Source organism: Periplaneta americana, chromosome 15 (genome assembly GCF_040183065.1).
Source record: "Periplaneta americana isolate PAMFEO1 chromosome 15, P.americana_PAMFEO1_priV1, whole genome shotgun sequence".
NCBI classification, from domain to species: Eukaryota; Metazoa; Arthropoda; class Insecta; order Blattodea; family Blattidae; genus Periplaneta; species Periplaneta americana.
Genome location: NC_091131.1, coordinates 151,826,582 through 152,114,939, shown reverse-complemented (window position 1 = coordinate 152,114,939; position 288,358 = coordinate 151,826,582). Strand labels below are relative to the sequence as shown.

Here is a 288,358-nt window from a genome sequence, read left to right as displayed (position 1 = left end):
CGAATAAAAGGCGTTGAAATCGCTGTAAGTTGAATACGAAAGAAGAGAAATCGTTGAAATCGCTATACGCTGAATAAGAAAAAAAGAGAAATTTTTGGGATCGCTATACGTTGAATAAGAAAAAAGAGAAATCATTGAAGTCGCCGTACGCTGAATACGTAAAAAGAGAAATCGTTGAAATCGCTGTACGTTGAATGAGGAAAAAAGAGATTGTTGAAATCGCTGTACCCTGAATACGAAAAAAAAACATTGCAGGCTCTATACGCTGAATACGAAACAAAATCGTTGAAATCGCTGTACGCTCAATACAAAAAAAGGAAAATCGTTGAAATCGCTGAAGGACGAATACGAAAATAAATCGTTAAAATCGCTGTACGCTGAATATTAAAAAAAATCGTTGAAATATCTGTGCGCTGAATACGAAAAAAATATCTTCGAAATCGCTGTAAAATGAATACGAAAAAAAGAGAAATCGTTTTAATCGCTGTATTTTGAATACGAAAAAAGAGAGAAATCGTTTTAATTCCTGTACTTTGAATTCGGAAAAAAGAGAAAACTTTGAAATCGCTGTACACCGAATAAGAAAAAAATCATTAAAGTCACTGTACACAGAATACGAAAAAGAATAAATAGCGTTGAAATCGCTTTACGCTGAATACAAAAAATAAAAAACCGTTAAATAGCTGTACGCGGAATAGGAAAAAAGGGAAATCGTTGAAATGTCTGTATGCCAAATACGAAAAATAAATCGTTGTAATTGCTGTACTCTCAATACGAAGAAAGACAAATCGTTGAAATCGCTGTACGCTGAATGCGAAAAAAAAATCGTTGAAAACGCTGCACGCTGAATACGAAGAAAAAGAAAAATCGTTGAAACCGCTGTAGGACGAATACGAAAGAAAATCGTTTAAATCGCTGTACACTGAATACGAAAGAAAATCTTTGAAATAGCTGTACGCTGAATACGAAAAAAATATCGTTTTAATGCTGTAAGCTGAATACTTAAAAAAGAGAAATCATTTTAATCGCTGTACTTTGAATACGAAAAAATGAGAAATCGTTGAAATGGCTATACGGTGAATATGAAAGAAAATCGTTGAAATAGTTGTACGTTCAATACGAGAAAAAAAACATTAAAACCTCTGTACGCTGAATACGAAAGAAACCTGTAAAACCGCTGTACGCTGAATACGAAAAAAAGAGAAATCGTTGAAAGCGCTGTACGTTGAATACGAAAAATGAAAAATCGTTGAAATCGCAATACGCTGAATACAAAAACAGAGAAATGGTTGAAATTGCTGTACGCTGAATACGAAAAAAAACCGTTCAAGTCCTGTACGTTGAATACGAAAAAAGAGAAATCGCTGAAATCGCTGTACACCGGATACGAAAAAAAGAGAAATCGTTGAAATGGCTATACGGTGAATACAAAAACAGAGAAATTGTTGAAATCGCTGTACGCTGAATACGAAAAAAGGAGAAATCTTGGGAATCGCTGTACGCTGAATAAAAAAAAAAGTGAAATCGATGAAATCGCTGTACGTTGAATATGAAAAATAGAAATCGTTGAAACCGGTGTACGTCGAATCCGAAAAATGAGAAACCGTAGAAATCGCTGTTACCGAATAAGAAAAAAGACAAATCGTTGAAATCAATGTACGTTGAATACGAAAAAAAATCGTTGAAATCGCTGAAAGCTGAATGCGAAAAAAAGAGAGATCGTTGAATTCGCAGTTCGCTGAATAGGAGAGAAAGAGAAACGTTTGAAATCGCTGAGCGCTGAACACGTACAAAGAGAAATCGTTAAAATCACTGTACTTAGAATATGAAAAAAAGTGAAATCGATGAAATCGCTTACGCTGAATAAGAAAAAGAGAGATTTGTTGAAATCGTTGTAGGCTTAATACGAAAAAAAAGAGAAATCTTTGAAATCGCTGTTCGCTGAACAAATAAAAAAGAGAATCGCTGTACACAGAATACGAAAATTAGAAACCGTTCAAATCGCTGAACACGAAGAATAGAAATCGCTGAAATCGCTGTACGTTGAATGCGAAAATAAAGAGAAAAGGTTGAAGTCGCTGTTCACTGAATACGAAAAAAAAGAGAAATCGTTGAAATCGCTCTACTCTCAATACGGAAAAACAGAAATAGTTGAAATCGCTGTGCACTGAACCCAAAATTAAAAAAAAATCGCTAAATCGCCGTACGTTGAATAGGAAAGAAAGAGAAATCGTTGAATTCGCTATACGCTGAATAAGAAAAAATGGAAGTCGTTAAAATCACTGTACGTTGAATACGAAAAAAAGAGAAATCGCTGAAATCGCTGAACGCTGAATAGGAAAAAAAGAGAAATCTGTGAAATCGCGGTACGCTGAATACGAAAAAAGAGAAATCTTTGAAATCGCTGTGCGCTGAACACGTAAAAAGAGAAATCATTAAAATCGCTGTGCGCAAAATACGAAAAAAAGAGAAATCGATTAAATCGGTGTACGTTGAATAGGAAAATGAGGGAAATCGTTAAAATCGTTGCAACCTGAATTCGAAAAAAGGGAAATCGTTGAAATCGCTGTACGTTGAATAGGAAAGAAAGAGTAATTGTTGAAATCTCTGTACGTTCTATAAGAAAAATAGACAAATCGTTGAAATCGCTTTCCCCTGAATTCGAAAAAAGGGAAAACATTGAAATCGCAGTACGATGAATACGGAAAAATATAAATCGCTGTACGCTGAATACGAAAAAAAGAGAAATCGTTGAAATCGCTGTACGCTGAAAACAAAAAAAATGAAAACTGTTCAAATCGCTGAACAAGGAAAACAGAAATCGCAGAAAACTCTGTACGTTGAATACGAAAAAAAAGAGAAAACGTTGAAATCGCTGTACACTAAATACGAAAAAAGGAGAAATCTTTGAAATCATTGTACGCTGAATACGGAAAAACGGAATTCGTTGAAATCGCTGTTCGCTGAACCCAAAATAAAGGAAATCGTTCTAATCGCTGTACGTCGAATAGGTAAAAAAAGAGAAGGCATTCAAATCGCTGTACGTTGAAGAAAAAAAAGAGAAGTCATTGAAATCGCTGGACGCTGAAGAAGGAAAAAGGAGAAGTCTTTAAAATCACAGTACGTTTAATACGAAAAAAACAGAAATCGTTGAAATCGCTTAACGCTGAATACTTAAAAAGAAGAGAAATTGTTGAAATCGCGGTACGCCGAATACGAAAAAAAGAGAAATCTTTGAAATCGCTGTGCGCTGAACACGTAGAAAGAGAAATAGTTAAATTCGCTCTACGTGTAATACGAAAAATGTGAAAAAGATTAAATCGGTGTACGTAGAATAAAAAAAGAGAGAAATCGTTGAAATCGTAGTAAGCTGAATAAGAAAAAAAGAGAAAGCATTGAAATCGCTCTACGTTGAATACGAAAAAAAAATAGAAATCGCTGTACCCTGAATACGAAAAAAAGAGAAATCGTTGAAATCGCTGTACGGTGAATACGAAAAAATAGAAACCGTTCAAATCGCTGTAGGCTGAATACCAAAGTAAATCGTTGATGTAGGTATACGCTGAATACCGAAACGTTATCTTTCAAGTCGCTGTACGCAGAATACGAAAAAATGGATATCTTTGAAAACGCTGTACGTTGAATACGTAAAAAGGGAAATCGTTGATATCGCTGTACGCTGAATACGAAAAAAAGAGAATTCGTTGAAATCGCTGTACGCTGAATTCTTAAAAAGGAGAATTCGTTCAAATCGCTGTGAGGTGAACATGAAAAAGGAGAAATCGTAGAAATCGCTGTCGTTGAATACGACGAAAAGAGAAATCGTTGAAATCGCTGTGCGGTGAACATGAAGAAAGAGAATTAGTTGAAATCGATGTACGTTGAATAAGAAAAAAAGAGAAATCGTTGAAATCGCTGTGTAGTCACCTTAAAAAGGGGAAATCGTTAAAAAACCTGTACGTTGAATCCGAAAAATAGAGAAATTGTTGAAACCGCTTTACGCCGTATACGATAAAATAGAGAAATCGTTTAAATCGCTGTACGCTAATACGAAAAAAAAAGAAATCGTTGAAATCGCTGTGCACTGGATACGAAAAAGAGACAAATAGTTCAAATCGCTGTACGCTGAATACGAAAAAAGGGAAATCGTTGAAATCGCTGTACGCTGAATACGAAAAAATTGAAATCTTTGACATCTCTGTAGGCTGAATATGAAAAAAAGAGAAATCGTTGAAATCGCTGTATGCTAAATATGAGGAAACGAGAAATCGTTGAAATAGCTGTACGTTGAATACGAAAGGAAATCGTTCAAATAGCTGTACACAGAATACGAAAAAAATCGTTGAAATCGCTGTACGCTGAATACGAAAAAAAAATCGTGGAAATCGCAGTACGCTGAATACGAAAAAAATTGAAATCGCTATACCCTGAATAGGAGATAAATCCATTGAAATAGCTGTGCAGTGAATACGAAAAAAAACGTTGAAATAGTTGTACGCAGAATACGGATAAGAATCGTTGAAGTCGCTGTACGCTGAATACGAAAAAAAGAGAATTCGTTGAAATTGCTGTACTCTGAATACGAAAAAAATATAAATAGTTGAAAACGCTGTACTTTGAATACGGAAAAAAAATAATCCTTGAAATCGCTGTACTCTGAATAGAAAAAAGTACTGTTGAAATAGCTGTACGTTGAATACGAAAGAAAGAGGAATCGTTGAAATCGCTGAAAGCTGAACACGAAAAAAAGAGAATTCATTGAAATCGCTGAACTCTGAATAGGAAAGAAAATAGTTGAAATAGCTGCACGTTGAATACGGAAAACAAGAGAAATCGTTGAAATAGCTGTACGCTGAATACCAGGAAAAAAACACCGTAGTAATCGCAGTACGCTGAATAAGAGAAGGAAGATACCATTGAAATCGCTGTACGCTGAATATGAAAGAAGAAGTATTAATTGTAATCGATGGACGCTGAATTGGAAAAAATGGTTAATAGCTGTACGTTGAATACGAAAAAAAGAGAAATCGTTGATGTAGCAGTACGTTGAATACAAGAAAAAGAAGAGAAATCGCTGAAATCGCTGTACACTGAATACGAAATAAATAGTTGAATTAGCGATAAGCATTATATGAAAATGCAATTCGAAAATTGAGCTGGACGTCCTTCTATGTTATTTACCTTGGGTATGCAGACGACAAACTGACTAATTTCGGAGGATACCAACGAAGTATGACGAATTATATTAATTGTGTCTCATAATAGTCTCAGTCCACATCAGTGAAGTAACTGTCAGCGACGCGCCGGCCGCGAAACCATGTGGCCCGGGTTCGATTCGCGGTCGGGGCAATTTGCCTGGTTCAGGTTTTTTCCAGGGTTTTCCCTCAACTCAATATGAGCAAATGCTGGGTAATTTTCGGTGCTGGACCCCGGACTCATTTCACCGGCATTATCACCTTCATCACATTCAGACACTAATAACCTAAGATGTTGATAAGGCGTCGTAAAATAACTTGCTAAAAATATTAGTCTGATCAGTGTAATATCTAACTAATCAGCGATGTATGCAATGGAAGGGGAAATGAACTTGCCACTCTACCACATTATCTCTTGGCTTAATTGCCTCATGAGTGATGAATTATGAGGTTCAGATCTGTTGTAGGACTGTTGGCTAAACAACAATTTGAAATCACGAATAATAAAGGTTTACAATGATGAACTGTGATTGATGATGGATATGACGACGAGGAGGATGACTATGACGAGTTAGGATTGATGATATATTATGACGGATAATAGAGGATTACAGACAAATTATATGATATGATGATCCACTACGGCGAATAATGGGGCATGTCTGATGAATGGTGATTGATGAGCAATATTGACGTGTTACGGGGATGACTATGAAGAATTGTGGCGGACAACTTACGATGAATTGTGGCAGACAAACTATGATAATGAATAATGGTAGATGACGTCCTATGGTGGCGAATAATGTCTGATGACGATGACCTACGATGAAGAGTAATAGAGGATGGCTACGATGAATAAAATAAAATAATTAGTAATTATAATGGGTGACGGATAATTACGAATTACGATTAAAAGGGAAGAAGTCTGAATAATTCTCGAGGACAGCGACTACTTCTCACGGACTGTGAAGAATATTAGGATTTACAGTAATGCGGGGTAGGCTACCTACAGAATTAATACCTTCTTCACCCAACATTCCCTGATAATTTTCATCGCGTTCCCAGGCCGTTCTCAAAAAATATTATCAACATCATCATCATCATCATCATCATCATCATCATCATCATCATCATCATCATTATTATTATTATTATTATCAATATCATTATTATTATTATCATTATTATTATTATTATTATTATTATTATTACCATCATTATTATTATTAAAATTAACACGCAATATTATTTAAACTGTACAGTATTATTACTCCTATTTCGGCCTCCTCCTCCCCTCTAGCCGACCTTACCTCTCCAATTGTTCTTCCCTTTTTTCATTTTTAAAATTTATAAATACAATAAAACTATATCCTAAAGTAAAGAAGAGTAATAATACTGTACATATTACAAAGTGTATTATATCTAACTAACTAGAGTTCAAATTAATTTAAATAAATGCATACAAAAGACTAAGTCAACAGAGTTACACAGTCCTTTAGGAGAGCAAATACTTTTTTTATACCATCAGTTGCATTTATAATAACCATAAAAATTTAATACAGAAAAGGAGCAATCCAAGGAACTCTAGAAAAATAAGTAATGGAGAGACTAGTGAAGTGCTTCGTGTGGAGTGTGACATTGCATAAGGAGGAAACATAGACATTACGACGAAGTGAAGAGAAGAGACTAGAGCCATTTGAAATGTAGATATGGAGAAGAATGGAGGATGTGAAACAGACGGACAAAATAAGAAATGAAGCTGTGTTGGAAAGAAAGGGTGAAGAAAGCATAATGCTGAAAATAATCAGGATGAAAGAAAGGAATTGCCTGGGTCAAGGGCTAAGTAGAAACTGCCTAATGAAGGATGCACTGGAAGGAAAGGTGAACGGACGAAAAAAATAGTTGAAATTGCTGAACGATGAAAGGGAAAAAATAGTAGGAATGGCTGTACGGTGAATACGAAAAAAACCGTTGAAAACGCTGTACGCTGAATACAAAAAAAACCTTGGAAGCGCTGTACGCAGAATGCAAAAAAATCGTTGCTATAGCTGTACGCTGAATACGAACAAAAGACAAATCGTTGAAATCGCTGTAATCTGAATACGAAAAAAAGAGAAATCGCTGTACGGTAAATACGCAGATAAAGAGAAATCGTTGAAATCGCCGTAAGTTGATTACAAAAAAAAATCGTTGAAATTCGTGTACCCTGAATACGACAAATTCGTTGAAATCGCTGTACGCTGAATGCGAAAAAAAATAAATCGTCGAAATCGCTGTAGTCCGAACACGAAAAAAAATTGTTGAAATCGCTGTACGCTGAATACGAAAAAAAGAGAAATCGTTGAAATCGGTGTACATTGAATATGAAGAAAGAGAAAAAATGTTGAAATCGCTACACGCTGAATAGGAAAAAAAGAGAAATCGTTGAAATCGCGCTACGATGAATACGAAAAAGAGAGAAACCGTAGAAGTCCTGTGCGCTGAAAGCGACAGAAGGGAAATCGTTGAAATCGCTGTACATTGAACAAGAAAAAAGAGAAATCGTTTAAAATCGATGTACATCGAATACGAAAAGAAAAAGACAAATCGTTGATCACTGTACGAGGAATACTCAAAAAAGAGAAATCGTTGAAATCGCTGAACGCTGAATACAAAAGAAGAGAAATCGTTGAAATCGCTGTTCACTGAATACAGGAAAAAGAGAAATCTTTGAAATCGCAGAGCGCTGAACACTAAAAAGATAAATCGTAAAAATCGCTGTACGTAGAATATGAATAAAAGAGAAATCGATGAAATCGCTGTACGTTGAATAGGAAAAAGAGAGAAATCGTTGAAATCGTTGTACGCTGAATACGAAAAAACGAGAAATCGTTGAAATCGCTGTACGCTGAATACGAAAAATAGAAATCGTTGAAAACGCTGTTAGCTGAATACGAAAAAAAGAAATCGTTGAAGTCGCAGTACGCTGAATATAAAAATGAAGACATCGTTGAATTCAATGTACGCTGAATACGAAAAAAGAGAAATCGTTGAAAGAGCACGCAGAATATGAAAGAAAATCGTTGAGATAGCTATACGCGGAATACGAAAATACATCTTCGAAATAACTCTTCGCTGAACACGTAAAAAAATCTTCGAAATCGATATACGCTGAATGCGAATAAAAGGCGTTGAAATCGCTGTAAGTTGAATACGAAAGAAGAGAAATAGTTGAAATCGCTATACGCTGAATAAGAAAAAAAGAGAAATTTTTGGGATCGCTATATGTTGAATAAAAAAAAGGGAAATCGTTGAAATCGCCGTACTCTGAATACATAAAAAGAGAAATCGTTGAAATCGCTGTAGGACGAATACGAAAATAAATCGTTGAAATCGCTGTACGCTGAATACGAAAGAAAATCGTTGAAATAGCTGTACGCTGAATACGTAAAAAGAGAATTCGTTGAAATCGCTGTACGCTGAATGAGGGAAAAAGAGATTGTTGAAATCGCTGTACCCTGAATACGAAAAAAATCATTGAAGTCTCTATACTCAGAATACGAAATAAAATCGTTGAAATCGCAGTACACTCAATACGAAAAAAGAAATATCGTTGAAATCGCTGTAGGACGTATACGAAAATAAAGAGTTGAAATCGCTGTACGCTGTATACGAAAGAAAATCGTTGAAATAGCTGTACGCTGAATACGAAAAAAAATCTTCGAAATCGCTGTAAGCTGAATACGAAAAAAAGAGAAATCGTTTTAATCGCTGTATTTTGAATACGAAAAAAAAAGAAATCGTTTTAAAACCTGTACTTTGAATTCGGGAAAAAGAGAAAACGTTGAAATCGCTGTACACCGAATAAGAAAAAAAATCATTAATATCACTGTACACAAAATACGAAAAAAATAAATAGCGTTGAAATCGCTTTACGCTGAATACAAAAAATATAAAAATCGTTGAAATAGCTATACGGTGAATACGAAAAGAGGGAAATCGTTGAAATAGCTGTAGGCCAAATATGAAAAAAAATCGTTGAAATTGCTGTACGATTAATACGAAGAAAGACAAATCGTTGAAATCGCTGTACGCTGAATGCGAAAAAATTTCGTTCAAATCGCTGCACGCTGAATACGAAGAAAAAGAAAAATTGTTGAAACCGCTGTAGGACGAATACGAAAAAAAATCGTTTAAATCGCTGTACACTGAATACGAAAGAAAATCTTTGAAATAGCTGTAAGCTGAATACGAAAAAAATATCGTTGTAATCGCTGTAAGCTGAATAAGAAAAAAAGAGAAATCGTTTTAATCGCTGTACTTTGAATACGAAAAAAAGAGAAATAGTTGAATTGGCTATACGGTGAAAACAAAAACAGAGAAATCGTTGAAATCGCTGTACGCTGAATACGAAAAAAAAAGAAATCGTTCAAGTCCTGTACGTTGAATACGAAAAAAGAGAAATCGTTGAAATCGCTGTACACCGGATACGAAAAAAAGAGAAATCGTTGAAATCACTGTACGTTGAATAGGAAAAAAGAGAAATTGTTGAAATCGCTGGACGCTGAATAAGAAAAAAAAGAGAAATCTTGGGAATCGCTGTACGCTGAATAAGAAAAAAAGAGAAATCGATGAAATCGCTGTACGTTGAATATGAAAAAATAGAAATCGTTGAAACCGGTGTACGTCGAATCCGAAAAATGAGAAACCGTAGAAATCGCTGTACACCGAATAAGGAAAAAGACAAATGGTTGAAATCAATGTACGTTGAAAACGAAAAAAAATCGTTGAAATCGCTGAACGCTGAATGTGAAAAAAAGAGAAATCGTTGAATTCGCAGTTCGCTGAATAGGAGAGAAAGAGAAACGTTTGAAATCGCTGAGCGCTGAACATGTACAAAGAGAAATCGTTAAAATCACTGTACTTAGAATATGAAAAAAAGTGAAATCGATGAAATCGCTTACGTTGAATAAGAAAAAGAGAGATTTGTTGAAATCGTTGTAGGCTGAATACGAAAAAAAGAGAAATCTTTGAAATCGCTGTTCGCTGAACAAATAAAACGAGAATCGCTGTACACAGAATACGAAAAATAGAAACCGTTCAAATCGCTGAACACGAAGAATAGAAATCACTGAAATCGCTGTACGTTGAATACGAAAATAAAGAGAAAAGGTTGAAGTCGCTGTTCACTGAATATGAAAAAAAGAGAAATCGTTGAAATCGCTCGACTCTGAATACGGAAAAACAGAAATAGTTGAAATCGCTGTGCACTGAACCCAAAATTAAAGAAAAATCGCTAAATCGCCGTACGTTGAATAGGAAAGAAAGAGAAATCGTTGAATTCGCTGTACGCTGAATAAGAAAAAAAGGAAGTCGTTAAAACAACTGTACGTTGAATACGAAAAAAAGAGAAATCGCTGAAATCGCTGAACGCTGAATAGGAAAAAAAGAGAAATCTGTGAAATCGCGGTACGCTGAATACGAAAAAAGAGAAATCTTTGAAATCGCTGTGCGCTGAACACGTAAAAAGAGAAATCGTTAAAATCGCTGTGCGTAAAATACGAAAAAAAGAGAAATCGATTAAATCGGTGTACGTTGAATAGGAAGAAAGAGAAAAAAATGTTGAAATCGCTATGCGCTAAATACGAAAAAAAGAGAAATCGTTGAAATCGCGCTACGATGGGTACGAAAAAGAGAGAAACCGTACAAGTCCTGTGCGCTGAAAGCGACAGAAGGGAAATCGTTGAAATCGCTGTACGTTGAATACGAAAAAAGAGAAATCGTTGAAATCGATGTACACCGAATGCGAAAAAAAAGGAAAATCGTTGATCACTGTACGTGGAATACGCAAAAAAGAGAAATCGTTGAAATCGCTGAACGCTGAATACAAAAAAGAGAAATCGTTGAAATCGCTGTTTACTGAATACAGAAAAAGAGAAATCTTTGAAATCGCTGAGCTCTGAACACTAAAAAGACAAATCGTAAAAATCGCTGTACGTAGTATATGAAAAAAAGAGAAATCGAAGAAATCGCTGTGCGTTGAATAGGAAAAAGAGAGAAATCGTTGAAATCGTTGGACGCTGAATACGAAAAAAGGAGAAATCGTTGAAATCGCTGTACGCTGAATACGAAAAATAGAAATCGTTGAAAACGCTGTAAGCAGAATACGAAAACGAGAAATCGTTGAAGTCGCAGTACGCTGAATATAAAAAAAAGAAATTGTTGAATTCGCTGTACGCTGAATACGAAAAAAGAGAAATCGTTGAAAGAGCACGCAGAATATGAAAGAAAATCGTTGAGATAGCTGTACGCGGAATAGGAAAATACATCTTCGAAATAACTTTTCGCTGAACACGTAAAAAAATCTTCGAAATCGATATACGCTGAATACGAATAAAAGGCGTTGAAATCGCTGTAAGTTGAATACGAAAGAAGAGAAATCGTTGAAATCGCTGTACGCTGAATAAGAAAAAAAGAGAAATTTTTGGGATCGCTATACGTTGAATAAGAAAAAAGAGAAATCATTGAAGTCGCCGTACGCTGAATACGTAAAAAGAGAAATCGTTGAAATCGCTGTACGTTGAATGAGGAAAAAAGAGATTGTTGAAATCGCTGTACCCTGAATACGAAAAAAAAAAACATTGAAGCCTCTATACGCTGAATACGAAACAAAATCGTTGAAATCGCTGTACGCTCAATACAAAAAAAGGAAAATCGTTGAAATCGCTGAAGGACGAATACGAAAATAAATCGTTAAAATCGCTGTACGCTGAATATTAAAAAAAATCGTTGAAATATCTGTGCGCTGAATACGAAAAAAATATCTTCGAAATCGCTGTAAAATGATTACGAAAAAAAGAGAAATCGTTTTAATCGCTGTATTTTGAATACGAAAAAAGAGAGAAATCGTTTTAATTCCTGTACTTTGAATTCGGAAAAAAGAGAAAACGTTGAAATCGCTGTACACCGAATAAGAAAAAAATCATTAAAGTCACTGTACACAGAATACGAAAAAAAATAAATAGCGTTGAAATCGCTTTACGCTGAATACAAAAAATAAAAAACCGTTAAATAGCTGTACGCGGAAGAGGAAAAAAGGGAAATCGTTGAAATGTCTGTAGGCCAAGTACGAAAAAAAAAAATCGTTGTAATTGCTGTACTCTCAATACGAAGAAAGACAAATCGTTGAAATCGCTGTACGCTGAATGCGAAAAAAATCGTTGAAAGCGCTGCACGCTGAATACGAAGAAAAAGAAAAATCTTTGAAACCGCTGTAGGACGAATACGAAAGAAAATCGTTTACATCGCTGTACACTGAATACGAAAGAAAATCTTTGAAAAAGCTGTACGCTGAATACGAAAAAAATATCGTTTTAATGCTGTAAGCTGAATACTTAAAAAAGAGAAATCATTTTAATCGCTGTACTTTGAATACGAAAAAATGAGAAATCGTTGAAATGGCTATACGGTGAATATGAAAGTAAATCGTTGAAATAGTTTTACGTTCAATACGAGAAAAAAACATTAAAACCTCTGTACGCTAAATACGAAAGAAACCTGTAAAACCGCTGTACGCTGAATACGAAAAAAAGAGAAATCGTTGAAAGCGCTGTACGTTGAATACGAAAAATGAATAATCGTTGAAATCGCAATACGCTGAATACAAAAACAGAGAAATATTTGAAATTGCTGTACGCTGAATACGAAAAAAAAAACCGTTCAAGTCCTGTACGTTGAATACGAAAAAAGAGAAATCGCTGAAATCGCTGTACACCGGATACGAAAAAAAGAGAAATCGTTGAAATGGCTATACGGTGAATACAAAAACAGAGAAATTGTTGAAATCGCTGTACGCTGAATACGAAAAAAAAAGGAGAAATCTTGGGAATCGCTGTACGCTGAATAAAAAAAAAAGTAAAATCGATGAAATCGCTGTACGTTGAATATGAAAAATAGAAATCGTTGAAACCGGTGTACGTCGAATCCGAAAAATGAGAAACCGTAGAAATCGCTGTTACCGAATAAGAAAAAAGTCAAATCGTTGAAATCAATGTACGTTGAATACGAAAAAAAATCGTTGAAATCGCTGAAAGCTGAATGCGAAAAAAAGAGAAATCGTTGAATTCGCAGTTCGCTGAATAGGAGAGAAAGAGAAACGTTTGAAATCGCTGAGCGCTGAACACGTACAAAGAGAAATCGTTAAAATCACTGTACTTAGAATATGAAAAAAAGTGAAATCGATGAAATCGCTTACGCTGAATAAGAAAAAGAGAGATTTGTTGAAATCGTTGTAGGCTTAATACGAAAAAAAAGAGAAATCTTTGAAATCGCTGTTCGCTGAACAAATAAAAAAGAGAATCGCTGTACACAGAATACGAAAAATAGAAACCGTTCAAATCGCTGAACACGAAGAATAGAAATCGCTGAAATCGCTGTACGTTGAATACGAAAATAAAGAGAAAAGGTTGAAGTCGCTGTTCACTGAATACGAAAAAAAAGAGAAATCGTTGAAATCGCTCTACTCTCAATACGGAAAAACAGAAATAGTTGAAATCGCTGTGCACTGAACCCAAATTTTAAAAAAAATCGCTAAATCGCCGTACGTTGAATAGGAAAGAAAGAGAAATCGCTGAAATCGCTGAACGCTGAATAGGAAAAAAAGAGAAATCTGTGAAATCGCGGTACGCTGAATACGAAAAAAGAGAAATCTTTGAAATCGCTGTGCGCTGAACACGTAAAAAGAGAAATCGTTAAAATCGCTGTGCGCAAAATACGAAAAAAAGAGAAATCGATTAAATCGGTGTACGTTGAATAGGAAAATGAGGGAAATCGTTAAAATCGTTGCAACCTGAATTCGAAAAAAAGGGAAATCGTTGAAATCGCTGTACGTTGAATAGGAAAGAAAGAGTAATTGTTGAAATCTCTGTACGTTCTATAAGAAAAATAGACAAATCGTTGAAATCGCTTTCCCCTGAATTCGAAAAAAGGGAAAACATTGAAATCGCAGTACGTTGAATACGGAAAAATATAAATCGCTGTACGCTGAATACGAAAAAAAGAGAAATCGTTGAAATCGCTGTACGCTGAAAACAAAAAAAATGAAAACTCTTCAAATCGCTGAACAAGAAAAACAGAAATCGCAGAAAACTCTGTACGTTGAATACGAAAAAAAAGAGAAAACGTTGAAATCGCTGTACACTAAATACGAAAAAAGGAGAAATCTATGAAATCATTGTACGCTGAATACGGAAAAACGGAATTCGTTGAAATCGCTGTTCGCTGAACCCAAAATAAAGGAAATCGTTCTAATCGCTGTACGTTGAATAGGTAAAAAAAGAGAAGGCATTCAAATCGCTGTACGTTGAAGAAAAAAAAGAGAAGTCGTTGAAATCGCTGGACGCTGAAGAAGGAAAAAGGAGAAGTCTTTAAAATCACAGTACGTTTAATACGAAAAAAACAGAAATCGTTGAAATCGCTTAACGCTGAATACTTAAAAAGAAGAGAAATTGTTGAAATCGCGGTACGCCGAATACGAAAAAAAGAGAAATCTTTGAAATCGCTGTGCGCTGAATACGTAGAAAGAGAAATAGTTAAATTCGCTCTACGTGTAATACGAAAAATGTGAAAAAGATTAAATCGGTGTACGTAGAATAAAAAAAGAGAGAAATCGTTGAAATCGTAGTAAGCTGAATAAGAAAAAAAGAGAAAGCATTGAAATCGCTCTACGTTGAATACGAAAAAAAAAATAGAAATCGCTGTACCCTGAATACGAAAAAAAGAGAAATCGTTGAAATCGCTGTACGGTGAATAGGAAAAAATAGAAACCGTTCAAATCGCTGTAGACTGAATACCAAAGTAAATCGTTGATGTAGGTATACGCTGAATACCGAAACGTTATCTTTCAAGTCGCTGTACGCAGAATACGAAAAAATGGATATCTTTGAAAACGCTGTACGTTGAATACGTAAAAAGGGAAATCGTTGATATCGCTGTACGCTGAATACGAAAAAAGAGAATTCGTTGAAATCGCTGTACGCTGAATTCTTAAAAAGGAGAATTCGTTCAAATCGCTGTGAGGTGAACATGAAAAAGGAGAAATCGTAGAAATCGCTGTCGTTGAATACGACGAAAAGAGAAATCGTTGAAATCGCTGTGCGGTGAACATGAAGAAAGAGAATTAGTTGAAATCGATGTACGTTGAATAAGAAAAAAAGAGAAATCGTTGAAATCGCTGTGTGGTCACCTTAAAAAGGGGAAATCGTTAAAAAACCTGTACGTTGAATCCGAAAAATAGAGAAATTGTTGAAACCGCTTTACGCCGTATACGATAAAATAGAGAAATCGTTTAAATCGCTGTACGCTAATACGAAAAAAAAAGAAATCGTTGAAATCGCTGTGCACTGGATACGAAAAAGAGACAAATAGTTCAAATCGCTGTACGCTGAATACGAAAAAAGGGAAATCGTTGAAATCGCTGTACGCTGAATACGAAAAAATTGAAATCTTTGACATCTCTGTAGGCTGAATATGAAAAAAAGAGAAATCGTTGAAATCGCTGTATGCTAAATATGAGGAAACGAGAAATCGTTGAAATAGCTGTACGTTGAATACGAAAGGAAATCGTTCAAATAGCTGTACACAGAATACGAAAAAAATCGTTGAAATCGCTGTACGCTGAATACGAAAAAAAAATCGTGGAAATCGCAGTACGCTGAATACGAAAAAAATTGAAATCGCTATACCCTGAATAGGAGATAAATCCATTGAAATAGCTGTGCAGTGAATACGAAAAAAAACGTTGAAATAGTTGTACGCAGAATACGGATAAGAATCGTTGAAGTCGCTGTACGCTGAATACGAAAAAAAGAGAATTCGTTGAAATTGCTGTACTCTGAATACGAAAAAATATAAATAGTTGAAAACGCTGTACTTTGAATACGGAAAAAAATAATCCTTGAAATCGCTGTACTCTGAATAGAAAAAAGTACTGCTGAAATAGCTGTACGTTGAATACGAAAGAAAGAGGAATCGTTGAAATCGCTGAAAGCTGAACACGAAAAAAAGAGAATTCATTGAAATCGCTGAACTCTGAATAGGAAAGAAAATAGTTGAAATAGCTGCACGTTGAATACGGAAAACAAGAGAAATCGTTGAAATAGCTGTACGCTGAATACCAGAAAAAAAACACCGTAGTAATCGCAGTACGCTGAATAAGAGAAGGAAGATACCATTGAAATCGCTGTACGCTGAATATGAAAGAAGAAGTATTAATTGTAATCGATGGACGCTGAATTGGAAAAAATGGTTAATAGCTGTACGTTGAATACGAAAAAAAGAGAAATCGTTGATGTAGCAGTACGTTGAATACAAGAAAAAGAAGAGAAATCGCTGAAATCGCTGTACACTGAATACGAAATAAATAGTTGAATTAGCGATAAGCATTATATGAAAATGCAATTCGAAAATTGAGCTGGACGTCCTTCTATGTTATTTACCTTGGGTATGCAGACGACAAACTGACTAATTTCGGAGGATACCAACGAAGTATGACGAATTATATTAATTGTGTCTCATAATAGTCTCAGTCCACATCAGTGAAGTAACTGTCAGCGACGCGCCGGCCGCGAAACCATGTGGCCCGGGTTCGATTCGCGGTCGGGGCAATTTACCTGGTTCAGGTTTTTTCCAGGGTTTTCCCTCAACTCAATATGAGCAAATGCTGGGTAATTTTCGGTGCTGGACCCCGGACTCATTTCACCGGCATTATCGCCTTCATCACATTCAGACACTAATAACCTAAGATGTTGATAAGGCGTCGTAAAATAACTTGCTAAAAATATTAGTCTGATCAGTGTAATATCTAACTAATCAGCGATGTATGCAATGGAAGGGGAAATGAACTTGCCACTCTACCACATTATCTCTTGGCTTAATTGCCTCATGAGTGATGAATTATGAGGTTCAGATCTGTTGTAGGACTGTTGGCTAAACAACAATTTGAAATCACGAATAATAAAGGTTTACAATGATGAACTGTGATTGATGATGGATATGACGACGAGGAGGATGACTATGACGAGTTAGGATTGATGATATATTATGACGGATAATAGAGGATTACAGACAAATTATATGATACGATGATCCACTACGGCGAATAATGGGGCATGTCTGATGAATGGTGATTGATGAGCAATATTGACGTGTTACGGGGATGACTATGAAGAATTGTGGCGGACAACTTACGATGAATTGTGGCAGACAAACTATGATAATGAATAATGGTAGATGACGTCCTATGGTGGCGAATAATGTCTGATGACGATGACCTACGATGAAGAGTAATAGAGGATGGCTACGATGAATAAAATAAAATAATTAGTAATTATAATGGGTGACGGATAATTACGAATTACGATTAAAAGGGAAGAAGTCTGAATAATTCTCGAGGACAGCGACTACTTCTCACGGACTGTGAAGAATATTAGGATTTACAGTAATGCGGGGTAGGCTACCTACAGAATTAATACCTTCTTCACCCAACATTCCCTGATAATTTTCATCGCGTTCCCAGGCCGCTCTCAAAAAATATTATCAACATCATCATCATCATCATCATCATCATCATCATCATCATCATCATTATTATTATTATTATTATTATTATTATTATTATTATTATTATTATTATTATTATTATTATCAATATCATTATTATTATCATTATTATTATTATTATTATTATTATTATTACCATCATTATTATTATTAAAATTAACACGCAATATTATTTAAACTGTACAGTATTATTACTCCTATTTCGGCCTCCTCCTCCCCTCTAGCCGACCTTACCTCTCCAATTGTTCTTCCCTTTTTTCATTTTTAAAATTTATAAATACAATAAAACTATATCCTAAAGTAAAGAAGAGTAATAATACTGTACATATTACAAAGTGTATTATATCTAACTAACTAGAGTTCAAATTAATTTAAATAAATGCATACAAAAGACTAAGTCAACAGAGTTACACAGTCCTTTAGGAGAGCAAATACTTTTTTTATACCATCAGTTGCATTTATAATAACCATAAAAATTTAATACAGAAAAGGAGCAATCCAAGGAAATCTAGAAAAATAAGTAATGGAGAGACTAGTGAAGTGCTTCGTGTGGAGTGTGACATTGTATAAGGAGGAAACATAGACATTACGACGAAGTGAAGAGAAGAGACTAGAGCCATTTGAAATGTAGATATGGAGAAGAATGGAGGATGTGAAACAGACGGACAAAATAAGAAATGAAGCTGTGTTGGAAAGAAAGGGTGAAGAAAGCATAATGCTGAAAATAATCAGGATGAAAGAAAGGAATTGCCTGGGTCAAGGGCTAAGTAGAAACTGCCTAATGAAGGATGCACTGGAAGGAAAGGTGAACGGACGAAAAAAATAGTTGAAATTGCTGAACGATGAAAGGGAAAAAATAGTAGGAATGGCTGTACGGTGAATACGAAAAAAACCGTTGAAAACGCTGTACGCTGAATACGAAAACAACCTTGAAATCACTGTACGCTGAATGCAAAAAATCGTTGAAATAGCTGTACGATGAATACAAAAAAAACCTTGGAAGCGCTGTACGCAGAATGCAAAAAAATCGTTGCTATAGCTGTACGCTGAATACGAACAAAAGACAAATCGTTGAAATCGCTGTAATCTGAATACGAAAAAAAGAGAAATCGCTGTACGGTAAATACGCAGATAAAGAGAAATAGTTGAAATCGCCGTAAGTTGATTACAAAAAAAAATCGTTGAAATTCGTGTACCCTGAATACGACAAATTCGTTGAAATCGCTGTACGCTGAATGCGAAAAAAAATAAATCGTCGAAATCGCTGTAGTCCGAACACGAAAAAAAATTGTAGAAATCGCTGTACGCTGAATACGAAAAAAAGAGAAATCGTTGAAATCGGTGTACGTTGAATATGAAGAAAGAGAAAAAATGTTGAAATAGCTACACGCTGAATAGGAAAAAAAGAGAAATCGTTGAAATCGCGCTACGATGAATACGAAAAAGAGAGAAACCGTAGAAGTCCTGTGCGCTGAAAGCGACAGAAGGGAAATCGTTGAAATCGCTGTACATTGAACAAGAAAAAAGAGAAATCGTTGAAATCGATGTACATCGAATACGAAAAGAAAAAGACAAATCGTTGATCACTGTACGAGGAATACTCAAAAAAGAGAAATCGTTGAAATCGCTGAACGCTGAATACAAAAGAAGAGAAATCGTTGAAATCGCTGTTCACTGAATACAGGAAAAAGAGAAATTTTTGAAATCGCAGAGCGCTGAACACTAAAAAGATAAATCGTAAAAATCGCTGTACGTAGAATATGAATAAAAGAGAAATCGATGAAATCGCTGTACGTTGAATAGGAAAAAGAGAGAAATCGTTGAAATCGTTGTACGCTGAATACGAAAAAATGAGAAATCGTTGAAATCGCTGTACGCTGAATACGAAAAATAGAAATCGTTGAAAACGCTGTTAGCTGAATACGAAAAAAAGAAATCGTTGAAGTCGCAGTACGCTGAATATAAAAATGAAGAAATCGTTGAATTCAATGTACGCTGAATACGAAAAAAGAGAAATCGTTGAAAGAGCACGCAGAATATGAAAGAAAATCGTTGAGATAGCTATACGCGGAATACGAAAATACATCTTCGAAATAACTCTTCGCTGAACACGTAAAAAAATCTTCGAAATAGATATACGCTGAATGCGAATAAAAGGCGTTGAAATCGCTGTAAGTTTAATACGAAAGAAGAGAAATAGTTGAAATCGCTATACGCTGAATAAGAAAAAAAGAGAAATTTTTGGGATCGCTATATGTTGAATAAAAAAAAGGGAAATCGTTGAAATCGCCGTACTCTGAATACATAAAAAGAGAAATCGTTGAAATCGCTGTAGGACGAATACGAAAATAAATCGTTGAAATCGCTGTACGTTGAATACGAAAGAAAATCGTTGAAATAGCTGTACGCTGAATACGTAAAAAGAGAATTCGTTGAAATCGCTGTACGCTGAATGAGGGAAAAAGAGATTGTTGAAATCGCTGTACCCTGAATACGAAAAAAATCATTGAAGTCTCTATACTCAGAATACGAAATAAAATCGTTGAAATCGCAGTACACTCAATACGAAAAAAGAAATATCGTTGAAATCGCTGTAGGACGTATACGAAAATAAAGAGTTGAAATCGCTGTACGCTGAATACGAAAGAAAATCGTTGAAATAGCTGTACGCTGAATACGAAAAAAAATCTTCGAAATCGCTGTAAGCTGAATACGAAAAAAAGAGAAATCGTTTTAATCGCTGTATTTTGAATACGAAAAAAAAAGAAATCGTTTTAAAACCTGTACTTTGAATTCGGGAAAAAGAGAAAACGTTGAAATCGCTGTACACCGAATAAGAAAAAAAATCATTAATATCACTGTACACAAAATACGAAAAAAATAAATAGCGTTGAAATCGCTTTACGCTGAATACAAAAAATATAAAAATCGTTGAAATAGCTATACGGTGAATACGAAAAGAGGGAAATCGTTGAAATTGCTGTAGGCCAAATACGAAAAAAAATCGTTGAAATTGCTGTACGATTAATACGAAGAAAGACAAATCGTTGAAATCGCTGTACGCTGAATGCGAAAAAATTTCGTTCAAATCGCTGCACGCTGAATACGAAGAAAAAGAAAAATTGTTGAAACCGCTGTAGGACGAATACGAAAAAAAATCGTTTAAATCGCTGTACACTGAATACGAAAGAAAATCTTTGAAATAGCTGTAAGCTGAATACGAAAAAAATATCGTTGTAATCGCTGTAAGCTGAATACGAAAAAAAGAGAAATCGTTTTAACCGCTGTACTTTGAATACGAAAAAAAGAGAAATAGTTGAATTGGCTATACGGTGAAAACAAAAACAGAGAAATCGTTGAAATCGCTGTACGCTGAATACGAAAAGAAAAGAAATCGTTCAAGTCCTGTACGTTGAATACGAAAAAAGAGAAATCGTTGAAATCGCTGTACACCGGATACGAAAAAAAGAGAAATCGTTGAAATCACTGTACGTTGAATAGGAAAAAAGAGAAATTGTTGAAATCGCTGGACGCTGAATAAGAAAAAAAAAGAGAAATCTTGGGAATCGCTGTACGCTGAATAAGAAAAAAAGAGAAATCGATGAAATCGCTGTACGTTGAATATGAAAAAATAGAAATCGTTGAAACCGGTGTACGTCGAATCCGAAAAATGAGAAACCGTAGAAATCGCTGTACACCGAATAAGGAAAAAGACAAATCGTTGAAATCAATGTACGTTGAAAACGAAAAAAAATCGTTGAAATCGCTGAACGCTGAATGTGAAAAAAAGAGAAATCGTTGAATTCGCAGTTCGCTGAATAGGAGAGAAAGAGAAACGTTTGAAATCGCTGAGCGCTGAACATGTACAAAGAGAAATCGTTAAAATCACTGTACTTAGAATATGAAAAAAAGTGAAATCGATGAAATCGCTTACGTTGAATAAGAAAAAGAGAGATTTGTTGAAATCGTTGTAGGCTGAATACGAAAAAAAGAGAAATCTTTGAAATCGCTGTTCGCTGAACAAATAAAACGAGAATCGCTGTACACAGAATACGAAAAATAGAAACCGTTCAAATCGCTGAACTCGAAGAATAGAAATCACTGAAATCGCTGTACGTTGAATACGAAAATAAAGAGAAAAGGTTGAAGTCGCTGTTCACTGAATATGAAAAAAAAGAGAAATCGTTGAAATCGCTCGACTCTGAATACGGAAAAACAGAAATAGTTGAAATCGCTGTGCACTGAACCCAAAATTAAAGAAAAATCGCTAAATCGCCGTACGTTGAATAGGAAAGAAAGAGAAATCGTTGAATTCGCTGTACGCTGAATAAGAAAAAAAGGAAGTCGTTAAAACAACTGTACGTTGAATACGAAAAAAAGAGAAATCGCTGAACTCGCTGAACGCTGAATAGGAAAAAAAGAGAAATCTGTGAAATCGCGGTACGCTGAATACGAAAAAAGAGAAATCTTTGAAATCGCTGTGCGCTGAACACGTAAAAAGAGAAATCGTTAAAATCGCTGTGCGTAAAATACGAAAAAAAGAGAAATCGATTAAATCGGTGTACGTTGAATAGGAAGAAAGAGAAAAAAATGTTGAAATCGCTATGCGCTAAATACGAAAAAAAGAGAAATCGTTGAAATCGCGCTACGATGAGTACGAAAAAGAGAGAAACCGTACAAGTCCTGTGCGCTGAAAGCGACAGAAGGGAAATCGTTGAAATCGCTGTACGTTGAATACGAAAAAAGAGAAATCGTTGAAATCGATGTACACCGAATGCGAAAAAAAAGAAAAATCGTTGATCACTGTACGTGGAATACGCAAAAAAGAGAAATCGTTGAAATCGCTGAACGCTGAATACAAAAAAGAGAAATCGTTGAAATCGCTGTTTACTGAATACAGAAAAAGAGAAATCTTTGAAATCGCTGAGCTCTGAACACTAAAAAGACAAATCGTAAAAATCGCTGTACGTAGCATATGAAAAAAAGAGAAATCGAAGAAATCTCTGTGCGTTGAATAGGAAAAAGAGAGAAATCGTTGAAATCGTTGGACGCTGGATACGAAAAAAGGAGAAATCGTTGAAATCGCTGTACGCTGAATACGAAAAATAGAAATCGTTGAAAACGCTGTAAGCAGAATACGAAAACGAGAAATCGTTGAAGTCGCAGTACGCTGAATATAAAAAAAAGAAATTGTTGAATTCGCTGTACGCTGAATACGAAAAAAGAGAAATCGTTGAAAGAGCACGCAGAATATGAAAGAAAATCGTTGAGATAGCTGTACGCGGAATAGGAAAATACATCTTCGAAATAACTTTTCGCTGAACACGTAAAAAAATCTTCGAAATCGATATACGCTGAATAAGAATAAAAGGCGTTGAAATCGCTGTAAGTTGAATACGAAAGAAGAGAAATCGTTGAAATCGCTATACGCTGAATAAGAAAAAAAGAGAAATTTTTGGGATCGCTATACGTTGAATAAGAAAAAAGAGAAATCATTGAAGTCGCCGTACGCTGAATACGTAAAAAGAGAAATCGTTGAAATCGCTGTACGTTGAATGAGGAAAAAAGAGATTGATGAAATCGCTGTACCCTGAATACGAAAAAAAAAACATTGAAGCCTCTATACGCTGAATACGAAACAAAATCGTTGAAATCGCTGTACGCTCAATACAAAAAAAGGAAAATCGTTGAAATCGCTGTAGGACGAATACGAAAATAAATCGTTAAAATCGCTGTACGCTGAATATTAAAAAAAATCGTTGAAATATCTGTGCGCTGAATACGAAAAAAATATCTTCGAAATCGCTGTAAAATGAATACGAAAAAAAGAGAAATCGTTTTAATCGCTGTATTTTGAATACGAAAAAAGAGAGAAATCGTTTTAATTCCTGTACTTTGAATTCGGAAAAAAGAGAAAACGTTGAAATCGCTGTACACCGAATGAGAAAAAAATCATTAAAGTCACTGTACACAGAATACGAAAAAAAATAAGTAGCGTTGAAATCGCTTTACGCTGAATACAAAAAATAAAAAACCGTTAAATAGCTGTACGCGGAAGAGGAAAAAAGGGAAATCGTTGAAATGTCTGTAGGCCAAATACGAAAAAAAAAATCGTTGTAATTGCTGTACTCTCAATACGAAGAAAGACAAATCGTTGAAATCGCTGTACGCTGAATGCGAAAAAAAAATCGTTGAAAGCGCTGCACGCTGAATACGAAGAAAAAGAAAAATCTTTGAAACCGCTGTAGGACGAATACGAAAGAAAATCGTTTACATCGCTGTACACTGAATACGAAAGAAAATCTTTGAAAAAGCTGTACGCTGAATACGAAAAAAATATCGTTTTAATGCTGTAAGCTGAATACTTAAAAAAGAGAAATCATTTTAATCGCTGTACTTTGAATACGAAAAAATGAGAAATCGTTGAAATGGCTATACGGTGAATATGAAAGAAAATCGTTGAAATAGTTTTACGTTCAATACGAGAAAAAAACATTAAAACCTCTGTACGCTAAATACGAAAGAAACCTGTAAAACCGCTGTACGCTGAATACGAAAAAAAGAGAAATCGTTGAAAGCGCTGTACGTTGAATACGAAAAATGAAAAATCGTTGAAATCGCAATACGCCGAATACAAAAACAGAGAAATAGTTGAAATTGCTGTACGCTGAATACGAAAAAAAAAAACCGTTCAAGTCCTGTACGTTGAATACGAAAAAAGAGAAATCGCTGAAATCGCTGTACACCGGATACGAAAAAAAGAGAAATCGTTGAAATGGCTATACGGTGAATACAAAAACAGAGAAATTGTTGAAATCGCTGTACGCTGAATACGAAAAAAAGGAGAAATCTTGGGAATCGCTGTACGCTGAATAAGAAAAAAAGAGAAATCGATGAAATCGCTTTACGTTGAATATGAAAAATAGAAATCGTTGAAACCGGTGTACGTCGAATCCGAAAAATGAGAAACCGTAGAAATCGCTGTTACCGAATAAGAAAAAAGACAAATCGTTGAAATCAATGTACGTTGAAAACGAAAAAAAATCGTTGAAATCGCTGAACGCTGAATGCGAAAAAAAGAGAAATCGTTGAATTCGCAGTTCGCTGAATAGGAGAGAAAGAGAAACGTTTGAAATCGCTGAGCGCTCAACACGTACAAAGAGAAATCGTTAAAATTACTGTACTTAGAATATGAAAAAAAGTGAAATCGATGAAATCGCTTACGTTGAATAAGAAAAAGAGAGATTTGTTGAAATCATTGTAGGCTTAATACGAAAAAAAAGAGAAATCTTTGAAATCGCTGTTCGCTGAACAAATAAAAAAGAGAATCGCTGTACACAGAATACGAAAAATAGAAACCGTTCAAATCGCTGAACACGAAGAATAGAAATCGCTGAAATCGCAGTACGTTGAATACGAAAATAAAGAGAAAAGGTTGAAGTCGCTGTTCACTGAATACGAAAAAAAAAGAGAAATCGTTGAAATCGCTCTACTCTCAATACGGAAAAACAGAAATAGTTGAAATCGCTGTGCACAGAACCCAAAATTAAAAAAAATCGCTAAATCGCCGTACGTTGAATAGGAAAGAAAGAGAAATCGTTGAATTCGCTATACGCTGAATAAGAAAAAATGGAAGTCGTTAAAATCACTGTACGTTGAATACGAAAAAAAGAGAAATCGCTGAAATCGCTGAACGCTGAATAGGAAAAAAAGAGAAATCTGTGAAATCGCGGTACGCTGAATACGAAAAAAGAGAAATCTTTGAAATCGCTGTGCGCTGAACACGTAAAAAGAGAAATCGTTAAAATCGCTGTGCGCAAAATACGAAAAAAAGAGAAATCGATTAAATCTGTGTACGTTGAATAGGAAGATGAGAGAAATCGTTAAAATCGTTGCAACCTGAATTCGAAAAAAAGAGAAATCGTTGAAATCGCTGTACGTTGAATAGGAAAGAAAGAGTAATGGTTGAATTCTCTGTACGTTCTACAAGAAAAATAGACAAATCGTTGAAATCGCTTTCCCCTGAATTCGAAACAAAGGGCAAACATTGAAATCGCAGTACGTTGAATACGGAAAAATAGAAATCGCTGTACGCTGAATACGAAAAAAAGAGAAATCGTTGAAATCGCTGTACGCTGAAAACAAAAAAAATGAAAACTGTTCAAATCGCTGAACAAGGAAAACAGAAATCGCAGAAAACTCTGTACGTTGAATACGAAAAAAAGAGAAAACGTTGAAATCGCTGTACACTAAATACGAAAAAAAGATAAATCTTTGAAATCACTGTACGCTGAATACGGAAAAACGGAATTCGTTGAAATCGCTGTTCGCTGAACCCAAAATAAAGGAAATCGTTCTAATCGCTGTACGTTGAATAGGTAAAAAGAAGAGAAGGCATTCAAATCGCTGTACGTTGAAGAAAAAAAAGAGAAGTCGTTGAAATCGCTGGACGCTGAAGAAGGAAAAAGGAGAAGTCTTTAAAATCACTGTACGTTTAATACGAAAAAAAGAGAAATCGTTGAAATCGCTGTGCGCTGAAGACGTAGAAAGAGAAATAGTTAAATTCGCTCTACGTGTAATACGAAAAAATGTGAAAAAGATTAAATCGGTGTACGTAGAATAAAAAAGAGAGAAATCGTTGAAATCGCAGTAAGCCGAATAAGAAAAAAAGAGAAAGCATTGAAATCGCTCTACGTTGAATACGAAAAAAAAATAGAAATCGCTGTACCCTGAATACGAAAAAAAGAGAAATCGTTGAAATCGCTGTACGGTGAATACGAAAAAATAGAAACCGTTCAAATTGCTGTAGGCTGAATACCAAAGTAAATCGTTGATTAAGGTATACGCTGAATACCGAAACGTTATCTTTCAAGTCGCTGTACGCAGAATACGAAAAAATGGATATCTTTGAAAACGCTGTACGTTGAATACGTAAAAAGGGAAATCGTTGATATCGCTGTACGCTGAATACGAAAAAAAGAGAATTCGTTGGAATCGCTGTACGCTGAATTCTTAAAAAGGAGAATTCGTTCAAATCGCTGTGAGGTGAACATGAAAAAAGAGAAATCGTAGAAATCGTTGTCGTTGAATACGACGAAAAGAGAAATCGTTGAAATCGCTGTGCGGAGAACATGAAGAAAGAGAATTAGTTGAAATCGATGTACGTTGAATAAGAAAAAAAGAGAAATCGTTGAAATCGCTGTGTGGTCACCTTAAAAAGGGGAAATCGTTAAAAAACCTGTACGTTGAATCCGAAAAATAGAGAAATTGTTGAAACCGCTTTACGCCGTATACGATAAAATAGAGAAATCGTTTAAATCGCTGTACGCTAATACGAAAAAAAAAGAAATCGTTGAAATCGCTGTGCACTGGATACGAAAAAGAGACAAATAGTTCAAATCGCTGTACGCTGAATACGAAAAAAGGGAAATCGTTGAAATCGCTGTACGCTGAATACGAAAAAATTGAAATCTTTGACATCTCTGTAGGCTGAATATGAAAAAAAGAGAAATCGTTGAAATCGCTGTATGCTAAATATGAGGAAACGAGAAATCGTTGAAATAGCTGTACGATGAATATGAAAGGAAATCGTTCAAATAGCTGTACACAGAATACGAAAAAAATCGTTGAAATAGCTGTACGCTGAATACGAAAAAAAAATCGTGGAAATCGCAGTACGCTGAAACGAAAAAAATTGAAATCGCTATACCCTGAATAGGAGATAAATCCATTGAAATAGCTGTGCAGTGAATACGAAAAAAAACGTTGAAATAGTTGTACGCAGAATACGGATAAGAATCGTTGAAGTCGCTGTACGCTGAATACGAAAAAAAGAGAATTCGTTGAAATTGCTGTACTCTGAATACGAAAAAAATATAAATAGTTGAAAACGCTGTACTTTGAATACGGAAAAAAAATAATCCTTGAAATCGCTGTACTCTGAATAGAAAAAAGTACTGTTGAAATAGCTGTACGTTGAATACGAAAGAAAGAGGAATCGTTGAAATCGCTGAAAGCTGAACACGAAAAAAAGAGAATTCATTGAAATCGCTGAACTCTGAATAGGAAAGAAAATAGTTGAAATAGCTGCACGTTGAATACGGAAAACAAGAGAAATCGTTGAAATAGCTGTACGCTGAATACCAGAAAAAAACACCGTAGTAATCGCAGTACGCTGAATAAGAGAAGGAAGATACCATTGAAATCGCTGTACGCTGAATATGAAAGAAGAAGTATTAATTGTAATCGATGGACGCTGAATTGGAAAAAATGGTTAATAGCTGTACGTTGAATACGAAAAAAAGAGAAATCGTTGAAGTAGCATTACGTTGAATACAAGAAAAAGAAGAGAAATCGCTGAAATCGCTGTACACTGAATACGAAATAAATAGTTGAATTAGCGATAAGCATTATAGGAAAAAAGAGAAGTCGTAGAAATAGCTGTACGCCAGGTTCGAAAAGAAAAGATACCGTTGAAATCGCTGTACGCTGAACACGAAAAAAAAAAGTACGACCACTAAACGCAGAATGCAATTCGAAAATTGAGCTGGACGTCTTTCTATGTTATTTACCTTGGGTATGCAGACGACAAACTGACTAATTTCGGAGGATACCAACGAAGTATAACGAATTATATTAATTGTGTCTCATAATAGTCTCAGTCCACATCAGTGAAGTAACTGTCAGCGACGCGCCGGCCGCGAAACCATGTGGCCCGGGTTCGATTCGCGGTCGGGGCAATTTACCTGGTTCATTTTTTTTCCAGGGTTTTCCCTCAACTCAATATGAGCAAATGCTGGGTAATTTTCGGTGCTGGACCCCGGACTCATTTCACCGGCATTATCACCTTCATCTCATTCAGACACTATAACCTAAGATGTTGATAAGGCGTCGTAAAATAACTTGCTAAAAATATTAGTCTGATCAGTGTAATATCTAACTAATCAGCGATGTATGCAATGGAAGGGGAAATGAACTTGCCACTCTACCACATTATCTCTTGGCTTAATTGCCTCATGAGTGATGAATTATGAGGTTCAGATCTGTTGTAGGACTGTTGGCTAAACAACAATTTGAAATCACGAATAATAAAGGTTTACAATGATGAAATGTGATTGATGATGGATATGACGACGAGGAGGATGACTATGACGAGTTAAGATTGATGATATATTATGACGGATAATAGAGGATTACAGACAAATTTTATGATACGATGATCCAGTACGGCGAATAATGGGGCATGTCTGATGAATGGTGATTGATGAGCAATATTGACGTGTTACGGGGATGACTATGAAGAATTGTGGCGGACAACTTACGATGAATTGTGGCAGACAAACTATGATAATGAATAATGGTAGATGACGTCCTATGGTGGCGAATAATGTCTGATGACGATGACCTACGATGAAGAGTAATAGAGGATGGCTACGATGAATAAAATAAAATAATTAGTAATTATAATGGGTGACGGATAATTACGAATTACGAGTAAAAGGGAAGAAGTCTGAATAATTCTCGAGGACAGAGACTACTTCTCACGGACTGTGAAGAATATTAGGATTTACAGTAATGCAGGGTAGGCTACCTACAGAATTAATACCATCTTCACCCAACATTCCCTGATAATTTTCATCCCGTTTCCAGGCCGTTCTCAAAAAATATTATCAACATCATCATTATTATTATTATTATTATTATTATTATTATTATTATCATCATTATCATTAGTATTATTATCATTATTATTATTATTATTATTATTATTATTATTATTACCATCATTATTATTATTAAAATTAACACGCAATATTATTTAAACTGTACAGTATTATCACTCCTATTTCGGCCTCCTCCTCCCCTCTAGCCGACCTTACCTCTCCAATTGTTCTTCCCTTTTTTTATTTTCAAAATTTATAAATACAATAAAAATATATCCTAAAGTAAAGAAGAGTAATAATACTGTACATATTACAAAGTGTATTATATCTAACTAACTAGAGTTCAAATTAATTTAAATAAATGCATACAAAAGACTAAGTCAACAGAGTTACACAGTCCTTTAGGAGAGCAAATACTTTTTTTACACCATCAGTTGCATTTATAATAACGATAAAAATTTAATACAGAAAAGGATCAATCTACGGTACTCTAGAAAAATAAGTAATGGAGAGGCTAGTGAAGTGCTTTGTGTGGAGTGTGACATTGTATAAGGAGGAAACATAGACATTACGACGAAGTGAAGAGAAGAGACTAGAGCCATTTGAAATGTAGATATGGAGAAGAATGGAGGATGTGAAACAGACAGACAAAATAAGAAATGAAGCTGTGTTGGAAAGAAAGGGTGAAGAAAGCATAATGCTGAAAATAATCAGGATGAAAGAAAGGAATTGCCTGGGTCAAGGGCTAAGTAGAAACTGCCTAATGAAGGATGCACTGGAAGGAAAGGTTAACGGACGAAAATAGTTGAAATTGCTGAACGATGAAAGGGAAAAAATAGTAGGAATGGCTGTACGGTGAATACGAAAAAAACCGTTGAAAACGCTGTACGCTGAATACGAAAACAACCTTGAAATCACTGTACGCTGAATGCAAAAAATCGTTGAAATAGCTGTACGATCAATACAAAAAAAACCTTGGAAGCGCTGTACGCAGAATGCAAAAAAATCGTTGATATAGCTGTACGCTGAATACGAACAAAAGACAAATCGTTGAAATCGCTGTAATCTGAATACGAAAAAAAGAGAAATCGCTGTACGGTAAATACGCAGATAAAGAGAAATCGTTGAAATCGCCGTAAGTTGATTACAAAAAAAAATCGTTGAAATTCGTGTACCCTGAATACGACAAATTCGTTGAAATCGCTGTACGCTGAATGCGAAAAAAAATAAATCGTCGAAATCGCTGTAGTCCGAACACGAAAAAAAATTGTTGAAATCGCTGTACGCTGAATACGAAAAAAAGAGAAATCGTTGAAATCGGTGTACGTTGAATATGAAGAAAGAGAAAAAATGTTGAAATCGCTACACGCTGAATAGGAAAAAAAGAGAAATCGTTGAAATCGCGCTACGATGAATACGAAAAAGAGAGAAACCGTAGAAGTCCTGTGCGCTGAAAGCGACAGAAGGGAAATCGTTGAAATCGCTGTACATTGAACAAGAAAAAAGAGAAATCGTTGAAATCGATGTACATCGAATACGAAAAGAAAAAGACAAATCGTTGATCACTGTACGAGGAATACTCAAAAAAGAGAAATCGTTGAAATCGCTGAACGCTGAATACAAAAGAAGAGAAATCGTTGAAATCGCTGTTCACTGAATACAGGAAAAAGAAATCTTTGAAATCGCAGAGCGCTGAACACTAAAAAGATAAATCGTAAAAATCGCTGTACGTAGAATATGAATAAAAGAGAAATCGATGAAATCGCTGTACGTTGAATAGGAAAACGAGAGAAATCGTTGAAATCGTTGTACGCTGAATACGAAAAAATGAGAAATCGTTGAAATCGCTGTACGCTGAATACGAAAAATAGAAATCGTTGAAAACGCTGTTAGCTGAATACGAAAAAAAGAAATCGTTGAAGTCGCAGTACGCTGAATATAAAAATGAAGAAATCGTTGAATTCAATGTACGCTGAATACGAAAAAAGAGAAATCGTTGAAAGAGCACGCAGAATATGAAAGAAAATCGTTGAGATAGCTATACGCGGAATACGAAAATACATCTTCGAAATAACTCTTCGCTGAACACGTAAAAAAATCTTCGAAATCGATATACGCTGAATGCGAATAAAAGGCGTTGAAATCGCTATAAGTTGAATACGAAAGAAGAGAAATACTTGAAATCGCTATACGCTGAATAAGAAAAAAAGAGAAATTTTTGGGATCGCTATATGTTGAATAAAAAAAAGGGAAATCGTTGAAATCGCCGTACTCTGAATACATAAAAAGAGAAATCGTTGAAATCGCTGTAGGACGAATACGAAAATAAATCGTTGAAATCGCTGTACGCTGAATACGAAAGAAAATCGTTGAAATAGCTGTACGCTGAATACGTAAAAAGAGAATTCGTTGAAATCGCTGTACGCTGAATGAGGGAAAAAGAGATTGTTGAAATCGCTGTACCCTGAATACGAAAAAAATCATTGAAGTCTCTATATGCTGAATACGAAATAAAATCGTTGAAATCGCTGTACACTCAATACGAAAAAAGAAATATCGTTGAAATCGCTGTAGGACGTATACGAAAATAAAGAGTTGAAATCGCTGTACGCTGAATACGAAAGAAAATCGTTGAAATAGCTGTACGCTGAATACGAAAAAAAATCTTCGAAATCGCTGTAAGCTGAATACGAAAAAAAGAGAAATCGTTTTAATCGCTGTATTTTGAATACGAAAAAAAAAAAATCGTTTTAAAACCTGTACATTGAATACGGGAAAAAGAGAAAACGTTGAAATCGCTGTACACCGAATAAGAAAAAGAATCATTAATATCACTGTACACAAAATACGAAAAAAATAAATAGCGTTGAAATCGCTTTACGCTGAATACAAAAAATATAAAAATCGTTGAAATAGCTATACGCTGAATACGAAAAGAGGGAAATCGTTGAAATCGCTGTAGGCCGAATACGAATAAAAATCGTTGAAATTGCTGTACGCTTAATACGAAGAAAGACAAATCGTTGAAATCGCTGTACGCTGAATACGAAAAAAAAAGAAATCGTTCAAGTCCTGTACGTTGAATACGAAAAAAGAGAAATCGTTGAAATCGCTGTACACCGGATACGAAAAAAAGAGAAATCGTTGAAATCACTGTACGTTGAATAGGAAAAAAGAGAAATTGTTGAAATCGCTGGACGCTCAATAAGAAAAAAAAGAGAAATCTTGGGAATCGCTGTACGCTGAATAAGAAAAAAAGAGAAATCGATGAAATCGCTGTACGTTGAATACGAAAATAAAGAGAAAAGGTTGAAGTCGCTGTTCACTGAATATGAAAAAAAGAGAAAGCATTGAAATCGCTCTACTCTGAATACGGAAAAACAGAAATAGTTGAAATCGCTGTGCACTGAACCCAAAATTAAAGAAAAATCGCTAAATCGCCGTACGTTGAATAGGAAAGAAAGAGAAATCGTTGAATTCGCTGTACGCTGAATAAAAAAAAAGGAAGTTGTTAAAACCACTGTACGTTGAATACGAAAAAAAGAGAAATCGCTGAAATCGCTGAACGTTGAATAGGAAAAAAAGAGAAATCTGTGAAATCGCGGTACGCTGAATACGAAAAAAGAGAAATCTTTGAAATCGCTGTGCGCTGAACACGTAAAAAGAGAAATCGTTAAAATCGCTGTGCGTAAAATACGAAAAAAAGAGAAATCGATTAAGTCGGTGTACGTTGAATAGGAAGAAAGAGAAAAAAATGTTGAAATCGCTATGCGCTAAATACGAAAAAAAGAGAAATCGTTGAAATCGCGTTACGATGAGTACGAAAAAGAGAGAAACCGTACAAGTCCTGTGCGCTGAAAGCGGCAGAAGGGAAATCGTTGAAATCGCTGTACGTTGAATACGAAAAAAGAGAAATCGTTGAAATCGATGTACACCGAATACGAAAAGAAAGACAAATCGTTGATCACTGTACGTGGAATACGCAAAAAAGAGAAATCGTTGAAATCGCTGAACGCTGAATACAAAAAAGAGAAATCGTTGAAATCGCTGTTTATTGAATACAGGAAAAAGAGAAATCTTTGAAATCGCTGAGCTCTGAACACTAAAAAGACAAATCGTAAAAATCGCTGTACGTAGTATATGAAAAAAAGAGAAATCGATGAAATCGCTGTGCGTAGAATAGGAAAAAGAGAGAAATCGTTGAAATCGTTGGACGCTGAATACGAAAAAAGGAGAAATCGTTGAAATCGCTGTACGCCAAATACGAAAAAAAGAAATCGTTGAAAACGCTGTTAGCTGAATACGAAAAAAAGGAAATCGTTGAAGTCGCAGTACGCTGAATATAAAAATGAAGAAATCGTTGAATTCAATGTACGCTGAATACGAAAAAAAAGAAATCGTTGAAAGAGCACGCAGAATATGAAAAAAAATCTTTGAGATAGCTGTACGCGGAATAGGAAAATACATCTTCGAAATAACTTTTCGCTGAACACGTAAAAACATCTTCGAAATCGATATACGCTGAATACGAATAAAAGGCGTTGAAATCGCTGTAAGTTGAATACGAAAGAAGAGAAAACGTTGAAATCGTTGTACGCTGAATAAGAAAAAAAGAGAAATTTTTGGGATCGCTATACGTTGAATAAGAAAAAAGAGAAATCATTGAAGTCGCCGTACGCTGAATACGTAAAAAGAGAAATCGTTGAAATCGCTGTACGTTGAATGAGGAAAAAAGAGATTGTTGAAATCGCTGTACCCTGAATACGAAAAAAAAACATTGAAGTTTCTACACGCTGAATACGAAACAAAATCTTTGAAATCGCTGTACGCTCAATACAAAAAAAGAAAAATCGTTGAAATCGCTGTAGGACGAATACGAAAATAAATCGTTAAATTCGCTGTACGCTGAATATGAAAAAAATCGTTGAAATATCTGTACGCTGAATACGAAAAAAATATCTTCGAAATCCCTGTAAAATGAATACGAAAAAAAGAGAAATCGTTTTAATCGCTGTATTTTGAATACGAAAAAAGAGAGAAATCGTTTTAATTCCTGTACTTTGAATTCGGAAAAAAGAGAAAACGTTGAAATCGCTGTACACCGAATAAGAAAAAAATCATTAAAGTCACTGTACACAGAATTCGAAAAAAATAAATAGCGTTGAAATCGCTTTACGCTGAATACAAAAAATAAAAATCGTTAAATATCTACGCGGAATAGGAAAAAAGGGAAATCGTTGAAATGTCTGTAGGCCAAATACGAAAAAAAAATCGTTGTAATTGCTGTACTCTCAATACGAAGAAAGACAAATCGTTGAAATCGCTGTACGCTGAATGCGAAAAAAAAATCGTTGAAAACGCTGCACGCTGAATACGAAGAAAAAGAAAAATCGTTGAAACCGCTGTAGGTCGAATACGAAAGAAAATCGTTTAAATCGCTGTACACTGAATACGAAAGAAAATCTTTGAAATAGCTGTACGCTGAATACGAAAAGAGGGAAATCGTTGAAATCGCTGTAGGCCTAATACGAATAAAAATCGTTGAAATTGCTGTACGTTTAATACGAAGAAAGACAAATCGTTGAAATCGCTGTACGCTGAATGCGAAAAAATTTCGTTCAAATCGCTGCACGCTGAATACGAAGAAAAAGAAAAATTGTTGAAACCGCTGTAGGACGAATACGAAAAAAAAAATCGTTTAAATCGCTGTACACTGAATACGAAAGAAAATCTTTGAAATAGCTGTAAGCTGAATACGAAAAAAATATCGTTGTAATCGCTGTAAGCTGAATACGAAAAAAAGAGAAATCGTTTTAATCGCTGTACTTTGAATACGAAAAAAAGAGAAATAGTTGAATTGGCTATACGGTGAAAACAAAAACAGAGAAATCGTTGAAATCGCTGTACGCTGAATACGAAAAAAAAAAGAAATCGTTCAAGTCCTGTACGTTGAATACGAAAAAAGAGAAATCGTTGAAATCGCTGTACACCGGATACGAAAAAAGAGAAATCGTTGAAATCACTGTACGTTGAATAGGAAAAAAGAGAAATTGTTGAAATCGCTGGACGCTGAATAAGAAAAAAAAGAGAAATCTTGGGAATCGCTGTACGCTGAATAAGAAAAAAAGAGAAATCGATGAAATCGCTGTACGTTGAATATGAAAAATAGAAATCGTTGAAACCGGTGTACGTCGAATCCGAAAAATGAGAAACCGTAGAAATCGCTGTACACCGAATAAGGAAAAAGACAAATCGTTGAAATCAATGTACGTTGAAAACGAAAAAAAATCGTTGAAATCGCTGAACGCTGAATGTGAGAAAAAGAGAAATCGTTGAATCCGCAGTTCGCTGAATAGGAGAGAAAGAGAAACGTTTGAAATCGCTGAGCGCTGAACATGTACAAAGAGAAATCGTTAAAATCACTGTACTTAGAGTATGAAAAAAAGTGAAATCGATTAAATCGCTTACGTTGAATAAGAAAAGGAGAGATTTGTTGAAATCGTTGTAGGCAGAATACGAAAAAAAGAGAAATCTTTGAAATCGCTGTTCGCTGAACAAATAAAACGAGAATCGCTGTACACAGAATACGAAAAATAGAAACCGTTCAAATCGCTGAACACGAAGAATAGAAATCACTGAAATCGCTGTACGTTGAATACGAAAATAAAGAGAAAAGGTTGAAGTCGCTGTTCACTGAATATGAAAAAAAGAGAAAGCATTGAAATCGCTCTACTCTGAATACGGAAAAACAGAAATAGTTGAAATCGCTGTGCACTGAACCCAAAATTAAAGAAAAATCGCTAAATCGCCGTACGTTGAATAGGAAAGAAAGAGAAATCGTTGAATTCGCTGTACGCTGAATAAGAAAAAAAGGAAGTTGTTAAAACCACTGTACGTTGAATACGAAAAAAAGAGAAATCGCTGAAATCGCTGAACGTTGAATAGGAAAAAAAGAGAAATCTGTGAAATCGCGGTACGCTGAATACGAAAAAAGAGAAATCTTTGAAATCGCTGTGCGCTGAACACGTAAAAAGAGAAATCGTTAAAATCGCTGTGCGTAAAATACGAAAAAAAGAGAAATCGATTAAATCGGTGTACGTTGAATAGGAAGAAAGAGAAAAAAATGTTGAAATAGCTATGCGCTAAATACGAAAAAAAGAGAAATCGTTGAAATCGCGCTACGATGAGTACGAAAAAGAGAGAAACCGTACAAGTCCAGTGCGCTGAAAGCGACAGAAGGGAAATCGTTGAAATCGCTGTACGTTGAATACGAAAAAAGAGAAATCGTTGAAATCGATGTACACCGAATACGAAAAGAAAGACAAATCGTTGATCACTGTACGTGGAATACGCAAAAAAGAGAAATCGTTGAAATCGCTGAACGCTGAATACAAAAAAGAGAAATCGTTGAAATCGCTGTTTACTGAATACAGGAAAAAGAGAAATCTTTGAAATCGCTGAGCTCTGAACACTAAAAAGACAAATCGTAAAAATCGCTGTACGTAGTATATGAAAAAAAAGAGAAATCGATGAAATCGCTGTGCGTAGAATAGGAAAAAGAGAGAAATCGTTGAAATCGTTGGACGTTGAATACGAAAAAAGGAGAAATCGTTGAAATCGCTGTACGCCAAATACGAAAAAAATGAAATCGTTGAAAACGCTGTTAGCTGAATACGAAAAAAAGGAAATCGTTGAAGTCGCAGTACGCTGAATATAAAAATGAAGAAATCGTTGAATTCAATGTACGCTGAATACGAAAAAAGAGAAATCGTTGAAAGAGCACGCAGAATATGAAAGAAAATCGTTGAGATAGCTGTACGCGGAATAGGAAAATACATCTTCGAAATAACTTTTCGCTGAACACGTAAAAAAATCTTCGAAATCGATATACGCTGAATACGAATAAAAGGCGTTGAAATCGCTGTAAGTTGAATACGAAAGAAGAGAAATCGTTGAAATCGTTGTACGCTGAATAAGAAAAAAAGAGAAATTTTTGGGATCGCTATACGTTGAATAAGAAAAAAGAGAAATCATTGAAGTCGCCGTACGCTGAATACGTAAAAAGAAATATCGTTGAAATCGCTGTACGTTGAATGAGGAAAAAAGAGATTGTTGAAATCGCTGTACCCTGAATACGAAAAAAAAACATTGAAGTTTCTACACGCTGAATACGAAACAAAATCGTTGAAATCGCTGTACGCTCAATACAAAAAAAGAAAAATCGTTGAAATCGCTGTAGGACGAATACGAAAATAAATCGTTAAAATCTCTGTACGCTGAATATGAAAAAAAAATCGTTGAAATATCTGTACGCTGAATACGAAAAAAATATCTTCGAAATCCCTGTAAAATGAATACGAAAAAAAGAGAAATCGTTTTAATCGCTGTATTTTGAATACGAAAAAAGAGAGAAATCGTTTTAATTCCTGTACTTTGAATTCGGAAAAAAGAGAAAACGTTGAAATCGCTTTACGCTGAATACAAAAAATAAAAAACGTTAAATATCTGTACGCGGATTAGGAAAAAAGAGAAATCGTTGAAATGTCTGTAGGCCAAATACGAAAAAAAAATCGTTGTAATTGCTGTACTCTCAATACGAAGAAAGACAATTCTTTGAAATCGCTGTACGCTGAATGCGAAAAAAAATCGTTGAAAACGCTGCACGCTGAATACGAAGAAAAAGAAAAATCGTTGAAACCGCTGTAGGACGAATACGAAAGAAAATCGTTTAAATCGCTGTACAGTGAATACGAAAGAAAATCTTTGAAATAGCTGTACGCTGAATACGAAAAGAGGGAAATCGTTGAAATCGCTGTAGGCCAAATACGAATAAAAGTCGTTGAAATTGCTGTTCGCTTAATACGAAGAAAGACAAATCGTTGAAATCGCTGTACGCTGAATGCGAAAAAATTTCGTTCAAATCGCTGCACGCTGAATACGAAGAAAAAGAAAAATTGTTGAAAACGCTGTAGGACGAATACGAAAAAAAAATCGTTTAAATCGCTGTACACTGAATACGAAAGAAAATCTTTTAATCAGCTGTAAGCTGAATACGAAAAAAATATCGTTGTAATCGCTGTAAGCTGAATACGAAAAAAAGAGAAATCGTTTTTATCGCTGTACTTTGAATACGAAAAAAAGAGAAATAGTTGAATTGGCTATACGGTGAAAACAAAAACAGAGAAATCGTTGAAATCGCTGTACGCTGAATACGAAAAAAAAGAAATCGTTCAAGTCCTGTACGTTGAATACGAAAAAAGAGAAATCGTTGAAATCGCTGTACACTTGATACGAAAAAAGAGAAACCGTTGAAATCACTGTACGTTGAATAGGAAAAAAGAGAAATTGTTGAAATCGCTGGACGCTGAATAAGAAAAAAAAGAGAAATCTTGGGAATCGCTGTACGCTGAATAAGAAAAAAAGAGAAATCGATGAAATCGCTGTACGTTGAATATGAAAAAATAGAAATCGTTGAAACCGGTGTACGTCGAATCCGAAAAATGAGAAACCGTAGAAATCGCTGTACACCGAATAAGGAAAAAGACAAATCGTTGAAATCAATGTACGTTGAAAACGAAAAAAAATCGTTGAAATCGCTGAACGCTGAATGTGAAAAAAAGAGAAATCGTTGAATTCGCAGTTCGCTGAATAGGAGAGAAAGAGAAACGTTTGAAATCGCTGAGCGCTGAACATGTACAAAGAGAAATCGTTAAAATCACTGTACTTAGAATATGAAAAAAAGTGAAATCGATGAAATCGCTTACGTTGAATAAGAAAAGGAGAGATTTGTTGAAATCGTTGTAGGCTGAATACGAAAAAAAGAGAAATCTTTGAAATCGCTGTTCGCTGAACAAATAAAACGAGAATCGCTGTACACAGATTACGAAAAATAGAAACCGTTCAAATCGCTGAACACGAAGAATAGAAATCACTGAAATCGCTGTACGTTGAATACGAAAATAAAGAGAAAAGGTTGAAGTCGCTGTTCACTGAATATGAAAAAAAGAGAAATCGTTGAAATCGCTCTACTCTGAATACGGAAAAACAGAAATAGTTGAAATCGCTGTGCACTGAACCCAAAATTAAAGAAAAATCGCTAAATCGCCGTACGTTGAATAGGAAAGAAAGAGAAATCGTTGAATTCGCTGTACGCTGAATAAGAAAAAAAGGAAGTTGTTAAAACCACTGTACGTTGAATACGAAAAAAAGAGAAATCGCTGAAATCGCTGGACGTTGAATAGGAAAAAAAGAGAAATCTGTGAAATCGCGTTACGCTGAATACGAAAAAAGAGAAATCTTTGAAATCGCTGTGCGCTGAACACGTAAAAAGAGAAATCGTTAAAATCGCTGTGCGTAAAATACGAAAAAAAGAGAAATCGATTAAATCGGTGTACGTTGAATAGGAAGAAAGAGGAAAAAATGTTGAAATCGCTATGCGCTAAATACGAAAAAAAGAGAAATCGTTGAAATCGCGCTACGATGAGTACGAAAAAGAGAGAAACCGTACAAGTCCTGTGCGCTGAAAGCGACAGAAGGGAAATCGTTGAAATCGCTGTACGTTGAATACGAAAAAAGAGAAATCGTTGAAATCGATGTACACCGAATACGAAAAGAAAGACAAATCGTTGATCACTGTACGTGGAATACGCAAAAAAGAGAAATCGTTGAAATCGCTGAACGCTGAATACAAAAAAGAGAAATCGTTGAAATCGCTGTTTACTGAATACAGGAAAAAGAGAAATCTTTGAAATCGCTGAGCTCTGAACACTAAAAAGACAAATCGTAAAAATCGCTGTACGTAGTATATGAAAAAAAGAGAAATCGATGAAATCGCTGTGCGTTGAATAGGAAAAAGGGAGAAATCGTTGAAATCGTTGGACGCTGAATACGAAAAAAGGAGAAATCGTTGAAATCGCTGTACGCAGAATACGAAAAAAAGAAATCGTTGAAAACGCTGTTAGCTGAATACGAAAAAAAGGAAATCGTTGAAGTCGCAGTACGCTGAATATAAAAATGAAGAAATCGTTGAACTCAATGTACGCTGAATACGAAAAAAGAGAAATCGTTGAAAGAGCACGCAGAATATGAAAGAAAATCGTTGAGATAGCTGTACGCGGAATAGGAAAATACATCTTCGAAATAACTTTTCGCTGAACACGTAAAAAAATCTTCGAAATCAATATACGCTGAATACGAATAAAAGGCGTTGAAATCGCTGTAAGTTGAATACGAAAGAAGAGAAATCGTTGAAATCGCTGTACGCTGAATAAGAAAAAAAGAGAAATTTTTGGAATCGCTATACGTTGAATAAGAAAAAAGAGAAATCATTGATGTCGCCGTACGCTGAATACGTAAAAAGAGAAATCGTTGAAATCGCTGTACGTTGAATGAGGAAAAAAGAGATTGTTGAAATCGCTGTACCCTGAATACGAAAAAAAAACATTGAAGTTTCTACACGCTGAATACGAAACAAAATCGTTGAAATCGCTGTACGCTCAATACAAAAAAAGAAAAATCGTTGAAATCGCTGTAGGACGAATACGAAAATAAATCGTTAAAATCGCTGTACGCTGAATATGAAAAAAAATCGTTGAAATATCTGTACGCTGAATACGAAAAAAATATCTTCGAAATCCCTGTAAAATGAATACGAAAAAAAGAGAAATCGTTTTAATCGCTGTATTTTGAATACGAAAAAAGAGAGAAATCGTTTTAATTCCTGTACTTTGAATTCGGAAAAAAGAGAAAGCGTCTGAATACGAAAGAAAATCTTTGAAATAGCTGTACGCTGAATACGAAAAGAGGGAAATCGTTGAAATCGCTGTAGGCCAAATACGAATAAAAATCGTTGAAATTGCTGTACGCTTAATACGAAGAAAGACAAATCGTTGAAATCGCTGTACGCTGAATGCGAAAAAATTTCGTTCAAATCGCTGCACGCTGAATACGAAGAAAAAGAAAAATTGTTGAAACCGCTGTAGGACGAATACGAAAAAAAAATCGTTTAAATCGCTGTACACTGAATACGAAAGAAAATCTTTGAAACAGCTGTAAGCTGAATACGAAAAAAATATCGTTGTAATCGCTGTAAGCTGAATACGAAAAAAAGAGAAATCGTTTTTATCGCTGTACTTTGAATACGAAAAAAAGAGAAATAGTTGAATTGGCTATACGGTGAAAACAAAAACAGAGAAATCGTTGAAATCGCTGTACGCTGAATACGAAAAAAAAAGAAATCGTTCAAGTCCTGTACGTTGAATACGAAAAAAGAGAAATCGTTGAAATCGCTGTACACCGGATACGAAAAAAGAGAAATCGTTGAAATCACTGTACGTTGAATAGGAAAAAAGAGAAATTGTTGAAATCGGTGGACGCTGAATAAGAAAAAAAAGAGAAATCATGGGAATCGCTGTACGCTGAATAAGAAAAAAAGAGAAATCGATGAAATCGCTGTACGTTGAATATGAAAAATAGAAATCGTTGAAACCGGTGTACGTCGAATCCGAAAAATGAGAAACCGTAGAAATCGCTGTACACCGAATAAGGAAAAAGACAAATCGTTGAAATCAATGGACGTTGAAAACGAAAAAAAATCGTTGAAATCGCTGAACGCTGAATGTGAAAAAAAGAGAAATCGTTGAATCCGCAGTTCGCTGAATAGGAGAGAAAGAGAAACGTTTGAAATCGCTGAGCGCTGAACATGTACAAAGAGAAATCGTTAAAATCACTGTACTTAGAATATGAAAAAAAGTGAAATCGATGAAATCGCTTACGTTGAATAAGAAAAGGAGAGATTTGTTGAAATCGTTGTAGGCAGAATACGAAAAAAAGAGAAATCTTTGAAATCGCTGTTCGCTGAACAAATAAAACGAGAATCGCTGTACACAGAATACGAAAAATAGAAACCGTTCAAATCGCTGAACACGAAGAATAGAAATCACTGAAATCGCTGTACGTTGAATACGAAAATAAAGAGAAAAGGTTGAAGTCGCTGTTCACTGAATATGAAAAAAAGAGAAATCATTGAAATCGCTCTACTCTGAATACGGAAAAACAGAAATAGTTGAAATCGCTGTGCACTGAACCCAAAATTAAAGAAAAATCGCTAAATCGCCGTACGTTGAATAGGAAAGAAAGAGAAATCGTTGAATTCGCTGTACGCTGAATAAGAAAAAAAGGAAGTTGTTAAAACCACTGTACGTTGAATACGAAAAAAAGAGAAATCGCTGAAATCGCTGAACGTTGAATAGGAAAAAAAGAGAAATCTGTGAAATCGCGGTACGCTGAATACGAAAAAAGAGAAATCTTTGAAATCGCTGTGCGCTGAACACGTAAAAAGAGAAATCGTTAAAATCGCTGTGCGTAAAATACGAAAAAAAGAGAAATCGATTAAATCGGTGTACGTTGAATAGGAAGAAAGAGAAAAAAATGTTGAAATAGCTATGCGCTAAATACGAAAAAAAGAGAAATCGTTGAAATCGCGCTACGATGAGTACGAAAAAGAGAGAAACCGTACAAGTCCTGTGCGCTGAAAGCGACAGAAGGGAAATCGTTGAAATCGCTGTACGTTGAATACGAAAAAAGAGAAATCGTTGAAATCGATGTACACCGAATACGAAAAGAAAGACAAATCGTTGATCACTGTCCGTGGAATACGCAAAAAAGAGAAATCGTTGAAATCGCTGAACGCTGAATACAAAAAAGAGAAATCGTTGAAATCGCTGTTTACTGAATACAGGAAAAAGAGAAATCTTTGAAATCGCTGAGCTCTGAACACTAAAAAGACAAATCGTAAAAATCGCTGTACGTAGTATATGAAAAAAAGAGAAATCGATGAAATCGCTGTGCGTAGAATAGGAAAAAGAGAGAAATCGTTGAAATGGTTGGACGCTGAATACGAAAAAAGGAGAAATCGTTGAAATCGCTGTACGCAGAATACGAAAAAAAGAAATCGTTGAAAACGCTGTTAGCTGAATACGAAAAAAAGAAATCGTTGAAGTCGCAGTACGCTGAATATAAAAATGAAGAAATCGTTGAACTCAATGTACGCTGAATACGAAAAAAGAGAAATCGTTGAAAGAGCACGCAGAATATGAAAGAAAATCGTTGAGATAGCTGTACGCGGAATAGGAAAATACATCTTCGAAATAACTTTTCGCTGAACACGTAAAAAAATCTTCGAAATCGATATACGCTGAATACGAATAAAAGGCGTTGAAATCGCTGTAAGTTGAATACGAAAGAAGAGAAATCGTTGAAATCGCTGTACGCAGAATAAGAAAAAAAGAGAAATTTTTGGGATCGCTATACGTTGAATAAGAAAAAAGAGAAATCATTGAAGTCGCCGTACGCTGAATACGTAAAAAGAGAAATCGTTGAAATCGCTGTACGTTGAATGAGGAAAAAAGAGATTGTTGAAATCGCTGTACCCTGAATACGAAAAAAAAACATTGAAGTTTCTACACGCTGAATACGAAACAAAATCGTTGAAATCGCTGTACGCTCAATACAAAAAAAGAAAAATCGTTGAAATCGCTGTAGGACGAATACGAAAATAAATCGTTAAAATCGCTGTACGCTGAATATGAAAAAAAAATCGTTGAAATATCTGTACGCTGAATACGAAAAAAATATCTTCGAAATCCCTGTAAAATGAATACGAAAAAAAGAGAAATCGTTTTAATCGCTGTATTTTGAATACAAAAAAAGAGAGAAATCGTTTTAATTCCCGTACTTTGAATTCGGAAAAAAGAGAAAACGTTGAAATCGCTTTACGCTGAATACAAAAAATAAAAATCGTTAAATATCTGTACGCGGAATAGGAAAAAAGAGAAATCGTTGAAATGTCTGTAGGCCAAATACGAAAAAAAAATCGTTGTAATTGCTGTACTCTCAATACGAAGAAAGACAATTCGTTCAAATCGCTGTACGCTGAATGCGAAAAAAAATCGTTGAAAACGCTGCACGCTGAATACGAAGAAAAAGAAAAATCGTTGAAACCGCTGTAGGACGAATACGAAAGAAAATCGTTTAAATCGCTGTACACTGAATACGAAAGAAAATCTTTGAAATAGCTGTACGCTGAATACGAAAAGAGGGAAATCGTTGAAATCGCTGTAGGCCAAATACGAATAAAAATCGTTGAAATTGCTGTTCGCTTAATACGAAGAAAGACAAATCGTTGAAATCGCTGTACGCTGAATGCGAAAAAATTTCGTTCAAATCGCTGCACGCTGAATACGAAGAAAAAGAAAAATTGTTGAAACCGCTGTAGGACGAATACGAAAAAAAAATCGTTTAAATCGCTGTACACTGAATACGAAAGAAAATCTTTGAAACAGCTGTAAGCTGAATACGAAAAAAATATCGTTGTAATCGCTGTAAGCTGAATACGAAAAAAAGAGAAATCGTTTTTATCGCTGTACTTTGAATACGAAAAAAAGAGAAATAGTTGAATTGGCTATACGGTGAAAACAAAAACAGAGAAATCGTTGAAATCGCTGTACGCTGAATACGAAAAAAAAAGAAATCGTTCAAGTCCTGTACGTTGAATACGAAAAAAGAGAAATCGTTGAAATCGCTGTACACCGGATACGAAAAAAGAGAAATCGTTGAAATCACTGTACGTTGAATAGGAAAAAAGAGAAATTGTTGAAATCGCTGGACGCTGAATAAGAAAAAAAAGAGAAATCTTGGGAATCGCTGTACGCTGAAAAAGAAAAAAAGAGAAATCGATGAAATCGCTGTACGTTGAATATGAAAAAATAGAAATCGTTGAAACCGGTGTACGTCGAATCCGAAAAATGAGAAACCGTAGAAATCGATGTACACCGAATAAGGAAAAAGACAAATCGTTGAAATCAATGTACGTTGAAAACGAAAAAAAATCGTTGAAATCGCTGAACGCTGAATGTGAAAAAAAGAGAAATCGTTGAATTCGCAGTTCGCTTAATAGGAGAGAAAGAGAAACGTTTGAAATCGCTGAGCGCTGAACATGTACAAAGAGAAATCGTTAAAATCACTGTACTTAGAATATGAAAAAAAGTGAAATCGATGAAATCGCTTACATTGAATAAGAAAAGGAGAGATTTGTTGAAATCGTTGTAGGCTGAATACGAAAAAAAGAGAAATCTTTGAAATCGCTGTTCGCTGAACAAATAAAACGAGAATCGCTGTACACAGATTACGAAAAATAGAAACCGTTCAAATCGCTGAACACGAAGAATAGAAATCACTGAAATCGCTGTACGTTGAATACGAAAATAAAGAGAAAAGGTTGAAGTCGCTGTTCACTGAATATGAAAAAAAGAGAAATCGTTGAAATCGCTCTACTCTGAATACGGAAAAACAGAAATAGTTGAAATCGCTGTGCACTGAACCCAAAATTAAAGAAAAATCGCTAAATCGCCGTACGTTGAATAGGAAAGAAAGAGAAATCGTTGAATTCGCTGTACGCTGAATAAGAAAAAAAGGAAGTTGTTAAAACCACTGTACGTTGAATACGAAAAAAAGAGAAATCGCTGAAATCGCTGGACGTTGAATAGGAAAAAAAGAGAAATCTGTGAAATCGCGGTACGCTGAATACGAAAAAAGAGAAATCTTTGAAATCGCTGTGCGCTGAACACGTAAAAAGAGAAATCGTTAAAATCGCTGTGCGTAAAATACGAAAAAAAGAGAAATCGATTAAATCGGTGTACGTTGAATAGGAAGAAAGAGGAAAAAATGTTGAAATCGCTATGCGCTAAATACGAAAAAAAGAGAAATCGTTGAAATCGCGCTACGATGAGTACGAAAAAGAGAGAAACCGTACAAGTCCTGTGCGCTGAAAGCGACAGAAGGTAAATCGTTGAAATCGCTGTACGTTGAATACGAAAAAAGAGAAATCGTTGAAATCGATGTACACCGAATACGAAAAAAAAGACAAATCGTTGATCACTGTCCGTGGAATACGCAAAAAAGAGAAATCGTTGAAATCGCTGAACGCTGAATACAAAAAAGAGAAATCGTTGAAATCGCTGTTTACTGAATACAGGAAAAAGAGAAATCTTTGAAATCGCTGAGCTCTGAACACTAAAAAGACAAATCGTAAAAATCGCTGTACGTAGTATATGAAAAAAAGAGAAATCGATGAAATCGCTGTGCGTTGAATAGGAAAAAGGGAGAAATCGTTGAAATCGTTGGACGCTGAATACGAAAAAAGGAGAAATCGTTGAAATCGCTGTACGCTGAATACGAAAAATAGAAATCGTTGAAAACGGTGTTAGCTGAATACGAAAAAAAAGAAATCGTTGAAGTCGCAGTACGCTGAATATAAAAATGAAGAAATCGTTGAATTCAATGTACGCTGAATACGAAAAAAGAGAAATCGTTGAAAGAGCACGCAGAATATGAAAGAAAATCGTTGAGATAACTGTACGCGGAATAGGAAAATACATCTTCGAAATAACTTTTCGCTGAACACGTAAAAAAATCTTCGAAATCGATATACGCTGAATACGAATAAAAGGCGTTGAAATCGCTGTAAGTTGAATACGAAAGAAGAGAAATCGTTGAAATCGCTGTACGCTGAATAAGAAAAAAAGAGAAATTTTTGGGATCGCTATACGTTGAATAAGAAAAAAGAGAAATCATTGAAGTCGCCGTACGCTGAATACGTAAAAAGAGAAATCGTTGAAATCGCTGTACGTTGAATGAGGCAAAAAGTGATTGTTGAAATCGCTGTACCCTGAATACGAAAAAAAAAACATTGAAGTTTCTACACGCTGAATACGAAACAAAATCGTTGAAATCGCTGTACGCTCAATACAAAAAAAGAAAAATCGTTGAAATCGCTGTAGGACGAATACGAAAATAAATCGTTAAAATCGCTGTACGCTGAATATGAAAAAAAATCGTTGAAATGTCTGTACGCTGAATACGAAAAAAATATCTTCGAAATCCCTGTAAAATGAATACGAAAAAAAGAGAAATCGTTTTAATCGCTGTATTTTGAATACGAAAAAAGAGAGAAATCGTTTTAATTCCTGTACTTTGAATTCGGAAAAAAGAGAAAACGTTGAAATCGCTGTACACCGAATAAGAAAAAAATCATTAAAGTCACTGTACACAGAATACGAAAAAAATAAATAGCGTTGAAATCGCTTTACGCTGAATACAAAAAATAAAAATCGTTAAATATCTGTACGCGGAATAGGAAAAAAGGGAAATCGTTGAAATGTCTGTAGGCCAAATACGAAAAAAAAAATCGTTGTAATTGCTGTACTCTCAATACGAAGAAAGACAAATCGTTGAAATCGCTGTACGCTCAATGCGAAAAAAAATCGTTGAAAACGCTGCACGCTGAATACGAAGAAAAAGAAAAATAGTTGAAACCGCTGTAGGAAGAATAGGAAAGAAAATCGTTTAAATCGCTGTACACTGAATACGAAAGAAAATCTTTGAAATAGCTGTACGCTGAATACGAAAAAAATATCGTTTTAATGCTGTAAGATGAATACTTAAAAAAGAGAAATCATTTTAATCGCTGTACTTTGAATACGAAAAAATGAGAAATCGTTGAAATGGCTATACGGTGAATATGAAAGAAAATCGTTAAAATAGTTGTACGTTCAATACGAGAAAAAAACATTAAAACCTCTGTACGCTGAATACGTAAGAAAGCTGAGAAACCGCTGTACGCTGGATACGAAAAAAGAGAAATCGTTGAAAGCGCTGTACGTAGAATACGAAAAATGAAAAATCGTTGAAATCGCAGTACGCTGAATACAAAAACAGAGAAATCGTTGAAATCGCTGTAGGCTGAACGAAAAAAAAGAAACCGTTCAAGTCCTGTACGTTGAATACGAAAAAAGAGAAATCGTTGAAATCGCTGTACACCGGATACGAAAAGAAGAGAAATCGTTGAAATCACTGTACGTTGAATAGGAAAAAAAGAGAAATTGTTGAAATCGCTGGACGCTGAATACGAAAAAAGAGAAGTCTTGGGAATCGCTGTATGCTGAATAAGAAAAAAAGAGAAATCAGTGAAAACGCTGTACGCTGAATATGAAAAAATAGAAAACGTTGAAACCGGTGTACGTCGAATCCGAAAAATGAGAAACCGTAGAAATCGCTGTACACGGAATAAGAAAAAAGACAAATCGTTGAAATCAATGTACGTTGAATACGAAAAAAAACGTTTAAATCGCTGAACGCTGAATACGAAAAAAAAGAGAAATCGTTGAATTCGCTGTTCGCTGAATAGGAGAGAAAGAGAAATGTTTGAAATCGCTGAGCGCTGAACACGTACAAAGAGAAATCTTTAAAATCACTGTACTTAGAATATGAAAAAAGTGAAATCGATGAAATCGCTTACGTTGAATAAGAAAAAAGAGAGAATTGTTGAAATCCTTGTACGATGAATACGAAAAAAAGAGAAAATTTTGAAATCGCTGTTCCCTGAACAAACAAAAAGAGAATCGCTGTACACAGAATACGAAAAATAGAAACCGTTCAAATCGCAGAACACGAAGAATAGAAATCGCTGAAATCGCTGTACGTTGAATACGAAAAAACGAGAAAAGGTTGAAGTCGCTGTTCACTGAATACGAAGAAAAAGAGAAATAGTTGAAATCGCTCTACTCTGGATACGGAAAAACAGAAATAGTTGAAATCGCTGTGCACTGAACCCAAAATTAAAGAAAAATCGCTAAATCGCCGTACGTTGAATTGGAAAGAAAGAGAAATCGTTGAATTCGCTGTACGCTGAATAAGAAAAAAGGAAGTCGTTAAAATCACTGTACGTTGAATACGAAAAAAAGAGAAATCGCTGAAATCGCTGAACGCTGAATAGGAAAAAAGGAGAAATCTGTGAAATCGCGGTACGCTGAATACGAAAAAAGAGAAATCTTTGAAAACGCTGTGCGCTGAACACGTAAAAAGAGAAATCGTTAAAATCGCTGTGCGTAAAATACGAAAAAAAGAGAAATCGATTAAATCGGTGTACGTTGAATAGGAAAATGAGACAAATCGTTAAAATCGTTGCAACCTGAATTCGAAAAAAAGAGAAATCGTTGAAATCGCTGTAAGTTGAATAGGAAAGAAAGAGTAATGGTTGAAATCTCTGTACGTTCTATAAGAAAAATAGACAAATCGTTGAAATCGCTTTCCCCTGAATTCGAAACAAAGGGAAAACATTGAAATCGCAGTACGATGAATACGGAAAAATAGAAATCGCTGTACGCTGAATACGAAAAAAAGAGAAATCGTTGAAATCGCTGTACGCTGAAAACAAAAAATGGAAACTGTTCAAATCGCTGAACAAGAAAAACAGAAATCGCTGAAAACTTTGTACGTTGAATACGAAAAAAAGAGAAAACTTTGAAATCGCTGTACAGTAAATACGAAAAAAGAGAAATCGTTGATATCGCTGTACGCTGAATACGGAAAAACAGAATTCGTTGAAATCGCTCTTCGCTGAACCCAAAATAAAGGAAATCGTTGTAATCGCTGTACGTTGAATAGGAAAAAAAAACAGAAGCCATTCAAATCGCTGTACGTTGAAAAAAAAGAGAAATCGTTGAAATCGCTGGACGCTGAATAAGAAAAAAGGAGAAGTCTTGAAAATCACTGTACGTTCGATTTGAAAAAAGAGAAATCGTTGAATTCGCTTAACGCTGAATAGGTAAAAAGAAGAGAAACTGTTGAAATCGCGGTACGCCGAATACGAAAAAAAGAGAAATCTTTGAAATCGCTGTGCGCTGAACACGTAGAAAGAGAAATAGTTAAAATCGCTGTACATGCAATACGAAAAAATGTGAAAAAGGTTAAATCGGTGTACGTTGAATAAAAAAAGAGAGAAATCGTTGAAATCGTAGTAAGCTGAATAAGAAAAAAAGAGAAAGCATTGAAATCGCTCTACGTTGAATAAGAAAAAAAAATTGAAATCGCTGTACCCAGAATACGAAAAAAAGAGAAATCGTTGAAATCGCTGTACGGTGAATACGAAAAAATAGAAACCGTTCAAATCGCTGTAGGCTGAATACCAAAGAAAATCGTTGATGAAGGTATACGCTGAATACCGAAATGTTATCTTTCAAGTCGCTGTACGCAGAATACGAAAAAATGGATATTTTTGAAAACGCTGTACGTTGAATACGTAAAAAGGGAAGTCGTTGAAATCGCTGTACGCTGAATACGAAAAAAAGAGAATTCGTTGAAATCGCTTTACGCTGAATTCTTAAAAAGAAGAATTCGTTCAAATCGCTGTGAGGTGAACATGAAAAAAGAGAAATCGTAGAAATCGCTGTCGTTGAATACGACGAAAAGAGAAATTGTTGAAATCGCTGTGCGGTGAACATGAAGAAATAGAATTAGTTGAAATCGATGTACGTTGAATAAGAAAAAAAGAGAAATCGTTGAAATCCCTGTGCGGTCATCTTAAAAAGAGAAATCGTTAAAATCCCTGTACGTTGAATCCGAAAAATAGAGAAATTGTTGAAACCGCTTTACGCAGAATACGATAAAATAGAGAAATCGTTGAAATCGCTGTGCGCTACTACGAAAAAAAAAAGAAATCCTTGAAATCGCTGTGCACTGGATACGAAAAAGAGACAAATAGTTCAAATCGCTGTACGCTGAATACGAAAAAAGAGAAATCGTTGAAATCGCTGTACGCTGAATACGAAAAAATTGAAATCTTTGACATCTCTGTAGGCTGAATATGAAAAAAAGAGAAATCGTTGAAATCGCTGTATTCTAAATAGGAGGAAACGAGAAATCGTTGAAATAGCTGTACGTTGAATACGAAAGGAAATCGTTCAAATAGCTGTACACAGAATACGAAAAAAATCGTTGAAATCGCTGTACGCTGAATACGAAAAAATATCGAGGAAATCGCAGTACGCAGAATACGAAAAAGAAGTTGAAATCGCTGTACCCTGAATAGGAGATAAATCCATTGAAATAGCTGTGCACTGAATACGAAAAAAAAACGTTGAAATAGTTGTACGCAGAATACGGATAAGAATCGTTGAAGTCGCTGTACGCTGAATACGAAAGAAAGAGAATTCGTTGAAATTGCTGTACTATGAATACGAAATAAATAGAAATAGTTGAAAACGCTGTACTTTGAATACGGAAAAAAAATAATCCTTGAAATCGCTGTACTCTGAATAGAAAAAAGTACGGTTGAAATAGCTGTATGTTGAATACGAAAGAAAGAGGAATCGTTGATATCGTTGGAAGCTGAACACGAAAAAAAGAGAATTCATTGAAATCGCTGAACGCTGAATAGGAAAGAAAACAGTTGAAATAGCTGTACGTTGAATACGGAAAACAAGAGAAATCTTTGAAATAGCTGTACGCTGAATACCAGAACAAAAAAACCCCGTAGTAATCGCAGTACGCTGAATAAGAGAAGGAAGATACCATTGAAATCGCTCTACGCTGAATATGAAAGAAGAAGTATTAATTGTAATCGATGGACGCCGAATTGGAAAAAATGGTTAATAGCTGTACGTTGAATACGAAAAAAAGAGAAATCGTTGAAGTAGCAGTACGTTGAATACAAGAAAAAAAAGAGAAATCGCTGAAATCGCTGTACACTGAATACGAAATAAGTAGCTGAATTAGCGATAAGCATTATATGAAAAAAGAGAAGTCGTTGAAATAGCTGTACGCCAGGTTCGAAAAAAAAGATACCGTTGAAATCGCTGTACGCTGAAAACGAAAAAAAAGTACGACCCCTAAACGCTGAATGCAATTCGTAAATTGAGCTGGACGTCCTTCTATGTTATCTACCTTGGGTATGCAGACGACAAACTGACTAATTTCGGAGGATACCAACAAAGTATGACGAATTATATTAATTGTGTCTCATAATAGTCTGAGTCCACATCTGTGAAGTAACTGTCAGCGACGCGCTGGCCGCGAAACCATGTGGCCCAGTTTCGATTCGCGGTCGGGGCAATTTACCTGGTTAAGGTTTTTTCCAGGGTTTTCCCTCAACTCAATATGAGCAAATGCTGGGTAATTTTCGGTGCTGGACCCCGGACTCATATCACCGGCATTATCACTTTCATCTCATTCAGACACTATATAACCTAAGATGTTGATAAAGCGTCGTAAAATAACCTGCTAAAAAATACTAGTCTGATCAGTGTAAAATCTAACTAATCAGCGATGTATGCAATGGAAGGGGAAATGAACTTGCCACTCTACCACATTATCTCTTGGCTTAATTGCCTCATGAGAGATGAATTATGAGGTTCAGATCTGTTTTAGGACTGTTGGCTAAACAACAATTTGAAATCAAGAATAATAAAGATTTACAATGATGAACTGTGATTGATGATGGGCTATGACGACGAGGAGGATGACTATGACGAGTTAAGATTGATGATATATTATGACGGATAATAGAGGATTACAGACAAATTATAAGATACGATGATCCAGTACGGCGAATAATTGAGCATGACTGATGAATAGTGATTGATGAGCAATATTGACGAGTTAACGGGGATGACTACGAGGAATTGTGGCGGACAACTTACGATGAATTGTGGCAGACAAACTAGGCCTATGATAATGAATAATGGTAGATGACGTCCTATGGTGGCGAATAATGTCTGATGATGATGACCTACGATGAAGAGTAATCGAGGAAGGCTACGTTGAATAAAATAAAATAATTAGTAATTATAATGGGTGACGGATAATTACGAATTACGAGTAATAGGGAAGAAGTCTGAATAATTCTCGAGGACAGCGACTACATCTCACGGACTGTGAAGAATATTAGGATTTACAGTAATGCAGGGTAGGCTACCTACAGAATTAACACCTTCTTCACCCAACATTCCCTGACAATTTTCATCGCGTTCCCAGGCCGTTCTCAAAAATTATCATTATTATTATTATTATTATTATTATTATTATTATTATTATTATTATTATTATTATCATTATTATTATTAAAAGTAACACGCAATATTATTTAAACTGTACAGTATTATTACTCCTATTTCGGCCTCCTCCTCCCCTCTAGCCGACCTTACCTCTCCAATTGATCTTCCCTTTTTTATTTTAAAAATTTATAAATACAATAAAAATATATCCTAAAGTAAAGAAGAGTAATAATACTGTACATATTACAAAGTGTATTATATCTAACTAACTAGAGTTCAAATTAATGTAAAATAAATGCATACAAAAGACTAAGTCAACAGAGTTACACAGTCCTTTAGGAGAGCAAATCCTTTTTCTTATACCATCAGTTGCATTTATAATAACCATAAAAAATTTAATACAGAAAAGGAGCACTCTACGGAACTCTAGAAAAATAACTAATGGAGAGACTAGTGAAGTGCTTTGTGTGGAGTGTGACATTGTATAAGGAGGAAACATAGACATTACGACGAAGTGAAGAGAAGAGACTAGAGGCATTTGAAATGTAGATATGGAGAAGAATGGAGGATGTGAAACAGACAGACAAAATAAGAAATGAAGCTGTGTTGGAAAGAAAGGGTGAAGAAAGCATAATGCTGAAAATGATCAGGATGAAAAAAAGGAATTGCCTGGGTCAAGGGCTAAGTAGAAACTGCCTAATGAAGGATGCACTAGAAAGAAAAGTGAACGGACGAAAAAAATAGTTGAAATTGCTGAACGATGAAAGGGAAAAAATAGTAGGAATGGCCGCACGGTGAATACGAAAAAAACCATTGAAATCGCTGTACGCTGAATACGAAAAAAAACGTGAAATCGCTGTACGCTGAATGCAAAAAAATCGTTGAAATAACTGTACGCTAAATAGGAAAAAACCTTGAAATCGCTGTACGCAGAAAGCAAAAAAATCGTTGATATAGCTGTACGCTGAATACGAAGAAAAGACAAAGCTTTGAAATCGCTGTAATCTGAATACGAAAAAAAGAGAAATCGTTGAAATCGCTGTACGCTAAATACGCAGATAAAGAGAAATCTTTGAAATCACCGTAAGCTGATTACGAAAAATATCGTTGAAATTCGTGTACCCTGAATACGAAAAGTAATCGCTGAAATCGCAGTACGCAGAATGCAAAAAAATTATAAATCGTCGAAATCGCTGTAGGCCGAATACGAAAAAAATTCGAGAGAAACCGTACAAGTCCTGTGCGCTGAAAGCGACAGAAGGGAAATCGTTGAAATCGCTGTACGTTGAATACGAAAAAAGAGAAATCGTTGAAATCGATGTACACCGAATATGAAAACAAAGACAAATAGTTGATCACTGTACGCGGAATACGCAAAAAAGAGAAATCGTTGAAATCGCTGAACGCTGAATACAAAAAAAGAGAAATCGTTGAAATCGCTGTTCACTGAATACAGGAAAAAGAGAAATCTTTGAAATCGCAGAGCGCTGAACACTAAAAAGATAAATCGTAAAAGTCGCTGTACGTAGTATATGAAAAAAAGAGAAATCCATGAAATCGCTGTACGTTGAATAGGAAAAAGAGAGAAATCGTTGAAATGGCTGTACGCTGAATACGAAAAATAGAAATCGTTGAAAACGCTGTAAGCTGAATACGAAAAAGAGAAATCGTTGAAGTCGCAGTACGCTGAATATAAAAAAGCAGAAATCGTTGAATTCGCTGTACGCTGTATACGAAAAAAGAGAAATAGTTGAAAGAGCACGCAGAATATGAAAGAAAATCGTTGAGATAGCTGTACGCGGAATACGAAAATACATCTTCGAAATAACTGTTCGCTGAACACGTAAAAAAATCTTCGAAATCGATATACGCTGAATACGAATAAAAGGCGTTGAAATCACTGTAAGCTGAATACGAAAGAAGAGAAATCGTTGAAATCGCCGTATGTTGAATACGCAAAAAAGAGAAATCGTTAAAATAGCAGTACGCTGAATACGAAAAAAAATTAGAAATCTTTGAAATCGCTGTAGGACAAACACGAAAAAAAATCGTTGTAATCGCTCTACGCGGAATGAGAAAAAATGGAAATCGTTGAAATCGCTTCACGGTTAATAAGAATAAAATATCGTTGAAATTTCTGTAAGCTGAATACGAAAAAATAATCGTTGAAATCGCTGAACGCTGAATACGAAAAAAAGAGAAATCGTTGAAATCGCCGTAGGCCGAATACGAAAAAAATCGTTGAAATCGCTGTAAGCTGAAAACGAAAAAATTATCGTTGAAATCGCTGTAAGCAGAATACGAAAAAAAGAGAAATCGTTTTAATAGCTGTACCTTGAATACGAAAAAAAGAAAAATTGTTGAAATCGCTCTACGCTGAATAAGAAAAAAAGAGAAATCTTTGAAATCGCAATACGCGGAATAATAGAAAAGAAAAGTAGTTGAAATCGCAATACGCTGAATACGAAAAAAGAGGAATCATTCAAATCGCTGTACACCAAATACGAAAAAAGAGATATCGTTGAAATCACAGTACGTTGAATACGGAAACAAGGGAAAATGTTGAAATCGCTGAAAGCTGAATACGAAAAAAAGAGAAATCGTTGAAATCGCTGTACGCTGAATACGAAAAAAAGAGAAATCTTTGAAATCGCTGTACTCTCAACACGTAAAAAGGGAAATCGTTAAAATCGATGTACATATAATATGAAGAAAGACAAACCGATGAAATCTACGTACGTTGAATAGGAAAAAGAGAGAAATCGTTGAAATCGCTGAACTTTGAATACGAAAAAAAGAGAAATCGTAGAAATCGCTGTACGTTGAATACGAAAAATAGGGAAATCGTTGAAATCGCTTTAGGCTGAATACGAAAAAAGAGAAATCGTTGAAATCGCTGTACGCTAATACAAAAAAGGAGAAACCGTAGAATTCGCTGAACACAGAATACGAAAAAAAGAGAAAACGTTGAAACCGCTGTACGCTGAATACGAAAAAAATGAAATCTATGAAATCTCTCTAGGCTGCATATGAAAAAAAGAGGAATCGTTGAAATCGCTGTACGCAAAATAAGAGATAAAGAGAATTCGGTGAAATAGCTGTACGCTGAATACGAAAAAAAAATGAAATCTGTGAAACCTCTGTAGGCTGAATATGAAAAAAGAGGAATCTTTGGAATCGCTGTAAACAAAAGAAGAAATAAAGAGAATTCGTTGAAATAGCTGTACGCTGAATACCAAAAAAGTCGTTGAAATCGCTGTACACTGAATACGAAAAAAAATCGTTGAAATCACAGTATGTTGAATTCGAAAAAATCAATGAAATCGCTGTACTCTGAATAGAAGGAAAATACATTGAAATAACTGCACGATGAATACGAAAAAACCGTGAAATAGTTGTACGCTGATTACGAAAAAAAGAGAAGTTGAAATCGCTGTACGCTGAATAAGAAAAAAAAGAGAATTATATGAAATCGCTGTACGCTGAATACGAAAAAAAGTGAAATCCTTGAAATCTCTGTACGCTGAATACGAGAAAAAGAGAAGTTGAAATCGCTGTACGCTGAATAAGGAAAAAAAGAGAATTAGATGAAATCGCTATACGCAGAATAAGAAAAAAAGAGAAATCGTTGAAATCTCTGTGCGGTGAGCATGAAGAGAGAGAAATCGTTGAAATTGCTGTACGTTGAATACGAAAAAAAGAGAAATCTTTGAAATCGCTGTTCGTGTAATATGAAAAATAGACAAATTTTTTAAATCGCTGAACGCTGAACACGAAAAAACCAGAAATCGTAGAAATCGCTGTGCGTTGAATATGAGAAAAAGAGAAAACCTTCTAATCTCTGTACGCTGAATACGAGAAAAAAGAGAAATAGTTGAATTTGCTGTAAGCAGAATAAGAAAAAAAAAGACAATTAGATTAAGTCGTTGTACGCTGAATACGAAAAAAAGAGAAATTATTGAAAGTTCTGTGCGGTGAACATGAAAAAAGAGAAATCGTTGAAGTCGCTGTACGTTGAATAAAAAAAGTGAAATCGTTGAAATCGCTGTACGCTGAAAAAGAAAAAAAGAGAAATCGTTGAAATCGCTTTACGCTGAATACGAAAAAAAGAGAAATCGTTGAAATCCAGGTACGCTAATACAGGTATAAGAGAAATCGTTGAAGTCGCCCTACACAAAATACGAAAAAAAAAATAGAAATCGTGGAAATCGCAGTAGCACGAATAAGAAAAAAAAATCGTTGAAATCGCTGTACGCTGAATACGAAAAAAATAGAAATCGTGGAAATTGCTCTAGGTCCAATACGAAAAAAAACGTTGAAATCGCTGTACGCTGAAGACGGAAGAAATTCGTTGAAATAGCTGTACGCTGAATACGAAAAAAATATTGTTGAATTCGCTGTAACATGAATACGCAAAAGAGAGTAATTGTATAAATCGCTGTGCTTTGAATACGAAGGAAAGAGAAATCGTTGAAATGGCTATACGCTGAATATGAAAGAAAATCGTTGAAATAGCTGTACGCTGAAAAAAAAATCGATGAAATCGCTGTACGCTGAATACGAAAAAAACGTTGAAATCGCTGTACGCTGAATACGAAAAAAACATTGAAATAGCTGTGCCCTGAATACGAAAAAAAGAGAAATTGTTGAAATCGCTGTCGGTTGAATGTGAAAAAAAGAAATCGTTAAAATCCCTATACGCTAATACGAATTAAAGAGAAATCGTAGAAATCGCTGTACCCAGAACACGAAAAAAATAGAAATAGTGGAAATCGCTGAAGGACGAATACGAAAAAAATCGTTGAAATCGCTGTACGTTGAAAATGAAAAAAATAGAAAACGTGGAAATCGCTGTAGTCGAATACGAAAAAAAATGTTGAAATCGCTGTACGCTGAAAACGGAAGAAATTCTTTGAAATACCTGTACGCTGAATATGAAAAAAATATCATTCAAATCGCTGTAAGCTGAATACGTAAAAAGAGTAAATGTTTTAAAAACTGTGCTTTGAATATGAAAAGAAGCGAAATCGTCGATATGGTTATACGCTGAATATGAAAGAAAATCGTTGAAATAGCGTACGCTGAAAAAATAATCGTTGACATCGCTGTACGCTGAATATGAAAAAAAAAACGTTGAAATCGCTGTACGCTGAATACGGAAAAAAGAGAAATCGTAGAATTCACTGTCCGTTGAATATGATAAAAGAGAAATAGTTGAAATCGCTTTACGCTGAATACGAAAAAAGAGAAATCGTTGAAATCCCTGTACGTTGAATACGAAAAAAAGTCGTTCAAATGTCTGTACAGTGAATGCGAAAAAAAATCGTTGAATTCGCTGTACGCTGCATACGAAAAAAAGAGAAAAAATTGAAATCGCTGTAGCACGAATACAAAAAGAAAATCTGTGAAATCGCTGTACGCTGAAAAACAAAGAAAATCGTTGAAATAGCTGTAAGCTGAATACGAAAAAAATATTGTTGAAATCGCTGTAAGCTGAATAGGAAAAAAAGAGAAATCGTTGACATCGTTGTACGCTGAATACGAAAAAAGAGAAATCGTTGAAATCGCTGTACGCAGAATACGAACTATAGAATTCGTTGAATAGCTGTAAACTGAATACGAAAACAGAGAAATCGTTGAAATCCCTGTACGATGAATACGGGAAACAGAAAAATCGTTGAAATCGCTATATGCTGAATAAGAAAGATATCCTTGAAATCTCTGTACGCTGAATACGAAAAAAAATCGTTGAAGTCGCTGTACGCTGAATACGAAAAAAATATCGTTGAATCGCTGTAAGCTGAATACAAAAACAAGAGAAATCATTTTAATCGCTGTATTTTGAATACGAAAAAAAGAGAAATCATTGACATCGCTTTACGCCGATTACGAAAAGAAGAGAAATAGTTGAAATCTCCGTACGTTAATACGAACAAAAGAGAAACCGTTTAAATCGCTATATACAGAATAAGAAAAAAAGAGATATCGTTGAAATCGCTGTACGATCAGTACGCAAAATAGAAATCGTTGAATAGCTGTACGCTGAATACGAAAAAAAGAGAAATCATTGAAAACGCTGTAGGCCGAATACGAAAAAAAAGTTGAAATCGCTGTAAGTTGAAAACGAAAGAAAACCGTTCAAATAGCTGTAAGTTACGCGTAATAAGAATAAAAATATTTCGCTGAAAATTCTGCACGCGGAATACGAAAAGGAAAACTCAGAAATGGTTGCACTCTGAATACGAAAGGAAATCGTAAAATAGCCGTACGCTGAATACGAAAAAAATATCGTTGAAATCGCTGTAAGCTGAATACGAAAAAAAGAGAAATCATTGAAATCGCTGTCCGTTGAATATGAAAAAAGAGAAATCATTGAATTCGCTATACGATGAACACAAAAATAGAGAAATCGTTGAAATCGCTGTCCGTAGAATATGAAAAAGATAAATCTTTGAAATCGCTATACGATGAACACAAAAAAAGAGAAATCGTTGAAATCGCTGAACGCTGAATACGAAAAAAAGAGAAGCATTTCAAGTGCTGGTCGGGGAACACGAAAAAAGAGAAATCGTTGAAATCGCTGTGCGGTGACCATGAAAAAAGAGAAATCGTTGAAATCTCTGTACGTTTAAAACGAAGAAAGAGAAATCGTTAAAATCGCTGTACGTTGAATACGAAAAATAGAGAAATCGATGAAATCGCTTTACGCTGAACTAGAAAAAAAGAGTAATCGTTGGAATCACCGTACACAGAATACGAAAAAAGAGAAATTGTTGATTTCATTGTACGCTGAATACGAAAAATAGAAATCGTTGAAATCTATGTACGCTGAATACGAAAAAAAGAGAAAACGTTTAATATCGCTGTACGCAGAATGCGAGAAAATGGAAACCGCTCAAATCGCTGAACACGAAAAAAGGAAAATCGGTGATATCGCTCTACGTTGAATACGAAAAAAGAGAGAGCGTTGAAATCGCTGTACACTGAATACCAAAAAAAGAGAAATCGTTGAAATCGCTGTGCTGTGTTGATTGAAAAAGAGAAATCGTTGAAATCGCTGAAGGGTGAATAGGAAAAAAAACAGAAATCGTTGCAATCACTGTACCTTGAATAAAAAGGGAAATTGTTGAAATCGCTGTATGCTAATACGAAAAAGAGAGAAATCGCTGAAATAGCTGTACGCTGAATACAAAAAAATCGTTCAAATCGCTCTACGCTGAGTAGGAAAAAAAATCGTTGAAATCGCAGTACGTTGAATTCGAGAAAAATCGCTGAAATCGCTGTAGGCTGAATAGGAGGAAAATTAATTGAAATAGCTGTACGATGAATACGAAGAAGACGGTGAATTAGTTGTACGCTGAAAACGAAAAAGAATTGTTGAAATAGCTGTACGTTGAATACTAAATAAAGAGGAATCGTTGAATCGCTGTACGTTGAATACGAAAAAAAGTATTCATTGAAATCGCTGCACGTTGAATGGGAAAAAAATGGTTGGAATAGCTGCACGTTGAATACGATAAACAAGAGAAATCGTTGAAATAGCTGTACGTTGAATACGAAAAAAAGAGAAATCGCTGAAAACGCTGTACACTGAATACGAGAAATAATAGCTGAAATAGCGATACGCTGAATACGAAAAAAAGAGAAAACGTTGAAATCGCTGTACGCTGAATACGAAAAATGAGAAACCCTTGAAGTCCTGTGCACTGAACACGAAAAAAGAGAAATCGTTGAAATCGCTGTACGGTGAATACGAAAAAGGAGAAATCGTTGAAATCGCTGTACATCGAATATGAAAAAAAGAGAATTAGATAAAATCACTGTACGTTGAATACGGAAAAAAAGAAACCCTTGAAATCGCTGTACGCTGAATACGAAAAGAAAAGAGAAATCGTTGAAATCGCTGTACGTTGAATACGAAAAGAGAAATCGTTCAAATCGCTGTACACCGGATACGAAAAGGGAGAAATTGTTGAAATCACTGTACATTGAATACAAAAAAAGAGAAATCGTTGTAATCGCTGAAAGCTGAATACGGAAAAAAGAGAAATCGTTTAAATCGCTGTACACAGAATACGAGAAAAAGAGAAATCGTTGTTATCGCTGTACGCTGAATGAGAAAAAAAAAAGAGAAATCTTAAAAATCGCTGTACGTTGAATGCGAAAAAATAGAAATCGTTGTAATCGCTGTATACTGAATGAGAATAAAAGAGAAATCGTTGAAATCGCTGTAAGCTGAATACGAAAAAAAGAGAAATATTTGAAATAGCTGTACGCAGAATACGAAAGAAAATCGTTGAAATAGCTGTACACTGTATACGAAAAAATATCTTTGAAATACCTCTACGCTGAACACGGCAAAAAATCCTTGAAAGCGCTGTACGCTGAATAAGAAAAAAAAATCGTTGAAATCGCTGTACGCTGAATACTATAGAAAAATCTTTGGAATAGCTGTATGCTGAATACGAGAAAAACTCGTTGAAATAGTAGTAGAATGCAAACGATAAATAAAATATTTGAAATATTTCTACGCTGAATACGAAAAAATAATAGCTGAAATCGCTGTAAGCTGAATAAAAAAAACAAGAAATCGTTCAAATCGCGGTACGCTGAATTCAAAAAAATTATGGTTGTTATAGCTGAAAGTGAATAGGAAACAAAGAGAAATCGTTGAAATCGCTGTACGCTGAATACGATAAAGAGAGAACTCGTTGAAATAGCTGTACTTTGAATGCGAAAAAAAGGGAAATCGCTTGAACTGCTGTACACAGAATACAAAAAATAATAGTTGAAATATGTGTACGCTGAATACGAAAAAAGAGAAATCGTTGAAATCGCTGAACACCGAATAAAAAAAATAGTTGAAATATCTGTACGCTGAATAAGAAAAAAAAATCGTTGAAATAGCTGTAAGTTGAATGTGAGAAAATTTTTCTTGAAATTGCTGTACGATGAATACGAAAAAAATTGGTGAGATAGTTGAAATACCTAAATGCTAAATATGAAAGGAAATAGTTGATATATCTGTACGCTGAATACAAAAAAATCGTTGAAATAGCTGTACGCAAAATACGAAAAAAAATAGCTGAAATCGCTGTACGTTGAGTACGAAAAATATCGTTGAAATCGCTGTACGCTGAATAGGAGATAAATTCGTTGATATAGTTGTATGATGAACACGAAAAAAACGCTGAAATAATAGTACGCTGAATACGAAAAAAGGGAAATCGTTGATATCGCTGTACGTTGAATACAAAAAAAGAGTAATCGTTGAAATCGCTGTACGCCCAATAAGACAAAACGAGAAATCTTTGAAATCGCTGTACGGTGAATACGGAAAAAAGTAATGGTTGAAGTCGCTGTAGGCCTACCCTGAATTCAAAAAAGTATTGTTGAAATAGCTGTAAGTTCAATACGAAAGTAAGAGGAATCGTTGAAATCGCTGTAGGCTGAATACGAAAAAAGAGAATTCATTGAAATCACTAAACGCTGAATAGGAAAATGATTGAAATAGCTGCATGTTGAATACGAGAAAAATGAAATCTTTGAAATCTCTGTAGGCTGAATATGAAAAAAGGGAAATTGTTGAAATAGCTGTACGCTAAATAAGAAAAAAAAGAGACATAGTTGAAAAAGCTGTACGCTGAATACCAAAAAAATCGTTGAAATCGCTGTACGCTGAGTACGAAAAAAATCGTTGAAATTGCAGTAGGTTGAATTCGAAAAAACCGTTGAAATCGCTGTACGCTGAACAGGAGGAAAAAATTAATTGAAATAGCTGTACGATGAATACGAAAAAAAACGGTGACATTGTTGTACGCTGAATACGAAAAAAAATTGTTGAAGTCGCTGAACTCTGAATACGAAAAAAAGAGAAATCCTTGAAATTGCTGTACGCTGAAAAAAAAAATAGAAATTGTTTAAAACGCTGTACGTTGAATACGGAAAAAAATCCTTGAAATCGCTGTGCTCTGAATACAAAAAATTGTGGATGAATTCCTGTACGTTGAATACGAAATAAAGGGGAATAGTTGAAATCGCTGTAAGCTGAATACGAAAAAAAGAGTATTAATTGAAATCGCTGGACGCTGAATGGGAAAAATGGTTGAAAAAACTGTACATTGAATACGATAAACAAGAGATATCGTTGAAATAGCTGTACGTTGAATATGAATAAAAGAGAAATCGCTGAAATCTCTGTAACTTGAATACGAGAAATAATAGTTGAAATAGCGGCACGCTGAATACTAAAGAAAAGAGAGAACGTTGGAATCGCTGTACGCTGAATACGAAAACAAGAGAAACCCTTGAAGTCCTGTGCGCTGAACACGAAAGAAGAGAAATATTTGAAATCGCTGTACGTTGAATACGAAAAAAGAAAAATCGTAGAAATGGCTCTAAACCGAATACGAAAAAAAGAGAAATAGTTAAAATCACTCTACGTTGAATACGAAAAAAGGAGAAATCCTTGAAATCGCTGTACGCTGAATACGAAAAGAAAAGAGAAATCGTTGAAATCGCTGTACGCTGAATAAAAAAAAGAGAATTAGATGAAATCACTGTACGCTGAATACGAAAAAAGGGAAATCGTTGAAATCGCTGTACGTTGAATATGAAAAAGAGAGAAATCGATGAAATAGCTGTACGTTGAAAATGAAAAATAGAGAAATCGTTCTAATAGCTGAACGCTCAATACGAAAAAACGAGAAATCGTTGCAATCGCTGTACGTTGAATAAGAAAAATAGAGAAATCGTTGAAATCGGTTTACTCTGTATACAAAAGAAAGAGAAATCGTTGAAATCCCTGTACGCTAATACGTATAAAATACAAATAGTTGAAATCGCTGTACACAGAATACGAAAAAAATAGAAAGAGTGGAAATCGCCGTAGGACGAATACGAAAAAAGAATCGTTGAAATCGCTGTACGCTGAATACAAAAAAAAAATATAAATCTTGGAAATCGCTGTAGGTAGAATACGAAATAAAATCGCTGAAATAGCTGTACGATGAAAACGGAAGAAATTCGTTGAAGTAGCTGTTCGCTGAATACGAAAAAAATGTCGTTAAAATCGCTGTAAGCTGAATACGAAAGAAAGAGTAATTGTTTTAATCGCTGTGCTTTCAATACGAAAAAAAGAGAAATCGCTGAAATGGCTATACGCTGAAAATCAAAGAAAATCGCTGAAATAGCTGTACGCTGAAAAAAATAATCTTTGAAATCGCCGTACGCTGAATAAAAAAAACGTTGAAATCGCTGTACGCTGAATACGAAAAAAAGAGAAATCGTTGAAATCGCTGTCCGTTAAATATGAAAAAAAGAGATATCTTTCAAATCGCTATACGCTGAATTCGAAAAAAAGAGAAATCGTTGAAATCGTTGTACGCTGAATACGAAAAAACCAGAAACCGTTCAAGTGCTGTTCGCTGAACACGAAAAAAGAGAAATCGTTGAAATTGCCGTACGTTGAATACGAAAAAAGAGAAATCGTTGACATCGATGTACACCGGATACGAAAAGGGAGAAATCGTTGAAATCACTGTACGGTGAATACGAAAAAAAGAGAAATAGTTGAGATCGCTGAAAGCTGATAACGGAAAAAAGAGAAATCGTTTAAATCGCTGTACAGAGAATACGAGAAAAAGAGAAATCGTTGAAATCACTGTACACTGAATAAGAAAAAGAAAAACCTTTGAAATCGCTGTACGTTGAATACGAAAAATTGAAATCGTTGTGATCGCTGTATACTACATATGAATAATAGGGAAATCGTTGAAATCGCTGTACGCTGAATACGAAAAAAGAGAAATCATTGAAATCGCTGTGCATTGAATACGAAAAAAAAGAAATCGTTGAAACCGCGGTACGCTGAAAACGATAAAGTGAGAACTCATTGAAATAGCTGTACGTTAAATGCGAAGAAATAGAAATCGTTTGAATTGCTGTACACTAAATTCAAAAAAATAGTTCAAATATGTGTACGCTGAATACAAAAATAGAGAAATCGTTGAAATATCTGTACGCCTAATATGAAAAAAATCGTTGAAATAGCTGTACGCTGAATACGAAAAAAATTTTCAACTCGCTGTTCGCTGGATACGAAAATAATAGTTGAAATCTCTGTACGCTGAGTGTGAGAAAAAATCATTGAAATTGCTGTACGATGAATGCGAAAAAAATAGTTGAGATAGTTGAAATATCTTTACGCTGAATATGAAAGAAAGTCGTTGATATAGCTGTACGGTGAATACAAAAATATCTTTGAAATCGCTGTACGCAGAATACGAAAAATATCGCTGAAATCGCTGTACGCTGAGACCGAAAAAATCGTTGAAATCGCTGTACGCTGAATAGGATATAAATTAGTTGATATAGCTGTATAATGAACACGAAAAAACGTTGAAATAATTCTACGCTGAATACGAAAAAAAATCTTTGAAGTCGCTCTACGCTGAATACGAAAAAAAGGAAATCGTTGAAATCGCTGTACGCCCAATACGAAAAAACGAGAAATTTTTGAAATCGCTCTACGTTGAATACGTAAAAAAGGTAATGGTTGAAATCGCTGTAGGCCTACCTTGAATTCGAAAAAATATTGTTGAAATAGCTGCAATTTCAATACGAAAGTAAGAGGAATCGTTGAAATCGCTCTAGGCTGAATACAATTAAAGAGAATTCATTGAAATCGCTCCACGCTGAATAGGAAAATGGTTGTAATAGCTGTATGTTGAATACGAAAAAAATGAAATCTTAGAAATCTCTGTAGGCTGAATATTAAAAAACTGAAATTGTTGAAACCGCTGTACGCTAAATAAGAAAAAAAGAGAAATCGTTGAAATCGCTGTGCGCTAAATACGAAAAAAATCGTTGAAATCGCAGTACGTTGAATTCGAAAAAAATCGTTGAATTCGCTGTACGCTGAATAGGAGGAAAATTCATTGACATAGATGTACGCTGAATACAAAAAAAAAAGAGAAATCCTTGAAATTGCTGTACGCTGAATACGAAAAAAAAAATAGAAATAATCTAAAACGCTGCACGTTGAATACGGAAAAAAAATATTTTTGATATCGCTGTACTCTAAAATGAAGAGAAATCGTTGAAATCGCTGTACTCTGAATACGAAAAAAGAGTATTCATTGAAATCTCTGCACGCTGAATTAGAAATAATGGTTGAAAAAACTACGTTGAATAGGATAAACAAGAGATTTCGTTGAAATAGCTGTACGTTGAATACGAAAAAAAGAGAAATCGCTGAAAACGCTGTACAATAAATACGAGAAATAATAGTTGAAATAGCGGTACAATGAATACGAAAAAAGACAAATCGTTGAAATCGCTGTACGCAGAATACGAAAAAAGAGAATCCCTTGATGTCCTGTGCGCAGAACACGAAACAAGAAACATCGTTAAAATCGCTTGTACGTTGAATACAAAAAAGAGAAATCGTTAAAATCGCTGTACACCGAATACGAAAAAAAGACAAATAGTTAAAATCACTGTACGTTAAATACGAAAAAAAAGAGAAATCCTTGAAATCGCTGTACGCTGAATACGAAAAAGAAAAGAGAAATCGTTGAAATCGCTGTACGCTGAATAAGAAAGAAGAGAACCAGATGAAATCAATGTACGCTTAATACGAAAAAAGAGAAATCGTTGTAATCGCTGTACGTTGAATATGAATAAAGAGAAATCGTTGAAATCGCTGTAAGTTGAATATGAAAAATAGAGAAATCGTTGAAATCGCTGAACGCTGAATACCAAGAAACGAGAAATCGTTGCAATCGCTGTACGTGGAATACGAAAAAAAAAAAAGAAATCTTTGAAATCGCTTTACGCTGAATACGAAAAAAGAGAAATCGTTGAAATCCCTGCACGCTAATACGAATAAAATACAAATCGTTGAAATCGCTGTACACAGAATACGAAAAAAAATATAGAAATCGTGCGAATCGCTGTAGGACGAATACGAAAAAAAAATAGTTGAAATTCCTATACGCTGACTACGAAAACAAATAGAAATCGTGGTAATCGCTGTAGGTCGAATACGAAATAAAATCGTTGTAATCGCTGTACGCTGAAAACGGAAGAAATTCGTTGAAGTAGCTGTACACTGAATACGAAAAAATGTCGTTAAAATCGCTGTAAGCCGAATACGAAAAAAAGAGTAATTGTTTTAATCGCTGTGCTTAGAATACAAAAAAAGGCAAATCGTTGAAATGGCTATACGCTGAATATGAAAGAAAATCGTTGAAATAGCTGTACGCTGAAAAAAATAATCTTTGAAATCGCCGTACGCTGATTATGAAAAAAACGTTGAAATCGCTGCAAGCAGAATACGAAAAAAAAGAGAAATCGTTGAAATCGCTCTCCGTTGGATATGAAGACGAGAAAACTTTGAAATCGCTATACGCTGAATACGAAAAAGAGAAATCGTTGAAATCGCTTTACGCTGAATACGAAAAAAAGAGAAACCGTTCAAGTCCTGTTCGCTGAACACGAAAAAAGAGAAATTGTTGAAATCCCTGTACGTTGAATACGAAAAAAAGAGAAATCGTTGAAATCTCTGTACACCGGATACGAAAAGGGAGAAATCGTTGAAATCACTGTACGTTAAATACGAAAATAAAACAAATCGTTGAAATCGCTGTCTGTGGAATATGAAAAAAGAGAGATCTTTGAAATCGCTATACACTGAATACGAAAAAAGAGAAATCGTTGAATTCGCTGTAAGCTGAATACGAAAAAAAAGAAACACTTGAAGTCTTGTGCGCTGAACACGAAAAAAGGGAAATCGTTGAAATTGCTGTACGATGAATACGAAAAAAATAGTTGAGATAGTTGAAAAAGCTGTACGCTGAATATGAAAGAAAATCGTTGATATAGCTGTACGGTGAATACAAAAAAATCTTTGACATCGCTGTACGCAGAATAAGAAAAAAATCGCTGAAATCGCTGTACGCTGAATAGGAGATAAATTCGTAGATATAGCTGTATGATGAACAAGACAAAAACGTTGAAATATTTGTACGCTGAATACGAAAAAAGAATCGTTGAAGTCGCTGTACGCTGAATACGAAAAAACGAGAAATCGTTGATATCGCTGTACGTCGAATACGAAAAAAAGAGTAATCGTTGAAATCGCTGTACGCCCAATACAAAAAAACTAGAAATCTTTGAAATCGCTGTACGTTGAATACGGAAAAATATAATGGTTGAAATCGCTATAGGCCTACCCTGAATTCAAAAAAGTATTGTTGAAATAAATGTAAGTTCAATACGAAAGTAAGAGGAATCGTTGAAATCGCTGTACGCTGAATACGAAAAAAAGAGTATTCATTGAAATCTCTGCACGCTGAAAGGGAAAAAATAGTTGAAAAAACTACGTTCAATAGGATAAGCAAGAGATATCGTGGAAATAGCTGTACGTTGAATACGAAAAAAAGAGAAATCGCTCAAATCGCTGTACACTAAATACGAGAAATAACAGTTGAAATAGCGGTACGCTGAATACGAAAAAAAGAGAAATCGTTGAAATCGCTGTATGCTGAATACGAAAAAAGAGAATCCCTTGAAGTACTGTGCGCTGAACAAGAAAAAAGAAAAATCGTTGAAATCGCTGTACGTTGAATACAAAAAAAGAGAAATCGTTGAAATCCCTCTACACCGAATACGAAAAAAAAGATAAATAGTTAAAATCACTGTACGTTGAATACGGAAAAAAGAGAAAACCTTGAAATCGCTGTACGCTGAATACGAAAAATAGAGAAATCGTTGAAATCGCTTTACGCTGAATACGAAAAAGGAGAAATCGTTGTAATCCCTGTACGCTAATACGAATAAAATACAAATCGTTGAAATCGCTGTACACAGAATACGAAAAAAAAAATAGAATTCGTGGAAATCGCTGTAGGACGAATACTAGAAAAAATCGTTGAAATCGCTATACGCTGAATACGAAAACAAATATAAATTGTGGTAATCGGTGTAGGTCGAATACGAAATAAAATCGTTGTAATCGCTGTACGCTGAAAACGGAAGAAATTCATTGAAGTAGCTGTACGCTGAATACGAAAAAATGTCGTTAAAATCGCTGTAAGCTGAATACGAAAAAAGGAGTAATTGTTTTAATCGCTGTGCTTAGAATACGAAAAGAAAGAGAAATCGTTGAAATGGCTATACGCTGAATATGAAAGAAAATCGTTGAAATAGCTGTATAGTGAAAAAACTAATCTTTGAAATCGCCGTACGCTCATTATGAAATAAACGTTGAAATCGCTGTAAGCAGAATACGAAAAAAAGAGAAATCGTTGAAATCGCTCTCCGTTGAAAATGAAAAAAGAGAAAACTTTGAAATCGCTATACGCTGAATATGAAAAAGAGAAATCGTTGCAATCGCTTTACGCTGAATACGAAAAAAAGAGAAACCGTTCAAGTCCTGTTCCCTGAACACGAAGAAAGAGAAATCGTTGAAATCGCTGTACGTTGAATACGAAAAAAGAGAAATCGTTGAAATCTCTGTACACCGGATACGAAAAGGAAGAAATCGTTGAAATCACTGTACGTTAAATACGAAAATAATACAAATCGTTGAAATCGCTGTCCGTGGAATATGAAAAAAGAGAAATCTTTGAAATCGCTATACACTGAATACGAAAAAAGAGAAATCGTTGAATTCGCTGAAGGCTGAATACGAAAAAAAGAAACACTTGAAGTCTTGTGCGCTGAACACGAAAAAAGAGAAACCGCTGAAATTGCTGTACGATGAATACGAAAAAAGTAGTTGAGATAGTTGAAATAGCTGTACGCTGAATATGAAAGAAAATCGTTGATATAGCTTTACGGTGAATACAAAAAAATCGTTGACATCGCTGTACGCAGAATAAGAAAAAAATCGCTGAAATCGCTGTACGCTGAGTACGGAAAAAATCGTTGAATTCGCTGTACGCTGAATAGGAGATAAATTCGTAGATATAGCTGTATGATGAACAAGAAGAAAACGTTGAAATAATTGTACGCTGAATACGAAAAAAGAATCGTTGAAGTCGCTGTATGCTGAATACGAAAAAACGAGAAATCGTTGATATCGCTGTACGTTGAATACGAAAAAAAGAGTAATCGTTGAAATGGCTGTACGCCCAATACGAAAAAACGAGAAATCTTTGAAATCGCTGTACGTTGAATACGGAAAAAAGTAATGGTTGAAATCGCTGTAGGCCTACCCTGAATTCAAAAAAGTGTTGTTGAAATAGCTGTAAGTTCAATACGATAGTAAGAGGAATCGTTGAAATCGCTGTACGCTGAATACGAAAAAATGAGTATCCATTGAAATCTCTGCACGCTGAATGGGAAAAATGGTTGAAAAAACTACGTTGTATAGGATAAACAAAAGATATCGTTGAAATAGCTGTACGTTGAATACGAAAAAAAGAGAAATCGCTCAAATCGCTGTACACTAAATACGAGAAATAATAGTTGAAATAGCGGTACGCTGAATACGAAAAAAAGAGAAATCGTTGAAATCGCTGTATGCTGAATACGAAAAAAGAGAATCCCTTGAAGTACTGTGCGCTGAACACGAAAAAAGAAAAATCGTTGAAATCGCTGTACGTTGAATACAAAAAAAGAGAAATCGTTGAAATCGCTGTACACCGAATACGAAAAAAAGACAAATAGTTAAAATCACTGTACATTGAATACGAAAAAAAGAGAAATCCTTGAAATCGCTGTACGCTGAATACGAAAAGAAAAGAGAAATCGTTGAAATCGCTGTACGCTGAATAAGAAAGAAGAGAATTAGATGAAATCACTGTACGCTGAATATGAAAAAAAGAGAAATCGTTGAAATCGCTGTACGATGAATATGAAAAAAGAGAAATCGTTGAAATCGCTGTAAGTTGAATATGAAAAATAGAGAAATCGTTGAAATCGCTGTACGCTGAATACGAAAAGAAAAGAGAAATCGTTGAAATCGCTGTACGCTGAATACGAAAAGAAATGAGAAATCGTTGAAATCGCTGTACGCTGAATAAGAAAGAAGAGAATTAGATGAAATCACTGTACGCTGAATATGAAAAAAAGAGAAATCGTTGAAATCGCTGTACGATGAATATGAAAAAAGAGAAATCGTTGAAATCGCTGTAAGTTGAATATGAAAAATAGAGAAATCGTTGAAATCGCTGAACGCTGAATACGAAGAAACGAGAAATCGTTGCAATCACTGTACATGAATACGAAAAATAGAGAAATCGTTGAAATCGCTTTACACTGAATACGAAAAAAGAGAAATCGTTGAAATCCCTGTACGCTAATACGAATAAAATACAAATCGTTGAAATCGCTGTACACAGAATACGAAGAAAAATAGAAATCGTGGAAATCACTGTAGGACGAATACCAAAAAAAATCGTTGAAATCGCTATACGCTGAATACGGAAACAAATAGTAATCGTGGCAATCGCTGTAGGTCGGATACGAAATAAAATCGTTGTAATCTCTGTACGCTGAATACGAAAAAATGTCGTTGAAATCGCTGTATGCTGAATACGAAAAAAGAGAATCCCTTGAAGTACTGTGCGCTGAACACGAAAAAAGAAAAATCGTTAAAATCTCTGTACGTTGAATACAAAAAAGAGAAATCGTTGAAATCGCTGTACACCGAATACGAAAAAAAGACAAATAGTTAAAACCACTGTACGTTGAATACGAAAAAAAAGAGAAATCCTTGAAATCGCTGTACGCTGAACACGAAAAGAAAAGAGAAATCGTTGAAATCGCTGTAAGCTGAATAAGAAATAAAGAGAATAAGATGAAATCAATGTACGCTTAATACGAGAAATAGAGAAATCGTGAAATCGCTGTACGTTGAATATGAAAAAAAGAGAAATCGTTGAATTGGCTGTACGTTGATTATGAAAAATAGAGAAATCTTTGAAATCGCTGAATGCTGAATAAGAAAAAACGAGAAATCGTTGAAATCGTTGTGCGTTGAATACGAAAAATAGAGAAATCGTTGAAATCGCTTTACGCTGAAAACGAAAAAAAGAGAAATCGTTGAAATCCCTGTACGTCAATACGAATAAAGTACAAATCGTTGAAATCGCTGTACACAGAATACGAAAAAGAAATAGAAATCTTGGAAATCGCTGTAGGACGAATACGAAAAAAAAATCGTTGAAATCGCTGTACGCTGAATACGAAAAAAAAATAGAAATTGTGGAAATGGCTGTAGGTCGAATACGAAATAAAATCGTTGAAATCGCTGTACGCTGAAAATGGAAGAAATTCGTTGAAGTACGCTGAATACGAAAAAATGTCGCTAAATTCGCTGTAAGCTGAATACGAAAAAAAGAGTAATTGTTATATTCGCTGTGCTTTGAATACGAAAAAAAGAGAAATCGTTGAAATGGCTATACGCTGAATATGAAAGAAAATCGTTGAAATAGCTGTACGCTGAAAAAAATAATCTTTGAAATCGCCGTACGCAGAATACGAAAAAAAATCGTTGAAATCGCTGTACGCTGAATACGAAAAAAAAGAGAAATCATTCATATTGCTGTCCGTTGAATATGAAAAAAGAGAAATCTTTGAAATCTCTATACGCTGAATACGAAAAAAGAGAAATCGTTGAAATCGCTGTACGTTGAATACGAAAAAAGAGAAATCGTTGAAATCGCTGAAAGCTGAATACGGAAAAAGGAGAAATCGTTTAAATCGCTGTACACAGAATACGAGAAAAAGAGAAATCGTTGAAATCGCTGTACGCTGAATAAGAGAAAAAGAGAAACCTATGAAATCGCTGTACGTTGAATACGAAAAACGGAAATCGTTGTAATCGCTGTATACTGAATATGAATAAAAGAGAAATCGTTGAAATCGCTGTACGCTGAATACGAAAAAAAGAGAAATCTTTGAAATCGCTGTACGTTGAATACGAAGAAAAGAGAAATCTTTGAAATCGCGCTACGCTGAATACGAAAAAAAAAAGAAATCTTTGATATCGCTGGACGTTGAATACGAAAAAGAGAGAAATCGTTCAAATCGCTCTACGCTGAATTAAAAAAAATGGTTGATATAGTTGAAAGTGAATAGGAAAGAAAGAGAAATCGTTGAATTCGCTGTGCGCTGAATACGATAAAGTGAGAACTCATTGAAATAGCTGTACGTTAAATGCGAAGAAAGGGAAATCGCTTGAATTTCTGTACACAGAGTACAAAAAAAAATAGTTGAAATAAGTGTACGCTGAATACGAAAAAAGAGAAATCGTTGAAATGTCTGTACGCTGGATATGAAAAAAATCGTTGAAATAGCTGTACCCTGAATACGAAAAGAATTTTGAGTAGCTGTACGCTGAATACGAAAAAAATAGTTGAAATCTCTGTACGCTGAATAAGAAAATAATTGTTGAAATATCTGTACTCTGAATGTGAGAAAAAATCGTTGAAATTGCTGTACGATGAATACGAAAATAATAGTTGAGATAGTTGAAATAGCTTCACGCTGAATATGAAAGAAATTCGTTGATATAGCTGTACGGTGAATACAAAAAAATCGTTCAAATCGCTGTACGCAATATACGCAAAAGAATCGCTGAAAACGCTGTACGCTGAGTCCGAAAAAAATCGTTCAAATCGCGGTACGCTGAATAGGAGATAAATTCGTTGATACAGCTGTATGATGAACACGAAAAAACGTTGAAATAATTGTACGCTGAATAAGAAAAAAAATCGTTGAAGTCGCTGTACGCAGAATACGGAAAAACAAGAAATCGTTGATATCGCTGTACGTTGAATACGAAAAAAGAGTAATCGTTGAAATCGCTGTACGCCCAATACGAAAAACGAGAGAAATCTTTGAAATCTCTGTACGTTGAATACGGAAAAAATGAAATGGTTGAAATGGCTGTAGGCCTACCCTGAATTGAAAAAAGTATTGTTGAAATAGCTGTACGGTCAATTCGAAAGAAAGAGGAATTGTTGAAATCGCTGTACGCTGAATACGAAAAAAAAGAGAATTCATTGAAATCGCTCCACGCTGAATACGAAAATGGTTGAAATAGCTGTACGTTGAATACGAAAAAAGAGAATTCGTTGAAATAGCTGTACACAGAGTACGAAAAAATAGTTGAAATAGCGGTACGCTGAATACGAAAAAAAGAGAAATCGTTGAAATACCTATTAGCTGAATACCAAGAAAAAAAACACCGTAGAAATCGCAGTACGTTGAATACGAAAAATATACCATTGAAATCGCTGTACGCTGATTACGAAAAAACGAGAATTCATTGCAATCGCTGTACTCTGAATAGGAAAATATGGTTGAAATAGCTGTACGGTGAATACGAAAACAGAGAAATCGTTGAAATAGCTGTACGCTGAATACGAATAAAAGAGAAATCGCTTAAATCGATGTACAATGAATACGAAAAATATAGTTGAATTAACGGTACGCAGAATACGCAAAAAAGAGAAATCGTTGTAATAATTGTACGCCGAATACCAAAACAAACAAAAAAACACCGTAGCAATCGCTGTACGCTGAATACTAAAGAAAAAAATACCCTTGAAATCGCTGTACGCTGAATACAAACAAAAAGTACAACCCCTAAACGCTGAATGCAATTCATAAATTGAGCTGGACGTCCTTCTACGTTATTTACCTTGGGTATGCGGACGGCAAACTGACTAATTTCGGGGGATACCAACGAAGTATAACGAATTGTATTAATTGTCTCATAATAGTTTGAGTCCACATCTGTGGAGTAATGGTCAGCGACGCGCTGGCCGCGAAACCATGTGGCCCGGGTTCGATTACCGGTCGGGGCAATTTACCTGGTTCAGGTTTTTTTCCGGGGATTTCCCTCAACCTAATATGAGCTAATGCTGGGTAACTTTCGGTGCTGGACCCCTGACTCATTTCACCGGCATTATCACCTTCATCTCATTCAGACGCCAAATAACATAAGATGTTGATAAAGCGTCGTAAAATAATCTACAAAAAATAATAGTCTGAACAGTGTAATATCTAACTAATCAGTGATGTATGCAATGGAAGGAAAATGAACATGCCACTCTACCTCATTATCTCTTGGCTTAATTGCCTCATGAGTGATGCCTTATAAGGTTCAGATCTGTTTTAGGACTGTTGGCTAAACAACAATTTGAAATGACGAATAATAAAGGATGACAATGATGAACTGTGATTGATGATGGGCTATGACGACGAGGAGGATGACTATGACGAGTTAAGATTGATGATATATTATGACGGATAATGGAGGATTACAGACGAATTATATGATACGATGGTCCAGTACGACGAATAATGGAGCATGACTGATGAATGGTGATTGATGACCAATATTGACGAGTTACGGGGATGACTATGAAGAATTGTGGCGGATAAGTTACGATGAATTGTGGCAGACAACCTAAGAAAATGAATAATATTGGATGACGACCTATGGTGGCGAATAATGTCTGATGACGATGACCTACGATGACGAGTAATAGAGGATGACTACGATGAATAAAATAAAATAATTAGTAATTATAATGGGTGACGGATAATTACGAATTACGAGTAATAGGGAAGAAGTCTGAATAATTTTCGAGGACAGCGACTACTTCTGACGGACTGTGAAGAATATTAGGATTTACAGTAATGCAGGTTAGGCTACCTACAGAATTAATACCTTCTTCACCCAATATTCCCTGACAAATTTCATCGCGTTCCCAGGCCGTTCTCAAAAAATATTATTATTATTATTATTATTATTATTATTATTATTATTATTATTATTGTTATTATTATTATTATTATTATTATTATTATTATTATTATTATTATTATTATTAAAACTAACACGCAATATTATTTAAACTGTACAGTATTATTACTCCTATTTCGGCCTCCTCCTCCCCTCTAGCCGACCTAACCTCCCCAATTGTTCTTTCCTTCTTTTTTGTTTTCAAAATATATATAATTACAATAAAAATATATCCTAAAGTAAAGAAGAGTAATAATACTGTACAGCTGTCAAAAAAAAAAGTGGCCGCACTCGTGAACAGCGAATATTTTCAAAGTCCACTTCGGGTCGCGGCGATGTTACACGATGCATGTGCTTGTACAAGCAGTTCCGGAACTATGAAAGTGTTCCATATCTACGCCTCGTGGACCAGTGGTAGAGTGCTTGTTTAATGATTCAAAGGTCGTGGGTTCGGGCTTTCTTCAAGTTTTCATTTTATTTTTTAATCTTTCTTTAGCGATGTAAATGATATTCAAATTATCATTTATATCCAGTTATCGTTCTTTATGGATATCACGTTATTTATATTTTGTTATCGTTCTTTAGAGATATGAACAAAATTCAGGTCATCATTTGTATTCTGTTATCGTATTATAACGATATGAATAATAATTATTATTGTATTTCCAATGGGGGTTAGCCGTATTTTACATATGTATGTTAGAGCTATAGTTTTATACACAAAAAAGATAAGCATAAAGAGAAATGGAAAAGAAAATTAAATTAGCTTACGCGATGTAAACAAAACATAAACAATCCGCAAATTAGGCATTGCGATTGCAAAACAAATATCAGGTATCAATTTGTAACATACAAAAACATTAACAACACACATACGTAACACTTCTATAACACAAATATGCAGCTTTCCGTACCATACATCATAAATTAATACACAATAGTCACACAAACACAATCAAACCATAATTACGACATTGCGACGACATCAAGCATCACATAACTGACTCACATACATAACAAATCAAGCATCCGTTACAACACATACACTTCAACATAGTAACCACACTTTTAAAAGTTACAAATTTGGCTCCAAGAAGAATAAATAGGACACTGTTACTAATTACTATTCTTCTACAATTCCTTAAATACATCTGTAATAAATCTGTGAAATTCCGATATGAATAATATTCAGGTTTTTTATATTGTTATCGTTCTTTAGCGATATAAATAATATTCAAGTTATCATTTATATTCTGTTTTCCTTCATTAGCATTATAAAACAATATTCAAGTTATTTATATTGTTATTGTTCTTTCGCAATATATTAATTAAACAAACCGATATTTATCATTTATATTCTGTTATCGTTCTTCAGTGATACTGTATAAATAATATTCAAGTTATTTATATTGTAATCGTTCTTTAGCGATATAAATAACATAAATTTAATATTAGGTTTGGAAAAATCCAGTTGCATAATACTGGTATTAGTTTTTCTTTTTGTATTATTACATACAATTGAACCACAATAAAATGAAAAGGAGTAACGAGGAATTGAACCTGAGACGTTGACATCTAAATTCCGACGTTCGTCCGCTGAGCTATGAGAGCAAAAGTGTGGAAACATTTTTGGAAAAATTGGCCCAATCACACTCTAAGATCTTCTGATGATTCGTAGAAGCTAGTCCAGGATGCGGGGGGCAAAGTCTAATTGAGATTTCCCGGTCTCTGACCGGGTCAAACATCCTGATAGAATTAATATTTAACCCTTGCCGTGACTTTCGGTGAAGTCCGGAGGGCCCAATTAGTCAAATCCACTCTCCTCATCTCCACGCTTGGGCCCCTTGGAATTTAATAAAATGCGAAAGAGATTGTGGTGTGCGGAAAGCAACGGGATGTTACCGCATTTAGGCCTATCCTTCCTAAGAAAACTGCAAACATGAACAAAGGAAGCTTTTAATAGAAGAAGAAGGATCTTCTGCGGACCTCTGGAAAAAGAACTAAGGAAGAGACTAGTGAAGTGCTTTGTGTGGAGTGTGGCATTGTATGGGGAAGGAACATGGACATTACGACGAAATGAAGAGAAACGAATTGAAGCATTTGAAATGTGGATGTGGAGAAGAACGGTGCGTGTAAAGTGGACAGGCAGAATAAGAAATAAAATTTTGTTTGAAAAAGTGAGTGAAGAAAGAATGATGCTGAAACTGATTAGAAAGAGAAAAAGGAATTGGTTGGGTCTCTGGTTGAAAAGAATAATGGACGACATTAGGATATGTGGATCATATGCGGAGACTAAGAGGAAGGCAGAAAATAGGAAAGATTGGAGATTGCTGGGTTTGCAGTTAAAGACCTGCCCATGGACAGAACATTTATGTGTGTATGTTCAGAATGCCTGGAATACCGTGTCTAAGAACAGTCGCTATTTGCAAAGACTAGTCAATTCCATGCCCACTCGACTGCAAGATGATCGAGATAAGAGGAAGATAGACTAAATATTGAATTGTGGCTTTTTGTTTTGTTTTTTGAACGCTTAATTGTTTGAATATTTTAAGGCCGACGCCAGTAAATTTGTTATGTTTATGCCACGAAAGATATTTTATTGAGAATAAAATCTTTTTTCTTTCCATTTGCAGCCACAATATCATAATGATAATGATAAAGTCATGGCATAATATATTAATGAACCTGATGTTAATTACTAAAATAATCATAAAAGAAAAAGGAGCCATTATGTCTAGTTTGTCTCTCTCAAAAACAGAACAAAAAAGGACATAAAAAGCACGAGGTTGTAGTCGAACGCAGGACCTCATGAATAAGACGCCTGAATGCTACCATTATGCTATCGAATAACACACAGTATACTTCAATTATAACTGTAGATATCAGGCAACGTGGTCCAACAACATGTAACATCGCCTGTCTCCGAATTGTAGCGAAGATACCCGAAGGGAACTTTGATACAGGAGAGCGGCCACTTTTTCTTTTGACAGCTGTGCATATTACAAAGTGTAATATATCTAACTAACTAGAGTACAAGTTGATGTAATATAAATGCATGCAAAAGATTTAGTCAACAGAGTTACACAGTCCTCTAGGAGAGCGAATCCTTTTTCTTAAACCATTAGTTGCATTTATAATAACAATAAACATTTAATAGAAAAAAAGGGCATTCTACGGAACTCTAGAAAAACTACTAATGGAGAGACTAGTGAATTTCTTTGTGTGGAGTGTGACATTGTATAAGGAGGAAACATAGACATTGCGACGAAGTGAAGAGAAGAGACTAGAGTCATTTGAAATGTAGATATGGAGAAGAATGGATGGTGGGAAACAGACAGAAAGAATAAGAAATGAAGCTGTGTTGGAAAGAAAGGGTGAAGAAAGTATGATGCTGAAAATGATCAGGATGAAAAAAAGGAATTGCCTGGGTCAAGGGCTAAGAAGAAACTGTCTACAGAAGGATGCACTGGTAGGAATGGTGAAGGGACGAAATAAAATGTTTGAAATTGCTCAACGATGATAGGGAAAAAATAGTAGGAATGGCTGTACGGTGAATACGAAAAAAAACCGTGGAAATCACTGTACGCTGAATACAAAAAAACGTTGAAATCGCTGTACGCTGAATGAGAAAAAAATCGTTGAAATAGCTGTACGCTGAATACGAAAAAGAGAAAAATCGTTGAAATCGGTGTAAGCTTAATAACAAACAGAGAGAAATCGTTTAAATCGCTGTACGTTGAATACGTAAAAAAAAAGAGAAATCGTTAAAATCGCTATTCGCTGAATAAGAAAAAAAGAGAAATCGTTGAAATCGCTGTACGTTGAATACAAAAAAGAGAGAAATCGTTGAAATCGCTATACGCTGAATACGAAAAAAATAGACATCGTTGAAATTGCTGAATTGAAAGAGAACGATTTAAGTGGTAGGTATGTACATTTAAGCAGAATGAATGAGACATGTACTCCTAAGATGGAATATGAATGGAAGTTGGAGGGAAGAAGAAGACAACGATCACAGACTTACTGGAAACAGAATATGCAGCAACCTATGAGGAATTTTGAGATCACAGAGGATGATGCTAAAGATAGAGATCGATGGAGGCAGTTAATAAATGGAAAAAAAGAGTGAAGCTTGTGTGGCTGTAATGTCATACTGTTCTGGCAGGAGAAGAACCACTGTAGTGAGGAATATTCTCAATGCTTGCTCACTCGCTCGTTCGTTGGTTCCTTGGTTCGTTCGTTCGTCTGTTTTATTTACTTATTTATTTACTTATTTACTTATTTTTATTTACTTATTTACTTATTTATTTATTTATTTATGTATTTACTTATTTATTTATTTATATTTATGTGCTGGTCAACACCCGTTGGCCAATTAAAATACAGTATATAGGTAATAATAATAATAATAGACTAATATTGAAATTATCAAAAAATGAGAGGTTTTCAAACCAGAACACTCAAACTGCAACTGTGGAACATACGAGAATATTTTCGAAGATCATAAAATTCAGTACTTATATCGAGAAATAATGCAGTTAAATTTACAAACAACCGCTTCATCAAAGGGATGCCATTAAATGTTGCTGCACAAACAGCATAGGCTTTCCAATTCTGTTAGGCCAGTGGTCGTCAGCACTCGCTGAAATGGGTAGAGTGCATGGAGGGTAAGGAACTCTGCTCCGTCGTGCACAAGGAATAGAGAGACAGCATACCCGCCAGCACCGACGATTGCACGCTAGGGCAGTGTCTGTCCGCGGGTAAGTGACGCTAGCCCGAGAGTGCAGTGTTCTGATGATCGCTGTGTTAGGCTAAGTACTAGGGCTATAGGTTGACGCGTTAAAGTAATTTAATCAAGTAATTGTCTTGGAAGAGGGCAATTCAATGCAGATATTGCAAATCTCATATTATGTGGGGTTGGAGCAGTGCCAATCCGATATTGTAAGAAAGTAATGCAATCTGACATAACTGGGTTACAAAATCATATTAACAATGTGTGAAAGAACAACCTTCCTGATTCGTTTTCTTTATATCGTCGGTTTAGAAGCAAAACACATTAAGTCAAAAATATAACTTCTGAGAAAAAGGCGTATATAATGTGCACAATGCAGTCTATGTGTATTAACTTAGAATTGAACAATCATATACACATAAAGAGAACAACTTACTAAAAATAATACTTTGAGGATTCAGTTTTTCCAAGAACATAGAAACGCCGTTTCTCAAAATTAATTAAGCATTGCGTGAAGATTCTTTTCATCAATGGAGCAAATTGAAAAGTAAAGGTTTGGGAGTTGTTTTCTATTCCCACTGGAAGAAAGGTAATTCGTGGATCTCAACCAAAAAGGGACTTTCGAGCAGTCAGTGGACGCAAGCCATTAAGATGAACTGTAATACAATACCTGTACGTACTCTCCCTGGTAGAACTCTTGACTCAACCCGTTGCAGAAGATGCGACGAGCAAGAAACGCTTCCTCACGTCTTGGGTTTCTGCCATCATGGAGAATTGCTCCGAATCAACAGACATAATACGGTTCGTTCTCTCATCGCAGCTTCAATCCGTCAGAATGCTTCCTATGAGGTTTATGAGGAGGTTGGTTGCGTCTCTTCTGATGGCTCTACTAGACGGGCTGATATCATCATAATTGATCGGCAGAAGGATAAGGGTGTCATTCTGGATCCCACAATCCGTTTTGAGATGCATGAGCAACAGCCACAAGAGGTGTATCGTGAAAAACAAGTCATATATGAGCCTTGTTGTCAGCATCTTGGAGCACAATACCACATCACACATTGGACAGTTTTTGGGCTCATGTTCGGTGCCCGTGGCACGATCCCACGTGAAACTTTAAATCAACTTAAACAATATAAAATTTCTGAAGCAACGATTGATGCCATAGGATCTCACGTGTTAAAATCATCCTTAGCTATAATTAGTAATCATTTGTACCCAACAAAATTTTTATTGTAAATGATTTCCTACGTTTTCTTATCTTAATGTTTTTCCTTTTTCTTTCCAAGTGTCACAAAATTGTTTTGTTTACTTATTATTCTTTGTGAATTGATTAGTAGGCCGATCTATCGAACCCTTATTTAGGGCGGCTTTTGTTCCTACAAATTATCTATCTTTTTACTTAAATTGTTTTGCTTGTAAACCGACATTATCAAAGATTTATCCTAAATTACCCTATATTAAAAGAAATACATTAATATTAAAACAGAATAATTTCATCCTAGTTTCACACTTATCCGTATTTGCGTGATGTCAAATTACAAAATACTTTCAATGAATTGAGGCAACATAGCCTTATTGATCCTAAATCTTTAGGTTTAAACCCTGATATAAGTGTTTTAGATTATTGGAAAATGTTTTTTGTTCTCTGAAAAATGCTGCAGGCCATCAGGTGTTCCCGAATCTGAAGACTATTTTCTGTCTGCCATCGTCAAATGCATCAGTAGAGAGAGTTTTTAGCCAGCTAAAGCTAATAAAAACTCGTCACAGAAATCAGCTAAAAACAGACACGATGAGTGAAATTATGCGTACCAAAAATGGTGTTCAGGACTGTGTTAAATTTGAACCCGCAAAAAACTGTTACAGCAGAACTGGAAATAAGACTGATATAGTTATAGTAAAATAATGCTTTAATAAGCAATTTCTTTTTCCATATCAAAGCTTCTAGTTTCTTCATTATTACCCTAAAATTACCCTAAGAGTAACCTTACCTTAGAATTACTCTATGTAGTACAGAATTACCCTAAAAGTGGCAATAATGTTGTATTTATAGTATTTAAATCTAATTCCATCCAATAAAATACATATTTCGCATACATGGAATGAATTATACCATTATACAGGTTGGAAGGCAACCTATGGCACTAAATCACAGTGGTGATGAAGTCAATGCGAACCAGTTTTGTCAAATAAGTTTTTGATACGTCCAATAGTTTGAGAATAAGAAATGCAAGATGTTGCAACACTGCAACGCTCCTTGAGGTCATTGCTACTCAGTATGGGTGGGTGAGTATAACTGCAATCATCCACTCCGCAAGACTTGCGAGAGGAGAATGTAAACAAAAATGTCTCATCAAATACATTTCAATAAAATTACTGTAGATGAAAACAAAGTATTGAATCAATTAATTACGCAAATTGTTTGGTTTTTAGCATTCTTTATTACTTAATCACATGGCAACGCAGAATTCCTGCACCGAAATATCATTATGTACTTCAGTACACCATAATAATATGATATGCGTAAGTAATCACTTAGTGATTTAAGATGGCGTTCATCCTATCGGATTCCGGCCACTTAGTCACTCGTAATGAGTGCACCTCTGTACACAGTGCGTTGGACATTATGCCAATGTCACATATTCTGTGACACAGTACATGAGGGTAGGCCACCAAAGGAAAACTGAGAGATAGAACTTAACTGAGACGGATTCGATCAGGCATCGGAACTATAATCCAGTGTGGCTTAGTAGATAAAGCGTCAGCACGTAGAACTGAAAACGCATATTCGAGTCCTGGTGCCGGAGAGAATTTTTCTCTGTTCTATCCATCCTTTATCATGTGGTAACGCAGAATTTCTGCATGGAAATATCATACTGTTAGTGACTGGTAAATCCGGCCTTAGAACTTGGAGAAGTTAGGGGTGAAAATTGCCCCCCACCCACCACACGCTTCAGTAGCCAGAGTTTGTCAGTCAGTTTATGGTTGTCAGATGGTCAGATCCTCAGTCTTGCCTGCCTGTGTGTTGTACGTGTTGAAAACATTTGGTTTGATGATCTTTCGCTTTCGCGTTCTATAATATATTACTAGCTCTTTAGTTTTTGTTATAACAATTTAGTTTAGTTAGTGTGTTCTTCTTTATAATTGTTTCAAGTTTTTAGTTATAATAAATGTCGCCTTGGACTTACTCATTCGGTGTTAACATCCGACTCCCTCTGCCTAGTTTGAAAGCGGGAATCTGATTTCAATGCCAAGCCTGATTTGATAATTACTCATGATGACGGGTAATGAACTTCTTCGTTACTTTAGCCCTTTGTCTATTTCTTAATGATTCGAGGGAGTCTCGCTATCCTTCGGCAGGCCTTCGTACACAACTTCTTTCTTTGTCTTGTTTTATCTCCGCCTTAACTGACTTAACAAGCCAACGAGATGTAGGGGATGGCATATCTCTCACAATACAGGACCATCGTGAAGACGTTACAGGACAAGTGCAAGACCTACCGAGTCCTGTGGCATAGAGACAAAATTTCACCCCACGTCAGGAATGGAACCACGGACTGCCTAGTTGTGAAGCACACGCTGTTGTAACTGCGGATCCTACACTTCTTTCCTGTGAAAATTTAATGCTAGCTACTTTCACAACGCGACTTCTTAAAAGTATTATTTTATTCTATTTTTACAGCAAAGTGCTGGCTGGCACTTTCTCTTAATTTGCAGTTAGTTTATCGAAACAATTTTGAAATTACTGAAGAGTGTGATTAACTCGCAATTTATTATAGGAGTATGTTAATTCATTTACAGCTGTTGAAAGGACTGAGACTGGATAGGCAAAACGTTTTCCCGTTACTAATTAAACTACATAATAGCGAACTAGTATTTACTATTTAGATGTAGTTATAGTCATTTTCAGAATACCCTCAGATCGCTTTAATGTGTATTTGCTATTTGATGTATTACATTTAGGACACTGCAGTCCTAAGTTTCCAATAATGTTTTAATTACCATCCGTCACAAATGTTTGATGAAATAGTTAATTTCGGCGAACTAATGCACGTAGTAATTTACCAGAAATCTTTTCAAACTTATTTTCCTTCTGATTTTGTTGCCAGAAATATGCAATGTGAATTCGTCTCTTTCTTGCAATATGTCATTTTGGTTAATGTTTGAATTTCGGCATTTCTCGTGTGATTTATCTAAGTGTATCCAACCGTTCATATAGTGCTATTTTTTTTTTAAACAGCGCCTTTTTTGTAACAGAAAATAAGCAAGTAATATGTAATAGTAAATAAAATATTTGAACAGGTGAATGTGTTCAGTTTAATGGGATGGCTGTTATCAAATACAACTAAAACGGTTTCTGAGGCTAATGTAATTGAAGCAACAGCATTATGATTCACCGGTGAGTAATATGTTTTCTTTATCAATAGTAGCAGTAGCAGGGCAGTCTCTTCTCTACCCTCTACCTCTGTTTGTCGCGTGTTTGTTGACACCTTGCGGACTGCTAGAAGTGGAGTGGGTGAAATTCGTTACAGGGCCGGATTTACCAGTCACCAACAGTACGTACTTCGGTACATCAAAATAATATTCTTTATGACGCTATAACCACTTTAACTTTAAGTTCAGAGCCATGAAACTTAATTTAACATTCACTGTATCTATTTCCATTAAAGATTCCTTTGCATTATATGTAAACTCAAAATAACATTATTACGAATACACATTTTATAACTCAATCTTCATTCAAGTTATTATGTTTGAAGGAATTAAAAATAAATTAATTTAGAAAAGAAATTAAGTTTACAGTATTGTTAAATAATGTGTTAAGTGTTACGATATTACAGTAATTTGATCGAAACGTATGTGATGAGACGTTTTTGTTTACATTCTCCTCTCGCAAGTCTTGGAGTTACACTCGTCCCCACTGCGGAGCAATGACCTCAAGGAGCGTTGAAACACGTTATATTTCGTACTCCCAAATCTATTGACGTATCAAGAAAATTACCTGTCAAATCTGGTTCGCATGACTTGATCTATTATCTCTGTGAATATTGTAATAGGTTACCTATGTATCTAGTTCCTTCTTATACATAGCACACAATTATTCTCCTTCTAAGAAGAGCATGTAGAAATTATCATGAAAAATTAATTTACCAAAATTTTATTTAAAGAGCTACTTTTAGTTACTTCGTCAAATATTTAAAAAGACAGTACGTACTATTTCACTCATTCTTATTTATTTAACCGCAATTTTCTGCCAAAAGTAATGTTTGTAGGAAAGTCTGTAGCATTTCCCACGTATCAGGCCAATTAACTCTGAGCACCGAATAGAGGCATCAGCACTGCTACTATCCGTGTGAAAGTCTCTTGTCCGTACCACGAAACTTTGAGGAAATGCATTAGGTTTCATGAACATCACATTCGAGTATACTTCATAACGTGAAAACTAGGAAACTTGGGAAGTTTAAAGTCGCCAATGGAGCGACTGCGAGCTTCTCCTGTACAGCAACTCAGCGGAGCGCACAGCTGAATGAAATAACGAAATAGGTTTTTGATTGATTCATAAAACATCAGAGTGGACGCAAAACTGAACGGCACGCAGCATGCAGTTTGACAACCGGAACAAATCTGTCACTCGGTAAATAATTTGTACATATTAAAGTAAAAGCTGCTGCCAGGAAGTCAAAAGGAGGATAGCAATGGCCAAGGAAGCTTTTAATAGAAAAAGGAGCATCTTCTGCGGACCTCTGCAAAACGAACTAAGGAAGAGACCAGTGAAGTGCTTTGTGTGGAGTGTAGCATTGTTTGACGGCAGAAACATAGACGTTACGACGAAGTGAAGAGAAGCGAATAGAAGCATTTGAAATGTGGATATGGAAAAGAATGGAAGGTTGAAGTGGCCAGACAGAATAAGAAATGAAGCTGTGTTGGAAAGAGTGGGTGAAGAAAGAATGATGCTGAAACTGATCAGGAAGAGGAAAAGCAATTGGTTGGGTCACTTGCTAAGAAGAAACTGCCTACTGGAGGATGCACTGGAATGAATGGTAAACGAGAAAAGAGTTCGGGGCAGAAGAAGATATCAGGTGATTAAGATATATGGACATATGTGGAAACAAAGAGAAAGCAGAAAATAGAAAAGGTTAGATTATGGATGACTAAAAGGGGAATTTTGAGGAATTTTGAATGAAATTAGAAGAAAATTAGGTGGAAATAATCAAAAACTTCTCATAAAAAGGAAGTGCGGCCGTTTGCAGTAACGACAAAAAAACACACTATCGTGTGAAAACATCATTTACAGGACATTTCTTTCATAAACGGTGTCAGTGTCCATATAACGATATAAGATCATATGTCCACATCTGTGGAGTAACGGTTAGCGCGTCTGGCCGCGAAACCAGGTGGCCCGGGTTCGATTCCAGGTCGGGGCAAGTTACCTGATTGAGGTTTTATCCGGGATTTTCCCTCAACCCAATATGACCATTTGCTGGGTGACTATCGGTGCTGGACCCCGGACTCAATTCACCGGCATTATCACTTTCATCTCATTCAGAAGCTAAATAACCTAAGATGTCGATAAAACGTCGTAAAATAACCTACTAAAATTAAAAAAATCAATTTAAATATGTAGGTTTGTAGAGCAAATATATCCAGTAAATATATGAGTGCACTTGTACGAGGTGGAGATAATTATTTTTCTCAGCTAAGAGGCGTAGGGCTCATCTGTAAGGTCTACATTGTGTTACGTTACACAAAGCATTGAAGATTTTACACTATTTTGAAGATGGCAAAAGTGATAACTTGGGGACAAGAGATGACTACAACAATATAGCCTATCACAAAATTACCATATTCAAATTGTACTTTCATTCATTCATTCATTCATTCATTCATTCATTCATTCATTCATTCATAGTGTTCTGTCCAAGGCCAGGTCTTTCACTGCATCCATAATCTCTCCAATAAAACAACACTCTTTCTGAAAATGATTAATGTAACCAAAACCGCTTCCATTTTATCTTACTTGCTTACTTACTGGCTTTTAAGGAACCCGGAGGTTCATTGCCGCCCTCACATAAGCCCGCCATTGGTCACTATCCTGAGCAAGATTACTCCATTCTCTATCATCATATCCCACCTCCCTCAAATCCATTTTTATTATATCTTCACATCTACGTCTCGGCCTTCCTAAAGGTCTTTTTCCCTCCGGCCTCCCAACTAACACTCTATATGCATTTCTGGATTCGCCCATACTGCTACATGCCCTGCCCATCTCAAACGTCTGGATTTAATGTTCCTAATTATGTCAGGTGAAGAATATAATGCGTGCAGTTCTGTGTTGTGTAACTTTCTCCATTCTCCTGTAACTTCATCCCTCTTAGCCCCAAATATTTTCCTAAGCACTTTATTCTCAAACACCCTTAACCTATGTTCCTCTCTCAAAGTGAGAGTCCAAGTTTCACAACCATATAAAACAACCGGTAATATAACTGTTTTATAAATTCTAACTTTCATATTTTTTGTCAGCAGACTGGATAATAAAAGTTTCTCAACCGAATAATAACAGGCATTTCCCATATTTATTCTGTGTTTAATTTCTTCCCGAGTATCATTTATATTTGTTACTGTTGCTCCCAGATATTTGAATTTTTCCACCTCTTCAAAAGATAAATTTCCAATTTTTATATTTCCATTTCGTACAATATTCTCATCACGAGACATAATCATATACTTTGTCTTTTTGGGATTTACTTCCAAACCTATCTCTTTACTTGCCTCCAATAAAATTTCCGTGTTTTCCCTAATCCTTTGTGGATTTTCTCCTAACATATTCACGTCATCAGCATAGACAAGCAGCTGATGTAACCCGTTCAATTCCAAACCCTCTCTGTTATCTTGAACTTTCCTAATGGCATACTGTGGAGCAAAGTTAAAAAGTAAAGGTGATAGTGCATCTCCTTGCTTCAGCCCACAGTGAATTGGAAACGCATCTGACAGAAACTGACCTATACGAACTCTGCTGTACGCTTCACTGAGACACATTTTAATTAATCGAACTAGTCTCTTGGGAATACCAAATTCAATAAGAATATCATATAAAACTTCTCTCTTAACCGATTGTATATCCATATGGGGGAATGTTGTACTTTTAACAATTAAATTTTTTGATGTGGCAAAGTTGACTAACCTAACTCCATTGTCATTACTACTGGGTGTTCATTTCAAAGTGTGTCATGACGTCACTGTTGTTGGGTCACCGATTTGAAGCGAGTTTCAGCTTATATGTTAGAGAAGTTGCCTATTATTTAAGGCGTTCTTCAATCTGAACTTGAGAACGTGTACGGTATAACTTGAACGTCGTAGCAACAGATGGCGGTCTGTACGGTCTGTGTGCTACCATAACCTCTTTCGAACTGTGTTTTGCGCCGGCAAGTCGTACGCAGGGTATTTGTTATCATCGGTTGCGTATGGTAACATTCCACAACACAAATCAAATGCTTCGTGTCCATGTTGATCGTCGAAGTTAATGTCAACAAATACGTAAGTAATCGTCTTAACCCTCTCCCCATATCCCGACAGTACGTATTTCCAAACAGCTCACATTCCTGCCACTACCGGCGTTACCGTACGTATCGGTACGTACTCTTCAGAATGAACGCCGTACTTGCTAGGCAACTTCTCTGCCTCATAGGTTATACACCTCTGCGGAAGTGTAGGAAGACTGAATTCTCTAGGCTCATCGGCTAGCCACATGACGGCATACAGCGAGCCATGACACACTTTGAACTGAACACCCAGTAGATATGTGTAGGCTCTCTTTTCCAATAGTCGGTTTAAAAATATTCTCCGGTCTTACTTTAGCATTGAAATCCCCCAATAAAATTTTCATGTGATATCTAGGTAACTGATCAAAAGTCTCTCTGCGTCTACTTACTTAAAGCCCGAAAAGGATTCACTTTCATATCATCAGTATATCATTAAGTGTTGCATTAACTATAATAATATTTCATTTTAATGGTAATAATGTCATAAAACATTCTTAAGTTTTGTAGTTCTTAATATCCAATACACAGCTATACTCAGAAAACTACAGACTAAGACTAGAGAATCAGACCTGTAAATTATTTTATAGGTTATCAAAAAATTACACAAATAAAGATAGACATATTGAATTATGATGTGAAATAATCTGAGCCATCTGAACTCTATGTCAGCAATCCTGTAGGTCATGGCCTCCGTGTAATAGTCTATTGTTTATTGTAGTGTGTGTTTTGTTTTATTCTGATATGCAATTAATTAGTTCTGAAAACTGACGAAAGATGGATTTTGGAAAATAGGAAAATAATGTAGGAAAATTGAAATTTCACTGAAAACTACTATTTTTCTGAAAAACTTTGGGTTCCAAGCTTCAAAATGAGGGGTCATTTATTAAAATCCGTTCAGCCGCTTTCCCGTAATTTCCATTACCAGTTCAAATTATATATACATTATATATCATCTCCCTGTGCCTGATTGTTATACTACAATTGAAATTTTCTTCCTGCATTCAATTTACCTTCCCAGTCACCATCCTGTAATCCTCTCGCTTCCATTACGCCAATAAACACTCTTTAATCAAAGCTTGATTAACTTTGTGGTTCCGATAGCTTAAATAATTTTACTTACAAGTTTTTATTTCCTTCATAACTTATGTTTAATATAAATTTATATTTGAACTAATGTTTTCACTGATGTGATTATTATCAGGTCCTAACAGAGACATACGCAAAGAGTGGAGGGGGTTCGAACCCCCTTTAAACTAAAAAGACATATTTAGATCTGAGTATTTTTAATCCATAATCGTTTTCCCTCTAATTTTTCACGTCAGAGTAACAAAAACTACATCGACATAAGGTATAGTTCTCCTACATCTCCTTCAATATAACCCCTGTGCTTGATGCTTCGGCACGTTCGAATTATAACAATGCTATACTTATTATACCGCCTAGTACCGACCTTGTAATAAAATGAATCTGACACAATATGAAATTTAACTCGTTAAACATATTGAAAAGGTTGTTTTGACAGTTCTGCAGTGCAGACGTTAAATATTGTGCATTGTCGATTTTAAAATCATTTTCAGAGCGGTATTCATCCGTTCCTTAGTTATTATGAAAAGTTCGTTTAACATTTTGTGCATTTGACAGTTCATATCTTTAATACAGTATAAACTTCTTATGTAAGTATAATAATGACACAAGTATTTTTATAATACAAAATTAAACAGAAGTTAAAATTTGTTAACAATTGACTATGAAAAAATCACGTTACAGAGATTTTATAAAGATATTTATGAATATGTTCTATTAGAATAGTACAATATTAATAAATAATACCCAACATAATAATAATAATAATAATAATAATAATAATAACAATAATAATAATAATAATAATAATAATAATAATAATAATAATAACAAAACACAAATTTAAAATATCGATGAAGAAAAATAAAAAAGGTAAAGTTTCAAATTCTAAATGAGGCAGTAAAGTAAGTGAACAGCTTCAAATACTTGGAGTGTACTATAAGCAGTAACATGAACTGCTGCCACGAGGTCAAAAGAAGGATAATAATGGCTCAGGAAGCTTTTAATAGAAAAAGGAGCATCTTCTGCGGATTCCTGGAAAAATAACTAAGGAAGAGACTAGTGAAGTGCTTTATATGGAAATGGCATTGTACGAGGCAGAAACATGGACATTACGACGAAGTGAATAGAACCATTTCAAATGTGGATATGGAGAAGAATGGAGTGTGTGAAGTGGACAAACAGTATAAGAAATGAAGTTGTGTTGGAAAGAGTGGGTGAAGAAAGAATTATGTTGAAACTGATCAGGAAGAGGAGAAGGAATTGGTTGGGTCACTGGCTGAGAACAAACTGTCTGCTAAAGGATGTACTGGAAGGAATAGTGAACGGGAGAAGAGTTCGGGGCAGAAGAAGATATCAGATGATAGACGACATTAAGATATGTGGATCATATGTGGAGACTAAGAGTAATTCAGAAAATAGGAACGATTGGAGAAAGCTGGGTTTACAGTGAAAGATCTGCCCTTGGACAGAACAATGAATGAATCAATGAATGAGTCATAGTTTGATGACATTGTGGTTCCGATAACTTAAATAATCTTACTTACAAGTTTTTATTTCCGTCAATAACTCATGTTTAATACAATGTTATATCATTTGAACTAACGTCTTCACTTATGTCGAGCATCATCAGGTCCTAACACGGCCGTACGTAAGAGGGGGTTACGGGATTTTAACCCCCCCCCCTTGAACTTAAAAAATGGCATATTTAGATTTGAGTATTTTTGTATCCATAATCGTTTTCTTTTGTCTAATTTTTCACTGCCAGAGTAACAAAATCTACATCGACATAAGACATAGCCCTCCTAACCCTTGTTCAATACATGTTCATCAATGCTTGATGACGCGGCACGTACGAATTATAATAATGCTACCTTTATTACAAAGAGACCTACAGCCTAATAAAATAAAGCCAACACAATATGAAATCTAACTAATTGTGAAACATATTGAAAAGCTTGTTTTGTCAATTTTACAGTGCAGATTTTAAATATTGTGCATTGCCGATTTTAAATTAATCTTAAGAGTGGTATTCACCCGTTCGTTAGTTAGAGTTCTGACTTTATTGTGAAACGTTCGTTTAACGTTTTGTGCATTTGACAGTTCATATTTTTAATTTAAACTTTTAATGTAAGTGTAATAATAACACAAGTATTTTTTATTATACAAATTAAACAGAAGTTGAAATTTGTTAAAAATTAGATAACTGTGAAAAAATTACGATTCAAAGATTTTATAAGGATATTCAAGAATATGTTCTATTAAAACAGTACAATATTAATAAATAAATACCTTACTTACTTATGGCTTTTAAAGAGCCCGGAGGTTCATTGCCGCCTTCGCATAAGCCCGCCATCGATCCCTATCCTGAGCAAGATTAATCCAGTCTCTACCATCATATCCCACCTCTCTCAAGTTCATCCCGTCTACGTCTCGGCCTCCCCGAAGGTCTTATTCCTTCTGTTTCCCAACTAACACACTATATGCATTTCTGGATTCGGCCATAAGTGCTACATAATAAAAATAAATAATACTGTAACATAATAATAATAATAATAATAATAATAATAATAATAATAATAATAATAATACATAACATTTAAAATAACGATGATGTAAATTATAAACAATTTTCATAATGACCGTTATAAACATCAGTTGGTGACAAATCGTTGCCTTGGAATAAGATAGTCACAACTCAAAAATCACCATTTTTTATTTTCCCGTAATTTTAATTTTATGTGGAAAACCGTCACAAATTAAATTCTTTTACTTTCTGAAAAAATAAAATAATTACACTCTAATAAAATGAAAGCTTCGCCTTTAATTCACCTAAAATGATCTCCGAATTACTGGGGAAAGACCGTCATATTACCGTCATATTACGAGTATTATTATCATAATACTCAGAGATTAAAATCTAACGTAGCACATAGTATCTTCATTTTCCACATAAAACAGTTTTGTTGTAGGTTAATTTTCGGATTCATATCAGGGTTTATGTAACGCCTAATTTATTTAATGTTTCTCCTGAAAAGAATTTTAATAGTTTGTTACTAGATGTGATTTTAGTCAGTTTGTAAAATATTTTTGGTCCAGGGAAAATATACATATTTTTATGAATATGCAACAATGGCTGACTTAATGGCTTATGCAACGAGAACCGGGTACTAGGAAACTTCCGAAATTAGTAATAAGTATACATATTGTTACTTCAATTTCAATCCCATATCCCAAAGAAAACACAGCCACACCATCAGTTCATTATTAAGCTTGCATATTCTGCCCTCCCAAGCCAAAAGGGCGTATCTCAAGGATTTTCTGAAAATCAGTTTTTGAAATAATTGGATAGTTCTGATGCTAATATATATATATATATTTCCTAAAGGAAATGGCCGTTTCTCAATAAATTGTGCCTTTAAGATGTGATGTAATGAAAGCCGTATCTCAAAATTAATATGAATTCCTAAGCGAATTTGGCGGAAGTTCATTTTTCTAAGCAAAAAGGCCGTTTCTCAAGCATACGTTCTTTTCGCTTAGTATTTCCTATTTGCCATTCTAGTCAAATTAGACGTAACTGCATTAGTAACAAATCCTTCGTGTTTTAATCCGTTCTCAGCATGTAATCGCCACTACCCGAATGCTCAGTTCCCATAATTTAAACATAGTTCTTATAATTAATTCAGTGTTGATCATGAAAATTAATATGCAAGATGTTTTCTAAAACTATTGTTTAATGCCTGACATAGAGCTATTTTTTATTTTCATTTATATTAATTAAATATTACCATATACGTAACATATGACAGTATTTTATGTTCCATAATTATGTAAAAAAATCCAAAGATAGTTATTAACTGTATTATTGTAATTTTATTCATTGTCAGGCACTAAGGAAGCTTCAAAATGATACCAATATCTTCTTAGTATCATCATATTTTGCTGAGATATCATGTCTCAAAAAATTAAATGTTCTAAAATGATTACTTACAGGAAATGAGCCACAAACTTTCAGAGCCTAGAAGCCTCCAGCATCATATGTCACCCCTTCAGCAGCTTCATGTTGGTCCAGTTTCTGCTTCTTTCTGTCTCTCAGATACCTCTTCGTTTTAACTTCAGGTGTTGATGTTTTCTGGCACTTTTGTCCTCTTTTTCCATTGATGCGGCTTTGTCCTCATTTTCCATTGATGCGGCAAATCCTGCGATGGTGTTTGTTTCAGGGTTTACATCCATCCTCCTTAGAATTTCAATTTCTACTTCTGGATCCAAAAATAAAATGACACACAAATTTACAGTTTCCTGAGCTGTATAAACTTCCTTGGGGCACCTGTTCCATATTGTTCCATTGAACGCCTCGTTCACATTTTGGGTTTTTCTATGTAATCACCTTGCCAACAACTTTAGATCATTCAGCCTCTCGTATACAGATTTAATCGCTCTTACGATATCTATTTTCATGCCAGGTCCTTTGTGTTTGTATGTTTCTCCTTTGACTTTCACTACTTGGTAAGGACACCAACTCCCTTCACCCAATGGACGCTTAGCATGGAGAGGCTGGTCATCATCTGCTGCGATATGGAACAAGGAAGCCCAGATTGCTCTACAATTATCTTCTACATTGCCAGTATTGGCCCTCAAAGCAATGCCAAAGTAGTTCTGGAGGTTGTCGTAAAGTTTGTGCGTTAGCCCCCCTCTACAACCTAGATTGTTTGAATATGCTAGTTGGCGTAGAGCATTTCTAACACGTTTTTAGTAGTATTCCACATATTTTAATTTCATAATAGTCTTTCCATTATACGGATCTAGTTCACTCACCGTTTCACTGTCATTGAATGGTGCACAACCGTCTTCACATAGTGAACAGAGTCTAGTTTCCTTTGTGCTACTCATGTTGCAGGTTTCGTGGTATCCAAGTCGATTACCAGAGACACTTATCATATTTTCGATCCTACTTTTGAACTGGTTAAAATCTGGAAGAGCAGTTCGAAGTGACGGTAGTGTTCTTGTAGTGCCCAGAAAAATACCTAAACTCACAAATGATGCAGTCCCTTCAAAACTTTCAAATCAGCCATCATATTTGTCCTCTGAATGTAAACAAAAACGTGAAGAACCAGAAGAAAGACGAAAAGAAGCAGAGGCAAGAGATGAAAATGCGTTTAGCAAGTGGTTGGCAAATGACGTGATTTCAGATTTTAACCAGTACAGAAGTAGGATCGAAAATATGAAAATTGATGGGTTCACGGTAATAGTAAATGATATTGAACGTTGTATTTTTTAAAATTGGCAGTACTTCTGTTGTGCCAAAGATTATCGCGAGTTTAAAAGTAATTAACGAACTTAGAATTAATATTCCAAACAACGACATTTCAATTGCTAGTTCTAAATTTAAATGGGTGCTTGGCAAAGATATGGTAATGCATAAGTGGTCTAAATTCGACACTCTTTTGAGTCATTTGAAGTCTTACAAAATTTGGAATTTATCATCAAACGAGAAAATTGAACTAGATTCAAATTTGTTGCGCAACTACTGCGATGAAATTGACGAAAGTCCTGGACTATACAGTAAGGTTACGTTTTTGAAGGAGCAAGCATAGGCGGAGTTATAGGGGGGTGCATGGGGGACACTATCCCCCAAAAATTCTGTCAACTCCTTTTCCGTTATACAGGATGATTCAAAACCTCTGCGACAAACTCTGAGGGGTGATAGATCTAACAATAAGGAACTCTTTTTGTTAAACAACCTATGTCTTTTGACGCATCGTTTCGAAGTTACCGTTGAAAATATTTTTGCGCGGGTGTATGTCAGTGTAGGCGAATGTGTGAATCCCTGTTTGTTTGTTGAGATGTTTGTAAGAGATGAAAAGGGCTATTGTTGTTTGTTTACGTTTAATGTTCAATATCTTTTCGTTTCAGTTCAGTCTAATCAATTGAGAAGGGATGTCTACACTTTTCCCGAGTTAGCCCACATGGTAATGTGTTATGGGGAGGTTCGCGGAAACGGAAGAAGAGCTCTCCACATGTATCAACAACAGTTTCAAAACAGCAATCACCCTCACCACACAATGTTTGCTCGACTTTATCAGCGCCTTCGAGACGATGGGTCTCTTCGTCCCCGGCGCATTGGTGGAAGACCGCGTAGACATCCATTCTCAATTGATATATTGGGTTATTTTACGACACTGTATCAACATCTAGGTTATTTAGCGTCTGAATGAAATGAAGGTGATAATGCCGGTGAAATGAGTCCGGGGTCCAGCACCGAAAGTTACCCAGCATTTGCTTGTATTGGGTAGAGGGAAAACCCCGGAAGAAACCCTAACCAGGTAACTTGCCCCGACCGGGATTCGAACCCGGGCTACCTGGTTTCGCGACCAGACGCGCTGACCGTTACTCCACAGGTGTGGATTTCTCAATTTATGATTACACTGAACTGAAACGAAAAGGCATTGAACATTAAACGTAAGCAACAACAACCCTTCTCGTTTCTTACAAACATCTCTACAAACAAACAAATAGGGATGAACACATTGACATACATTGACGTACGCCCGCGCAAAAACATTTTCAACGGTAACTTTGAAACGACATAGGTTGTTTAACAAAAAGAGATCTATCACCCCTCATAGTTTGTCGCAGAGGTTTTGAATCACCCTGTATATTAAAGTTAGAAAATAATGAATTCAAAATATGTTTTTTTTTTTTTTTTTTTGCTTTCGTTTATGATTAATTTTCTGTGCTTAATTGACGAATTAATGTCTTCAGATCATATGTCTGGACTATAATATATTTTATTTTAAATTTCTCAATGAATAATTATTTCTATACATCATTTGAATGGGAATATTGAGAAATTACACACGTCCATAAAAGTAAAATTTTCAGAAACGACAAAAACCACACAATACTTTTACCTACTACTTTGACCCAGTAAAAAAAATATATTTGAGTTAAGTACAGTAACTTAAAGATTTTGAGTAGATTTCATCCCTATGAGACATCTCTTTACCGAGAAAAAATATATAAATCCGTTGGATATGTGTTGTTTCTCAATATTTTGAACATACATTAATTAGCAGAATACAATAAAATATTACATCTTTACTCACAACAAATGGTTACTTTGCAAAACTGTCACAGATCATCAATATATCATTTTCATTTGTGTACTTTTACTGTAAACTTCAAAACAGAACAAAAAAAATTTTTTATTCAGAATAAATTGTTATTTGCGATTGCAAATCCTTCACAGATCATCAATATAATAAAATATTCATTCATTTTCATGACTAGACAAACTTTAAGCATCAGAATAGAACGTTAAAATGATATTCTTATTCAGGAAAAATTGTTACTTATTTCGAAACATTCACAAATCATCAATATAACAGAATATTCATTTATTTTTATGTACACTCAGAGTAAACGTCGGAATAGAACACTAAAATTAGATTTTTATTCAGAACAAAGGGTAAAAGTAAAAAGTAAACCGTCCACACCTGTGGAGTAAAGGCTAGCGCGTCTGGCCGCGAAACTAGGTGGCCCGGGTTCAATTTCCGGTCGGGGCAAGTTACCTGGTTGAGGTTTTTCCCGGGATTTCCCCCCGACCCAATATGAGCAAATGCTGGGTAACTTTCGGTGCTGGGCCCCGAACTCATTTCACCGGCATTATCACCTTCATCTCATTCAGACGCTAAATAACCTACTAAAACAATAATAAAAAAGTAAATCCGTGGCGCTACAACACATGAAGGACCAAGACCGACCAGCCGGTTGCTGAAACAGAGGTAGACGATCATCCAACCAGAATGGAGGTATCGTGTGGTATTTTTAAGTAGGTTATTTTATGTCACTTTATCAACATCTTAGGTTATTTAGCGTCTGAATGAGATAAAGATGATAATGCCGGTGAAATGAGTCCGGGGTCCAGCACCGAAAGTTACCCAGCATTTACTCATATTGGGTTGAGGGAAACCCCCGGAAAAAACCTCAACCAAATAACTTGTCCCGACCGGAAATCGAACCCGGGCTACCTGGTTTCGCGGCCAGACACGCTAACCGTTACCCCACAGGTGTGGACTGGTATCGTGTGGTTAGCACGATGATGCCCCCAGCCGTTATAGCTGGTTTGCGAAACCGGATTTTCGCTACCTATCGCAGCTCCTCAAGTACATCACGATGCTGGGTGCACATCGGTCCCACAGGCCTACACTAGTCGAAATGTCATGAGAAAATTTCTTCCCCCATGACGAGGAAGCGCGCATTCCTCAGAAGAAAGGGTACATATTGCAAATCCTTCACAAATCATCAATATCATATTATAATACTCAATCATTTTCATGTGTAATCATAATGTAAGCTTCCTGCACCCCTTCGTTTTCTGGAAGGAATCTGTGGGACTTTTTCAGATGATTCGTCTTTTGTTTATTAATTGGCAAACTTCCTTTATATGGTATGAGGAATAAATGAACGTTCTGATAATACAAAAGTATGTTCCACTATTCTTCCATGTATGTGTACTTTTGCTTTTACAACTCTGAGATTTTCACTGGAGTAATGAGAGAGAAGAGAAGAAGAAGTAATGAAACTGATGGAATTCAGTTTAAAATAGTTCTTACTGAGAACGTGGACTTCCTCTCACTTGAGTTTCCAGAGACTATGGGTCGATTTCTAAAACACGGACGAAATCGTGGTTCGAAACCTCGGATTTTAAACCGCGTTCGAGGTCTGAATCCTTATGAGTTTTCTAAAACGGGATCGAGACGCGGCTTGAGAAGAAACCGAAGTTCGTGGGTTTTATATATGGCAACGCAATAATATGATGTCAGTGAACACAGAAAAAACAAACTTTCAACTCTTCTCATTAAGAAAGAAACCGGTGAAAATAAATCTAAACTATAGAGATGATAAGTTACAAAGAACTGAAAATGCAAAATACCTGGGTATACATTTCGACAATAAACTCACATTGAGAAATCACATTGAACAGATCAGCACAAAGGCAATAAATGATTTTAAATTACTAAAAAGACTGGCAGGAACGAAATGGGGTAGCTCAAGGAGTACACTCAACACAACCTACAACACATACATAAAGCCTATATTAACGTACTGTGGTGAAGCACTAATAACCTCATCAACCACAAATAAACATATATTAGAACGCACTCAAAACCAAGCTTTACGTCTCATCACTGGTGCAATCAAAACTACTCCAATTGAAGCCATGCAAATAAATAATCACATCTAATAAACCAGTTGTAACAGGTCTTGAAACACAAGCCCTTTTAATCTATGAAAAATTAAGAAGGCTTCCAAATTGGGATAAATGGAGTAAATACAAAGATTTTAAATTTACATTGAGGACCCAAAACGGATACATACAAGAGGTAGAAAAGCTTAAGCAAAATCTAGAAATACCAAGTGAAAAGGAAAACTTGCTGTCTCGATATAATCCACTTAATAACTTCAAAGTAGATTGCTGCCTTGATCTTGATGAAGTCTTCAACAAAAAAGATATAAATCCAGAAATAGCAAAAGCTATTGCCCTACAAACAATTAATAGAAAATATCCACAGAAGGACTAGTTGTACATTTACACTGATGGATTTCTCCTGGATCAAAATGAAGGAGCTGGAGCAGGAGCTACTTGCCAATACTTTTCTCTTTATAAAAATGTTGGCAAGTACACAACAAATTTTTGATGGCGAAGTTGAAGCCATTTATACATCACTTCAAAATGTATTTGTTTGGCTAAACCAGTGCAAAAACATAGTCATCCTGTCTGACTCCAAAGCTGCAATCCAGTCCATCAGAGCAACTACATCCCCTAAAATGGAAAAAGTAAAAGAAATGGTAAAACAAATTCAAATGCTAAATAAAAAAGTGGTCTTCCAATGGATCCCGGCGCACTGCGGACTGAAAGGTAACGAGAAAGCAGATATGTTAGCAAAGAAAGGAACTTATATCAACTTAAAAACAAATTTCAAGTTCCCATATGAATCAATAAAGCGAGTCATAAAAAGAATAAGTTACAGCGAACAGGCAAAACATCAAAATTCAAAATGGAAAGAATCATTCAAAGATCCAAAACTAATTCCTGATCTACCTCGAAAATCTGCCGTGGCCATGTTTAGATTGATTATTGGTCATGATTGCCTCAGTAAACACCTCCATCGTATTGGAGTACTGAATTCACCTAAACGCTTACTGTGCACCAGAAAAGAGGACATGGAGATGGAGCACCTGGCAAATTGTGAAACTCTTAGGACATTTGTGGACCTTCCATCAAAATATTGAGAAGGAAGAAGAATGATGACTTCATCGTTAAATCCAGAGCATTAGATACACACACACACACACATATATGGCAACGCAGCTAAGAATCGATTATTCCTGACAAACAGTCGATATTAGAAAGAAATGAACATCGGGATTAATATTTTTATTGAATTGCAGTAAGTCACAATCTTTTGTTCTCAGCTAAGTTATTGTTGTATTTACTGATTTATAGAATATAGGTTATGTGCGTTTAATACTAGCATTACTATTTAATAGGGAACGGATTTTTAGGTACCAGAATGATATTGACCAAATAATTATCACAAGTCGAGCGTTTATATTGTAGTTCATCATTTGTTCATAACTACTACCAACATTAACTAAGCACCTGAAAATCCGGTTCTAAGGAATTAATAACCTAAATATTAACTCGATTAATATTTCAATTGAAACTAAAATGTAGTATGGTTGTATTTTCACATATAACTGGCCTACTACGTGGAAAGCCCCAGTAGCATAAAACTTAAAATAAGAAGAGGAAATCACGTTTGCTTCATATTCTTGTAGGTCCACATCATTTTCGAATATTAAATAAAATGTCCAAAACTACTGTAAATACTAAGAATTAAGTTATATCGTCTTATAGGCATAAATATATAATTAATATAAAATATTATATCTTATTTTCCTCAATGCAACAAAGAGTAAAAAAAAAAATTGGCAACCTGCCGCGTCTTGCATTTCGTTGCAGATTTTTATTTAGCATTCTTGCTAAATTTTGTGTTGATTCCTTCGAAAATCAAAATATTCGTCTGCAATTATTGTCGTTATATAGTTACAAAGAATTGTTTTTATTTCTAATCACTCTAATCCGGGGATTTAATGCTCATAGACACATTTTTTATAATCATCCAGCTGATCTACTACCTCCATCTTGTGTACATGAACCCATGGTTTTAAACCTACCCCAGCCGTGGTCTCTGCTTCACACCATGGTTTCGAGCCATGGCTCAAAAAAATGAAAAAGACCTCGTTTTATAAATCCGAACGCGGTTTAAAGCCATAGCCGTGGTTTACACCTTGTTTTAGAAATCGACCCTATGTGTTCTTTAAAATCAATATATTGCAGTACTTTCTGGAACTAACTTTAAGTTAAAGTTATTTTTTTAACTAAATTGTCCTTTTCAGTTTCCTTTCTATAACGCCAAAATCACGGTCGCAGGTGAGGAAGGAATGGCCTCTTATGGGGAAGTAATGTGTGATTGTTTCAAACCTCCTCTGTGCTAAGGAAAATTGTATTTAATATACAGTGTTACCAAACTATGCACATGCTGCCAATCTAAGAATCTAGAATATTGAGAAACCCCATAAATCCTGAACATGTGTAGTTTCTCTTCGTATTGGAAATAAGTTGAACTGAATTCTCGCATAGGGTGTGATGGAAGATGTAGTGTCTCTCTTCAGAATGATGCGTCCTGGTATGTAGAATACAAAATGGCATGTAACTCAATTTCGTAAAAAAGTGTATATGTGGGGTTTCTCAATATTCCCATTCATTTGTGCTGGGTAACTATCGGTGATGGACCCTGGACTCATTTCACCAGCATTATCAGCTTCATTTCATTCAGACGCTAAGTAACCTGAGATGTTGATACAGCGTAGTAAAATAACCTACTTAAAAAAACCATTCATTTGAGGAATGAAAGCATTGTAATGTTTCCTTTGTAACAGCCTGTACTCATGTGTTAGAAGTCTGCAGGTGTTCAGGCCGCCACTTGGAGAAATGTGAATAACATACTGCACAACATCGCAGCAAAAAGAAAAGTGATTCCGGTATAATGTGTAAACTTAAAGACGAGATAAATAAAATAGAGTTTACATTTGTTATGATATCTTCAGGAAAGTAAGCTTCATATAAAAAAGTTTGTTAGCACTGTTACGTAATTTTATTGAAGCAAGTAAAGAAATAGTTTTGGAAGTAAATCCCGAAAAGACAAAGTATATGATTACCTATGTCTCGTGACGAGAATATTGTACGAAATGGAAATATAAAAATTGGAAATTTATAATTTGAAGAGGTGGAAAAATTCAAATACCTGGGAGCAACAGTAACAAATATGAATGATACTCGGGAGGAAATTGAACACAGAATAAATATGGGAAATGCCGGTTATTATTCGGTTGAGAAGATTTTATCATCCAGTCTGTTGTCAAAGAATCTGAAAGTTAGAATTTATAAAACAGTCATATTACCGGCTGTTCTTTATGGTTGTGAAACTTGGACTCTCACTTTCAGAGAGGAACATAGGTTAAGGGTGTTTGAGAATAAGATGCTTAGGAAAATATTTGGGGATAAGAGGGATGAAGTTACAGGAGAATGGAGAAAGTTACACAACGCAGAACTGCACGCATTGTATTCTTCACATGACATAATTAGGAACATTAAATCCAGACGTTTGAGATGGGCAGAGCATGTAGCACGTATGGGCGAATCCAGAAATGCATATAGAGTGTTAGTGGGGAGGCCGGAGGAAAAAAGACCTTTAGGGAGGCAGAGACGTAGATGGAAAGATAATATTAAAATGGATTTGAGGGAGGTGGGCTATGATGATAGAGACTGGATTAATCTTGCTCGGGATAGGGACCAATGGCGAGCTTATGTGAGGGCGGCAATGAACCTCCGGGTTCCTTAAAGCCAGTAAGTAAGTATGCATGTATTTCTGTACGACAGAGAAAAAGAGGGAGTTTGTTTTAAGTTTTCCCTATTATAATATGTAGTAGACCTACAGTTCAAGCCCTATACAACTCGGTCCGAAAAATTGCGGATTTGGATGTAACTCTGTAAGATACATGCCCCCGAAAATGGGTACTTTTATTAAATGATCATATTTCGATATACTGTACCACGATCAAGCTGTAACAGGGGAAGGAGGTAAATGATGTCCCCCTAACCCTGTTATATGGGGATTCTATGGCTTTGCTTTGCCCCTTCCCCCAAGAAAATGGTTCTCTCTCCGCCTATGGGAGCAAGTATCACTTTTAACAACAAAGGCGCCGAAATACTCAACTGATACTTTAGTATGGTCATCCTTGAATTATTTTTCAAATCCGCCATCCTATAGACAATTATGGAGTTCCAATTCCTCATCCTAACTATCTAAGACAGCTATTCCACTCCTTGAGTCCAGAAAGCTCAAATTCCTATTGATTAAAATATATTTCTGAAAAAGCTTAGACATTAGAAGATCACGAGAAATGTTAATATTTATTATTGGACGAAATGAATGTTAAACCTGCAATTTCTTATAAGAGTGGCAAAATACCGTACAGGATTTCGCAGATAAATTGCAACCTCCTACCAAAGTGCAAGCATTTATGATTACGTCACTCTGTCAAACAATAAAGATATACCATAAAGTCTTTTTCCCGTAAAGAATTTGACTTCAGAAAAGCTTTACGAGTTTGCAGTATCAATTCTAAACATCCTGAATCAGTACGGATTACAAGTTATCTCTCTCATTTCAGACAACAATAGAATCAACTGGAACATGCCAGCGTTTCTCAAACTATGGTCCGAGGACCACCTGTGGTCCTCGAGTTCTGCCCTTTTGGTTCTTCAAAAATGACAGAAGAAAAAATAAAATTCAAACGAATTGCGTATCACACTATAGCCGAAAATCTCAGAGTTTGGAAATGAACCATGGCAATCGCCTTTCACTTTTTCTCCCAGTACTGACATTTTATAAAATTTATTACCCTAGTCGTCTACCGAATTTCCACTCTACTCTCAGCAACAAAAGAGGGATGTAAAGTACTACGAACGTGGTGTTTCTTGCCATCTTTTCCCCGCACATCCTGCGTCTGTAACCCAGCCAGGGACCACCCGAATTCATAACAGAGGACCAAAGTACCGAATCTTTTCATGTATTTATGACTTTCTTAATAGTTTTGCCGACACCCAGTCTGCACACTGAAATGGTCACGTACTGTACGTCGTACACCAATAATAGAACGTGCCTAATTGCATATTTACTTCTTGGAAATCGGGCATGTTTCTGGATTAATTCTTTCTGTTTTTCCAGATGACGATATAAGAAATTTTAGACTCTGCCTATTTTAAAATCCGGGCGAATCAGATCGAAAAATTCAAATTACAATACTTTTCTAATTATATTTTTGTACCCAATCACAAGTAACTTAAAAAGGTGGTCCTCACTTCAAAAAAGTTTGAGAAACGCTGTGCTAGAGAAATTATGTAATGGTCTACTTTTAAAATTCCCTTAAAATGGGAGTGAAGATGATTGTAACTACAGGGGAGATTTAGATGCTGTTGTGGAATGTGGTTGTGAAGATGTTATTTTTGTTTGTGAGGATGTTGAGTTAGAGGAAAATAATATGATGGAGCTGATATAGGCCTACTACGTTGCAGGTTATGTTGCCAAGTATGTAAGTGTAGTAGTAGTGTGTTAGATGTTGACAAGTTTATACAGTGATCAGACATTGGAATATTCCAGTTATACAGTAGAATTGAATAATTATTTAAGAATAATAGACAGAGGAGGAGTCACGTGACGCATACAATTCGTAACAAATCTGACTGTACTTGCATATAATGTGTTCCAGTGTTTAATTTCGGACAAATATGAGAGCGACTTCATTAACCCTCTACTACAGGAGTTATTTTCTCAAATGACGTTCAGCTGTTTTATTGGCGCCATAGACTCAGAATACCAACTTCTTAAATTTTCTTCGACTCTGTCTTCGTCGGTGCAACAAATCAAAGGTGTCTCTTAAAAACATTCATACGTGAACAATGTGAAAGTGCTGATAAAAGTGGTGACTTACAGTGTGTGAATGCGGACATTCCACAAGTATGCTAGTTTCTAGAGCCACAACTATATTGGAAAATATTCTAAAATGAAACTAGATAGTATTGCCGGTGCTTCAGGAAAAAGAAGAAAATTGCAGACTTTCATAAAAAAACAGGTACCGATAAGAGTGTTTATTTAAATGACATCTGATGAATAAATTTACTGCTTCTACTTCTTTAGAGAACTGCGCATTCCTGTCAATTTTCTGCTTTCTTAACTGTCGTTTTTCTGTACTAACAGTAGTAAGAAACGAGCTTTGAATGACTTCCGCCGAATTTGGAATAGACATCGACTGACTTTAACTGCCAACATAGAAAAAAAATCACTACCTGTTCAAGAGCGCCACACTCAATCGCTTTCACCTTCATCTTGACAATAATAAAAGCCTAAACTAATCTAGGTTGAACGAGGATTGAGCGTATTCTCTTCCTGCACTTTCAGCCATCTTACATGTCATACCAACATAACTTGCGAGGCATTACGAACGTTCTGCGCTAGTTTGCAATGTTCCAGCTGGATGGTTGAGAGAAAATGATTTAAGACCACGGATAAATCGTTTGAAAAGGGAAATTTCTCAGAAAATAAACGATCAGATTATCCAAGCCTGGACTCAAAAAGTTAGTAAATTAGTTACCGACAATATGAGCGAGGTGTGGAAAATCACAAAATTCTTCACTAAGCCATATAGTAATATCCCTCCCATCAAGCACAATGGGAGAATATATAATAGTCCAGAAGAGAAAGCTACGGTTTTTGCGGAAGTCCTCGAGAACTCCTTCAATCCACATGGTGATTTGTATGACAGACAAGTGCATGACCAATTAACACAAGATATAACTACGTACTTAACGTGGACCTCAACAATAACGACGCACCACAGATCCGTCCTGCTAGTGTTCACGAGGTTAAACGGCAAGTTAGACACTTGCCAAATAAAAAAGCTTCTGGCCCAGATGGCATACAGGCTGAAGTACTGAAAGAGCTATCACAAAAATCGTTTAAATTACTTACGAATATCATAAATGCTATCTTTCGGATAGGATATTTTCCTAACATTTGGAAACGCTCGAACATTATTCAAATTCCTAAGCCAGGAAAGAATAAATCTGATCCACGTAATTATCGCCCCATTAGTTTACTAAATGTTTTAGGCAAAATTGCGGAAAAGATCATACAAAAAAGATTGAAATCCGAACTCGGAAACAATGATCTAATCCGAAACGAACAGTTTGGATTCCGTTCAGGTCATTCGTGCACACAGCAATTGCTGCGCACAACGGAATTCATTACCACCGCATTCAATTTAAATCGAACAGTAGCGGCCATATTCCTAGATTATACACAAGCCTTTGACAGGGTATGGCATGCGAGCTTGATATACAAATTAATTAACAATAATTTAAATTGCCGCCTAGTAAAACTGTTAGAAAATTATATTCGGGGCAGAACGTTCCAGGTTAAACTGAACGACGTGCACTCCACGTCGCGAGGTATTAACACTGGTGTGCCTCAGGGCAGCATTCTGGCACCGACACTTTTCCAAATCTATATTAATGACCTGCCTTGTAATCAAAATTTCAATAATAGTATTTTAGCACTATACGCTGACGATTCGGCATTTCTCACGGCATCGTGGAAGCCAACTGTCGCCATCACCAGGCTACAAGGTCACCTGCGTGACATTGAACCATGGCTCCTCAGATGGAGAATCAAATTAAATATATCTAAAACACAAGCCATCTTATTTAGCAGAAGAAATAAATTCAATAGACCGGGTATAAATCACACGAAGTTAGCTATAAATGGATCACAAATCGAGTGGAAAACCTCAGTTAAATATCTCGGAGTAACACTAGACAGACGGCTCACTTTTTCTGAACATATACTACAAAAACTCAGACTAGCCAATGCTAGAATGGTGGAGCTTTATCCAATATTAAATAAAAGCAGACATCTAAACATACATACAGCTCTAACTTTGTATAAAACATTAATTAGGTCAGTAATACTATATGCTTGCCCTGCTTGGGGACATGCACCTATTACAGTCCGTAAAAAATTACAAGTTTTCCAAAACAAAATTTTAAGATTCATCACAGGACTTCCTAGAGTAACTCCTGTTAGATTGATTCATGAAGAACTAGAAATTTCGACCATTCAAGAATATATTTCAAATCAAGCCTTCTGCACGTACACCAAGTCGTACAGCAGCACAAACCCACTAATTTCTTCACTAGGAAATTACAATCCTGCATTAGATAAACATAAAAGACCTAAGAGTGTACTCCACCCTCTAGCTTGGAACGACAATGTACAAGACGAATAACAACTTGAACTCTAAACAACCATTTGACTCCTTAGACATACATGTCAATTAATGCACTAATAATGTTATTTCTCTGTTCCAGGGTCATCACGTTATTGGCTGCATAGATGCTTTGAATTCTTTGTAACTAATTAATATGTATTTTAATGTTTGAGTACTTCAAATGATTTTTAAATAACAACCTCCAACCACAACATATTCATGACCCCATTGTAGCCAATTGGCTTGTCGTCAGCCCGACACCTCATCCTGCTCAAGGTTTTTCCGTGGTTTCCCTTGAGTAATAAGACAAATGTCGGGATGAGCCCTAAAAGAAACGGGCCACGGACCACTTCCCTTCCCCCACTCTTTCTCTTCTACTATCACAAAGAACTTGCTAATTTCTTAGATATAAACCTGTATTATGATAATAGGGGAAAATAATTATACTGTAAGTTCACAGGGCTAACGGCTTCGAAGCTGGGTACCTGGTTCTAATGAAGTGCACTGGAAGCAATTTAAAACATGGGGGCATGAGATAGTTACTCTGCCTGCCATAAAAATTCACTTCAATTAATCCCCAAGGTAAAAAAAAAAAGCTATCGATATAACATTACGAATGTTTCGCGCTAGCTTCTAATGTTCGAGCGGGAATTTCTGTGGAATAGTGTGGAAATGACTGATCGTATTAATATTAGGAAGCTGAGCATACTGAAAATGAAGCGCAACAGTGGTGCCGGGAGAAAGGTCTGCTTCCCGCAAATATGGAGTGTCCACTTTGTGGGGAGTTCCTGTATCATCAATTTGGCAGGAGAGACAAATACGGTTTCTTTCACTGTCAAAAAAAAATGCGCCGGGCATGAGATTTATGGAACATTTAAGTTGTCTGCTGCAAATAACACATTTTTCAGTCGTGCGAGATTGTCAACTATGAGAGTTCTCCTTATAATTTACGGTTTTGCTGTGAAGTTTTCGTACTCCCAAACAATAAGGGAGTGCGATGAGACGAATGTACCAGATGTAGCAGTCAACGATCGCGGATTAGTTTTCACAGTTGAGGGAAGTGTGTAGAGGTAAGAAAATGAACTGTTATGGCAGATTGGGTTAGTTTAGGCTTTTATTATGTCTTTGGTAATTATCTGTGACATGTTAAGTTACTTTAGGATTTTACTGACAGGTTAGGTAAGTTAAGGATTTTACTGACAGGTTATATTAGGTTAGATAAGGTTAGTGCAAGATTTTAGTGACAGGTTAGGTAAGCTTAGGTTTTTATGATGAGTTACGTAATTATTTGTGACAGGTTAGGTTAGGTTAGGTTAGGTTAGTTTAGTTTAGTTTAGTTTAGTTTAGTTTAGGATTTTAGTGACAGGTTAGGTTAGTTTAGGATTTTAGTGACAGCTTAGTTTAGGATTTTAGGTTAGGTTAGGTTAGGATTTTATGATGCGTTAGATAGTTTTAGCTTTTTCATGCCTTGTGTAGGCAAATCTATGGCAGGTTAGGTTGGGTTAGGTTAGGTGAGGTGAGGTTAGTTTAGGGTTTTGGTTCGGTTAGGTTAGGTTAGTATAGGTTTTTATGATGCGTTAGGTAGTTTTAGCTTTTTTATGCCTTGTGTAGGCAAATCTGTGGTAGTTTAGGTTGGGTTAGGTTAGGTTAGTTTAGGTTTTTATGATCCGTTAGATAGTTTTAGCTTTTTTATGCCTTGTGTAGGCAAATCTGTAGCAGGTTGGGTTGGGTTAGGTTAGGTTAGTTTAGGGTTTTTGTTAGGTTAAGTTAGGTTAGGTTAGTTTAGGTTTTTATGATGCATTAGATAGTTTTAGCTTTTTATGCCTTGTGTAGGCAAATCTGTGGCAGGTTAGGTTGTGTTAGGTTAGGTTAGTTTAGGTTTTTATGATGCGTTAGATAGTTTTAGCTTTTTTATGCCTTGTGTAGGAAAATCTGTGGCAGGTTAGGTTAGGTTAGGTTAGTTTAGGTTTTTATGATGCGTTAGATAGTTTTAGCTTTTTTAAGCCTTGTGTAGGCAAATCTGTGGCAGGTTAGGTTGGGTTCGGTTAGGTTAGGTTAGTTTAGGGTTTTGGTTAGGTTAGGTTAGTTTAGGTTTTTATGATGCGTTAGATAGTTTTAGCTTTTTTATGCCTTGTGTAGGCAAATCTGTGGCAGGTTAGGTTGGGTTAGGAGAGGTTAGTTTAGGTTTTTATGATCCGTTAGATAGTTTTAGCTTTTTTATGCCTTGTGTAGGCAAATCTGTGGCAGGTTGGGTTGGGTTAGGTTAGGTTAGTTTAGGGTTTTTGTTAGGTTAGGTTTGTTTAGGTTTTTATGATGTGTTAGATAGTTTTAGCTTTTTATGCCTTGTGTAGGCAAATCTGTGGCAGGTTAGGTTGTGTTAGGTTAGGTTAGTTTAGGTTTTTATGATGCGTTAGATAGTTTTAGCTTTTTTATGCCTTGTGTAGGAAAATCTGTGGCAGGTTAGGTTAGGTTAGGTTAGTTTAGGTTTTTATGATGCGTTAGATAGTTTTAGCTTTTTTAAGCCTTGTGTAGGCAAATCTGTGGCAGGTTAGGTTGGGTTCGGTTAGGTTAGGTTAGTTTAGGGTTTTGGTTAGGTTAGTTTAGGTTTTTATGATGCGTTAGATAGTTTTAGCTTTTTTATGCCTTGTGTAGGAAAATCTGTGGCAGGTTAGGTTAGGTTAGGTTAGTTTAGGTTTTTATGATGCGTTAGATAGTTTTAGCTTTTTTAAGCCTTGTGTAGGCAAATCTGTGGCAGGTTAGGTTGGGTTCGGTTAGGTTAGGTTAGTTTAGGGTTTTGGTTAGGTTAGTTTAGGTTTTTATGATGCGTTAGATAGTTTTAGCTTTTTTATGCCTTGTGTAGGCAAATCTGTGACAGGTTAGGTTGGGTTAGGTTAGTTTAGGTTTTTATGATGCGTTAGATGGTCTTAGCTTTTTTATGCCTCGTGTAGGCAAATCTGTGGCAGGTTAGGTTGGGTTAGGTTAGTTTAGGGTTTTGGTTAGGTTAGGTTAGGTTTTTATGATGAGTTAGATAGTTTTAGCTTTTTTATGCCTTGTGTAGGCAAATCTGTGGCAGGTTAGGTTAGTTTAGGGTTTTGGTTAGGTTAGGTTAGTTTAGGGTTTTATGATGCGTTAGATTGTTTTAGCTTTTTTATGCCTAGTGTAGGCAAATCTGTAACAGGTTAGGTTGGGTTAGGTTAGGTTTTTATGATGCGTTAGATAGTTTTAGCTGTTTTGTGCCTTGTGTAGGCAAATCTGTGGCAGGTTAGATTGCGTTAGTTTAGGATTTTAGTGAGAAGTTCGATTAGGTTAGTTTAGGCTTTTTTATGCTTTGCATATACGAAACTGTACAAGGTTAGGTTAGGATAGTTTAGGTTTTTATTATGCCTTGTATAGGCGTGCTTGCGACAGGTTAGGTTAGGTTAGGTTAGTTTAGGCTTTTGTTATGGTTTGGATATACGAAACTGTGACAGGTTAGGTTAGGTTTTTGTAGGCTTTTGTTTGCTATAAGTTTTATTTTTCTTTCAAACAGTCTGGATCGCCGTTACAAGAACGAACCTAGAATTGGAGGGCCGAATCATATAGTAGAAATTGATGAATGCAAGCTTGGACGTAGAAAATTTGAGGCTGGTCGTGTTGTGGAGGGTTCTTGGGATTTGGGCATGATAGGTCGTGAGACGAAGGAAGTGCGATTGGAGATTTGTCCGAATAATAAGAGGGACAAAGATACTTTGCTTCGTCTTATTGGGAAACATGTCGCCGCTCAAAGCACGATAATGACGGACTGCTGGAAGGGATATGAAGGCATGGATGTTAATTTCCGTCATTTGACTGTGAATCACAGCCTCAACTTTGTTGATCCGGAAAGTGGTGCATGCGCGAATTTGATCGAAAACGCATGGCGTGGACTTTGGGGACGTCTGTCTCGGGGAGGCGTGCGCAAGGAAGACCTCAGTGATCACCTTTGTGAATATTTGTGGAGGAAGGATTGTTCGAGGCTAGCGCGCGATCCTTTTGAGGCTCTGATTGAAGATGTAAAATTGCTCTACCCCGGAGGTGTCCGTTTCGAAGGAGAAAGCGATTGAGTGTGGCTGTCGTGAAGTAGTGATTTTTTGTTTTTTTTTTTACGTTGGCAGTTGATGTGCGTCATTGTCTATCATAATGGCGGGCTTCGACAGAAAGTTTTCAGTTGTGAAATTTATGTTTATTGTAGTATTATATGTTCTAGTTGTCTAGTTGAGTGTCTTTCAGTGGGTATTGAATTAATAGGAGTTCTGCGTTCTTCACATTACATCGCATCGTGTGTTTCATATCACTAAAATCGTTTCACTGACTAGAAAACAGAACGTTTGCACTTACATTACGTTGGACGTGTCATTTCACAGGTAATTTGCCACATATCTCTAGAATTAGTTTACTTGTAACAATTACGGTAAATACGTAATACGGCGAACGCTAAGCTCCGCCCACGACCCCTTTCCACTTTTCCCCTACAAGCTCACCACATACTCTACGTGATAGTGTTGTGTCGAATGCACATTTCATGTGGGTGGGGATAACTTCCCCTACTGGCGTTCGCCGTATTACGTTTTCGCCCAATTACCAATAGAATGGTTAAGTTTTAAAATGCATCTCCACAAAAAATTCCATCAAATTCGCTTTGTAATTCGAACATTTTCTATTGCAAAATCGTCGGAATCCGCTCAATCCTCGTTTCACCGATTCGCCTATACAAGACATAACAAAAGCCTAAACTTTCCTAACCTAACCTGTTACAGTTTTGTATATGCAAAGCATAATAAAAGCCTAAACTAACCTATCCTAATCTGTCACTAAAATCCTAAACTAACCTAACCTAACTTTTCACAGATTCGCCTATACAAGGCATAACAAAAGCCTAAACTACCGGTATCCTAATAGTAGCAGCTCGCCGTCAAAAAAATAGGTGAAGTGCTGTTGACATAAACAAATGCATGAACAGTTTTACCAATATATAATGAGAAGGCCTACTATTCGTAAACTGCGTACACTTTTAATAGTTCTAGAACACATGCAAACAGGAAAACTAATTTATAACAGGACTCAACCAATTTCTTACATACCAAGTCAATCCTCCTATCTTTTACTTTACTTTAGTAGGTTATTTTACGACGCTTTATCAACATCTTAGGCTATTTAGCATCTGAATGAGATGGAAGTGATAATGCCAGTGAAGTGAGTCCAAGGTTCAACACCGAAAGTTACCCAGCATTTGCTCATATTGGGTTGAGGAAAAACCCCGGAAAAAACCTCAACCAGGTAACTTGCCCCGACTGGGAATCGAACCCGGGCCACCTGGTTTCGGGGATAGACGCGCTAACCGTTACTCCACAGGTGTGGACTCCTATCTTTTAAAGCAGCAAACCTGTCGATGATGTCTACATAAAATGTCTGATTTAACTGAGGATGGACAGTATATTCTATGCAAAATGATGAAAGTCCCTCCTGTGGTGTAGCATTCTGAGTGAAATTTTCAATATTTTCAATCAGTAAAGCTTCTTTCATCGGAAGAATATTAAAAAGTTATTTTATACAACTTCTCTATTTTCTTAGCACTTTTTAAAACAAAGAACAAATGGAACTGTAGATCATCAAGAATTTTTTTTATCCTCATATTTAAGTCTACAAAACGGCATTTCTAATAAATTACAACTGTGTCATTTTCGGGATACATATTTCGCACTCATTTATCAACATTTTCTATGTACTGGTACCTAAGTACTCGTATTTGATTAAACATATAATACACACTTAGATGTAGGATTAATGCACTATATACACTTATCACTAGTACACTCTAAACACACTAAATAATAAGTTAATATATACGAACATAGTATTAAACTACTTGTATACATTTACGCGCGCGTTAAACTTTCAAATACAAGAGCTCATGAGAAGAAATAATACACGCCGCCGAAAACAACTTTTAAACTTTGCTAATGTATGTGTGATGTATTCCTGATAAAATAACATAAAGCCAGCTAATTTACCACTGCAGGGGTGGCGCTAAGACACAGAGAATGAGAATACTATTCTCGAGTCAGTTAGTACATACTGTAAAATTTTACAGCCCTTAAACAGTTGCCCCGGCCTTGGAGACCAGCTTCAACCTTTCCCTATTGTTAGTACCATTAGATCTGCAAACTGGTTACTCCACCTACAAGTCTGACAATTCTCTGTAACTGAAAGACGCAGAAACGCACTTCACTCATACAAACTTTCTTTAGTGCGTGACGTCACGTTACCATGGAAATCAAGTGCTGTATGAGAATGGGAGCCCAAATAATTTCACCTCTACAGTGGGATCCTGTCCGCACGGCGAAGCCCTGCGAACTCTAGACACCACCAAGTACGATCAATTATAGCCACTGCCCTTGAACATGCCGATTACAACACCTTTGAAGAAGTACATGGTCTCTCCGTCACTGGCAGTACACGGCGCATAGATATAATAGCTTTCAAGGAATCTACAAGATCTGGATACATAATTGATCCCACTGTGCGTTTCAAAACGGATGAGGAACAGCCAGCAGAAGTGGATAATGAAAAAAAGAATATCTACAATCCTACCATTCCCTATTACCTCAAAAAATACCAGCTCAAAGAGCTTGAAGTAATCGGACTTCTGGTTGGAGCAAGAGGTACCGCTACTCTCTTCATGAAAGATGTGTTTAAGAGACTTGGAATACCTACATCTATTATCCGATTGTAACCTTAGCTGCATTGAAAGGATCAATTGCTCTCCTGAAGAATCACCTATATTCGAAATCAAACTAAGTTCAGTAGCATTCTTTACTTTTTTGTAACACTTACCTTTCTAAAAATAGGTATATTTTCACTAATCTCAAAAAAAAAATTATTTGCAGTTATGTACTTGTAGGAATTTCACTGTTAAAACAAAATCAATGGTTTTTCATGAACTTGTAAAAATTTCTATGGTTAAGTAGGTACTCTTTGTCCCTTGTGGCAGCTCACGAATGGTGAGAAGATATATAAATTATTTGCAAGTTCTAATAGACACCGCTCTTCGCTCATAACAGTTGACATTATTCTATTCAGTGGATGGTTACAGGTACTATTAATACAACTAAACACTGTTCATAACGACTGAAAAGAAAATTTTTTTATTTTAGAAATACGGTACCGGTAATAACTAGAATTAATTATTAATACGAGATAAAATTGTGTTTTACACATAAATAGGTGAAATGGTACTTCACCTACTTCACCTGAATAACCGCCCCTGTATCCTAACCTAACTTGTCACAGTTTCGTATATGCAAAGATAATAAAAGCCTAAACTAACCTAACCTAACACTAAAATTCTAAACTAACCTAACACAGATTTCCCTATACAAGGCATAACAAACCCTAAACTACCGTAACCTAACCTGTCACAGATAAGTACCGGTACGTAAGACATAATAAAAGTCTAAACTAACCTAGCCTGTCATAACACCCCATTTTCTTACCCCTACACACTTCCCTGAGGTATGAAAATGGTCGAATTTCTATGCTGCTGAAACATTGCAAACTAGCGTGAAATGTTTGTAATGCCTCGTAAGTTATGTTGGTACATGTAAGACTGCTGAACATGCTTATATCCACAATAGGAAAAGAAGTAAATCAACGCTTGTTTAACAACCGCAGTACATAGCAATACTAGTAGTAGTAGTAGTAGTAGTAGTAGTAGTAGTAGTAGATAAAATAATAATTATGCTGATTACTGTCTTGTTAATATAATTTCTATTAACTAGAGTAAATAACGCCAAGCACCGCTATTAAATATACTCAAGAGAAATGGCATGCAGAGCATGCCCCGTTTGTATGAAGTCACGATTCTGCTATCCAGGCCCGATAAAGAACTTACAGCAAAGGCCCCAGCAGATCCTTGGAATGAATGAGTGTACGCCCTCTTGTTCTCTTTTGTATCCACTGTCCATGTAGAACTACGTCTTTCTCCTATGAGTGATAACTCTGGAATTTTTTTTTCTTGTTAGGGGGAAGGGAGGGAGGGAACATGCCACGCACTACGACCTGAGGTCTATTGTACACCCCCTATATGGGTTGAGTTGCGTGCCCACCGATCGATCCCCTACGCGCACTGATCTAACCACTTGACCCCCTTAACAACTCGTCCCTACAGCCAACAGAGTCCATGTACCACTCCTGCTCCGGCAACCCCTCAAAGGCTTCCTTAACGGTCCGAGGCGGAAGTCCTCCACAGAGAAGGTTTGCCCCATCTATCCATCATCACTTGAATACAATCCACAGAGGCCGGTTGAGAGAGCCAGGAGCTTCGGAGGGCCACCTGTAGAACGATCTGAAAACCAGAAGAAGTAACTGGATGATGAATGAAAAGATGATAGGGGAGGAAAGGAAGTGGCGAAGTTGAGTGGGGTTCCAATTGCCTGATAAAGTTACCTGATATTCATCCATAGGAGTGAGGGAAAAACCCCGGAAAAATCTCACCCAGGCAACTCGTCGCAACAGGAATCGAACCTGTGCCCACTGGGTTTAGAGTTAGACTCGCTAAACCCTCAGCCACAACGGTGGACTAACTCTGGAATTAACTGTCACTGTCCTGGAGTGGAAGAGAAGGCCTGATGGCCTTAACCTTACCAGAATAAATAAATAAGTAGTATTATTATTGTTGTTATTATAAATAATCCACACTTGTTCTCCTTGTCTCCTTAGCAATTAGAATAATAGTTGGAGCAAAGGCTAGAGAATCATGTAGACTTTTTTTTTTTAAATGAGAGATTCTGACCTTAACAAATCAGTACATATACCTACTCTTTAATAAATTTCCTCTTATGTAATAAAGAAAATTTTCTAACTAATTCAGCCATACATAGCACAAATACCCACAGAAAGAATGATTTTCATACACCATCATCAAATTTATCATGCTATCAAAGGAGAGTACGTTGCAGGGCGATAAAAATTTTCAATGGTCTTCCTGAAGACATTAAGAATCATAACCAAAACCCTGCATTATTTAAGGTAAAACTAAAAAATTACTTAATATCTCACACTTTTTATTCTGTAGATGAATTCTTGATATTTCACTGTACTATGTAAATATTTTAGTACTATTAAATGATAAACATATTGCATTGTATAATATGTTATTGTTATTGAGGTAAAAAGGTAAAGGTATCCCCGTCACATGCCATGAAGGCACTTGGGGGGCAAGGAGGTAGAACTCCATGCTTTCCATGACCTCAGCACTACCGGTATTAATTCTGTATATATTTCATATTTGCATTTTTATATGTTAAATGTAAGAATTGAATATGTTAGGCTATATTCTATGCTATAAAGCAACTGTAAGAATAGTTATGGAAAAAATTAATCTATCTGCCTGCCTGCCTGCCCGCCCGCCCGTCCGTCCGTCCGTCCGTCCGTCTGTAAATCTGTCTTCACCTTGATCGTCTTGTATTTTCTTTGTTCTTGTATTCCCCATTTTCTCCTTGTATTTTTAGGAAAAAAAGTTGCATTTGTTTGTACCAAATTTTCTCTTTAAAGGACAAAACTAAAATTCTTTCAAACATCTATTATCATAATACACTGCTCTCTTAAACTGACTGAGCATATGGGGAATTCAATCAATAGATTTCCTAAAATAGGCTATGAAAAGTTTCATATTAAACAATGGAAGATAAAATTAATGTGCATTAAACAGTGAATTACTTGAAAGAAACATCATATATTCTGTGTGACAATGTCATAAACTGTGAAGGAACGAAACTACTCGCATATCATATGAAATATAAATTATCTACAAATCGAAATAATGGTCTTTATACATTGGGAGGAAAAACAAAACAAGAAAAATATATATTTTCGCTGCCAAACACTTCACCATTTTATTTCATCACATTCCTCTTAAGTCATTCAACTTTTTATGTAGGGTTCCAAAACAATTAACAAGTATGTAAAATACGTTCGTTTGTATCCTGGCAGTAATATTAATGCAATATTTACACACCAAAAATGTTGTAAAGTGAGTTTTCAATACATATAATTACAGCTTTAAAGAAACTATTGAAATAATGTCTATAAACTACAAACAAATATTATATGTAGGCTACAGATAAACTAGATTTGAAGACTATGGCTATAGAAACAATTGAGACAAGATACACACATACGGAGTGTTGACAAATTTATACGGATGGATCTCTTATATCATATTCAAGAGGTGCAGAAACTGGGATGAATATGTCCTAACTTTTCATTTTACTATTTTGTCGGAGAATATACAACAAATTTTTAAGTTACTGCTATTTATATTACTTACAAATGGCTTTTAGAGAACCTGGAGGTTCATTGCCGCCCTCACATAAGCACGCCATCGATCTCTATCCCGAGCAAGATTAATCCAGTCTCTACCATCATAATCCACCTCCGTCAAATCCACTTTAATATTATTCCCCCATCTATGTCTAAGCCCCCTCAAAGGTCTTTTTCCCTCTGGCCTACCAACTAACACAATATGCATTTCTGGCTATTTACATATATATTTGCAAAATCTCTTATATTGATTACATAAATACAGTAACAAATATAAATGACACTTGGGAGGAAATTAAACGCAGAATAAATATGGGAATTGCCTCTTATTATTCGGTTGAGAAGCTTTTGTCATCTAGTCTGCTGTCAAAAAATCTGAAAGTTAGAATATATAAAACAGTTATACTGTATTACCGGTTGTTCTGTATGGCTGTGAAACTTGGACTCTCATTTTGAGAGAGGAACACAGATTAAGGGTGTTTGAGAATAAGATTCTTAGGAAAATATTTGGGGCGAAGAGGGATGAAGTTACAGGAGAATGGAGAAAGTTACACAACGCAGAGCTGCATGCATTATATTCTTCACCTGACATAATTAGGAACATTAAATCCAGACGTTTCAGATGGACAGGGCATGTAGCAGTATGGGCGAATCCAGAAAGGTATATAGAGTGTTAGTTGGGAGGCCGGAGGGAAAAAGACCTTTAGGGCGGCCGAGACGTAGATGGGAAGATAATATTAAAATGGATTTGAGGGAGGTGGGATATGATGGTAGAGACTGGATTAATCTTGCTCGGGATAGGAACCAATGGCGGGCTTATGTGAGGGCGGCAATGAACCTCTGGGTTCCTTAAAAGCCACTAAGTAAGTAAGAAAGAGTAAATAAATTCTAATTATCAGATTGAAGGGCAGCCATACAGACTATAATCTTACAACAGATCACGAAAAAGGCTAAAATAGCCTAAAAGATTTAAAAAAGATGCGTTATCTAACTAAACTACAGAAAAAAAAAAAAAGTAGTTGTTTGCTTCCCATTGTGACATAAAAGAAATGAAACAGTAGACTTTTGGCTAAAAAGAAAACTGAAATTTTACAACAATTCTATAACAATTATTCTGTAAAACAACTAATCAGAAGTAAATTCAGATCTGCCCAAAGCAGTAAAATTCGGATGGAGCAAATGATACTACCTGGAAATGTTAAATGGTTAACCCCGAGATGATCCCTCAAGGGCCACATAAATTAGGTTGATAACAAGTCATGTCATGATTATTTGACAAGCCACCTGAACAGGATAGAAATTTCCCATACATCAGCCCGTGTATTGTGTGATGCAAATGAAGAAATGAACATCGAACACATTAAGGGATGCAAAACATTGCTACAAGATAACATCGTACAAAAATATTGGGGTACCAGACAGCGATTGACTTATTGTCAAGTGCCTAGACACTGGACCAACAACAATATATCACCTGTACAATCTAAGTACAACATTCGTATAAAAATATGCAACATTCAGAAAGGTAAACATTACACTGCAACCAGACTTGCAATCGAAGTTCATGTTGTAAACATGCCGCGTTCCTATGTGGGCTGTACTTTGTAACTAGGGTGCACAACCCGAGTCTGTAGCTTCAATAAAATCGATTAGGCACGTTACCAGGGGCATATTTAGGCCTAGGCAGAGTAGGCAGATTTGAGGGGGCGGCTTTTAAGCTATTACTGATAAATTTTTTTATATTTTTTAAATTTTATTCATAACCCTTTAAGAGTATGTGAACTTAAATGCACAATGAAAAAGTTATCAATAACATTGGCAACAATCAATTAAAATTTAATTAACAGTCTGCCAAGGAAAAATTACAGTTTTTCAATATTAGTGTCACAATGCAATCATAGCACTTTTTTCAATGTTATGCTCTCTCACTGTGAGAATCTCACATAATAACATAATAACCTGGTTGGGTTTTTCCGAGGTTTCCCCCACCGAAAAGGCAAATGCCGGGTAATATTTTGGCGAATCCTCGGACCTCATCTCATCTCACTACATCTCGCCAAAATGTAAAAAAACTGTACAAAATTGTAAAAATTGTAGAAAATTACTAAATTGTAAAACTATAAAAATTTGTAAAAATTGTAATTGTAATATTGTAAAATGTTGACATGTTCCACATCTTAAAGCTTCATTGCTCATGTAAGATCTATGGAATAAAATAAAAGAATGAATAAATGAAATGAATGAATGAAAAGAACTTATGGTATTATGTTATGATATGTTAGGAACGCAAATCTCGTTGCTCGCAATCATAAGCTTTGTGATGAACTGATGAGAGACGCCTCTAACTCTGTCAAGAGTAGCCAGTATCAACACTCAGTAATCCCCATTCAGACTTAAATTAAAAGAAAATACCGTCAGTCATTATGGCCAGTCAGCTGGACGCTTGGCAGTTCAGTTTAATTTGAAATGGTAAAGAGTGCAGTTCTTCCGTACCTAGGTGATTTATATTTGAATATTCATTATAATGAGTGACAGTCGGAAAAATCTCAGTGGTTCTCAATATCGGAAACACCTCTGATTGAGGTTATGGCTGATATGTAAATCTATTACCAGACAGTACATCTCATTTGACGATATGTATCAGAGGAAGAACTTCATCTAAAATCTCATTAGTGTAATATGTAGCTAGTCAGCGATGTATGCAATGGAGGGGGAAAGGAACTGGTCACCCTACCCCATTATCTCCTGCCCTAGTTGCCTTATGAGTGATGCCTTGATGGTGTCACTTGTGGGGTCCAGACCTGTCTTTGAACAGTTGACTAAACAACAATACCGGAAACTCGCGAAAGACAAGACAATAAAAAGAGAGGAAATTGTGAGAAAAAGTGCAAAAATATGTGTTATTTAACAAACAAACATAGCCAGCTTGGTCCAGTTCGAGTCCAGATACATCAGATTGTAATAATGTGGTGAACAGTAGCACTGCCATCGTGATCTAATACAGGCCGTAAGGCAGGCCACGTGACTCGCTTAACAGCTGATCGCGAAAGGCGGTCTTTCAACCATATGAATTAGTTGCAGTGCATGAAGAATAACATATATTTCTCTGAAATGCAGTGTAATTGCGTCAGTAAAATTTTAAACAGTGATTGTGAGACACTTGTGACACAATTTACTTGCAATTTAAGGTATAATATTATTTCTGGTGTGAAAATTACGTTGTTGCAGGCAAAGTTCGTATGTGTAATACCTGCCTTTATTTCGATTAAATGTTGCGCCCTTATGTGGTTAAGTGAAATTTTGGTCTTATAAACAGTAGGCTAAATATGTGTAATAATATATACGTGAAAGTGAAACATTGACTGGCATGTAAAGTAAGTTGTGATTAGGCCTAAGTGCAGCGTTACCGATTTTACTCTTGTCTAATCCATTATTGCTAGTTTACCGTATTTGTCTTATTAAATTTAAATTATTGCGCCCTTTTTATTTGTGAATAACCTACATTATACGAGTAAATAATACGACGTTTGATAATATACACAATTTGAACTAAAAACGAGATACATATAGTATATTACGAAAAATTATACCCTATAGTTTTCATTACTGTTACAGTATCTAGAATTGTAATTAGTTGAAATAAAGCACTCATGCTTCATTACGAAATTCTTGCACATTCATTTATGCACGTTTCAACAATTTTCAGTTGCATCGCACGCATATTTTAATGTGTTGAAGTTATAGGTTATGTTTATTCTATCAGTACTTGCCTTATTTCCATATTCGCAAATATGCATTATAATTAAGCATAACGCTACGTATAACTTATAAATGCAATTTGTCTACACTTCAATTGTATTTATTCGTTTCAGACGGTACTCCAGTCTGAAGTCTGATTAGTTTAATATGTTACTAGAGCTAAACTAACGCTGAGGTAGTTCCCTTCGTATTCATACATCTTGCATATACAAATTAGTTCGGTTCGTTCAGGATCTTAATATGCCTTGCTTATAGGATCAAATGCATCTCCACAAAAAATAAATTCAACTGTTTTCAGTTCAGAAATTACCGGAACTATACCTCAGCGCTACTAAGTAATATAACGTATGTACATTTCATAGGAGGGACTGTGGCGAATTTTCTACCTATAAGTAAGGACGTAACCGTGTTCTGAAGTTTATCCTAAAAATATTTTCTTCTTTATTAAATCTCAAAACCGTTTTCGTTCTCAACTTAAGCCTAAAATGTTGACGCAGATAGCTTATGTTAACATGGTAAATTCTCTTCTCATAAAAATAACACAGTTTTATCTATTATTCCTGCCACATTATCCAACACATAAATGGAACTTATGCACATATTACATTGAATAAAAATTTAATTGTATTATGTATTTGTTCCCTACTATACTGGGTTGTAATGAATTGTATTTATCTAACCTACCAGATTAACACACAACTGTACACACACTAATTTCATAGGAGGGACTGTGGTAAATTTTGTACCTACAAGTAAGGAAGGTAGATGTGCTAAATTAAAATCACAATATAGATAATTCTTCTTTATTAAATCTCAAAATAGCTTCCATTCCAAACTTAAAATGTTGATGCAACCAGGTTATGTTACCATGTAAAACTCCGTTCACATTAAAATAACACAGTTTTGTAATTATTTCTGCAATATATTATGCAATAAGAAGTGTGAAGGGGTCTTATACACACATTACACTAAATAAAATTGAGCGCCGGCACGCTATAAAGTAATATATTTCACTCAGCTCCGTATACTCAAATAGAAAAGCCCGACTCATCGAGTGACGTCACACAACCTGCATTACGGCCTGGTCTAGATCACGATGGCAGTGACAGTAGGTACCGAAAATAGTGGAGTATGTGGTTTATCTGAGTCAGGCATTTCTGATAATGGAAACAGTAATAATGACGGGGAAGCGATTATTTCAGTTGATACAAAGACTCATATAGGGCGGAAATATTTTTCTCTGCCTAGAGGCGCCAAGTAGCTAGATTCGCCCCTGCACGTTACACACCGGATGATGCAAGAAACATGATGCATGGCACATGGAGTGTGACACATAACGCCATGTTATTTGTTTTAATGAGCCATTCAGTGTGAAGTCATCAGATGATGAAGATCTTCTGCTATTGTCAATAATAAGAATGCGAAGATAAAGGCATAGATTTTGGATTCATTTGTTCAAAACGTTGAAAATCATGGTGCTTGTAGTGTTTTATTGGTAGAGTTAGCACAGCATCCAGACAAATTCGCAGAATATTATAGAACGTCTAACGAATTATTTGAAAATACGACAAATTGTGAATATTCTTAATAGATGGAAAACATGTATGAGTATTACACAAGCACATGGACTTTTCACTCTGATTTCTGTTGAAGACTTGGGTAGAAATAGTGTTTGTGCTAGGGTTGCCAACTATTTTTGAAGAAAATACGGGAGACTAAGTGGTCTACAATATTTGACATAAAAATTGAAAAATTATTCAATTCACTTAGCAGCACTAAAAACAATTTTATTCTACATTTTGGCAGTTAGGCTTAAATTAAAGTATTTTGAGATATTTTACCTAGTGTAATAGTTTCAAACAAATTGTAAAAATTTCCTACATGAGTAATTGAAGTTGACTGTGATTTGCAGTTCTGATTTGATTAAAGTGTCGCTGTCTTTTTTCGAACATCTGAGGATTGCGAGACTTCATATGTGAGATAGGTATATATCAATGTTAACAGTATTAAAAAAAGCTTGTTAAAATTGGCCATGAAGTCATTTAAATATGTGCTCCTGCATATATGACTTACCGGTATATGTCTAAAATGCAGGTAGTAGGCCATTGATGATATAATGGGGAGAGTTTGGCTGGCACCGTGGATCGTGTCCTGGCATAGCTCAGTTGGAAAGAGCACTCAGCACGCAGAGTTGAGAGGTCCTGGGTTCGATTCCCGGTGCTGGAACGAATTTTTCTCAAAATTAATAGGTATCTACATGTTGACTACTAACAAAAAATAGTAGTCTCGATTATTGAATGAGGATGGCGAGACCTCATATATGAATGTATGTATGTGTGTATATATATATATATATATATATATATATATATATATATATATATATATATATATATATATATATATATATGTTCACTGACTTTTCATAAAAGAAAACACTCTTTGTATAAGCTTAGCTGCACATTTCAGTGCATCTCTGGAACAACAGAATCCATCATATAAATCACCTTCAACCATATAAAAATTAAATGTTTCAAATAAATTTTTATATTATGTAAAAATAAGGGAGAAAAAGGATCGAAGAGAAGAAAAATATGGAAGTTGGGAGACTGTTAAAAATTGGGGCTAAATACGGGAGAGTTGGCAACACTAGTTGGTGCTGTGCTGCCCATTACGAACACAAGATAAACTAAACTTTCTTTTTATTTCGCTGATGAGACATTTCCCTTGTTGAAGCATATGATGCGGTCATTGCCCAAGATCATATTGACAAAGGAGCGACGAATAATTCTGTGGTGTTTGGGTAAAGGGAGATAAGACATAAAAATGAGTACGGAGATAAATGAAAATTAAACTTGGAACCCTTATTACAAATAATTTTCTACACAAATAAAACACACCAACTGCTAGTATTCTTTGATTTTTGCACACCCACTTGTATAATTTAACTTGTTTTGTTCATCTGGGGAACAAAATTCCACCTGGACAAAAAAATGACTTATACCCCTTTACCCGAACACCACAGAATTGTTAACTATATGCTATCCTGGGCTAGAAAGAATGTAGAATGTACATTTGGGATGTTATGTTCTAAATTTAAAGTCCTGGACACAGCATTTAACTGTCAATTGGAAACTGTAGGTATCATTATCAAGTGTGCAAGTATTCTGAACAACTTTGTGAAAACAAGAGAAAATATTCCAGACTTTGATTCCACAGTAGTTCGAAATGATTTCCACACACCATATGATGACCAACCTACAGATGAAAATGTCTATACGAGGGATAGATCAGTTTCTTATTTTTTAAGTCTAGCGTAGCTCTTCCTTGGCAATTAATTCCCAGTGACTTAATAAAACTTGTTATGAAGTGGGATATTTATATTTAAGTGGAGATTTATATTTTAAAACAAATAAATAAATGAATGAATACATGTACGAGAACTAAATAGCTACTTTCCCGGACAATCCTATTTCAGTTTATGTTTTACTTCAGCAGCTATCTCTGCCCAAATTTTATCTATGAGATTCTTCTTTGAATAATCTGCTCCTGTATAGTCGTAAATAACTGGATACCTCTACATGACATTCAGTGGCGTAGCATGAAATTTTGAGCAGGGGAAGCTAACTCAAGTTGTCTTTCATGTAATATGAGAAAATGTATTACAAAAATACAGTCTTAAAATAAATAGTAGTCAATGTCAAGTCAGCAGTCGAAGATTGGCTGGAACCTCGTAAGTAACACCAATAAGGCATGACCTCAAATGGTACGTAGTAAAATATGATTTCACGGTTTACACATATCTCTAATAGACACGTATATGTATAACATTAGCTTACTCCCTGTCATACTTAGAGAAATCACAATATTAGTATCATTACGTAAGTATGCGTATGTCTTTTGGTTGTGTCCTTCATTGACAGCAAGGGAGTCGGTCATTTGTTTTTTAAATCACACTTTTGTTCGTAAGTCAGTCTTGATAATACAATTGTCCTAAAAAAATTCAAGTAAATTAGCGTCAGGAACTGTTATTTCGCTCATTATTTATTATATCAGCCACAGTGCACACTAACACTTCAACTGAATACAACTGACGAAAAGGGATAACTCGGAAACTACATATTTTAAATGTTAAAGCAAGCTTCTTGTGAGCCTTGCGATTAGGGTAGTTTAGTTAGAAAGGGATGGAAAATCTGCGGGGTGGGTTACACAGAAGAACGAGTGTAAGAAACCAGTCTGCTTGGAAGCTGGTGTGTGCAAGATTCTTGTTTACTACTGCATCACAAATCATCCTGAGCTGCCGCATCACAATATTTAATGCGTAAATATAAATTCTATTAAAATTAATACACAATTTTCTCCATAAACTGCAGGTTTATTATGAAATTACTATTAACTGGGGAAGCTAAGCTTTTTAGCTTACATTGACGCTACGCCACTGATCACATTAAATTTCTGGTAGTCCATCATGATCGGAAAGTGTACACTGACAACTGAACTCTGGGCTGTAGTGGCCAGGTTGCGTTATCTTGGTTATGATGCAAGGCACATGCATTATGTTGTTTGTGTCTTGCATTATCTAGCCTGACTAGTAGCACCTAAAGACGTTCGTTTATTCGTCTTTGATGCATGCTTAATGTTCCATGCATACTGCTTCATGTGTCTGTATCGACTGGTGTGTATCCTGTCTTACTTGAACTGCTGTGTTCCATAGCTTGTCGGTTTTTTGCCGTGACATCAATAGGGGTTTAGCATGCTCGAACTGCATTAAGTGTGGTTGTGCATATAACATTTATTTCAGTCTTCATCAACAGTGAACATAGAGTGCATTGAACAAAATACAACACACTTTAATGAATAATAAAATAAATTCTGTAGAATGCAAAATATAAGGCATTCCAACAAAACTTTGAAGAATACCACAAGAAAATGACCGTCATTCTTCCATCTCTCTGACGGGAGAAAGCAAAACTAAAGAAAACCCCAGGAATAACGAAAACAGATATGTATAAATGCAGTGGTGATATTCTAATTTCCTGGTTCTCTTTCCTAATAACTACAAAATTTTATTATAAAATTTTATTATAAAAAATAGTAAATAAGGTAATAATAAGCAGCTATAAATAAAGGAAAATCGCAATGTATCACGCTAGTACCGGTACAGAATATATATGCAGAGTACTTCATATCATCTACTGTTACATCAAGTTAGTTTAACATTAAATGTTTAGTACGTCACCGCCACTTTCTAGCATGCCATATTGTATTTTTGGTCCAGAGAAAATACACTGCTTTTACAATAATACTCGTAAAAAATAAGAACGTTTTCGTAAGAAAGTATTAATATTTTCTCTAGATTAGGGTGACCAGACGCCCCATTTTTAATGGGATTGTCCCTTTTTTTCAGCTTCTTGTCCCCTGTCCCGAGAAAATTATGTTGTTGTTTTCTAATGCCAGGCGTTTGACAATAAAGTCATTTGACCTCTTGCACTCCAATATTTGAAAATGGCAAGTTGTAGCCGATTTAAGTGAACACCATATTTTAACGTTTTGGTGGCTACTTCATTCACACACAACCCCCAGAATGTCTGGAGGACCACACCTGCTGTTGGTCGACGGGTCCATTGGACCTAGCTGGGAGATCTTGTTGATCACCAGCTTTCCCTCCTTAAGCCACTGGCGGACGATTTTAGTGCCATAGCAGGTCAGCACTAGGAACAGAAAAGTAGAAAGAGGAGGAAGGAAAGGGAAATGAACCCCTAGGCCTTGAATGCTCTAAAGCTGTCGGGGTCGAAGAAAGTAAGAGTTCAGTCAGAGGACTGGATAGGAAAGGGTAAAGAGGGAATTAGGAATTGAATAGAGGAAAATTATACCAAATTCAGTCACTAACTCATCAAGCTGACCAGTGCTAATTGATGAGTAGCCCCTCCCTTTAGTTCAGCTTGTAAAATTATGCTTACTAACAGCTGCACCATGGGAAGGTAGGGATGGGACATTAGGTATTTGTCCAGGTTGGTTCCTTAAGGCCTTCAATGGGAAGGATTAATGGCTCTCCCCCCCTGTATCCCACAAATACCCTTTTGCAGCCCCCAAGAAAAGTATGCTCGGTGCGCCAAATGTCTCGTTTTTTTAAATGGCACCGCACTTCCCTAAATTATAATTAAGATATTTATTTTTCTTTTATTTTATTATGAAAGATAAATACATTAACTTAGTTTTACAAATATAATTCAGATTGTAAGTTTTGTGTTAGGAATACCTGGTACCAATGCATCATCAGAAAGAGTGTTTTCGTTGTTGAATTCAATTTGGTCTGACGAAAGGAATCAGTTTCCAGTTAAAATCATAATCACAAAATGTAATTTCAAAAATGTGTCTTGCATGGACTTTTATAGTTTCTTGAAGGAAAGGCCAACACTTCTACAGCAAATTCACTCATCAAAGAAATATGATACAGATTGTACAGTTGATCTTCATGGAGAATGTTAAAATACTTATTATTTCTCAGTAATATTTGCAATTACCATGGACATATACCGTATATGTTTAACATAGGTACACATGAGTGAATTGGTGTTAAATTTCTTGAATATCATCACTGGTTAAAAGGTAATATGAGGCAAAAAATTTTGTTACGAAACAAGTTCAGAATATAGTGACATGAATATAATTGTAAGGTCCAATTAACTTGAAGTATTTTTAAACAGATAAGTTAACCTATTTAATTCAGACTAGCTGCAACATAAAAAATTGTCAACAATGACTTAAGCCAAGTATCCATACTACTCTATTATATACTTGCATAATTATTATAGCCTAGTTATTGTGAACAGTATAGTATTTATTACTTTAAAATAAATAAAACTGGACCTTATTGCTCACTGACATTATATAAACACAAGTAGGCTAATAATGAATGTTTAGATAAAATGTTGATTCATGTCAACTTTAATAAATGTCTCGTTTTTTTATTTTGGAAATCTGGTCACCCTACTCTAGACCAAAAATACACTATGGCATTCATAAGAAGTGGCAGTGATGTACTGAAACAACAATATAATAATAATACTTTACTGCTACGAGGGCTATTCATAAAGTAACTTCCGTTTTCATATAGCGTGCATAACAACAGAGACAGTGGCGCCGCTCTTGCGATGGAGTGTACCTTGAAGCAGTACGCGTCGAGCAGCTGTAGAGTCAAGGTCGTGTCTTTGTTCCTCTCTGAGCCACGTGCTGTCAAAATGTGTGCTGCAATCACAAGTCCCGCCAGGTGTGAGGTACTTTCTGTAATAAGATTTCTTGTGGCAAAAAACTGTAAAGCCAGTGAAATTCATCGCCAATTTTGTGAAGTTTATAGGCCAGACGTAAAGAGTGAATGTGGTGTCAGACAATGGTGCTGTATATTCAAAAATGGGCGAACCAATGTCCATGATGAAGAGATAAGTGGTCGACCGAGTATCGTGAATGCAGATCTGATTCGTTTGGTTGACGAAAAGGTTAGAGCAAACCGCAGGTTTACCATGTCAGAGCTTAGTTAGGATCTTCCACAGATTAGTCGTACTCTTCTGTACAAGATGATTACCGAAGATTTGGGCTACTTGACACTTTCTGCCAGATAGGTGCCTAAACTCCTTTCTGAGAAACAAAAGGCTCAGCAGATGAGGGCAGCACTGTTCTTTCTTGAGCATTACGAAAGAGAAGGTGATGCTTTTCTCGATCAGATTGTGACAGGAGATGAGACTTGGGTGTAGTATGCGAATGCAGAAACAAAGCTTCAATGAATGCAGTGGGGCCATACTCACTCCTGGAAAAAATCCACAAAGTGTCATCAAACACTTTCCATGAGGCAACTCATGGCAACTGTCTTCTGGGACAGAAAAGGAATTTTGCTAGTGGAGTTCTTGGAGAGGAATGCCACAATTAACGCTGAGTGTTACTGTAACACACTAACAAACTTGAAAAGGGCCATTCAAAACAAACGTCGTGGCATGTTGAGCTCTGGGGTGATTTTCCTGCATGACAACGCCCAGCCGCATAGAGCGTGTCGTACTGCAATCAAACTGCAAGAGTTCAACTCGGAAGTATTGGATCACCCTCCCTATAGCCCAGATTTGACGCCTAGTGATTACCATCTCTTCATGCACATGAAGACGTGGCTTGGTTCGAAGTGCTTTGATGATGACGAAGAGTTGAAAACCAGCATTGTAGGTTGACCGAATTCTACGATTGCGGAATTTCAAAGCTCGTCAAACGCTATGACAAGTGTCTCAATGTGACTGGAAACTGTGTGGAAAAATAAATTAGAGTGTACAATTTCAAACGTATTGTAACCCAATTCTGTAACGTCATTCACAGGTTTGTAAGAAATAAATGGCTACTTTATGAATAGCCCTGGTAGAACAAAGATACATATTGCTTTTTTTATATAAAAACATTCTAGCATCCCCAGAAAGATTGAGTTACATACTCGTGCTCAGAGGGCATTCCACATAATGTTAAGACATTTTATTAAATAACAGAGTAAAAAGTAAAAAAAGAAAAAGAAAAGAGAAGAAGAAAAAAGATATCACAATAATTGAACCTTAAATTTTCTCTCTTAAACAGCAATTTTTAATTGATTTTTTTAAATAAGGAGCGTTAGTAAATTGTATATTTGGGAATTTAGCTATTAAGTTATCATGTTATAAAGCCTTGGACCGAAGTTGCTACTGTGATTATATGCTACAGCTATGATACATTTAGGTTCTGTTAAGCATAATATGTTTTCTGATCTTTTGGTTTTATATTTATGTGAATATAAATTAAATATCTTTCGGTTTTTATGTACGAAATTCAATAATACATCTTGTTATAAATATGATGGAAGTCAAATACTTTAAATCTTGAATACAACAGTTCTGAAGGATAATCAAGGGTTTATTAAGGCATAATTGTATTATTCTTTTCTGTAGCAGAGTTATTGGCATGAGGGAGGTACTATTAGCACTGTATTAACTTCGCAATTTCTTAAACATCAACCATAGTACACCAACTATTTACTTTTCTTACACATACTGCTACCACCACCACTAAAAAATTTTGATCAACACTTCAACCATTAATGCTTCATTATACTACTCTGATTGCTCTCTGCAATTTTTTTAGTTGGTTATTTAACGACCCTGTATTAACTACTAGGAATTTAGCATCGATGGTATTGGTAACAGCATTATGGTATTTGGCAAGATGAGGCCGAGGGTTCACCGTAGATTACTTGACATTCGCATTCGCCTTATGGTTGGAGAAAACCTCGGAAGAAACTACCAGTAATGAGCACAAGCTGGAATCGAACCCATGCTCGAGTGCAACTTTGGATCAGCAGGATCCTTGTCCTTGTAAGCTTTTTATTTGTTATACACATTAATGGTAACATTTTCATAATTCACTTTTCCGCTTTAAAAAACTAACAATTGTGTCTACTTACTGATTGATGTCCACGTTTTTCTTCATTGAAGATTGTTCACCACAGCATAGGATAATGAGTCCACAGAGAACTTGATTTCTTCTTTTCACTTTTCATTGAAAAATATTCCTCCAGCATAAACTTTTCAGAATTATTCCATACTTTTTTTTTTACACCACTCTTCAAACTTCTTATATTCCTCTTCATACCTCTGTCGCGATTTTGTTGGAATTAATAAATCAGTACAGCTGTTAATGCAATACCATTGACACTTATATTTATAAATAGTCATGGTGACAATACCGACAATAATAACATTCTTCAAATGTTTCTTGTACATGGCCTTCTATATGAATCGATCACGTACAAAGCAAATGTATATAGCTGGCAATAAAAATTTTACATTTAGACAATATTCAATTTTACATTATTTTTTTTATCAAAGTGGATAAAACTTTGTACGATATGCCTACACATGTCGTAAGTTCATATTACAATACTAGACTGGTTATCAAACTCGAACTGCTGCCTTGTTTGACAAAATCTCGTGTTGTAAAATAAAACGGTATATAGTAGGCTATATAGCAATGAAATGATTCAGTAGAAATTAATATAATGCAATTGAAAGCTATCACATTTTTACATGTCGTGTCATTCAGTCAGATCACTGCTTGTTTAATTTGTCCACAATGTAGAACTGGTTGTTAAAGGTTTTAAATTTAAAAAAAAATAGCATTTACAGGATGGAAGAACACTGACAATACGATATTATCAAGCATTTTAATATTGCACAAAACATAATGTAATAGTTATTTAGATACTAATGTCGTAATTCACTGTGGGCTAAAGCAAGGAGATGCACTATCACCTTTACTTTTAACTTTGCTCTAGAGTATGCCATTAGGAAAGTCCAGGATAACAGAGAGGGTTTGGAATTAGACGGGTTACATCAGCTGCTTGTCTATGCGGATGACGTGAATATGTTAGGAGAAAATCCACAAACGATTAGGGAAAACACGGGAACTTTACTGGAAGCAAGTAAACAGATAGGTTTGGAAGCAAATCCCGAAAAGACAAAGTATATGATTATGTCTCGTGACGAGAATATTGTACGAAATGGAAATATAAAAGTTGGAAATTTATCTTTTGAAGAGGTGGAGAAGTTCAAATATCTTGGAGCAACAGTAACAAATATAAATGATACTCGGGAGGAAATTAAACACAGAATAAATATGGGAAATGCCTGTTATTATTCGGTTGAGAAGCTTTTATCATTTAGTCTGCTGTCAAAAAATCTTGAAGTTAGAATTTATAAAACAGTTATATTATCGGTTGTTCTGTATGGTTGTGAAACTTGGACTCTCACTTTGAGAGAGGAGCATAGGTTAAGGGTGTTTGAGAATATGGTGCTTAGGAAAATATTTGGGGCTAAGAGGGATGAAGTTACAGGAGAATGGAGAAAGTTACACAACACAGAATTGCACGCATTGTATTCTTCACCTGACACAATTAGGAACATTAAATCCAGACGTTTGAGATGGGCAGGGCATGTAGCACGTATGGGTGAATCCAGAAATGCATATAGAATGTTAGTTGGGAGGCTGGAGAGAAAAAGACCTTTAGGGAGGCCGTGATGTAGATGGGAAGATAATATTAAAATGGATTTGAAGGAGGTGGGATATGATGATAGAGAATGGATTAATCTTGCTCAGGATAGTGACCAATGGCGGGCTTATGTGAGGGCGGTAATAACCTCCGGGTTCCTTAAAAGCGAGTAAGTAAGTAAGTAATGTCGTAACGTTTTATTGGAAATTCCCTAGTACCCGGTACCCGCTGCATAAGCTGTTAAGTCAGCCATTGTTGTATAATCATAAAAGATGTATATTTGCCCTGGACCAAAAATATATTACAAACTGACTAGAATCACGTCTAGTAACAAACTATTAAAAGCGAGTAAGTAAGTAAGTAAGTAAGTAAGTAAGTAAGTAAGTAAGTAATGTCGTAACATTTTATTGGAAATTTCGTAGTACCCGGTACTCGCTGCATAAGCTGATAAGTCGGCCACTGTTGTATAATCATAAAAGATGTATATTTGCCCTGGACCAAAAATATATTACAAACTGACTAGAATCACATCTAGTAACAAACTATTAAAATTCTTTCCAGAAAGAAGCCACTGTGTAAACATAAAAACGACCTATGTAACGAGTACCGGGTACAAGGAAACTACCACCATATCTAAATACTGGTAGGCCTATATACATTTTTTTTACATATTACTTATTTTAAAAGTTTCATTTATTGGAACTGACGATATAGTATATCAGAATACACGATTTGTATTCAAGACTTTGCCGTTCCTATGGAAGGACAATCCTCGAGAAGGATTAAACACTGTAAGTTCAATTTCCCCCCCCCCCTCGCTGTTATTTATACTCGCTTTAACATCTTTTGGTCATATCGCGATAGTTCAATTTTATTTAAATACCAACTTGTATAATGCACGATGCTGTCACATTTTAAATATATTTTAGTGTGAGCACAAAATTTCCATTTCCTATGACAAATTCATAAAGATATTCACACGAAATTATTTTGCTAAGGAATCCATCCTTCATTATGGAAAAGAAAACTGTGGTAACTCACTTTTAATTGAGTACCTACTTAACCTTACAAAAGGGCTAAAGAGCAAAATTAAAAATAAATAAACAAACAAACAAACAAACAAGGAAACAAGTAAACAAAGAACTACAATTCATGATGTGTGGATAAGCTTCAGGGCTTTTACCGTGTTGTCTTGGTGTTGGTGGCTGACATTTCGACCGCTGTGTTGTGATCATCTTCAGAGCAGTTGTTGGATAAGGAAATAGTCTGCGAGCTCGTATATATATATATATATATATATATATATAGTCTCGATGGGGGGAATACTTGCTGTGATAGGTCGTAGGTTCTCCTCCTTACAACGCGGTAGAAGCCCTGAAGCTTATCCACACACCATGTACACCAGCCACGGAAGCCTACGCGAACACTTAAGTACAATTCATATTTTATTGTAGAATGAAGTTATTTCATATTCTGCATTTCCCTACAAGAGTGCTAAGTGAAATTCGTAACTTAGTAAGTACTGGTAGTTTCTATGAGCATCACTTCACTTCACATCCGGTTTACCGACACTGTTGCCAACCTAGTTGAGCTGCTGTGTCAAGAAGACTTTAATATAAATTTCTGTTAGTCACGTAGTATATGCAATAATGGCAATTCGACTGGTTACCATTTCACCCTAGTTCTAGTGATAAATCTAAATAAACATTTAATTATAGAGTGGGAATGTTGATTAAGTAGATCATGTATGCTCCAAGGGCCTTCAATAGGTAGTATGTCATGTATTTCTGATAATAATTTTTGACTAGCTGGCTTGGAAAAATGTACATCCGAAAAAAATATGGTTCAAGGTCCCAGTCTCACCACATTCACATAAATTGTTAGCATGTCTTTTAATGTTGAAAAGGTATTGCAGAGTTGCGAAAGTTCCCATAACCAGGCGGTAGTGCATGATGATTGCTTTTCGAGTTTTGAATAGGATGTTGTGAAGTTTTTAATGACTCGAATTTTATCCTCCTCCTCTTTATAATGGATATCTTCTTGACATCCTTCCATAGGAAGATAAAAATGGTGTCCCAAATCTTGTGGAGTAAGCAGAAAATTGGTTGCGGCATTTGGGAATGATGTAGCTAGTTGTGCTAGTTGGTCGACTTTCTCATTGCCTCTAATGCCTTTGTGACCGGGTATCCGAAGAAACTGCAAACTCATTTGTGATTGTCTCATTTTATTAATAAGTGATTTTAAAAGGATGATATATATATATATATATATATATATATATATATATATATATATATATATATTTTGTTTGGTATCTGAGTAAGGTTTAAGTAAAGCTTGTGAAGTGCATTTATTGTCCGTGCATATGACTGATTGCGAATATTTATATTTTTGAATGTCCTTCAGAGCAGTATAGATAGCCAGGATCTCCACGTGGAAGATGATGTGTTATTGTGCAGTCGGATGCCCTTGAGGTAATTGTTACTGGAATTGTAATAGGCTGCTCCAACAAGCTCCTGTTTCTTAGATCCATCCGTGAAGTATATGTACTTGATTTCGGGACCTGGACAAAAAGTTTTGAGATATTCCTCCCATTCTTGGGGGATACAATGGGTTGTTTGTGGTGTAAAAGATGTGTCAACTATTGATTCGTCTATTTCTTGCTGGTCTATAAGGTAGCAAGGAAAGATAGGGGTTTTGTAGATGTTTGGTTGTAGTAAGAAAACTGAAAAAAATTTTTAAAAGCAGGATATTTTGAGTGAAACCATTTGACGGTTGAGCCTGTGCTATTTCGGATAAAAGCCTGAGTTTGTGGAAGAGTGGGGTAGATGTGTGTGAAAACAATCTGGTAATGAATTTAGTTGCCAATTGGAATTCTCGGTATTTTTTGTCAAAGAACAGAAAAGTTTGTTCCATCTGGACATATGATGGGTTGCCATTGATGTTGAAAATATTTTTTAAGAGATGGTAAAAAAGTTGTCCAGGTAGTAAAATATGTATAAACGTCATTTTGCAGTAGAGATCCATATTCTAATCTAGCTATTATTAAGGGGTATACTAACTTTAATCAGATGTTATGTTCAATGCTCCACGATTTATTAGAAATACATTTGAATAATCGTTGGATATTTTTCACTTTATGTATAACATGTTTCAGATGTTGTCGACCCAAAAGACGATAGTCCAGAATCACTCCGAGAAATCTGCCTGTCCTTTGAGATGTAATATAAACATTCTGTATGCGACTGTTACGTTTGAGGTGTGTGCAACCTTTCTTGAATATTAGAAATTGCGTTTTCGCAGTATTGATCTTGAGTTATTTCGCAAGGAGATAGTTAATAATCTGGTTGTACTGGTTTTCAAATAGTCGTGTTCCTTCTGATATGTGTTTATAATTGTATGACATATATAAAACAATATCATCTGCATATTGAAGGACCTGTATTGAAGTGTTGTTTGGTAAATTCAAAGTTCCAACATATAATGTGTAAAGTAAGGGACTGATTGAAGACTCTTGTGGAATTCCCAGTGATGAATAGCTTTGATGGTGGTTGTTATATTTAGGTGCCAAGGAGACCAATCTGTTACTCATAAGATTATAAATACATTTGATAAGAGGTGGTGGAATATCGTATGCAGGTAGTTGATCCAAAAGTAGGTGCAATTGAACAGAGTCATATGCCTTTGATATGTCTAGGAGTAGAGTGAACATTACCTTGTTAGATTAAAGTGCTAGGTATGCATCAACTACTAGTAGATAAATATTATATGATGTGCTATATCCCTTTCGGAAGCCATATTGATTGCAGGGCCATAAATGAAATCTTTCTAAATTGAAAGTAATTCTGTCAGTAAGGATTTTTTCAAATAGTTTGCGAAGTGTATTGGACAAAACTATAGGTCTGTAATCAGTAACTGTTGTTCCTTTCTTGAGGGGTTTAATTATAGGTTGAATATAAAATAACTTCCAGGTATCCGGGACTTCTCCAGTTGTGAGAATCTGATTGAATCTAGGTGCTAGGGGCGATAAATACTTGAATGGAAGCTTCTTGAGTAATAGGTATGGGATATTGTCCAGACCAGGTGCAGTGTTTCTTCGAGAAGCCAAGACGTGCGAGATCTCTTGTGAGGTAATAGGTTTTAAAAGCTGATGATCGTCTGTAGTGCTAGGAATTTCAAAAATAGGTGGAGGAGCTTTAACCGTATCCGGAGAATGATCTTGTAAGAAAGTATCTTGAAGTTCATGATCAATAAAAATCGGGGTGAAGTTAGTTTGCTTGCCTGTCTTATACCAGTTTAATTTCTTCCATATGGTTGTAAACTTAGTTGGAGTTTGTGATGTAATTGATGCAGTATACTTTTTCCATCCGAGACGTTTGTAATAACAGAGCACCTTCTTAGTGAGGGCTTCTTGGTTCCTAGCCCCTAATTGGAAAAATTGGGGGTTAACCTGTATTTCTTATAAGCCAGTCGTCGTTTGGCGACTGCTCTGTTGCAGGCTTCATTCCACCAAGGTGGTTTTGGAGGAGTTTTATTTCTAGCAGATTGTTTAGAGAGAGGAAATTTCCGGCATTCTTCTATTAACAAGTTATGTATGTCGTCAAAATCCTTTATTGTATCCTGAAAACTCTGTAGTTTAGACATTATCTCATCCACCCTGTTACTATTAATATGTCTGGGTTGTGCTGGATTAGATTGATTGAGGAAAATGGCTTGGTTTAAGTATAAATCTATATCAAGCAGATAGTGATCACTATTCATAGTATCCAAAATTTTATTAATATTAATATGCTGTAGTAAGTCTTTGGATGACCGAATTAAGTCTGGTTGAGAATCATCCTGACCCCATCTTCCTTTTCTAGTTAAAATATGTTCAGATGCAAGTTGCCAATCATGTAATATAGAAAATTCTATGAGAGGATGATGGATTTGCTGCCATCGTCTATGCATATGAAAGTTGGCTATATTAAAATCGCCACATATTAGTATGGAAAGAGTAGAAACGTTTGTTAAAATATGATTCCGTTGGTGTAATGATATATTCTCCCTGGGTTTGCAGTATACACCCATGATACTAATATTGTTGACTGTGATAGAGATGATTTGTATTTTATTATTAATATTAAACATTTCATATTTCTTTGTAAGGTGAACAGACTTGTGGATATACATTAAGACACCACCTCCAGTACCGTCCTGGTTGGCGGAGATTAAATGGTAGGATTTAATGTTCTGTTGTCGATAATTTTGAAACCAAGTCTCTGTAATAATGATTATATGATAAAATTTTTTGGATACCAAGTATGATATGTCATGAATCTTATTGTTTAGACTTCTGGCGTTCCAATATAGGATTTGGAGTCGATCCACGCAAAAGTAGTTTTCAAATCTTCCAACAGGGGTCTGGTATAGTCAGGTGCTTCCTGTATAAAGTTATTAATAAAGGCAATGAAGGGAGTTTTATTTAGCTTAGTAGAGACTCGTTTTTGAGATTGAACCTCTTTTTGAGTAGTTGACAATTCCTGTGAATTGTGTTCTATCTCTTTGCTGTGGTATGCAGTTGTCCTAGAAGTAGATTGAGAAGGCTTAGGTGATGTGGGATTAGTTACATAGGGGTCAGGAGGGGTAAATATGAGACACAGAGAAAGTGAGGTAAAACAAGTTTATTATGCGTATATTTTAGTAGACAAAAATATCTATTTAATTTACATCACTCTTCAGTAAGTATAGAAACATCCTTTACAAGATAAAGAATGTAAAAAAATATTTAATGAATTTGGGGGTGGGGGGAAATTCATGCATACTAATTTTCGTAGAACAAATTCAAATTTTCCCTCCAAGCTTTCCTAGTTATTTTGTATCTACATGGTTGGCTGAACTGTTACCAGGCTTTATAGCAGTCATAGTACTTTCTGGTTAGTTTGTGCAGAGTTGATAGAGAAATGGTGTTGTTTGAAGATTTGAAATTCAGTTTCAAAAGAAAATATTGAAGAGGGGGAAAAAGAAGACAGTCAGGTAAGAGCATGTGCAATTATTCGCAGTGATATTGTTATTGGTGCTTTTGGAACCATTGCTATTTTGGCTGCATCATTTGTTGCAGGTTGACTAGCGTTGTGTACTGCCTAGGTCTAACATATAAAAATGCCTAGGTCTTATGCGAAAAAGAATAAAATCAATGAAGATGATGTACAGAGTGCTGTGAGAGAGTGGAAAGAAAAGAAAGATTCACTGAGAAACATAAAAAAAATACAATTTAGATAAATCATTATTAAGTAGGCGTATTTCTGGACAGGTGTTGCAGAAACGTGGAAGAACGACAGCAATAAGTTTAGAGGCTGAAGGAAAGCTGGCTTCGCATTTAAGGGATATGGCTCAGTGGGGATTTGCTTTAACCACAAAGGAAATAAAAAATGTAGTAGCAACACCTTTTAATAGCAACACAGGAAGGCAAGGAAAGGATTGGATGACTAATTTCTTACGAAGACATAACTTAAGCATTAGAAATTTGGAGAAATTAGAGATGAACAGAAGAACAACCACTGCCGATCCATTTATCATATATCAATTTTATGATAGATTAGAAGAAGTCACTGCTTCATTAGGCATTGGGGGTAAGCCATCTCATATTTATAATTTGGATGAGACTTACATTTGCAGTGATCCTGTAAGATTGAAATGTGTTGCTGGTAAAGGTCAGAAGGCACATCGGAATGTACAAGGATCCGGCAAAGACAACGCTAGCATTCTTGCTTGTTGTTCAGCAGATGGAAAAGTGCTTCCTCCATTAATAATTTTTACTGATCAGCACTTGTGGACAACTTGGAAGGGAAAACATGACATAAAAGGAACTTTTTATGCAAGTTCTGACAAAGGGTATATGACTTCAGTCATTTTTCAAGATTGGTTTACAAAATTCTATAGTCTGGTTAAAGAAAGGCCTTTGCTATTAATATTTGATGGACATTTATCACATTTGGACCTGACAACTCTAGAAAAAGCTAGAGAGCAACATATTACCATATTAAAGCTTCCTCCACACACAACAGAAACCATTCAGCCACTGGACAAAGCATGCTTCAAACCTCTGAAGGATATGTGGAATGAAAGACTACATGAGTGGCAGCGCCTTAATATGAGGAAAATATCTCGATCTGAAATGGTGATTTGTTGTGTGGAATATGGGAGGAAAGCATTTCACAAAAAACTATCCAAGCAGGGTTTAATTCAACAGGGATATTTCCTTGTAACAGAGAGAAATACCCGAAACATCGTTTAGATCCTGGTAAATTAGAAAAATATTATGCAATGACTACACAAACAGGCCATACAAATGAGGTAGTTAGTCCTACCACAACTCCATTACCTGTTAGAGAGTCAGAGCCTATTGCAGGACCTTTAAATGCATCAGAGCCTAGAAATCTTACCATAATGATATCTCCTGTTGGAAAAGAGTCTCTTGCAGGGCCTTCGAATATATCAAATAGGCCTCCTACCACAATTGCATCACTCATTAGCAAGTCACAGCCTCTTCCAGGACCTTCAAATACATCAGTTGGGCCTGAACCTATCAGTTCTCCTGAGCAAAACTGTGGAAAGAGCAGTGTCACTTTTGCAGATTTGCTGTTACAAAAAGTTAAAAAGACTACTCCCATTCCTGAAACAAGAAGGATGATAGAACAACATAGTGAAGTTGTTACGTCAGAAGAGTATATGACTTTGATAAAGAACAAGTGTGGCAAACTGAAAAATGGTAGACCTAAACCTGTAGGAAACAGAAAAACTAAGTTAGGAAAGCAGAAGAGAAACATACCAAAAGATCCTGAAATTTCTGAGGATGAAGAATGGCTGGAAAGTGGTGATAGTTTACAGGACATTGATCTCTTAGAAGATGAACCTGCAGAAATATGTGAGGTGACTGAGCCAAATGAAGTGAAGATTGGAGATTATGTGTTAGTTCAGTTTAAAGGCGGTAAAAGAAACACAGTTATTTATAGATTGATTAAAGTTCTCGTTAACACTTTGTTAAAAACATAAAATTTACTCTGTCACACGTTAAAAGTGTTAAAATTGTTAAAAAGGTATTTATCTTTGACAGACGGCCCGTTTAGATGCTATGTGGGGTCGTCTTCAGTGTCTCTTGAACCACTGGTGATCTTGGCTCTGCGATGTGCAGTTGTCGATGGTGGGGGTGGGGGTAAAATATATAGCACAAGACAATGGATACAACCCTAACATAATAGACACACTAATAAAAAAGGCAAAACAAAAACAGAACAAACCAACACAAACAGCACGCGAGAATAAATACATAACATTAACATATCACAATACCAATACCCACAAAATTGCAACTTCATTCAGAAAACTAAAGTACAAAATTGCATACAAAACAAATAATACAACATAGAAATACTTAAATAACCACACTAAACATTCAAATATATATAATTCAACTGGAGTTTACAAATTAAAATGCAATGGTTGCCCACATTTTTACATAGGACAGACAGGAAGATCCTTTCATACAAGATACAACGAACATATTAAAGCTATAACCAAACCTTACATTACATCAAATTATGCAGATCACATTATCGACAATAATCATGACTACAATAATATAGAAACAGATATGGAAATTTTACACATCACACCAAAAAGTTCACAGTTAAACATCCTAGAACAGTACGAAATATATAAGAATACAATAGCACACTCACAATATATACTTAACACACAACTACAGTTCAATACGCACACATTGTTTGACATCATAGTACGTCATAGCATACAGACAGCCAACCCCCACCATAGGAGCAACACATCCCCACCCCTACCATCGACAACTGCACATCGCAGAGCCAAGATCACCAGTGGTTCAAGAGACACTGAAGACGACGACACATAGTGTCGAAACGGGCCGTCTGTCGAAGGTAAATACCTTTTTAACAATTTTAACACTTTTAACATGTGACAGAGTAAATTTTAAGTTATTTATAAATATGTTTGTGTTGTGCAGAAAACATATCCTGTAACTGATGAGTATGATGTAATGTGTATGAATATGATATCTGGAAATAAGACTCTTTTCAAGTTGAATGAAGCAGATGTGTCACTAATTCACAAAAATGATATTATAGGCATACTTCCAGTACCATTTATGTCTTGCACTGGACAACGTATGCAATATTGCTTCGCACAGCCAGTTGATGTGTGTGAAAAGTAGGCCTAATATGTGCAGGTTGTCTGGAATGTTTTTCAATCATTTTTGTTTAATACTATCTGAATTAAACTAAGATAAACATAAATCAGCGTCTAAAATGCCTCATGGGTTTGTTTATTTCTTATAAAAATGTATTTTTTTTTTTAATGAAAATTAAAAGTTTGTTCAGCATAGCCTAATACTTAAAAAAACTGCTGTGTCTTATTTTTGCACTCCCATTCCTGTAGCTCTCTTAGGTATGGAGATTGAATACTGTCTTTTATTTACCCCCAACTGTCTTCTTTTTACCCCATTTGGTGGGTAAAAAAAGACACACTTTTTATTTTATTGATGAAAAAATATATAAATTGAAGCAATATTATTTATAAAATTGAATTCAACATGCAGTTTACCATCATTTTAATAATTTACCAAAATTTTAACTGTTAGCTTTCTGTTTAAAAACATTAAAGTTTTGATTTTGTCTCATATTTACCACTCCTGATGCCTATGTTAGATTTTTAGATCTTGGATGATCAGAGTTGTCTTTGAGTGCCCGTTCATATTCAGCAACATTGTAGCCTGTAGTATTGTGAGGCAGTTTTCGTTTCCCTCTCTTGTCAGATGTATGGTGGTTCAGGGTACTGTTAGCATTGCACGGGTTGTGAGATAATGGTTTACTATTTGGTGAGATTGGTGCTGATGTCTGAAGGGGCGGAAAGTTAGCTGCTGGGCTACCCTGAGTGTTATTATTCGTTCTAAGGATAGTGGCATAAGTAGTGTGCCCTTTAAATATTTGTTTCGCCTGATATTTGGATACTAGGAGGCTTTGTATGGTATCGGCAATATTTTTTTCTAGGTTATAATTCGGGCATTTATCCAACTCCGTACTATAATGGGCCTGTTTGCAATTTACACAACAAGGTTTCTCTGATTGACATTCAGCTGTGGTATGAGGGCCTCCGCATTTCATGCAACGAATAGCGTTGCGACAAAACTTGGATTTGTGATTTAATCATCCACAATTATTGCATTGTATAATTTGCTCCTTATATACATGCACTACACGTCTCTGATAATATAAGACCACGTATTGAGGGAGTTTCTGTGATCGAAATATAAGTTTAACTTTAGAGGAAGGTTTGTAAATCGTTTTTCCATTCTCGTCTGTGGATTTATAATTCAGGCGGTAGGCATTTGTGACTGTAAGTCCTTCAGATACCGAAATATTGGTTATAATATTCGTGATTGAAATGTCTGGGTCAACTCCACCAATGATCCCATGCACCATGATATTGTATTTGGGTATGAATGACTTCATCTGAACAGCTCGTCGAAATCAGAATCAAGGAATTTGTTAGCCTGGTCGGCTGAAGTGAAATGTATTTCAAGTTGATTAAATCCTGACTTGAAAATTTGCAAAACTTCATAATTATTAGTGTATAGCCATTTACCGAACTTCATCGGATGCATCTTATTGATGTTTGCAGTCTTGCTTCTAATAGTGACAAAGAAGGGTCCAGAATCTGAAAATATATATTGATAAGATAACTGAGGTTTCATTATATCAGACCTATCCTGGTTTTCGTTAGATCTAAGTGATGAAAGGGGCTTGGTACTGGTCAGTGATTGTTGCTCAATCGGAAATGATGTAATGGGCAGAGCTTCCTCCATGATTTCCGGAATGTTTTCCATGTATGAGTAGTAAGAGACCCCCGAAGGGGCTCTAGATTATCGAACAAAGAATAAATAATATGAAAGTGTGAAAAAAAAAAGGCTTAATAAAAACACTGAAACACTGTCACTGAATCTAGACACTTCTCTACTACAAACTATTACACAAAAATATAGAACCACTTGCACACGTCTAACTAGTAGCGTATCTCAAGTAGAAGTGATGTATGAGCATCAAATGGCTTCAATGACGTCACAACCCAGTTAACCACGCCAGTTTCCTTACAAATGTGTCAAGTAGCAATGATTTTCATGTGCATTGCCCTCCTTCAACATATTGTAACAGCTGGTCTGCTGTATTTGGTGTTATAGCTTAGCTAGTATAACTAGGTAGTTGCGTATAATATATTGTTTCAAATTCCTGAACCAGTCATTAAGAAGGGAAGGTTGAAAGAGTCTGGCAATGAAAGCAAAAAGTTAGAGGCAGTAGGAAATGAATATATGATTCTAAATAACTTTCATTCATCTACCTGCAAAGAAACCATATTTATTAGAGATAAATCTATCCTATGTAGGCTGTATGTGTACGTTAATTTGAAAATGTATATGTTACCGGTAATACTGTTAAAATCCGAAATCAGTCAAAACCAGTTTCATCTAGTAAAAATTAGCTTAAATGTGTGCGTGTATCTAATGCCTACTCACTTCACTTACTTGCGTGATTCAGATTCCGCATATTTCGGATAGATGGCAGGACTATGATCCATTTTCAATTGTACACCACTTCGGCAGACCACGCTGTACATGATGTGTATCATGTGAAGAGTTATGTCGTGTACTAGGGTGAGTGTATGTGTAAGTGTTCGTGTAAGTGTAGTGTAGGGAATGGGTGAGGATGATAATGAAGAGGAAGGGAGAAGGGGAAATGTGGTGCCGGCACATAGCCTACTCCTGTCGAATAGCAACAAGGGGGCCACCAGGCTTAACGTCCTCATCCAATGGTCTAATCACTATCAACAGTGACATATGCCATCTCTTCATATCCACTGCAGAGAGATTTGGGATTTAACCCAAGCATATTGGTGCAGAATTTAATGGTTAGAAGTTCTGCACCTCCACAAATTTTACATGAAAATCTCTGATTCCACTGGGAATCGAACCCACCGGCTAGTCTGGAGGCAGACATGCTGCCACAGAGCTAACTTGGCAGACCTGCTTAAACAAATGTAGATAGATAAAAAGCGAGTTTTCGTAAGGTCTAGAATCAGTGACAGGTTCGGTTTGGTTTGTTTAGGCTAGACCAGGCCTGGGCACTAGTAACTCAATCGAGTCATTGCAGATTTCCCCTTAACTCCCCACTCCACCTTCCCCGGCTGAGACGAGTAGACAGGAAGAAAACCATTGCTCAGTGACAGATTGTATAAGGCAGGCATCATAGTTTTTACAAACTTTCAGCTCTCGCTGGTTACCTGCAATCCATCACTGATGCATAGTGCCTACTGTGTGTTTGTTTATAAGGCAGTGTAAGCGAAAAAGGCATGGGTGGGGGTTTCAGAGTTCCGTTTCACTTCCCTGTTGTGCCTAGAGCTGGGCTAGACCTTACGAAAACTCGCTTTACATATATGCTTTTTGTTTATCCCTTTGTTTGCTTAAACTAGTCTTTACTAGGCCTATTTGAAACTGGTTTTGATGGATTTCGGGTTTTGAGATAACATAATGTAAATTAAAGTAACATGCGTACATTCACTGAGATAATGACAAAAGTAAGCACATGTACTGTATGCTGGTTGCAAAATTATTCATATGCTAATGTAAAATATAATGTTGTGTTGGAGATGATGTGAAAAAGTTACATAGTATTTTCCCAATGAGGATGAAATCAAAATCTTTTACAGCATCTGAAGAGCTTTAATAATATATGAATGTTTGTAGCTACAAAAAGTATAGAATTTTGTCTTTCATTTTTGCAGTATAGAGGAAAATTTAAAATATATAATTCCATCATGACATATGTATGAAATTTAACAACACTGTATTGTACTTAAAGCAAAATATACCGATTTTTTTGCTACTAATATTTTATTTGAGAAATCACACATGCACTGGAAATTTCGGGCCCCATTGCGCCTTCATATTACAAGGTAAGTTTCTTAAGATTAGTAAAAAATATTGCAAATCATATATAGCTGACAGTTTTATACACTTTCCTCAAAACTAGCAGACAAGAACATGTGTAGTTTCTCAGATGACTGATTGAATAATTTTAAAGTACAACAGAAAAAAATAAATCACTAAACTGGAGAATTAGGTACCGCAGCTTTCAACATGGCATTGCAATGATAATCAAGTACACAATGTTGCCAACATTGACGTCATTACCAGAAGAAATTTATTTTTTGCTCGTTCGCTCCCTCATTCTCAACATTACTGAGAGATAGCTTCACTCCATGGAGTGCAGTTTCATAGAAAGGACTTTGCTGATAGTCCTTCTACTGCCCCCTACTAATTGGTTGTCATAAATGTGTTCTTAGTGTGACGAAAATCTTGTCTTTGCCTCTTAGTAACCATCACAACCCTCGTTCAGAAGAATTGACAGGATCCTATCAAATCCACGTGGAGGCAGAGTTGCAAAGATTTTCTGAATTCCAAGAATCCCATCAGTTAGCATGAAAGTATAATTGAGAGTGTATTCTGTAGTATTCATTGAGCAGTCGGCTCGTGATATTATGTTGTTTTTTTTTTCAAAACACGTGGTGTCCAGATGAGGATGACGGCCACTAATCCTCTCATTTCGAAGGTCGCCAAGATTGTGGCAACTGTGCAATGTTGGGACGATGGGCTGGTCAGAGGTGTTTGTGTAGAAAGTCATAAATCTGTAAGGGGGTGTTCAAAGGAGCCACCAAACTGCACTCCATGATATAAAATAGACTTTAGCAACAAGTTTAGATAAGGAGATAAGTACATTAGTGTTAATTACACACTTTGGCAGTGATAAGGTTGGATGGGGTTTGACTAGGAGATAATGTATGAATGTCAATTACACACACTGTTGATTTGAACGATATTCCCTGGACCACATCATATTTCTCATTAATTTCGCCGTGTTAAAGTGTTATGATATCTTCTTTTAGTGTATTAAAAAAGTCGTCATTATACTCCATAGATCTTGCATTTAAAAGTGCAGGGATTTAGTATTAAAGAATATCATCACCAATTTTACTAGCAACATTTCGATTCTCTTTTATTTCACATGGCTTAGTATGGCCTGGTCACTAATGACACATGCAGCTCACGACAGAAAGAACTTGACTGTGAGATCAAACTACGCATGCGCGGACTTGGTGAACCCATTAACGCCCAATGGTCTATTTATAGACCCTTGCACACTCGAGTACATTAGATTTTTTTATTGGCGCCCCACTGATTCAATATTAATGATCATCATAAATATATCATGTAAGATGTTAACTAAACTTGCCAACATTTTATCCTCCTTCAAAAATAAGAATTCATTAAGGTATCTTAGTTCGAATTATTTAGGTATAAAATGATGTCGCACTGTGTAAGGAATATAATTAATTTTCCGTATTATAATGTGTCGATATTGTTATTGATTTGTGATTTAGTAGTGTCAAGGTTATTACTATTGCATCGCAAAAGAAAAACACAAATTTATGTAAAATGATTGGAGCAATATGAACTGAAACTGCTGCGGTCTATAAATAGACCGCTGGGCACTTATGATATCACGTGAAAATAACAGTGGAGAAAGGTGTGTCATTGCATTCTGTACCACAACGGTTGATATCAGCAAGTGACTGTCGGCAGTAGTACTGTGCTATTGCAAGTAGATTAGCATCTGAAAGATGATTAGCACCTATTCGATCCCCAGAATGTGTTATTGTATGCCCTAAATTGGAAATAAATGTGATACGGTGTACGTCTGCAGTGTATACATTTTTGAACAATGGATATATTCCTTCTTTCTTCTAAGTACAGAGGTCTATAAAATATGCAATAATACTTTTCGACCAATAAAGAAAACCATGCATCCTATTTTCACCAACATATTATAACAGTAAACAGAAAAAAATTCAATATTGTGATGGTACGATATATTGCTGTCCTGTGCTGTGGCATCATGGTCTAAGGCATCCTGTCTAGGACTCGTGTTACGGAATGAACGTGGTTCGAGTCCTTATGGGGGAAGAAATTTTGTCATGAAATTTCGGCCAGTGTATGGGACCAGTGCCCACTCAGCATCGTGATGCATTTAGAGAGCTACGATAGGTAGCAAAAATCCGGTTTCTCAAACCAGCTATAACGGCTGGGAGGAACATCGTGCTAACCACACGATACTTCTATTCTGATTGGATGATCGTCCACCTCTGCTTCGTGGACGTGAGGTCAGTAGCCGGCTGGTCGGTCTTGGCCCTTCATGGGCTGTAGCACCAAGAATTTACTTTTTTACGACATATTGCTTCATTTTGTTTCGTGATATTATGTCAGATGGTATCACTTTTGACTAATTTCTTCTGTGGCCAACATCACATTGAGGTTTTCTATTCCCTGTGTAAAAAATCTCTGGTAAGGACACAGCTGAAATGACGTCAGTAATAGGCACGACTTAGTCTTAGGCAGCAGAGTTGTGCTGAATGTGCTCGATTGCATTGTACATCCTCATGCTCATGACACATAATTTGATAATTTTTTTTATAAGTAGAGACCTTTTGCTCCACCTTCAGGATCTTGGTTTCCGGGTTACAGAAACTGTGAGAGAAAACAGAATGGATGCCTTTACTCTTCAGGATACGAAATTATTACATAATGCAGTACGAGAGTCCTACGATTATACATTTGACACTAATAGTGAAATTCTGTTCATGAAGTGGGATGACAACAGATGTGTACCTGTAGGATCAATCTTTGATATAGGGGCTTCTGCAAGCAGGTGGGACAGAAATATAAGACAGAATATAAGTGTGCAGCAACCACAGGTCATATTTTTTTAGTAGGTTATTTTATGACACTTTATCAACATCTTAGGTTATTTAGCGTCTGTTTGAGATGAAGATAATAATGCCAGTGAAATGAGTCCGGGGTCCAGCACCGAAAGTTACCCAGCATTTGCTTTTATTGGGTTGAGAGAAAACTCCGGAAAAATCTCAAGAAATACGGTAAGTACATGGGTGGAGTGGACCATCATGATTGGTTAGCAGGGAAATATGCCACTTCAATTCATGGAAAAAAGTGGTACTGAGATCTCTTTGTCAGAATGCTGGATATGGCTATAGTAAATGGTTGGATTGTCTACAGAGAAATACATGGACGAGACTCCCTGGACCTACTTGAATTCCGACGATGCTTTACTGTTCAATATCTCTAGATGTTTTCGAACTGCAAGAGAATGGAGTGCCCTATTCCATCACCTCGATGAGTGAAATTTGGTATGAGGATAGATAGTAGAGGTCATTTCATGGCAAAACGACCCTCTCAGAAACACCGCCAGATGGAATGGTGTAAATGCAGACCAGTAACATTCCGCAAGAAGTGTGATGAAACCTTCTGTCAAAAATGCTTTGAGCCTTACCACACTCGGTAAAGACAGACATTACTAAAATAAATGTGTTTCATTATTGCTGCAGCATTGTATTGTTGCATTAAATACTAAAATGTCATAAATAAATTTATTTATATTGGTGTAAATGTTTCTGGTTATACTACATTAAATACACAAAAAATATATTTACTTTATTGCAAATGAATACGCAGATATCATAAGTGCCCAGCGATCTATTTATAGACCGGGTGATTTTCAGCTACTTGGTGCACGGCAGAATAAACAAATTATATTCTTGGCATCTTATGGATTAAATTTATGAAATAGATATATTATTTTCGTTTTTTTTAATAAAAATAATTTGGGCGTTAATGGGTTAATAAAAACCTAAACTAATCTTCGTATATATACAAGATGTGTAACTGGAGTACAAAGGGAACTTCATTTGATTAGGAATGTACACGCGAAAATAAATCCAGATAAGGATCACGCTGACACTACAAGAGAAGTCTGTGCATGCGCAGTTTGATCTCAGAGCCAAGTTCTTCCTGTCATGAGCCCCAATGGCGAGCATATTTGGCACTGCTGTATGGTATGGGTCATTCCATGTCAAAGGACCCTGAATGCTAAAAAATTAAAATATTTCAAAGTAATTGTAATATTCATATTTCTAGAGTAGATGAACCTTTATACCAGATATACAGTTAATTTCATGAAAATATTGAATTATTTAATGTCTATGCATATTTGACTTTAGTATTAATAGTACTGCTGACAAAAGGAAAAATACACCTCATATGTTTCCTGCTTTGATCATCTTTGCTTGTCTTCTGATTTGTTGTTGCGTGAGAAACTTGCTGTGTAGATGTTCCACAATCTACTGTGCAATTTTGAAGCAAATCAGATGAGTTTTTCAAGTACATGGAACTAAATGAAAATATTAAGATCATATGTCACACCCGCAACACAAAACATGATTTTATTTATGCCCATAAGAAAGTAATTAACTTATCAAAGTGAAACTTTCTGAAAGTGAGGTTATCCACAAGATCTAAATTTTAACATATAACAACTTTTTTGTAGCATGGCTATTTTGCACTCAAAATTGCGTTGCGTGTGTGACATTAGCCTCATATTATCAAAAGTCACACCTGCAACAAAAACATGAAAAAACTGGGAAAGACAAAAACAAGCTCTTCAAACTGATAAAATAAAGTTAAAGCTAAAGCGGAAGCAAGATAAAATAAGACAGAGGTGGCACAGAGAAAAACTAAAGTTAAGTACCTGAGATAAGTAATGCATCTTCAACAAGGGGTTCATATAGGAGCAACAGATCACTAGGGAAAGCAGTTTCTAAAGTGAACAGAGGTTTACCAAACAGCCTAAGGAAAAGGAAAGCAGTGGTATCGAAATTAATATTTGAGGAATTGCCGGAATTTGCAAAAAGACTGAATCTGCTGCAAAAATTAAAAAAAGAAGATACCGTAAAAGATTGAATGATGAAACAAAAGATAACATGGTGCAGTTTTATCTCCGTGATGACATAAGCAGGACTGAACTAGGTAAAAAAAGACAAAGTCACCATAAAGAATGTTCAAACCAGCAAGAAAGAAGTGGTACAGAAACATACTATGATGATGACCATTGCTGAAGCCTACGAAGAGTTTGTGAAGGGATGTACCAAACAGAGTGTAAAAGGTGTAACAACACTATTTACATCTGCAGAAGAAGTGAATTCATTATCATCATTCCTGGATAATCATTGGAAAAATGTGCAGCCAATTCCAAGCCTGCATAAAGTTTACTTTGTGTCTCCTATTAAAGAAGGTGTGGTGAAGGTTTCTGTAAGCTCTCAACAAGAAGAATTAGCAACAGTCCAATTATTACATCTTGAAGAAGAAGAAGAAGAAGAAGAAGCTAGCTCTCCATGCAACAAGGACAATACCAAACTTGAGCCAGGGGACTTCGGACTTGTATCTTTAATTGCAACAGGAAAGTCTAACAGGAAACAAGACGTCTTCTTTGCTATTGTGAAATATTGACGAATATGACGAAGTGTTGGGTGTTGCCAGTAAATGAGAACAAATCTTGGGAGGACTTGTCAGTGATCCTGAAGACCTCCTAATTTGCTTAATAACAGGGGTCAATTTGCCTTTAGGTGACTATGCTTGCGTTTTAATCTGCATGAATGTTTGTAAAAATTTTTAAAATTTGTATGCGCTTTTTTTTTTAATTAATTTCAATAGCAGTGGTATTTTTTTGCTTTCTTTGTAAATAAAAAATATCTATGTCACATTGCTGCTGATAAAAATATGTAAACTTAACATGTCTTCAAGTATCACACACGCAACGGTCACACACACAACATTTTCAAATTAGAATTTACGTGGAATGTTAATGTTCCTCAGCAACTTCTATTATATCATCTCAAAAGTATACATTTTATTTATATCCCCAACAAGTTACAATCATATTCATAATCCAAGAGAACAGAATTGTAATAAAATCTTCACTTGCTTGAGAAGGAGTTGTATCATTTTGTCACACACGCAACAAAGATTGACATCTTATTTTTGTTAAGTGTATTCTTCTTAACCAACTCAAAACTTCATAACTGAATTAAGTAATTGATGGTTAATATAATATATAAAAATAAAAATGTTAGCTCTTAAAACATTTAATTTACAGTGTCTTCTGTAAGTGAATCTGCTGTTAAGATGTCACACACGCAACCATGGAATGACCCGTATGCATTATCCAGTTCCAAATGAATAAAAGTTTTTTTTTTTTTTAAGTTGACTCTTCAAATGCCACAGATAGAATAATACAGAGTGGACTCCTCGAACTTTCCTGGTTTCCATTGCTTCTAAAAAAGAAACAGAAAGAACAACAATAATAAAGACAATACGCCTTATATCCACCCTTCATGTCTAAAAAGCGAAGAATCGAGGAATAGAGACTCAATATGGTATATTTGAAATTCTGATGGCATCTGCAGCAAGGCAACTTGAAGAGGATGAATGCCAGATCTTCGGGAAATTTTTAGCTAAAAGATGTAGCAATGTTCATCCATAACACACAGCAAAGTCCAACATGCTATTATAAACAGTTCTTTCTACAGTTTACCATATACATTGTTCTCAACATCGTACTGTAATGTTCATCCATCACAATGCCTGTTACCATATTAAGAGAGTTCCTTCAATTCTCCTGACCTTGTCAAGCACTGCACTGATTACACTCAATTAAAACTCAAATTTTTCTAGCATCAAGTACGTCCAATTGGCAAGATGTGGATATGAATTTTCAGGCTTTCTTCATTTTAAAAAATAGTGTTTTATGGTGTTACTTAACCTTTTATATATTGGTAGAAAATATGAACACCTATCTGTAGACTTCTGACACATTACCTGTGCACTCGGCAGATGCCAGAGTGGTGTGGATTGCCTCGCTATAACTCACTACAAAAATATAAGTTCAAGGAGGCCTACTTAGCACAGCGTAATACACAAATACACTATTGCGTTATCCCACAAATTAAATAAACATAACAAAAGCAGGAAATATACCCATTTTTAGAACCACATGACAAGCAGACATGTTCTTTACTCAGAGAGAAAAATTAAAGTTTTCTGGAAATGTAGTAGTGTAGCGCAGAGTCTTTCTCTCTATCTCTTAACACCATTTTCTCCATTAACTAATGGTCAGAAAACGCACAGAAAAAGTGTTACGCCCTCTCACTGTGAGAGTCTCACATAATAACATTAAAGAACTTATGGTATGTTAGGAAAGCAAATCTCGTTGCTCGCAATATAAGCTTTGTGATGAACTGATGAGAGATGCTGCTAACTCTGTCATATGAGTAGCCAGTATCAACACTCAGTAATCCCCATTCAGACTTAAATTAAAAGAAAATACCGTCAGTCATTATGGCCAGTCAGCTGGACGCTTGGCAGTTCAGTTTAATTTGAAATGGTAAAGAGTGCAGTTCTTCCGTACCTAGGTGATTTATATTTGAATATTCATTATAATGAGTGACTGTCGGAAAAATCTCAGTGGTTCTCAATACCGGAAACACCTCTTATTGAGGCTCTGGCTGATATGTAAATCTATTACCAGACAGTACATCTCATTTGACGATATGTATCAGAGGAAGAACTTGATCTAAAATCTCATTAGTGTAATATGTAGCTAGTTAGCGTTGTATGCAATGGAGGGGGAAAGGAACTGGTCACCCTACCCCATTATCTCCTGGCCTAGTTGCCTTATGAGTGGTGCCTTGATGGTGTTACTTGTGGGGTCCAGACCTGTCTTTGGACAGTTGACTAAACAACAATACCGGAAACTCGCAAAATACAAGGCAGTAAAAGAGTGGAAATTGTGGGAAAAAGTGCAAAAATGTGTTATTTAAAAAACAAACATAGCCAGCTTGTTCCAGTTCGAGTCCAGATACATCAGAGTGTAATAATGTGGCGAACAGTAGGTACCGAAAATAGTGCAATGTGTGGTTTATCTGAGTCAGGCGTTTCTGATATTAGAAACAGTAATAATAATGCGGAATCAATTATTGATCCAAATGACGCATATAGGGCGAAATAAGGGGCAGAAATATTTTTCTCTGCCTAGAGGTGCCAAGTAGCTAGATTCGCCCCTGCACGTTACACACCGGATGGTGCAAGAAACATGATGCATGGCACATGGAGCGTGACACATAACGCCATGTTATTTGATGTAATGAGTCATTCAGTATGGAGTCATCAGATGATGATCTTCTGCTATTTTCAATAATAAGAATGCGAAGATGAAGGCATAGGTTTTTTATTCATTTATTCAAAACGTTGAAAATCATGGTTCTTTAGTGTTTTATTGGTAGAGTTAGCACAGCATCCAGACAAATTCGCAGAATATTATAGAATGTCCGAAGAATCATTTGAAGATATGACAAATTGTGAATATTCCTAATAGATTGAAAACATGTATGAGTATTACACAAGCACATGGACTTTTCACTCTGATTTCTGTTGAAGACTTGGGTATAAATAGTGTTAGTGCTAGGGTTGCCAACTATTTTTGAAGAAAATACGGGCGACTAAGTGGTCAACAGTATTTGACATAAAAAATTGAAAAATTAATAAATTCAATTAGCGGTACTAACTTACTTACTTACTTACTTACAAATGGCTTTTAAGGAACCCGAAGGTTCATTGCCGCCCTCACATAAGCCTCACATAAGATTAATCCAGTCTCTATCATCATACGCCACCTCCCTCAAATCCATTTTAATATTATCCTCCCATCTACGTCTCGGCCTCCCTAAAGGTCTTTTTCCCCTCCGGTCTCCCAACTAACACTCTATATGCATTTCTGGATTCGCCCATACGTGCTACATGCCCTGCCCATCTCAAACGTCTGGATTTAATGTTCCTAATTATGTCAGGTGAAGAATACAATGCTTGCAGTTCTGTGTTGTGTAACTTTCTCCATTCTCCTGTAACTTCATCCCGTTTAGCCCCAAATATTTTCCTAAGCAACTTATTCTCAAACACCCTTAACCTATGTTCCTCTCTCAGAGTGAGAGTCCAAGTTTCACAGCCATACAGAAGAATCGGTAATATAAGTGTTTTATAAATTCTAACTTTCAGATTTTTGGACAGCAGACTGGATGATAAGAACTTCTCAACCGAATAATAACACGCATTTCCCATATTTATTCTGCGTTTAATTTCCTCCCGAATGTCATTTATATTTGTTACTGTTCCTCCAAGATATTTGAATTTTTCCACCTCTTCGAAGGATAAATCTCCAATTTTTATATTTCCATTTCGTACAATATTCTGGTCACGAGACATTCATTCATTCATTTATTTTATTCCATAGATCTTACACGAGCAATGAAGCTTTAAAATGTGGAACATGTCAACATTTTACAATATTACAATTACAATTTTTACAAATTTTTATAGTTTTACAATTTAGTAATTTTCTACAATTTTTACAATTTTGTACAATTTTTTTACATTTTGGCGAGATGTAGTGAGATGAGATGAGGTCCGAGGATTCACCAAAATATTACCTGGCATTTGCCTTTTCGGTGGGGGAAACCTCGGAAAAACCCAACCAGGTAATCAAATCAAAGGGTTTGATGCCAAGGACTCGCCATAGACCATCTGGCTTCAGTCCCACGGCTGGGGAAAACCTCCGAAGAAACCAAAGTCCAAAGGGGGATCCAACCCAAGCCCGAACACAGCTCCGGATCAGCAGCCCAGTGAGTCTGCCGACTGAGCTACATCGATGGCTCTACTAAAAGTATACAATACATAGCCAATCAGATTATTAAATTTACAAACGCAAACGATCATTCATAAGTTGAGCTATATTATAATACAAAACAGTTTAATTAAATTTAAGGCATAAACAATTCAACCAGTTGTGATATACAGAAATTGATAATACATATCATACAAACTACTTCAAATTACAAACACAAACAATTTATCAGTAGAGCTATATAGATTACTATTCAGTTTAAAGCATTTACAATTCATCGGCCAAGACTATACAAATATATACAATACAAAGTAGCATACTTTCATTAAGCTATACAAATTTGTGCAATTAATATCAAGTAGATTAATTCAATTTATAATCATAAACAATTCATCAGTTGAGCTATACATATTACCATTCAATTTACAGTAGGTCTATATACAATTCATCAGTAGAGCTACACAGACTAGTAATCATTTTAAGAACATATACAATTCATCAGCCAAACTATACAAACATATACAATCAAATTAGTTGAATTTACAAACTTATTTTCGTTAAGCTATACAATTCATATGAATTAGATTAATTCAATTTATAAGCTTAAACAATTCATCAGTTGACCTATACAGTATACTATTCAATTTACAGTACATACAATTCATCAGTTATGCTAAACAAAAAATACAATACATAGTAAACAGATTAAGTCAATATAAAAACATATTTTAGTTGAGCTATATAAAATTGTACATGTCATTTAAGTAGAATAATTCAATTCACAAGCATAAACAATTCATCAATTGTGTAGAAGGTATGAGTATGTAGAAATTTGGTTAATTCTTTTCTGAACCTTTTCTCGTTGTTCTTCAAATCTTTAAGATAATTAGGCAGTGCATTGAAGACTGTTATACATGAATAGCGAACTCCTTTTTTAAAACAGCTTAGACTAACAGAGGGTAGATGAAGATCTGATTTATGTCTTGTATTAAAATGATGAATGTCTTGATTAGTACTGAATTTATCTTGGTTCTTAATATACAGCATCATTAGGGAAAGAATGTATTCACAAGGTAAAGTCAAGATTTCTAAGTTTCGGAAAATATTTTTACATGAGGTCCTTTTATGCACACCGGCCATTATTCTTATAGCTTTCTTTTGTAAAACAAAAACGTGTCTAGCTTCAGACGAGTTACTCCAGAATATTAATCCATATTTCATTACAGAGTGAAAATATGCAAAGTATGACATTTTAAGTAAGTTTATATCACCAATAGTAGATAAGGATCTTAATGCATAACAGGCAGAGCTCAATTTACGAGTACTACATTCTATATGCGTTTTCCAGTTCAAGTGATTATCCAATTCTAAACCAAGAAACTTTGTGCTTATAGATTCTTTGAGATGAGTTCCATTTAATCGAATACTGTAGGAAACCTGAGCACTATTGTGTGTATTAAATTTGACTGCACTGGTTTTATCAACATTAAGTGCTAGTTTATTTGCATGGAACCATTCATTCATTAGATTCAGCACTGTATTACAAGTGTTTATAAAATGATTGTATTGTTTACTTGAAATAATTACACTTGTATCATCTGCAAATAAAATTACATGGGATGAATTGTTTATGGTCAAGGCTAAATCATTAATATAAACTAGAAACAACAATGGACCTAAAATTGACCCCTGCGGAACACCATGTTTAATATTTCTAAATTCTGAATAAGTAACTTTATGACTATTTGGTACATTTTCTTCTACTTTTTGTTTTCTATTTGATAAGTACGATGTAAACCAACCCAACATCTCATCTTTAATACCATAAAACTTCAATTTTTTTACTAATATACTATGGTTTACACAATCAAATGCTTTAGCCAAGTCACAAAAAATCCCACCTACATGTAGTTTCGAATTTAATGAATTTAGTATTTCATCCACCAAACTAAAAGCAGCATTCTCTGTCGATTTTTGTTTTCTAAATCCAAACTGTTCTAAAACTAATATATTGTTGGACTCCAGGTAATGATATAATCTATTATACATAACTTTCTCAAACACTTTTGAAAATGTTGTTAATAATGATATGGGTCTGTAATTAGCAATAGTACATTTATCTCCCTTTTTGTATATTGGTTTTACTATTGAATATTTGAGTCTTTCTGGAAAAATACCACATTGCATTGACAAATTGCATAGATAGCTTAACGGATGGGATAATATTTCAGAACAAGCTTTCAGAACTTTACTTGAAATTTCATCATATCCAGAAGAATATTTTGTTTTTAGTTGTTTTATCACATGCATGATTTCGCTGCGGTAGTGGGAATAAATTTGAGACCTAAAAACTCAGTGTTAAATGCATCAGTTAGGTAACCAAGTGCAGCATCTTCTGCACAATCTTGAATGTTTAAGTTCTGAATAATATTTATATAGAAGTCGTTAAAATGATTTGCAATTGATTTTGGGTTATCTATTTTACTATCATTGATTTTAATGCAAGTAATATTTTCACTCTTTGAATATCGATTAGTTTCATTTTTAATAATATCCCAAATAGTTTTAATCTTATTGTCTGAATTTTGTATTTGTTCATTCAGATACATTTTCTTTGCATCTTTTATAACTTTTGTCAAAGTTTTACAGTAATTCTTGTAGTAATTAAGAACATGAGGATCATCACTATTCCTACTCATTAAATATAGATTCCTTTTTCTAGCACATGATATTTTAATTCCCTGAGTTATCCACATGTTTTTACTTTTACATTTTTTCACCACCTTGACTGGAAAACATTCATTGAAATAATTCGGAAATGTAGTGAAAAATGCATTAAATTTAGTATTAATATCAATGGTATCGGTACTATATACATTTTCCCAAGATTCATTTTGTAGACATGCATTTAAATGATGAAGAGATTCAGCATTTATAATCCTTTTTTTTTATTTTTAGATTAACACTTTGGAATTTTTCACTCAAATTGAAAACACTTAGAATTTGTGCATCGTGATCAAACAGGCCATTGACTAATGGTACTGTTGAATAGGAATTCAATCTACTTTTATCTATAAATATATTATCAATGGCAGTACTACTTCCAGCTTGTGTTCTGGTTGGAAAACTTACTGTGTGACTAAGATTATAAGTTTCAAGAAGTGAGTTTAATTTTCTTTTACGTGAGCTTTCTGATAGATAATCTATGTTTATGTCACCACAGATTACAAATTCGGTATGTGGTTTATAAAGTCTTTTCAATAATGAATCTAAGTTAGTTGTAAATTTCTTATAATCTCCCATTGGCGCCCTATAAACACATAAGATAATTAAATTTGATATCTCATAACCAATTTGTATTCCACAGATTTCAATATCTTGTTCAAGGCAAAAATCAGATATATCAATTTTACTAAATAATAGATCCTCTCTGATAAAAATACAGGCACCGCCTTTTTGGAAGACATGTCTACAGAAATGAGAACCTAATACATATCCATGTAAAGACAGTTGTAGTATTTCCTGTTGCTTCATATGATGTTCAGTTATACATAATATCTGAGGTTTATGCTTTTGAGTTGCTAAAGAAGTGATCAATTCATCAGTTTTTTGTTTTAATCCCCTAATATTTTAATGAAAAATAGTGAAGTTACTGTGTTCATTACTAGAAACATCAGAGCATTTACAATTTAGTTGAACTTGTTTCAAACACCTTACTGGTGGGAGGTTTAACCTAAAAAAGGAGAAGCCCTAGCATTAACTAACACAGGAATATTACAACTCTGCTTTTTAACATGGCTGCCTCTGATGCTATTAGCAATAAGAACCGAAAGGTGCTCCTTGCCTCTACCATTCAGATGCAGACCATGTGACGTATATTCATACCTTCTTATAGGGCTTACATCTATCAAACCAATGTGTGATGCCCCAGGTCTCATCAGAGCCCGCTCAAGCTGCATATTCACACTCTGCACCCTCCTGTGAAGATATGGCTTGTCGTACCTGCTGAAAAGACTGAGAAATCCCACATTGGTATGGCTGCTCATCTCAATTGTGTTGTTGACATCTTTCTCAGTAGAATAGTTACAATCGTTATCAATACTATTACCTGGCCCACCCACTATAACTACATGATCGCTCTTAGAAAAATCTGAACTCAATTTCATCATATCCTCAACAACATTCTTGAGAGGAGCATTAGGCTTACATACACTAGATACTTCAAACATAATCATATACTTTGTCTTTTCGGGATTTACTTCCAAACTGATCACCTTACTTGCTTCAAGTAAAATTTCCGTGTTTTCCCTAATCGTTTGTGTATTTTCTCCTAACATATTCACGTCATCCGCATAGACAAGAAGCTGATGTAACCCGTTCAATTCCAAACCCTGCCTGTTATCCTGAACTTTCCTAATGGCATATTATAGAGCGAAGTTAAAAAGTAAAGGTGATAGTGCATCTCCCTGTTTTAGCCCGCAGTGAATTGGAAAAGCATCAGATAGAAACTGACCTATACAGACTCTGCTGTATGTTTCACTGAGACACGTTTTAATTAATCGAACTAGTTTCTTGGGAATACCAAATTCAATAAGAATATCATATAATACTTCCCTCTTAACCGAGTCATATGCCTTTTTGAAATCTATGAATAACTGATGTACTGTACCCTTATATTCCCATTTTTTCTCCATTATCTGTCGAATATAAAAAATCTGATCAATAGTCGATCTATTACGCCGAAAACCGCACTGATGATCCCCAATAATTTCATCTACGTATGGAGTTAATCTCCTCAAAAGAATATTGGATAAAATTTTGTACGACGTCAACAAAAGTGATATTCCTCGAAAGTTACCACAGTTGGTTTTGTCCCACTTTTTAAAAATAGGTACAATTATGGACTCCTTCCATTGTTCTGGTACAATTTCCTTTTCCCAAATAGCAAGTACAAGTTTATAAATTTCGCTAGATAATGCACTTCCACCCTCTTGTATTAATTCTGCTGGAATTTGATCGATACCTGGAGACTTGTACTTTTTCAGATTTTCTATCGCAATTTCGACTTCTGAAAGCGTGGGTTCGGGTATAAATGGCTCAGCAGTTTGTATTTCAATTTCGTCCCGATCATTTCTATTCAATTAGCGGTACCGGTACTAAAAATAATTTTATTCTACATTTTGGCAGTTAGGCTTAAATTAAAGTATTTTGAGATATTTTACTTAGTGTAATAATTTCAAACAAATTGTAAAAATTTCCTACATGAGTAGTTGAAATTGACTGTGATTTGCAGTTCTGATTTGATTAAAGTGTCGCGCTCCTTTTTCGAACATCTGAGGATTGCGAGACTTCATATGTGAGATAGGTATATATCAATGTTAACAATATTAAAAAGAGCTTGTTAAAATTGGCCATAAAGTCATTTAAATATGTGCTCCTGCATATAGACTTACCGGTATATGTCTAAAATGCAGGTAGTAGGCCATTGATGATATAATGAGGAGAGTTCGGCTGGCACCGTGGATCGTGTCCCGGCATAGCTCAGTTGGAAAGAGCACTCAGCACGCAGAGTTGAGAGGTCCTGGGTTCGACTCCCGGTGCTGGAACGAATTTTTCTCAAAATTAATAGGTATCTACATGTTGACTACTAACAAAAAATAGTAGTCTTGATTATTCAATGTGGATGCGAGACCTTATATATATGAATGTATGTATATATCTGTTCACTTACTGTTCATAACAGAAAACACTCTTTGTATAAGCTTAGCTGCACATTCCAGTGCATCTCTGGAACAACAGAATCCATCATATAAATCACCTTCAACCTCGTAAATATTAAATGTTTCAATTAATTTTTACATTATGCAAAAATAAGGTAGGAAAAGGTTCGAAGAGAAGAGAAATGCGGAAGTCGGGAGACTGTTAAAAATTGGATGGTGCCGTATGTTCAAAAATGGGCAAACCAATGTCCATGATGAAGAGAGAAGTGGTCGATCGAGTATCATGAATGCAGATCTCATTCGTTTGGTTGACGAAAAGGTTAGAGCAAACCGCAGGTTTACCATGTCAGAGCTTAGTGAGGATTTTCCACAGATTAGTCGTACTCTTGTGTACAAAGTGATTACCGAAGATTTGGGCTACTGGAAACTTTCTGCCAGATGGGTGCCTAAACTCCTTTCTGAGGAACAAAAGGCTCAGCGGATGGGAGGAGCACTGTCCTTTCTTGAGCATTACGAAAGAGAAGGTGATGCTTTTCTCGATCAGATTGTGACAGGATATGAGACTTGGGTGCGGTATGTGAATGCAGAAACAAAGCTTCAATCAATGCAGTGGGGCCATACTCACTCCCCGAAAAATTCCACAAAGTGTCGTCAAACACTTTCCACGAGGAAACTTGTGGCAACTGTCTTCTGGGACAGAAAAGGAATTTTGCTAGTGGAGTTCTTGGAGAGGAATGCCACAATTAACGCTGAGCGTTACTGTAACACACTAACAAACTTGAAAAGCGCAATTTAAAACAAACGTCACAACAAATGTTGAGTTCTGGGGTGATTTTCCTGTAAGACAACACCCGGCCGCATACAGCGCGTCGTACTACGACCAAACTACAAGAGTTCAACTGGGAAGTACTGGATCGCCCTCCCTATAGCCCAGATTTGGTACCTAGCGATTACTATCTCTTCATGCACATGAAAACGTGGCTTGGCTCGAAGTGCTTTGACGATGATGAAGAGTTGAAAATCAGCGTCGTAGGTTGGCCGAATTCTATGATTGTGGAATTTCAAAGCTCGTCAAACGCTACAACAAGTGTCTCAATGTGACTGGAAACTGTGTGGAAAAATAAATTAGAGTGTACAATTTCAAACCTATTGTAACTCAATTCTGTAACGTCATTCACAGGTTTGTAAAAAATAAACGGCTACTTTATGAATAGCCCTCATAGAACAAAGATATATATTGCTTTTTTATAAAAACATTCTAGCGTCCCCAGAAAGAGTAAGTTACACACTCGTGCTCAGAGGGCGTTCCACATAATGTTAAGATATTTTATTAAATAACAGAGTAAAAAGTAAAAAAAAAAAAAGAAAAAAGAAGAAGAAAAAACATATCAGAATAATTGAACTTTAAATTTTCTCTCTAAACAGGAATTTTTAATTGATTTTTTAAAATAAGGAGCATTAGTAAATTGTACACTATCTACCAAAAAGTAATTGAGCACCCGGGATTTTACGTGCTAGATGTCATATTTCGGCGGCTACTGTGCAGTGGTATGCAGACAATAAGGTCACCAGTTGAACTGGCCTGCACAGAGTCCTGATCTCAATCACATTGAGCACCTTTGAGACGAATTGGAGCGGCGATTGAGGTTTCGGGAAATTCGGCCAACTTCCATTGTCCAACTGAGTGCCATATTGCAAGAGGAATGGCGACGCATTCCAGTGGATATCCTACACAAACTAGTGGAGAACATGCCTGACAGGGTGGCTGCTGTTATAGCAACAAGAGGTGGTACCACGAGGTTCTAAAGGGGCAAAAATAGTGCCCAATTACTTTTTGGTAGATAGTGTATATTTGGGAATTTAGCTATTAAGTTATCATGTTATAAAGCCTTGGACCGAAGTTGCTACTGTGATTATATGCTACAGCTGTGATACATTTAGGTTCTGTTAAGCATAATATATGTTTTCTGATCTTTTGGTTTTATATTTATGTCAGTGATGTCAAAGCAAGCGCATTTTTCTGATCTTGACGTCGTGCGCGGGCATCAAGCGCTAAGTATGGAAAGAGGAAGGGTTGTGTATATAAGTAAGCAGCCTGTAGGATTAAGAAAACACTGGTGCACAAACTTCAAACGGAACGTGACATTTTATGTCGTTATTTTTATATGGTTTCTTTCTGTTTACTATTATATATATTGTCTGTAAAATAAAAGTACTAACACTGATTTCTTAATATTGCAGTTGTGTTTTAAATGTTAATAACATAATAAAGAGATAAGAAGGAATATTCACATAAATTCCATAGTAGTACAACTATACTGTACTAAATGGATGAAACACATCATTCATAAAGAAAGTGATATCCCAAAAAAAAGAGATTGAGTATGACATGACAAGTTGTAATTGATATTGATGATACCTTTAGCCCTATAAAAATAATCAATCAACTAATCAAAAAAATATCATAGTACAAAGCAAAGTTACCTAGGTGCTGTATATGTTTTAAGTGTAACTAATATTCCATAACAAAACTCTTATTGCATTATGCTTTTAAGGTGATATTGGTGAGCAACTTCCTATCATCAGAATATTAAATTATTTTCTCGAAATGTGTTGAAGCTATAGAGCTGACATTTTTACAACACATGGGGACGTAGCTTTTGCTTATGATGTAACAGTAGTTGCTTTGTTAATAATTCATTTCCATGCGAATATTTTCAAAACTTTTAATACACTATCTTCAGTAATACGCATTTACGGTATATTAAATTAACGAAAACATTCTGTAAGGCTACTAAATAAATAGGCCTATATCTGAAAATTTCACTTTTCTATAAAGAAAGTTGAGAAAATACGGTAAGTTATTTCTTTTGAACAAAAAAATCAAACTTGTGAAAAATGAACATTAAAATTAAAACTTACATTCTTATAATGCACTTATACTTCCAGACAAATCTAAAAATTAACATGGATACAGTTTTAATAAGTTCTCTTCCCTTTATCTATTGAATCAGTGCTGGCCATCCCTGAACATAGCTCGACCAAGTGGCATATACTACCTCTTTTGTCTGTCTCTTTCCTTTCCGCTGTAAAGCTCTCAGGCTCTCCTGATCTCTAAAGGACGCGCTTGCTCCTATGGACATCAATTGTCATCACTGATTTATGTGAATATAAATTAAATATATTTCGGTTTTTATGTACAAAATTCAATAATACATTGTTATTAATTTGATGGAAGTCACATACTTTAAATCCTGAATACAACAGTTCTGAAGGGTAATCAAGAGTTTATTAAGGCATAATTGTATTATTCTTTTCTGTAGCAGAGTTAGTGGCATGAGGGAGGTACTATTAGCACTGTATTAACTTCGCACTTCCTTAAACATCAATCATAGTACACCAACTATTTACTTTTCTTACACATACTGCTACCACCACCACTAAAAAATTTTGATCAACACTTCACCATTAATGCTTCATTATACTACTCTGATTATTCTCTGCAATTTTTTTAGTTGGTATTTAACGACCCTGTATTAACTACTAAGATATTTGGCATTGATTGTATTGGTAATAGCGTGATGGTATTTGGCAAGATGAGGCCGAGGGTTCGCCATAGATTACCTGACATTCGCATTCGCCTTATGGTTGGAGGAAACCTCGGGAAAAAACTGCCAGTAATGAGCACAAGCTGGAATCGAACCCATGCCCGAGTTCAACTTTGGATCAGCAGGATCCTTGTCCTTGTAAGCTTTATATTTGTTATACACATTAATGGTAACATTTTCACAATTCACTTTTTTGCTTTAAAAAGCTAACAATTATTGTGTCTACTTACTGATTGATGTCCACGTTTTTCTTCAGTGATACCGTACACTGCAGCATAGAATAATGAATCCACAGAGAACTTGATTTCTTCTTTTCACTTTTCATTGAAAAATATTCCAGCATAAACTTTTCAGAATTATTCCATACTTTTTTTTTTTTACACCACTCTTCAAACTTCTTATATTCCTCTTCATACCTCTGTCGCGATTTTGTTGGAATTAATAAATCAGTACAGCTGTTAATGCAATACCATTGACACTTATATTTATAAATAGTCATGGTGACAATACCGACAATAATAACATTCTTCAAATGTTTCTTGTACATGGCCCTCTATATGAATCGATCACCTACAAAGAAAATGTATATAGCTTCAAATGTTTCTCGTACAAGTCCCTCTATATGAATCGATCACCTACAAAGCAAATGTATATTGCTGGCAATAAAAATTTTACATTTAGACAATATTCAATTTTACATTATTTTTTTTTATCAAAGCGGATAAAACTTTGTATGATACACATGTCGTAACTTCATATTACAATAGTAGACTGGTTATCAAACCCGGCCTGCAGCCTTGTTTGACAAAATCTCGTATTGTAAAATGAAATGTTATGACATTAGTATCTAAATAACTATTACATTATGTTTTGTGCAATATTAAAATGCTTGATAATATCGTATTGTCAGTGTTCTTCCATCCTGTAAATGCTATTTTTTTTTAATTTAAAACATTTAACAACCAGTTCTACATTGTGGACAAATTAAACAAGCAGTGATCTGACTGAATGACACGACATGTAAAAATGTGATAGCTTTCAATTGCATTATATTAATTTCTACTGAATCATTTCATTGCTGTATAGCCTACTATATATCATATTTAAATAATGTTAGACCTATAGGTCTAAGAGGACAGCAACTTCAATACCGCCTCATGGACAGCTGTTGACAGGTCCTTTTAGCCACCTTGTCCTCTCAAGTGGATAGTTCATATCTGGAAATCTAGGTATCATGCTGTAAAAATGAGACAAAATCTTAAAAGGAGTCATGAACAAACAATTAGACTTTCATAAACAACAATCATAATTCGTGACTGAAAGTGTTAATCTACTTTAAGATATAATTCACATTATCCATGTGGGGTGATCTTGTTACCCGTCTTGATAGTCTGTGTCATGAAAATTCCAGGGTATAAAATTCGATCTACAGCTTAATTCTCTTCATTTCTAAGTTAGTCTGCTTCCAAATTATTTTATTTTGTGTTATTTATACCAATTTTTATATTGTTATTTATATTATCATTATAGGTGGTATTCGAATATTTGAATTTCAACAAAGAACTAAAATTTGATTAGTTTTATATTTTTAATTATTTATTTTTATAACTTCAAAACTTTTTTTTGGGATTTTCTTTTATTATAAACAAATGTTTTTGAGATGCTCATGGTTGTATAAGTTATATATTGTTCTAATACAGTGAAGTTACTTGGGGATGCTTGGGTTGTCGTCCAGAACCGGCCTGGCTATCAATGTGTTGATTACCACAGGAAACACATACACATCTCCGGCATTCCGGCCTACAATCCTACTGTTACAAAGTTTAAAAGTTATTAGTACTTACCAAGGTCACATTCGTTGTTCAAAATGTCCTCCATTTACTGCAACATACATTTCACATCTTTTTACGAAATTTGCAGTCACTCTCGCAAGTTCTTCAGCACTGATAGAATTTATTGCATCTCTTACATTCTGTTTAAGTTCGTTTATGGAGTGTGACTTTCTTGCATTCTGTAGGGCTTTAATTTAAGTAATGTTGTCGCTACACAAGCAGAACTTGTACTTATTTCAGTTTCCTGCACTAAACTCTGAGGGATTTTTGAGGGGTGTCTTCCAATCCTTCATCAATCTCGTCTAATTTCTCTTTCGACATAACATGACATTCTTTTCGGTTTTTCATCGTTTACCGAAGCTGTCCAAATGAATTTCTTATAAAGTCTTCTTATTGTACTGGCAGTTGGAACAGGTCTATCTGGAAACTTTTCCCGAAATTTGCATCTTGTTGCCGCACAAGACTTTCGTTTCTGTATGCATGTATTGTATAGACTGTAGATAAGTACGTTCACCTAATGAATACGTTATACAACAGTAGCCTACATGGAGCACTTTAAACTTAACTTAAACTTTTAAGATTATAACTTTCACAGCCAATTTACTTCCCACAACACAACACAACACAACTAAAGCGAAACTGCAGTGTCGCTCATTGCTTGCGTGCCGAGAATGTGAACGCACTATTCCCGGTGATTATGACATCTCTTGGCGGGGAACGGCTCCTGCAAAATCCGAGCATCCCCAATTAACCTCACTGTATTTAAATTTAAAGAATTAACTGAAGTGATTTTCAATTTATATTATAGTACTGTGACTTTCATTGGTTGTAAATGTGTTTTCTACCATGTCAAAACTATATAGCATTGAGCAGTTTGTCTTGAAATGGAAGGGAGGGAAATTTAAACTTACTGTATATTTTGCCTCGTAGTGTCGCCGGTAACATATCTAAAGTTCATTAATTTTAGTATACTATGTTTTCAACAAAATGGAGCAGAACTATTGAATCACCCTCTATTTTTTAGAAATAATAGGATTATTTCATATTTTTATATTTTTTGTAAGTCAATAATACATCAACTGTTTATATTCTAAATGCTTAACAAAGATCGGTATATGATTTTGATGACGGTAATTTTATCACTCCTCCTTTATAATAGTAAGTTGTGAAAAATTTTGATAGCGGGAGGGTCAAGAACTTGATACGCTTCAGGAACAGTAACACTTATAAACGGTTAGGAAATTGTGACGAGATATTGTGGATAGTGTATGAATCACCAAATCACCATAAAATGCACAGTCATTGTCAGATTTTCTTGGACATAAGTAACTTTTCTATTCTATGTGGTATCCTTTCTTGCTACCTTAGTAGGATCCCCAGATGTCCCAGTTTAGCCAGGATAAACTCGAATTTCTAATATCTATACCCCTGTCACGAAAGAGTGTGTCCAGGATATCAAATGTCCCAGTTTCCTCTAAAGCATAAGATTAGGCTAACCTGATTTTTTATGGTCCAGCAGGGGACATCGACAATTTTAAAAGAAAACACAAACACTTACCTAGTCACTATCCGTTGAAATGTTGCAGAAGATACATGTAACAGTAGATACAATGATAGAATTTTGCACACTAAATTTGTAGAGTATCTTAACTTTTTGAACTAAATGCATAAACACAAGTAACTCCTATAAATAATTATGGCCACTAAGAATTCAATTTCAGTACTGACGCATGCATGGAAGTCTTTCACAAAATATTGTAAACACTGAACTTTTAACACACACATTTTACAAGTACTTGTCTGAAGAATGTATTTCTTTAAGGATCTGTTTATTCCCATACAGCTTCACACTAAGTTCTTCACATGAGAAATGAAAGTTTGTTTTCACTTGTAACAAAGATGTTTCAATTTTCTTTCTTGATTTTTCATCAGTCCAGATTGAGTTCAATGTGGAGGAAAGTCTTTCAACTGTTGAATTATTGACTGAAAGACACATGATTAAGGACACTATTTTGAGAAGATTTTCAAATGTAATGGATTTTTTTTTTTTGAAATGTTGAAAAACATACCACTTTCACCTGTTGGTTTGTCACAAAACTCCTCGTTGTTTTACTTACTTAGAAATGGATGCTGCGGCAGTTCTAACGCTTCTGCACAAAGTGAATGAAGGCGAAGATGCTGTTCTTCTTAAAGAGTGCAGACTATCTCATATTGTGCTCGCTGGTTCTTCTGTCTCATACTGAGAACCGTTCAGAAATGTGCATGAAACGTAGGAGTTTCAACACGATACTTAAATATTCACGTGCAAAATGTTACTGAAACAAAATCAAAATTTCTGGCGACAAAATTAATTTCCAGGGACAAAAATGGGGACATTTGCACCCAGGGAACAGCAATGCAAAACCGGGGACTGTCTCCGGAAATCGGGGATGTCTGGTCAGCCTACATAAGGTAATATTATTTATGTGATAGGTAAAGTAAAGTAAATATAGGTACCTATTTAAAATTTCCCGATTTCATTAGCAAATATTCAACTGGTAGCAATTCTAATCCCTCTGACACTCAATGAGAATATCTTAGTATGAGCATGACGAGCATGAGTCTACATTCTTACAATTTCTGGTACTGGTCGTTCTGATTGCTTTTCTAACTAGCATTTGCAGTTGCTGTTCGGATACAATTTGCACAATGGAGTCTTGCTTTAGTTTTATTGAATCTGAATGTTAATCATTATTGGATGAACATTGAAAGTGTAGACCACGTGTAGGATGTGTAGTCTCTTCTTTCGTTGTCTCGTGACACCTATCTGAGTGTAAGAGGAAGAAGAAAGTGAACTGACAAGGAAAGCTCACTAAATGATAATGGATTTTCACAAAGATTTTTCCCCCATACGTTCCATTTGAAATAAGAAATCTGCCTATAAATTTCTACAGCCAGAGAAGACCTAGTCTTTAAGATATGATTTTTCAAAATAATCGCCTGACACTCATATGTCTATCTCTATTGCCATCGTGAAGAAGAAAAAGTTTAAGGCCCCAAATGTTTATGCACTGCCCTCAAAATCGAGGAAGCTTATGAAAACTCACCTCTTCAAGTTATTTGAAGAACTATACTTTCCATCTGTCAGTGATCATAGCATTCTTTTGGTAGATTCGTGGACCAGTTACTGAGGTAGACAGGCCATGGAAAGAATAACTCCAGAAGGCAAAACGGTGGAAGTGTTAACAATTCCAAAACACACAACTCCGATTGTGCAGCCTCTTGACGCTTATGGTTTTAGATCTTGGAAATCACCATTGAGTTTTCTGAGTGAAATAACAAACCACTTCCTAACAAATACCGATGCTCTTCAAATTAAATTCAATAAGTGGAACCAGAATCATCAGAGTTTAAATTTATGGTATAAGTTATGTGGTATGTTCTAATGCCATTTTGTTTCCATTTCCCTCGTGTTTCTTTTTCATATATTTCTGTTTGTTTTCTTTCTTTTACATAGATGGCAGTCCTAGTGGCTTATCATCTTTGCTTTTGATTATATCACTTGGCACTTCGAATGAGGGTAGCGATTCACGGGTGCTCGTGTAAAGGGGTTAAGTATGAACTTAAAGTGGGATAAGTAAAGATTTGAACCCTCCACAATGACTTCTGTTAAATTATGCTTCCATCCATGATGCAGTTACAGTGCTCCGTATTTTGTGACAAAGGAGTTTTGTTCAGTACCAAAGAAGAGAAGTTTACATATCTTACAATTTGACTTAATCCCCTTTACACGAGCACCCGCGAATTATGCATGTTGATTGGCCATTGTCTTGTTGTGTGATTTTTCTACTATGGGTGCCCTTTCAAATTTGTCAGTTAAAATCCGTACTCCTGTTTTCCGGACATCATCCATTGGAAGTGACTGTCGGGCAGCATTCGACTGGAGTGGTGGTGCATCATGGGAGAGTGATCTGCGATGTGCAGCCAAGCCCACATCGGGATTTGATGTCTGACAACAATGGTGGTTGTTTGTCCACCAAGTGAGGGGTCAATCGACGAGATATGTAGCTGTACAGCAGCAAGTGATTAGTAACCATACTATGTTTTCGACTGTGTTATGATACAAGGGTTTTCGGTCTGCTGGAGCTGACTTGGTGACTCTTCCTTGGACTCGCGGACTATCAATTCAGTGGCTGGAGTGATCCACAAGTAATGCTTGACAGTGCAAGTTATAAGTATGACTATGTTTGATTATATGTTGACTTAATTTGTACTAGTTGTCTGAAATTTCTTTACCGCTGTCCAGTAAGTGTGCTGTTGTTTGTTGACAACTGTATGTAGGCACTGCAGGGACTGTGCGGAGCAAGAGGGAGGGCATGTACATTCCACATCAAAGCATTATTAGCATGACTGTTGTATGAGCAGAAATAACCACATGCTATCCTGCACTTGGTACCAATATAATAATACCAGTACAATAATAGCTCAGTTGGTAGAGCAGCTGGCTACGGACTGAAAGGTCCGGGGTTCGATCCCAGGTGGTGACAGGATTTTTTCTCGTTGCCAAACTTTCAGAACGGCCCCGAGGTTCACTCAGCCTCCTATAAAATTGAGTACCGGGTCTTTCCCGGGGGTAAAAGGCGGTCAGAGCGTGGTGCCGACCACACCATCTCATTCTAGTGCCGAGGTCATGGAAAGCATGGGGCTCTACCACCATGCCCCCCCAAGTGCCTTCATGGCATGTTACGGGGATACCTTTACCTTTACCTTTACAATAATAAAATTATTATATTGATACCAGCGCCTCTTTTAATGTCAATTATTACTTATAATATTTCAGTGTATTTCATTTTACAAAATTATATATTCTTACTGTGAAATCATTCATGTAATGTGTTCCAATAGCTAACTGTAATTAGCTCTTATTTATTGTTATATAGTCCTGCGTTCATATTATCTATTGCTATATACTCCTGCATTCAAAGTGAAATAAATCATGTGTTTACAATATTCAAAATGCGTACTGTCGAGTGGACCCATTTATCCCCAAAAATTTTTTTTGGTAAAAATTTGACGAAAACCGATTATTTGTAGTCCAAGCTCTTATACCGAAATTAATGCCAAATGCTGTTTTAAACTTTTTCAATGTATTGACATCTAGATACAGGTTGGATCGAAAATGACCCAGTGAGCAAATCAGGTGCAGTAATGCCATATAATACTCGAACTATTTATTTTCTGAACCTCATAGCAGTCATTATGCAATATTTCATGTATGTTATGAATGAAAAAGAGCGTGTAACTTATTTCTTAACCATGTGGAGTTGACAAAAACATTTTCATGTAGGGGTATTTCACATCATGGGCATGGCTTGGTTGTTTTATTGTGACATCCTGCACATTGGTGACAAAGTCGCCATGCCATCCATATATCCTCTACCATCATCTCTCACAGATGGAGAAAAATGTTATTTCATTTGGTCTGTGTACTGTTGGTCCTATTTGAAGGGAACTGTGTCATACTTCTGTTGTGATGTTGGAACACAGCTTCTCCAAAATATTTGCGTGTTGCCCTGGATTCCAATTCTGAAATTCATTTGAAATGTTGTTGTCCATTATGTCTATTCTCCCAATATTTTGGTTGTAGTTGGAAATAATATTAGGCTGAAGGTATTTCTATCCTTTTTTCTCTTTCAAGGAAATATTTGCCTTCTGAACAGATACAACTGCACTTTGATCGGATAACACTGTGACCATAGCATTGTCTTTCCATTTGACTGCAGCAGTGTTATTCTCTTTGCATACGAGACATTCATAAACTCTGCAAACCATATTCTTCATCTGTTGGATGTCGTCAATGGGAAATTGTTCTTGTTTAGTCAACTGTCTGAAGATAGATCTGAACCTCACAAGTGATACCAACAAGGCACCACTTATGAGCCAACTAGGCCATAAGATAATGGGATAGAGCAGCTAGTTCCTTTCCACCTCCATTGCATACATTGCCGATTAGAAATTACAGTCTTATTTTCTGTTACAGTACCGATAGCACTGAAGTTGTCACAGACGAGTCTATCAGATGTAAAAAATTGTCGAAGTACTGGTACAAAGAGAAGAGTTGATTGGGAAATTTCTGTTCGTTGTCTCACTAAGTAATAAATGGTAGATTCTCCGAGCTCAAGCTTATTACTTTTAGTATTATCAGTATGGCCTTGATGAATATCAAAAGATATACAATACCTTAGCTGTAGCCATAACCCAAATTTTATAGCCAAACCGAATAGGTTTCCCAACTTCATTACCCTGAATGCCAATCTCAGCACTTGTATTTAGTTGGTTAAGGCATAAATGATCGAGTTGTTATTACCATCTTCAATGAGTCATGGCCAGTATCATCAACATTATCAGCTGGAGAAAGTAGGTATGAAAATATTTTCTCAAGTTACTGTAAACCCCTTCTCTTCTACATTATACAAAATTTTGTACGTATTTACACTGGCAGGCCAAACAGTAAAGACAATAAATTAGATTTTTAGATATATGTGAAGAAAGTGACACACTGCAATGAATGTGGCCACTGGGTCAAAAACGACTCACTTCTGTTATCAGTCTTCCTGCATTGCAGAAAACACCATGTGATTATTTCTAACCTAGGTACATATAGTCTTACATGACTTAGCTCAAAAGTCTGTACTAATTTGAACAAAATGTGTCATGGTTTGTTACCAACTTTGGATTATTTGGGTTCATCTGTAGCACTAATTGCAACGTGTAATTATGTCAGCCTGTATCTTTTGTATGAAAGCTGCTAATTGGAAATCGAATTGGCTGAAAGAACTGGAACGAGAAATAAACAGATTAGGTCTAAATTGGCTATGGAGAGAACTAGTGTCTATAAACACGAAAACCATTGGAAGAATACCGGTAGTAAAAGAGAGGACAAACGAAATTTCGAGACAAGATATTTTTAGTAATATTAAAGACCTAGGATCACTAAAATACTATAGGGAGGTGAAGCAGTTTTGGGAACAGGAAGAATATGTTAGACTAAATTCAAGGGAAGAGAGAATGGGAATGGCATGGTGGAGATTAGGTATCTGGAGACTCAAGAATAAGAGAGGGAACGTAGAGAAGGATAAATGTCCTTTGTGTGGACTAGCTGAAGACGCAATGCATATTGCGTTAAAGTGTCAGGCAACGAATGATTTGAGAAACAGTTGGATGGATAAAAAATTTCTACAAATAAACGCTATAGTAGCTTATAAAAAAATGAATGGTCACCTAAACGCCAGCAATCTGCATAAATTAGGAAAATTTCTTTTTAGAGTTAAAATTAGATGGGAAGAGAAAGTCAAAACTCTAATGGAGATGGATTTATAAATGTTGAGTAGTCACATGATAAGAAACTACGAAGAGTAGTCAGTGAAGTTAACAGAATAATTCTTAAGAGATTGAGCATAAAAATGAATAAGCTAAAGTAGAAGTTTTAAATAAAAGAGGTATACTTATTAGTTTATTATTATTATTATTATTATTATTATTATTATTATTATTATTATTATTATTATTATTATTATTGTGTACAGAGGATACTTATAGGTTCAATATGTAGTAGTTCTTGTAATGTTTGTATAGAGAGTGATGGCGGATTAAGAACTGGAATACATCTAATCCGCCATGATGTGAACAAAGATTGATGAAATAAATAAATAAATAAATAAATAAATATCACAAATAAATAAATAAATTATGTCAGCCACAACAATGCTCATCTAAGGAGAAAATTGCACAGGAAGAAAGAAATGATCTGCAGTAGTGCAAATAACAATTTCATCAACAATAAAAGAAACAAAGACTTTAATAATAGAAATGAAACTAACATGTATGGGTGGGTCGAAAATGACCCAGTGGGCATAAAAGGGCTGATTAAGGTGAATGTCGATGAATGCTGATAACGAGAAATTGCATCATAGCTTCTGCCTCCATTTATTATTGTTTCAGAGGAGGAATTGATATTTTTGTATGAGTCACGAATTGCAGTGCCGCCAATACAATTCTAGTAAATAGTGTTATCTGTCCAGTACTCCAGTAGACTGCACTGTACCACTACGCCTGAGATAAGAGATTGTCACACACTTCATTACGAGCAGTTGTTTTGGCTGCCATAGATAATCATTCATCAGACAAGTAATATAAGGGGCATTTTAGAATATTATTTATCTCACTATAATGTACCTTTATTTCTAGGCCACGTTAGTTATTGTGCAGTCACTCTTGTTCTTTTATTGGTTCTACCTCATCGCCAGGAGAAACTATTTTATGTTTAGCTTTACTAGTAAGTTGTTATCCCCTTGGTTGGTGGGGGATGATGTACCTTGCCTAATTGTTACACACATTAAGGACTACTTTCTATATTGTTAAAATTGACTTTTATGTTATTAAAGTAGCGTTTTATTTGCTATTGTTAAATAACGAGACAGTTCAGAGCTTACTTATTATGTCATCATGTTCTGTATCCTGTCATGTCCTCGGCAGGGAGAAGGACACTATACCACAGTTACAAAGACATATGTGTGCTTTAAAAGCATAAAAAGTCAAGTAATATGTTAAACTCTTCCGAAGTGTTACTTTTATATGGAAGCTAAGATGTCTATTCTTCTCTCATGTATCTTTTACCCTTCTATAAAGAAATTCATGTAAAGTTTGTGACCATGGAGCTCATTGAAAAGTATTTTAAATGGTACCATACCATAAAATATATTTTATAACTATATATTTGATAACAATACAGGTAATGAGCATCATTATATTTCGAAAACAGTAGTGGAGCACCACAAGTGATTACAAATATTCACTTCAATTCTTAATTTTTTTCAATGTTAATGTTTGAACTAATACAAAATATATATTACAGATATTCTAACTGTTACATAGGAAATTACATGTTAATTTTATGTTAAGCTGCAAGATACAAGATGCAGTCAACATATTTCCAAACTGTGCTCGTATTTATTATACTGTTAAACATATGTGTGTGTGTCACTGAAGATTGCTGCTTTCATGCCTGTTGAGTCAATCTATCTAACAGTGTCAGATTGTCTTCAAGCCTTCAGTACTCATGTGGGGAACACCTGTCAACCAGCGTGTTTCTTTTCATTGTTATATTTCCTAGAAAGGATTTACAATGGTGAGACTTTAGGTACCTTCAAAACCAAGTTCACGTTCTTTAGTTTCAGTCTTGAAGTTCCTCGTATAACTTGGGTAGCTAAGGTTTTATTCTTCTGGGTGGCAATTGTAAACCACGCGACTTTTTACATTACGTTTTCTGTAAAGTTTTGGTAAATATTCATTATCACTTTTGTGAGTTATATACTGTATCTTTAGGGATACAGTGAAACCTGCCTTTGTGGTCACTTCATTTAAACGGCCACCTGGCCAAAAGGCCAATTTTCTCTGGAACCAATTGGATTTTCCATAAGATCAATACAAATTCTCTCTTTATTTAGCGGCCACTTCATGCGCGGCCAGCGGCCGGGGTCTATTTGGATTGGAACCTGACTATAACGGTCACTGTCCAACAAAAAATCTTTTCACCGATACTGTCTGACCTATTTTTTCGATGGTTAGAGGACAGGAAGCAATAGCTAAGTGTACAACAGTACACCCTCCATATCTTGGGGTTAGTTGGTTACTGTTTTTATGACTCTTTTGTCACTTTCCACTCCGACCCTGCACAGCTATAAATTCTTATTCGTTTTTTAAGGATTGAAACACGGACTTTTTCTATCGAAAATGTCACAGTATGTTTTAGGTAGTTAACCATTCTAATTTTTTTTTATTTTCTTTCTCCTCTTTCTATCTTTCTCTATTTGGACCAGCTTTTACGAATTTTTCTTCTTTTCATTCACTTGATTCAGAGGAATTGTGAAGTTAGTTTGAGAGAGAAATCATGTCTAACAATAAATTTATAGTGGTGTTAAGTTTAGAGATGAGACGAAAAATGATTGAAGAAAGTGAGAAGGGAACATCTGTGAGAAAAATTGCAGAAATATTCAAATATGGAAGGACACAAATAAACGGTATAATTAAGAATAAAGATGAAATATTAAAAAAAAAAATGGGAGGAAGAGAGAATCTTTGTTTAGTAATGTGAATGATTTCATTTACGAATGGTTTAAGTGTGCGAGGGTGAAGAAATTGCCAATAAGTGGGCTTATGATTCAAGAGAAAGCTCTTGAAATTGCCAAAGAACTCAATGTAAGAAATTTTGTTGCTAGTAATAGTGGTTAGAGTGCTTTAGAAAACGGCATAACATTGCATTTCATTCTTGTCTGGTGAAGAAGGTGACATTGCAAACAATGTTATTGAAGAATGGAAAAAATAGACTGCCTTCAATTCTTGCGGAATATGAACTCAAAGACATTTACAGTGTTGACGAAACAGGTTTTTTTTCAGGGCCCTCCCTAACAAAACTTAAGTTTTAAGAAAAAGAGTGTAAAGGGGGGAAGTTGGCAAAAGACAGAATAACCCTGCTCTTTTGTTTTAATGCTGCAGGAGAAAAAGAACCACTCTTAATGATAGGGAAATCATTGAAACCGAGATGTTTGAAAAATGTTGACGTGGGCTTATTGGAGGTGAAGTGGACTGCCAACAATAAAGCTTGGATGACATCATCATTGTTTGAGAATTAGCTATGCGATTTCAATTCCAAGATTAAACGACAAAATCGCAATGTGATCCATGAAATTGGTGTTTCTTCTCCCAAATACGACATCACACCTCCAGCCCCTTGATCAAGGTATTATCCAATTATTTAAACTGAGGTACCGCAAGCGAGTTTTGAAATGGCTAGTTGCAAGAATGGAACAGGCTGACATTAATATGCATGATTGTTGTACGCGCACAGTCCTAAAAAGTCAGTGAAATTCAGTATTTTCATGCAGATTCATAACAAAACACAACCTTAATCAAGCGGCCACCTGATAAAACGGCCATTTTACAAGGTAACTTCAGATGGCCGCTTTAGACAGGTTTCACTGTAATTCATATAATGAAATTTTCTCATGAAATTTCGGCCAGTGTATGGGACCGGTGCCCACCCAGCATCGTGATGCACTTGGGGAGCTACGATAGTTAGCGAAATCCGGTTGCGAATGCCAGCTATAACAGCTGGGAGGATCATTGTGCTAACCACACGAATCCTCCATTCTGGTTGGATGATCGTCCACCTCTGCTTCGGCATGTGGGCGTGAGGCCAGCAGCCAGCTGGTCGGTCTAGGCCCTCCACGGGCTGTTGCGCCACGGATTATTATTATATTAATTCATATAATGTTAACATAGCTGACATCAAGGAGATGTATGAGCAAAAATTGCAACAATATATTTAATATATTAATAACAAAATCATATAGGCCTAGGTAAACAATATGTATATGACATATTCACACACTACTACAAACTGAAGACTGCATATTTTTGGACGATTAATACTTCCCACTCCACCCGGCTCGGCTTGGTTGTAGCAACAAAAGAATCTACCTGCAACCTCCCCTCACCAATGGCAAGAATACCTCAGGTCCCAGCACTGAACTCGTCGGAGGAAGACAGTAGTTTATTGTCTTTAGTACAGAATGGGTATGTGGTTTGCCACTTATACCTAGGATTTGTTTTGCTACCTGGTAGTGGATTGAATTTAGTTGTGCTTCTATTTGGTCCTGAGGCTTTGGTAATATGGCCATGGCGTAGTCTTGTAGTGCTATCAAGAAGTTGTTGTATAGTAGGTGAAGTGCCATGTAGTGGTTTCCACAATATCTGCTGGTTATATACTTGAATATTATTCTCCGTTTTAATTTCTGGAGGAGGTTTGAATAATGTGTTTTTCCCGAGAAGTTATTGCCCATATCTACACCCAGAATTTTGATACAGGTTTGGGTATCTAGTCTGTGTTTCTGGATTCCTATTTCATTCCATAAGTAAAGGCGCTTTCGTATTTTATAGAATATGATATGTTTACTTTTCCTAGGATTTATTGTTAGTTCTCGTTGATTAAGGTAAAACTGGATGGTCTCAATGTCTTCTTGAATGTATTGTTTGAGATTTTCTGTAGGTTTGTCTTGGGGGATTTTGGTTGTTATATATATGAAAGGTATACGGGAAAAACGATCAAGGTTCATCAAAAATCGAAATTGAGTTAATAATGCTATCTTATAGTGGAAAAGAAGTACTATCATGTGGTCTAGCTAGTAATAATAAATCATCGTTCTTGACATTCCACTACGTCAATTTCTATTAAATACACACATAAGAAAGTATTAAGTGCTTAAACTTTAAAATTCGTTTTTCTCGAAACTTTCTAAAATGGACCTTGATCGTTATTCCCATGTACCCTTCGTATGTCATCAGCCGAAAATTAGTACGAGTATGTTGCTTTTTTGTAGTGGGAGCTGTGATAGGCCCATGATGTAAATGGTGAAAAGTATTGGACTGAGCAACGAACCCTGTGGTATTCCTAAGTTTATAATTCTGGTTGTTGTGTTTCCATAGGCTGCCAGGAAGGACACAGTTCTATTGGTCATGAGATTAATGATGACTTAATTCTGTGGCCGGGAGGAAAAAGGTCTTAAGTCAATTTTTTGTGTAAATGATATATTCTGAAAGTGAAACAATTCTCTACAATCTGGTAAAACGGTTAAAGTCAAATAAGACTCCTGACTGGATTTATAGAGCATTACCAAATGTCCAAAGTATTTTTTGAATCGAACACACACAGAATAAAGGACTTAAGAATATTTAATACTTTATTCCTTACAAACCATCACATGTTTTCTTTCCATGCTTCCCTATTAAGAAGGTCTAAAATGTATTTTAGCCATTTTATCACATACTGATGCCCTTTCCTTTTAAAACTTTAAGCACAGGGGTAAATAGCCCTATAATTGTTTAAGACCCATTTTGCATTCCTAATAATTCACATTTCTCATTTATTTTGACATGAAAAAGGTCTTATGTTTAATAGTCCCTTCTACTCTGTTTGGGTTCTAGTCTTAAAAGGGCTTAAGTGCGGCTATTTTTGGAAATAATCAAGAAAATTGTTAATTGAGCAACATTACCTATTTTAGAAGAAATATAAACAAATAATATCCAGGAAAAACCTCTTAATTAAAAAAACTCTATAATTGATACCAATTTCAATCTTTCTACTACTTTCCTGAAAAGTATAAAATTTTTACTTAAGACCTTTTTCCTCCCGGCCACAGAAATATATCTGGAGGGAGTAAAATTTTTCCATTTCTTGTTGTAGATTTGAGAGTATCACTGAATCATAGGCATTTGATATGTTCATCGCTTCTAGATTGAGTTGTTGCCTTTGGGTCCATGCTGATCTAAGACTATATGCAGTAGACAATCTGTTGTATTGTGTCCCTTTCTATATCCATATTGACATTTGGGCCATTGTCCCATTCTTTCCATATAAACAAATAATATTCGTTGTGTTATAATTTTTTCAAATATTTTCCTTACGGTATTTGTTAGGATTATCGGACGAAAATCTTGCACCTGGAATCCTGTCGTTCCTGGTTTTTGTATGGGTATGAAATAATATTGTCTCCATGAATTAGGGATCGCATTTTGTTTTAAAATATGTGTGTATGCTTTTGCTAATATTGTATAGTATTTGTCAGGCAAATTTTTCACAATTTCATAAGAGATTCCATCAGATCCCGTGACCATTCCTTTCTGCACTGTTTGTAGTGCTATTTTAATTTCTTCAGGCGTGATGTCTGTTGTGAGGTTATCTGCCAACCCGTCATAAATGAAATGTGGCAAGCGGTTTTTATTCTGAACCTCATCTGGTGCGATCATGTTTAGGAAGTCCTCCTGTAACTTAGGGTGTCTTTGTATAATGGAGTTTTGTGGACTTTCTTTTCGTTTTATTTGCTTCCAGACCATTGAAGTGGATGTGTGGCCTGTAATTTGGGAGCAGAAGGTTTTCCAGGCCTTGCGTTTGGCATTGAGAATGAGCCTTCGTATCTTTGCCTTTTGTCATTTGTATGCAATGTAATTGGTTAAATTTTTTTGGCAGATGAAAGTTTTTGCCATTTCTTTCCTCTTGTTGATTTCCTCCCTTATCTCCTCACTCCACCATTTGGGTTTGACAGTACTGTGCCAGTTTTTGGTCGATTTGGCTGATTTGTTGCGATTTTCCTCAAATCGGCTGTAGTCTGTTATGATTTGCACAAGCTGCTCAATATCCACTTCCGTGTCTGCCTGTATGATAACTACTTTTGTGCTCTGTTGGCAAATTGTTTGTATGTATGTATGTATGTATGTATGTATGTATGTATGTATGTATGTATGTATGTATGTATTCACACCGCAATGGGTATATACCCGGTGGCAGTGGTTACTAATTACACTCAATAATGACAATAATAAACTTATTAATTAAAAATACAATTAATAATATTATTAATTGATGAACTAGTGGACTTAATAATAATACTAATAATTAATACTAACAATAATTAATAATAATAATAATAATAATAACAACAGGGAATATCCTGAATTAAATGAAACGATCGCTTAAAATAACATTTGAAATAAATCTAATTTGTATCTTAAACGTAAGATCGAACTAAAACCCACGAGTATGATATGTTCATATCTGCACAAGTACCTTTCAACATTACACTCATTTCGCTGTCAACTCACTCACTGCACTGGAACTATGACACATTTCACTGATTCTATCCTGATTTCACTAACACTTCAAAAACATTTCACTGTTCAAATACTTTGCACTGCCACTATAAACTATAAAGCTTCACTGACAGGAACACGTTTCACTTACACTACACACTTCACTGACACAACATAATTCTTCACTGATACAACACTTCAATAACAACATATCATTTACATCCTTTAAATACTGTGTATAATTACAGTCTATTAGTAAAAGCCTTAAGCCTATTTTTAAATACATTTTTGTTTGTTGGTAAAGCCTTTAGTAAGTCTGCAGGTAAAGCATTCCAGTCCCTGTTAGTATGATTGAGAAAAGAAAACTTTCCAGTGTCCGTTCCCTGCCTTCTTTCCCTCAATTTATATGAGTGGGCGTTCCTTCAAGAGTAATTTGGCGGCTGCAACCTATTTTTTATTTCTCTCCAGGCAGGCTCACCTCTGTATGTTTTGAACAATGCGCATAATCGAATTCGCGTTCTCCTGTGCGTGAGTGTGTCCCATTTTAATGGTGAATTTTTCCGACAACACTTGAGAGCCCGTTTTTGAATCTTTTCCAGTGTCTTAATATGTTCTAATCTGTAAGGATCCCAACATGCAGCACCATATTCCATTACTGGAAGTACTAGTGATTTATATGCAATCTCTTTGGATTTATCAGAACCTTTTCTTAGTACCCTCATCACAAAGTGTAATGCGCTCCATGCTTTTCCCGCTGTGTCTGTAACGTGTTCCCCCCAGCCGAGATCGCTGCTAAATGTTATTCCGAGGTATTTACATTTGTTAACTTCCGGAATGGTTTCACCCCCTAACGTATACGATGCGACTATTTTATTTCTTTTCCTTGTAAAGCTGATGGCTTTGTTCTTTAGAGAATTTATTTTCATTTTGTTGGCTATTGCCCAATCGTTTATTCTATTGAGGTCATTCTGGAGAAGAGTAGTATCTTCATAACTTTTTATTTCCCTGTATACCATACAATCATCCGCGAATAAGCGAACCCTAGACAAGATATTAACTGGCAGATCATTTACAAAAGCCAAGAATAGAAGAGGCCCCAAGACACTCCCCTGCAGGACCCCGGAAGTAATTTCAATTGGGTTCGATAATTCCTCCCCTACCCGTACTCTCTGAGTGCGACAAGTTAAAAATTCCTTGATCCACTGGAGCACTCTGAAGTCAATCCCCGTTGATTGTAGTTTAACCAACAATATATCATGTGGGACTACATCGAATGCGCGTGAAAAGTCAGTAATCACTGCATGTACTTGGCTACTTGAATTCTATTCCGTCTTCTAAATCCTGACATACAGTTACTAATTGACTCTCACTTGAATAGCCTGCCCGAAATCCATGCTGACAGTTATGTAACCAATTTGAGTCATCCCAATGCTGCCTTAGATAAGCTGAAATCAAGTGTTCCATCTGTTTGCAAACCACAGAGGTGTGGCTGACCGGTCTGTAATTTTTTGTATCTGAGCGAGACCCTGACTTATAAATTGGCACCACTATTGCATCTTTCCAATCTCGCGGGACAATACCATTGTTAATTGATATTTCAATTATATGCAATGTCGTTTGATTACTTGGTTGATTGATATGGATATGGGAAAATGATCACTGCTCATATTATCCATTTTGATTTGCCAAGTCGCAATTGGAATGAGATTGTTTGAGAGGAAAGTGACGTCTGGTGAGCTATTTTGCTGTCCTAATTATGTCCTTTCTTATCATGAATAAAATTCCTCCACCTTCTCTTTGTAGTTGGTCTAAGTGTATGATTGTGAAACCCTGGATAGTAAATTTTGTTGGTGAGTGTAACCATGTTTCAGATATGAAAACTATGTCAGGCTCTTCTTGTATAATAAATTGTTGGAATTCTACCTTTTTGTTTTGAATGCTTCGGGCATTCCATTGGATTAGTTTAAGACCTCGAAGACCTTCTGGCATTTGAGCTGGAGTTTTTTTAGAATTTTTTTTTTTTTTTTTTTTTTTTTTTTTTTTTTTTTACTCTCATTAACATTTGGTAGAATTTGTTGGATCATTTTGTAAATTTCTAGTCTCTCATTTTCCATTTTCTTCGGCTTTTCGGGCTTTGTTTCTTGGTAGGGAGGATTTGTTCCCGCGTCCTTTGGGCATTGTGGGGTTGATGCACTACTTTTCTTGTTGGGGAGTAAGTCCTGGGTTATTGTGATTTCCTCTTTACCATATAGTTCTTTATGTTTGCCTGGTGTGGTTCGACACTGGACCTGCTTGTTGTTTTCCTCTTCGTCTACCTTCCTACTCTGGGGGAGCCCCAGTTTTGATGTAGGTGTTTCTGTGAAGTCTCTTTTTTTCCTACTTGTTTCTGGCTGTGTACTGTTTTCTACCTGTGGGCTGTGTATAGTTTGTGTGGTATATATTTTTGGTAGCTCCGGAAAGTTATCTTTATTTGTATTTGAGTTGTTCTGTATTGCAACTGCTGCGTAGGACTTGCGACCAGTTAGTAGCTGCATGGCATCATTTCGTGACATTCGTGTTTCATTTACTATCTGCAAAATTTGTGTTTCCAGCTTTTTGTTTGGACAGTTATCATCTACTAGGGTGTGAGGGCCCTGACAGTTGCTACATTTATGCAGGTGCTGCGACATCGTTCCACCGGATGTGTGTCGCCACATTTTCTGCACTTCTGTGTATTTTTACAGAATTTGGCTGGGTGTCCAAATTTGAAGCAGTTTAGGCATTGTAATATGGAAGCTTGAAAATTTTGTATTTCGTATCTGTTGCAATACAGAGTGAGGGCTTTTGGCAGAGACTGTGACCTACATGTTATTGCTACTGTTTGGGTGGGAATATATTCTACTTGCCCATCCTGGTTGATGCTCCTTTTTTTGAAACGATGGATATGCGTGATTTTTGCGCCATCTTCCATTTTGGCTGCCTGCAATATTTCCTTATCTTGAATGTTCACTTCCACTAGATGACTCGATTTTCAGCAGACGACAGGCTATAGGTGTAGCAGGGATGCCAGTATCTGCAAACGAAATGAAACTAATGTGAGGAATGTTACAACAGGTGTGCTAAACGTGAGGAATGTTACAATAAGTGTGTAGTATAATGTTACATTAGATTACATAACGTGTGTATTGCGTTATGTTAGGTTTGGTTAGGTGTGTAATGTTAGAACAGGTGTGTAGTATTTTCTGACAGGTTACAACGTTACATTTTGTACTATTCTCAGATGTTATTTTATGTTAGGTTAGGTTAGCTGAGTACTATTCTCAGACGTTAGGTTAGGTTAGGTTAGGTGTGTACTATTCTCAGACGTTAGGTTAGATTAGGTTAAGTGTGTACTATTCTCAGACGTTAGGTTAGGTTAGATTAGATTAGGTGTATAAGATTATATGAAAGGTTACGTTAGGTTAGGTTTATATTGTCGGACCATCGGATCTTGCCCCGTGAGATATGCGAACTGAACCCTAATTCCTTCTGAGCCTCGGTAATTCATTTCTCTTCCTGCATTTCTATCTCTCTCCCTTTCTCTCCCCCACTATTCACAATTTTGAGCCTCCTTGCGGGACAGTTTATTTGCACTTGCAGTCCAGTGTTGTCAACTCAACATGAATACTGCAGCACGGAGTTACAGTCTTAGGCTGTGACGCAGTGGTGAAAAAAATATTAAGCAAGTAATAGCATTTTGCGATGAAGAGAAACAAACAGGTCATCTCTTTCCTATAAATAAGGCAACAATAAAAACAGCTGCGATCACTTGTGAGACTTATTTTATTTCAATTGATTACGTATTAAAATTACTGACTTACCTAATAGTAATACAATATGTTATGTAATTTATATAGGCAAGTCATAGCGCTTAATAAAGAAAATCAGGAGAGGGAGAGTCTGTGGAGGAGATGAAAAGTTAGAATCACCAGGGAAGAACAGACCTAGAGAACCTTTAATTCTTGTAGATCATATGAACCGATGTATATTTTAAGAAAAAAGATACAAGAATTTAATACTTTGCAGTAATAAATTCCGACATTGAAGAAATTACTGAAGGTTACGAGAGAAGCAATAATTTCCAAGGTTGGAGAGAAACGCTACAGAAAGTGATTCGAAACATGCAGTTTAGGTTTAAAAAATGTCGAAATACAAGATGTATTTTGATTGAAAGAAATGATATTGTAGCATGGAGGACCAGTTATTTATGACAACGTTTGACGGAAGTGTGGCAACATCCCTATTCGGCAAGGTTCGTGGTCTGCTGTGTGATGTGGTGGGAGGAAAGCGGGTGGAATGGAGTGAGTACAGGTGTTAACTTTTTCAAGAACGATGACAGCGCTGAAGGAGCACAGATCCGATGGTCCGATAATTGTCAGCACAGCATATCTTGAGGTACTAAGATGCAACTTCAACATTTTTCCCCCATTACGTGATCACCAGCTGAAATCTAGTGTTTTTGCAGCCCCCAGGTTCACTTCACTATTGGCAACACTTACTTCAACACCCACATGTTCTAGATATCATGATAGTTAGTCATTTTGTAGTTCTTATGTTGGTACACTTGGAATTATTATACAGGCCTGTCCGCTACTCGATTTAAAATTCACTAGATTTATTCAAACGTAATATTGTGCGTGTATTTTATATCGCGATTATAATATATATAATATATTCCGGGAATTGCGAGTTGTACGTGAAGTTACTATTTCCATCACATCACATAATACTACTCTGTGGTGCAATTATTGTTATTATCAGAACTACCGGTATTGTATGTTTCTAGGTAAGTAGAAATTTTGGAGCATTACATTGCAATATTACAGTAAATTAACATATTAGAATGTTATGTTGTATTAAGATTTGCTGTTATTTAATAAGTATTAAGATATTATATTACATAGGCATACTTATATTTCGAAACCCCGCTTCTTTTCATCATGTGCTACACGTCGGGTCATCTTCGGGGCTTGCAGCCCCGAAACCCCGCTTTTTTTCATCATGTGCTACACGTCGGGTCATCTTCGGGGCTTGCAGCCCCGAAACCCCGCTTTTTTTCATCGGGTCCGCGATGTTCTCGGAGATCGTCAGTGGCCGCCATGATGTTTCGAGGTGGCGCGCGTCTCGAATGGAGCGAGACGCAGCGTGAGAACGCGAGAGAGGGAGGAGTCAGCAAGGAAAGTAGCAAGTTGCAAGGTAGGTGCGGTGGGGGTAGAGGGGAAGGTAGGGTACCGTGTTCTGGAGTTTATCCTTTTTATCATAATATAAGGTATTCTCCAGAGAAGCTACATCAAAGAAGGCATGTTTCACTGGCTTATGAGAGATGTAGGCTATATAGTGGTAAACACGTGGTTTATTAGTTTGCTGTAATAAAAACTTCCAACTATCCATTAGAATATACAGGTATCAAATGACTTTTATGTTGAAAGTATTTATAGCTCCAAACTAAAACCATGTGTTACCAGTATCATCTCACAGAAGTCAATGGAACAAAAGAAAACAGTGTCTCCTATGGTGTAGTTATTTTGGAGAATTACGTAATATAATTTTACATAACCTTACAAATATTTAGTCTAATGAAAGTGAATAAAATCAAGGTTGAAGTTTGATTAATGTGTAGTTCATATTTTAAAATGCAATAACCATTTTATTTTAAGGTTATAACATGTCCAGAAGGAAAGAGTCTGAAGAACTTATAGGCCTACATCCAGAAAGAAAAGGCTTTCGTTACAGAGCAGCTTACAATAAGCAGTGGTTAATATGTACAGACAATTGAAGGCTGAAGCAGAATAGGAAGATATCTGTCAAACCACAGCGGTTCTAATGGTAAGAATTGCAAATCTCTTGTAAGTAGGCCTACCTGTTTTTATAGATAATATTTGACAGGATCAGTACAGATCTTATTCCATAAGGATGCATCCATGATAGTGTGTTAAAAAGTATTTACACATAATTTAACATACGAAGACTTTTCTGCTGTAACCTAATCTAATGCAACTTCATTATAAACTAATGCATGTGGTTGAGTTTACATACATGCAACTGAATTTTGAAAAATTTTAAGCTTATTTAGAAATACTAGTCCCAAATAAAGTAAAGTCCCATCACTGATAACCTTTCGTACGTACAAAAATATTCTTGTTAGAAATTAAGTAAAAAAAAAAAAAAGTGTTCATTAACGCAGAAGAATATTTTTATTATTGTCCCAAGTACTTCAGTGTATTACCACAATCTTTAAGGCTATAGGAATACCGTAATTAAAAAGGAGCATATTATATGTTTACTTGTTCCAGATATAGTTACACCACAGGCATGTATGTATAAGAAGCATTAAATTGGACTCTCACTTTGAGAGGGGAACAGAGGTTAAGGGTGTTAGAGTGTAAGGTTCTTAGGAAAATATTTGGAACTAAGAGGGATGAAGTTACAGGAAAATGGAGAAAGTTACACAACGCACAACTGCAAGCATTGTCTTCTTCACCTAACATTATTAAATCCAGACGTTTGATGTGGGCAGGGTATGTAGCACGAATGAGTGAGTCCATAAATGCATAGAGTTAGTTTGAAGACCTTTGGAGAGGCCGAGACGTAGATGGGAGGATAATATTTTGAGGGAGGTGGAATATGATGCTAGGGACTGGATTAATATTGTTCAGGATAGGGACGAATGGTGGGCTTATGTGCATCAGATAATTTTTCCAAGGAAGTCATTGCAAGATTTGTATATGATAGACTGAATCGAGATGAAGAAAATTATGGCAGTAACATTTTTTTTTAAATTTTAATAAGCTAAAAGACTGTAGACTTTACTCTTATAATTACTTCTTATTTATCACTACCGGTACTATTTTCATTCCTGTTCAGGAAAAATAGTAACAGCCATGCTGGTACTGGGCCATGTAACAGGAAACTGTGATACATACTTCATTTGAAGGATCACGTTCGTCATTAAGGACAATTTTGAAGGAAATGTGGTTTAAGTAAGAGTAAGAGAAAGTAAAAATATTAATTTTAAGAGAATATGTGAGAAATATGAAAAGTGAGGGTCCAAAGTCTGTTGTTCTTCTGGATGAAACGTGGATTTTTATGAATGGCAGGCTTTATTACAAGATTTTAATATAGTAAAGGGAATAAATGTTGTAACATTATTAATTCCATGTAGGCCTATATTTCATAGACTCTGCAACACATTCATGGAGCAAACCAGTATCGTTGGTGGTAAGGTTCAAGGAGTTATGCATCGACCTGCTGTGGGAGGAAGACTGGTCATTGTACAAGATGGAACCTGGTAGTGTAACTACAATACTATTACACTATATATGGTGTAGTAACTTTTATTATATGTTCTATCTAGAATCTAAATATCTTGTGTCTTTTATAGATGCAGATTTAACTTTTTGTATCCCATTTGAAGACTGGCCAGGATTACTATGGTGCCATGAATACATTCCAGAAGTGGGTGGAGAGGTAGCTTATTGTTGGGTTAAGAAATTTAGATTCTTCGATTATTATTATGGATAATGCTTTCTACCACAATAAAATTGCAGAATAGAAACCCACAAGAAAAGGAGACCCTTTATAAAAATGTTGGCAAGTACACAACAAATTTTGAAGGCAAAGTTGAAGCCATTTATACATCACTTCAAAATGTATTTGTTTGGCTAAACCAGTGCAAAAACATAGTCATCCTGTCTGACTCCAAAGCTGCAATCCAGTCCATCAGCTCAACTACATCCCCTAAAATGGAAAAAGTAAAAGAAATTCATTGCATGGTAAAACAAATTCAAATGCTAAATAAAAAAGTGGTCTTCCAAAGGATCCCGGCCCACTGCAGACTGAACGGTAACGAGAAAGCAGATATGTTAGCAAAGAAAGGAACTTATATCGACTTAAAAACAAATTTCAAGTTCCCATATGAATCAATAAAGCGAGTCATAAAAAGAATAAGTTACAGTGAACAGGCAAAACATCAAAATTCAAAATGGAAAGAATCATTCAAAGATCCAAAACTAATTCCTGCTCTACCTCAAAAATCTGCCATGGCATTGTTTAGATTGATTACTGGTCATGATTGCCTCAGTAAACACCTCCATCGTATTGGAGTACTGAATTCACCTAAATGCTTACTGTGCACCAGAGAAGAGGACATGGAGATGGAGCACCTGGCTAATTGTGAAACTCTTAGGACATTTATGGACCTTCCATCAAAATATTGGGAAGCAAGAAGGATGATGACTTCATTGTTAAATCCAGAGCATTAGACACACACACACACACAAAAGGAGACGAGATCAGTTAATGGTAAATATAATTTCTGTAGAATCTGAGTAATGAACTTTGATGTTAAGTTGCATTATTTATGTTTAAATGTGAACTTTGTAGATATGGCTGAGACAGAATGGAGTTACCATTGCCAGACAATGCAAACAGGAATAAACGACATTTGGAAAGGTGATTCTCTAAATGTAAGTAATTCATAAGTAATTTCTCCCCCCCCCCCTAATGGTGGTTAATTGACTGTTTGTCATTCAGCCATATGAAGCGAGTTGTGTAGACCAATTTATCAACACAATCATTGCCCAAGGTGTGTCATAGGAGGCTGGTTTTCGAATACACCAGCCAGGCCATGACGGTTACCATTTTGCACGACATACAGCAGGACAAGTGCATCAGAGGCCACTAATTTAAGAAAAGTGAAAATATCTCTGATGATCAGACACTTCATATCAAAACCCACAATTTTTTTAAACAAAATATGATATGCCTACAGATAGATTGCTGTACATTCAAATACAAGGATGCTAGATGATCTCATCATTGATAAATTCAAGTTGTGTTTTTTCTGTTGCGTAGGACTTAACGATAGAGTTTCACTTCCAGGGATTAGCTATCGTGATGTTCCAAGAAGCCGGTGAGGCTTATTTTGTTGGTCTCTCAGATACACCAAGCTCTCCGACATCCATGCCATAAGGGTTAACATTTTGCACAATGACTTCCAGCTAGACTGATACATCGATGTGAGGTCTGTATTCAAGCAGGAGGTGGACATTTTGAACATCTTCTGTAATGACAATGATCTGCGGAAAGAAAAACGTTCCTGTGAATTTCAGTGTTGTGAAGGCCATGACTCGGAAATGAAGCATTTCCGGACACATGTTGTAATGAACTATTTTGATTGTCTACTTGTGGGAAATACATACCTGAAATTATGCCCCGTATTTTTTAAACACCCTGTATAAGTAAAGTACCTATTTAAGGCAGGTTGGGTGGTACCACAGCTCTCTCAGTGATCACATAGAGTTTCTACTACTCCATACTACAAAACTAAGGTAAACTAAAAGTGTTTCGTTTTAATTCTCTATACAGGCCGTACCAAAAGGAAGATTCATCAATTTCTGTGATGGGAAATTGATCTAATTCTAAAAAGGCAAAAGCCAAATCTGCAATTTTATTGCTGTTAGGTGGGCAAAAAATAGTTCCACCCAAGAAACTTCTCCAAATCCTGCTTCTACTAGTAATCTGTTTATACAGACAGCAAGCAGTAAGAAGTTGGAACCTACTACAGAAAATGTTGAAGTACCGGTAAGCCTAAAGTATAATTCAGTGTCAGACAACGTGGACTATATCTTCAATCACTCACTCTCTCTGGATTCCCTATTTTCTAATGTGTTATGCAGTAACTGTGACAAACCAGGGAAAAGCATGGGTTTTGCACCAAAGTAATAGTGAAGTGTTAGAGTTGTGGTTGTGTGTTGTGTCTCACTTATTCCAGTCCAAAAATAACTGAAAATAAACATAGGTGTAAACCATTGTTTGATGTCAATAGAAAAATTGTACAGACATTCACAACTTTTGGAAAGGGACAAGCTGCCATTGAACATTTTAGTTTAGGGATGAACATGACACATTGTGCTCATATTATAGCAGCCATTTATCAGTTATTTCTAAAGAAGCGGAAACATTTAAAGAGAATGTTTGTAATCGTGCTAGAGAAAAAGTAAAATGGGCACACTATAAATAAGACCCTGAAATTGTAGGAAAATAAATAATTTATATTGGTGTAAGTTTTGAGAGTTGGATGAAGAGAGAGTTTACAAGTAATTATGGGATAGGCTGTGTTATAGATATTCTGACAGGCTTCGTAATAGATTTTGGGATTCTCTCCAAATAAGCTTACTGCCATACATGTTTTTTGACAGCAAAAAGTCTTGGCAGTGAGAGTCCAAAATACCATTTTTGGTATATTGGGCACAAATCAAAATGTGACAGGAATTATTTAGGATCACCTCCAGCATTGGAGGTTGAGGTTGGAGAGAGGCTCTGGAAAAGATCAGAGAAACTGAGTTTCCAATACACTACATTTTTGTCAAATGGTGACTCCAAGACTGTCAACCATCTCCAGAAACTAAATGTATACAGTAATTCATATGCCATCATCAAAGAAGAGTGCCTGAACCATGTTTCTAAGAGGTTAGGTTCAGGCATAAGAAGTGAAATAAAAAATGGAAGACAATGGGTATAAATTTGGGAGGCAACACTCGGGGCAACTTGAAAGACACTACAATAGTGAAGCTAGGACAATGTTATAGGGGGGGGGGGCTATTGTATCCAATATTCCTGATGTTGTAAACATAAAGACTGCTGTTGTTGGCCACTCTGTACCATTGTAGAAGCTCAGATTCCAAGCCAGAACATGATAAGTGCCCTAAAGGAGTGAACTCTTGGTGCCTCTACAATAAAGCCAAAGGGAAGGGAGAAAAACCAAATTCCCATAAAGAAATGGTCAGTACTCCCCTTAATGACACTTGTGTGGCTAAAATACTACCTGTATACCAGAGATTGTCATCAGATACCATTTTAGCCAGATGTACAGGAGAAATAACACAAAATGCAAATGAGAGTTTGCATAGTGTCATATGGACAAAGTGCCCAAAACAAAATTTTGTGTCCAAACAAAAGTTACATCTGGCAATAATTGAAGCAGTTGCACAGTTCAACCAGAGGTCATACCAAACAGAACTCTCCAGGACACCAACACAACCTGTGTCAGAAATAAAAAAGAAAATTTGCAAACAATGAGACAGTTGCTGCCACAAACAAAGTGTTCGACATTATTTGGAGATGGAGAAACACAGAAGACAGTAGGAAAGGGTTGCCAGAATTCATAGGGAGAGCATTTTGAAGCAGAAGGAAGAAAAAACTTATGGTTCTGGTGACTTCTGATTGGTGAGTGTCAATTATTAGCATGTAATATATACAATAAACTTTAAAACTAATTTTCCGTAACTTTTTTTTCATCATTCTGGCATGTACTTTTTATAGTAAATATAATCCAATGTTCTTGAAATTTTTACAGTTGGTAGATACATTGCCCATAAACATGGCCTAGTATGGGTTTTGCCAAATTTTGATTTTGAACAATTTTATGATTTTTAAACCATTTTTATTTAATTTTAAATTACAAATTTAAAAATTAGGCCTAATTATATAGTTTTTAAAATAATAATAGTAAGACAAAATTGATGCTAGGCATTATTCTCCTGCCGTTTCTGTATAACATATTACAACTTTGTAAAATTAATTTAAATTTTTGACCCAAAAGTAACTTATGTGTTCAAATTTTTTTTTTTTTTCAAAAAGTATGTATGCAATGAAATTGAAATCTTGTGCATATACTTACAATGCATAGCCAAACATACTGTGAATATTTGATTGAAATCAGAACAATAGGAAAAAAGTTTCTTATAATGGCAGAGTGTCCCCTTAAGAAGGGTTATAATACTGATTTTAGATTATATGCAGCACATGTTTTCCGTTATTAACTTCACACTATAATCAAACAAGAAGTTAAGTTACATACCTAATGTCTTTGTTGTCTTGCTGACAGTTAAATTTTGTGTACCGATATTTTATATAATAAACCCAGACAATGTTGTATATGTTTTAACAGTGTGAAATCTTAGCCTCAACTCTACCACCCCTACTTGTCTGTTAAATTCCTCAGCGGAATGTTTGGAAAAAAGTGGAAGGCTATTCCACCAATTTAGCTGTTACCCCGTTATTCGTAAATTAAATATAACTTATGATAATTTTAGAGGTGTAACAATATTTTAGCACATGAAATCGCTCTAGTTCTCAATGAAATTATGTTCTATGGATTACAGGAAACTAATTAATTCCCAATGATTAAAGTTCACGTTAACACTTTGTTTGTTAAAAACATAAAATTACTTAGTCATACGTTAAAAAGTGTTAAAATTTTTAAAAAGGTATATTCCTTCGACAGACGGCCCGTTTCGACATGATGTCATGTCTTCTTCAGTGTCTCCTGAACTACTGGTGATCTTGAATTCTGCGATGTGCATTTGTCGATTGTAGGGGTGGGGGTATGTTGCTTTATGGTGGGGGCTGGTTGTTTGTGTATTATGACGTATCATATTAATTCCCAGTTCTGAAGAAATGACTTATAAATAATTGATGGAACAGCCCCCATATGCTCAATGCTTTTTTCTTAACGTGGAATCCTCTATATTCTCTGATACTTGCCACATGGGTAGGCTATCTTATTTCTGGCTTAATTGGGATAAAGATTTCTATGGTAAGTACATTAAATGTTATCGATCATCATGCAGCATATGATTTTGAGGCATTGCTGTTCTGTCTTCACCACTATCGCTGAGGAGACGATAGAATTGTTGACTTGTTTGGAATATCACGTACAGCAAACTCTATTCGAAATGTCTTTTGCTTTGTGATCAAGGAACTTGTAATACAGTACCGGTAGGTTTTATCCAAAACAACATGCTGCACAAAAGAATACTGTACGGTATGTTTGCTAACTTCTCACTAAATACACTTCTCAACAGTAATGGAAGTCGGCAGTCGTATTATTTCTGTCATGACCACTTGTACTGATTCTCGTAGTCACTGTGATAATAAAATTCAATAAATTATTTAAAGATTACATTGAATTCCACAAGGAAGATATAACTAATCAAAATGGTAAAGGTTTATATGGATCATTCAGTACTTCCATGCAAGGCTTATACAGAAATACCAATCAATCAATTAATCAAAGTACATTATGGCGCATGTCGGCTCCATTTCGATTTCACAAAACGCTTCCACTCTGTTCTGTCTTTTGCTAGTTCCTCCCAGTTGGTACCGTAATTCCCATTTCCATACATTCCTTCTGAATTTCATCTTTCCATCTACTTTGAGGTCTTCCCAGTGGCCTTCAGCATAAAAATTTGCATTATGTAGTCTGTTAAGTGTTTCATGTTTTCTGTTATTAGAATTGTCTATCAAAACACCAAGATATTTGAACTGATTGACTATTTCAAAAGTATAATTTTTTATTTTAAAGCTATTGGAATCCTTTTTGTTCTAGTGATTACCATATAGGCTATTTTGTTTTACTCTCGTTAATATTTAATCCAATGTTTTGTGCTTTTTCCATTAATTCAATAAATAGCTGTCTTATTTGAAGCTCATTTCTTCCTATTAATAATAAATCATCAGCATAGCCTATGCAAAAATTTTGTGTTGTCCACCCAGGTTTATTCCAGCTGGTATTAAGTCTGTCATATTATCTTCTCTAATGCTATATTAAATAAGATTGGCAAGAGAGCGTCACCTTGTTTTAATCCTGTTTGATTTACGAATTCTTCTGATATAATTCTATTTGTTACTACTTTGCTTACCGTATCTTCCATATATATCTTACATAATCTGATTAATTTCAAAGGTATTCAAAATTCGGCCATTATATTCCATACACTATATACATTCTATACAGAAATATGGTATTTGTAATTCAATTTTAGATCAGATTTCAGATTTATTTGTTTCATTCTGATTGATTGTGATGTGATTTACAGATACACTGTCTATGGTATTGCTTGCTCTCAACTGCATTGTTCGTGACCACCGAAACCGAAATCTGGACCACTACGTAAAGAAGCCAAGTCTAGGTCTGGCAGAGCAGCAACATCCTGATGGCAGCTTTGGAAACCTCCACAGCACAGCTCTGGCAGTACAGGTACAAGATCTTATTCAAACATGCAAAGCGATGGTGGATTTTGAGAGATGTGCACAAGAAAATCTCATTTCCCTTGCACACAGGTTTACAAAGATGAGTTTTTGAAGTGGTTCGTCTACATAAAGAATTAATAATCAGTCTGAAATGTAAATGATTCGTTCACTGTATCAAGTAATCACATATATCCTAATAAAATTGATTATTTTATGGCAGGTACGTGTATTTAACATTGACCATTGTATCGCCTTCACATATTGATATAAATGAGCCGTTCAGAGCAGAAGTGGTGTAAGTCAAAAATAGGTAATGAGGGTTAAAGTAAACATTCTGTAAAATACAGAGCAAAATAGCAATTAATATTCAATTTATTTAAACTGTTAATAGTCAGTGAATAGCAAGAAGGACATATTAATTGCTACTTTCCTCTGTATTTTACAGAATTTTTACTTTAAACCTCATTACCTATTCCTGACTTACACCACTTTTGCTCTGAACGGCTCAAATCTACTTGCGAAGTAATTATTTTAAAATAATAGAGCTGTGATAATTATAAATAAAAGCATATCTGATGATTTAGTGGTTACAATGCTTGCATTTCAACTCAATCCTGGAATAGGATGATTGATTTTTGGACGGAAAGATTTTTTTTTTTTTTCATTTTCATTTCATTTATTATATTCCATAAATCTTACAACGAAGTTTTAAGATGTGGAACAAGTCAAAATTTTACAATATTACAATTACAATTTTTACAGTTTTGCAATTTTCTACAATATTTTGGCGAGATGTAGTGAGATGAGGTGAGGCCCGAGAATTTGCCAAAAGATTATTTGGCATTTGCCTTATGGTTGGGGAAAACCTCAGAAAAACCCCCAACCAGGTAATCAGACCAAAGGGAGTTAAATGAAGTGAGGCCGAGGACTTGCTGTAGACCATCTGGTATCAGTCCCACTACTGGGGAAAACCTCGGAAGAAACCAACTTTCGTTGAACGAGAGAATAAATCTGTGGGCCTCATTTATATGATTAGTTGTATGAAAATGGTATTTTCCTTTGATATTGAAGACAGAATTCTATATTGGTAATATATAAAGTGTCTCAAAAACAGACCGTCGAAGTTATTGAAGGGGTTTTTTTTTTTTTTGGAAAAAAAATAACCAGAGTACAAAAACTTAAATTTTGAGGAGAAACAAAAAACTATCTGGGATGAGTGTTGTTGACACTTCAAGTATGAAATTCATCATGTCATTTCTTACGGTGTTGTAGAAACTTCGGAAAACTGAAGTACATTTATAACTTAAATTGCCTCATAGGAATACATGTGTAAATGTAGGTAACTGTAGACAATGATTGTTTTAAGAAAAAATTCTCTGTTATGGCTGAAATGTGCCTCTCCTTTAATCTTCTTTTTCTTTATTATATCCTATTTATTCTCCTTTTGTTGCTTATGTTTCTTCCATGGGGTTACTTCTGCGCCTAAAGATGAGTCCATACCTAATAGACCAATTCGCGTGTTAAAGTACTTTTCTTTGAGGTGGCTTTTGCTGTGTACATAAGCAGTACTGCCAATCTAGTACAGTTTAAAATTGTATCCATAAATGTTTGAAGATGATAGGAATGGGATATTTGTAAATGCTACCATCGTCCTGGTCAATGGCTGTGTTCACAAAAAGTGTCTGGACTATGGTTGTTTTATGAAAACCACTGAAAATTTCCACTCCTATAACATAAGACTATGGTATTTTTTTTTTTTTTTTACTAACAAATAATTCAGGATAACAGGTGGTTGTGAAACTTGAATACTCACTTTGAGAGAGGAACAGAGGTTAAAGGTGTTTGAGAATAAGGTGCTTAGGAAAATATATGTGGGCCAAGAGAGATGAAGTTACAGGAGAATGGAGAAAGTTACACAAAACAGAATTGCACGCATTGTATTCTTCACCTGACATAATTAGGAACATTGAATCCCTACGTTTGAGATGGGCAGGGCATGTAGCATGTATGGACGAATCAAGAACTGCATATAGAGTGTTAGTTGGGAGGCCGGTGGGAAAAAGATCTTTGGGGAGACCGAGACATAAGTAGGAGAATAATATTAAAATGGATTTGAGGGAGGTGGGATATGATGATAGAGAATGGATTAATCTTACTCAGGATAGGGACCGATGGTGGGCTTATGTGAGGGCGGCAATGAACCTCTGGGTTCCTTAAAAGCCATAAGTAACAAATAATTCAGTAGATGGTCGCTACAATATCCTCACCACATGCTTATTATTATCTTAAATTTGCATTTTTTTTAACTATGGTTCTCTTTTAAAAACCGTTGAATTGTAATAGTAGCCACAGGGTTAAGAAATATGCCAGTGAAAATGCCACATCCTTATTTCAAATATTTTTCAAGATTTCGTTCTCTGAATTTGTTAAACCCTGGTCCCAATAATGAAAGTTAAACAGTGTTTGAAAGACCGAAAGAAGGGCAGAGAGTATGTGTTATTTGTAGAAAAGACATTCCCTATGTTTTGTTTATTTTCACTCAAATGATTTTCACTTTTTTAATAAGTAAAATTATGCGAACTCAACCTAACTCAAGAGTGATTAAACAGATATGGAGAGCTGTTCTCTGATTACACAGCAAGTCAGAAGTTTAACAGTTCGGAGCTTGGTATAATGTATGTATGACGTACACCAACACACTACCTAATCACAAATTATGTTTAATATCTCAAGAATTACTTGAGTTCGAAGATTGAAATCTTCCACTTTTGTGTGCTTTTCTTTTTTAAATTGAACATTCCAGAAATGTTGTCGGTTTATTTTTTAGACACCCTGTATATGATCATGGTAACTTTATAAGAAAATAGTGGGAACATGATTCATAATCTGACTGAGCTACTGCACTCCATGTGTGTTGTTCTTTACAGGTTTGATGTTAAGTTCCATCATGATGTGCTCATTTCTTCTGTGATCAAATTTGGTGTGGCCTGCAATCTTTCTTATGAAACTCATTCCACAAGCTGTCATTCTGCTTATATCCTATCTTTTTAAGTCTAAGCTTCTCTTACATACTTACATAAGCCTATCAGAGGACAGATCTCGCGAGAGGCTTAAGCGAGTGTATTAATTTTTGGCCTCTGAAGGCTTCAATAGGCCTACATTGTAGATAATACCCATTGTTTTTGTGTATTTTTTAATATCATCTCCATCTTTAATGGCTAGATTATATCCCAAATGATTAAATTCATTCACCCTCTCCAGAATTTTTTGTCTGGATAAAAAATTTCACTTCGGATGGGTTATTTACTACAGAATGCCATGATTTTTGTTTTTAAGATTAAATTTTCATATTTTATTAATTACTCATTTTATGAAGATTATAAATTGAGCTTGGTAAGTCATCTTCTGAAGGTACCAATAACGCTAGATAATTCTCAAAAAGTAAAACATTAATTGTAATATTTTTGTTTATTCGTATACTGCCATAAGGTGTTTATTTCCATTTATTGATGAGTGCATATATTCATAATAAGTAAGATAGGTGATAAGCCACATCCATATCTTGATTGGTCTCCAGTCTGTTAAAATATCTTCAATTTTGATTCATATTTTGGTGGATTTGTTAGAATTTAAGAAATAAATTTAATGTTAATATACGGTACGGTATTTCAGCTGAAGAAATTAGTTTTCTCTAGGCTAATACAGAGTCTCTAGATAGACGTTTATCCGTCAGTGTGCATTCGCATGTGTTGCTGGCAGAGTCGGATATTCATATTCCCCTGAGTCAAGCACATAGATTGCTCATGCAAATTACAAACTACAATAACCACCTACCTTTGTCATAGAAGATGTTTGAAATGATCCGCCACACATCTTTCACATCTTTTAAGAAAATTTGCATTAACACGCATTAGTTCTTCTTCTGAAATGCTGAAATTTCCCTTATATTGTCGCTCAGTTGTTCCAACATATGAGGGTTATTACAATATACTTTATTTTTTAAGTTCCCCATAAATAGAAATCACATACAGTAAGATCTAGGGATCGTGCTTGCCATGTTCCCTCATTGATGGCCATATCTTCAAATATTTTCTTAAGTAATGCTAACAAGAGATCAGCTGTATGTGCCGTAGAGCAGGTTTCTTGAAAAAACACCTGTGTACAATCAATGTCAGTTAATTCATCTAAGAATGGTGTGATTATATTATCCCTGTACTTCTATGCATTCACGGTATTTTTTTTAAATACAGGCTCTGTAAGTCTGTAAGCATTCACTGTGCACCATACACCAAATTTTTGGTCATGCTATGGCATTTCTCTACAAGATCGGGTTTTTCTGCACTGTAGAATCTGTTGTTCTGTGTTGCTACATGACCATGTAAATAAAACCATGCTTCATCCAGAAAAAAATTAAATGTGGATCAATAGAGCCATTGTTAACACTGTACAACACTCAATTGCATGTGTACCTCGTTTTTTACTATGACAACGTTATTTAGTTCTTTTTAACATTCTGGTTATTGTATTATTTGTGTTTTATGTTTTGTGAACAATCTTAGATAAGGGCGGAAATAGCCATAGTTGCTGACGCGCCCTTCTTAAACCCCACTAACCACTAACCCAATTGCAGAAATTTACTCTACTCACATGATCACATGGCTGCAATTCCTGAACAAATAAGGTACATTGCTATTTTTTATTAGGCACATTAATTTCGAGATCTTACAGTGGATATTCTTGCAATACCGTATACATTTTCTATTTATGGAAGAATTAAAAAAAAAAAAAGGTAAACTATATTGGATTAACTCGCATATGTTGGAAGAACTGAAAGACAATATAAGAAGGGAAATTGCAGCAAGAAGAAGAGATAATGCGTGTTAATACAAATTTTCTTAAAAGATATGAAAGATGTGTGGCAGCACAATGAAATTATTTCCAACTTCTTCTATGACAAAGGTAGGTGGTTACTGTAATTTGTATGATAAATCCATGCACTTGACTTCAGGGGCTTCGAATACCCGACTCTGCCAGCAAACAGTGTGCTTCATGAACTTCTATTTGAAGGCTCTGTAATATTTTCAGTGATAAGACATATACCAAAGTTATACAGATGTAAATGCATTTCGAGGTATTTCAGAGTTGTTCTTTAGTCAACTGTCCGAAGACAGGTCTGAACCTTACAAGTGATACAAGAAGGCACCATTTATGAGGCAATTAGGCCTAGGCCAGGAAATAATGAAGTAGGATGGCCAGTTTCTTTCTGCCTCCATTATATACATCACCGATTAGCTACATATTACACTAATCAAACTTTAGATGCATACAAATTACAAATAATTGTTCTTTCTCCGACATATTGTCAAGTGAGTTATACTGCCTGATAATAGATGTACATATCAGCCAGAACCTCAGAAGATTATTTCAGAGTAATAGAGTAAATTTTTATTTTGCCTAGTTTGTCCATTTAAATTTAAAAACCATGTTGGGTCCGATAAGCCATACAAGTTATCAAAGATTTATTGTTAAAGCCGTCAAACATGGGAGGGGTGATGTAAATAACTGTATATTTGTGTTTATCACTATGTAATTTGATAAGTTTGACAGGATATTTTCACTAATCAACACTCAACGGTCAGATGAAAGGTACAGACTATCAGTAGAAGCGGTGGAAGGTATTGTAACAGTACAATCTAATTTGAAGAATTTTACATGTAAAGAATTTCACACCTGTTTATTGAAATACCCAAAGTTACTGAAAAACATTTCCTCTTCACAAAATACTAAAAAAAAGCAGGATATGTCTGGCAAAATCCGGACGTCTGGTCACCCTATACTGGAACATTTCGGAGTATATGAGTGTAGATATTAACAATAAAAGATTGTGTGGAGTCAGAAAAGACCCCAGGTAAATGTCGAGAGTTAATTGCCTCTTTGCCTGCCTATTGAGCATATTTATTTTTTAATTGTCCTTTATGCTTGCTTACTTTAAGTATTATAAATGCGTATACATTCGGGCTCTAGTAATAACATTTCATCATACGAGATTTTAGGCTTTCGGAGTTCATTCATCCAGTAAATCATAGACAATTATATAGCACAAATCAAAACAAATACATAAATAAAAATAATATATAAATATACTAAAAGAAATATAAAAATAGGTACATTAAAACACACACAAATGAACAATATGTGATAAGGTCTTACAAAAATTTTCTGTCTTTCAATAGAAATAGGCCTATCTATATTGATTTTCGATTTTTCCGACATTTCAGGAATAGGGTCTACTTGTAGGCTTTGTTCGTTGCATATATCACTCAATACATGGAAGAGTTTCCTACCCTGTCATTAGTTCTTGACTATCCCCAACAATTTGATAATACTGTATAGTAACAACATCAAATTGTCACATTCCTCTGTGTAGCTGACAGAAAAACTATTTTTACATTATAGGCTTTAGAGGCTGCAGATAGTGAACTTGCTGGCAATGGTGGCAACATTGGCCCAGTGCACTGGAACCGCAGCAGTGCTATAAACTACCTGGTATCACATCAAGCTCCTGATGGTTCATTTGGAGACGTGTTTACAACAACTGAAGTTGTGCTTGGCTTGGGACCACGACGACTCAGCTCTGTTAGAGACCTCAATTGTGGTAGTGGTAATTCTGCAGGAACTTTCACTGCTAGTGGTAAGAGTAACATTTAATAAACAGTCAAGTGTTTACAAGCACAAGAAAATGCAAGGATTCAAGAAATATAGAATCAAATAGATCAACCACAAATGGGTACTGGTATGAATTCAATAAAATTATATTCATATAAAATAGGCTAGGCCTAGGTACTAACTTGTATCTCTAACACTGGTAATGTTATGATAATCAACACAGGTTGATCTTTGACATCACGAACATAAAGTAGCCTACAGCATTGCTAAGTTCATCCTGTGAACAATAGTAAATAGTTCAGGAATTTCAATCCTTGTTTTAATGTCTTAATTAATATCGTTTTACATCAACCATTAAGCGAGAAGCTCTACATTACGGTTTCCCTTATATGGGAATTTTTTTTTTTATGTATCAAACATATACCCCCTAATTTTGTTTTATCATAGTTCGTCTTATGTAAAATTTTTACTTAATTGCATGGCTTTAACCCATGCCGACTTTGCTTTCAGATTTTAACTTCATTTAAATTTATTGATGATTAATGAACAAATCAATTTCGCAAGTTTTCTTTATTTTTCTTCTGACAACCATGATCTTCGTCTTGTTTGCATTTATCTTCATCCCATACTGTTCACAGTTGTCATTTAGCTCCAGTAGCATATCCCTTAGTATCGTCTCCTCTTCTACTAACAACGACATATTATCAGCAAATTTTATGCATTTTTTCTTCTTTCTCCTACTATCACCCCTTCCATGTTCTGAAAACAGTTCTTTACCAAATTCTTCAAGTAGATGTTGAACAGATAGGTGATAAAGAGCATCCTTGTCATGCTCCTCTCCCTATTTCACTTTCTTCAGACATTTCTTCTCCTATTCTGACTTTGACTTGTTGTTTCATATAATTATGTTGTTGTTGTTTTCTATTGCCAGGCATTTGACAATAAAGTCATTTGACCTCTTGCACTCCAATATTTTTCAAAGATATTATCATGGTCAGCCACTGAAGCACAGATTTTGAGGTGTTCCAAATCCATTTCCTGATTTTAATTGCACAATGGACAGTTAGGGGACAGATATATTCCAATTCTATGCAGGTGTTTGGCCAAACAGTCATCGCCTGTTGCCAATCTAAATGCAGCTGCAGATGATTTGCGTGGTAAATCGGAAAATAACTGTGGGTTATGATGCAGAGAGTTCCATTTTTTCCCTTGAGATTGTGTTATCAAATTTTGTTTGTTGAAGTCTAAGTATGTAGATTTAATAAATCTTTTCACAGAGTAATACGTAGATTTAGTAACAGTACTGCCGTTCTTTGCTAAAGCATCCTCATTCTCGTTTCCCAGGATCCACAATGGGATGGTATCCATTGGAATACAAATTTTTTTGAGTGATATTAATTGAGAGACCATTTTAGTTATTTCTGCTGTTTGAGATGAAGGTGTGTGTTTAGAGACTATTGTTAGAATAGCTGCTTTGGAATCAGACAATATAACTGCATTTTAAAATTTATTGATGTGGCATAGAAGATTCCTGAGACTCTCACTTATTGCAATGATTTCTCCATCAAAACTTGTTGTTCCATATCCAAGAGATCTATAAAGTGAGAAGAGACAGCACGTAACACCTGCACCTGCACCTTGTAAGTTTTCTTTTAAATTTGGGATGTTGATTTTCTGTTTTAATTCTTGAACCATGAATATGAAACCTTTTTGAGTTTTTAATCTACAGAGAGGGCTGTATGAATGCCAATTGTATCCTGGTAATCTGATAAGTTTTTAATTTTGAATCAGTGCTTTTTCTTCTATTGTTATTTTGATGCTGTTAATGCTAGTGAAGAATCTTATAGAATCTATTGGAGTTGTTTTGATTCCACCAGTAATGAGCCTGAGAGCTGGTTTTGAACACGTTCTATTTCGTTTATGAAAGGTGAAGTAATTAAATTTCTCGGCAGTATGTCAGCACTGGCTGTATAAACATTTTGTATGTAGTGTTCAAAGTATTTCTAGAGCATCCTCATTTCTTTCCTGCTAGTCTTTTCAGAAGGGAGAATCTTTTTTGAGCTTTTTCAGAAATATATTTCAAATGGTTGCTCCATGTTAACTTACTGTCGAAGTAGACTGGAACAGAATAAAACAGATTGCAATGAAAGGGAAGGAAAAAAAATTGAAATTATTTTAAGTAGTAGTAGTAGTAGTAATAGAATGCTAGTAAAAATCATCAGTAATAATGAATTTGGAGGAGAAATGTGTGTAATCATTATATTTTACTATAATAATAATAATAATAATAATAATAATAATCCATGGTGCTACAGCCCGTGAAGGGCCTAGACTGACCAGCTGGCTGCTGGCCTTACCCCCACATGCCGAAGCAGAGGTGGACGATCATCCAACCAGAATAGAGGTATCGTGTGGTTAGCACGATGATCCCCCCCCCCCCCAGCTGTTATAGCTGGTATTTGCAACCCCATTTCGCTACCCATCGTAACTCCCCAAGTGCATCATGATGTTATATTTTACTATACTCTGTTGTATAGCTTAGACAGTGGCAATTAACTCTAGAAACACGATTTGTCTTTTGTTCCAAGGACAAAATGATATGTCAAAAATGACTTTAAAGATATGCATATCATTTTATTCATTATTTTCACTATAAAATTATAAGCTTCATTTGTTCTGAGACTTTCCCTAGTCCTGTCAGAAAATTTTCATCTATAATCTTTTCGCTGTAAGAAAAATCCTAATGTAAACAATACCACGTGACTGAAGTGAGGCTTCATTGGCCGCTGTTTCGCGCCATAGATTCTCATTACGTGTTCCCGCCTACTGTTGTACATTCTGTTAATGTTAAACATTTCCCGTTACTCGGCAAGTAGACCTAACCTCACTTCTATGCATTCGTTTGCTTAGGAAACATTTACTTTATATTTACTGTAATTAAATTATTTTAAACTTACGTGTACGGTCAATCGCTGTCGGACAAAGGAGTTATTCCTTCCAAATCGGAGTCGTCAGAACTATCGTCGGCAGGATTTATGACGAGACGGTCTACAACAGCGTCAGTTATCCCTTCCAGCTGGAACATGCGGTCTTCCTCCTTTATCACGTGTTGGATTGCACCTTGCCACCTCTCGGCTGTCAGTTCAGATAAACCTGAGACTAACAATTCTCGAACTTCAGGTAACTTGAAGGTTTTATTATTCCTTGCTACGAAACCTTTTACCTGACTCCACACGAGTTCAATGGCATGTAAGACCTGGTGTTCTTAATTCACCTGTTTCTTCTTTTTCTTTCCGCGCCATTAATATGCTGGACACGGACACTCTGGTAAATTCAGACGTTAGCCTAATGACGCGATCTGCTTAATAGGTAACGTTGGATTCAACTCACTTAACTTATTATATACATTTAAAACTATTTGTTTTTCTCCGCTTTTGAGAGATTTTCCACTCTTATGTTTAATAACAGAAGCCATACTTCAGTACCACGTGCTTACGTGAACTACGAGCTCAAGTGACGCCAGCTTGTTACAAGAACAGACTACCTCGGTATTACTGTTGGTATTCATCCGCGTCCATAGTACATAACAAAATATAAAAGTAACTTTTCTTTTACATATTGTTTCACATGAGTGAAGTTATATGTTTCATCGTGTTTAACAACTAGAATTCAATTTTTTATTTTCAAATAATACAAGATTGTGGTTTCCAAATACGGACTATATTTTCCTGCGTCGTGCGAGTGTTTCAACTGGTAGCCAATCACGATATGACAGCCACGTGCTTATGTTTACATGAGGATTTTTCTTACAGCGAAAACAGTATAGGAATTAGAATATTTTTCGTATATTAATAGTTCCGCCAACACAAAATTGTGGTCGTCTTCGGAGTGGTATTTATTTATTATTCTGTACTTTATTAATTTCTCTTCTTTTATTAGTTTGCATATGTTATGTTTATTATTCTTTAGGTAGATTATATGAATTATATGTAACGTAGAAACAAAACTGTACAAATAATCAAAATGTTTAATTCATGGAAAATCAAAACAACACTCATATTTGATAAATCTTTGCTCTTCCAGTAGCTAAACTCCAGCCGTCTACAGCAACAACACTTCCTCCTACTGCTGTGGCAAATGCGGATTCAAATTTGACAGTGAAAGGCACGACTCCTCGACAAAATCCTAAAGGAGATGACCTTGCAACTGTGACATATACATTATGGGTTGGAACAAACGTGACAGAGAATTTCACCATTAGTGTGACAGCTGAGAAGAATTCGACTTTTTATCACATAATGCAAATAGCTGCAGAACAAGATTCCCACTATGTGTGAGTAGGCCTATCATTTGTTACCACTACTGAAACATAGATACCCACATTCTGATGCCTCCAGATATGGACTGTATAGACCCTCCTGAATTCCGATATTCTCAAACACATTACTTTTGATAATTATTCACTTCATTTAAATATCGAAGTACCTAGTGGGGGACCAAATTCACATCGATAAAAAAGATGGCACAAAGGTTCAAAATAATCACATCAATCAAACTCCTGTATCTTCTCATGAGGAGCATAGGGCATTCACAAAGTGCCTCCATCAGACCCTATTTGTAGCCAACTTCTTCACTTTGCTCCATGTTTTTACCCTCCCTAGCAATTTCCTCAAAAACTGTTCTCTTCCATGTATTTTTTGGCCTTTCTCTTGTTCTACTACCCTGGGGGTTCCAATCCAAAGACATTCTTTCTACTGCTCCATCTTCTTTCCTGATTGCGTGCCCTATCCAATTCCACTTTCGTCTTTTGATTTCTATTGTGATTTCTTTCTGATTTGTTATCTTCCATAGTTCTGAGTTTGTGATTATATCTGGCCATCTAATTTTTAAGATTCTTCGTAAACATCTATTAACAAATGTTTGCAGTTTATTTTCTATAATTTTACTTGTTTTCCATGTCTCACAGCCATATACTGTTAAAGATTTTAATTTTTGTAGATCTAGATATAATATAAGATTTCCATATTGGGTACAACTGGACAAATGCACTATTTGCATTTTTTATTCGGTTCTTTACATCCTCAAAGGCTCCACCATCCTTGTCAATTATACTACCCAAATATTTAAATTCTTGAACAATATCAGTGTTATTATTATTTATTATAAATTTATCTGTCTTTTTTACTATTTAATCGCAAAGGTTCGAAAAGGAGGACATTATTTGAAAAAAAGAGGACAGAAAATATGTATTTAGACTTACGCTTATTATACTTATTATGTCAGTATCTATTTTATTACAAAATATTTACAGTACAGATTTAGGCTTATATCATACTTAGAAGTATATTAATATCTATTTCATTACAAAATAATTATGAAAAAACTTAATAATAATGTTTTTACAGTTAGCTACATATGAAAGTCAACGGAAATATAATTGAATAGCTTATTTTGGAAACATAACATGTGACATTTTCGCGTATCGGTATGTTACTTTTTTTAACCAGAGTGCTCTAAGAGACTTATGACAAAACTTGATAATATAAAATGATTTTACAGTTAACTACATCAATGACGTTATAGTTACCTACCTAGACGCACAGTGAACGCTGCTGTGCTGTACAAAATTGAAACCCTTCGCACATAGACATCATTGTGGCAAGTGTGGCATTTAACAGATGATAGTAATAGTGACTGTGAGTATATCCAGTGTGCATTTGATGAATCTATCATAATGATGAATTTTTGTAAGGCTTATAACTGCACAAATCGCTTCAGGAAAGACTACAGCGTCACTTTTCTTGCGTAAATAACGATATTTAAATGCATCTAATAGTTTAAGGTGCAATTAATGCAATCAGTAAACAGCACTTCTATGTAGATTGAATTATTCTATTAGCTTACACTAAAACTATTTCGGCAAACATATTGTGCTATTTTTTAATATGATACAAACATTATTATAAAATGTGTTATTTCTAGCTTTCCCCCTAAAAAAAAAGCAGAACTATTGTTGCGATTGGTTATCTGCCATTAGAAGAGATAATTTTATTCGAACAAATTATCACAACATAAATTGTATTTTGAACATTTCACAGAAGATTGCTTCCGGAAATCTGGCTTGTAAAAGAAAATGTGACAGATTGTTTAGTAAACTGTCCGAAGACAGGTCGTGATACCAAGACGGCTCCACTTATAAGGTAACTAGGTCAGGACATCATGGGGTGGGTGGCCAGTTCATTTTCCCCTCCATTGCATACATCGCCGACTAGCTACATATTACACTAGTCAGACTTCAGATGCATACAAACAATTGTTCTTCCTCTGACACATTCGTCAAGTGAGATGTACTGCCTGATAATACTGTAGATGTAGGCCTACATATCAGCCAGAACCTCAATCAGAGGATGTGACAGAAATGCAACTATAATAATATGAAACTTAAGAAGCTTGACTAAAAAACTGAAGGAAAAACAACCTGATTAACGAAAATTTGTATGACATTGTAAACAGTAATTTTTTCAGATCTGACGCTTGATTTAATAAAGAGAGCTACAATACCCCATATTAATAATAATAATAATAATAATAATATCCCTAAATTATTATTATTATTATTATTATTATTATTATTATTATTATTATTATTATTATTATTATTATTATTATTATTATTATTATTATTGTTGAAATTACAATTTAATGCATTTTGAAGTAAGATTTAGTGGATTGATTAATAGCACTCAACGTAATAAAGTCTCTTTACTTTTTTAGGATAAATAGTAGGTCTACATTTTCTTCATTCCTGTTCGTTTTTATTGTCACTTTGTTCGTCACAATAACACTTGTATAGTATTTAATATTATGAATATCAAGAGGATTGTTAGTTTTGAAAAAAGTAATATAATTATAGAGCATATACTGTAGGTACTTTATTTCTTCAAGTGCAGTAGGCAGGCCTTCGTAAGAAACTTTATTGACGGAATGTAATCCAGTTATATTGGTTTCATAAATCGTATTGTGTCATTATTTATTATAGTAAGGATAAATAATAATTTCACAGTTTATTATATTTTTATGTATTATTAAGGGTCCAGATACTTATATTTGTGATATTTGTAGCTAGAAACTTAATAGCCTGCCAGCTTGAGCTGCCACAGTAATGGTGTCGTGCGCAATGTTGTATTTGACCTGTCCCGTATGGTCTGCGCAGCCACTGGTGTAGGGCCTTGAACTACATATGAAAACAACGAGCATAACAAAATAGGAGCAAAGAGTGTTATGATCATTGGCAAAGAGTATATTCTGTCGTTGCTGCTGCCACCTACAGGTAAATTACTTGAGAAAGGCGTCAAATCAGATAATTTCAAAATATTAGGCATACAAGTTACGAAAAGGAGGACATTTCTCGATTTTTTTAAAATCCGCCCAGACCCCGGACAAAGGTCTAAATAGGAGGATATGTCCAGACAAAAGAGGGCATCTGGTCACCTTAGAAGTACCTACTTATTAAAACCTTTTTTATTAAAAGAGTTGTATTCCAAGTAGTATGTTGAGATACAGTACAGTTGCAATTATTCAAGCCTGTCCAATTCTTTCATTCTTTCTTTTTTTTTAACTCATTTCCCGAATTAAAAAAAAACAATCACAGAGTGATGTACTAATTGAGTAACGAAAATCAACTCTGAAGATATGTATGTATATTTAATGTTTTCAGTTGAATTTCAATTTTAATTTACTTTAGTGTTTGTCAGACTATGATTAAGTACACACTAACATGAATGTTGAAATTGTATGGGGAAGAGAAGATTTTGTCTGTATGGAGCCATACGGCATATGGGTGCCTAAGTTTTGTACGTGGAGATCTGTACAGATCTTAGATCATCTCTTGCTGTTCCTAATGTATTTCGTTTGATGTTCATTTGATATTCATAAACAAAAATTGTCCACCTCTGCAGCACTGGAATCCAAAATTATATAAAATAATGTTTGAAAAACAAGAAGTGCTGCAAATACACATTCCAAGATTCATCGAGACAAGTGTGCATTTACAGTGGGACTACATGGTGTATTCTTTAAGTCAAGCTTGTTTTACAATTAAAATGTAAAGCAAAACAATTTCTTTACTTCTTTATTATTAAAAAAAAATCATTAAATAACAGTCGGAGAGATTGAGAGAGGAGAATAAAATATATTTCAAGGGAAAAAACAAGGGGTGGGGCGTATGGCCAATAGAAAAATTACCATGACAGCACTGGTTGTATCTAGGCCTACTTTCTTTCCTTGTCCAGTATTTGTAGTTTATTACTGCTCTTAGAAATTATACTTCTATCAATTCAGTCTTGCATAATTGAGTCATTTTCTAAATTCAGTTTTCGAGACCATAAAGCTCGAATGACCAATAAGGAAAATATAGACGTTGTGTAGAGGACTGATCAACCCCTCACTTTAACCCTACAGTAGTTGCTTAAGTTGCTGTCACATAGTAGTCGCTGTGGACTGGCACTGCACAAGCAAATAAAAGGGTTTAAATTTATTTACAGTCATAAAGAAGTTATGGACAAACATTTTTGTGGAAAATATATAACTATGTGGATGATAAGAGACAAGACGCTTCGTATAATATTGCTTGCACCCATGTAACCAAAACATTTTTACATGCTTCTCGAGTTTCATCTTTGTCGCCAATGCATGGGAGTTATAATATAAATATGTATATGTTGTATTAACAGACAAGGAATACTAAACAGATGAACGAAATATGTAGAAAAGTTATATGACTTAGCTATAGAAGATGAAGAAGCCGTATCAAAAGACGAAAAGGATTTTCTATTTTAAACGAAGAAGTTGAACTGCGCTTAAGAAAATGAAGAATGGGAAACCAACAGGAGTTGATGGAATCCCCATTGAATTAGTGAAATCCTTGGGTGAACACAAGAAGCAAATTCTGTCATTATGCAACGAAATATATGAGAAAGGCAAATGGCCTGAACACTTTACAGAGACATTGTTGATACCAATATCAAAGAAAAATAATGCCAAGAAATGTAAGGAGTTCAGGACTATCAGCCTAATATCGCACTCGACGAAGATTCTCTTTCAAATACTGAATCGACATTTATATTCTAAGATGGAAGAACAGTTGGAAGAAGAGCAGTTTAGCTTCAGGAAGAGAAAAGTATGAGAGATGCAATTGGACTGCTAATGGACAATCGGTGAAAGATACCTAGAGAAGAATAAAGAAGTGTATATAGTGTTTGTGGGCCTAGGAAAGGATTTTGACAGAGCGGATTGGAATAAACTGATGGGGATCCTAAAGAAAATTGGCGTGGATTGGAAAGAGAGAAGGCTGTTCAGTAATCTTTATGAAACAATGAGTGAAAGTCAGGATAGGAGAAGAAATGTCAGAAGGAAGTTAAATTGGGAGAGGAGTACGTCAAGGATGCCCTTTATCACCTACCGTGTTCAACATCTACTTGGAGGATTTAGTAAAAAATTGTTTTCAGAACATGGGAGGAGTGATAGTAGGAGGAAGAAGAATAAAGTGCATAAGATTTGCTTATGATATGGCATTGTTAGTAGAAGAGGAGATGATACTAAAGGATATGCTACTGGAGCTAAATGACAACTATGAACAGTATTGGATGAAGATAAATGCAAATAAGACGAAAAGCATGGTCACAGGAAGAAAAATACAGAAGATAAACTTGCGAATTCTAAATGAGGCAGTAGAGCAAATGGACAGCTTCAAATACTTGGGCTGTACTATAAGCAGTAACATGAGTTACTGCCAGAAAGTGAAAAAGAGGATAGCAATGGCCAGGGAAGTTTTTAATAGAAAAAGGAGCATCTTCTACGGACCTCTGAAGAAAAAACTAAGGAAGAGACTATGAAGTGCTTTGTGTGGAGTGTAGCGTTGTTTGGGGAAGAAACATGGACATTACGACGAAGTGAAGAGAAGCGAATAGTAGCATTTGAAATGTGGATATGGAGAAGAATGGAACGCGTGATGTGGACAGACAGAATAAGAAATGAAGCGTGTTGGAAAGTGTGGGTGAAGAAAGAATGATCTTGAAACTGACCAGGAAGTGGAATAGGAATTGGTTGAGTCACTGGTTGAGAAGAAACTGCCTACTGAAGGATGCACTGGAAGGAATGGTGAACAGGAGAAGAGTTCGGGGTAGAAGAAGATATCAGATGATAGACGACATTAAGATATATGGATCATATGAGGAAACAAAGAGGAAGACAGAAAATAGGAAAGACTGGAGAAAGCTGGGTTTACAGTGAAAGACCTGTCCTTGGACAGAACACTAAATGAATAAATGAATATTAGATTATATTAAATCTTTATTAGCCAATAAAATTACAAGCATACTAACTTGATTAGTGAGGACTAACTGCTGCAGATTTAACTGACATTACAGGTCACTGTGGACTCTTGTTCCTCAACTGTTAACAACTGATAAGCAAATTCGAGTTCAGAGCTTAAAATTTGTGTCAATAATGAGAAGTCTTTTGTTGAAAGCTAAGAAAATTGGGAAGAAACTGGGATGACAGGTACACAGGGAAACCATATTAATAGTTCTCAGTGGAGCAACAATCCGTACACAACCACTGGAAGGTTAAAAAAAAAACATGTTGTTGTTGTTTTCTAATGCCAGGCGTTTGACAATAAAGTCATTTGACCTCTTGCACTCCAATATTTTTCAAAGACATTATCATGGTCGGCCACTGAAGCACAGATTTTGAGGGTAAAAATGGCAAGTTGTAGCCGATTTAAGTGAACATCATATTTTAACGTTTTGGCGGCTACTTCATTCACACACAACCCCCAGAATATCTGGAGGACCACACCTGCTGTTGGTCGACGGGTCCACTGGACCTAGCTGGGAGATCTTAAAAAAAAAAAAGACATGTTGAAGACCTTAAATAGAAAGTGAGAAAAGTAAAGTTAGCAATTTGGAAGCATGATTTAAACTTCGGTCCCTTAGGTCACATTGTTGGGGACCCTCCTGTACTTATGAATTGTATTTTATTTTAATGGTTACAAGATGGATGACACACAGTTATATCATTCAGCTGGTTTCCCTGAACTGCTTGTTAAATTTGTCGCAGTTCGTAGAACCAGTTGCTAATTTTTTAAAGTGAAAATGTAAGTGAAAGGAAGAACATTAATTCAACAAGAAATTCTCCAGCTTTTAATATTGCAGTAAACATAATGACAATACAGCTGGAAGTGATCATATTATTATATTATTGCTTCCTGCCAAAATATACAGGCAATCAGAACAGGAATATGGTAATTATGCCTGCAACCTTGAAACCCATCTGCGATTACGTCAACTGTCCTCTACCCCTTCCTCTTTAATGCTAATAGTGCATATAGAACAATGAAATGTAGTGTTCAAAAACATAATTTAGCGAAATTCGGAGGAAACGACTTTGCTTATGTACGCAGATGATATGGATCTTGTATCGCCACATAAACAAGATCTTTAAAGAGCCTTGAATGCTTTGACAGAATGGGTAGACAAAAATCATTTATGCATTAATGAAAGAAAGACAGTCCAGATGGTCTTTAGAAGAGGAGGCCGACTTGCAAAAGAAGACTCAATAATGCGCTAGTATCAACCGCTTGAGATTGTCAACTCCTTCAAGTACATAGGGATCACCCTACAACCAATAACAACGTCATACTGCATTCATATACAGGATAGAACTGCAGTAGCAACAAAAGCTATGTTCGAAATAAAGACCATCACATGCCCTCATTGGACACTGCCACTGTACTTTTCTACTGGAAAATTGTCCCTATACTGATGATCAGTTACAGACTAGAATTAATTGGTATATACTAAGTCTCAAAGACCTAGTCACTATTGAGGAAGTGAAACCTTGGTATCTCGAAATGTAGGCTACACTTTTCCGGCTGATTTCCGAACTGGCCAAGGAAACTTTTCTGCTTGAAGACCTCAGGATGCGACTCTCACCATCCTCTACCATCCACTCATCAGACCATCTATATATATAATTTGAACTGGTAATGGAAATTATGGGAAAACGGCTGAACGAATTTTAATAAATGATCCCTCATTTTGAAGTTTGGAATCCAAAGTTTTTCAGAAAAATAGTTGTTTTCAGTGAAATGTCAATTTTCCTACATCATTTTCCTATTTTCCAAAATCCATCTGTCACCAGTTTTCGAGAAATAATGGCTTTTCAGAATTAAACAAAACACAAACACACTACAATAAACAATATCATATGAAGGCTACGACCTGCAGGATTGCTGACATATTTAGAGTTCAGATGGCTCAGATTCTCTGACATCATAAATTTGTCGACCTTCATTTGTGTAACTTTTTTAGAACGTTTCTGTAATATTGGTTACTGAAAACTTCAAGACTTGCTAAAAAGAATTTATAGGTCAAATTCTCTGGTGTGTAATTTTCTGAGTACATCTGTCTGTGTATTTGATATTAAAAACTACAAAACTTAAGAATGTTTGATGACATTATTACCATTAAAATGATATAGGAGAATGGAGAAAGTTACACAATGCAGAACTACATGCATTGTATTCTTCACCTAACATAATTAGGAACATTAAATCCAGACGTTTGAGATGGCAGCGCATGTAGCACGTATGGGTTAATCTAGAAATGGATATAGAGTGTTAGTTGGAAGACCTAAAGGGAAAAGACCTTGAGGTAGGCAGACGTAGATGGAAGGATAATATTAAAATGGATTTGAGAGAGGTGGGATATGATGGTAGAGACTGAATTAATCTTGCTCAGGACAGGGACCGATAGTGGGCTTATGTGAGGGCAGCAGTGAACCTGCGGGTTCCTTAAAAGCTATTTGTAAGTAAGTGATATAAGATATTTATATGTGTGTTTCTCTTCAGTATTATCTGGAGGAAGCACAAAAATTATAATGTCTAAGGAAAGACAAAATGTATTACTTACTGATAAAATAAGAGGCCTACAAAATGTTGTAGTGTCCCGATCACTTTAGCAAGATCTCGTAGCAGGATAAAATGATTCTACCCTCTACATTTCAAGGCAGTTCACGAAACATGCAGCAACTATAACAAGACGCTATGTCTATTGTTGGAAATCATGGCAAACCAGATATTTTCTTAACTCTCACCTACAATCCGCAATGACCTCAAATAGCTACTGCTTCACTCCCACATGAAAAACGGACTGATCGTCCTGACATTGTTACTTGCGTTTTCGCATTGAAACTCAGGAACTGAAGATGTATAGGTTCAATAAAAAGTATTTAGCAAAACGAAAACCATTCAGAGGGGTATGGAAGCAAATAACTACCAAAATGTTTGGTATTCTTCATTGGAAATAAATTTTAAAAGTTTTAATTTGAACTTCTAATGAACTTAGTTTGCAGTATTTGCTGCACAAGCCACTAGTCTACTAGAAAGACGCCTGAAAAGAGAAGAGAGATGGTCAAACTTCTACTGCACTGATAATATGATGAATAGAGTATGGACACAACTAAATTAAGATCTACGACATATTCTTACAAGCTTAGCAGTTCATGGTTACCACCACAAAATATACAAATCAACCTGTTATTATACACCTGATGATGACTGTGTGTGTGTTCTTTATGTGAATCACATTGCGACAGATACCACATAACAAAATTCAGAAATTGGTCTGTTTCTATAAAAGAATATAGCAAAATGGAAACATTCAACAATTTGCATGTTAGTGCGCTCTTCCTCTTATTAAAAACATAACTGAAAAAATATTTAGACTTTCTACTACAAAATACAGAGTCTTTCATAAGTAACGAGTCTACTGAAAAATCAACTGTTTTGGATAATTTTTTGAAATGATGTTCATCGTCACGAGAAAGAACCCTTCCAGTGCCGTACAGTCAATTTGAAAACGAATACCCCCTCCCCCCGCCGCCAGAGGAAGCTACTTATCCATGTGTAATGTACATTTGATGCCAACTTAAAATGACCTGGAGCATGGCCTTCTATATGCCAAGGATAATGGCACACGGCCATGCCTATACACATTGTTGTGATAGACTGGAATGATAGAATGCCACTCAGCCGCTTAACATTATTGCAGATGAGAAAAATTGCTGCTGGTTTGAACTTGGAAACAGTATCGCTCAAATTAAGCATTTACTCTGTAGACGAAGTGTTTCCAGGCAGGTGGATCAGCCAAACAATCTCAATCTGTTGGCCTCCACGATCACCTGATTTAACTGCCTTGGACTTCTTTTGCTGGGGATTCATCAAGGATCTATCTATGCGACTAAGCCAAGCACCATTCCTGAATTAATGGAACGAATTGAACACACGATACAAATGGTTACATATGACATGTTCACCGGAGTCCATGAAGAGTTGATATGTCGCTTACATTTGTGCATTCAGCGAACGGAAGATAGTTTGAAAATTGTACACCATAATTTGTAAACAATTGAAACAGGTTTTACATTTATGTGTTTTAATCAATGTTCAAAACACTAACCATTCTTTCATTTAATAGCTCTGGCAGCGAGGGGAGGGGGGTGTTTGTTTCCAAATCGACTGTACGGCATGGGGAAGGGTTTTTTCTTGTGAGGATGAAATCATTCCAAAATAATTAATTTTTCGATAGACTCGTTACTTATGAAAGACCCTGTACACTATTAAGTACATAAATAAGATACCGTCATTTCCCATAACTATAGTCCTGGAACACAACTATGGTCCATTCAAATTTTGTACTTCATAACATAGTACCTCGTTCATCTATATTTTTTTTCTATACTATAGTTTGAAGTCAAGTCACTGCAGCTATCTACAAACGGTCTGTGTTACTTCTACAATGTTCTTTGAATAGTTGTATCATGTAACATAGTTGTGTTCCAGGACCAAAGTTATGGGAAATGACGGTACTTAATTTTCCTGTTTTTACACTTGTCCTACAATTTTTAATTCCATTTTTATGAAATAAATTAGAGTAGAACTTGGTTATAACGACATCCAAGGGACCTTGAAAATTATGTTGTTATAAACGAGTGTCGTAGTAACCGAGATTCATATTATCAATCTAGTGAGGTGGAAAATGAAAAATAACAAACTTAATTAGACTTATTTTGGATTTATGTATTGACTTTTAAGCATACCATGAACAAAATAAAATACATGTACAATTATAAATACAGTGTTCTGTGTTAAAACAGTTTGTTCAGTACTCACCAAACTACTTTACTTACAAGTGAAGTAATCATTTTACTCTGTTGTCTTCTACTTGCCCAATACACACTTTCTAGGGCTAAATTACGTTCTGTGTTCATAATTTCAGTTGCAATTTCACTGCTCCCTTCCCTAGCTTCATAGAACATGGTCATAATTCTAATGACTTCTAAAGTGTCACTCACTTCTTTTAGTGGCCATACTGCTTTAAAATGCGTGCACTTAGTGAAAACTTCCTATTGAAACCGATCTAATACCGAATGAATTTGGGCAGGTTACAATGGGATGGGGAATCCGCCTGCATTCTAGAGGTCTATGACAGAAGGAGACTGTAAAGAATTTGTCAGGGTCAGATTTCAACAAAATATTTCTTAAAATACTTTGGTTCTCAGAAAATCTTATTCCAAACTGAGGTTGAAAATGACGTTATATGCGAGGTAGACGCATACGTGTTTGTCATATTAATCAAGGTAGGAAAGCATATGTCTTATGGGGAATTAGTTGGGACCACAGAATATTTGACGTTATAGGCGAGGTGTCGCACAAAACGAGGTCGCTATAACCAAGTTCTACTGTACTTTTTTCATCAAGTGTATGGTATTGGCAATACTGAATCTTATGTTTGAATCTCTTTTCTCTTATTTGCAGAGAGCAATTAGTATAGTGCTGTAGTGCAATGAAACGTCAAAACATTTGATCAAGTTTTTTTTTCAGTAGTGGTGGTTGAAATAACACTGAAAAAAGTAAACTAGATGATAGAGTGGTTGATGTTTGGGAAAGTGAAAAGTTAGAGGGTGTAAGTGCATTTTCAGATGTTTCAAACAATTTGTCAGTGTGGTCAGATATTCAAAGCTAATTGATATTGCAAATATTCTATATTTCTCTTCTCTCAACATTTGTGAGTTTTTAAATAACTCTGCACTAGTGGTGGGCAAAATGAACGCAACCCACAAGACAGGATTTAAATGGAAACTACATACTGTGGGAGGGGTTGCGCTCTACAGTGCAGTGACAGATTTACAGACAGTTGCGCCACTACACTCCTACCTACCATATGTAATTAGAATAGTCCATTCACGTGATATTTAAGCAATTTCTTCGAAATTGGGATTTATCTGTGCATGCTATTTTCAGTTGCGCAAGGAGATGAGCATCGGTTAAGCGGGATCTGTGGCTGGACTTTATAAATTTCATTTTAGAAGATAGCTGTTCGCACTGGTAGGTTGATAAATACATACCATCATTTCCCATAACTGTGGTCCTGGAACACAACTATGGTCCACGATACAACCATTCAAAGATCATTGTAGAATTAACATAGACTGTTCGTAGATAGCTGCAGTGACTTGAATTCAAACTACAGTACAGCAAGAATATAGATAAACGAGGTACTACGTTATGGAGTACAAAATTTGAATAGTTGTATCGTGGACAATAGTTATGATCCAGGACCATATTTATGGGAAATGACGGTACTCATTATTTTTGAAGCAAACTGTCTAAGCAGTGGATATGTAGTACTGGACATCTTTTAAAAAATTTTAGCTCCCAGTAGACCTTCACATTCTGCTTTCAAGAAGCCATCATTCTGCAAATCCAGTACCTCTAACTGCAATTCTGGGATAAAATTTTCAATTTAAATATGAAAAGGAGTGGCAAAAATATTGAAATCTTTCTCCATCCTTTGAAAATCACTGAATCTGTTCTTTGAACTCGTATAACAGGTGATCTATTTTAAAAATGTACATATTTAAGTTCGCGTCCTGAATATTTGTAACTAATCCTAAATGTGAGAAATGAAAGAACCGCCTTTCTTGTAAGTGTGATATCCTCTCGATTCATATGATTCTGCGAAAGACATTGTATCACTAATGAAGCTCTGAAGTACAGCAGTCCAGTATAATCCGCCACATACACGCGCAGTTTTTTCATGGAGTGGGGGAAGGGGAAGGTAGGGGGTAAGTTTGATGCTTCGCTGAGGTCTGACGTCACTGCAGCAATGCCGCAGGAATGCCCTCCATTGCTCTACACATACTTCTTCAACAGCATGTTGCTGTGCAGTTTCTCTTTATTTATAGCTGCTTATTGTTACCTTACTTAACATATTTGATATTAAAATTATGAAATTTGGGTCATTAGCGAAAAAACTGTGTGTTGGAAAATTAGAACGCCACCACTGATTACACATAAAATAGTTTCCTGTACAACTCTTTTTGCAGTTTTGAGGCAACAGAGTGGCCCAATGGACATTATGTACACACCATAGCAGGCTACAAGGAGGAGCCATCTTGTTATCATTATTGGTTGCTGTATCAGGTTCCCACACTGCCTGAACCAGCCAGTCCTACTGGAAATAATTTTGTCACGCCAGTCGGTAAGTTGAATTACTGTTAAACTGATGCTCAGATATAGCTCGCGCAAAGAATGATTGCCGAAAAGCAATGGTGGCATTGCTGTCTGTTTTGACATGTGTATGTAAGCACGCCAAGGGGGCGAGAGGTGCGAGCCGATGGAAGTACTGTCTCTTGATGAACAGATGAGGACATCGCTGTGGAAATAAGGAATGTGGCAAGAGAAAAATTCGAAGCTAATTAAATGCGCAACATATGTTTACGAATGAAATAATAATACCTTGCGATACAAGACACATATTCACATGCAATGGAACAAACTAAAGTCGTAATGTAACTATCACAACGCAAAACTGATTTTATCAATGTCATTTCTCTTTCGACTGTACTCTTGGATATCACTCAAGCTATCTTGTGACCTTTCCTGTCACCTGCTTTTCCTTACTGCATTGTTTGATTCTCATTCCTTCCATCGGTATCCCTGCTTGTGAGATCTATAGTACATATAACTATCGTGCACGTATTTAGGAATGGTAGCAGGAAGACCATATCGATTTCAGTCTGTAGGTTATGGTTTTGAACATTTGAGAGAAAACGAACCTGTTTCATTCATTATACATGCTCTGAAACCTGGCATCAATAAACTTTTGTTCTTATAACTCCATTCACATCATTTTTGGCATATTCATTCATTCATAGTGTTCTGCCCAAGGGCAGGTCTTTTACTGAAAACCCAGGATTCTCCAGTCTTCCTATTTTCTGCTTTCCTCTTTGTCTCCTCATATGATCCATATAGCTTAATGTCTTTTATCATCTGATATCTTCTTCTGCTCTGAACTCCTCCCATTCACCATTCCTTCCAGTACATCCTTCAGTAGGCAGTTTCTTCTCATCCAGTGACCCAGCCAATTTCTTTTCTTCTTTCTGATCAGTTTCAGAATCATTCTTTCTTCATTCACTCTTTCCAACACAGCTTCGTTTCTTACTCTATCCATTTCACATGCTCCATCCTTCTCCATATCCACATTTCAAATGCTTCTATTCGCTTCTCTTCACTTCGGCATAATGTCCATGTTTCTGCTCCCATATATGTTTCTGCTACACTCTGCACAAAGCACTTCACTTCCAGAGATCCACAGAAGATGCTCCTTTCTCTATTAAAAGCTTCCTTTGCCATTGTTATTCTCCGTTTAACTTTTAGCACATTTTATTTCTAAATATTTCTTCGCAATTAGGTCGTTACAACAGTTTCTCAACAGCAGTATCTTAAAGACAATATATTTTGTCTATGTTCATTCCATTATGTCCTACGGAATAATATTTTTTTGGGGAAATTCAGCAGAAAGTAAAACTATAGCCTTTTCTTATTACCAAAAAGAGCAATTAGAATAGATAATAATTGGAACAAAGGCTAGAGAATCATATAGATCTTTTTTTTTTTTTAATTAGAGATTCTGACCTTAACAAATCAGTTGAGGCGTTCAGAGCTAAAGTGAATCAAGTCACAAATTTTCATAAATTGAGTTTAATTCATTTTCTGATTATCTGAAGTTGGATATTTTCCGAGGAGTAATGGATCAAGTCTTAATTCCAGTTACTTTTGGTCAAATTATTTTTTCACGATGTTCTGAGCCATAGTGGATCAAGTCAACAAAGTGTTGCATCAATTAACATCACAATTGTTTATGTTGTATAAATCTAGAATTTGAGAATGAAGCAAAAAAAATTATTGCTAGTCAAATTAGATAATCCACTAGAGCAAGTTAACTTTAAGTCCTATTATCTCAAAACTACGTCTCATGGGCTTGATTCACTTTAGCCCTGAACGCCTTATATATACTTCTTAATAAATTTCCTCTTATGTAATAAAGAAAATTTTCCAACTAATCCAGCCATATATAATATAAATACTCGCAGAAAGAATGATTTTCATATGCCATCATATTTATAATGCTATGAAAGGGGAGTACTGGTATGTTACATGGCAGTAAAAATTTTCAATAGTCTTCCTGAAGACAATTAATGGCCAGTTTTTCCAAGTAATGTTTAATTTGGCTTAACAAATGTTAAATTAACAGCTGTTTATTTTTAACGTTTTGTTAAGATGTTTTCCATTTTTCCAACATAATTTTGTTTAAAATAACCAACACTTAACTTTAACTGTCGTTAATACTATTCTAACTACTCAACAGCAGTTGGTAATGATTTTGCATATATAAGACAACTTCTTATTGGCTGATATTATTATTTAAATTCTGTACTATGGAGTAAGTCATGAAACATGTGTAAAATCGTAACCTATTACAGTAGCCATGATTCATAGAGTACAGAGAATTGATAAATGAAAGTTGCATTGACTGCTATTGAATAATAATAATTATTATGTATGGTTACATTTTATAATGCTAAATATGAATTTCTGTTTAGAAAAATCTCAGCATTATGACCACCAGGTGACAATAATTACACGAATGTGTGTGAAGTCAACTGTACAGAAAACCCCGAGGAGAATTCCGTATTATGTAAAATTCTCTAATTTAGGTTCATGTAGGCCTATAAATTATATGTAATTTCGTCCTAAAGAAGCAATTGCTGCTGAAACATTTTATTATTTACTCACTGCGTATTTTGAAGCACTATTGACATCGGCTATAGTTGAAGAGCTAGTAACATAGAATCTAGAGTTAATAGTAGCTAGTGAATTGGAACAAGTGGCCTATTTCAACTAGGTAACATACAACTGAGTTTTATTTTAAGACATGAAAGTGATTATTATAACTACATACCGGTACCTAAGAAATATTAGTAAATTAATACATAATGTGCATTCAAACATAACAAAACTTAATTGGTATATTAACTTTCATTTATTAGAATTATATTATAGCTAGCGATAAGATATGTTTGCACTGGCTTTAAAACAGAAGCGAAAGAGCTGGATTCTTGGAATTTATAATCGTCTTCTTTCTGATGGAAATTAAATTTTCCAGCAGGATAATCACCCCACGCACACCGCCATAAACGTTCAAAGACGGTTCACGGAAAAGCATGAAAAAGAGGCGGATTGACAAATATGGAGACATCCCACCTCAAAATCCAGATCAGTTCTGGGATCAAGTTCTGGTTACCTGGAAAGATTTCGCTAAGGACCAGAACTATTTCCGCGATCTGGTGGACTCAATGCCCCGAAAATGCCAGGCAGTGATAGACGCCGATGGCATGTGGACAATGTATTAGATCCACATGTGTATTTCTTTTATTTTTCTTTAATTTGTTTGTTTATCTTTGTTTTATTTCGGGAAGAAAATTGATCTCCCAAGAGTTTTTTTTAAATTCTCCTAGTGGAGCCAGAGTTGCGAAATAATAAGTTCCACTACACAGAATTATAAAAATGAAGAAAGGTAACATGTATAAAAATTAGTTACCGGTACGTTTAAAAAAAAAAAAGTTATCGCCGAGAACCAAACACGAGCCCCTGGGAAGACAAGCCAACACGCTACTGATTATTCTACCGGGGTGTCATGATGGAACCAGCGCGACGAGGTATATATAGCTGCTAGACTTGAAGTCTACGGACACAGCTCACATACAAACATAATCGTGTAAATATTTCAATGTTAAGTACTAGTTAATGTTTCATTTGGACTGATTTACTGAAGCTTGGTGAAACCGGCCCTTACTCTAAACATTCCTCAAAGAGAAACATAACATGTTATTTTCACAACTTTTGTCTGAACAGCTGTGGTGTTATCCGCCATGTTTAACTGTTTGTTAAATGAGTTAACGGCCTGAAATCCTACATTTAAAGTTAACAAACTGTTAAGACTCTGTTAAGCCAAACTGGTGTTGAACAAATGGAAAAACTGTATTTAACAAACTGTTGAAGGTTTAACAGTCGTTAAGTCTTCTAACAATACTTGGACAAACCGGCCATAAGAATCATAACCAAAAACCCTGCATTATTTAAGGTAAAACTAAAAAATTACTTAATATCTCACACTTTCTATTCTCTAGATGAATTCTTGACATTTCACAGTAATGTGTAAATATTTAATATTATTAAATGGTAAACAAATTGCATTGTATAATACGTTATTGTTATTAAGGTTTTAATTTTGTATATATTTCATATTAGCATCCATCCAGAAACCTAGTAATCTTACAGCCACTTCAGGTTCAATGTCAGTCCTAATGCTAAAACCCATTATTTCCATAGAAGTGTGCTACTCATAACAAAATCACCATTAACAACTTTCAAAACGGTAGTGTCGTCTGCTAAGATAAAAATTTTCCCTGGAATGCAGCTGGTAAATCATTGACATCAACAATAAAAAGAAACGGACACAAAATTGAGCCTTGAGCAATTCCAACATTAAGAGTAGGCCTAAACTGGGAAGGTATTTTCTCCTCAAGTTCAACAACTTACTGCCTATTCGTAAGATAACAAAGATTCTATTAAAGAAATCTCGTTTCCTTTTTACCATAAAATTTAAGTTTCTTCAGCAATAATCTCTATCATGAATAGAGACAGTCAAAATTCTTGAATAAAAGGGGCTAAAATTCTTGATTAAAAACGATACAAATTCTTGAGTAAACCTGAAATTTTCACACTGTTTTATTAAATTATTATGTTGCTTAAGATAATTGACAATTATAATGATATATTCAAAGCTTTACGATGACAACAATTCTAAGATACGTAACATTATTTAACATTCAAAGTTGTATGCAAACAACAGTTCTAGTAGGCCTGTAATTGTAGGCCTGTCATTGTAAGGTTTGTTCTTCTATTTGTTAGCACATACGAGAACTGTGAAAAAAAAAATTCACAGTCAGCATTGGAAACTGGAACCCATATAGCTTGAAGTGCTCCATCTATAAAATCACTGTGATCTTCACGTAATGACAGCAAACCTCTCGCACTGAAAGTCCAGGACTATTTTTAACTATGTGCATTTTTCAAATAGAACTTCTAAAATTTCCAAATTTAGATCATGTATTTATTAATTGCTAAAAAAAATTGCTTCTTTTTGCGAATAAAGACAGAAAATATGCTAAATTCGCGATTCATAGGATTTTTACGATTTTTCGCGAGTTGAAACAAGTAATTATGTGATATTTTTTATGTGAACCATGTTTTAAACTATGTTTATTTGATTTTTAGGTTTTTCGCGATATTGCAAGTCACGAATTTTGACTGTCTCTATTCATGAGGCAAGCGATCAAATGCCTTACACAAATCACATAAACAAGTCAGCAAATTCTGTTTTAATTCAAGGATACCGGTATTGAAAACCTATAGAACAACATTTTCTACCATTAAGGTAGTTGATTTACCATGCTAAATCTGCCTAAAACCAACGTATTGCTCATGAAGCAAATTATTTTCTTCAAAATATGTAAAAACTCTCTATTCATGACATCCTCTAATACTTTAGATAATTGTTCAAATTATACTTAAAGTAAATAAGGATATTATAATGTATCGGGTACCCGTATACTCAGATACAATAGTAATATAACTTCAAAACTGATAAAATTCAATTCTGTTACAGTAAATTTGCCAGTACAGTAATTAACTGAAGTGTATATATTATTTTAATTGTCTAATAGAGTTTGAATTGAAATTCTAACCAAAATTATTTACAGACATACTGCTGCAAAATTCTTCATAAATGTGTTCGAAATGTTGTTGTTGTTGTTTTCTAATGCAAGGCGTTTGACAATAAAGTCATTTGACCTCTTGCACTCCAATATTTTTCGAAGATATTATCATGACCAGCCACTGAAGCACAGATTTATGTGTTCGAAATAACATAAACACAAAGTTTTAATCAGCGAAAAGCTCAATGTCCAATGTAACAAATTGCCTACAGTAGATAGAACTGAAGAAACATAAGAACACCCTAATTTCTTCAGAGCTTGTGAAAAGTGACCGAGTATAGTTTGAAAAGCTTTAACTCTGCAACAGGCTATTTAGCATCAGTATTACACTGTGGAAATATGCTTACGTATAGTTTATTTTGACAAATTAGATTTCGTTATTAGAAAACTGACCATATTTGATAGTACGAAAAATTGAAATTACTTCAGACTTCGTTAATAATGGTATTGCTTCCTTATCACTCACTGTTTTGTTTTGGGAATGCGTTCTTCTTCTTCTTTTTCTTCTTATTCTTCTTCTGCCTGATAAGTGTTAGGCCACAAGGCCTGTTACGGCCTCACATAGAATTTTCACGCCATCTCATAGCAGGACGACTCACAGATCTTTGGCCATGTGGTACATAATCATAAATTGCCTTTGGGAGACTATCATTCTTTCCAAATGATGTTTCCAATTAGAGTGATATTGAACAATGTAATCTAAATCTGGTTGAGTTTTTAGTTCCTTTAAAATTTCACAATTTCTTTTCAGATCCCACTTAGTGTAGCCCGCTGTTCTTCGCTTGAATCACATTTCACAAGCCGTTATACTGCTTTTATCTGCTTTCCTCAGTGTCCATGCTTCGCTGCCATAGCTGAGCATCAGTTGCCAATGTGTTGTAGAGACGTATGCGGGTGTGTTTCTGAACCAAGGATGGTTTCATCACACTATTTATAATGCCCATAGCTCTTGTGTATTTATTAATTTTCTGTGATATGTCCAATTCTTCAAAAATGGAAAGATTGTAACCTAAACATGGGAAAATATTACATCTTTCTAATGTTTTATTATCGAGACAAATTTTACTTTGTATTGGGTATTTTCCACAGAATGCCATAATTTTTGTTTTATCTGTTGAAATTTCCATATTGTATGTGGCTGCTACTTGCTGCAAATTATATATTGACCTTTGGAGGTCGTCTTCTGAAAGTGCTAATAACACGAAATCATCTGCAAAGAGAATTGAATCCAATTTAAGGTGTCTGTTGATTTGTATATATCCATGGCGAGTTTGCTTCCACTCTTTAATTATTCTGTTCATATAAATAATAAAGAGAATGTGTTCTATCATTGTAAATGTAGAATAATTGAACATAAATGCTGAGTGGGGCAGATAAAAGTAGCCCACCTTCCGTTTGAATGAGAATGCGATATTTTGACTGCTTGAAATTCCATTATTGTATTCTATTGTATCATAACGAAATGGGTAAACAGTTACAATAATAGACAATTTTCTGCAATAATCGATTGTTGACATTCTTCCTGGCAGTATTTCATCAATAGTTATTAGTCGAATTACACTGTCTGTTCGCATTCTGCAAAATGATTTACCAGTACTTGATACAAGAAGAAGTGGAAATTATGGAAGCTTATGTGAGAACAGGTTCGATGAAGGAAACCTACGAAATTTTCAGGGACAAGTTTTCTGGATAGAGGACAACCAGCAATGAGAGCAATAGAGGGTTTGGTAAAAAGTGGCTGTAAGATCTATTCAAAATGTGAAAAGATAAAGTGTTACTTCAGTTCGCGCACCAGAAGTTATAGAAGGCATCCGCCAGAGGATTATTGCATAAAATTGTCCATTGTTGTAGTTGTTTACTCATTTCATTATGATACGATAGAATACGATAATAGAATTTCAAGCTGTCAAAATATCGTATTTACATTCAAATGGGAGACAGGCTACTTTTATCTGTGCCACACTATACATTTTGCTGTATAATCATCACTAGAGACCAGATTCTTATATAATTACATATTGCATTCCTTTACTTGTAGACTACTGAAAATGACGAATGTTGGCGATTTGTGGTTCTGATCTTGTTATAGTTGAGTTTCATTGTACATATTTTTACATATTCTTAGTAATATTACATATTTTATATATAATGCAAAGAATGTAACATTTTTATACATATCTAGGCAATTATTGAGTTTTTAAATTATTGATTTTTTTTTTTTCATATACCAGTATACTTGGACATTTGTCTTAACGTCCCTGTCCCATTACTCCGATTGGTGGGCCGCTTTTTGTTCTCACTATAGTACACAATGCTGGTAAAGAGGGAGAGCTCGGAAACTGACGTTGTTATGTTTTGTTCACAACTATAGAAAATACTTCAATTTCTAAAGCTGGCTTAAGACAATAGTTCTTTTATAAATAAAAAAACAAACATAAAACTAGGGATTCCAACTCTTTGTCTGTAAAACATAATAGTTGGAAGTGCCTGAACTCTATACATTTGCCCTAATGCTTTCTCAGAATCTGTGATGGTCAGGTGCGCCGGTCATTTAGCTATGTTACAAATTGAAAGTAGGCTAATATATTAGCGAGGGGTTTGGGTCGGGTGTCAGGTAAATCAAAATGTCATTTTGTGTGTCAAAGAAAAATATTTTTCTAGGAAATCTTAAGGCAAAAGAAAAAAAAAGCATAAATTGTGGCAGAGACAAGTTGTATTTGCAAACTATACAATGAGGTGGAAATGGCAAGTCACTTTCCAGGCTATATCCTCCCACTTCAACTGACCAGTTAAATTGTGACAACAGTTTTGTGAATTTAATGCATTAGTAAATAGTGACTTTAAATTACATATTTTATTGATACTTGTATTTAATTATATATTTCCCCGATACCGGTATTTACTACATTTTTATGTACATATTTCGCACTTTCATATTACATAAAAATCCGGGGCCTAATCATCACACTTGAAAATTCGGTTGTGAAATTGTTTTTCTTTCTCCTACTCTTTATTAAAGCAATTTTTTTTTTTTTTGTAGTTCACTGTACTCTTTATAACTGTATATTTTTTTAACTTCACAATTATCACTTTTCTCTTAAAAGAAGCATATTAATGTAGAGCCTGATTGTAAACTTGTGGCAACTGCGTGAAAGACGAATTGGCAACCACTTACATGGATTCGCCCAAGAGTCTTGCTGAGGGGTGTTTGAACAGTACGCTCTATGAGTAAGCAGTCGCCTGCACACACAACCCTCCACTCCGAAGTCTCAGAAAGAAGCTTGTGCATGTTGGTGCCACAAGATTGCGATCAGGCTCTAGCTAGTTCAAGGTTTCATTTGAACAGTTATTTCTCAAAATTATGTATAGAGTTATCTTATAGCAAGGTCCATATTTTAAATGGGAAGAGGGTCATGTGGATATCAAATGAGTAGGGCTAGGATTTTAATGACCTATAAATCATAAAAAAAAGTTCTAAAAACAATGCATTTATGACGTAAAAATCTTTCAAAAATGCCCTTAAAAATGTCCTAAACATTGTTCTTACATAATTGGCTTAGTAGGAAAAGAGCTTTTGTACTACTTAATATTTAGACTAGTAATTAAATTAAATTCTACGAGTAGTACCAATATTTAAGTTTCTTTAATTTTACATAATTTTTTCTAAGTGGTACACTTTAATTAATTATTTTACCTGATGTAATTCCATGTAGCTCACCACAAGTCCACTCTTACCCGGAATTAGCAGGTATAGAGGAGTCTATATTGAAGGGGTGGTTGGAGTGTACTACATTAAAATGGCAATATTTGTGTAGAAAAACGATTAAAATATTATACAAAATAATGGGTATTAGCCATCGGCATAGCTTGGTCGGTTAAGGCGCTTGCCTACCGATCCGGAGTTGCACTCGGTCGCGGGTTCGACTCCCGCCTGGGCTGATTATGTTGTTGGATTTTTTCCGAGGTTTTTCCCAACTGTAAGACAAATGTCAGGTAATCTATGGCGAATCCTCGGCCTCATCTCGCCAAATATCATATTGCTATCACCAATTCCATCGACGCTAAATAACCTCGTAGTGGATACAGCGTCGTTGAATAACTAAGTTAAAAAATGAGTATTAATGGACAAAATATGTAGACAGATATCAAAGGAAATAAATATTATTTTATATTAATAATGGGGATTTACGTCCAAAATTAAATGAAAATGCCTAAAAATGTCCGAATAAAACAAAAGATGCTCTTATGAATTCAAACAGCCAAAAAATGCAAAAAAAATGCCCTAACAAAATATGTCTTAAAATACTCAGTTTATCACTTAACATATAAATACTAAAGCAGCTATGTTTCTGGCTTATTAGAAAAAAGATGCAATTTCATCAAAATCCCAGCCCTACAAATGAGACTAAAATGGAATTCATTGCTGTAATCAGATTTGACATTTTAAGTTATGTGCTACGGTTCAAAAGTTATTAATACAGAAATTTGAAATTACTCGTTACGGTATTGACGAAAGAGAAGGAGATAAGGTTGTCCTGGTATCTGGGGAACGCAGATACCATATCATATCTGTAGACTTCAACAGCCGATATCCAGAAAGACCATCAATTTCAAATTTAGAACAACTGGAACTGTTCAAAAGTAGCCAAGTAGCAGTTGGTCAAAAACAGCAACTGACGAGAGAACCTCAACACTAGTCTTGGCCTCATTTACCAATAATCCAAAATGCAGCACTTGAAATCTTTTAGCAAAAAGTGGTATCAATTAGTGTGTGGATTATGTGGATGCTTCATACTAATAAATGGAACCTGTTCAAGGTCCAGATGCTGCAGAATGAATCCGATAGACATGTCGAATTCTGCAAGACCAATGTTGAGGTTCTCTCGTCAGTTTCCATTTTTAGCCGACTGCTATGCAGCTTGTCTTCAACATTCCCAGTTGTTCTAAATTTGGATATCGGGGATGTGATAGTGTTGTGGGAAATTGGTGGTCTTTCTGGACATTGAATTTGCGGCTATGATACCACAGCTGCTTTCCCCAAACATCAGAATCACCTCACTCCTCTTCTCTTTTGTCAATGTCATCTCCAGTTTCCTGAAACTACTTACTACTGCTTATGGCTTTTAGAGAATCCGGAGGTTCATTGCTGCCTTCACATGCCATCGGTCCCTATCCTGAGCAAGATTAATCCAGTCCCTACCATCATATTCCATCTCCGTCAAATCTACTTTAATAATATCCTTCCATCTACATCCCGGCCTCCCCAAAGATCTTTTCCCCTCCAGCTTCCCAACTAACAGTCTATATGCATTTCTGGATTCGCCCATATGTGCTACATGCCCTGCCCATCTCAAACGTATGGATTTAATGTTCCCAATTATGTCAGGTGAAGAATACAATGCGTACAGTTCTGCGTTGTGTAACTTTCTCCATTCTCCTGTAACTTCATTCCTCTTAGCCCAAAATATTTTCCTAAGCACCTTATTCTCAAACATCCTTATGCACTGCTCCTTTCAAAGTGAGAGTCCAAGTTTCACAATCATAAGAACAACCGGTAATATAACTGTTTTATAAATTCTAACTTTCCGCTCTTTTGATAGCAGACTGGATGACAGAAACTTCTTAACCGAATAATAACAGGTATTTCCCATATTTATTCTACGTTTTTTTTTCCTCCTGAGTGTCATTTATATTTGTTACTGTTGCTCGAAAATATTTGAATTTTTCCATCTCTTCAAAGGATAAATTTCCTATTTTTATATTTCCATTTCATACAATGTTCTGAACCATCACCAGTAATTTGAAATTTCTGTGTTAATTACATTTGAACCACAACACATATGTCAAATCTCATTACGGCAATGAATTCCTGAGAAAATTTTGGCCTTATTTGATATGCCACATGACAGCCTTGAAATTAAAAAAAATGTCACATTGCTCTAAGATGGTGGTCATGTTCCGGAAATACCCAGCAGAGGTTGGCTCTGTCATCCATCCTTTCGTGAGCTGGTCAGATCTTCAATTTTTCCTTCCGTCTTCAAAATAGACTGGTGTCTTGGAACTTTTTACTTACCCAGTATAATCATATAGGCCTAGATGAAATTGTTTTAATCAATTTATGAAAACTCTGCTTCTGCTTTTCTCTTATGACTCAGAATTGTTTTACTAGCTATAGATAACAAAATTGGCATTTTGAAGTTAGAAAGGCCATCTCTGTCCATAAGTACAAGAATAATGGAAATGAATACCAATATGTAATCAGACGCACATGTAATTCTCAGTGATGTCACGTCACACAGGACTATATTAGGAGATAGAATCACAGTGGTGATTTGCAGAACACTATGTGGATCATACTGTGAATGAAGTAAAAATGAATTAACGATTACCAGGGGGGTGAAACTGAGAGAGGAGTTTCCGGTAGCAAGACTGTGCAGGCTGTTGTTTTGTTGCCCAATCACCAGAAGCGCTAAACATTAATTTTCTGATTGGATGCTAACGGGAAACACCATTGTTTACGAGATATATCTCGTAGGCAAAACAGAACAACAAAATAGCAGCTATATTTCTTTTGAGACGAGAGCCTGATGACTGTTTTATAAGTTGTTTGTATGTATATGTTATTTAATTAAAAAAATATGTGAACATTTCATCAGAACAATTTTTTTATTTTATTTTAAAATATTTAAGAAATATTGTATTTATACTTCTTTTTTTTTTTAATTTTTAATTATCTTAATTAAATAACAAACACACAAAATAATAACATTCATCTTTAACAGTCTTTTTCCTAATAATGGGACATCAGGAGCAGAGTATTATATTCCAAAATATCAAGAAAGTTATTTCATACCATGTTCATCCTCCTCCAGTCTTAACACTGAATTGCTAGTTATTGATGCTGCTCTTCAGTGTGTTACTCAAATTTCTGAAAAATCTATTTGCATACTTACCGACTCCAAGGGGGCTATATTTAATACAATTAAATATGTACCAAACTTATATGCACATAGGATTATTCCAATTCAGAAACAACTAAGTAAACTAAAAGAACTCCAAAAGGAAATAACATTTCAATGGATACCTAGTCATTGGGTATACCTGGAAACGAGGAAGTTTGTAATATTGCAAAACAGGCAACATATTTGCAACCAAGACCTCTTCAAGTGATGTCTCTATCCAATGCTTTTGCTTCAGTAAAGTCTCATTTTACAAACCTATGGATCAACAATTGGTTCTCTTCTGACAAAGGAAAAATTTTACAGTCTGTACAAAAGAAACCAAATGACCTGGAAATGTACAAAAACTTGTCCAGACATGTTCAGACATTTTTAACAAGAGCCAGAACAGGTCACATTGTCACTCATTTGTACCTACACTGATTTCACATTTCTGATAATCCTACTTGTCTGTGGTGTAATAATCATGATGAAGATCTGGAACACATTCTTCTATACTGTCCATCCATAAATCACAAAAGAAGTAAATTAAAATCATCAGTACCAGTTGCAGAAGACACAGCCCTGCAGTATATATTGACTACACCCAAACTCTGGCTACTAGCAACAGGCATCTATAATGAACAGTGATCAAAATACCCCTCATTTCTCATGAAAAACAACAACTGAATAGACTACAATGGACTTATGTTGTCAGCAAACAGCTGGATACATTAAGAAGATTGATTTAACAATCTTTATAATTTGATCAACAAGACAACCAATATCGCGTTCAAATTTTCAAATGTTAAGCTTCACAGCGAGACCAGACCACCAGAGCGCACTCTTTGTTCTCTGCTTCCCTGTCGTAACATGTGCCGTGCACTTCTATTATTTTGTTGTTCTGTGATGATTACTATATACTACATCATACTTGGTGCCGCAATAGCAATTGAAGGTGAATTAATTTTAGTTTTGCTGTTCTGAACCTCGACATGTATTGTTTTAAAGTTCAGAATCAAATAATGCAAACATGTAGTAATAACCAGACCCCGGAGAAAGTATTGCTTATAGGGAAATGCACGATGTAGTATAGGTAATGTTTATGAACCGAGGACTCTTGCATGCATCACTGTGCAGGTAGGAGTAGTGCCGGCGTAGCTTAGTACAATGCAGTCAAAAGCAGTCGACACGGGTCTTCAGAATGCCGAGACTAAAAGTACGCAAGTTAGAAGCACTAAGGAAATATGTTCGTCAATAAAGTGTGTTTTCCATCCATGGTAATGAACTGTTTTGTGAATTGTGTCACGTGAAATTGGCAGCCGACATGGCATGCAATGTTAAGAAGCCTATAAATAGCAATAAGCATAAACGCGGATATAAAAGACAACAGAATTTAAGCAAGGTACAGCAGGAATCTCCTTCACAACTACTTGAACGAACATTTTACGAAGATATGTGTGACGCATTTATTGTTTCAATTATTCCGTTAAACAAATTAGAAAACGTGAAACTCCGTGGCTTTTCAGAAAAGTACACTGGAAGACAAATTCCTAATGAAGCAACACTGTGGAAGAAGTATGTGCAACATGCATATGAGAAATGTCTGCGTGAAGTGAAGTGTAAATTACAAAATGAGAAGATATGGGTTTCTTTCTATAGATGAAAGCATGGACTCAATTGGACATCATGTTGCAAATGTGGTTGTCGGTGCCCTTAGTGCGGAATGTTGCTGTAGACCCTATCTCTTAATGAGTGAAGTGTTAGAGAGGGTTGATTATTCCACCATATGTGAACTTTTTGATAGTGCTATGGACTTGCTATGGCCATCATGTGTGCAATTCCAAAATGTGTTACTATATGTTACAGATGCTGCAAGCTATATGAAGAAATCTGCTAAGTTTCTTGAAACACGTTATCTGAATATGATACACGTTACATGTCTTGCACATGCATATCATAGTTCATTGCAACGCATCAATACGTAAATAATATTATTATCAGTATGTCAAGTACAATGAAATATTTAGATCTCTTAATAAGAATAAATTAGAATTGCACTTTGTAAGCTTCATAGCTAATCACTGGAAACTAGTCAAAAGGACGCACAAATAATGAGACTTTTATGTATTACTTCATTTCTCATGAACCAAACTGTACTACTGCCAGCATCACACTGTCTATCATTATTTACCCCATCCCTCTCAAAGCAAGTATGCTATATTGCATACTAAGCTGATAGCAATACTTTTTCCGGGGCCTAGTAATAACAAGTGGTTGACTATGCAATTACGAAATTAATTCACTCCTTAGAAAAATCACAACGAATTACGTTGTTGGGACATTATGCCTAATACTTTCAGGTTAGGTGAAATTAAAGTTGACACCCTAACACATTTACTTTTTAAATTTTGTAACAGGAAAATGTAAAAACTGCAAAATATAAGAAATTTACTACATAAGAACAGAGTGAAGAGACTGCTTTTTTATAGTTCCCATTTGTTCTGGAAAACTAATAATGATTGTAGAAATTACATGCTGTAGGCCTATCTGTGGGAGAGAATGAAGATTCTGTTAATGTTCTTAAAACAGAATTCGAAGATTACAACGAAGGTATTGCAGCCTGAAGGTGACCATTCATCCCAATTTTTCCGGAACAGTCCCAAATTAGACCCTATGTCCAAGATTTTTTTGATAATATGTCGGAACTCGTATTTGTCCCGAATTTTGCCAAGATGTCATTATTTATCCTGGTTTAGATTTGTTTTTGAGAGATGTGAACTGTAAAGTTGCCAAACATTCAGTTGCCACTACCAGTATTGATAGTAGGCCTATATCCATAGAACAACAAAATAATAGAAGTGCACGACGCATGTTACGACAGGGAAGCAGAGAACAAATGGTGCGCTCCTGGTGGTCTGCTGTGAAAATTTGAACGGGATATTGGTTGTTTTGTTGATCAAATAATAATGATTGTTAAAGATGAATGTTATTGTTTTTGTGTGTTTATGTTATTTATTTAAGATAATAAGTAAAAATTTCAACAGAACAAGTATAAATAAAATATTAGTTGTTTTGATGGAATTTTGACGTATTTTCTTAATTGAATAACATAAACATACAAATGACTCGTAAAATAGTCATCAGGCTCTCGTCTCAAAAGAAGTATAGCTGCTCTTTTGTTGTTCTGTGTGGCTTTCTATTGCCCACGAGATATATCTTGTATACAACAGTGTTTCCCACTAGCATCAAATCATTGAAAAGTTTAGTGCTTCTGGTGATCAGGCAACAAAACAATGGCCTGCACAGTCTTGCTACCGGAAATTCCCCTAAGCCTATACAGTTGTTAAAGACGCACATCAAAAACAAAAGGCTTTTAAGTTACTATGATATAGTAAACCTTCACAGTTACTAAAGACGCACATAAAAAATAAACATATAACAAAGCAATCTACTGCCCATGTCTCACATCCTGAACCGAGAGCTCCCTAGTGCTTATAACCATGTCCCTTAGGTCTGCTCGGACCAGCACGACAGCTACAGCATGCAACATGGCAGCATATTACATGTTCTGAAAACATTATCCTATGCCAGTGCAAGGGTTTTTACTCTTTATAATACCGGATACTCTAATCGTGGTTACCACTATCGCTATTATCTCTGATGGCGATTTCCTAAAATGTATGTAGACACTCGGCCACTCTTTGTTCATTATGGACAACTGCTGAATTACCATGGGGCGTTTCTCAATATATGTTCCGGGGTTCCGTGAGCTCTATATGATTTTAAATTTTATTCCATACTTTTTTACTTGGTTATTTAACAACATTGTATCAACTACTACGTTATTTTGCATCGATGGGATTAATGATAGCGAAATGGTATTTGGCGAGATGAGGTCAGGGATTCGCCAAACATTACATGACATTCGCCTTACAGTTGGGGAAAACCTCGGGAAGAAATCCAACTAGGTAATCAGCCCAAGCGGGAATCGAACCCTGCCCGAGCGGAACTCTGGATCGATAGGCAAGTGCCTTAGCCAACTGGGCTGCTTCGGTGGCTATTTTATACTTAGCAGCTACTGTAAAAATATATAAATATTACGAAAATATGAATCAATAATATCATTAAACCACCGATAATAATAATAATAATAATAATAATAATAATAATAATAATAATAATAATAATAATATTTTTGATGAAAATCTAAAACGGAAAATACCCGTAATAATTATCACTTTCATCACTGGTTTCTCTGCGTATGTGTTCAGTAAAACCGAAAAGACAAAATGCAGAAGTACAGTAAAAATGAGACTACAACTTTCTGCCATACAACCAGATTGCAGGCTTAAAAAGCAAATACATTCGTCCCACTGAACAATATTGAGATACTAGCTTTCACTTGTCTCTTAACTGTTAAATACTAATAAAATATTACAAGGATTCCGCAGTTACACTTTAGATTAAAAGGGATTTCGCGGTGGAAAAAGTTTGAGAAACACTGCCATAGAAGAAAGATTTTACGGATGTGTACATGTGATAACCGTAATCGCAGTTAGGTCGATAATCTCAAGTAGAGACTGTAGTCTACCACTGGTATTAGTGTTTAGTTACAGGAATTGATGAGAAGGACATAATTTGTTTTGTGAGGGGACAGCCTATACATTCGCTTGTCCATGACTGATCTTGCTCTATAGCTGACGAAAGAAATCCTGAAAAGGCTGATGTGTTGAATGTAGAGTAGTAGACACATGCGGTACCCAGGACCTCCCACTCTCCCTCTCTGCATCTCGCCCTGCAAAGAAACAGCTCAGGAAGTGAGGCACGGGCAGTATATGACTTGTAATATTATTCAGTTCAAAGTTGTGGTATTTAATTAGGCCTATGTTTTTACTTCTAAACTTTAAAAAGACTTTGTTTCATTTAATCTATTGAGCTTATTAATAAATGTTATTCGCTTTCATTCTGCAGGAGTCGATGGACTAATTGTTGAAGATGGGGATCATTACCTATTCTGCTACAAGAAGCTCTGAGTGCCACAAGAAGCCACCTACACATCTATACACTGATGAAAAGAAGTTTTCACTTTTATTTCTACCATTGTCTACTCCAGGTTTACACAATATCAAAGATAAAATCATTACAGTAACCTACCAATACTGAACTGCCTGTGACATTTCATTGCAAATAAATGCAAAGATCAAAATTGGACCTACAGCCAGACTGAGAATTTATCTCTATTACCCTAATTCTCAAAATTGTTATGATGGCGTTTGGCAGCTGGACTGAAGAAATTTTCGCACAAATAAAAATATATTAATTACACTTAGAGTACGATCTTATTTTTAAGGAATATGTATCGTAAGTAGGAAACTTTAAGTATGAGTCTAAGAAAAGTACCAATACAGGATTTTTCTTTCATTTTATAAAATCAGCATACTCTCGACATACAAAAACACACCCCAACGAAATTCTCAACACACAACTCAACTTCAAAACACACACACTCTTTGACTCTACACTATACCACAGGAACACACCCTCACAGGTAACAGAACAAGTGGCGCCAAGACCAACAACGACCAGTTCTGAAGATGACCCATAAATAGGTCGAAACATGTAAACGAGGTATGTTGAAATTTAACACAGGAAAGTCTTACCATACATATTCCGAAGTAATAATATGTTTCCAATCTCTTATTTTGCAGGAAATGTTTCAATCTTTAATTATTATGACGCAAAATTATATTCTAATGAAAACTGTTCATGTTTAAATTTAAATAGTAACTTAACATTTAATAGTGCATTATGCAACGAGCCTATAATGGTAGTAATTAAGACGCAAGTATGATTGCTTATGAAACGAGCGCAAGCGAGTTTCATAATTTTCATACGAGCATCTTAATTACCATTATAGGCAAGTTTCGTATGACTTTTTATGCTCGACCATATTTTTCTAACTTGAAAGTATTCAAAATTATGGTTATGTGCGAACTGACCTGAATTGTGAGATGTGCGCAGAAGCGAAAGTATTGATTTTTTACGAGGCCGAATTTCATTGACTTTGGCACAGAATAAGATGAACATTACTCTGGTACAACCTAAAAATTGATTTAGAATTGAAAAACGAGATGACAAATTGAATTTATTTGAATATTATTTACAATTAACTCTAATTATTATAGTAACAGAACATAACCTTCTGCGACAGTATTGGATTTCCAGCCTCCGTGACTTTTCGCTAATTCTCTTTCGATTGCATATCCGAGAATAATCGATACTTGCGGTTTTATAATGGTACAAAGCTGATTTGTCATTGGCTGAACACCTGTAAGCTGACTTGTCATTGGCTGAACACTGTACTTTAATGAGTAGGTGTACTTTAATGACATGCATTAAAGGACTGCTACCAGGTGTATAATTACTACATTTCGGCATGGTCGAGCATAAAATATAATAAAGAAGATGTTAAGTTCAAGGAACAGTTCAGATTCAGTCAGTTTCTCTGAAAATAATTTTCTTACAAAAAAAATTCTTGTCCATCTTTTCTTAAAAAAATTATAATGTACGTAGATTGGTTGCTAGTGCATTCAGATGTGAGTGATTAGGAATGACGTGATTGCCTTGGACACCTTATATTCGGAAAGAGTTCCAGGATGTTATAACTGGAACTTGAAATATTCAGGTGGCCCAATTTGTTTCTGGGTGTGTACAATAAATGTACAATCCAAAAGAATTCGTGCTAAGAATTTGTAATGCTTTCAAAATTTGAAAATTTTCGGGTCAGTTTGAATGTATGAATGTCGAAGTAATTTCAGAGATAATCATTGACAACAAAAGAAATTATTGTGTCTTGTCCATTGCTGTGGAGTAACGGTTAGCCTGCCTGACCACAGTATAGAGAACATACAGTAAAGACACCTAAGCCATTTCGTGGGAACAAATTCTGAGTGCGCATGTCATGAAACCGGGTGTATTATCTGGAACCTCAACCAGATGATTCTCCATCTACGATATTGTACATGATGTCTCAGAAATCTGTGCATTTTATTTGGTTACTAAGGCCAGTATTACATTATCAAAGTTCTTTGAACAAAGAAATTTGAGAATTTGATACAAGAACTTGGATGAAAACTATCTTGGACCATTCTTTGACAACTTTCTGCATGTCGTTACATTTGATCAAAGTTACCATTGAAACAGCTTGAAAATGGCAGATAAACATCAGCTGTTATGCGGGTAGGTAGGGAAGTAAAATGACATCTGTCAGTATGACCAGCATAATGTGTCTTCTTTCATTACAAAATAAATCTAACTGAAACACAGAAGGCACTAAAACAACAGCTGAAAATAAAGAGTGAAAATGACAGAAAATTTTAATTATAATGTTGGAGTCCTAAAAATACTTATAAATTCATATGATAACGAGTTTCTTTATAACTCGAAATGCCTGAATTATGAAAAGCCGGGAACTGTCCATTCACAATTCTATTTCAAAGACCTACGAACGACATCTTTTCAAAAAGCTAACATATTTTTAACCATCCTCATACGAGTTCATATGTCTGGTAGAGAGAGAGAGAGAGAGAGAGAAATAACTCGTCCGGCCTTAATTAAGGATGACCACGAGGACCCGGAAATTAATAGCAAAGAAATATAATCAAATATGAATATTGTTATAAAAATAAAATGTAATAATTAAGCACCATTGATTATCAATTATAAAATAAAATCTTGGAAGATGACTATAAAATTATACTTATAAATAAAAGATTTTATTTAAAATTAGCATATCCTTAATTAAGGCCTTCTGAGTGGTATAAATGAAACTGTGTAATCTGCAGGGAATCTTTAAGAATTTGCGAGATGATTTTTTGAATTTCAAAAGATGATATTGATAATTGTTTTAAAAAATGATATGTAAATTTTGGTAAAGAACTCTGAGCACCAAAAAATAAACCTGTCACTGACCAATTGAAGAGAGGGATATTATACTTGGCACTAAGGTAGGGAATACAAGGTTCATAAATGGCCCTCTTTTCCTGATCAACCTGATGAGCTTGGTTTAGATCTCTCTCCATGTGTATAGTTGGATCTATGATAATAGCCTTTTGTCGTTGCCTGTTTATTGCTATTATATCTGCTCTTCTGCGAGAGTCATCTTCAGAAATGCAGTAGACCTCTTCATGAACTTCCCAACCCTTGTTCCGAAGAAGACAGGCGATAGCTCCACGGACTCTATGATACCTGTTGTTACGCAATAACTCACCTTTCCGACAAAAGCCCAACACGTGGCCAAGAGTTTCTTTCTCATTGCAGCCAGGTTGATGGCAACGGGTCGTGCTGAAAGCTCTGCCAGGAACAGAGCGCACTGCAGTAAGGTTGCAGGATATCTTGATTGCATTAATATATTCCGAAGACGACAAATTTTTTTGGTGCTGACCCATGAATTGGCTCTTGGATATTCTTCATAGATGACTACACCTTTCCTGTTATGAGGTAACTGACACCAGGATTCAAACGATCTCTTTCGCAATTCATCACGTAGATGTCTGCCAGTAGTTTAAGGTGTTATGCTGGCTTCAGGAATTTTCAGGCGCTTGAGAGCAGTTTTCTTCTTCAAAATTCCTGACAAGAAGGAGATGATCATCACTGACTTGTGAGAGTCGTTTACAGATGTTAAAATGCTGAATATTAGCTTCCCATTCAGCCTTAATAAGTCCTAGGCCACGTACTTTTATAGAAGAATATAGCATGTCATTGGGTGTATCATCAGGAAGAGAGATCATTTCTTTGACGGCACTTCTAATTACTTTATCTAGATCTTTAAGGAAGCGGTCAGGGAGCTGATCAAGTGGAGTACATTGCAAAGGATAGATGAGCCCAGCCCATATGTATTCTTCATCTTACGATGTTTGGTGACGTATATGTCACCAAACATGACTAGATCAGACTCTATGGACAGTACTCTATAACAGAGTCGCCAATATGAAAGGATAATTCCAAGCCTTTGGCGTGAGACGAACGCGATAGCTCAGTGGTAGAGCGCCTGACTGGAGAACAGGAAGTCGCAGGTTCGATTCCCGCTCAAGGTTGTGAAAAAAATTTTTCTTTTATACCATGGCATGATTGTGACTATAATAGTATTTAAATTCATCAACCATATATATTCATTCACAATCTTCAATTTCTGATCAGGCTTCAGTAATGGAGTTTGTGTAAGAATGTTAAGATCACGTGTTAAATTTGTTATAATTTTCTTTTTATCTAAGTATATTTTGTCGCGAAAATCAACTCCCAGATATCGAATTGTTTCAAATTTATCATCAGTACTCTATATAGCTTACCCATAAAGTGAAATGAGAGCTCCTTTAGTTAAAATACCTCTTTCGAGAATTATACACTTGCTTTTAATAGTGTTAATTTCAAGACCTAGTCATCTAATTTACTTTCAGCCATATCAATGAGAGCTGTTGCTGACTTTTCATCTTTTCCAGCGCGAGCCAAATTATCAGCAAATGCGAAAGCACTTAGGTTTTGAAGATCAGTGGAAAGTGTAAAACCATATTGTTTGCTAATTTCATGATCTGTTAGATTTTCAAGAACGCAATTCAGTGCCAAATTGAAAATTATTGGAGATAATGGAGATCCTTGAGCAACGCCTCATTTTACGCTTATTGGCTTGGTTTTTGTGTGGTTAGTTTCTATTTGACAAGATGGTGGAACTGTGTACGAGTGGATGTGAATAGATTAGGAATAAGGAATTGGAGGGAGTTGGCGATGGATAGAGAAGGATGGAAGAGAGCCATAGAGGAGGTTAAGGCCCACCTGGGCTGTAATACCAAATAAGAAGAAGAAGAAGTTTCTATTTGAATTGTATTATTAGTTAATAAGGAACCAATAAGTCTGAACAGGTTCTGTGGAATGTCAGATGATTTAAGGGCTCTAAGAATATGTTCACGGCCAGCAGAATCAAAGGCTTTACTGTGCGACCACATTAACAAAAATTGCGGAAAGTATGCGAACTGACACAGGCGACGAGAGGGAGGGTAAGAGGGCACTCCGCCTACGTTTAGTTGAACCCAGATAAGCTAGTGGGTAAACGTACAGTCTGTGCAGTGAGTATAGTGCGCTATGTACGTGATTGTGTAAGCGATAATTATTGTACAATGTCCTCCAAAGTGAAACCAACTATTCACAGCGAGGGCCGTGAGATCATCAGAAAAGTGATAGAGTATTGTGATTCAGAAAAGTTTTCCGGAACACTTAAACATCCCATCGAAAATGCGACTAAACGCGCTGCTGCTCTTACTGGGAAATCCGAATCCACCATATGTAAAATTAGAAAAGAATCGAAATTAGTGGATATTGCTGGTGACAAACTACAATCCCCGGGTAAGAAACGGAAATGCAGTTCCAAGAAAATAGACCTCGATGACTTCGATTTGTGTGGAATTCGAGAAACAGTTCACAATTATTATGCGATAAAGAAGGAGGTTCCAACTTTAAAAAATGTGTTAGCCATTCTAAAAAGTGAACGTAAATTCCTTGGAGGACGAGAATTCTTGCGCAAATTGCTTCGAGATATTGGATTCAAATTTAAGAAATGCAAGAATAGAAGATTATTTCTAATGGAAAGGAATGATATTGTTGAATGGAGGGCAAAATATCTTAGAAGAATAAAGAACAATGACAATGTGGGTGAGAACAAGAAAACAGTGATATTTCTGGACGAAACGTGGATTCACCCTACTTACACCGTGAGCAAATGTTGGCAAGACAATACAACGGATGGTGTGTTAAAGAGTGACAGTGTCGGACAACACTGGATAGTTGTTCATGCTGGGAATGAAGAAGGGTTTGTTCCTGGAGCATTTCTAATCTTCAAATCGAAGACCAAGAGTGGCGATTACCACGATGAAATGAATTTTGAGAATTTTTCAAAGTGGATCCAAGAAATGCTCATCCCCAATCTCCCACCAAACTGTCTCATTGTTTTGGATAATGCTCCATATCACTCCGTGCAGTATGATAAACCTCCAACAATGGCGTCGAGAAAAGCAGAAATTCAAGCTTGGCTGGACAGACATAATGTTGCTTACGAAGCCGACATGATGAAGGTAGAATTAGTGGACCTTGTGTGGGTTCGACGTCCACCACTGAAGTACCAAGTAGACTCTATTTTCGAAATGTACGGACATGAAACTATAAGATTACCACCGTATCATTGCGACCTAAACGCCATTGAGTACATCTGGAGTATTATAAAACAGAGAATTGCGAACCGTAATGTGGATCAGAGTGCAGCTGAAATACGGAATCGCACAATACAAGCCGTTCAAGTGTAACAGTAGACGAGTGGAAAAACGCTGTAACTCACGTAAAACGACTCGAAAGTGCTTATTGGGAACGTGATCACTTGATGGACGACGAAATTGAGCAACTTGTCATTAATCTTGGTGGGCTGGATTCCGAGAGTGACTCCGATTCTGATAGCGAATCATCTGCTTCCAGTCTAGATGTACATAAAGCTTAATAAGGTATGAAATTATTATTACTAAATTATTATTATTATTATTATTATTATTGTCATAAACAGCATTATTCATCACTCATGAGTGGCAGACGTAATAGTAACTTTAAGATAACTGCTTAGTTTTAGTAAATGCGTTGTGCTGCTATTGCTATTCTACAATACTGTAAACTTGACTGTACGGTCTCCTCTCCTTCATTCCTTGTCAACCCAGGTTGCCCCCGACCACTCTGCTCGTAGCGCTCTTACCTCCCCTCTCGCGATTGAATGTTAACGTGGTCGCACTGTAGACACGTCCAGAAACAAGCCACAACAGTCCTTATTAAGTTTAGATGATTGAAGACAGCCATTTATTAAAGATGCATTGATATGAGTTCCAGGTATATTAATAAAACCTCTCTGATGAGCATTTAATACAATATAAGATCGAAGCTCAATGCCAAGGGCTCTTTCAATGACTCTTCGAATGATGGAGTGATTGTAAGGCAAACATACAACAATCAACTATTGCTTCACAAACAATTATTACAAATGATTGATAATAATATGGTCATTTTTCATTATATAAAAGATTTTATGTACAGTAAGAAAAGTTCCTTGTATTTAAGAACAGAAACAATAGGCTAAACAGTTAATGTCATTTAGATAATATATTTTTGGAAACAACATACAAAAACATTTCCTTGTGGATATTTAAAACTGCCATCTTAGGCTGCAGGGTGTATATATCACACAGCACCTATATTACTCATACATAATACAAAACTGAATTAGGCCCGTTACACACTTGAAGAGATCTCACTAGCGAGAAATGTTTGCGAGAAAGAAGCGAAGAGCCCTCCTCCACACACTTGGTGAGTTCTCTCTATGATCATCTATGCACTGCCTTCATGCAGAGAATATTTTTCTGATTGTATAAAAGCACTCATTGGGGGAAATAGTACAGGTTATGTATATTGTCATAATTTACAAATGATGTACGAATGCCATTATGTTGAATCTGAATCTTCAGGTGATGGAGATATGAAGGTATATGAACATATTTTGTTAATTAAAAGAAAATGTAGGCCTAAAATTAAAGCCAGAAAAGAACGGATAAGAAATTATATTTATCTCATGAAGATAAAGGCGAGTTTCAGTCACTGATTTCGGTCTTTCGGATTTGGATGATATGTTTAGGCTTTATTTCAGGTTGAATAGATCTCAGTTTTTTTCATGATATGGTAGAGGATTCTGTGCTATGTTCTGATTAAAATTATGCAAACTGTTGAGACATATAGATACAATTTCGAATGTTATAATTAATACTATTAAAGCTCATCAAAATAAAATATAGCCCTAGTTATTTTCAGATAATCTGATATTTGTCTCCAGATTTCTTCTTTAAGTTTAGTGTTTTTATAGTTTTCATCCCGTGTATCATATAAATAGGCTTATGGGCAGGGCTGGGCAAAATACTGACATCCAAGTATTTCAAATACAAATACAAAATACTTCAAAGAATAGTATTTGAATTACAAATACAAAACACTTAAAAAAAATTAACCAAAATACATTTGTATTTCAAATGCTCAAAATACATTTGTATTTCAAATACTCGATACAATATATAAAGAAATAAGAATATTACTGAAAATCTAAAATATTATATTAACATTCAAAATATTTTTATCTCGAAGTTTTATATGAACACCTTAACTGAACAGTCTTCCTTTTCCCAGTCAGCAATGAAATTATGCTACATATGAATAATTACTGCTCCCTTAAAAAACAACAGTTTCTCAAAAAGTTCATCAGATGAGGATCCCTTTGCTTGTTGTATGAATAAATCCTGCAAAACAGAACAGTCTTTCTACATGCGCAGAGGAACACAAACTTTTATTATACTTTATAAAAGCTTGTTTCACTGTTGGATAATTCTCTAGAGTGCACAGGGTTGTCCCTTTGCCGTTGAAGAATTGTATGAACTCATACTCCGCAGCAGACAAGTTCTTTTCTTTTTGTTTTTCAAAGTCTGTTGTAAAAGTCTGTTGTAAAAGTCTGTTGTACTTGAGTAGAAAACATAAAAAATTTGTTCATCGTCTGAACTGACCAAAAGTGTAGTAGAAAACTGCTCAGCTGATTTCAGACACATATTCTGTATCCTCTACTCATCATTTGGCGAGGCAGTGTCAGATAGCCTTCTCATCTTAAATGATGGGTAGAAGCATACTGCCAAAATAGCTCAATTTGCTTTAAATTTTGATGAAAGCAAACTTATTAGGATTAGAGTTACTTGGAATAGATGGCATAGATTACTAGATAACAGAATATATAATCTGTTTTTGAGGGAAATTAATGTGGACAAAAGTTGGCCGTAATAACACGTCTTCTCATTTTGTATTAAATCAAGGGCTATGGCAATGGGTTTCAGAACTGCACAATATTCTTCAAGGACTGAAACTCAACATCCTTGGCAATCCCAGTTTTTCATATATACTGTTTATATCATGTTTGAATTGCAGTATTTGAGAGATTGAATCATAAAGAGAATTCCATTGAGTTGGGCAAGGAAACTTTAATGAATATTTCAAGACGTCTGATATAATTTCTGAGGATTTGAGTCTCCTAAACGCATTCCATAATGCTGAAAATTTATCAAGTGTTGGGTGATCGATCCTTGATGCTGTTGGAGGTTTCTTTACGGCGTTAAGGAAATCAGTTGTGGCAAGAAAAGTAAGTGTATGGCTAGCACATCTAAAATGGTTAGGCAAATAAGACAAAGTTCATTTTTCAAATCCAAATTCAAAACTTGAAGAAGAAGAAGAAAATATTTTGAGTATTTGAAATACAAAATACATCAATTTTATGTATTTAAATACAAATTACTTTCGAAAATCCTTACAAATTACAAAATACAAAATACAAATTTCAAATACTGCGCAGCCCTGCTTATGGGTGACATCACACAAGTTCGATAAGTTTCTGACTACAATTAACAGCCATCTCTCCTCATTGTCAATAAAAACAATACAATTCATCGCCACTTGTGATATTACTTCTTCATCTTTTTCTACATTCAATCGTCATAATGAGTATAAATGTCAAACATCTTTGATAAATGTGTCAAGAAAATTCGCTGAGCTACAGATTTCAGCGGGAAATCGCTCGAGGTTTTCACTTCGAACGAGAATCTCTTCCAGTGCGTGGACGTCCATTTGAATCCATGTTATCTATCTTTGAATTTTCTCGCAACACATTTCTCTTCAAGTATGTAACAGACCTTATGGTGGCTGGTGGAGAGTAAAATTGGAGGGTCGTAAAAAGAATAAACACAAAGAAAAGCACATGCAACATATTGTATAATCAGGAAATAAGACAAAAATATCCTGATGCATGTATCTGAAATCTTAATGTTTGTATATCAGATGAACTCACTTTTTTTAGCTGTAGCAAATTCTTCAATAACCTTCTTGTTGAATTCAGGAATGTCACAAATCACTTTCTTCTCCAGAGAGAGCACAGCTAAAAATGTTTTAATATGATTAGGGTTGAAAAACAACGCTCACTTTCAACTGTTGTCATTGGATGGTAATTATTATTTTCAATATGACACATTCCGAGAAAGTGCACGACATGTTATTTTTCCAAACAATTGTAAAAGAGCAGCAGCACTGGCTGCTCTGTGCAAATCTTGACGTCTGTATAAAACCTGCAATTCGGTTTTCAGTTTCTCGGCATTTAATGTAGGATAAGCTTTGGTAGTGTCTTTGGGATCATTTGCTGGAAAGTAATCGCACAGTACTTGAAATAATTACTAACTAAAAACAATTTTGAAGCACTAAGATGGTCGGAAAATTGAAATCTTCTTTAATATTGTTGACAATAACATCGCATACTTCAAGAGCATGAGCACGATTGTTCCTTGGATTTGTGTATTCACTGTATCTTCGTTTGTTGTTGGGCTCATCAGCTGTCACCTTCTCTGATTCATAAGTTTTTCGAATTTCAGAAATGGCATCATTAAAGTTATCTAAAAATTCTCTAACTTTAAGTGCATCAATATTTCTTTGTCAAAGAAAATAGCTACGTGAAGCATAACTTCATGGTAAAATTCTAACCAAAAGAGGAACTGGGGGATCCTTTAAAGTACGAGAAAATCCCGCTGCCTGCCCACATGTATGTCTATCATTTATTTCTGTGTCTCGAATATGTTGAAAACATTCTATTAGACTGTCCTGTGCTGAAAGTACCATCTCGTCGGGGGAACACAAGCGATCCTTTGAACAAACTGAGCAAGATAGTCCATTCTTTTAGGTGATCTTGAAAAAAATGGACCTATTGCCTTGGATGTCTTCAAAAAATATTCTACTTTGAGAAGATGACGATATAGCATTTTGTAAAATCAAGTTGCCTTGATGAGCATAGCAATATACAGTAAAACCCCAATAAGACGCTGTTCAAGGGACCGGGTGTAAACCGTGTATTAACCGGGACCGCGTAATAGGCGGGTATACTAATTTTGACTTACATACAGTATCTATTAACATTTTTCTTTATTGAAATACATGATTCATGAAAGGTAATACAGTATTACTCCATTATGTAATTACTGTACTGTACATCAAAGACATTTACAATATGTACTGGACTTGATTCTTTCGAAAAAAAGAAAAAGTCATTCATAGTTGTTTGCCATGTGCATGTACTCCAAGTCCTCATGTTTACCACACTTCAGTTTCTGCGATTACATCCTCCCGATGTCACAGCTGTAGTGATTGAGTCGCGATTTTTTATTAGCGTTCTTAATGTCGATGATGGGATTCCTAATGAATCAGAGATTTGTTTCTGATTGAGTACAGTTTTCATCGTACTTTCGTAAGATTTCCAATTTTTCGACACGGAAAGCACTTTTTGTTTAACACTCATTGTAATCACATTCACAGACACTTCAATACACTAAAGGACACAAACTGCCCAGCAAAAAATTCCAGAATTTTAATATGGCCGAGTGAGGAATGCTGTTTGAGAGAGAGGGTTAGCAAGAGGGTGAGGTATTGTAACTGTATGTAGGCTTTAACCACGCAGATAAGGAGTCGAATAGGAGAGTGTAACAAGAGGGTGGGGTATACTAAGGTATGAAGTATGAAGGTTTAAATGTGCAGGTAAATGGTCGAATACCAATACTTTTCAGGTTAATGGCACCTGTGAGTTCAATGACCAAGATGTTTCTTTGCTGTTACAGTACATTGCTGAAAATTACATCGAAAATATCCCACAAAACAGGGTATTATGTGGGACTTGAACGCAACAAATGGGATGTTTTATGAAGGCGTTATATATGAAATGTGCAGGGACCGGACAAAAAAGGCATATTACACAGAATAGTGTAATAAGCGGGCGCGTCTTATCGAGGTTTTACTGTATGTAGTTTGCATTAGGATATTGTTTCTTGACCAGACATTGCACACCACCCTTTTCCCCTCTCATAACAGAAGCCCCATCATCTCGGGAACCTTGTCCACCCCTATTTCATTTAGCTGGTGCAAAATTATTTCTGTTAAGCCCTAAGCACTCCTATCATATACCTAAAATAAGCCCCAAAATCGTTTTTTTAATTTCACTTCCCAACACATATCTTAAAATGGTTGTTAGCTGAGATTTGTGCGAATTATCTGTTGTTTCATCAGCTTGCAACGATATATTATAATCAACTCTACTGCTTTCAGTTTTTATATGTTGCTGATATACTGACAACATACTAGATAACAAATCATTTTGAATAGTTTTTGAGGTGCCTTTGAACATCTTCGCTTTTTCTAAAGATCTCTAGGGCACTATCAATTGTGGCAGTATAATTTATTAACTTTTTGGACACACTCACGTTACTCGAGTCCTCAGTTTCCTCATGACCTCTTAAGGCTAGTTCAAATTCACCACAAAACTTTACTGCATCAATAATGCATGACAAAATATATATGTTCTTGTTCACCTCTTCATTATGCTTCCGAACATAAATTCTATAGCCCTCATCAAGTTGTTCTCTAATATTAATTTGTCCTATTAATGCTAAACTTAATTCATCGTCTAAATGAGATTGTGAAAGACCATGTTTTTTAATTTTGTCAGGCAAATGTTTCAAATCCGTAATACCAGTCCTTGTCCACTATTTATCGTCACCCCAAACAGTACACACGGAAATAAAAGAATGCATTACTCACTTCACAGCCACAAATCCATTCACACTTTTCGTACTGTACAACGATTTGTTGAAATATCTGGTGTAAGTCCTATTTCTATCACTACACTCCTGTTTTATATTCAGAAAGTGTCTTTTTGATTGTAAATACTTCATCATCACCATCATCATCATCATCATCATCATCATCATCGTCAAGGTTTAGGCCTGGTGGCCTGTTCCTTCCTCTTGGAAAGTGTCCTCCCATCTATTGCGGGGTCTTCCGACATCCCTCCTTCCTTCCGGTCTGTAGTTCAGTATTTTTTTTTTGGGAATCTGTCTTCATTCATCCTTAATATATGTTCTTTCCAGTTTTTCTTTTGTCTTGCTAATCTGTCGTTTAAATTGAAAATTCCCAGTTCCGTCCTTATGTGTGTGCTTCTTTTCTGATCCAATAGAGTGTAACCTGCTACTGATCTCAAAAATCTCATCTCTGCAGCCTCTATCCTCCTCCTTTCTGATCGAGTTAATGCCCAGTTTTCGCTGCCATACATAAGAACAGGGACTGCCATTACTTTGTAGAATTTTAGTTGGGTCTCTTTTAGTGTTTTCTGGGGTAAAGTTCTTTTATTGTACCGCACATTCTCTGGAATTTATTTATTTTGTTGTTAACATCGTTATTTTCGCAATAGGATACGTTACAAACCAAATAATTGAAACTACTCACTTGCTCAATTATTTTATCCTCTATTACTATTTTGGTCCTTAGATGCCTAGTCCCCAGAAAGCCCATTGCTTTAGTTTTTGTTAAAGATATTTTAAGATTATAATCTTTAATAACTTTCAATAACTTATTTGTTGCTATTTGCAAACAGACCTTTGAATTACTTAAAATCGGCAGACAGAAGAGTGTCTATGCTCTCTTTGCCGACTATAAAATGTTCTGTTAAAATACTTTTGTCACTCTTCAATGGCTGCGTCTATATATACATTAAAAATTGCTGGTGACAATGGACATCTCTGTTTCACTCCCTGGTTTATTGCCACCCTTTTGTTCGTAATTCCTTGTCCATTTTCTATACTTATATATGTTTTCCTATACAGACTCTGAATCACCTTAAGTAGTATATGTTTTGGGTATCCTTTATTTTCTATTATATTCCATAGTTTATTTCTTATAACACTATCAAATGCCTTTTCATAATCTATGAATAGAATATATGTTGGCAGGTTGAATTCTCTTCTTTTTTGTATCAGCTGTAGCATTATAAATACACAGTCTGAACAAGAACGTCCCTTCCTGAATCCGCATTGTTCTTCTTTCAGCAGAGCTTCATTAATTACGTTTATTCTTCTCGTTACTATTTTTGCATATATCTTATAAGCTGAATTCAAAAGGTTTATTCCTCTATAATTTGTGCATTCATGTCTATTTTCTTTTTTAAAAATTGAAAATATTTTTCCCTCCAGCCATTCTTCAGGTATCCTTATGTTCTCCAACATATGTTCATAATATCTAGAAGTCTATATTTGAATTCAAAGGGTAAATACCTACTTAAGGAGCTACTTTATTCCATTAATTATAAAACTCTAAATAATCATACAATATAGACTCGCAAGTTACGGTATACACATGGAACTCATTTAAGAACCGAATAAATTTAAACTATATTTCTTAACTTTACTGAGTAGCAATTTTCTAATGCAACATATTTATTTTTTATTTGTAATATATACTACAGGGCTGTGTCTTCTGCAACTGGCACTGATGATTTTAATTTACTTCTTTTGTGGTTTATGGATGGGCAGTATAGAAGAATGTGTTCCAGATCTTCATCATGATTATTACACCACAAACAAGTAGGATTATCAAAAATGTGAAATCGGTGTAGGTGCAATTGAGTGACAATGTGACCTGTTCTGGCTCTTGTTAAAAATGTTTGAACATGTCTGGCCAAGTTTTTGTACATTTACAGGTCTTTTGGTTTCTTTTGTACAGACTGTAAAATTTTTCCTTTGTCAGAAGAGAGCCAATTGTTGATCCGTAGGTTTGTAAAATGAGACTTTACTGAAGCAAAAGCACTGGATAGAGACATCACTTGAAGAGGTCTTGGTTCCAAATATGTTGGCTGTTTTGCAATATTATCGACTTTCTCGTTTCCAGGTATACCACAATGACTAGGTATCCATTGAAATGTTATTTCCTTTTGGAGTTCTTTTAGTTTACTTAATTGTTTCTGAATTGTAATAATTCAATGTGCATATAGGTTTGGTACATATTTAATTATATTAAGTATAGCTCCCTTGGAGTCGGTAAGTATGCAAATAGATTTTTCAGAACTTTAGGTAACACACTGAAGAGCAGCATCAATAGCTAGCAATTCAGTGTCAAGACTGGAGGAGGATGAACATGGTATAAAATAACTTTCTTGATATTTTGGAATATAATACCCTGCTCCTGATGTCCCATTATTAGGATTTAGAGATCCATCTGTATAAATTTGAAGGTGATCCTTATATGTACTGCAGAGTAGTTCCATGGCATCTAACTTAAGAATGTATTGAGGATCATTTTTGGAATGATTTCCTGGAATTTGTATGCTATGTTCTGGAATCACCCATTTCCATGGAGGAATTTCGTCCCACTATATTTTTCACTGTTTATATTCATGGAGTCCCTCAGTGTAAAATTCTCCTCAATCGGATCTCCGGGTAGGGACTGCACTGAGGGATGCCAAGAATCGTACTAAAGTACTTATTTGGAACACCAAAAGTCACACCATCCAGTCAATCATAGCCAAATTTAATATTGAAAAGAACCATATAATGAGACAAAGAGGCAAATATAATACCAAAAGGATTGATATGGAACTCATTTAAGAACCGAATAAATTTAAACTACTGTATATGTCTTAACTTTAATGACTAGCAATTTTCTAATGCAATATATTTATTTTTATATTTTAATTAAAGCCGGTACATGCACTGCCGCACAGACCAAAAGCAGGAACTCAACTAATCCCTTTTTCAGTTACAAACTTTCTCTCAGTTGAAGTGAGACAGTTCATCACCCTCGGGATCAACAAGGTTGTAAATTTTCACCCTCCAACCAATGTCACCCACCTTGACCGTAGTAGGCCAGTGCCCCTGCATCCACTTCAAGGATGAATGTATTTTTCTGACAACATGCCCAACAGTTAACTAACAGGAGGGTATGTCTATTATATTGACAGCGCAGACATTGAGTGCTGCGCTCCTGACCACTAAATCTGTATAGGAGGAAAACGTTTCTGACTACTGAATCTCTACATGAAGCGTGCTATTAGATTGAAGCAAAGTAGAAAGTAACTTGAAAATAAAATCTTATCGACTAAGGAAATTCTGATTTAATAACATTAAATACAAAATATTTACTTCTAAATTAACAGCAGGGCAAGAAGAGAGAGTGTGTGACCCTGTGGCCTTTCAAAGGAGCCGTGCCTGGCTGTATCTATTATGAACGTAAATGACTTTGGTTTTTGAACATAATGAAAACAATTTTAAGATCTTTTGGGATGTTGATAGTAATACGTGAAAATAAGATTTATGAAAATTAGTAGTAGAAGTCTAATGCTGAGGATCTTGGATAATTTCCATTCTCCTTCTTGCTTCTCACAAGGGAAGGGTTTCGGCTCGAACAGGAATTTCGTATCCAAAATTCGTTTACAGCCCCATCTTTACATCTCTGTAAAGCTCCCAAAAGCATTCGTTTGTGTAATGTGTGGTTTGTCTGTTAGAGCACTGTACAAGTTGGGGGGTGGAGAGAGCAATGCACAAGTTAAGGGGATGGGACACCTTACCCGTAAGCCTAGCCTAGCCTAGCCTAGAAACTAGTGCGAGTGGTAAAATGTCTAAAGCCCATTTAAGAACATTTTTCTCCAACGTTCTGTCTGAAAATATTGCAGCTAATCAAAAATATACATTGTTGTGTGAGTTATTGGATGCGCACAAGGAGACAACTTTAATAAATGGATCATTCCAAGGCTAGGACTTGGCATGCATGATCATTCCACCTAAAAAACTAAATATATCCAGCCTCTGAATATCTATTTCCTTAGACAATACAAAATATAGGCCTATGCTCGGAGGGTAACAGATTACATAAGGACTCTTGCTGAAAATCCAGAACTTAATTTGGGAAATCGAGTGTTTATAATGAAAATGCACTCTGTTATTCATAACCAGTTGTCTGCGCCAGTATGCTTCAGTATTCCTGGCAGTCAGCTGGTTACGTGAATTGTGAACAAGTTTCGGACTTCAAAAATGTAATTCAGGTGGCATTTGATTTTTCAGCACTGGAGTGTGGTTCAGAAGATTGATCAGGCGTTGCTTCTGTGTTATGCTTATTGCTCTGCTCCATGCTGTTTCATGCAGTTTATAGAGAATACTCATGTAGGCTACATTTTTAAAAAAGTGTATTGACCAATACCAACCAAACGGAGAGTTACACAAATGAATGCTTTTATGGTCTTCATCACCATTGTGAAGTAAGCGTCTGTACAAATTTTTAACCAAAAATTCCTGTTAGAGCCGAAACCCTTCCCTTGTCAGTCCAATTTTGACGAAGTTTCATGCCGAAAGTTTTCAAGTGCAGAGCATTTGATTACTCTTGTTTTCTTACGCCTTGATTAAGAAATACCTCTGATTGAGTTCTGGCTGATATGTAGGCCTACATCTAGCCCTATTATCAGACAGTATATCTCACTTGACGATATGTGTCAAGGAAGAACAATACATCTGAAGTCTGATTATCATAGTATGTAACTAGCCAGTGCTGTATGCAATGGAGGTGAAAAGGAACTGACCACCTTACCTCATTATCTCTTGGCTTAGTTGCCTCATAAGTGATGTCTTATTGGTGTCAACTCTTATGAGGTTCAGATCTGTCTTCGGACAGTTGACCAAACAACAACTATTAAGAAAGCCGATATCAGAGCATACGATGCATGTTGGAGTTACTTGGAAAGTGAGAGACCCATCCTAAATACCGCAATTTCTTTTATAGTGGATTGTAAGCGAACTTATATGAGCACCCATTAAAAATGCTCTGATTGGCTACATAAAGCACATTTTATTACACCAGGTTCTAACAGAAGTCGTAGAAGTATTCTTGCCAATGTATGATGGAGGAAAATGTGCACGAAGTCAAATAACGCTGTTGCAGGTTCAGATAAGTAACTATGGCAGTTTGTGACAGATGTGATATTATAATAAGGATGATAATAGTTTAAAGGACGAGAAGTATAAAACAGTGTTGCCAATCCTAGGGATTTATTCCTAGTTTTATGCAGTCACTTTAGTTCTAGGGAATTTGAGTGCCATTTGGAATAATTATAGGGATAATATTAATCCTAAATTCATTGTTTCTATGGATTCTTCGATTTTCCCTTTATAACTGAATCTTTCCTTTTATTTCATAATCTTAGTTTTATGTACCTATTTAAAATTTGAGTCAAACATTTTCTTTAACCCTCAACTGGTATTGCTTTTTAAAATAATGTACGTTAACGATATCTATCCATATGGGTCTATATTGACCCATAGATACCAGTTGAGGGTTAAATTATATTTCCTAACAAAAATAAAAAAGTCTCTTTCCAATTTTAATTTATTTCTCATTGCTATTAGAAAAGAAAACGTGTCATCACAGATCATATGACAGTCCTTCTCTACATTCTTCACTTGCAACTTTTTCTCGTAAGAAAGTGATTACACTGAATAATAAAAAAACATTTTCGGTGGATATCTTGGTATCCAACATGAGTTCTAAGACAACTGAAACATGCCGATTCCAAATATGCAAATCATTTGTCTCTATTACCCACCATTCTTGAGATATACGACATCATTATGTATAACAACTCTCAGACAGGAGTTTCAGTAGAGTATTTATTGCTACATGGAGTACTAATGAACATGGCTTCAGCTAAGAAAATGGTGCAAATGCGCCACGTGGCACATAATTATTATAGCAACATAGTTTAAGGTATAATACACATATAAAATACATACATATAGAATATACTTCCTTAATAAGTGTGTTTGGTTTGAATTTCTTGGCTGTAGACTTTTGTTTGCGCTGAGCATATGGCATGTTGTGCTGAAGCGTCCAGCAGTAGTCAGCCAACATCGCTACATTCCATCGACCCCGATAGCGTGATTCCATCACCAAGATGTCCTGATGAAAACATTCACCATGTTCGTCGCTGACTGAACCTAGGTTCTCGGGGAAGAAATCAAGATGTGAGTCGAGGAGATGCATTTTGAGGGACATGTTGCAACCCAGCTGATGCACTTCTGCACAACATTCACATAGTCAGTAGATTTATTATTTCCAAGGAAATTGGCTACGACTGACTTGAATGCCATATACAGGGTGGACCATTTAAGTTGATACTGTACAGTATCTCCAAAACTAAGCGTTGTAAAAATAAATGTCTTGAATAAAAGTTGCTTAATATTATGGGGGAAAGTAAATGCCATTTGTCGTGTTTTATTTGGAGGACGCTGTGATGGTTTTTTAGGGTCAATTTAATTTTTTAAAATAGGAACCTATATTTTTTTTTTGTTGTTTTCTCATTCCTCATAAAAAAAACTAAACAACTTTTGTATGAACCACTTCGTGATTGTTTTTACACCAATATTTCGTTACTGTAGTTACGTTAATAGAAAACCACAATTTAAGTCACACAGAATTGTGGGCACTCAAAGTTGGGTTTCTGGCATCTTGTCAGCCCATTTGTGTAGTGTGGATATACAGTGAAGAATTGTGACGGTGTGTGGTTCCTGGGGTAGCTCAGTCGGTAGAGCATTCGTGCGGTAAGCGAAGGGTCCCGGGATCGATACCCGGCTCCGTAATAATTTTCTCTTGAAATTATTAAAGCCTGGTTCACAGGAAGCATCTACATGAAAGCCAAATTTGCACACTATTAAATAACAATTCTTGTACATACACTTAAATTGAACATTTTTATTTGAAAATATAAATAAAAGCCGCTCCACTGAGTAAAACACGACTTGAGCTTTAGTCCGCCACTGCACTCATCCCCGTGCTCTCGACCACTTGCTTTCTGCACCCTTGCCCCGAGAGCCAGTCCGGAGCAGCTCCCTTGAACCATGGAGCTACAGTGCGTCACATATATACTGTATATATAATAATTTGAATTGGTAATTGAAATTAAGGGAAAACGGCTGAACAGATTTTAATAAATGACCCCTCATTTTGAAGCTTGGAACCCAAAGTTTTTCGGAAAAATGGTAGTTTTAAGTGAAATGTCAATTTTCCTACATCATTTTCCTACTTTCCAAAATCCATCTGTCGTCAGTTTTGAGAAATAATGGGTTTTCTGAATAAAACAGAACACAAACACACTAAAATAAACAATATTACACGAAGACTGAGACCTGCAGAATTGCTGATATATTTAGAGTTCAGATGACTTAGATTTTCTTGCATCATAATTCCAATATGTCGATCTTTTAAATTATGGTTTATTTAACGACGCTCGCAACTGCCAAGGTTATATCAGCGTCGCTGGTGTGCCGGAATTTTGTCCCACAGGAGTTCTTTTACATGACACTAAATCTAGTGACATGGGGCTGTCGCATTTAAGCACACTTAAATGCCATCGACCTCGGCCGGGATCGAACCCCCAACCTCGGACATACTGCGTGTTCAGTTCAAAGTGTGTCATGGCTCGCTGTATGCCATCATGTGGCTAGCCGATGAGCCTAGAGAGTTCAATCTTCCTACACTTCCACAGACGCGCATTATCTATGTGCCAGAGAAGTTGCCTGGCAAGTACGGCGTTCATTGTGAAGAGTACGTATCGATACGTACGGTAACGCCGGTAGTGGCAGGAATGTGAACTGTTTGGAAACACGTACTGAGGTGAGTTTTTGTCTTACTATCGGGATTATGGGGAGAGGGTCAAGACGATTACTTACGTATTTGTTGACATTAACTTCGACGGTCAACATGATCATGGAGCATTTGATTTGTGTTGTGGAATGTTGCCGTACGCAAACGATGATAACAAATACCCTGCGTACGACTTGCCGCGCAAAATACAGTTCGAAAGAGGTTATGATAGCACACAGACCGTACACACCGCCATCTGTTGCTACGACGTTCAAGTTACATCGTACACGTTCTCAAGTTCAGATTGAACGCCTTGAATAATAGGCAACTTCTCTGACATAAAAGCTGAAACTCGCTTCAAATCGCTGACTCACAACAGTGACGTCATGACCCACTTTGAAATGAACATCCAGTAAAAGGCCAGCGCAATACTAACTTTGCCACCCAGGGTGACTGTCGATCTTCATTGTGTAATTTTTTTAGAACGTTTCTGTAATGTTGATAATGAAAAACTTCAAGACTTACTAAAAAGAATTTACAGGTCAGATTCTCTGGTGTGTAATTTTCTGAGTATACAGCTGCCTGTGTATTCGATTTAAAAACTACATGATGACATTACCATTAAAAATGAAATATTATTATAGTGAATGCCATGATGTATTTATCACTAATTATACAGATTAATGCTTTACTGATGATAAGAAAGTGAAATCTTTTGGGTTTATATAAGTCGGCGTACAGAATATTTGAAGTTAGATCTTCATTTCTATGCTATTTACTGAGTGACGGCTAGGCTATGTAGTAGCCTAGTCTATACAAAAATTACGTAATATAACAATATTGTTATTCAAATGAAATATTTTTATAGTTATTAATCAAATGGTATGGGTCTTTTCGATAGTATATTTAATGGTGGTGTGGTGTAGATATTCAAAGATGAAAGAATTTGTAAAACAGTTATGCTACCGGTTGTTCTTTATGGTTGTGAAACTTCACTTAGATAAATTTATTTCTTATTCTGATAAACCTCCCCTTTTATCCGACTTACACACCACTGCGGGTAGTGTTGACACATTCGGACCTTCCTATCACGGTATCGGCATGACGCAGGGCCACCGCAGTGATAACACAGAGCAATCACAAGACAAGGATAACACCCCATCCTGTGTTGGGAAGCACATGCATGCGCTATCCACACAGCTACAACGGGAGACACCTATTGATAATATGCGATAAGAACGGTTTTTATTACTTAAGCATCGATTTGAACGAATAAATAGAACTAAACATTCATAGTTATAGCCTATTTCTTGTTGAAATGTGAATTAAATAAGAAATATATAAAGATAATATTAAAATGGATTTGAGGGAGGTAGGATATGATGGTAGAGACTGGATTAATCTTGCTCAGGATAGAGACCAATAGCGGGCTTATGTGAGGGCGGCAATGAACCTACGGGTTCCTTAAAAGCCAGTAAGTAAGTATATATATTATTGGTTTTCTCATTATATACAGTATTTAGAAGCTGCGAACAGGTTAAATGCTACACGCTACTGTTGGTTGCCCTCTCTCCCTTGCCATGCTTTGACGCTCGTCGTAACAATCGTGGTAGCCACAGATGTTCCATCAACTGCTCCCGCAATGTATCTACGAAACAATTTTATTTTGAAACTTCTAATTGTAATGAATAAATGTCCAGTAAATACATTTTCATTTAAAAGTTGTGTATTTATAGGGTTAATCTTTTAATTATTTGCTAAAGTTTCACTTAAAATATTGACTGCATTGTGTATATTTTTACACGTAAGCAAACAGTTTTTACTTGCAAGAAATAGAACGCAGAGTATAAATGGTTGCTCCTCGTTGGTTCAGGGAGTGGAAAGATGGCCAACTAAATATATTTGAAAACAATTCAGACGCATAGATATTTAATAAGTAGGCCTAAACGAATAGGAACATACATAAATGGAATTAACTGTTCTAATTATACCAATCTGCTTCATATGGACATACTAAGCGCATAGCAGTGCAATTTAATTGTTTTATTAGAAGCATGATACTATTGGTACTGCTGAATGATTTATACCGAACGCTCCTCATTTTAATTTCGAGCGGGAATCGCAGATGTGCAGTTCATGATTGTTTGTAATCGGTGGTGTTGTGTGTGTGTGATGTGTTGGATAATGGGGATATGGATAAATTTACGGCCTGAGAATATCTTCACGAGTTGAAAGGTTAGTTACATATTTTCTGAAGATGGTTGTTTGTTAAAATCTTTCGTTGGTAATTTGAAAGGTGAAGCTAGCGTTGAGGTTGTTCCGTGATTTCGGAAGTGTAAATCGTTTAAATGAGAAGGTATTTTTTGTGGATATTTGGTTAAGGGTATATAGGACATAACAAAAGCAGGTGAATGTTACTTATGTCCCGCCCACTATAGGAGACATAGACCAGTGTTACACTAATCCTAAACCATCTTGTCGGTATAATAAAAGCCTAAACTAACCTAACCTAAGTGCGTCGGTGTCTATTCCAAAATCGGCGGAAGTCGCTCAACGCTCGTTTAACCAATATTCGTTCAGTGGACGGTGGATACTCTACATTGACCCAAAAGCATAAACTAACCAAACGTAACTTGTCACATATTCATGATTATATGCAAGGTGTATAATCACGAGTACGAAGGGAACTACTTCAGCGCTAGTTTAGCTATTCAAAACTATGATAAATGGTAGAACGGGAAGGTTAGTTCAGTATCATGTATTGTATTACTTTCAATGTAATACAGCCGTCTAAAAGTAGAGCTGTTTGAAGTTAAATAAAGAGGTATAATACTGTCTATTAATTAATTTATCGACGAATTTATGCTAATTCTAGTTTTTATGCATGGACACATGTCTGTGTATGTATGCGTGTGAATGGTAAAATGCAACGCGGTATGACTCGGTCATAGAGTGCGTACAGTTATCTGGAACCTATATTCTGCTACGTAAATTTGGGTTGTAATATCACAGCAGACTATATTCTTTATAGTGTAGCTTTCACACCGCTTAAGTTACTAATATCACACAATGTAGCATTCATTCATTCATTCATTGCATTCTTACATTAGCAATAAAGATTTAAGATGTGGAACAAGTCAAAATTTTACAAAATTAAAATTTTTAAGCGAAATGTAATGAGACGAGGCCGAAGATTCGCCAACAGATTACCTGGCATTTGCCTTATGGTGGGGCAAAACCTCGGAAAAACCCAACCAGGTAGGCCTAATCAGACCAAACTGGGATGAAGTGAGGTGAAGCCGAGGACTCGCCGTAGATCACTCGGCATCCGCCTTCGGCCGAGGAAGACTTCGGAAGAAACCAATCAATCAGACCAAACGTTCAAGAATTTTCGTTAATCAGTTCTGTGTTTGTGTAAGATAGATTATAATATTATGAAATACTAGTTAATTGACCAGTTTGTTCCAATTTGGCTTTCTCAGATAGGTTATGATGGAATCTTCTTGGATCACGAAAATAGAGGACCCATGATAAAATTAGACCAATATTTTGTACCATTTTTCATCTTGTTCTATTTTTAAAAGATACACATTCTTAATTCAAACTAGTTTATTATACTTTTTGTGGTTTTGGCGTACTAAGCTTACTGGTGTTGAAAGTTAACTTTCAAGCTCTAAAATATAATGCCATAGTTATTCGAGATCCGAGGGTACCTCCGATTTTAACGATGTCTTAGTGAAATACTTCGTTTAACCGTACTAAGCGTCATTCTTCGCAATGCAAGATCTATTTCAAATTGAACTCTTTCATTCAGTGTTCTGCCCAAGGGCAGGTCTTTCACTGCAAACCCAGCTTTCTCCAATCCTTCCTGTTTTCTGCCTTCCTCTTTATCTTCTCATATGATCTATATCTTAACGTCGTCTATCATCTGATACCTTCTTCTGCTCCGAACTCTTCTCTTGTTCATTTTTATTTCAGTAAATCCTTCAGTAGGTAGTTCCTTCTCAACCAGTGACCCAATCAATTCCTATTCCTCTTTCTGATCAGTTTCAGCACATTATTTCTTCAACCACTCTTTCCAACACAGCTTATCTCTCGTAGTACACTCCAAGTATTTGAAGCTGTCCACTTGCTCTACTGCCTCATTTAGAATTCGCAGGTTTACCATGGTCTTCGTCTTGTTTGCATTTATATTCATCTCATACTGCTCACAGCTGTCATTTAGCTATTGAACTCTTAATTCATTAATTATTTACAAAAGCGTAATGGCCTATTTAAATATTTAAATTTTATTTTTTGTTAGTATTTTATACTCATTATGAAGTATAAATATTTAGATTCCATGCTCCAGTGTTTGTTACGAGATAGTTAGCCTTAATAAAGCTTCATTAAGGCTAACATACGTCCCGTAGAAAAGTAGAACTGCGTTCATAAAACTTTTGTTGGTACAGAGAAGTGTTTCGACCTTCGTTGTAAATCTCAAGTTTTTGTGAATATAAACAGGTTCTTTTTTAAATTTATATATCTTATCACCATTCGTGAGCTGCCACAAGGGCAAAGAGTAGGCCTACTTAACCATAGAAATTTTTACAAGTTCATGAAAAACCATTAATACAGTATACTGTATTGGTATTGGCAGTTAAGCGGTTTCAAGACGTGACCATGGCAACAGCTGAACCTGCCACTCAGAGTCCATGCTGACATTCGCGACTTTTTCACGTTAGCGCGTGGTAGACAGCTGTTTTGATTGGAAGAATCTAATCTTCGTTACTATGTAACAGCAAGTATTGGTGTTCTGTCATGGCTATTCTTTTCACAGTCGTTTTGTGTTGATGGAGGTAGAATTATTTTGAATTTAGTTTTAAATTTAACTAGCTGTGTGTGTGTGTGTTTCTAACGCGATTTATAGTGTTCGTGCATTTATAAAATGTCGCAAGACAGTAAGTTCTTACTCCCTCAGTTAACGGCAGTTTTACAGAACAAACTTTAACTTAATTATACCTCGGAAAATCAATATTATTACCTGCGTGTATTTTTAAAATCACTCTCTTATTTTGAATAACATCATTTTCAATGGCGATGTGATTGCGAAGGGATTAATTTTATTATCCAACTTGTAGAATCGTCAGAAATAACTCACTATCATCTTTCGATGTATTTACGTCATCAGGATAAACTGAAATAGGTCTGATTCCGCGTCATTATCAGGCCACTGATACTAATATCTGAAACGCCTAGCTCAGGTAAACCACACGCTCCACTATATTTTTGTATTGTTCTCCACACTGTGACATTCTGATTTATGTAGGCCTGTCACTTCCATATGAGACATTATTAGCTGATGTAAGGTTGCCCGTGCATTTTTCCTTTGTAACTGTAAATTTACTAGCATGAAATCTTGATTACGATTTATACCTACTAACCTATATATTGTTTGCACACTATGTAGATCTACCATATTGGCATTCACTCATAGTTTATTATTATTATTATTATTATTATTATTATTATTATTATTATTATTATTATTATTATTATTATTATTATAGTCAGAGTCCGTATGATATTATTATTACGAGTTCGTGTCAGCTGTTCAGTTTCGACCAGTGAGCTCTATACTAAATTGGAGACACTACTGAATGCTTTAAAAGCGTTACGCGATTGCTGAGCGCCTGAGCGTATTGCTATCTCTTTCTAACATAGTGTTGTCCTTGTCTCCCTTGCTGTAAATGTTATCACAGTCTAGTATATACAGTTGTGAAGCTCAATACGTAGTAAATATGCAAACATTAGATAGTTGCTCACCACTAGGATCGCTAATATCGCCTCATTACAGGCAATGCAAAATAGTACCGTCACAGTCTATTGTTTCTAGCACCCTCAAAACTCAAGCTTCGTGAGTGTATATAGTAGACTGTGATGTTATCGTACACAATATCAGCTCGTCATAATCTTTAAAATTATTTCCGAAACTCCAAACTGTTAATGTTTTCTATGGATGTTACTAAGTTATCAGTCTTGGAGTAAATGAAATCACAAAAAGGATATTAAATACCGGTAGACCTACGCAGAAAAATAACATGGTTTCTAATGAAGTAATGTCTACGAAACCTAGCGAACCCGAGTTCGACTCCCAGCAAACTTTTAAGGAACTGGATGTCATTTTCGTAGTCTTTTTAGTACCGTATTATGTTGCCCTCAGGGAAAGGCCTGGCATAGGCTAGTGTTTACACTGTAATTTTGATGTAAAAATAAGTGGAAAAGACAGTAGCGTACGCAAGACTTCTTGTTAGGGGCAAGGGTTTATATAAGATTTTTGTTTGTAATCATGAAATTATATAGTTCTCGATGCATTTCACCCAAAAAACATATACAATTTTTACTGTGTCATTGTTTTCCTATTACGTTTAACACATTTTTATTAATAGGGGTTTTAAAGAACATTACTAATACTTTAACATTACGAATATCAGATTAAAGTTACATGTGATAAAGATCACTCAATTTAATATCATAAAATCTCCCCACGGTACACCAATGGCAAGAAGTCTTAACCGCTGTACAGACGTAAAATCTAGGAGGGAAAATGATTAAAAAAGAAACGATAAACATTTTGGAAGTTAAAATAGGTTCTACAATTAATTGCCAGATCAGTATACCAGTTTAATATTCCACTTAGCAAAACTAATAACCAAGGCAATATGATTGCATTCTATAAAAGTTCAATACAAAGACGAATAGCAGTTCTATGGATAAACAAAATTCCTTGGTACCAACGAAACGAAATTGGACCACAAGGTTAAATCAATATTGAATACAACTCTCTTCAGATTATACAATACATAGTAATAGCCGAAAGAAGTACCAAAAGCAAAATTTGAGCTGTCTAATGGCGAAGAAATGCAATATATGAATATAGCATATCAAAATTTAAAAGTATACAATAAATACTGTAACATCTTAAAAGGATTGGTTGGTAAAAATAATTGGTAGATACAATGTACGTACTAAATACTTACAAAACATATAATAAATCAAACTTACATACATCACATATTAATTTTGTATGAGATCTCGCCCACCTCATTGAATACTACACGGCTACTATGAAGTAATATGGCCACAAAGTCATTCAAATATGGGCTCCTGCATGACTTGTATCGTCTCAAATGCAGGTAGTAAGGCCGTAAAAGCATTTACGAGAGGGGTTCGGCCGGCGCCGTGGATCGTGTCCCGGCATAGCTCAGTTAGAAAGAGCGATCAGCGCACAGAGCTTAGAGGTCCTGGGTTCGATTCCCGGTGCCGGTACGAATTTTTCTCGTATTAAATAGTAACAAACTTACATAGTTTAGTTTATTTACTTACACTATTGATCATATACATGCAGTAGAATTTATCAGTACATAAGAGAAGTATTAGTAATAATCACTAAAATACCAAAAATAATTAATAGAAACAATACAATGAAATCTGCTAGAGCAGTGGAAAACAACGTACAAGTTTCCCCCTTACTGAAATTTTCTTCTGCAAGTGAGCATGGAACAGGAAACAGTAATTTTACTTGCATTCCAGGGCGAACGTGACAACATTTATTTGTGCAATGTCTGCTAGTATAACTGTGTTGGAAGACAAACTAATTCTCTCTTCGTATTGCTTGGATCCATTGTTTTAGGATTTCAGGACAAGAATGCAAAATTCATATATATAGCCTATCGATGGCCCAGAATGAGACTGTTCCAAGTCCATTTTATTATTATTATTTTTTTTTTCAGGAGAGCACTTTTAAGCTGCTGGCATTCAAAGCTTCATGCAACAATTCGGAATAGATTCATAGCAATCTTATGGAGAGGAATATTTACAATTTTGTTCGATTCATGTAATTAGGCATATGCAGACGACAACTGGAACACAGTGAAACAGATTTCTTTCTTATAAAAAGTTGGACTTAGAACAGTATGGTTCTCAACCATCGATATATATATATATATATATATATATATATATATATATATATATATATATATATATATATATAATGGTCAAGATTCTAACCTAGGCTTACAGTATCACTTCGTTTTACCTTCGGTTTTCTCGTAACAAAAGCAGAATAAACTTAGGCCTAACTATGGAAATGGATACCACTTTTCATTCTTTGGTCATCTAAACAACTAAATGTCACACAACGTCTCTCAATTTTTGTTGTTTTTATTGCGCTTATAGAACATGAACTTATAATAATAGTAATAATAATAATAATAATAATAATAATAATAATGATAATAATAATGGTTTATTTTAACTGGCAGAGTTAATAGATCGACTATTGCTCAGATTTTTTGTATTCGACAGGTATTGGAGAAAAAATGGGAGTATAAGGATACAGTACATCAGTTATTCACAGATTTCAAAAAGGCATATGACTCGGTTAAGAGAGAAGTTTTATATAATATTCTTATTGAATTTGGTATTCCCAAGGATATAGTTCGATTAAATAACGCAATTTAACGTTAACACAACCTGTAGGTCTAGATTATCTGTTACTTCATTAGGTAGGGATCTTGCTCCTGTGGTTACACTCTCATTGTAGAACTGCATCATTGTGATCAGCAAGAGTATTACATCTATTCTTAGAGACTGCTGTAACACTGCTTCAATCACTGTGGAGCTGCGCTTGAGCGTGGTTTCGATTCCCGCTTCGGCTGATTAACTGGCTTTGTTTTCTCAAGTTTTCCCGAACTGTAAGCAGAATGTCAGATAATCACATGTCGAATCTTCGACCTCATACTCTTCAAAAACATCTCATTAGCTTGTAGCTAATACAACGTCGTTAAATAACCGGCTACAAACGTCTTATATCAGCCAGGGAATATAATATCACAGTCTAATATATACAGTCGCGAAGCTTGGGATGATTTTTTGCATTTCTCGCGATAGTTGCTAGCCGCTTGGAGCGCTGTGAGTACTAGGAACAATCAAGCCCCTACAGTCTCGGCTGCGCGAAACGAGGAAACCGGGGCAAATTGAACGCTGCGCTTGCCGCCATATTGTTGGAGAGCAGACAAATAATAGCAGTGCGTAAATCACGCAATTTAACGCTGTGATGATCTAAAATTGACATATTATGGCCATTTTCGACGTTTAACGTAAAATTAGGACGAAATAAACATATTCAAAGTTTCATTGATATGTGTTAGAACATTAAAGAAAAGAAAATATGTATGCAGCAATTTATAGAAAACATACTGTTACATCCATAAATAGGCCTACACAATACACATTATAGATTGTATAATTTTACGATAATAAGCAAATTGTTAGGTTTCAGAGAATCTAAAATTATATTAACATATTAACTCTTAGATCACAAGACATAAATATATGCACCTTGATTACACAAGTTCTTGTTATAATCAAATTCCTAAGTGAAATAAATATGCGATAATCAGTATAGACTTGTTGTTAAGTTTTAGAGAATCAAAAATAAATTATATTACCGGTACTTTTAGACCACAGGACATAGGTAATCTGGCAAAATATAATATGCGAAGGTAGCCAAATTACATTGAATTCATTCTTCAATTAATAAAGGGAATGCTATCAATTATAAAAAGTATCGGTACCTAATACACTGCAAACAATAGGTAACGTGAAGACCTAAAAACTAAACAATCACTTTATGCAAGATAAAAAAAACCACATACTCTTTATGTGTGGATTTTTTACATATTGTATTTTTATTTTAAATAAATAAAATAGATATATTATCATTGCTTGCGGAGTGATGGTACATAATTTTTATGCACATATACAATATCAATAAGATGCCATTCCTTGCTTTTGTTAATAAAATATATCCGGCAAAACGTAAAAGAGTTATTTATAGGTGAACTCTGAATCATAAATTCACGAAGGAGGCTTAGCTATTATAGCTATTTATTTATTTATTATCTGTATATTTATTTATCCATATATGGATCTTGAATGAAAGTTTATTATCTTGCAGATAAATTCATTTACATAATAAAAAGAAAAAGTTATCTTTCCACTAATGTTTTAACATCTGATGTGTAAGTTTAAATAATTCACTCAGTGGGATTTCTCTACAGTCTGATATACCTGTACTAACAATTAAGTATTCTTTATTGTCGTAAACTACTGATTGATTTTTAATGATATTGATATTGTAACAACAGAGATAATATTATATCGTACCTTTTGCAAATAGCTTGGAAAATTAAACAGGGATGGTATTATCGCCGCGCTGTCATGGTTAACATTCGGCAGGTCTTTGAGCGGCCTCATGCGTTCGGCAGGTCTTTGAAATTTAATTGTATTATTGTTTTCAATTTCTTGTGTCGCCGCTCCAATCACTCGCCTCAATTTCAATAATGCAACCAATAAGCTGCTTCAATTATTATTAAATGACACTTACTTGTCTAATCCACGTAAACTAAACCCGAGATTGCAATGTCTTGTGCTGAGGACGAACATTAAGATATGTGATTAAAAATTATTATTATAGAGTTATTATTAAGAGTTAAGAAAGCCAACGTACTCGTATATGAAATAATAATAATAATAATAATAATAATAATAATAATAATAATAGCCATTTAACAATATAACAAACTAGTGCTTATTCTTATCGAGAAAGTAGACGTGACAACGTGACGCTTAGAGTGAAACCTACAGAGCAATCGGTCAGCAAAATTATTTTTTTAAACCACACCGCACGTTATTGTATGTTGCCGACATGTTAACAATGAGTCCGCGGCGATAATATATCATCTTTCAAAATTATATTGCCATTACTTTCACACTATTCACTAAAAACACCCGAGACAAAACAAAGGACAAGTATGACAATCGTGTTTACCGCTCTATTTCTACCAGTAGCATGGCGGCGTAAACATGCGCAGACTGGTTTCAATTTTGGACAGCACACCAGCGCTCTGTGTGAGTCTAGTATACTATTATAACGTCTTTGGGAACAATAGACTGTGCCATTGCCATCGTGATCTAATACAGGCCGTAAGGCAGACCATGTGACCCCCTTAACCCGATCACGAAGGGCGGCTTTTCAACCATATAAATTAGTTGGAATGTATGAAGAGTAACATATATTTCTTTCAAATGTAATGTAATTGCATTAATAAAATTTAAAACAATGATTATGAGACATTTCAGACATAATTCACTTGAGAGTTAAGCTGTAACATTATTTTTGGTGTGAAAATTTCCTTGTTCGTATGTGTAATACCTGCCTTTATTTCGATTAAATATTGCGAAATTCTTGTACATTCATTTATGCACGATTCAATAATTTTCAGTTGCACCGCACGGGTATTTAGATGTGCTGAAATTATAGGTTATGTTTACTGTACCAGTTGCCCCTTTCTGTCTAATTTTAGTGGTCTCCAATGCCCTGCCATTACATATGTACCGGTATATTATGTCGTATGAAAATTATAGGTTAGGTTTACTATATTTAACTTATATTCCTACTGTATATTCGCAAGTATACATTACAATTAAACATAATGTCATGTATGATACCCCTCACATTCAATTTGTCTGTATTTTAATACTAGAATTGAGACTGAATTACTGTATTTATCTACAACCTAAGAGACATAGTAACACAATCAATCATACGTACACTAATTTCATAGGAGTGGTATAGTAAATTTTCTGTCTACAATTAAGAAAGGTAAATGTGCTAAATTAAAATCACAATGTAAATACATTTTTATTAAATCTCAAAGTAGCTTCAATTCTCAACAGATGTTGATGCGAACAGATTATGTTAACATGTAAAATTCTCTTCACATTAAAATAACACAGTTTTATAATTATTTCTGCAACATATTATGCAGCAAGAAGTACACGAAACTTATGGACACAGTGCACTAAATAAAACGTAGGAATGATACGCAATAAAGTTATAATATAATATTTCATTGAGCTCTATACACTGAAATAGAAAACTCGAACATGCATTACGGCGGTCCAGATCGAAAAGACATTGCCTGTGCCGTACTTCGCATTGTTGTGAAAAGTTGTGTAAACTGTGAAATGTTGTTATCGGTTGTAATAACTGTAAATGGCTAAAATACAATAATTTGAATAATAATATGGGACAAGGTGACGTTTGCTGCACTATAAATTCTAAGAGGTCAGAGTTATCCTTCTTCCAAAAGATCCAGGAAGGTGAATTTATAATAGTACATTATGCAACGAGCCTATAATGATAGTAATTAAGAAGCGAGTGTCATAATTTTCATAAGAGCTTCTTAATTACCTTTATAGGCGAGTTTCATACGACTTTTTATGCTCGACCATATTTCTAACTTGAAATTATTCATTTTATTTGTATCTAACTGATCTTGAGCAATACCTCGTAAATTGTGAGATGTGCGCAGACGCGAAAGTATTGATTTTTTCCGAGGAACGGATGTCCACATTGACCTTGATAGCCTATAAGAACCTACTGAGTAAACTAAATATTAACTTTGATATAACATTGAAATTAAATTATACATTGAAAAACGAGATGATAAATTGAATTTATTTGAATATTATTTACAATTAACGCTAATTATTATAGTAACAGAACATAACCTTCTGCGACAGTATTGGATTTCCAGCCTCTGTGACTTTTCGCTAATTCTCTTTCGATTGCATATCCGAGAATAATCGATACTTGCGGTTTTATAACGGTACAAAGCTGACTTGTCATTGGCTGAACACCTGTACTTTAATGAGTAGGTGTACCTTAATGACATGCATTAGAGGACTACTACCAGGTGTATAATTACTACATTTCGGCATGGTCGAGCATAAAATATAATATATGCTTTATGAAGGTAATAATGAACCTTATGTATTTCGTATTTCAATAGTGGAAGGAAGGTGTTAATTTTTTTAAAAGAACACGATATCGAAAGTACAATACATTTTATCGTCTGCTAGGGAAAGAGTCTGTGATGAGGCGATAGTAGCGATCCTGGTGGCTAGCAACTATCTATGGATGCATATTTCAACTGTCTATGTATGCATATTTAGACAGTTGAGCTTCGTGACTGTATATGCTAGACTGTGATAATATGTTACAAATACATTTCCTTAGACACGAATTCTGTTGCTCCAAGCCAAATATGATGTAATTTTCTCATTCTTTCAGGAGCGAGAATTTAAAGTTTTAACGACTGTATAAAATCATAGTATCATGTTTCATACCATTTGGTTAGAGAGAAAATCATAGAAATAAAATATGCTTGCCATATTTTGCCACAATAAAGATAACATTAGGATGCAAAACATACAGCAAAATCTCTTTTTTGCCAAAAATTGATCCATCATATTTGCCTTGGAATCACAAAATTTCTGTACGGCCTCTATGTAGAGGCATTTCGTCTTCATATTTTTCAAGGAGTTTTCTATAGCATTCGACACTGAAGGTTTTATTGATGTGAAACAAAACAGTCTAATTTTTAGTAGGAAGACAGTTCGGAATGTGAAGAATTCGTATAGGACGTCAGTTGACTTGAAAACACTAGGAAGTAGGTAAAATGTAGAAATAATTGATCGGTACAGATAACCTAAAACTGATTATTTAATACGTGCAATGAAGAGGAAGAACATTTAAAAATAAACTTGAAACGCACGTTATATTTCACTTAGTACAGGGACATCATTGTATTTTTACTTCAATTTTTATTGTACGTGAGTTTTTTAATGTACTTCACTCCCACCCCTTCTACTAATGAAGTTCAACCGTCCTCCACACAGATTTAAGACCGCATATACAGTCACAGTAGCCTTACGGTCATAGTAAACAGTACGTTCCAAAAACATATTCGCGTTTTCCAGTGACGAAAGAGCTTTCAATATTGCATCATTTTCCATTTGCTTACGTCGTATCCCGGTTTCCCCCACCTGCTTCTATTCGCATCTCTGTAAATGCTACTGGCTAGGCTACGTCCTACAAGAGAGTTGGGGCTGTGTAAACCTAAATATGTGAGCTCCAAGCCTTTTGGCCACTTGTCTCACTTCGGGTTTGGCCGCTGATCTGTCTTAGCTCTTTTTTGTGAACATTAATTTCTGTTAGAAATTGGACGTCTACGTAATATTATACCCATACAATTGTTTCAAATAACTTAAATAAAAGGGCCTCGCTAAGTATTAACTGTCACGTGATTTCCTCCCTTTTTACGACGCTGCGACGTAACCACTTGGACGAACAGTAGATAGCATGTCTGAGTAATTTTATCTTTTCGGATCGGGCAGAAGTGAAGATTGAATTTACAGTACGTAAGGTCTCTTTTATAGAGTAAGTACAGAATTATTTCAACATGAGTTACTGATACGAAGTACGAACCTGGCAATTGGAATTACATACGTACAATAGTCTATAGTGCGATAATATGCACATTAGAACTGAAGCGTGTATCGAAATGAACGGCCACTATTTTGAAAAATGTGTTTAAATATCCATAGGCCTATTATGATTATTTTTCAATTTAACTTCATTCTCTATAGTGTACGCTAATGTGCTGTAGACAGTATAATATACACTGCATAATGAATACGTCCGCATGGAAAGCTTAGTTCGTGAGGAAAAACACTGATTGTTAATACTGTACTATATTTTGATTAAACAAAAACCTAATAAAAATTATCAAACTCAAAATCGCGATATTTCGTAGTTTACGTAAATGGATAAACTACTTTTCTTCCCTCCTATACCTAGTAAAGTGATTTGTTTGTATATTACGCCAGTATCATCGAACTCCAGTCGTGGAAGGGGGTAGCAAATGATGTTTCCGGTTCTTAATCATTGATCCGAAGGTATAGCCAGGTTAATATTAGAAATGTTAGTAAAAATAAAATTATGTCCCTGTATAAGCAAGGCATACAAAAGGTATAAACTAACCCACCTAACCTACACAAAGCATACGAAAAGCCTAAAGGAAGCTAATGTAACGTAACTTGTCACAGATTCTTGCACTGGAGAACCTAAAAATATTCAATATGGAAGTTTTAGTGTTGCGTGTTACAGAAAAGCCTTTTTCGTGGTCACAGTGACATGTTTGCTAGCTTTGTCTAAATTGTGGCCATGAATTATTATGCAAAACGCACTAGGTTTGCACAATATGTAATCGAATTATAGAATACTTTTTTTTTTTTTTTAATTTTACAGCTGTGGAAAGTCAGCCCAGTATGAGCGAATATTTTTATTATAGCGTAACAATCTCCCGGCTGGTCTGTTCTTCATTTAATTATAAGAAAGGACAGAATTTGGTCGGAAAGGTGGACACAGGTCCCACAGTGCCTTTCATAGTTTGTTGGAATGATTACGTGACATTTCCCGTGTGCCGCGTTGGTGATTACACGCAGGCCTACGTATTGAACTTCCATGTTATTATTATTGGATGAATTATCTTTTGTGATAATTAAATTACCGAGTCTTTCCAAATGTTTACATTATTTCATTTTTACGTTTTCAGTAAACTGTTTAAATAATATAAAAATTAACAAGAATAAAAGATAATTTTAAAGATATGATTGAAACACCTTGCATATACGAATCTGTAAGAGCTTAGGTTTGGTTAGTTTAGGTTAATGTTATGCCGTACACATATGATTAATTGCAACTCAAAAAAAAAAAATCACAATGATTTTCACTTCCTAAATCACCGGAAGTACTTCAACCCTTCATAACTTTCCATTATATCTTTAAAATTACAGATTAAAATTTTAACCAACTTAAATCGGTAGTTATTACAAAACGAACACGCAAAAATAAATTAAATAGAAAGAATCAACATTGATAATGAAGGATTTGCGAGTGCCTTTTAATATTCAAATTTATTTTAAATTTTTAAAGTTATGTTTTGTAGGTCATGTGCAATGTTTGACAAAAAAAAACGATCTCGTATAGCGTGAATTTGTCCGAGTCCACTTTGGGCAGCGCCGAGTCCACACGACTACGGAAGGGAAGTTATTTTGAACCTAAATCCCAAGTATATATATATATATATATATATATATATATATATATATATATATATATATATATATATATATATATATGTATTTATTTATATATAATAAATTATTTATAACACTTGAGTAACTGCCTCTTTCATGATAAAATTATCATCTTCTCAAATAGTAAGCCTAGGACCTGTTAGTCTCGAATCGTCTTTCGTGAGATCTTCCAATAAGTCTTTTCCCTCATGATGTGTAGTGAAGCATCTGTCTAGGTAGTCTGGGCGCTCCATTTTTTGCACATGCTGAAGTCAGTTGTGTCCGCATTCTTATAGATATTGTACAGTTGGTGTTATTTCTAATTCTCTGCAATGTTAGTTTTCTTCAGTAATCTAGAAGACTATAGCCAGCAGTTCTTCGTAGAAATCTCATTTCTGCATCTGTGAATCGTTGGTCATCTTGGAGTCGAATAGCTGAGAACTGATTATGCCAAAATTTTATATGATTTAAGTCTTCTTTGTCTTTGTACTTTTGTGACTGAAAAGACTTGGTTAATGATTCTCAAAGATTTATTATAATTTTGGATTTTATTAGACATATCACATTCTTCAAGGTATCTTAGGGTGTAACCTAAATATCTGAAGGAGTTGGTTGACCTGCTCCAGTATGAAATTATCGATGTACACCTTAAATCTCAAGGGGTGTTTATTCTTAAAATACATTTTTTTCTTGTTGAAATTTCTAAATTTTAAGTTTTTGTCATAAGATTTAGGTGGTGAATAGAGTATTGCAATTGATCTTCGGTATTGTCAAAAAGGACTTGATGATTTGCATATAACAAAGTATCTAGAGCAGGCCTGGGTACTAATAACTCATTTGATACAATGCATATTTCCCCTTAAGTCTCCACTCCACCTTCTGCAAGGCCCGTATGCAATACTGAGTTAGTGAGTATAGTATGTTCCAGAAATATGTTCACGTTTTCCAGTGACGAAAGAGCTTTCAATATTGAATCATATTTTCGCACAGGTACTGTCATCCGTTTGCCTACGTCGCTTCCTGGTTTCCCCCACCTACTTCTGTTCGCCCCTCTGTAAAGTCTAGTAGCTGGGCTGTCTTAGCTCTTTTCTGAAAACATTAATTTCTGTTAGGAATTGGACGTCTGCGTAATATTATACAACTGTTTAAAATAACTTAAGTAAAAGGGCCTCGTTAAGTAATTAACTGTCACGTGATTTCCCCTCTCCCTTTCTACGACCCTGCGACAAAACCACTTGAACGGACAATAGATAGCATTTTTGAGTAATTTTATCTTTTCGGATCGGGCAGAAGTGAAGATTAAATTTACAATACGTAAGGTACTCTTTTATAGAGTAGGTACAGAATTATTTCAACATGAGTTACTCGTACGAAGGACGAAACTGGTAATTGGAATTAGGAATAATAGTGCGATAATATGCACAAAAGAACTGAAGCCTGTATCGAAATGAACGGCCACCATTTTAAAAAATGTGTTTAAATATCCATATTATGATTATTTTTCAATTTAACTTCATTCACTATATTGTACGCTAATTTGTTGTAACGGTACAATATACACTGCATAATTAATATGTCCGAATGGATAGCTCAGTTCGTGAGTAAAAACACTAAGGGCCGTATTCATAGACATTCTTAGGGCGGGGTTCCGGTGGATGATTAGAGAACTAATGTTTTTCGTATTCATAAATCAGTGTTAGCGATATGATATGCTATGAATCCTGTACAAGTAATCAGTCGATAGTCGGGGATAGTTTAGCACGCTCGTAGCACGGACTAGCGAAATGTCTATGAATAGCACCCTCAGTGTTAATGCAGTACTCTATTTTGGTTAAACAAAACCCTAATGAAAATTATCAAACTCAAAATTGCGATATTTCCTACTTTACATAAATGGATAAACTACTTTTCTTCCCTCCTATACCTAGTAAAGTGATTTGTATTTTACGCCAGTATCATCGAACTCCAGTCTTGGAAGGGGGAGCAAGCGGTGTTTCCGGTTCTAGATCTTTAATCCAAAGATATAGCCAGGTTAATATTAAAAATGTTAGTAAAAATAAAATGATGTCCCTATATATGTATATATATATATATATATATATATATATATATATATATATATATATATATATATATATATATTTGCTTATGAGTGCTCAAGACAGAGAAAACGAACCATCTGTAGCTGCATAACAATGCAGAGACATTAAACTAAGAGGAATAGGTATGAATTTATCTAAATTAATACATGAATATAACATATTCATAACGTAAATAGAATAGTAAGATTTATACTTAATTTCAGAATGACTGAATGAATTTGAATTTTTGTATGACGTAACTATGATTGTTGGTCTCTCGCACCTTCCACTTAACTGGCCAGCTGCTGGGGGCGCTCGAGTTGGCTAGGGACTCTGCGGACAGCAATGTAGTTGTTCCAAAACTGTTTACCGGTGTAGTAGTGTGTTGCGTGTTGACTGTCGTTTGCCGATAGATACTTTCAGTGATGCATAATATTTTTCTAAAACTCCATAAACCTGTTGCAGCCATGAAGCTCTGCTGGGAATTCAACAGGTATGTCCAGTGCTTCAATGACCACATGTAGTCTACTGTGTAACTCACCTTCTCCACTCTGCGCCGTCATAGAACTTTATTCTTTGAGTTTACTCCGTTCCATAATGTCTGACAGTAGATGTAAAAGTTACCGGCAGAGGTGGAGAGAAGTATAACTGCTATTCAACCAATGGCATAGATCTCATTCCATTGGTTGTGTAATAATATACGTCTCTCCTGCTCTGTTAGCAATGTTTACTTCTCCTGTCAGACATTATGGAACGAAGTATAGACGCAATGCATCATTCTGTCGTGTGATACAAAAGGCATAGACTCCATTCCCAACTTTAATTCGTTAGCAGCATCGCAAAATGAATGGTTGTGGTGCATGTGTGTGTTTATATGTCAATTTATAGCTTTAGAATGGAACGCCTTTATTACATCCTAGTGAACACTATTATTTAAGTATGTCCATATGCTTTCAGTATGTTTTGTCACAATGCTAAGTTTTACTTATTGTTGTTAGATTAACATAGTACAAAAAATCAAAGGAACTTTTTCAGTCTAAGAATATTGCAACAATTAATGATCCATTCAATGTAATGTTAAGGCACGTAGGTTCCATAGCTTAGGCTAATTTTGATCAATATTCGCAGCGTCTGTCGACAGAAAACGTGCTGTAATTTATAGAAGGGTATAAACACACCATAAGCTTGGGTTTCCATTATCAGCTATAGTAGTTGTAGTTGTTGTTACTTAGGCAACCTGTCCGAAGACAGGTCTGAACCTCATGAGTGACACCAACCAGGAATCACTCAAGAGGAAACTAAGCCAGGAGATAATAGGGTAGGTATATAAACTATAGGAGGGTCAATAATGTAATTTTTTACATTTTCCTTTTAATAGTCTACCAGCAATACTAATTTTGCCTCTGATTGAGGTTCTGGCTGATAGGCTATGCACATCTATTAACAGGCAGTACATCTCACTCGACGATTTCTGTCAGAGAACTAAAAATTGTTTGTATGCATCTGAAGTCTGATTATTGTACTTGTAGCTAATCGGTGATGTATGTAGTGGAGGGGGAAGGGAACTGACCATCGTACCCCATTATCTCCTGGTATAGTTGCCTCATAAGTGGTGTCTTGCTGGTATCACTTGTGAGGTTCAGACCTGTCTTCGGACAATTGACTAAACAACAACAATAATAATTTGAGGGCGAGTAGGTTTCCAGGTCAATTAATTTTGGCTAAACTAGCGCAGAGATAGTTCCCATCGTACTCCGTTAATAAACCTCTATTGTTTTACAGCTGCTTCTTCAGTCTTACTAACATAACTTAGCGTGACATCAGGAAAGTTTCACGCCAGTGTACACTGGATTTTTTAAAGTTATGTTTTGTTAGGTTACAGCTTTGATTAGATTAGATTAGATTAGATTAAGTTTGGTTAGTTTAGGTTTTTCTGAATTATTGCGTATCATGTTAAGGTGCAATTGTATATACATTCTTGGCTTCTAGTCGAGACATACCTATTATAAAAAAAGTTCCGATGCCAATTTCACACTGAAAATGAGGGTCGGAAGTTGCTGTGAAAGTAGAGGCTGACGGAGAAGTGAAGGAATTTCAGACAGGTTAAGTTAGATTAGCTTAAGCTTTTCGCATGCTTTGAATTTACGAATCTGCGACAGGCCAGGTTAGTTTAGACTTCTGAATGTCTTACATTTCGCATGATGAACAGAACTTCATAACTCCTAGAAACAAAATTTTACAGGGAAGCAAAAAAACTATCTAGATAACGAGGTTTTTACGCATTCTTAACGAAACACTACTATGTTGCAATAAAATCAGTCGTCTTGATGATGAGGTATCTGATTTTCTATTGTTGTTTCACTTTGAGCCATAAATGGAATTAGGCTACGTGATGTTGTTTCTTAACTTCCCAACCAAAAATGGACTTACGAGGTTTTGAAAGGAAAATTGGTGGGAGCATTATTATACTGCTAATAATTCTAAACACAATTCTCTTGTTTATTAATATTATATTTATTGAAAATCATATAATAATGTAATAAGTAAAAACAAATTCTAACATCTATATAGACAAAAAAAAAAAAAATACATGAAATATGAAACAAAAAAAAAAAACTGGAGATAAAAGCGGTAATAATTAATTGCACTCTGCCTAGTTATGAGAACCAGATAGTGGACTTACCCGTATCCTGTTTTCACCCAGCTCCTTACACGTCATTCTCCAATGCAGAGTGTGTTAAGAAATATGGTCTTACAGACATGATCATTTTATCATTAATTAAAAAATGATAATGCAACCTGTATGATCTATGACGTATTTCTGTTGTAGTATCTCTGGACATTCTTTGATTTTATTCGTCGTAGAGTGTAAATATTTAAATTTTGGCTTCACTTGTCGTTTTCCACTGTCTTTGCTACATTCCCACTTACCAGGTTCATTTTTACTGTACCCCTACTCGCTCCTTGTTAATGCTCCTCTTCCACGTTGCTTTATCTATTTTCCACCAGCCAGTTTTCTCTGGGATGTCACCACTTCATAGTTTTGCGTCTTATGGTGTTTGAAACTACGGTATAAGAGTATAAGGGTAATTCCATGCAAATGTACACCAATAGGCCAATTTTGAAAAAAAAAAAAAATCTTGAAATGTTTTCATTGAAAAAATATCCCACAAAGTTGGGATTTTCAGAACATAACTACAGAATTCGGGCAGACACATGTTATGTTGGCCAAACTGTGAGAGACAATGGCTGCTCCATAAGGAACACATTTGCGCATGTGAAGTACAACTTTCTCAACTTGATTTCCAGATTTTTTAATATCTAGGAGGAAGAAATACAAAGCTTTAAACACCTCTTAAAATTCACTTCCTGTTGTGTAGAGTGAGTCACATTTAAGTTTTAAGATGTATACTGCTGACATTGTAAAAATAAACAATTGCACAAAAATACAAAAAAAACAAGACATTTCGTCGCTAAAAAGACGAAGTGGCGTAAGCGACAAATGTGTAATTTTACAGGAGAGCAGTTGAAAGAAAAGTGTATTTATATGCGGACCTACAACTCAAAGTAATAAATTGACACGTCAAAGATAATACATTGATTCAGTTCGTTTATTGTTTCTCTTAATAAGGACTAATGGCAAACTCTAAAATTTTGATACCTTATAGGCCAAGAAGGCCTTAATTGGAGATACGTCTGTTCGAAAGATTTCACTCATAATAGGAAGGCACTTACGCCATACACATGACTGATCGTATAATACTAATTTATGCTAGTCTTTAAGTTGTATTATTCTTTATTTAATTTTTGACTAATTTTATTTATTTTTTATTTTTATTATACATTATAATTATTTGAAAGTTAGTAAATAAAGAGGATTATAAACTTATTTTAATAAAGCAAAATGAAGAATTTTTTTAAATTACATAAAATTAATGAATATAATGTATTTATTTGCAAAACTAATCTTTCAGGTAAAGCTCCCTGTAAAGCCGATTTGAATAATTTCAAGGGAAAAATTGTTCCGGGGCCTGGTATCGATCCCGGGACCTCTGTTGAACGTACCAGCGCTCTGCCAACTGAGCTACCCGGGAACTCCACCCGACACCGTCTCAACTTTTCCCTTTATATCCACATAACTCGCGTGGGCTGACGAAACGCCAGAGACCCACATCGAGTGCACATAATCACAGATATTGTGTGCACTCGATGTGGATATAAAGGGAAAAGTTGAGACGGTGTCGGGTGGGGTTCCCGGGTAGCTCAGTTGGCAGAGCGCTGGTACGTTCAACAGAGGTCCCGGGATCGATACCCAGCCCCGGAACAATTTTTCCCTTGAAATTATTTAAATCGGCTTTACAGGGAGCTTTACCTGAAAGATTATATTTGCATAATATATACGTTACTGTGTACGTTAACAGAAAACCACAATTCCAAGTCACACATAGATTGTGTGCACTCGATCTGGGTCTCTGGCGTTTCGTCAGCCCACGCGAGTTATGTGGATATAAAGGGAAAAGTTGAGACGGTGTCGGGTGGAGTTCTCGGGTAGCTCAGTTGGCAGAGCGCTGGTACGTTTAACAGAGGTCCCGGGATCGATACCCGGCCCCGGAACAATTTTTCCCTTGAAATTATTCAATGTATTTATTTGTTTACAAACAATTTTAAGAAACACAAACAAGTATTGAAAATGTTCATGGGTTAATAATAATTATTGTACCCTAGAATTAAAGTGGGAGTTCCTTGTAGAACGTTTTATAAACAACATCTCTTATTACTGGTGTTGACCCTTTGCATAGCTGCTGCAAATCGATGTACTTCTCAACCGAAATCTTTGGAGAGGTGACATTAAGAAGAGGCAGAGGAAGCTTCGAAATTTCAGAAATATTCCGTGATTTCAGAGATAGCTGCTCATAATGTTCGTCCAAATGACTGGTTTTTACAAAAACGCAGTTAGAGTCGTCTTTGGTCACTCTGACTTCTCTGACTGTAGTCCATTCAATCTGTATCTTTTTGTGCCGTTGTACAGTGCTCTTTCATTCTTTTTCAGACGAACTGGCGTATCAGACTCGCAAGTCGCTTACGTCTCTTCGTTAGGTATTACCATTTTTAAAATTGGTCGTTACGTCTATGTGTGCAGTGTATTGCTAGACTGCCTATAATCCATGGATTGCCACGTGATGCCAAAAATGAACATTTATTTATAAATTCGAGTAAACTAACTATTTCAACATTATTAAGCTGTCTAGAGTATGAAATTGGCACAATGAAAATTATCGAACTCAAAATCTCGATATTTCATAGTTTACGTAAATGGATGAACTACTTTTCTTCCCTTCTGTACCTAGTAAAGTGATTTGTTTCTGTTTTACGCCAGTATCATCGAACTCCAGTTGTGGAAGGGGGTAGCGAACGGTGTTTCCGATTCTCTAAAGTATAGCCATGTTAATATTAAAAATGTTAGTAAAATAAAATGATGTCCCTGTATATATCTTAATGCAATCTATCATGTGATATCTTCTTGTACCACGAACTCTTTTCCCGTTTACCATTCCTTCCAGTGCATCCTTCAGTAGGCAGTTTCTTCTGAGCCAGTGAGCCAGTCAATTCCTTTTCCTCTTTCAGATCAGTTTCAGCATCATTCTTTCTTCACCCATTCTTTCCAATCCAGCTTCATTTCTTATTCTGTCTGTCCACTTCATACGTTCCATTCTTCTGCATATCCACATTGCAAATGCTTCTGTTCACTTCTCTGCACTTCGTCGTAATGTCCATGTTTCTGCATCATACAATCCCAAACTCCATTGAAAGTACTTCACTAGTCTCTTCCTTAGTTCTTTTTTCCAAGGGTCCGCAGAAGATGCTCATTTTTCTATTAAAAGGTTCCTTGGCCATTGCTATCCTCCTTTTGACATCCTGGCTGCAACTCATGTAACTGTTTATGGTACACCCTAAGTATTTGAAGCTGTTCATTTGCTCCACTGCCTCATTTAGAATTCGCAAGCGTGTCTTCTGTATTTTTCTTCCTGTGATCATTTCCTTCATCTTATTTGCATTTTTTTCATCCCATACTGCTCACAGCTGTCATTTAGCTCCAGTAGCATATCCTTTAGTATCATTTTCTCAGCAAATCTTAGGCACTTTATTCTTCTTCCTCCTACTATCACTCCTTCCATGTTCTGAAAACAGTTCTTTACTAAATCCTCCAAGTAGAAGTTGAACAGGGTAGCTGATAAAGCGGATCCTTGACGTACTCCTCTCCCAATTTCACTCGTTGTTTCATATAAAAAGGTTACTGAACAGTTTTCTTTTATCTATATTGTGAGAAGGAGATAGGCCAAAATTAAACGCACTGACGTCACAAAGCGTTTCTGCAGATTCTACATTCTTCCTGGTTCTTTGGTGTGCAGCTAGATACAGTATGTAGCATATTTATGTTGATGAAATCTTGGAAATGTCACTGCAAATTTTGCCATCCAGCATCATTAGTAATAATTTAGAAAACACATTTACTTATTTTATAGCTACCATCTCCGTCGTTGGTATAAAATATTGAATTTGCTACTCCATTTTATTTAATTCCTTGAATGACTTGTCTTTTGCATTTTTCTCAAGAAGCTGTTTTACTGGTATACGAAATCGTGTAGGAAGAGGCCTTGAATTCTTACGAAATTTTTGTGGCAAATTGCTATACTAGGCATGCGTTTCTAAAGGTACTGAACATATCAGAAACATATCTGTATTATCGTAATGGCTTGACTCGCCTAGTATATTGAATTTCTGTTTATAACGACTTTCCCTCCATTGCTGTCGCAACCCCACTTAAATACAATATTCAGTTCATCTCCACATGTAATAACCCTTTCAAGTGTTTCTTGTTGTACCAACACCAACCTATTTATTGCATGGTCAAAAATGGCTTGTAATTTTATTTCGGCTTGAATATCAGTTATTTCAACTTTTCCTTGAAGTGGATCACAAGCCTTATTTGCTTCCTACAGCTTGTCGTAGGAAATATTACTGCTTCTGATTTTAGAACCCATTCGAGTATTCATATATTAACGCTTAATCAACTTATTTTCCACAAAATAAGAGAAAGTTTCCTCCGGTGTACAAGGTGTAGGGGGGAAAATGGTGATTCATTTGCTTTCTTACATTTGGAAGCTCTAGGATGGTTAGTTTCTGTTACTTGGCCTAAAACAATAGCTGCAAGCTTTTTTCTGACAATCGAAGAGAGTCCTGTGTTGCGAATGATAATTATTCTTATGTAGAAAATTTCTCTATAAGAGAACGAACAAATTTCTTACCTTTTCTTATGATTTTCTGGATCTACCAATACCAGAAGATAGTAAATGAGATTTTTAAACTCAAAGTTGTTTTTGCAATTAATTTATAAACTTTTTAGGGAACTTCAGACTTTCCTGCAACCAGTTACAATACATTTTTTTTTCATTCCTTAATTAACTCACCCCTGTAACTCTAAACTGTTTTCTTGAAACAAATTAATACGTCCTGTAAGCATTTCTGTATACTAAATTTATTTTGTACATAATCACCTAAATCTTAGCGTTGGCACATTATGTCTAATTGGTCCATTCTCGTCATTGTCGGCAGAAAACGTTGTTTCTACCCTGAAATAAAATAGATTTTTCTTCAAAGGCGCAAAAATCGGCAAATCTGAAAATAAGCACTGTGAACATCAAGAGTTTACCTACATTTTCATATGAAAAGTGTACCACTTGCTGACACGTGTGATAGTTAAAATTATATTTGAATATGGTACATTCAGTTTCGTTTATACTGTAAACAAGTCTGTATATACGGGCGGATTTAACTATTTTACATTCCCTTAAATTGAACAAAAATTGTACGAATATAAAGTACATGCCTGTGAGTAACACGTCCATTTCAAAGTAATACAATATAGCACTTGAATAGCTTTCGCAACGTATCCACACTTCACATGCTAAAACCAAGTCTGGTGCGCAGTTGATGCAGCCTTATCTGTAAGTCCACTTGATGTCTCTCCAAGCCGCTGTATCCTACTGCAATTTTAATTTCTTTTTTAATCAACTGTCTGAACCTCACAAGTGATACCAAGAAGGCAACACTGAGGAGGCAAGTAGGGCAAGAGATAATGTGATAGAATGGCCAGTTCCTCTCCCACTTTCCTTGAAGTATTTGGCATATAGATGTTTATCCAAACTATAAACATAGAAATGGTCGATTTTGCGAGGATCGGTAAATTGAGATTTTTCCTGCTAGATTGAGCATCTGGCCCACTGCACTGTGGACCGGTCTGCATAGGAACTTTCTGTACACATGCGAGTGAGGGAAGATATTTTATTCACTGACAATATTATTCTTCGTGTTTTTAATCACATTACTCACGTAAATATTACATTATTTCTTAAATTTGATGGAGCACTCAACAGAGTTAGAATTGAAACCTGTCTTCGAAGGAAGAAATGTTTTTTTTTTTTTTTTGTGAGCTTAGGGAATTATTTCAGTTGATGTGATACTAAGTTTGTAAAATGTTGTAATACATTATATGTCACTGTATAGGAAGTTCCCGACTACATTTCGATTCAGAACTCTTAGTTATGTACACTATTTGTACGTTTCGGATCTAGCCGAAGGATGTTACGCTGTGCATCTGAGGAATCATTTTTTGCGGAACGTATAAAAAATTTGAGCTGCTTCAACTGAAAAATGAGTATAAATAAACGACTAAATGTTTTAACATGTAAATAAAAAATTGACGTTTCTGTGTTTTCCCCACAATCACTTTCGTCTTTTTTCATACTTGATATGTGGGTCATCTTAATTCATTGAGGGTGGGAATGCCTGATAATTAATTACTTAATATTTACGTTTACAAAAAAAAAGCAGTAAGTTATATTGCCCATATAGATTAATTATTAACATATTTGCACCTTTTTTATATTTCTTGTTGTAAAATAAAATAACTTAGAATATATAACTTACTGTATTACCACAGTCTAGTATACAGTCACGAAGCTCAATACCTACGTAGGGAATATGCATCCATAGACAGTTGATAACCATTAGGATCGCTACTATCGCCTCATCACATACAATGCGAAATAGTATCGGCACAGTCTATTGTTCCTAGTACCCTCAACATCTAAGTTTCGTGATTGTGTATACTAGAATGTGATATTACTATATACAGTACTATGCATTGTAATTTATTGGTCTGTCTGCATCAGAAATTGCGGTTTCATGTTATTCTCAACAATTGAAATAGGCATTATAAACCGCTATGGCTGATTCGTCATCACCTTTCCCTGCTGCCAGTTCGGCTTCAGTATTCGTGGCGGACATATTAATATCCCTATACAATTATGTAGCATTGAGCCTTGCGATATAGAATTTAATAAATAAGTAAAGTCCAACTAATAGATATTTATACAAAAGTTGGATATTTACAGTTAATAACATACTACATTTTCACATAAAATATTGGCTGCGATCAGTATGTTATGAATTAAAAATATATAGCAACAATGAGTATGAATTATTCCTGACTGCATGATGCGTTGAGGAAGGTGGTAATGGACAGCCAACTTCACAAGGCCGAAAAAGTAAACTGGTGTGATTCTGTCTTCCGGTAACATTTGCATTGAAAGTAAATAAATAGAAGTAACTTGTAGGCAAATGAGAAGTACTGTGCTGTTGATATCAGTTATTTTTAATTCATTCACATACAGTATACATACCTAAGGAAATGTAATGATTTTACTGGACTTTATGATATTTTGGTACTACTGTAAAGTAGTGTGTTGAGCGTCCTCGTCTCCTTGTGTGATTCAAAGCGCGGACGCTCGGTGGGTGATATTTCAGTGAATGGTGAAGTGTTAACTTAATACATATCATACAAATATATCGTAATGTGTGCGTGGTGAAAAATTGGAAAATACAGAGCTTCCAAGGAATTTCTTCGCGAGTTGAGAGGTTAGTTTAATGTTTATAATTATTATAAAACATACTGTATGTGGCTCCTATTTAAAAAAATTGTCAAATCTTCCGTCGACATATTACCACACAAATATTACACAGTACGACAGATGTTCGATATATAGAGGAGATACTTCAAAATACTCATTTTTCCCTGTATGACATTGATTTCTATGTAGAATTTACGCTGGAAACTTTGATAGTAAATGAATCGCTGTATGAAATAAGAGCTTCAGTCCACATTTTATCGAATATGAGTTCTGCAATGCTTGGAAAAAGTGGCATAAGTAATTTGCCAGAAAAATTTTTTATTAGTTTATTGATAACTTACTGAACATCTGCTCGCTTGGGAAAAAAGACATAAGTATTTCTCCCATTAGAATAATTCATACAGAAGAAAATCAGATCGACTTAAGCCAGTGTGAAGACAGTTTTTTCCTTCTCCTTTAAAATTAACTTTTTTGACTTGTGCCAATTTTCCCTAGCACTACAGAGTTATTGTTGAAAATTGGTATGTTACTCATGGTTACATCGATCTGTGGTGGAAGGTAGTCAGTCGCATATGCCTATACAAAAATTCGAGTTCCTATTTTAAGTGACATGTGCAGAAATGACCTCAGCCCAGGACTGAAGTCCTTTTTGCATATAATTCGGCATATATTACAGACTTTAAAAATTATATTGCAGTGCGTATCGAGTGAAAGTGAGAAAATTTATCGAAAAATTATTTCATTCATTTATTATCATAATTCACTGTTCTTTTAAATTGACTGAGAATATTGGAAATTGCTGCAAATGAATGACTTTCCCATTGAAATGTGTCATATAAAACAGTTTTTGTCTCTAAAAGGAAGCAAAGAGAACAACATTGTATTAAACTTTGTTCTTTGAAATATCTCAAAGAATAATACACTGAAATTAATGATATTACTTTACGTTCATCGTCTTGTAAATCTTATAGCATAGGTTATTGTTCTTGTCTCAAGATACTCTTATGCACAGTAGGCTAACTAGAATCGATGTTCACCTTTCGCTTGCAAGGTGTAGTAACTGGAAACAGTTTTTCGAAACAAACCGACTCGGAACTACATTGTTAGGTTAGCACTCAAAGTTTTATTAACTTAATAATAATAATAATAATAATAATAATAATAATAATAATAATACTAATAATAATAATAATAATAATAGTAATAGTAATAATAATAATAATAATAATAATAATAATAATAATAATAATGTCATGTATTGTGGGTCCCTATCACCACGGCATGGCGCGTCCTCAGGTTGCGAATAGAGGAGACGGCCTCCAGATATGGAGGGTAGCTGCGAATATATTGAATAAGCAGTCGTGGACAGCCGATAAGGGGTGGTGTTCCAACTTGGGGGTTGGGCGAAGGGCTAACAACCCATCACCGTAAAAAAACAGCTTGTTACGAATCCCTGCAATAAGCATCGGAATAGGACTGATTCTCTGGCACGACCACAGCAAAGGAATAAGGTTTTGAGATTTCGTACTTGAAACGTAACTAGTCTTTATAGAACAGGAGAAGTAACATTAGTAGCTAAAGAACTAGCTAGATATAGAATAGACTTCGTGGGAGTACAAGAGGTTAGGTTAGATGGGAATGGCATATCACAAATAGGAGATTACTTGTTTTATTATGGAGAAGGAAACAATAATCACCAATTAGGAACAGGATTCTTTGTTCCTAAAAGTAAAGCGATCGGTTTGGAAGTAAATCCCGAAAAGACAAAGTATTTGATTATGTCTCGTGACCAGAATATTGTACGAAATGGAAATATAAAAATTGGAGATTTATTCTTCGAAGGGGTGGAAAAATTCAAATATCTTGGAGTAACAGTAACAAATATAAATGACACTCGGGAGGAAATTAAACGCAGAATAAATATGGGAAATGCGTGTTATTATTCGGTTGAGAAGCTTTTATCATCTAGTCTACTGTCAAAAAATCTGAAAGTTAGAATTTATAAAACAGTTATATTACCGGTTGTTCTGTATGGTTGTGAAACTTGGACTCTCACTCTGAGAGAGGAACATAGGTTAAGGGTGTTTGAGAATAAGGTGCTTAGGAAAATATTTGGGGCTAAGCGGGATGAAGTTACAGGAGAATGGAGAAAGTTACACAACGCAGAAC

At 35.5% G+C, this 288,358-nt stretch overlaps 1 protein-coding gene and 1 long non-coding RNA gene across 11 annotated transcripts; one reads left to right on the top strand and one right to left on the bottom strand.

Annotated features, from left to right (window-relative positions):
- Window positions 1-111,910: 111,910 nt before the first annotated feature.
- On the top strand, window positions 111,911-237,840 carry LOC138715449 (uncharacterized protein CG3556-like). Of its 10 annotated transcripts, none has more exons than XM_069848369.1 (10): window positions 111,911-112,305; window positions 187,288-187,456; window positions 188,793-188,918; window positions 189,012-189,931; window positions 190,013-190,095; window positions 195,511-195,671; window positions 202,121-202,355; window positions 206,417-206,663; window positions 219,779-219,933; window positions 237,487-237,840. In XM_069848369.1, the coding sequence occupies exons 6-10, from the start codon at window positions 195,522-195,524 to the stop codon at window positions 237,546-237,548; spliced, it is 849 nt and encodes a 282-aa protein (XP_069704470.1). In that variant the 5' UTR covers window positions 111,911-112,305; window positions 187,288-187,456; window positions 188,793-188,918; window positions 189,012-189,931; window positions 190,013-190,095; window positions 195,511-195,521; the 3' UTR covers window positions 237,549-237,840. The 10 variants fall into 10 exon arrangements, with proteins under 10 accessions (XP_069704470.1, XP_069704471.1, XP_069704466.1 ...); XM_069848370.1 differs by having other exon boundaries at window positions 111,912-112,305; window positions 202,121-202,325; window positions 206,414-206,663; XM_069848364.1 differs by having other exon boundaries at window positions 111,915-112,305; window positions 188,808-188,918; window positions 206,414-206,663.
- LOC138715451 (uncharacterized) lies at window positions 151,234-162,286 on the bottom strand. The gene is made up of 3 exons (XR_011336351.1): window positions 161,224-162,286; window positions 159,656-159,784; window positions 151,234-152,369 (listed from the first exon to the last, which is right to left on the bottom strand). It is a non-coding gene; the product is annotated as an uncharacterized lncRNA (long non-coding RNA).
- Window positions 237,841-288,358: the final 50,518 nt, after the last annotated feature.

Excerpts from the sequence above, each read along its gene's own strand:
- LOC138715449 (XM_069848366.1), top strand. The coding sequence starts at position 195,522 with ATGGTATTGCTTGCTCTCAACTGCATTGTTCGTGACCACCGAAACCGA. Across the intron at positions 195,672-202,120 it reads GCACAGCTCTGGCAGTACAG|GCTTTAGAGGCTGCAGATAG; the intron begins GTACAAGATCTT and ends TTTACATTATAG. Across the intron at positions 202,356-206,413 it reads AGGAACTTTCACTGCTAGTG|TAGCTAAACTCCAGCCGTCT; the intron begins GTAAGAGTAACA and ends TTGCTCTTCCAG.